The sequence below is a fragment of the Pipistrellus kuhlii genome, unplaced genomic scaffold, assembly GCF_014108245.1.
Source record: "Pipistrellus kuhlii isolate mPipKuh1 unplaced genomic scaffold, mPipKuh1.p scaffold_m20_p_3, whole genome shotgun sequence".
Taxonomy (NCBI): domain Eukaryota; kingdom Metazoa; phylum Chordata; class Mammalia; order Chiroptera; family Vespertilionidae; genus Pipistrellus; species Pipistrellus kuhlii.
This window is the reverse complement of record NW_023425529.1, coordinates 40,967,112-41,252,244: the sequence shown is the minus strand read 5'-3', so window position 1 is coordinate 41,252,244 and position 285,133 is coordinate 40,967,112. Positions and strand designations below refer to the sequence as shown.

General features: G+C 46.4%; 6 protein-coding genes and 1 pseudogene across 27 annotated transcripts; 3 read left to right on the top strand and 4 right to left on the bottom strand.

The window, feature by feature from the left end:
• Positions 1–23,929: 23,929 nt before the first annotated feature.
• Positions 23,930–26,220, bottom strand: CCDC184 (coiled-coil domain containing 184). Of its 2 annotated transcripts, XM_036457739.2 has the most exons (2): positions 25,382–26,220; positions 23,930–25,348 (listed from the first exon to the last, which is right to left on the bottom strand). In XM_036457739.2, the coding sequence occupies exons 1-2, from the start codon at positions 25,796–25,798 to the stop codon at positions 25,181–25,183; spliced, it is 585 nt and encodes a 194-aa protein (XP_036313632.1). In that variant the 5' UTR covers positions 25,799–26,220; the 3' UTR covers positions 23,930–25,180. The 2 variants fall into 2 exon arrangements, with proteins under 2 accessions (XP_036313632.1, XP_036313631.1); XM_036457738.2 differs by having other exon boundaries at positions 23,930–26,219.
• A 22,914-nt stretch (positions 26,221–49,134) lies between these two features.
• Positions 49,135–53,022, bottom strand: LOC118728781 (annotated as a pseudogene).
• An 8,019-nt stretch (positions 53,023–61,041) lies between these two features.
• Positions 61,042–70,295, top strand: ASB8 (ankyrin repeat and SOCS box containing 8). Of its 5 annotated transcripts, none has more exons than XM_036459334.2 (4): positions 61,513–61,650; positions 64,556–64,719; positions 66,359–66,463; positions 68,202–70,295. In XM_036459334.2, the coding sequence occupies exons 2-4, from the start codon at positions 64,591–64,593 to the stop codon at positions 68,832–68,834; spliced, it is 867 nt and encodes a 288-aa protein (XP_036315227.1). In that variant the 5' UTR covers positions 61,513–61,650; positions 64,556–64,590; the 3' UTR covers positions 68,835–70,295. The 5 variants fall into 5 exon arrangements, with proteins under 5 accessions (XP_045444977.1, XP_036315227.1, XP_036315228.1 ...); XM_036459335.2 differs by having other exon boundaries at positions 61,519–61,650; positions 64,560–64,719; XM_045589021.1 differs by lacking the exons at positions 64,556–64,719; positions 68,202–70,295 and adding an exon at positions 66,551–67,503 and having other exon boundaries at positions 61,042–61,650.
• A 999-nt stretch (positions 70,296–71,294) lies between these two features.
• PFKM (phosphofructokinase, muscle) lies at positions 71,295–118,026 on the bottom strand. Of its 2 annotated transcripts, none has more exons than XM_045589012.1 (23): positions 117,980–118,026; positions 94,486–94,578; positions 86,422–86,495; positions 85,510–85,587; positions 83,722–83,911; positions 83,333–83,498; positions 82,306–82,350; positions 81,745–81,853; positions 81,531–81,626; positions 81,191–81,283; positions 80,432–80,557; positions 78,808–78,872; positions 78,264–78,327; positions 77,174–77,323; positions 76,706–76,776; positions 76,290–76,377; positions 76,049–76,201; positions 75,432–75,596; positions 74,400–74,461; positions 74,061–74,172; positions 72,432–72,531; positions 72,249–72,354; positions 71,295–71,797 (listed from the first exon to the last, which is right to left on the bottom strand). In XM_045589012.1, the coding sequence occupies exons 2-23, from the start codon at positions 94,568–94,570 to the stop codon at positions 71,653–71,655; spliced, it is 2,343 nt and encodes a 780-aa protein (XP_045444968.1). In that variant the 5' UTR covers positions 94,571–94,578; positions 117,980–118,026; the 3' UTR covers positions 71,295–71,652. The 2 variants fall into 2 exon arrangements, with proteins under 2 accessions (XP_045444968.1, XP_045444969.1); XM_045589013.1 differs by lacking the exon at positions 117,980–118,026 and adding an exon at positions 98,033–98,176.
• Positions 117,086–204,118, top strand: SENP1 (SUMO specific peptidase 1). 7 transcript variants are annotated; one of them, XM_045589018.1, is made up of 19 exons: positions 117,372–117,997; positions 121,231–121,278; positions 123,484–123,614; positions 124,825–124,909; positions 125,743–125,784; positions 129,751–129,910; positions 134,951–135,122; positions 138,929–139,032; positions 139,112–139,392; positions 141,387–141,441; positions 148,277–148,315; positions 149,382–149,466; positions 149,699–149,854; positions 150,972–151,103; positions 161,995–162,198; positions 163,613–163,692; positions 164,578–164,662; positions 165,192–165,287; positions 204,080–204,118. In XM_045589018.1, exons 2-19 carry the CDS (start codon positions 121,275–121,277, stop codon positions 204,095–204,097), a joined length of 1,929 nt encoding a protein of 642 aa, XP_045444974.1. In that variant the 5' UTR covers positions 117,372–117,997; positions 121,231–121,274; the 3' UTR covers positions 204,098–204,118. The 7 variants fall into 7 exon arrangements, with proteins under 7 accessions (XP_036315223.1, XP_045444974.1, XP_045444973.1 ...); XM_045589017.1 differs by lacking the exon at positions 204,080–204,118 and adding an exon at positions 180,899–181,128; XM_045589016.1 differs by lacking the exon at positions 204,080–204,118 and adding an exon at positions 179,115–179,183.
• A 3,457-nt stretch (positions 204,119–207,575) lies between these two features.
• On the top strand, positions 207,576–238,877 carry COL2A1 (collagen type II alpha 1 chain). 4 transcript variants are annotated; one of them, XM_036456970.2, is made up of 54 exons: positions 207,576–207,925; positions 212,011–212,217; positions 213,609–213,625; positions 213,809–213,841; positions 213,947–213,979; positions 214,075–214,128; positions 214,265–214,366; positions 215,365–215,442; positions 216,073–216,117; positions 216,218–216,271; positions 216,668–216,721; positions 217,493–217,546; positions 217,924–217,977; positions 218,110–218,163; positions 218,452–218,496; positions 218,988–219,041; positions 222,083–222,127; positions 222,559–222,612; positions 224,002–224,100; positions 224,384–224,428; positions 224,526–224,624; positions 224,799–224,852; positions 225,404–225,511; positions 225,893–225,946; positions 226,035–226,133; positions 226,258–226,311; positions 226,753–226,851; positions 227,242–227,295; positions 227,613–227,666; positions 228,009–228,062; positions 228,248–228,301; positions 228,506–228,550; positions 228,738–228,836; positions 229,045–229,152; positions 229,463–229,516; positions 229,786–229,839; positions 230,178–230,231; positions 230,596–230,649; positions 231,184–231,291; positions 232,179–232,232; positions 232,632–232,685; positions 233,341–233,502; positions 233,861–233,968; positions 234,105–234,212; positions 234,480–234,533; positions 234,690–234,797; positions 234,899–234,952; positions 235,098–235,205; positions 235,460–235,513; positions 235,884–235,991; positions 236,323–236,611; positions 237,032–237,219; positions 237,527–237,769; positions 238,282–238,877. In XM_036456970.2, the coding sequence occupies exons 1-54, from the start codon at positions 207,841–207,843 to the stop codon at positions 238,426–238,428; spliced, it is 4,464 nt and encodes a 1,487-aa protein (XP_036312863.1). In that variant the 5' UTR covers positions 207,576–207,840; the 3' UTR covers positions 238,429–238,877. The 4 variants fall into 4 exon arrangements, with proteins under 4 accessions (XP_036312863.1, XP_036312864.1, XP_036312866.1 ...); XM_036456971.2 differs by lacking the exon at positions 228,248–228,301; XM_036456973.2 differs by lacking the exon at positions 212,011–212,217 and having other exon boundaries at positions 207,577–207,925.
• Positions 238,878–242,748: 3,871 nt separating this feature from the next.
• On the bottom strand, positions 242,749–249,092 carry TMEM106C (transmembrane protein 106C). 7 transcript variants are annotated; one of them, XM_045589023.1, is made up of 8 exons: positions 249,075–249,092; positions 248,299–248,510; positions 246,313–246,376; positions 245,700–245,859; positions 245,469–245,609; positions 245,011–245,060; positions 244,488–244,541; positions 242,749–243,460 (listed from the first exon to the last, which is right to left on the bottom strand). In XM_045589023.1, exons 2-8 carry the CDS (start codon positions 248,480–248,482, stop codon positions 243,364–243,366), a joined length of 750 nt encoding a protein of 249 aa, XP_045444979.1. In that variant the 5' UTR covers positions 248,483–248,510; positions 249,075–249,092; the 3' UTR covers positions 242,749–243,363. The 7 variants fall into 7 exon arrangements, with proteins under 7 accessions (XP_045444979.1, XP_036312873.1, XP_036312875.1 ...); XM_036456980.1 differs by lacking the exon at positions 249,075–249,092 and adding an exon at positions 248,892–249,017; XM_036456982.2 differs by lacking the exon at positions 249,075–249,092 and adding an exon at positions 248,895–249,014 and having other exon boundaries at positions 248,299–248,555.
• Between the last annotated feature and the right edge of the window lie 36,041 nt (positions 249,093–285,133).

Sequence of the window (285,133 nt, the reverse complement as noted above, 5' to 3'; positions counted from 1 at the left end):
ATTAATCTGAAAATATCTTTGATGAAGCAATAAAAAATTATTATTTTATTAAATCTCAATCCTTGAGTACCCTTCTTTTTAACATTCTGTGTGAAAACAAAGCATTTCTGCTACGTGCTGAAGTTTAGTGATTGTCTCAAGGATAAGCCTCTGTGCAATTGTTTGAGTTTTGAGGTGAATTAGCCACATTTTTATGAAAGACCATTTGTACTTGAAAGAATGACTGAAATACAAACAATAGTTATTCAAAATTAGGTATTTACCAAACATTCTTAGAAATTAATAAAGTGACTCTATAATTTCATATAAAACAACTCACATGATTTATTGCTAATGGTAAAATCATTTTTAGACAAAAAATAACATTTTAGAAGAGCTTTATTACCTAAAATAATTTTTTTAAATATATTTTATTGATTTTTGTACAGAGAGGAAGGGAGAGAGATAGAGAGCTAGAAACATCAATGAGAGAGAGTCATCGATCAGCTGCCTCTTGCACACCCCCTACTGGGGATATGTCCGCAACTAAGGTATATGCCCTTGACCGGAATCGAACCCGGGTCCCTTCAGTCCCCAAGCTGATGCTCTATCCATTGAGCCAAACCGGTACCAGCTACCTAAAATAAATTTGACACTATCCCAACACTTCCTGTTGAGATCAGTGGTGATATTAACAATTATGATTTTTGGATAACGCATAGTAAAATATGTCAGTCTGTGGGAGGTCTGCCTAACTCAATGAACTAATATTTTCCAAATGGCCAATGCCTTGCAATTTTACAACATAAGGTTACAGAACTCTGTATGGGTAAAAGAAGAGAGGCCCTTGGTTTCTGATGTTACAGGGTATGAAAAGTTCATTGATATAGTCTCAGATTTCACATTGCAACTAACCTTTTTTTTGGGGGGGGAGGGATCTCATTTGATATGCACATGAGAACTCACATTGGGGAAAATCCCATTATTGTAATTAATAGAGAAAATCCTTCAGAAGAAGCTTTTCCCTTACTGTATACAACAGAATAAAAAATAGAACTCAGTAACTTTGAGAGCTTGTTTGGAGGTTCTAGCAGGGGAGCGCAGCTACTCGTATACCCTTGACCTAAGACCGGTCCTCTCCTCTTGGGGGAAAGTCGTCCTCTTCAACCGAGCGCGCAGCTTCGGGAGGGACGCACATGGATCGGTGAGGGAGGAGGGAGACACCCGCCTAGCCAGCCAGATCAGCCGAATCAACCCTGGCGATCAATGGGGTGACAGATGTCGCAGCCAGATCGCCCTCACATCCAGAACTCAGTAACTTTGAGAAAGCCTTGAGTGTTACTTCACCCCTTAGGAAGCATGACAAACCATACCAGAGAAAAGCCCTATGAGTGTAACCAGTACAGTAAGGTCCCAAAAGCGGGACGTCTGGTCACCTTACAGTATAAAAAATCTTTCTGCTGTAGTTCTTAACTTACCATGAATGAGAGAATACTCAGTGGGGAGAATCCCTATGAACATTGAGTGCTGAAAAGCATTTATTGCTCCTTCACCTCTTTGGTAACAAGACCATTCACAGTGGACAGAAATCTTAAGAATGTAACAATGAGTATAGGACAATTTCTCTCTCCTTAGGTAATAGAGGTAAGTACTTAAATATCACCAATGTGAATGAGCCTTCCATTTTGTACAAGATAAGTTACACAACAGGAACACATAAGGAATGTGACCCCTCATTATTTACATTGGAGAGAATTCCTTTAATGTAATTAGCAGGGCCAACTTCATGAACATGTGACTAATGCTGTCATACAGGGCTCCATGCTTGAAGTTTGATACTGAGGTTGTCATCTTAAAGTTCTTAATAATATTATTGTGAGTTTGTGTTTTATTTTTTATTTTTTAAAATATATCTTATTGATTTTTACAGAAAGGAAGGGAGAAGGATAGAGTTAAAAACATTGATAAGAGAGAAACATCGATCAGCTACCTCTTGCACACCCTCTACTGGGGATGTGCCCTTGACCGGAATCGAACCCAGGACCCTTCAGTCCACAAGCTGACACTCCATCCACTAGCCAAACCGACCAGGGCTCAACAATAAAGATTTTAAAACAAATAAAGAGCATGTCGAGATCAGTGAGCTCTTCTACAATATCAACTCATTGGCCAAAATCCTGACTGACCGGCAGGATTAGTACATGAAATGAATCTTTCATGTACAAAGTGACACTCCTCAGCATGGCTGGGCCTGGGTACCGGCTGGGATACAGGACTCACCCCTGGCCTTCAGATTCTGTTCCCACTTGGGTGTGGTTAGCAGCAAGTTCAGTATGCTAAATGCTTCTTTTTAAATTTCTCCCTTGGTTGCTTTGAAGGAACTCTGCCTCACCTGGCATGTTTTATAATAAATCCTTATGGGATATTTTGTTGGGGGGAAATTCTCTAGAGCCTTGACCAAGTTTTAGGATGGGAGAAAGAATTTTAAATTTTAGCAAAAATGTTAGATTTCAAGATTAGGATCCAAAGACTTTAATTATCCAGAAGAGGGTAAAAACCTCCTTCATCTCACATTTCAGAATCCTAAAATATGACTTTCCAGAAGAAAAGGTAAAATGTTGAGTTTGTTGAGAATTATTTTTTTGGCACTTTGCGAATTTTCAGATATACCTGTCCCTCTTTCCAAATCCACCAGATGCTTTTATCTAGCCATTCTTCATATATATGCTCCTCATTCAATGGGTCCTTGTTCATGATCCAGTCACCTTAAGATTCTTAAGATACAGGCACCAAGTCTCCTTATGATGTGCCAATAACAGCAATGCCTGTAGTTAAATAAAGTTGAAGAGAGCAACTGAATTGTAAAAAAATGGAAACAATATGTTAAACTACTTCTGCTCTGTCAGCAGTTTCTGAATATGAAGTTATTTTTCTTTTCAGATAATACTTATATCCTATTTTCCCAACTCATTTATAGGTGCCTTGTAAGGAATGTGGAACACAAAAAGTGCCACAAAAAAAAAAAAAAAAAAAAGTGTGAGTATTTCTAAAGGAGCAAAGGCCTTCAAACTGAAAGTGTCTACTCTGAAGAAATTAAGGCAGGCCTTTTTTAGAAAGAGAAAATTGAGAGTCGATCTAGAATCCCCAAATAAGACTTCAAAGGAAGTTTGCACATCTACCATGTTTCTCCGAAAATAAGACATCCTCCGAAAATAAGACCTACTTACAGGTTTCCTTCTGAGTGAAATATAAGGCATCCCCCAAAATAAGCCCCCCCTTATAGATCAGATAATGATTTCCGCAGGAATGACGGCCTATCTTCAGACTCTTGATATTGCAATAAACAAGCCATTCAAAGACAATTTGCACATGGAAATTAATGACTACATTGAAAATAGAATGGAGAGAAATCAGCATGGAAACTTTGTGAAACCTGAACTGCAAGAAGTTGTGACTTGGGTGAAGAATTCATGGGAGAAAATTACTGACAGTTGCATTGCAAATGCACTGCGAGCAGGCTACCTTGACAAGAAGTACTCATTTAAAGACAGTGCTATTGCTAAACATGAGAGATTTGGTCCACTGATTCTGAAAGAAATGGAGTCACAAGAAATTCACCAGGAAATTCAGGAATTGGATTGTTATGATGATGTTCCAGAAGATGATGACATGATTGTCATTGAATAAATGAGTAAATTCTTGATACTGTAGGATTCACAGTTTGTCTGGTTTGTGTTGACAACTACCGTACTACCGTACTGTATACAGGTAATAAATTTCCTTTATTTTCATTTAACAATAAATGTGTACTGTATTCTTCTTCATGGAAAAATAAGACATCTCCTGAAAATAAGACCTAGCGCATCTTTGGGAGCAAAAATTAATATAAGACACTGTCTTATTTTGGGGGAAACAGGGTAGTAGTAACAAAAAAGTAGGGGCCTTTCAACCTGTAAAAGAAAGGGAAATTTTCCCCAAGAAAATGGGGAAATAAGCACTTTCCTTGCTTATTCTACCTTCCTCCTGTTCACTTTCCCTGTGGTGATCACATAATGGGTCCCTCTGCCTCTTCCATTCCAGGGGAACATTTATCTTCAGAAAACCTCCAATTCCATGTGTTCTATAAACCATTAAAGAGAAAATTCTTAGTTTTACCCACCTCCAGAAGTGAGAGTTCTCAACAGGAAGACCTACAGGCAGAAGGCTTGGCAGGAAGGTGGAGTGTCCCTCAGGAGGGCAGGGGAGTCCACATTAAAATGATGCTTCCCAGGGTGGGGAGGAGGATCTCCCTTAGAGGGAGGAGGGCAGAGCCTCCCAGAGCTGCCCCTCCCACAGAGGCTGTAATTGATGGGCCTTGACACCAGGAAAGCCATGCATCCAATAGCAGCAAGCCCAATAATTAGGGCGGTGCTTTGCTCCAAGAGGTTACCTCCCAGGCCCCCAAAATAAGCCTCCTCCCAGAAGCCCTTGCAGGGTGGGGCAAAAGCAGACATTGGCCAATGAGAGCAGCTGTTCCCCTGGCCCCGCCTCCGCCACTTTCCGGCTTTTAATCGTGAGGAGACTCCTCAGGGCCCAACAAGGGAGTTTGGAAGGGAGATTGGTAACTGCTCACAAAGAGCACCTACCCCAAGGAAGGAGCAGAGCAAAAGAAGGACGTAAAAATCAAGGGGCAAGGTACGACGTACTTTAGAGTGAAACTAGGAAACAAAAGGAACACAGAGATAGGTTACTTCCGTGAGGTTGTGGAGAGACACAGACGGGCCCAGTGGGCCTCTGAAGAGGCTTTTGAGGTGAGGAGGAGGTTCCGATCAAAGGACCGGACTGGGCAGAGAACAGGGAACAAGGCATTTCATCCGAAAGAATGACGTGGGCAGAGCCAGGAGAGAGCCTTTCCCCAATGCAGAGAGCAGAAGCAGAACTATGTGGGTAAAGAAAGTTCCCCTTTCCCTGCCAGTGTCCACCTGCAAGTGTTTGTCCATCCTCTGACGATCTTTCCACCACAGGCTGTCTGCCTGCTACTCATGTGATGGCCCTGAGCACTTCCCCTTTCTCTTTACCCCATTCTGCCTATCAGCAAGTTTTTGACCGGTCATATAATTAAAATTAACTCCCAGTATCACTGCTAATTTATGCTTTTTAAAATGTGTATGTGTTAAACGTAATAAGATATGTGTAAATATAAATATCCAGAATTAAGTTTTGGTTTTTTTCATGGTGGGATCTGATTCTCAAACTCTGAGAATATAAAAATCATCAAAGAGCTTGTTAAAAAGTTGGATTCTACTCCAAATATTTTTGGTTTAGTAGGTTTAGGGTGAGGCCCAATAAATTGCTTTTAATTTTAAATTTTTTTGTGTGTTTATTGAAACTGTAGCCTTGAGTGGAGGCTTAGGCTGGCAAGGGCAGGCGGAAAGCTTGGCTTCTTCAGTTGCCAGGGAAACACCTCCCTCCTGCTCTCTGTGGCTATAGCCATCTTGGTTGGGTTTATTTGCATACTCATTCTGATTGGATGGTGGATGTCCCTGGTGGGTGTGGCTCGTGGAGGGGAATGATGGTTAATTTGCATATTACTCTTTTATTAGGTAGGATAATTTTGCTTTGTTCTTGGTGTTGAACTCTCTTCCAGCAACAGAAGAGCTTGTTGCTGCTTTACCAATTGCACCTTTATTCATTTGATTCCTCCATCTCCTCGATACTAAGATATCCAATCAGAATTGCCCCACTTTCTGACAGACTCTTCCCAAACCTAACTCAAGTCCAAATCACAAAACAATCCCCTCTTACTGAGATGTACCACAGGTTCTTCTTGGTATAGATTGCACAATCTTGCCTGTTGCAGCAATAGACACAACTCTTGTTTGCCTACAGGTGTGCTTCCTATTCTGTAGGGTGGTGGGCACAGACATCTAGATGTTGATTGTTCTCATGCATAATACAGGTTTTCCCTTATCTTTTCTTGCCCCTTAACCTTGTTTATGCTACTTGTGTTACTGGTAAGTTTCTAATTCTATGTTGTCAATGTTATCAGTCCTTTCCTTTATAAGTTCATTAGAAGCCCAGTGCACGAAATTTGTGCACTGGGAGAGTGTGCTCCCTCTCACAGTCCAGACCTCTTAGGGGATGTCCGCCTGCTGGCTTAGGCCTGATCCCCCCTGGGGATTCTGCCACTGCTGCTGTGCTCACCAGCCGTGAACCCAGCTTCTGGCTGATCGGCACTTCCCCTGTGGGAGCACACTGACCACCAGGGGGCACTCCTGTGTTGAGCATCTGCCCCCCGGTGGTCAATGCGCATCATAGAAACTGGTTGTTCGGCCGATTTGCATATTAGGGTTTTATTATATAGGATAGCTTTGTGACTGTTTACCCATCTTAGATCATAAAAGTAATATTCTCTATTTTCTTTTAATACTTTTACTCTTGTAAATATTTAGCTCTTTAATCCATCTGGATTTTAATTTCATGTGCAAGTAATGAGAATTGAAGTTTTTTTGCAAAACCTGAGGGTTAAAATTCACACCCATCACTTTCTCTAGGCAGCTTTCCTTGACCCTCCCTCCCCATTTCAGCAGTCTGGGTTAGGAGTCCTTGCATTTTGTTCCCATAGTACACATCACAATAATCATCACTTCTGTCAGAATAGACTGCTTGAGCTCTGACTGGTTTTTCTCAGTGTACTGAGCGACAGCCTGTGGACTGAAGGGTTCTGGGTTCAATTCTGGTCAAGGGCACATCACAGGTTGCAGGCTTGATCCCCAGTGTGGGGCGTGCAGGAGGCAGCTGATCAGTGATTCTCTCTCATCAATGTTTCTATCTCTCTCTCTCCCTCTCCTTTCTTCTCTGAAATCAATAAAAATATATTTAAAAAAGAAAAAGAAAAAAAGAATGCTCTGCTTAAGAGGAAGGGCTGCTTTTAAAAATTGTTTTGCCTTTGTGTCTAGTATGTTGCCTACCCAGTAGTTCAATAGAGTTCTGGATTGACCAACTGTCCTCTTTATTTCATTTCTGAGAGCAGGAGCCACATCTTACTTGGTGGGCCTCTATCAGTGATTGTTGATGTGAAAAGGAAAAAAAACAAAATTTTCATCCCTGTGTTGTTGCCATGGTAACAAGGCAGGTTTTTCAGGTCTGTAACATCAGTTCTGCACTATGATTGGCTAAGAAATCGATTGCTTATCTTACTCCCATTTGCATTTTTTTTCTCCCTACCTACTACACAAGTCTAATTATGCAAGCTGCAGGAATAATTTCCATTCAGTTTTGCTCAGGCACCTTTGCTAGTGCTTGGGCTGCTGCTTCTTTCCCTAAAGCTGATGGGACGTGTGCAGTGGACACAAGGGACCACAGGCATCAGACACAGGGACCATGCTGGGTCCAGGACTATCCTAAGAGGTGCTAGAGAAAAATCGGGCACTTCAGTGGGGCGGGAGCAGGGATAAAGGTGGAAAATTTTCATCTTGTCGCACACACCTTTCCTGTACTCTGAAAGCTACATGTGCCTGACCTACATAACTCCAACAGTCTTGTCTATCCCGTGCCCATCTTGTGATGATCAGAGCACGCATGCCCCCTAGGATGGTCATTCTGAGACCTGAAAACCAGAGGGCGGCTTGTGAGAAATACAGACTCAGGAGCCCCGTGTTTTGAGATGGGACCTGGGAGACGCTCCCCTAAAAGATGCTGTTGCAGTCATTTGCTTCTGAAGGGAAAGGCTGTTGTTATGTTCCTTATTAATGAGATAGAGAAGAGTGAGTGAGAGGCTAGTTATAGACAATCTGGGATAGAATTTGGTGGCTCCTTAAATTTCAGCTCCTGAGGAACTGGCCCTATTTCCTCCTTAAGTTCCTTTCCTTGAAATTACTGAGGGTTTCAGAATCTGACTAGGACTTTTCTTTTGCTGACCTAAGCATTGGGATTGGAGAGTCAGGATTGTGTTTGTTTTTGTTTCTTTCTCCCTGAGAGTGCTAACTGGAAAGCCCAAATATATGAAGATGCTCAGTGTTTGCAGGGGATGATCAGGGTGGCCTCCGTCATGGACTTCCTTGCCCTTCGGGTTCCATTTGGGCTCTAGCAAGAGGGGCACTGGCTGGCGATGAGAGGAAGAATAGAGAGTGAGTTCTGTATATTTTTTCTCCCAGCCAGCTCTCTGTGAATGTGCCTTTACTTGGAAATAGGGTCTTTGTTGATTAATCAAGTCAACATGGGGTCATACTGGATTAGGTGTATCCCTATCCAATGACTGGCATCTTTATGGGAAGAGGGAAATTTGGACACAGATTTGAGAGAAGGCCATATAATGGTGGAGTGTCTACCATCCAAAGAATGCCAAGGATTTCCAACAACTACCACAAGGAGAGAGGCATGGAATGAATTTTCCCTCAGGGCCTCTCTCTCTGGACTTCTTAGCCTCCAGAACTGTGAAAGAATAAGTTTCTGTTTTAAACTACACAGTTGGTGGAAATTTGTTATGGCAGCCATAGGAAACAAATTAATGATTAATGTCAGTAATTTTTCTTTGGTGTTAGGTTAGAAAATAAAAACTCTGTGATGAATGGCTCCACTACTATTTTAATGTGTGTTTTTTCCTGATTATCATAATACTTGATATTAAAACCTTAGAAAAGTTTTTAAAAAATAATAATTAGGAAATATTATTTATAGTACTTCCATGGAAGTTTATTTCCATTTATTCCTTGTCTAAATGTGATTTTCATATGATATATAGAATTCTTATTCTGATTTTTCACTTTATAGGTATTCATGGCATAAACAACTTATAAATATTTTGATGACTGCATAAAATGTTATTACATACCTGTTCCTTATTTTACTTAACAGTTCATCTATAGTTGATTACTTTGATTGTTCTATTTTGTTGTTGCTATTATAAACAGCCTGTGATGCAGGTTACTAGTATAATGAGATGAAGGTCTTGTTTCCAGAATGTGTTTTAATCTGACTATTGGTGATTGAGATAGATTAGAGAAGTGCACATTAATAGGATGACCCAAAGTCAGAGACCTGGTTCTCCTGACTAATCCAGAAGTGATTGCAAAGGAAAGATTTAGGATAGGAGCATAGAGGGCCTTCCAGAGACAGTCTTTAAGTTACATAGCAGGGAGAGCTGGGCCTGGAATTGCCAGGTTACTCATTATCTTGGGAACAAGATCTATAGGGACTTCTCCTGGACATGTGCACTTTTCTTACTTTTAATAAATCCCAGGTGTCCCTGATCTTCTTTGGGCTGTCATTTGGGGAGTTCCTGTAGGCATCTTTCTAACTAACCTCCTGAGACTCATTTAGAGTAAAAGCAAAATTCAGGTTGACCTTAATTGATCTGAACTAATGCTCCCTGTAGGGATTTCCACACTTGGAACCTCTGAGATCTCTAAGTAGCAAATACTAATAGGGCACCGAGCATTTCAATTTGGCTCTACCTTCTCCTCCCCTTAGGCCTATTCCCAGAGACACCAGAGAAGGAGAAAGGATGAGGAGGAAGAGTAAGGGCTCAACCTGGGCAGAGGCTGGCTGGGACCCAAGTGCCTCCTCAGAGTGTGCTCAACACTATTACCAGGTTTCCCCAGGTAGAAAAGTTTGGAAATTCAAAGTCATTTCTATTGACTTAACTGGGATGTGCCAGGGGATGCTTTGCATTATAATTCATCGAGGTAAAAGCAGAATGTGGTAGAGGGGACTTCTTAGGTCACCTGTGTGTGGTGATTGATCTTACCCAAAGGAAAAGTAAGTTCACAGGAGGTTGTTTCAAAATTTGGAGCAAGGTGCCACTGAAGTTAGGCTCTTACCCTCCCACCGAGACTAGGAAATCGGGGTGCTATTTTCCTTGAGAATTACATTTCAAAGGAATGGTCCCCAGTCCCTGAGAAAGACATTCCTTGGGTCTCAAAACTGGTGAGAGGCTTTTGAGGAGACTTGTGTACATTACAAAGGACCATAGAAGGAGTTTGCAATGACTGTAAGGAAAGAGGGGTCAGGGGCCCACAGTGAAGAAGAAAGCTGTGTGAAGTTTAGTCACATGGAAAGGAGGATGTGAGGATCTTGGTCACCATGGAGAACAAAACAGGTGCTTAGTCTTCCCCCTTGGATCTCAGCTTCTTCAAGTTTGAAAATTCCTGTCTCATCGAGCCTTTAAAAGAAAAAGGTGAAGAAGAAAGAAACAGAGTATAGGAAAAGGAGAAGGGATGCTTTTAAAAAAGTTTTATGAGAATTAATTTCCTAGCATACATTTGCCAGGCTTTGTTTTAAGTTGGCATCATAAACAAGACAACTTCTAACTTTTAAGCTATAAGTCTAATAGAGTAGACAAAAACAACTGGAACACAAAGGGCATATATTAATTATAAGACGTACACAAAGTACATGGGGGGAGGAGGAGATAATGACAGCAGCCTACATTTATGAAACACTTATGTTCTAATAGCTTTACATTTAATCATCACAAAGCCCTCAAAGTACTGACATTATCTTCATTTTGAGATGCAAAACCGAGGCTCCTGGAGGCATTTCAAAGGGCATAGCTGCCATTCTAACGGGGGCACCCGTTCCAAAGCTAGCACTCCGACCTAAGGAGATAATCGAATAACTGCCCCGAAAAACGGGACCGGCTTTGTTGTGATAAGGTGATTAGAACTAAGCCTTAAAGAATGGGCAGTAAGGTATAACATTGGGGAACAAGGGTTAGAAGCCGGGGACGAGAACTGCCTGATTCATCCTTAAAATGTTGCATTCGAGGTGGGTGGTGGTGGAGGAGAGGGGGGGGGGGGGGATAGGGACGGGAAAGCTAGGAAATCAGGCATTGTGATTTCTCAAGGGCGAGCACCTTCTGGTTCAAGGTCCTGGACTCCCGCCAGACAGGAACGGACGCCTGGATGGGAGGAGGGGGTGCGGGGGGGGGGGGAGGACTCTCGCGCAGGGGAAGCCGCTGGCCTGGACGCGTCCCCCTTGTCCCTACAGCTGCTCTGGTTCCAGATTCACAAAGAGCCCACAGGGATAGAAAAACCCATGCAATAAAAAACTAGAAGCCACCCTGCCATGCACAGGGTGGCTTCTATCAATAGTTTTTTATTGCATGGGTTTTTCCATGCAATATTTTAAGGACGAATGCAACATTTTAAAGACGAATCAGGCAGTTCTCGTCCCCGGCTTCTATATGTCTTACCCTCCGCAGTCCCTTTTCATTTTCACGATGCGGGCTCCCCAAACCGCCCAAGAGGCGGTGGGCCTGACCCAGTTCCAGCCGGAGAGGAACCTGCGGCCAATCAGCGTGCACGGCCGCTCGGATCACCGCCGTGGCAGCCAAGGAGAGCCTGCTCCGCGGCCGCCCCGCCCGGGCGGCTGGCGCTAACCTGGCCATTCCAGGGAAACCTGCTATTTTGGGAGACTGGGCGCTCACCCTCCCCAGCAGCTGAGCGGACACCGGGCTTGGGGTCCCCTCCCGGCGGAGGGGAATTGTTGAAATGCCCGGCCCTTTTGGCGGAGGATGGAGGGGGTGGGGCGGAGCAAGGCTGGAGGCGAGCCTGAGCTGAGATCTTGCCCATCACATCGAGTCACCATCGTAGCTCCCAACCTTGTCCATGGATCCCTAGCCCGGTTCTTTCCAGGGGATAGCCCCCCTTTTAGGGAATTATGTAATTGTTGGGTTCCTCTCCCCTCTTTTGGATAATAGAATGTCCCGCCAAAACCGGTTTGGCTGCAGAGCGTCAGCCTGCAGACTGAAAGGTCCAGGGTTTAATTCCGGTCAAGGGCATGCACCTTGGTTGCTGGCACAGCCCCAATAGGAGGTGTGCAAGAGGCAGCTGATCGATGATTCTCTCTCATCGATGTTTCTAACTATCCCTCTCTCTTCCTCTCTGTAAAAAATCAAATATATATATATATATATATATATATATATATATATATATATATATATATATATAAAGAATGTCCCTGCCGCCCCCTTCCGGTTATCCATTCCACAAAGCCTTCCTGGACCCCTTCCCCTTTCTGGTTTCTTTGCGTTTTCTTCAGAACCTGTGGGTTGTCCTACCACTGTACTCTTGTTACTTCTGTGTCTTCCCCACTAGTTTGATTCATCTTTTAGTCCTTAGTACAGTGGCCATAGGAGGCGCTGTAGCGCTACTTCTTCAACGAAATCCTAAACCAAATAAAAGCAAAATTGTTCCCATAGAAGTGGAGAGGGAGTGTCCAGAGCCCTGAACCCTCAAGGAGGCCCTCGAGGCATCTATTATTAGTGACATCAGGAAAAATACTCAGTTTAAATATATAGAAATATAGTTTACCCAGATCATGAAAATTAAACATGTAGAGCCTAGGGGGTACTCTTAAAATCTCATCTTTTTGGACTAACAATGCTATTTTTATTTTCTAAAGACCTGGATATCTGTTGCCCCTTCAGGTTAATTCTTCACCCTCTTCATCTAGTTCTGGGTTTGAGAAGCTCACCTGCAGGCCCCATGTTAACAGATTCCCTTATCTCTGGCCTTCTATTGGGTTCCATTAGTGAGTAAGTAGCATTGGCCAAAGATCAAAATGCAGGAGTAGAGTGAGGTTGGGTATTTAATCCTCCATTCCTTTCCCTGTGGGGGTTGTGGCAAGCTCACTTGAGTCCTTTTAGCTAAGATCTCAGCTCCTGTCAGCTGGTCCTCTTTGCCTAATTCTCTTAAGTATTTCTAAGTTCTGGAACCACCATCTCCCATTACCTGTATTTGGAGGGTCTGAGACCAGACTCTAGGGTTACCACAGCCCAGGCCAAAATTATGGGAAAGGAACCCAACCCAGGATAGTTCTCTCTTTCTAAGTTCTGGAACCATCTCCCAAGACCTTTTCAGGCTTAGTTTCTCTAATATGAGATTCGGGTTACTGTATCCCCAGTGTGATTTTCCTGCCCCCTGCCCACACCTTTGAAAAGGATCCTTTGTTAAACTCTCCTCATACTATCCTAATTTGAGCATGCCATCTGCTTCCTGGGAATGTCCTTATACAAGAACGTTCTCTGTGACTGAGGTAATGCAAACAGTCACCTCAAATGGAATCATTTGGAAGGCTACACGATGTAGGAGAAAGAGCACGGGCTTTCAAGTTAGACAAAACTGTGCCTCGTGTCATTCATTCATTTGGGAAAAGTTCCACAATCCGATTAGCTGTGGTAGACATTTTAGAGAAAGTATGGCACACAGCCCATTCTCCAAGAAACAACTGGGGCGAACCCTGGCAACCAAGTTAGTACCATGAGACGACACCCTCCACCAACACCACAATCAATGCAGGTAAGCTGGATCAATTAAGTCCTCTTTCCTGGGAATCTGGAATCAGTATGCAGTGGGGGTAGTCATTTCTGGGCTGGAACAGGCAGACACTCAAGCTATGGATAGATCTTCCCTTCCTCCAGTTGATGGACAGACGTAAACCCCACCTGCAGTCAGACATTCCTAAGCACCGAACCACCAATCAACACCTGCCAAATATTACAATAAACCCCCATTCCTAAGTCCCTAGGTCCCTAATCACCAATCAGCGTGTGCTGAATGCCCTAAGCTCCGCCCCCTATCCTTAAAGGTGCTTGTACCCCCGCCCTCTCTCTGGAAGCAGCTGGCAGGGTACTCTTCCCTCCAATAAAGCCTGTGTCCTGCCATTCCGGTCTCCAGCTACCCTCTCTATTTAATCTTTTGGAAAGATTGTATTTCCATGTATGTGAAAAAGCAAATAAAGTTGGCAGGCAGGAAGAATAGGTTGAAGTCAGAGGGCAGAGGGAAGCAGAGATAAAAGGCCACGTATCTCCAAAGAGCCTGAGATAATGGCTGCCCTGGCTTCGGTCAGCCTGGCTGGCCCAGCTGCATGCTTTTTGGTTCTGTGAGATAAACTTACCTCCTCCATGGGTTTTTATTTCTTGCAACCAAGCAAGTCTTAACTAAGATAATATCTACCTCAATGTGGTTTTGAGGATTAAGTTAAATAAAGTGTTTCAAACATCTAAATCAGCGCCTCCAAAATGTTACTTTCTCCCTTTCAATTGTAAACAGCACCTCATGTGCCCTGAATATCACACTTATCTGTACTTCTTATTGGGAATAACAAACCCATTTCGCTGTCAATATTTTTGCCAGTTTTCCTCATTCCAGTTTTTCCTGTTCTAAGGGCTGTTCTGTTGAGGTTCTATTTGTGTTTGTGTTGCTATGTTCTATTTTGAACTTTTTGTTCCTTGAAGGATTGAGTTAATCATCCTCTTCAGTTCATGACACACCACCATTGGTCCCTGCAAGGAAAGGCCCTCTTGTTTTATGTCTTTATTTCTTTTTTTATCTTTATGCCCTTTATCTCCATTCCCATTACCACTGCCACCCCACAATAGGCAATTTTCCTATGTGCTTAATGTGTTTTTTCTGTTTAAATATGTTCTCAGAAAATAGTTGTTTTGTAGGCATCTATTTTTAAATGTATTCCAACTACCAAGCTATGTCTCATTCTTAGTTTTTTTTCACTAATTACTGTTTTTCATCTCCGTTCTTACTGCCAATGCTGACATTTAATCTGTTACTTCACATTGGTATCTGGTATTCCATGATGTACACTCATCACCTGGGACCCACCCGCTCCTCCGGTGATGAATACACACATTGCCTCCATCGTCATGGCACTACAAATAGCCCTGCAAGAACAGCCTTGTATGGGCCCCTTCTGGATTTGTAAATAGTTTGTTTTATATTACGTAGGAAAGGCATTGCTTGGCTCTAGTGCATGAATCTTTTTAATGCCAGGTTGCTTTCCAGAAGTGGCAGAACCAGTCTTCAACAGAACAAGATTCTATATTTCCACATTCCTAAAAACATTTGTAATTACCTAGATTTCTAATTTTGTTGTAAATTGATATCTCATTGTTGGTTTAATTTGCATTTGATTACTAATGGTTTTGATTAAATTTCCATTGCATATTAGCTTTTTCCTATTCTATAAGTTTCCCTTTTTTTTCAGTTGGGTTGGTGTCTTTTTTCTGTTCAATTGCAGGAGTTTCATGTATATTCTAGGATATTACATTCTTGTCAGCTTTAGACAAAGCAAATATTTTCTTCATTCTACCATCTGCCTATTAGCATTGTCTCTGGTTCCTTTAACAGAATATAAATCTTTGGTTTGTAATCAAATTCCTCAATTTTGCCTTTGGTTTGTGCTTTTGAAAGTGTTGAAATATGTCTACTACACTCTTAGATATGCTTACATCTGCCTGGCATCTCTAAATCTGAGTTTATTGGAGAGATCCCTGTAGTCATTCTATCCGCTCTTCCTCATTGAATGCCAAAGTAATTACACTAACTGAATTTCATTCATCTTCCTTGAGCCTTCCTCCCCATAGAGTTTCAGGCTATGAAAATAATATCTTTTTTTCCCCAGAGGAATTGAAAAGGATAGTTAGAAACAACAATGAGAGAAACATCAATCAGCTGCCTCCTGCACACCTCCCACTGGAGATGTGCCCGCAACCAAGGTACATGCCCTTGACCAGAATCGAACCTTCAGTCCGCAGGCCGACGCTCTCCACTGAGCCAAACCAGTTTCAGCTGAAAATCATATCTTTTAACTCTTTGAAGTCACTCTTCTTATATCTGTCACCTTATCCCCTTGACTATAAGGAAGAACCAAAATGGCATACTTACTTTCTCTCAAGATTTTCCTCACTCCCATTTTACTAATCAATTCCATCTTTGGGTCAGAATTAGATCCAGAATTGCAGCTCTGCTCTGCCATCCTTTTCCTTCTGAAGGATTATAGTACATTAAATCAACTTTCCCTTCACGCCTAGAACTTGGCTCTGTACTAATTTCATTTATTTGTTCCTGGTGTCTATAATCCAGTTTGTTTTGTAGACTCTAACACATTTTTTACAATGATATAACTTCTTTTCTTCTCTTTTATCTTCACCTAAATAATTCCTTTCTTATTTCCACTCTCAAGGATATATAATCCCATATAAGACTCTTTATGATGTAATGTGCTACTCTGACTTTCCTTCCATTATTTTCTTTTGTTTTTATTTTTTATTCCTCCGACTTACTTCCTTTTGTCTCTTTCCTTCCTTTCCTCCCTGCCATTTTCCCTTTTCTTTTTGAATTTTGGACGTGCTGAGTGCAAGGCTGACTTTTTATAGGTCACAGCAAAGAAGCTGCTTCTGTCTCAGAAGAAAGTTCCCCTCAAACATATCGCGTGTGCCACACAATTCTCAATTCTTTTCCAATTTACATAAAAACCCAGGTCTGTTTCTTTGGAACAATGTATGGCACCTTTTTTCATTGCATGTTTCAGGAGTGACTCCCATCCTTCCAAGTTTCTTTACTTCTGTGAGTTTTTATTTTTTCATTATATAAAGTCTCAAGTTCTATTTGTTTATTTCTGTAGTCTGTGCATTGATATAGAGGCAATAAGTACTTTCTCCCCTCAACCCCTTTCTACTTACCTTTTTCCAGAGACTTACAGGATACTGCCTCTGCTACTGCTTTTTTTCCAATGTCATACTTGATGTCTTCTGTAGCAAAACATTTTGTGGAGTTTTTCAGCATTTTTTAAACGTCTGTCCTCTCCATTTCATCTTGTCCTCCCCACCTCGTGGTCCCCCGTGCACAACACACCATTCCCATTTTAAAATTAAAGTGCTTTTAATTTAGTTAACAGTGCTAACAGAAAACAGATTTTTTGCATTCAATATTCTGAAAAGCACTCTGTCCCAACTTAGGGCAGGTACCATGATTTATTGGAGTCTGCCCCAGAGCCTAACCTCTCTCATGAGACATATAGGCAGGTGGTAAATATTTGCTGGCAGATTGACTCATTCATGGTTCCCTTCCAGGATATCTCCCATCACCGTGCTTATAAAAATGGTTTGTCTGCTCTAAAAGAAGTTTTGCCTTTCCCTTTTTATTCCAAAGCTGAATCCAAGCCACCTTAAGCTTTTCTCAGCATACTGTAATCACTTATAGCAGAGTAATGTGCAGTACCGTTTAAGAGGGAAACCCACTGATCTCTATAATTCAGACATCCGGAGTTCTGGTACTAATGCTGTCATTAACTATGCAACCTTGGGTATGTCACCCCATCTATTTCTTTAAATATATGAAATGAAATATTCACTGTAAATCCTCTTAGAAGAAGGCTACCTTTTAATAATAACATATATGTGTATATATATTACCCCTTTAAATAAACTGGTATAAATAAGGTAAATTTCCCCCACCCCGGGAATTAAATGTGAGAGAAACAATTTTTCTCAGAGTAAGAATTTGTTCATTTTCTTGGAGTAGGCAGAAGGAAGAGAGTATGGGAAGGATAGGGTGAAGGAGCCTGTGAAAGGCATAAAGTCTTCAATGGGAACTTTCCTTGTGATCACTACCCTCTCTATTTTTAAAATTCAAGTCTACAGCAAAAATTTTAAAACACCTAGTAGGGTTGTATTCCTTATTGAAACCAGAGAAGGGGCTGTTTCATGTGTCCTAAGATGATAAGGAGTCAGCTGAGGCAGTTTGCATGGACTTGGGTATGCATACAAAGGGAAACAAAAGCAAAACAAAACATGGGTCATTGTAGAAATTGTATGAAATGCTGTGGAATTCCCAGATTTTGGAAATTGAATTTGGTCCAATTAATCAGATCTCTGAGGCATTAGAGGTCTCTTCAGATGTCTGAGTTACATATAAAATGGCTATGTCGGCATCACTAAAGTTTCTTACAGCGATGGCATTTTTGAAGATTCTAAGAGGTTTATTCTTAGCTCTAAAGTCCTGTAATTTTTCATTGATATATTTATGACTCAATTAAATACCTATTTTCTCTTATGAGAAAGGGCCCTTGCTGCTCATTTAATTGATTTTGGACATCCCCACCATTCACATTTTAACATCTCTGACATAGGATGTGTCCTATAAATAATAAATCAATTCAGCTTACAATTCTTGTTGGCCAAGCAGCAGTTATGACAGACTTGTCATTGCCTGCACATGCCTGGGCCTAGTTGTTATTCTATGTGGCATGATGGAAAATTATAATATCTTGATGTTTCATTTAATTAACCATTTAAAGATCATTTGAAGGAATATCTGACTTGCTTCTGAACATCTTCCTTGAACACTTTCTGGCAAGATTAAAATAAAATAAAAAATCCCAGCTTTAAAACTCACAATATAGGTGTTGTGGCCTGGAAGAAATTCCCAAAGACAACAGTGGAGCTCTTCCTAAGAAATGCTGCTTTGTTAACACTTCTAGAGGCCCGGTGGGGTCTCTCGGCCTGGTCTGCAGGGATCCGGCCGAAACCAGCCCTCTGACATCCCCCGAGGAGTCCCAGATTGCAAGAGGGTGCAGGCAAGGCTGAGGGACCCCAGTGGTTTATGATCGGTCTGGGAGGGACCAAGGAAGGGCTCCAGGGCGTGTCCCAACCGGCTGGACCCCAGCAGCAAGCTAACCTACCCTGTTTCCCCTAAAAGAAGACAGTGTCTTATATTAATTTTTTCTCCCAAAGTTGCGCTAGGTCTTATTTTCAGGGGATGTCTTATCTTTCCATGCGCTATGTCTTATTTTCGGAGGATGTCTTATTTTTGGGGAAACACGGTACAAGTCAGGTCAGAGTGTCTGTCCCCTAGTGGTCAGTGCACATCATAGTGACTGGTCGAAAAGTCAAACGATTGGACACTTAGCATATTAGGCTTTTATTATATAGGATAATGACCCAGAAAATATGAATGCATGGAGAAGTACAGATATCAACAACTCTGAATCAATAAGTAATTCAGAAATGTTGAGCTCAATATGAGGATATTATAAGAATATCATAATGACACCGAAACTGGTTTGGCTCAGTGAATAGAGTGTCAGCCTGCGGACTGAAAGGTCCCAGGTTCGATTCCAGTCAAGGGTATGTACCTTGGTTGTGGCACATCCCCAGTAGGGGGCGTGCAAGAGTCAGCTGATCAATGATTCTCTGTCATCCATGTTTCTAACTCTCTGTCCCTCTCTCTTCCTCTCTGTAAAAAATCAATAAAAATATATTTTTTAAAAAGAGTATCAATGACTTTCAGTTAAATTTACATGCATCTTAGTGATATAAAAAATAAATCTGAATGAACTCTTAAATAGGAGTGAAGTTTTAAAATAAAATAAGAAAGCATAGTAATAGCTTAATTGGCAACTTTTTTCTTAATTTATTTTCGAAAATAGTGATGTGCCACACGATCAAAGGTGCCTTAAAATCAATAAAATAAGGTCAGTGTTTCAGAGACTATAAAAATGAGAAAAGCAGTTCCATCTCTCAAGATATCAGTAATCTGAAAGGGGGAATAATAAGCACATAAAGAATAACAGAAGTAAAGAAATATAGTCACTGTCCCCAAAAGAGTTACACACAAAAAGATGTGGGCATTTAAAAGAGGAAGAGATCACATTAGAAAAGGCCCCATGAAGGAAGTGGCAGTTGAGAGGGCCTCAAAGAACCGAAGAATGGGTGCGATTCCAGCGGGCAGAGATGGAATGGAGTAGGAAGAATAAAGAGAATGAGCAAAAAATCAGATCAGAAAAATGGGCATTTCTGGGAAATGGTGAAGAGCCTATTTGGACTATAGAGTTTGTTAACATCTTTGGCTTTACAGACTTAAGAATTTGAACCCTATTCCTAGAAATAAAAGCACAAATTCATAATGAAAAGCTTTGCATGCTATTTCTGGGAACTTCTACTTCCAGGTAGCATAAAAGGGGAAGAGGGAAGAGCAGTCTTGTCGGACACCCCCATGGGAGGCTGGTGCAGGTGACCAAGGCCACAGAAGTCCCTTTTCTGGATGAGAGATTTATTTCTGACAGCACTTGGGAAGACTAAGAGAAACAAAGTCAAGGGCTAGAAGGAACTCATCCAGTCCACTCATCCAGAGATTAAAAGAGCTGGGATATCATTGGGAATCATTTACATCTGACTGGATGGTATGGGCTTCCAATTGATGAGACAGTGGCTAGAAAATGTATCTGGGAAATGAAATGTATGGCCAAAAGGTATGCCAGGCCTTACTAGGAAAGACTTTGGCTCCCCCAACCCCTGGATTCTATTGTAATTATATTCAAGATATAAGGGGGGCATTTCTGAGAATGAATTCTCAGAGCTGTGTGTGTTTAGGAAGAATAATCTTTAGGATTATAGGTGTGTAAGAGGCTAGAGGAGACCAGTTAGTTCATTACAGTTGGTTGTTATATTGTTCAAATATTTTTATTTATTTAATTTCCTCTTCTGTCCCCACCACCCACTACTTGGCAGAGAGCCAGGCCTTTAGTAAGCGTTTGGCAGGGCTCACTGAATTGAAAGGCATAAATTCACTTGGAGGCCCCCTTGTAATGTTTCTGTTCCTCACCAGGTGGCACCATTACAGCATTATTTACAGAGCAGAGTCCCTCTATGAGCACAGCGCTTCCAGGCAGAAAGGCTGTGCTTCTCAGAGGGAATTCACCTCTGGAAATATTCTAGAAGGGAGGGGGAGGGTAGAGAGGATGAAGGAGGGGAGGAGGATGGTAACTGGGATAAAAGAGTCAGAAATATTCTTTTTGTCCTCTATGATTTTTTACTGTAACTGAGTAACTTGGCTGAATTTCTATTCCTAGGCATGTAGATCAGGAAAGATGATTAGGAAAACCTGCCTTTTCAAAGATGCAAGCAGTTTTCTGTCTTGCGAGGAATATATGTAGGAAAGAACTGTTCCTTATTTCGGAGAAAATTTCTGGGTAAGCAGTTTCATTATACATATCAAGCAGAGACCATACTCTGTGGTGATACTGAGGCCATACCTAAAATTGCAGATTTAGCCTAGCCGGTGTGCCTCAGTGGTTGGGTATCAACCCATGAACCAGAAGGTCATGGTTCAATTCTGGGTGAGGGCACATGCCTATACTGCTGGGCTCAATCGTCAGTAGGGAGTGTGCGGGAGGCAGCCATCGGTTGATGATTCTCTCATCATTGATATTTCTATCTCTTTCTACCTCACCTTTCCTCTCTGAAGTCGATTTAAAAATATTAAAAATATATTGTTTAAAAAAACTGCAGATTTATGTAGGAGGGTAGTTTGCAAGTCTTCTAGAAATAACTATTTCTCTAGAGCAGATTTTAGTTGTACCAGGCTAACGTTATAGCGTATTTCTACATAGTTGTGTTTGCATTTTGAAACTGAGCTAACTCTGAGAGATTTCCCTTGGACCTTTGAGAGACAGGAGTGCCAGAAACTGAAAGAACTGTGATGAATCACACTCCGTGTTGTGTTGAGCCCAGACATGAACTGCCGCACAAAGCTATGGAGGGGACCATTTCCTCACTTCTACATGTCAGCAGTGCTCTAGCAGAGTGAAAGTATTAGAAGATCCTTAGCACATTCTAATGGGTGCCCAGATAATGTGAATTTGTTGAGTAGGCTGTGAGTAATCAGAGCCATGTGAACATTTCAATTCAGTGGAAATACTCTGGAGGCCTCAGGAGGCAAGGGCGTATTGCCAGTTCAACACAGAACCAGTTCAGACAGAATAATTTCTTCGTTGGTATTTTTTTTTTTTTTTTTTTTTAGTAAAAAAAAGTCTCATTACTCTTTATTTATCTCAGTGGTTCTTAGTTTTTAAACTTAATTCTTATCTTTAAGAATTATGTTTAAATAATAGATCTCTCTCTAGAGAGTTTTCATACATGACTTTTGCATTCGATTTCAAGGAGCTGTGACCCCCTGAAGTTCAATAGTGAGTCCCAGGTTAGGAATTGCACCTGAAACTCACTAATTAGGACCATGCAAAGGAGAAATGCAAGAGGTGAGTGGGGAATAGGGAGGAAGGAGGAGGTGGAGACCAACCTGTGCTGGATCCCTGTTAGATGCTGGTGCAGGCGACTGAAGAAAGATGAAGACTTGCTTTTCCTGGGGGTGGCGATATATATATATATATTAATCTATCTGGACTTGCAAGGAATAGATGGAGCACTTCTAAGAGGCCCTGAGCTAAGGAACTGATAACCCATTTATGACAGTGGGCATAGAAAGGGGAATCAAAATGGAGTCAAGGATTACAGGGCTCAACCTGAACTTTGTACAGAGGTTGGTTCTATGCTGGTTTGAGATTCATGTGGGACCATGAAGAATCTGAGTTATAGGGAACACGAAAAGCACAAAAACGGAGCTGTGGCAGGGGGTGTCTGGGAGCATCAACATCTTCCTCTCAAGGGGAGGGTCTAAAAGGCCACCATATATATATATATTGATTTTTTATAGAGAGGAAGGGAGAGGGATAGAGAGTTAGAAATATCGATGAAAGAGAATCATTGATCAGCTGCCTCTTGCACACTTCCCACTAGAGATATGCCCACAACCAAGGTACATGCCCTTGACTGGAATCGAACCTGGGACCTTTCAGTCCACAGGCCGATGCTCTACCCACCGAGCCAAACCGGTTTTAGGCCACCTTCTTGATGTCTTTACTGTATTATCATTCTCTGGACTCTGAGAAGGGTCGCTAACCAAAACCTGAGCTGCAATTTCTTGTTCCAATTGAGAAGATAAAATATAACTAACAGTATTTCCTTTCCAGGATTCTTAGACTTCCGAAGAGTAATTAGCAGCATGGTTTCAATCTAGGGTTCTTGAAATCTTGGTTTTGCCAAGTACTAGCTGTGTGACCTTGAGCAAGTCTTGGAGTTTGTTTCTGGAACTTTCAAGTGAAAGTAATAATAGTGCCTACTTCATAAGGTGGTTGGGAGACAAAACTGGGCCACGTCTGGCACACAGTAGAGGCTTAATAAATGATAGCTATCATTATTGTTAATGGTGATAAATACTGGAACCGTAATAGGATCCTATTTTCAGGGATACTTTTCCACTAATATACTTTAGCTTCCCTCTTTAAGGCTCCAGCCCACATTCTCCAAACACTGTACAACTCAGGGCTTCCTCTGGTCATCCTGTGTGTACAGAGCTATCCCTGGAGACCTTTTGGTCCATAACTGTGGGACATTTGTGACAAAAAGGTCTATGTAGAATCTTACTATCCCCTTTACTTGACTATCCTAAAGGATAAGAGTTCCTTAGATAAGAAAAGATTACATAATCAGAGAGCTTCTAGAACCTTTCCCTAGGTAGTTTTGTTTTCCCAGGGGAGTCAGTTACCACATCCTCCTCCCCATTCCAAGAGAACTACCTATCAGAAAACAAACATTTGCACAGACTTCCCAGGAGCCTTAGACATTTTCTTCCCCCCAAACTTTTTGTCCCCATTTTACACATGCAGAAACAAAGTCTCAGGCAATCATTCAGTGTTGGAACTGATATTCAAGCCCAGATCTGTGACTCCAGTGCTCTTTCCACAGCAACCAGCAGCAAGAACACACACACACACACACACACACACACCACCCCAGCTCATTCTTCTAAATTCTGTTTGGGACAGCCTTGGGAAACCCTCATTGCCCAGGGAGCTGACTTGAGCTGATGTCAGACTATGCTCCCTGGGGTGAGGCATTCCCCACTGGAGGCCTGAGGCAGTTATTGCAGTTTCCTTTGTGACGTGTCACTCTGCTCACAGAGATGCCCAGCGATCCCGCCCACACAATACCCCTTCCCTGACCCTCCCAGGAAACAGGTACCATGCCATTCGAGGACTCAGGGGCTAGGTGCTTCACTGGAAGAGGTCTCTTGCACCTCTGGAGTTCTGCCCACTAAAAATCCTTGTTGATTTGGGAGTCTTAACACGTACCCTTTCCCTCCCCAATGCAGTTGGAGGTCGGCATCCAGGATGGAAGGGAAAGCAGGTAGAGTGGGCAATGCCTGCCCTGACTAGGGCACGTATGGTCAACTCCTTGGAATTAAAAGCAAAGAGAGAGGAGGGAAGGCATGGTCCCTGCAGTTCCCACTAAGCCCAACAACCCTGACCCCCACCTAGTACCAGTCAGCAAGGAGAGGGGGGTGATGCCTCTTTATTAAGGTTAACACCAAAAAAAAGCATTAGAAGGAATACACAGAGGAGGAGGAAGGGCACACAAAGTCATCACTTGAGGAGGTGGGAGGGAGGCACATCAGTTAGGAACCTCAGGACAGCCACATGCTCCATGCCCTGTTTGGGGGGAGGGGGGCGGAAACAGGGAGGATAGGGGAAAGCGCCATGACAGCCTGGGGCTCAGAAAAGGGTCTGAAGCCCCTGAACCTAACACCAGAGCCACAAGCCCTGCCCCTCGGGGCTCACATACTACTACTACACAAGTGGACACACGTAACACACACAAGACATTATGGAGGCAAGACCGAGAGGCAGAGGGCAGGGACGTATCGACAGGGAAAGGAACTGAAGTGAAGCGGGTGTGGCCAGGAGAGAGACAGTTTTTTGGCTGTGGCCCCCAAAAGTCCCTCAAATGTCCCCTAAATCTGGGCTGTTGCTAAGCACCCCCAAGTCTCTGCCTGTGAGCTGGCTCTTTGTTCTCTACGTCCCAGCGAGTGGAAAAAGCAATTCCAGGTGTAGTCAGCGACAAAGCAGGGTCCGCTCTGCATGCAAAATCCTAGAGCGGTTGAGCTGTTTTGTCTTCATGCACATTCATAGCCAGCTCCTCCCGGCCGGGGCCCTGGGAACCCCATTCTCCTAGATTTCCTGGGCTGCAGTTCCCTCCTCAAGCTTCCCTTACCAATCAGCAGCCGCAAAGATCCGTGAGGGGAGAGGCTTCTGCAGAGCGCTGAATATCTTGGATTTCAGCAGAAGGGGAAATTTTCTGTTGCCAGAACAGAATACCCCAATTTTTTAATTTCTAGGTAAATCGTTAGAGACTATTTGCCATAGTCTTTTTTTTTCCTTCAGAATAGAAAAAGCAGAGTTTTATGTACACAATTCAGGGGTTCTCCTGTTGGCTGGGGTGGGGGCGGAAGGACAGGGTAGGGGGTGGGTGGGAGTCCAGAGATGAGCGCATCCTCTCCCGGCACCTCACCTTTCTGCAGTTTGCTACGTCTCTTGCTTGGTTAGGTAGGCAGAAAGAATTCCCGATGCTCCCAAAGTCCTTCACCCTATAAATCCTTCCTCAAGGAGTCTCTCTCCTCTCTCTCTGCCTGATCCACAGAGCAGCGGTCCGAGTGGAGCGTGCCGCACCGCGCTTGTTCAGTCCGCTCGCGTCATGCACTCGGGAGCCCAAAGCCAGCTCGGGAAAGCGGTGCCCCTCGGAGTCCCCTCACAGGGAGGGCTCGCCCTCCAGCTGCAGCAGGGTGATGTCGGGGAGCTCGAGGGACTCCACAAGTGGCCCGTCCCCCGCCAGGAGGCCCGCACAGGGGCTCTCGGAGCGCTCCAAGGGACTAGTGGGTGTGGAGGAGCGGGGTATTTCCTTTTCTTCTTCTTCTTCGTCGTCGTCGTCGTCGTCCTCCTCCTCCTCCTCCTCCTCGTCCTCAGGGTCGCGATCCAGCAAACCGCCATCCTCCATCCCAGGCGAAGGGGTCGCGGGCTCCTGGGGGGCGGCCGGGAAGCCCCCGTGGCCGCCGGCCACGCCCAGGCCGCCCTGGCGGGGCGCGGTGGTCATGATCTGGCACATGGAGACGATGGCCCGCTGGTTGGCGCACACGTCGTCCGAGAGCACCTGGATGTGCGAGGCCTGCTCGTCCAGGGCCCCCCGCATGGCCCGCACGTCCTCAAACAGGGCCTGCAGCTGGGCCTTGAGGTGCTCCATGAGTTCCTTCATGCCGCCGTTGTACTCGCCCGAGATCACGTCCCCCACGGCCGGCACGGCGGACACCTCCAGGGGCGCGGGCAGGTCGCCGCCGTCCTTGGTCATGATCTCCAGCAGCCCGTCCTCCATGGAGCGGCAGAGGCGGTGGTGGCCGCTCTGGGGCAGGTCCAGCCCGGCGGCCTCCCTACTGGGGCGGGGCGAGGGGAGAGGTCCCCGGAGGGAGGGCCGGGAGGAGCCGAGGTGAGAGGAGGCTTCCGAGGGCGGCGGGGAGCCGGCGAGAGGAGGTGAATCTGGGCGGCAGGATCCTGGAGGCCCGGAAGAGCCCGCGGGACAGGGGCCGGGGAGGACCGGGCAGCGTCCGTCCCGCTCACCCGGGGGCGAAAGCGCCTGCCCGCCGCGCCTCTAGGATGCGCCCGTGTCCGTGCGCCCTCCGCGCGCAGCCAGTGCCCGCCGAGTCCCCGGTCACCGGAGCGTCCGCGAAGGGGCCGGGGCGAGGCTGAGACCTGCGGCGGGTCGAGTTGGGGGACTCCCCTCCGCTAGGAGCCGCGAGTGTGGCTGGAGCGGCAGGGGCGGGTCTCCCAGCCGCGGATGCTCCCGTTTCCAAGGCGACGCCTGGCACGTCAATGACGTGTGTCTCCGAGGCGAGAAGGAAGCGGCGGGGAGCGGGGAGCGCGGCTGCGGAGCTGCAGGGCTCCGGCTCTGAGCTGGCGGGCGGGGCGGGCGGGGAGAGCGCGCTGCAGTGGCCTCGGCTGGGGCTGGAGAGAGCGGGTGGCTGCAGTATTTATTAGGAAAGCTCGAGAGCGGTTTGCTGCATGGACCCCAGGCCCGGGAGAGGTGTTCCCTCCCTCCCCCGTTGGGGTGCCTGAGACTGAGCGCGACTGCCTTGGTAGGATTTTAACTTGCTCGAAATCCTTTCTCAGAGGATGGCGCTAGAGCCCAGGCTTGCTTCTCTGTCTGTCCTTCAGCGGCTGGCAGGGAAGCAAAGAGAGTAGGAAAGGGGACGATTCCAGGTGAGGGCTGGAGCCGGCCCCGCCCAGCCTTGGAGTTGCAGAGGCGTGGAGGGCCCCTGGAGGTTCCGCCTCCCGGGTTTCTGCAGTAAATCAGCCTTGTCACTGCAGACAGCGCAGGAACCGAGAAAGGATGGGATTCCCTCCCATGGGAGACCGAAACACTCACTCCCACCCAGGGTGCTGGGGATTTTTCCTGGATGGTGAGACAAAGTACTTCCGTTTTGAGAATGAAAGCTCAGTTCATTTTGTCTTTTCCGAGCCCGCTGTCGCCATCACGGAATCCCCAGCACCTAAAATAGTGCCTGGCACGTAGCAAGTGAATGCTAAATGCATTCCTTGAATGAATAACAACTACGACGTCCCCTTCCTTCACCCATAACCCTCCAGCCTATACATAGTGGATTTAAGAGACCTGAATTCAATTTTATTCCTGCCACTTAGTTCAGACCTTGAATAAGCTGTTTTCCTGGTTTGTTAGGGGATTGGACCTGATAATTTTTAATATTATCTCTAACTCTGAGTAACAGGTCTAGGAGACAGGGTGTAGAAGGGGTGAGTGTGTTTTGGGCAGAAGGTGAGGGCGGGGGAGACTCAGGGGGAAGGGGAGACTGTGTGTGAAGATAATTCCTCCTGGGCAGGCCAGGTACCCAGGTAAAGATATATTTACACTGAGTGTCTCAAGATTTGTGACAACTCCTTTTCCTGTTGAGGGGTGGAGCGGGAGGGATGAGAGAGGAAGAAAATCTGAATTTAACATATTTACAGATGACTTTAGATTGAAAAGCAAACAGCATCTGTGCAGCAGCATACGTATCAATTAGTAGATTAGAGAAGCCAAGAGATCAGAAACCAGAAATGAAGTTCACCAGAAGAAATAAATCCGAGGAGAAGCAAATTGTATCACTCCCAGGTGGGGAAGGGCGAGGTGTGGGTATTTTGTATACCAGTGGCTCAACGGTAGCAAGTGTGTTACCTTGGGTTTCCCTGGTTGCATATTCTAGTGAAGAGCGGGGCTGGCCCCGAGGAACTTCCGCGGCTGTAAAGAGCTGTGTGGCCTCTGCCTATGTGACTGCTATTAAAATGGAAATAAGTAGGGAAATATCCTAAATAGCAGAATGTTTCATATAAGGCATTGCTGCTATAATAAAGTATTATGCCGCTATTAGAAATTTGATTTCACTAAATAAATATATCAACAACTGTGGGATCCCTTAACATGACCCGTGTGGTTCAAGGCCCACTCAGGGTCCAGTTTCTGGAGAAGGCTGCACCCTAAAATGAAGAGACTGGAAAAGAGTTAATTTGGGGAACTGGGGGCCAGGCGGAAAGTCCACCTCTAGTGGGAAGACTAACCCCTGTTCTGGCCTTTTACCATTCCTTTTATTGAGATTCTGAGACAAAGACATCTCTTAGGCGGGAAGTTCCAACAACAGAGAATCAACAAGAATTTACATATGATTAACAAATTAAAGTTGCCTCAACCACCACTATCTCAATTAGATGATGAGTTAATAGCGCCGACCATTCAGAGCCATCAAGGTTGGCCAGCTCTTTTTACATTTTATTACCAGTGACAATGTTAGGTTTCGGTTCCGGCATCTCCCCCCAATTCCTTCCTTTAAAAAATCTTGCATTTACAGTCCAGAAATAAACATATAAGAACAAAAATATTTGAGTCCCAATTTCAAAGTTCAAGAGTTCTAAGTTTCAATGTCCAAAAGTTCTGAGTCCAAAAGTTCTTCATGTGTACATGTCAGCAATGATATCTGGATGGTGGACAAATGGTGGCGATACAGGTCCGACCGTCTCTGGTTTGGTCCTGGGCAACCTGCAGCGACGCACAGCAACTGACTGCTGGCATGGCAAGGTGTTGTCAGTGTCCTCCATGTCTGGACTGTTTCTCCTCCTGTCTTTATGGCTGGAGCATTCCTGCTAATTTTGGCAGGAATCCACATGGTCTTGGAGTTGATTTCTGAAAATATACAAACATATCTCAACCAAAATTAATAAAGGAGTCTTTTCTATAATTAATTTTTTTTTCCCCAAACAATTTTCCTCTGACTTATTTTGATACTATTGTTCCGCCCAGACTTCGTGATTCCCAAGGACCACCAGGGAGCCGAGTCCGATGCAATAAATAAAAGAGCCTCTTTCGTGCTAGCATGGGCTCTGTCCCACTCACACCGACAGCATGGGGGAAGAGAGCCGAACTTTGCCCAGCCCCGGGGTTTACACTGGTGGTGATGTCACTGCTTTGGCTGACTCTGATTGGTCGGGTGAGGTCTAGGGTCCAGTTACACAAAATGGAGGATAGCTCTGCCTGCCCCACAGTGGAGTCCGGAGTTTATCTTCACCCTGCCCTGCTCTCTCACTATGTGTGTTCTTCATGGCTGTCTTACTGTTATCATTACAAATGAAAATTGGTTTTCAAAAGAAAAAATTCTAGATGTAATTTACTTACAGGACATTTTTTCTTACATGGTATTTTTCCACTATCCCCCCTTTTTTAATTTAATTATTAGGAGGCTTTTGTAAATTTTTTATAATGCAGTTTTGATAACTTTTAAATTTTATTTTTTTTGCACAAAAACTATGACTGCTTTAGGGTTTATTGCATGTTAAACAATTTTACCATGAAATGAACTACCAATAGAAATTTTGGTTATTTTAGGAACAGCAGCCTGTTGTACAATTACATTTTCTTGAATATTAACTCATTTAATTTAGCCAATTTAAATTAATCTGAAAACTTGACTATTTTACTGTCAAATTTAATACTTTAACAGTTTTACTCTGTAAAAATTAATGGAAAGGATTATATGCATCCTTGAGAAAGCCCTGAGCACACCTAGATTTAGATATAGGGCAGTCAGTCACCATCAGCCACTTCTCTGTTGCCTGGGTCTCAATATGAGCTGGGCCAAGTCTCTTGTTTGTAGCTGGGTCTCAATCTGAGCTGGACCAAATCTCTGTTTGTTGCCTGGGTCCAGATCTGAGCTGGGCATGGGAAGTGTGAAGCAGCCATGGGGCAGAAGACATCCCTCAGAAGGGGCTAGTGTTCAAGCCCCTGCAACACTGGGGGGGTGAGGATCTGTGCCCCACCTCTGTTGACCCCCAAGTTTTCTCCTGATGGCCCCCTGTGGCTGTGCCTGGCTTAGGTCGCCCCTCCCTTGAGGAGTCTTACCCATCATTGGCTAACCAGCCATCCTCCGGGGCCAAGCAGGGTGATGTGAGGTTCAGTTCTGTCTCCTTGGTAGCCTATGCCCCTATGGCCTCCATGCCCAGTACCTGCCTTGGGATCCCCTCTCCTGCTGGCGGGGCCCCGGCATTGATCTTGGGGAACCCAGGTTTATTCTCCAGGGAGGGCCCAGCTCACGCCATTGTGCGAAAGACAGATCCATGGTACCAACCACCATGAGGCTTTAACCTCAGCATGAATTGAAAACTCAAGCAACAGCTGAGGACAATTGGATTATGACAAGAGGGTCCCTCTCTGCAAATAAGGCAAGAAGGGCCAATATAGAATGCTCAAGTGCCTTCCCAGTGAGGCCTTCCACACAGTGGAAGGGATTAAATCCATTCATGTCCTTTTAAATTGCTGCCAAACATTCAAAAAATTTAGATTTTTAAGCTTGTTTGGAATAATTGTACAATATGCTGTTGTAAAATATCAAAAATTATAATGACATTGTAGAATAATACCATGCAAGGATATTCTTTGCTCTAAGCCAATGGCAATTCAAATTCAAACTGGCTGTCAATTTCTTTTTGTATAGACAAGGTCTTAGTTACATTCTCTGCACCTCTCCCAGGAGCAAGTAGTGATATTCCTCTACGTTGGTGCAAGCCAGAAACCTCTCTTTAATTTTTTACACACAAAGGAGCAGTGGTTTGATTTTGTGTCATACAAAAAGGGAAGCTGGGTGGCAACACCTGTGTAATTATACTTTCTTGCCCCACCCATTTTCTTTCTGGATGACCAAGGTGTGTAGTATTATTGGTAACTACATTAGGCAAGGGATCAGCCCACATAAGGGCTTTTACCCATGAAGGGTCAGGAACATAAGTCTTAAACACTTCCACATTTGTCCCAGGTAATATTACTGTACAGATGAATACCACTAACATGGCAAGAAAGACATTCTCAGGTGTCAGGGGTCTGTACCATCTTCTTCACCATGCCCCAGGTGTTCTCCGGGCTGTTTGCTGTCCGGCTTGTCCTCCTCCTGCTCATCTTAATATTTCTAGCAGGAATCCACACAGGTTTGGAAAAATTCTCTGGGAATATACAAGCATACACTCTGCCAAAGGTTAATAATGGATCAGGTCCCTTCCATAAACCAGATTCGGGATCCTTCCATTTAACTAGACCATTTTCTTTTGTTTTATTCTGATGCCAATGTATTTCCATAGGCGTCCTTCCTTCATCATCACAAGTGAAAAAATTCAAAGTAATTAAGGCTTGGTGCAGCCTACTTGTAGGTGATTTCTCCATCATCCCACCTTTTTGTTTTTCAAGTTGGGATTTTAGCAGCTGATGCTGTCGTTCAATATTGGCCTGTCCTTGGGAATTATATGGTATTCCTGTAATATGCTGAATTTTCCACCTTTTACAAAATTCCTGGAATTGACAGTTTGTGTAAGCAGGCCCATTATCAGTTTTAATAATTTTTGGAATTCCTATGATGGCAAAAGCAGCTAGGTGATGATTAATGACCTGTTTTGCCATTTCTCCTGTAGATGCAGTAGCCAATAAGACTTTTGAAAAGGTATCTGTGGAGACATGTAATGCCCCAAGGCGCCCAAAGGAATTGCGTTACATCCATTTGCCAAGTATGATCTCTTAGCAAACCTCTGGGGTTGACTCCTGCGTTAGGCCCTTGAGGTAGATGTAACATGCAAGTTGGACACTCCTTAATAATCTGTTTTGCCTGTTGTCCAGTGACTGAGGATTGTTTAGACAACATTTTGGCAGGCTGATGTAAAAGTTGATGAGGTTCTAAGGCTTCTTTTAATAAAGCAACCAGTTGATCAGCCTGTGCATTTCCTTTTGTTAAAGGACCAGGTAAGACACTATGAGCCCTGATATGAGTGATATAAAAAGGATATTGTCTCTGTTGTACAATCTGTTGAACTTGTTTGAATAGTAAAAATAAACTTTGGTCACTAAGCCATTTCAACCAGGCAGTTTCAATTCTATTCACTAAATTTGCAGCATAAAAGGAATCAGAGACAATATTAAGAGGCTCTTGGAAATTCTGCAATGCAGCCTTATTAGCTTCTAGTTCAATTCTCTGTACAGAAGTATGACTGGTCAGTATGACTTGGTCTGACTTTATTGTATGATAAGCAGCTTTCCCATTTGATGATCCATCAGTAAAAACAGTTAAAGCTCCAGGAATAGGTTCCTGCCTAGTATTTTTTGGTATAATGATGGAGGTATTATATAAAAATTGTAGTAATTTATCTTTTAATAGATGACAGCTAAGTTCCCCTGAATATCCACTTAACCCAATTTGCCAATTTATATCGGTCTGAAATAACATTTCTAATTGCTTCCCAGTGAGGGGGAGGTAGATACACTGGGGCTCTTCCCCTCTAAGCTGTTTATAACGTTTTCTAATTTAAAATAATAATTGGGCCATTAGTTCTACATATGTAACTGCAGTTTTAGAGGATTGATGTCCTAGGTAAACCCATTCAATAATGGTTTTTGAATTTTTATTTTGAAAGATGACTCCAGTGGGACTATTTGCAGTAGGGTTAATTTTTTTTAATAATATATTTTTTATTAAATTATTATTTTTGTACATATACCAATGCCCCCCTTCCCGTACATACCCTCCCTCCCCAGAGTTTTGTGTCCATTGGTTGTACTTATATGCATGTATACAAGTCCTTCGGTTGATCTCTTATCTCCCCCAGATCTCCCCAACCTCCTCTCTGTAATTTGACAGTTTGCTTGTTGCTTTACTGTCTCTATATCTATCTTTTGGTTCTTCAGTTTATAATGTTCTTTATCATCCATAAATAAGTGAGGTCATGTGGTGTCTCTCTTTCATTGACTGGCTTGTTTCACTTAGCATGATGTTCTCCAATTCCATCCAGGTTGCTGCAAACGATGAGAAGTTTTTCTTTTTTATGGCTGCATAATATTCCATTGTGTAAATGTACCATAGTTTTTGGATCCAATCATTGCAGTAGGGTTAATTTGTCCCAATAAAGGCAATTCAGGCTGTACCCATGCTTCTTGGGCTGAGGAAATTGCCTGCTCAACCCTTAGCATCTCATTCCTAGCTTCATCAGTTAAAAGTTCGTGGAGAAGAAAGATTAGAGTCACCTCTAAGTAAACTAAATAAATTTGTCATTTCTCCTGTAGATATCTTCAGATAGTCTTAACCAGTTAATGTCTCCTAATAATTTCTGAAAGTCATTTAAAGTTTTAAGACAATCTTTTCTTATCTCCACCTTCTGAGGCCTAATGCTTTGGTTTTCAATTATGGTTCCCAGATATTAGAAAGGCATTTCTTTTTGTACCTTCTCTGGGGCAATTCTTAAGCCCCATTTAGGGAGCTCCTCTTCTAACTGGGAAAACATGGCCAAGGTCTGTTCCTCCCGTGGGCTTGCTAAGAGCAAGTCATCCATGTAATGAATAATGTAACATTGGGAATATTTGTCCCTTAAAGGCTGAACAGCTTCAGCCTGGTATTTTTGACACAAAGTAGGGCTATTGGCCCTTCCTTGAGGTAAAAACTTCCATTGATATCTTTTCATAGGCTCTATATTATTAATAGATGGCATTGAAAATGCAAATCTCTTTTTATCTTGAGGTGCCAAGGGAATTGTGAAAAAAAAAAAAAAATCCTTAAGATCTACTACTATGAGGGACCAATTTAAAGGAATTTGTGGCCGAAACCGGTTTGGCTCAGTGGTAGAGCATTGGTCTGCGGACTGAAGGGTCCCAGGTTCGATTCCGGTCAAGGGCATGTACATTGGTTGCGGGCACATCCCCGGTAGGGGGTGTGCAGGAGGCAGCTGGTCTATGTTTCTCTCTCATTGACGTTTCTAGCTCTCTATCTCTCTCCCTTCCTCTCTGTAAAAAAAAAAAAAAAAATCAATAAAATATATTAATAATAATAATAATAATAAATATAGGTATTTGTGAAGGTGCTGGGAGTCCAGGTTGTAAAGCTCCCATGTTATGCATAGTAGCATTAACAGCTCTAAGATCATGTAACAATCACCATTTCCCTGTCGCCTTTTTAGGGATTGTAAATATAGGCATATTCCAAGGACTATTGGAAGGTTCTATGTGGCCAGCCTCTATTTGTTCTTGTATTAATTCATGAATATGAGTTAATTTCTCCTTGGTTAATGGCCACTGATCCACCCATACAGGTCTATCATCTTTCCATTGTATAGGATCAGCATGAGGGTGAGGAGACTGAGCAGTGACCACTTTTAAAAAGGTTGATATCCTATTTGAGTTATTAACTTCTTTCCTTTGCCAGTAACAATACATGCCTGTAGACCTTCTAAAATATTTAAAGTATATTGATTAATTTTTATTTGATAAGGCTTTCCATGCAATTTCAAGTATATTAGATCTGTTTTAAAAATATTTTCTTTAAGAAGAGAGAATAAATTTCTTGTATTATTCCAGGCCCTTGGAGCTTTTCCAAGAATCATCTCTATTAAGGCCTTGAAATTTTAACATGGAAAAAAAATCAAATAAATATCTATATCCACATATGATTTAAATATTATAATACCTTTTATTATTATTATCTTAAGATATCAATTAGATTTAGACTAGTTTTTGCATAGAAAATTTTTTGGTTGAGATCACAGAATTAATCTTTTTTAATTAGACCAATAATAAGCAACTTATTTTGAATTCCTAATTATTAGAGAAAACACATTTTAACTATATAATTTCTCTCAATTTAATTTTCACTTTAAACTTTTAAAGCTGGCAAGTCAAATATATTTTGCATGTTCCAGATTAATAACACTTTACATTTCTTAAGAAAAATATAAGACATAATCAATTAAGAGTTTCAATTCTGTCCTCTAGATTTTTTATGAGGCAAATTTAAACTTTACTTTTTTATTTTTATAATTAAGCAAACTTCCACAAAAATTTTTGCCACAGGAATTTGGAGGAAGTTTGTAGCCATTCAAATGCAAATTACTACATTCCTTAGCTTATGGCAAGAGTAGTCTTTTCTATTGGATTGCTAAGTGTCTCTCTCTTCCCCCACATCCTGCTTACTTAGGGAGAAGTTTCAGCAACAGATCTGGCCACACATTTTTTCATGTTTAATAGATAAAGACAGATCTCAAATTTTTTCTTTCTTTTTTGCTTTCCGGAGTAATAACTAGCACCCAGTTTGGCCAAGATAACACCTAGTTTGCAAGTTCTTTTATAACTTTTAAACAAAGCATTGAGTAATCTCATTGCAGGAGAGCAGATAAATTTGCCCTCTCCTGATGTAAGGCCTGAAAGACCCCCGGTCCAAAGGATGAGTGGCGACCCCAAATCAAACGCAGAGCCCGAGTCTTGATGCAAAGAGCAGGAGGTTTATTCCAAGCGCTGCGCAGGGACCCACAAGCAGCAGTCCAGAAAAAGACTGCCGCTTGAGAGCCCTGAACAGAGGTTAGTTACAAGCTTTTATAGGCAGAAACCACACCCAGGTGGCCTGGGGAAATTGGCAAATTGGCCTGGGGAAATGCAAACATAAGGTTGAGATTGCAATCTCTTGGCCGTTTCCCGGGCAGTTAGAAACAGGCCTGACCTTACATTCCCTCCTCTTCTCAGGACTGAGTTTCAACCCTGGAACTCATATTCTGTTTCCCCTTGCCCAGTTACGATACAGGGCCCGAGGGTTAGAAGTAATCAAAGGCCCCATGAGGTGGAGATTAGGGTGGTGAGCCACGGGGAACGATTAAACCAATTTTCAAACCACCCCTGTTGAGCTTCTCTCAGTTTGGCCATAGAGTCCTTCACCATGCCTGAATGATCTATAAAAACAACACTCCTCTTTCAAAGCTGCACACAGGCCACCGTCCTTACTACCTCAGACAGCGAGGTCAGGGATAGTGATGGATTGTTCAATGGCTCGTATTGCCACTCTGAGCCCTTCTATACTGTGGGGTTTGGATTAAAGCTGCTGTCCCAGTCCCCACCCCGGCGGTTACCCCTAGCCCCAGCAAGACAGCTAGGGTTATTGACAAAAGAAAACCTCAGCCCCTCCACACCGCTGGGCCTCACTCCTTGTTCTCCCATAAAAGGGGAACTGATTGGGCGGGGCATCATCAAGACCCGCCGCGAGTAGGAGTCAGTGGCAGCCACCATCCCCAAAGAGTGTCTATAAGCAGTCTCCACAGTCCATCCATCGTCAGGCGGTGGTGCAGGTTTGGCATGAGAGGCATGGATCCAGGAGGCGATGCCGTCTACCTTGATGGCGGTGGGTGTCCCTTCCACCGGGGTTCCAAGTTGGCTGTCCAGTGACGATGAACGTAGACAAAGTCCCCAACCTGGAACTGGTGTGGTCAGCCAAAGGGACCCACACGTCCTTTTGGACCGTCTCCAACGCCTTCAACCTAGCGAGCAGGGATTGAGGGGCGTGAGTTTCTGTCCACGGGTCAGCAGTGAGTGGTGGTGGGGCCCCGAAAAGGATTTCAAAAGGGGTTACTCCCAGGGGCCCGGGCGTATTCCGGGCACGGAATAGGGCAAAGGGAAGGAGGACTGTCCAGTCTGTCACGCCAGTTTCTAAGGATAATTTAGTCATAGCCTCTTTTAACGTTCTATTCATCCTTTCTACCTGTCCTGAACTTTGGGGTCTACATGAACAATGCAATTTTCAATTAATCCCCAGCACCTTGGCAATTCCCTGACTTACCTGGGCGATGAATGCCAGCCCATTATCTGAACCAATTACCTCTGGAACTCCAAACCGGGGAAAGATGTCTTCAATCTTGGCTACTGTGGTTGCCGTTTCGCTAAAGACTACCGGGCCGGCTTGACTTCCTTCCGTAAAGTCAACTTCCCAATAGCTGCCCGGCCTATTTCCCCTTTCCCTTTCGAGGGGTGGGAATTTCATGCCTTGCAGCTAGCGACAGTTCTCTCGGCTAGGGAGGTGAGCTTTCGGATTTTGGACCCAGATGGGTGAGGCGGTGTTGCCATTTTGCCATTTCTTCAGGGACGATTATCTTCTCACCTGCCTTATCCTTTCAGACCCCGTACTTATCTGGCCATCTCCCCCTCCTCTTCTGGGGAGTAAGAGAAGGACCTAGGAGGGTCCAAAGAGACTTTTGCTAGCGGCAGGATGTTTAGTCCCAAGGCAGCCTGTTTTGCTTCAACATCTGCCTTCCTGTTCCCTTCCGCCACCTCAGACGTCCCCTTTTGGTGCCCTGGGCAACTTCTTTGGGGGCATGTATGGCCTCTGCTGTCAGTGTAGATGTTGACTCTTCAGCCAACCTGAGGGCTTGTGTTCTGCCTTCTGTGCTGAGGTGCCTTCTGGCAGACTGCTAGACCAGATTACCTCATCCGTGCTGACTACCGCGGTTCCTGCCCTCCTCTTCCTGTCCGAGAGGTAGCTGCTGCCATCTGTGAACCAAGTGAGGGGGGACCCGGGTAGGGGTGTGTCTCTGAGATCCCGCCTGGCCCCCGTTTCTTCAGCCAATATCTTCTGACAGGAATGCAGAATCTCTCTCTTTTCCAAGTCTGCTTCTGGTAGCAGAGAGGCAGGATTCAATGTCACGGGGGCCCCGAATTGGACTCTCCCCTCGTCCAACAAGAGACTTTGGTCACAAGGAAAGAGTGGGTGACCGTCCCAGTCCCAAGATCTACAGTCCGGTTAGTCATCCACGGGTATTGCTCATTACCGGTGGCCCCAATGACCCAAGAAGTTTTCTTAGATATCGGCCCCAAGGGAGCTTTTATTGTGCTCCTGTGTCCACCAGAAATTCTACTGGTTTCCCCTCCACTTGGATGGTTACCCTGGGCTCAGGGCGGGGTTCCGAGCCCCGTCCCCCTCAGTCACTGTCCTCATGAAAGGCCAAAATGGTCTTGGCTTCCTTCTCCTTCCTCTGCCTTCTTGGGCATTCTCTCTTCCAGTGTCCTTTTTCTTTACAGTAGGCACATTGATCTCGGTCGAGTGGGAGGCGATCGCCCAGGTTCTACCCTTACCTCTCCCTTATCACCTACCACTGCTGCCAAGATGCGCGTGAGATTTTTCTCCTGTCTACACCTTCTCTGCCTCCTTAACTAAGTACCGCCTGAATGCTTCCATTAGTCGCTCAAGAAAGACCGAGGGAGGCTCCGTGGGTCCCTGAAGGACATCCCTTACCTTAGCCAAATTGGTGGGCCGACGCGCGGCTCCTCTGAGGCCGGCCACTAGAATCTGGAGATAGACTGTCAGTCGCTCCCTACCTTCTCATCACATGTACAACTTTTATAAAAACTTTCACTATTTTACATTAGCTCTTAAACCTTCTTCCTATGTCCTTCAAAAATCTATAACCATTATTTTAGAATATTTAGGAAAGGCAGAGGGAAGAGAGAGCAGGTCTAGCACTCTGTTCCCAATAGCCGCTTGAATTTTAAACTGCCACATTCTTCCTACAGATAAAGATCTCAGATTCTGATAAGACTGAAAAGGGGCACAGGAGAATTTTAACTGTGCCTTTAAATCCCCTAATAGAACACGGTGAAAAGTGTCCAAGCAGTTACGGGGGGTTAAACCACGTTTTCACATTGTTTTAACACAATTCTAAATAAATTATAAACCTTTGTGATGAAGTCTACTTAAACCTATAAAGTAGATACACATGACTGAAACCAAAAATGATTCCCAAAGTTTAAACAACCGAATGTACAAAATACAAGATGCAGGTACAAGCCCAAATTGACAACAATGGCATATGAAAAAAGCAAAACAAAACAAATCAAATACAAAAATTTCATGTTACATTAAACATTACTTCAGAAAACCCGACTTAGAATAATTTCTTAAGTGTAAGCATTACATACTTTTTCATCTGACAAATGAGAATCATTACTGCTTATTCTAAACACATATAATACAGTTTAGCCTGCCATATTCTAGGCATCTAGTTACTGCAATTAACTTTTCCTAATTCAATTTATACTTTGAACTTTTAAAGCTGGCAAGTTCAAACAAAGCACTGAATAATCTCTTTGTAGGAGAACTAATAGTCTTTCGCTCTCCGGCCTCCCCTAGACCTCTCCACACCAGAGGCAGTTTACTAGGATTTAAGACAATGTCAGAAAATCATAGGTCAATCACAATTCATACTTAAGTAGCTACAATATAAGACTCTGCTTAGCTGATACCAATGACAAGGAAGACTAACCATTGTGGGCTGCTGGAGCAGCATTCAAATGCAAATGAACACATTCTTTACCTAAAGACTCCTGGCCATTCAGGGCCATTCACCACCATTCACATAAACTTGTTACCATTACCATCTAGTTTCCGCCTCATGGCGGGGAATTTCAAGAGCTGCTTACAATGACTTGGGAAACCAGTTTTTAATTTATCTGCTGCCTCCAGCTACTCAACTCCTGGAGGTGAATGGAGGCAGGGAGCAAACGGGTCCCAGGTGACGAAGGCGGTGCTGCCACCAGAGCACTCAGCTTTAAACAAATTAAAGGTTTCTTTCTTTCTCTCTGCTCGCCTGTGGCCGGGCGAGTAAGATGGACCTGGGAGGTCTCTTTCCCAATTTTCCTTTGTCAAGGAGACAACCACACTCCTTCAATCATTTGGGGTTATCAAAAAGAACATCAATCCAGATATCAGTGTATGGAATTTGGTCCGGATGCCCAGGGCTCCTATAGACTATCCGCCGGACTCCCGTGTAGGGCCCCATGTCTAGGGTCCCTGTTGAAGGCCAATCAACCCCAAATGTCGGCCACTCCAATTCACAGTCTCCGGAGAGTGAAGGCATCTACCGAAACACCATAGCCTTCACCTCGTTTTTTGAAGTCCGGAAAATTTTTAACCATGCATTCAAGGGGACTTAGGTGACTCTCCTTTGAGTTTCCTTGCCCCATTTTTCTCTTTCTTCCCAATTTGTTAGGCAACAAATAATTCCAAAACAAATCCAAAAGAGTAAAAACAAAAACACTGCACTTTCACCAATTCCCACACACTCGATTGCGGCCGCACTCTCTCAACACTCACAAAACACTCACTCAGACCAGAACCAGGGAATCTCCAGACTCCAAACCCAGACAGAGCCAAGGAGTCTCCACTTGAATCTCTTCCACAAACACACGATTGGGGCAGACGGTCGCGGCTGCCTCACTGTCTCAGTAACCAAACCTATCCGATCTTCGCCGGGACTCGAACCCGACACCTGATTGCCGGGACTCGAACCCGACACCTGATTGCCGGGACTCGAACCCGACACCTGATTGCCGGGACTCGAACCCGACACCTGATAGGAGACCGCCAGGCGCCCCTGGCTCTCCTGCACCCTTGGGGCGTCCCCCAGGGTTGCAGCCTGTGGCCCTCCGACACGTCTACCGACCACTGTTCGGCCACTCTCACGAGTTGCCGAACGGCTGCGAACTCAGAACCAGATCAGATTACAGAACACAAGACAAAGACAGACAACTTCCGGGTACCCCTTCTTACCTCCAAGATCGGTTCTGGGCTTGAGGGGGGGGCCGCTCGGTCCCGGACGAGCCCCCAGAATGTAAGGCCTGAAAGACCCCCGGTCCAAAGGATGAGTGGCGACCCCAAATCAAACGCAGAGCCCGAGTCTTGATGCAAAGAGCAGGAGGTTTATTCCAAGCACTGCGCAGGGACCCACAAGCAGCAGTCCAGAAAAAGACTGCCGCTTGAGAGCCCTGAACAGAGGTTAGTTACAAGCTTTTATAGGCAGAAACCACACCCAGGTGGCCTGGGGAAATTGGCAAATTGGCCTGGGGAAATGCAAACATAAGGTTGAGATTGCAATCTCTTGGCCGTTTCCCGGGCAGTTAGAAACAGGCCTGACCTTACACTGACACCTTTGAATTTCTCCGCACCAGAGGCAGTTTCAATAAGGAAGTTTCATTTCTTATTACAGATTTTAAATTCCAAGTACAAACTAAGATTTTAATTTGAACAAGAAACCACATTCTTAAAGCATGCAAACCAAAATTCTGTAATAAAGTTTACTTTAAATTTATAACCTAATTCTTCCCCATTAGCCTAATTGAAAAAGATGTTCCCACCCTACTTACAGTTCTCTCTCTGCAGCTGGCCGTGGGCTTTTGAGTGCAGTGAATTTCCCTCACCTTTTTCTGGTGAATTTTCTACACCTTTTCTGGGCGTATTTTTCCTCCTTCGTTCTAGGCAAAAAATACCATCTCCTCCAGAAGTCCCACGTTGAAGGCGCCAGATGTGGGATCCCTTAACAAGACCTGCATGGTTCAGGGCCCACTCAAGGTCCGGTTTCTGGAGAAGGCTGCACCCTAAAATGAAAAGACTGGAAAAGAGTTAACTTGGGAAAATGGGGGCCAGGCGGGAAGTCTACCTCTAGTGGGAAGACTAACACCTACTCTGGCCTTTTACCATTCCTTTTATTGAGATTCTGAGACAAAGACATCTCTTAGGCGGGAAGTTCCAACAACAGAGAATCAACAAGAATTTACATATGATTAACAAATTAAAGTTGCCTCAACCACCACTATCTCAACTAGATGATGAGTTAATAGCTCCGACCATTCAGAGCCATCAAGGTTGGCCAGCTCTTTTCACATTTTTTTAAAATATATATTTTATTGATTTTGTACAGAGAGGAAGGAAGAGAAATAGTTAGAAACATTGATGAGAGAGTCATCAATCAGCTGCCTCTTGCACACCCCCTACTGGGGATATGCCCGCAACCAAGGTACATGCCCTTGACCAGAATCGAACACGGGACCTTTCAGTCCCTAAGCCAATGCTGTATCCATCGAGCCAAACGGTTTCGGCTCTTTTTACATTTTATTACCAGTGACAATGTTAGGTTTCGGTTCCCGGCAAACACCGCCCCCCCCCCCTAAAATATTATATTTTCTCAAACAAACGATCCAGTCCTATTTGCTCGCTCATTCCTCCTTACTCCATTCCACAAACATGTGCCCTTATCTTGGTTATCACTCCTACCTCTACCAGTTGCCCCAGAGATTATTCCTAAAGCTCTGGAGAAGACAAAAATGCTTTTTCTTGGTTTCCTTAAGCAAGCCAATATGGCCTGGTATTTACAAAAAAAGACTTTACCAAAGAGCTATAGGAAAACTAGAAACAGAGACAAGATACACACACACACACACACACACACACACACACACAGCCAACCTGTTGAGCTTACACAGCGTAAGCTTCTGATCATATTTATAGCAAGCGCATTCTCAGGGCTTACGGCGCCAACCCTGCTGTCCGTTCTTCCCTGGAGAACTCTGCTATAAGCAGAAAAGACTGGCATGACTTGCAGGGTTTGTGCCTGTCTGTGACTTCACATCTCTTGACCAGCATAAGTTCATCTTGCCAGCTTCCTCACCTTTCAGGTGAGCCACTGCCTTCAATCTACTAGGAGGGACCCTGTCCCCAGTATAGGGCCTGCCATCTTAGCCTTACCCTTACATTAATCATAGCTAGATTATGCCATCATACAAGGCCCTTTGCCACTATTGTTGAGGGTACCATGTATGTCAAGGCTTTCAGGATAAGATTACATTATGCTGTCCAGAGGCACTAGCATGAAGCTCACTGGGAGTATAAGGGGTATGAGCCTAGAGGGAGGGGGAATTATTGGAGAAGCACGAAAGAACATGGGAAACAAGTGCAGAGATCAAGGCGTGTGGCTGATCCAGTCAAGCTCCAGGTCAGACATTTGAGAGCCAAGGGTAGGTGGGAACTGGGGGAGTGGACTAGTAGTAGGACTTGAAAATATGAGGAGCCAATTGGTGCATCAGATTCACAACCAGATTATTTTGGGAATTCTAGGTGAAAGTGAGACAAGGGAGAATCGGAGAAGGGTCTAGTCTTATAAAAATAAGGGGGATAGATGCAGAGAGTGCAGCAGAACCTCATTAAGCTTGCTGGGTTACAAGGCCGGGCCCTCTGGATACCAATGCCCTGAGGTTTATTGAGTGGATCCCCTCCCAAGCAAAACGGGCTGAGTGGGTATCCTGGCCATGTCATTAGAGTATTTATGCACGGAAAGTGTGCTATATAGCAAGGAAAAAAACCAACCTCTACACACTCCTCTTCTGCTGTTTTTTTTCTACCCTTTGGGAATCACCTCGCTTTTCTAGTTCTTTTTCCAGTCTCATAGGCCAAGCAGGAGAAGAGACTCCTTGCTGCATAGACATAGGTCTCCATCAGGTACACCTAGTTCCAAACACCACATTCACACTAAAGTTAACATTGTAGTAATCTCTACCATTTCCCTCTACCCGTTGTCTACCTTACCTCTAGTCTTGATTTATATAATTTGTGTGCTTTTTGCACTATAAATCCAGCAATCATGATGAAGATGCCGGCTTAACTCATTTAGATCTATAACGCTGCATCTTAGGCCTACAATCCCAGTCAATACTCCCCAAATTCAACTTTTATGAAGTTGAGTTGTCTTGAGTTGTTCAGCATGATATCACATTCAAAAGGAACACAGGTAATAACCAAAAAAGAATTTAAAAAAGCAATTTAGATGTTTATTATAGGCTCTGGGAAAATTCTACAGGGGGTTACATTCTTGGCATAGAGGCAAACATCTTAAACTTCTCTATTCATCTCACACACTATGGTATAGCAGTCTGTCATTCTGTTTCTCCACCCAAACACCCCCAAGCTTTCTCTCAAGCCTGGCCCTTGTTTTTCACTCCCCGCTCCCTTCATTTCTTAGATGTATTCTTCTTCTCTTCTGCAGGAAGAAACTCCTTGTCCTTGTTATAGTTCCTTTGATTCTGTCTCTATTCCCCTGATCTGCACAGCTATCAATGACAGAGGGCCCTTCCTACAGGGTAAGAAATATTGAGAGGCTAAGAATACTCATTGTTGTGGGTTTTAGACTGTTGCCTATTAGACTAACTTTTCTCAGTATGAGAGGGTGGTTTGCCTCTCATGCTGGTTTGCCAATCTTTTTTGCTCATCTCCCTCAGGCTTATAAAGAGACATGGTCCTGATAGTTTGTAAGGACCCTGAACCCTTATGAGCCTCTAACTGGAGAGATTGTCCACACTATCAAGATCCTCTAATGTCTCAGAGACTTGATCAAGTGTTGAGCCTCATACATACCCCTCACTTAAGGCCTGAACTGTTCTTCCAGTTGCTTGCTCTGTGCCCCCAAACTGCTTTTAGGAGTCCTAAAGGACACTTCCCACCTTCATTTCCTTTTCTTCCATGTTCACTTTACTCAGAACAAGCCTGTATTTCCATCCTGTATGTCAGGGAGAAGAACTCCTGACTTATACTCTTATTCTACGAATCAAAAGTTGAAAGAATCCTGAGTGATTGTGTGTTTTTCAAAATAAGATTATCATAATTTCTGACGCCTACAGTTACCTCTCATCCATTTCCTCTTCCTTATTTCTACAAGCAAATTTCATGTTATCTCATGCCTATAGGATTTTAATGGTTTCCCTTTCAGCCTTTTCTCTGCCCCCTCCCTTCTCTCTCCTCCCATGCATCCATCTCCTTATAGCAGTCAGAAGAACCTACCTAAAATTCAGATTTGAGTCTTTAATAATATATATTAATTGATTTCAGAGAGGAAGGGAGAAGGAGAGAGAGAGAGAGAAACATCAATGATAAGAGAGTCATTGATTGGCTGTAGGAGGGATCGAGCCTGCAACCTGTGCTTATACCCTGACTGGAATCGAACTGTGCCCTCCTGGTTCATAGATCCATGCTCAACAACTGAGCCCTACTGGTGGACAGATTTGAGTCTTTTTGTAACGCAGCTTAAAATGTCCAAAAGGCTTCCCATAGCCTCCAGCCTCATTTTTCCCCACCCCTTTCTGCCTCACTATTTACCCTCTAAGATGCATAAATCTATTTGTAATTCCCATACCCCCAGCACGCACTCAGGCCTCCATACCTTTATTCATATTGTTCTCCATTTAAAAATGCTTCTTACCTTTATTAATTGTGAAATATGGTACAAATATATACAAATAAATAAACATGCATGAACACCTGAAGTCCCCCCCCCCCCACCATTCCTATACTAGAATCAAAATCTTCTCCCTCCAATAGGTAAATTATCTTGATAATAATTTCCTAATTTTAAATAGTTTATCAAGCACATGTTTATAAATCCCTAAACAATATATAGTATAATTTTGTCTGGTTTTGAACATTATATAGATAGCATCACAATGCATTCATTCTTTCAAACATTATTTGAGTGGAATGACAGAATTTGTTGTTTTGTGTTTTGCTTCTTTTTCACATTATATTCATAAAAGTCATCAATGTTGTTTGGGTACTTGTGCTTCTTTATTTTCGTTGTTCTACTGTGTTTCATTGTATGAATATAATGCCATGTATTTATCTGCATTGTACTGTTGATAGATATTTCAGCTGTTTTCAAATTTAGGCTATTGCTAGCAATGCTACCATGAATATTCTTATACATGTCTTGTGGTGCAGAAATTTTTCCAAAATGTATATAGTATATGGATGGACTTGCTGAATCATAGGGTATGATTACCTTCAGCTCTACTCGAGAATATCAAATTGTTTTCAAAAGTGGTTATAATAATTTACAATTCATCAACAGGATAAACATTCTCATTATTTCACGTTTTCTTCAACACTTAGTATTGTCAGACTATTAGTTATTAATTTATCTCTGACATAATCCCAAGTGCCTAGAACAGTGCCAGTTCATAATAAGAATGCATTAAATATTTTTTAAATAAATAAATACTTAATAATTTCCAAGCATGGGAGTTTTCTAAAAGACATGGCATGGCCCTTTTCTTATTGGTCAATAGTTTAAATTCAGTAGTTAAGAACACTTCCTAGTCAATATCAACCTTTAGAAAGTTATTAAAACTTGCCCAACAGCCGAAACCGGTTTGGCTCAGTGGATAGAGCGTTGGTCTGTGGACTGAAAGGTCTCAGGTTCGATTCCAGTCAAGGGCATGTACATTGGTTGTGGGCACATCCCCGATAGGGGGTGTGCAGGAGGCAGCTGGTCGATGTTTCTCTCCCATCAACGTTTCTAGCTCTCTATCCCTCTCCCTTCCTCTCTGTGGAAAAATCAATAAAATATATATTTAAAAACAAAACAACAAAAAAAAACTTGCCCAACAGATAAGACTTTGTTGATGTTTTTAACATATATGATATGCATCATGAAAAAACATGTTTTGCATTTTTGAATGCAAGGTTTAGATATTTCCAATAGTACATTTAAAACAAATTTATAAACTATAAATATCTTCTGTATCTTAAGTGATTTTGTTTACTTATAGTATAAATTACTTAGGAGGGATTATTGTAATCTTTCACTATGTTTGTGAATTTGTCCTTGTAGTTATGATAATCTTTGTTGTATGTATCCTGGTGCTATACCGATTTAACATTTTTTAGTATTAGGTGGTTTTCTTGTACAGTAATAATGCTTTTGCCTTATAGTTCATTTTTATTGATATTATTATAATTGCTTTCTTTTGGATTGGGTGCTTAATATGTCTTTTCCCAGTCTATGCTCATTCTCAGCTTTTAAGTGTATTTCTGATAGATAACATGTAGTCAGATTTCATTTTGTTTTGCCTTTTATCCATTGTGAACCTTTCTCTTTTATTTAGAGCATTTAGCCTAGTTATATTTAATAGTAAAAATTTAGTATTTGGGTTTAAACTATACTGTATTTGTGAATTCATTTTCCATTTCTATTAACTTTTGCTTCTTATATTTTGAAACTCTTCTATTATGTCTTTAATAATTTAAAATGTTATATCATTTTGGTGAGTTGACTGCTTGATCATTATAAAATGGCCTTTCTTTATTCCTGGTAATGTTCAATGTTCTAATAGATATTAATGAAGCATTTCAGATATTTTTGGATTGATGTTTGAATGATATATTTTTCCATTTTTTCTTTTGTCATATCTGTGCCTTTATATTTAAGGTGGGTTTTCTATAGAACATCTCTATCCTTTAATTGAGGTGTTTAGACCATTTATATTATTTATAATTATTGATAAGATTGGATTTCAATCTATATTCTTGCTATTTGTTTCCTATTTGTTTCATCTGTTGTTTTTTATTTCTATTCTAATATTTAGACTAATTGAATTTTTAAATGATTCCTCTTCAACTCTTCCTCTTCTTTTCTCTTTCTTTTGCTTTGTTTTATTGTTATTACTTTAGAGCAGTCTTTCCAATAGAATTTTCTGTGAAGATGGAATTGTTCTATATCTTCACTGTCAAGTATGTGTAACCACTAACCACATGTTTATTAATACTGAAGCATAGCTAGTAAAACTAAAAAACTGAATTTTAAATTTTGTCTAATTTTAATTTTAATAGCCATGTGTGGCATGTAGCTATTCTATTGGGCAAGGCAGCTCAAGAGTTTAACAAGATACACCCTTAACTTATCACAGTCTGTCTTCAAATAGAGGAAGAACTTTACAGAAACACACTTTTATTTTCTCCCTTATGTCCTTTATATTTTTGTTGTTATACATATTATTTCTACATATACTAAAATCTCAAGTGCACTTTTATTATTTTTACTTTAGTCATTTATATTTTCAAAAGATTAAAATCTGAGAAAGCCCTGACTGGATAGCTTAGTAGCTCAGTTGGTTAGAGTGTTGTCCAGATACACCAAGTTTACGGGTTTGATTCCCACTAGGGCACATATAAGAATCAACCAATGAATGCATAAATAAGTAGAACAACAAATCTCTCTCTCTCTCTCTCTCTCTCTCTCTCTCTCTCTCTATATATATATATATATATATATATATATATATATCTCCACCTAAAATCAGTAAATTTTTTAAAAGTTTAAAAATTTATATGTGAGAAAAATGTTTTTAATATTTTACCTACATACTTATTACCTTTCACACTCTCTCTTTTGATTCAAATTTTTATATATTATTTTTTTCTTCTGCCTGAAGAACTTCCTTTAACTTTTTATCTTTTGTTTATTTAGTATTTATTTCACCTTTATTTTTGAAAGATATTTTTGCTAGGTAAGAATTTCTGGGTTGACCTTGGTCTCTGCCTTGCATAGCTTTTTAAAGAAATCTATTTGGATTGTTTTCTTTGTTCCTCTCTAGCAAGGGATGACAAACTTTTCTGTTAAGGCCAGGTAGTAAATCTTTTATGCTTGTAAACAATATGGTCTTTGCTACAACTACTCAATTCTGAGGTCATAGTACAGAAGCAGCCATAGCAAATACATAAATAAATATAGGGGCTATGTTCCAACTAAATGTTATTTACAGATACAAGAGGTGGGTTATAATTGGCCAATGGGCCATAATTTGCCAATTCCTGCTCTATCAGTAATATGTCTTTTTTCATCTGGCTGCTTTTAGAATTTTTTCCTTATCCTTGGTTTAAGTCATTTGGTTATGATGTGCCTTGGCATGGTTTTCTTTAAATTTATTCTGCCTGGATTTCATTGAACTTTCAAATTTTTGAAATGTTATAGCCTTTATTTCTTTTTATTTATTTATTTATTTTTTATTGATTTCAGAGGGGCAGGGAAAGGGAGAGAGAGAGAGATAGAAACATCAGTGATAAGAAAGAATTGCTGATCAGCTGCGCCATGAGGATTGAGCCTACACTGGGGATGGAGCCCAAAACCCAGGCATATGCCTTGGCTGGGAATGGAACTGTGACCTTCTGGTTCATAGGTTGCCGCTCAATCACTGAGCCATGCCAGCCTGGTTAGCCATTATTTTGTTAACTATATATATTTTAACCCCAGCTCTTCTGAATCTTCAGTTACATGTATGTTAAATTGCTTGATATGTCTCACAGATCACTTTACTCTGACTTTCTATTTCAGTCTTTTTTCTCTCAATACTTTATTTTGAATAGTTTCTACTTTTATGTCTTCAAGTTGTCTAATCTGTTTTATAATCTATAATTTGCTATATTTTCCCATGAAACATTTTAATTTTATTTATTTTAAAATTTGATAATCTTGATTTTATTTTATATTAAACTATAAAACTTACACAATATTATATGTATTTAAATTAAACTCAGTGACAAAATAAACTGTTTACTTAAGTGATATAATACTCCTTTAATAAAAATGATATAATTCTCCTTTAAAAAAAGTAATTTTTATATAAAAAGCTTGACTTTAAACTTTCATTGCTATTCCACTCTTTGGCCTCCATTTCCAGAAATAAGCATATTTTAACTAATTTCTGTAATGAATTTTTTTCAGCAAGTTCCTGAAATTCTTTCATACTTTTGAAATTCTTCCAAATGCATTAAACAACGATACTATTTCTTATCTTGTAAGATGGTATTCATAAGTGGGCCAACTTTCTGCATATTTGCTGTCAATTTCTTTGAAAACAAGACCTTCAAAGCAGTGCCCAAACCCTGAGTCTGAATATTTTCCCTCAGTTGACATTTAAGCTAACCAACACAATCCATAATTTTAGAAAGATTTTCATAGTACATTCTAAAGACTGCCTGTAATTATCTTGCTCCTTTTTCTACCCCAAGCAAAAAATAAATTTCATAAAAGTACAAAAGAAATTATTTGACTTTTTAAAATATTTCCAAGAATAACTTTGTTTTCTAAATATTAAACTTCATTTCTAGTGAGTAGTTGAAAATCTGGGTGTCCAGAGAATGGCAGTACTTTAGATAAAGGCCTAATTCTTTTAAGTAGAGAAAATACAAATTCTCTTGGATTTTCCCCTTCAGTCGAAATTCCATCAAACCCACGAGTCAAATTCTGTAATGTGTGCCCCCATTTCTTTTCCAAACAGGTGTCTTGTAAAGACTGTCTGGCTCTGTCATGCACATTAATGCTTCCATGTAGTCCAGATATAAGTCTAGAGAATGCCCTTTTTGTTTTTACACAGAGACCTCCTAACATCAGTGAAAAATGTCCTCTTCACATTTCCTTTGATCAAAAGCCAAAATATTTCAAGATCTTTTCATTGTGACTTGAAACAATTTTCTTATTATATTCCCTATCTTCCAAGCATCTGGTCCTTTTTTTTTTTTTTTTTTTTTTTTAGCTGCGTAAGGCTTAGAATTAAGAATTATCCACAAATTCAGTATCAGGGTTCACAGAAGTTTTTTGCTGAATCATCATGCTTGGCCCATTGAAGAACAATCTTCTGTATTTTTTCACTCAGAGATTCATCCATAGCTCCAAGTTATTTAGCTTGTTCACATTCTTCAGTAAAATTATTACCTTCCTCAGAATACCTGTAGCTTAGAGTTAATTTACATTTAATTAAAACACTACATGTTTAAATTATTTGATATTACGTTTTTATTATTTCTGGCGTACACTGAACGTACCTGCTTTATCTTATAACATACATAAAACACTTTCACAATACCAGTATTACTAATAAATAAAACTACACAATGAAGTGAATTCTTTGAGGTTTGTTTTGTTCTTAGAATATATCCCACTAAAGAAGGACAAAGTCCTATGCTTAAAAGTCATTTGACATAATTCTTTCTCTGGTTATGTCAACAGTCTTCTACATACTTGCATTTATTTTATTTGTTTTCAATTTTAGGGGTTGCTTTTTGTACTCTTTTTGGCTTAATCAACTTTTTAAATATGTAAAACAATTCCATGATTCTAGTGTCCTCAGAGTCTCCTTTCCATTCCTGTCTCCCGATATCTAGTTCCTCCTCTGCGCCTCTTACAATAGCAATTTTTGTTTGTTTCTGGATTACCCTTCAATGTTCCTTTTTTTTTTTTTTTTTTTTTTTTTTTTTACAAAAGTAGCTATCATATACACTGTTCTGCACCTTACTTCATATAATATACTGTGACAATTATTCTACAGCAACACATAGAAATAGTTTGACTATTCAACTCCCCCACTATTGGTGGTATTTAGAATATTTCTAGTCATTTGCTATAAAATAATGCCACAAATTTGTGCAAATGTACAAGTTTGTGCAAATGTATTTTTATTATAAATTGATAGAGAATGTTATTATTGTTGGTTAAAGAGTGAATGCATCTATTTAAAGTTTTGCTAGATAGTACCAAATATTCTATACTTCCATCAGCAGCATATCTGAGTCTCTTTCCCCAGAGTTTGGGCAACAAACTGCTCCTAAACTTTGAGATTTGTGACAACACAGTAAGAAATGCTCTCAATGTAATGAAATTTTCTTTTATTTTTAAATGAGTTGAGTCTGTCTTATTGTTTTAAGGGCCACTTTAAAAAGCCATCTTTTGCCAAAACCAGTTTGGCTCAGTGGATAGAGCATTGGTCTTCGGACTCAGGGGTCCCAGGTTCGATTCTGGCCAAGGGCATGTACATTGGTTGCGGGCACATCCCCAGTAGGGGGTCTGCAGGAGGCAGCTGGTCGGTGTTTCTCTCTCATCGCTGTTTCTATCTCTCTATCCCTCTCCCTTCCTCTCCGTAAAAAATCAATAAAATATATTTAAAAAAAGCCATCTGTTCATTTCTTGTGCTAATTTTTCTATTGGATTTCTGTCTTTTTATTTCTAGAAGCTCTTTATATGTTAAGAAGATTAACTCTGTCCAGTCACTTTCTCTTTGATCTTACTTATGGTATTGGGGCCATGCAATTTTTAAAAATTATGTGATGTGATTTATTAGTACATTTTATTGATTCTAGATTTTGATTCATGAGAATGCTTTTCTACTACCCCCACAGGCCTATTATACAGAAATCTACCAATGTTTTCTTCTATAGTTTGTAGAGTTTCCATTTTTTGTTATGTTTAGTTAACTGATCCATGTGGAGTTCATCTTGGTGTGCAATATAAGTTATGGATTCAATTTTACCTTTTCCCAAATGATATCTAGTGGTTTCAACAGCATTTATTTAAAAGTACATCTTATATTTATTTTATTAAAGAATTTTTGAAGTTGTCATTTTTCCTATGCTTTGGAATAGAATTGGGACTATAGGTCTTTAAAGAATCCTATTTGAAACTAACTTGGATACTTTTAAGGAGATTAAAAATAAATCTAATCAGTCTATTTATTGTTTTCAACAGAATGGCTTCTTTTTTCTGGGGGTGGAGGGGGAGAGAGGTGCAGAGAGAAACCCTCTCTACTTTTGTTACCATATTTATTCCCTCTAATCCTTAGATTTTGTTCAGTTATCATCTCCTCTAAAAATTCTTCTCTGACCCTCCCCACCCCCGGTTGTGCAAAGGTATATCTTTTTTGAGCTCCTGCTGGACATTGTTCACTCTTGCACAAATACATTATATTGAAGTAATCTACTAATGGCAACAAGAGTTATCAAAGGATAACTCGGTTATCCAAAAGATTTGGGCCAATAAGGATCCTGTATTGCCTCTACTTTTTAACTTCCAGTGTCTGTACTTGCCAAATGGTAGTAGCCTCAATAAATATTTAATTAACTGATCTTTGGTCAGCTCCCTCCTCCCCTGTCCCACCGCACCCCCACCCCCGACACACATCTCTTCTCCAGTTCCCCTCTTTGTAAATGGCTTCTCAGTTCATCCAGGAGCTCAAAGCAAATATCTAGGAATCATCGTTGACAATCTGTACACCTTCATTTTCATTTTGTAATAAATCACCAAGTTTTAATAATTCTTAACTTACAATATTCCAAATTCATCCATATATCTCCCTTTTTATAGCCACTACCCTAGTACAAGCCCCATTATTTCTTGCCTAGATCACCTAACTTCTGTCTTTCCCATTTTAATGTTTGATCTTCCCCTCCTATTATCCATTCTTTATCATAAAATCGACGTGATTCTTTAAAACACAACTATGGTTATAAAACCCATCAATAGCTCTTATTCTTTATGGATAGAGTTTAGAATCCTTAACATGTCCCGCAACACCATGCCTGGTCTGTATTAATTTCCCTCAACTTATATTTCCCTCCTTATTCTGGCCTCTTTCTCTTCTTCCAACTTCCTAAGCTCTTTTCCTCTTGGAATCTTTGAATATTCTTTTTCATTTGCTAGAAAGCCTACTTCCTGCACTTCCTCCACATTTTGATCTGGTTATATCTATTCATTTTTGAGGTCTGTGCTCAGGTAAGTTTTCATTGACCTCCTAGTATGATTGTGGTACTCTATCTTCTGAGTGGCCATATTGCCCTCCAAACTTTTCCTTATTTCCATCGTGATCTTTCAGACTTTCAGGTGATTCTTTATCTAATGTTTATTTCCCACACTAAACTTAAAATTTCCCTGAAGGCAAGGACTATGTTGATTTTATTTTCAGCTGAATATTCAGTGTCTATCATAAGAAACAAGTATTTGTTGAATAAATGAATTGATGAATGAATGAACAACTAATTACTATTGAACTCTGAGCGAGAAGCCTGAAGGAACAAATGCTCTATTTCCCCTCTAGGGGGAGACATACCCCTACTAGAAGTGGTGCAGAACTCAGGCCCTTGAAATTTTTTTTTGTCTTAATTTTTAAATTTTTAAAAGAACTTGAGATGCAGTGTCTTCCCCATGTTTCGAGTGTTTTTTAAATTTAATTTTTTTCATCACCATTTATCCCCTTTATGTCCTCTTCCATCTCCACTCACTCTCCTCTACCCCCTGTAACACTAAACTGTTGTCCATGCCCTAAGTTCTCTTTTTTCCCCCCTTTTTGCTCAATCCATACTCATCACCCTCCCCACCCACAGCTGTCTGCCTACTCTCTATTAGTTTGTCTCTATTTTGTCAAGCCCTTGAAGCTGACTCACAGAATTCAATCATTTTCTTGCTAGTAGGATTCTCCAGATCAGTCTGGACCACCCACTCACTGGTCCCAGACTGTGGCATTCCTCTGTTAATTTTCCTCCCTTGAACAATCTTAAATTTCTCAGACTATAGTTTCTTTATTATTGCAGTCTTGGTTTGCTAGGAAATGTAGCTACAACTGCTCACATGCTTGAAAAAAATAGTATCATGAATATGTAATTTAAATTCTATCATTATCATTGTTTGTATATTTACTGTAATTTTTAAAGAATTCCTTAGATAGCCTTTCTCTATGAAGTCTCAAAATCTTTCAAAATTATTCAAATAGTGAAAAATATGGGTGAACTATAGAGCCAAATAATAATAAAATATTGATGAAAAGCTAATTTAAAAACATAAAACAGTGATTCATAGATTTCCATGGGCCTTGAGGAAAGTTAAAGGGAAGAAGAAAGAGTGGAGTTTGAGTATTGAGAGCATGTCTGCCTCTGAGCAGTTTTCTGAAAGAAGTCCTTGTTTAATCCTGATGACAGGTCTCTGGAGACTATCCCTACTGCACATTAATGCTGCTCTTTTCTCGGCCAAATTACTTTCTCTAGGACAAGGTTTTAAGTATTTAAAAAATTTCAAGAGGCTGACATTATATTTCTCTGAACTTTTTTCTCTTTTCTTTTGCTCTATTTCCAAAGCTCCCTTTCAATTTTCCTTTCATATTCTTTCTCAGGACCCAGTACACAGAGGCATTCCACTATCCTGTCTTTGGCAGGGCAGTTCACTGTAGTTAAATTTTGCTTGCATTTATCCAATACCCACTGAGTTTGGGACTCAGTGCAGTGGCAGGGAGGTAAGCGCAGGAAATCTAATTCCTGTCTTAAGGTGCTTACAATGTAACTGGGAAGACTAGACATTTGGTAACCTCCTTAAACAAATTTATATATATACTAGTGGCCCAATGCGTGAAATTCGTGCATGGGGGGTGGGGGTGGTTGGGAGGTGCCTCAGCCCTGCCTGCACCCTCTCCAATCTGGGACTTGGGCCTAAACTGGCAGTCAGATATCCCTTTTGCAATCTGTACCACTGGCTCCTAAATGCTCACTCTGCCTGCTGGCCTGATCACCCCCAAATGCCCCCTGCCAGTCTGCTTGCCCCCAACTGCACCCCCCCCCCCCCGGCCTGCTCGCCTCCAACTGCCCCCCTGCCAGCCTGATGACCCCCAAATGCCCCCACCTGCTGGCCTGCTTGCCCCCAACTCCCCCCCCCCCCCCCAGCCTGATCGCCCCTAACCGCCTCTGCCTCCGCCCTGCCACCATGACTTTGTCTGGAAGGACATCCGGAAGGTCTCCTGGTCTAATTAGCGTATTACCCTTTTATTAGTATAGATAAGCCCAGCGGCCAGAGCGACCGGAGGCTATGACTGCGCACTGCAGCAGCCAATCAGCCTGACCTGGATAGGACCAGCCAGCCAACCGCCCACGGCCTCTGCCTCGCACTGGCCTGGCCCAGTGGGCCCCCATTGGGGTGAGCCAGCCAGACCCACCCATACAAGATTCATCCACTGGACCTCTAGTATAAAATAATACAAAGATGACACAAATTAGATCTAGCATATATATAATTTACAAAACCACTGTCCACAAATAAGATCTAAGTTTTGTAAAATTAACCCTTGGGGTATGTGTTGTTGCTCTCATCCTGATGTATAGATCAGTAAACAGAAACTTAGATAATGTAACTTGCTTAGACAAGTAAAGTAACTAGAGCAACTATCAGAAATGGAAGCCTGATGGTGTTCACATAATACTACGTTGTCCCTAAAATAGGGATTATGCTATAAGCAATAACCATAAAAAGTTAAAAATTCAAAGAAGATACATTATTATAGTAATAAAGAAAAGCTTATTTTTCTCAACTAGTTTGGTGCTCAGATATTATTTTTCACCTTACTTTGTTCATTTTGATTGATTCCCCTCTCTCTACTCTGCCTTTAGGATATCTCAAACTTACTTTAGGCTCTTTTCTTTTTCTTTGTTGATGGGAGAAATGCTTATTTGGGACAGTTGAGGGGATAGGACTTATTTCTTACTTTCTTTGGGAAAAGTCTTCGAAAAACTTTGCCATCAACATTAGTCAAGTGGCCCCTGAAGAGGGGTGAGGCTTTTTTAGACAGAAGAATAATTAATGAGCTCGGGTGAGGACCCCCTCCCCCCAAAAAACAAACAAACAAACAAACAAACAACTGTTATGAAAAGCTTCTTGTAACCACTTAGAGAGGTTGCAAGGCAGAATTCCTCTCTACCAGCACACTGTCACTCTAGACTGAGGATTGCACTCAAAATCAGGGAAGGGTTTGGAGCCAGCAGATGAAGAAAGGAGTTTTTCACTCCAAAAGGCCTGTCGCCAATAGGTAGCCACAATGCTCAAAGAGCACGACACCCAGATCTGTAACCTGGGACAGCTCAAAGGCTCTGCTCACAGAGACTGGATACTAACACAAGCTGAACAGTGATAGCAGCAATAATTACAAGCAAAACATCATTATCAAATTTCTAGTTTAAGTTTATGCCAAGGTCTGAAAATAGGAACACTAGTTGCTCTGTCAATCAACACCATCTAATGAACACTTCTTAAGAGCAGAACTGGAATTAGCAGGGGAGAGAAGAAAAATAATGCAAAAAGTCTTATAAAGATACAACACATTAATAAAAAAAAAACACAACTTAATGGAATTACTTATAATCAAAATATGAAGAACAGAAATAAACTGAAATATATAAAGATAAAGTTGGAATGTTAAATGCAAGATCCATGGGATATGATCAAAATACAATTTTACTTTTTGGCTTTTACTATATTTTTTAAATAGTGATTGGGAGGTGATAATCTTCCAATGGCCCCGAGTGGAAAATTGAGCAGATCCCTTGACTATTTAGTTCATTGTTCTATAATCGACAGTTGCTTTAACTAAAAAAAAAAAAGAGTTTTAATTTAGTAAATGGAAAGTTTCCAGTCCAAGATGGTAACCAAACACTTCAGCCTTCATTCTAAAGTACTCGTCTAAGACTTCTCCTTCGCCCCGCCCCAGCACAAGGCCTTCTGTGGCTAGTGGCTGCCAGCCTCCGACTTTCCCCAATTTACCTCCATCCCCATTAGGTAACTGCTGCGTAAAAATGGGAGGAGGCTGGACAGCTGAGGGGGTAGGGCAGATCTGTTTTGATAGGATGGGTTTGTACTACCTGGATGGTTCAAATTGACTTCCTTGTAGAGTGCCATTAAAGGTTCTTTGGAGATTACCATCATCAGAGACCTCTCACTTGAGCCCCTTTGTCCTAGATAGACACAGATGGCTGCTTGCGACAACCTCTATAGATTCTAGGATTTCTGTGTTCATCTCTAACTTCTGGTCACTGGGGTCCCTCCACATCTCCAGACAGCCCTTTTGAACAGACCAAAGGCAACCCCATGCTGACCGCCTTCTATGTGACTCACATCTGGGAAACATTTACTCATTCGTCATCCCGACCAAATCTGGGACTATTAGTGGATCCCAGTGCAGCCACCTCTGCCTAATGGGTACTGCCTTCTCCCACTTTGTAGGTAAGAGTCAGTGCAGTTCTTGTGTTTTACAACTACAGGGAACAATTTCCAAGCTCTCTAGTCCCACAGAAGCCCCTCTTTATACTTGAGAAGAGGGTACAGCACAAGTACTGCTCTTTCTCTGTATATGAGGAGAGTGGGAATCAATAGCACAAGCACATTTCTCCCCAAGAAACATCTTCACAGACCCTCCCTCTCTACACTATCTTGATTTCACCATGAAGTAGAACTGTTCTTCAACACTGACTTTGTACATAAAAACTTCATTGAAATAATCATCTTAAATGGCAATTAACCATTTGCAATTCTCTCTCCCAGCTTTTCATAGAAAGGAAATTATCTTTCCATCTTTATCTTTCCTGCCTGCTGAGCACAGACCTTTGAACAAAGTAGGTGCACAGTAAATGTTTGATGAATGGATGAATGTATGGATCCAACTCTCTTTTGGTTGTGCAGTAGATTCTCAGAAACACTATAACATAATCTGTATAGACAGCCTATTTTATCACTCCCTGGGAGACTAATCATTCTTATATTTATAACCTGCTTGGAGTTCTCCAGAATTTATATACTCTAGCATTTATCAGCCAAGAAATTTTGAGAGATGACACAACACAGAAAATGTCATCTTTTTTTAAGGAAGAAATGAATAAATAAACATGAGATAGATTAGGTTTGTAGAAAAGTTATGCGATGTCAAATCAAACCTCATAAAAAATTACCTCAAACCTGTGAGAACTGCACATATTGTTTGAGTATTTCACTTCAAAACCCTAACGCTGGGCGGGAGGGGACAGAGAAAAATTAGATTAAAATATTTAGCAAAATGTTAATGGGCTAAACATAGGTGTTGGATATAATGAGTTCATCATACTATATTTTTTAGCTTTTTTGTATGCTTAAACATTTTATCTTTTATATGACATTAAAAATTGAAGCTGGATATCACCAATGTCTTTACCCTGTTTTAGAAAAGAGGAGCCAGAAGAAGCAAAAATGTAACAGAAACTGCCGAAACCGGTTTGGCTCAGTGGTAGAGTGTCGGTCTGCGGACTGAAAGGTCCCAGGTTCAATTCCGGTCAAGGGCATGTATCTTGGTTGCGGGCACATCCCCGGTAGGGGGTGTGCAAGAGGCAGCTGGTCGATGTTTCTCATCGACATTTCTAGCTCTCTATCTCTCTCCTCCTCTCTGTAAAAAATCAATAAAATATATTAATATTTACCAAAAAAAAAAAATGTAACAAACTATGTAGACTTGGCCATCTTAAAATTAAGCCTTCACAGGTCCCATTAATATAGCATTACAACAGCCATAAAGCTGTTCTTATTTGGACTAGGGAATAAAAATTTTGGAAGCAGGAATTTTTGCTTAGGAATTTGGTAGATTCAGAATTTATAGAAATAGAAGGATATTTAGAGATTACTCCAGCCTATGCTCTCATTTTATAAATGAGAATACTGACCCCCCTTTACCCCCAAAATGGAACAAAATAACTATCAATATCAGAGCCAGGGCAAAAATCTAGGTATTCTATATTATGTTTTTTCTTTCTATCGTCCTGGTTGGCACATGACATTGAACAAGAGCTGCCAAAGCATGGAACCTCAGAGAAGGGATGGACGCCACCCTTCAGATGTACTACTTTCTTGTGCTGAGTGAGTCCCTTTGACTCTATCGTTTCTGTTGTGTACAGGCAGGGCCTTCTTCTTTTGTGCAGTGGATTCTCCTAGACAGAGCAGTAGATCCACTAGAGTAGGGGTGTCGAACTCAATCAGAGAAGGGGCCAAAATCTAAAATCCAGCCTAAATCGCGGGCCGAATGGTTTACTGAACAGTCATAAACTGTCATTGTGATGGAAACGCAGCGGAGTGCAGTGATGACAGCGCGGTGCAGGCCACATTGCAAGGCCTGGCGGGACAGATTTGGCCCGCGGGCCTTGTGTTTGACACATGTGCACTAGAGTGACTAGAGCTAGACTTAACAAAATGAAGGCCAGAGAGGCAGTCAACCTCAATAGGTCAGTTGTGCGAAGCTGTGCTCCACTTTGAGAAAGGTATGGGTGGAGCCAATCAGAGCATCACCTTGATCTGGAGAGAGGAAGACTTAGCGGGCCTGGGCCCACGGTATTTATTACATCTGTACCTCTCATCTTATTAATTCCCCAGCCAAGGAGGATCTTAAGGGTTCAGGAGAGAATATATCACTGGGGTATTAATGTGAGCCACACAGTTCTGGACACAAAAAAATGGGAATTTGAGAGATACTGACCGAAATGAGGTTAGGTCTGGACAGGACATGCAGGTGGTTTGATTTCTCTTATGATCATCCCGGCTGGTGGTCAGGAAAGGCTAAGGTTCTAGATAACTCCTTTATTTTGGATAAGCATGATACTATATTTGGAGATGTAATGTTCTTTAGGGCCCTAATATACTTCTCTAGGTTAGAAGCAATGGATATAGAATCAAACCATTTCCAGGTCAGAGATTTGATCCAAATGCCTTAGAGCGGTTTGGTGGGCGGGGGTGAGAAACTCTAGCTTCCATAAAGTCTCATTCAAATTTTCCCAAGTAAAACTAAATTAAAAAACAATAGAGTTAACATGTAGCTACTACTTCAAATCAAGTCTCCAGACTCACTCCCAATCAGAGGACTGCCCTCACAGAGCTGTCAATGACCAAAACTGCCTTTAATCCTGAATCTGGAATTGGTGGATTGCAGGCTGAATGTTGCCTGGTTTTAAAAATAATTTTTTTAAAAATATATATATTTTATTGATTTTTTTACAGAGAGGGAGGGAGAGAGATAGAGAGCTAGAAATGTCGGTGAGAGAGAAACATCGACCAGCTGCCTCTTGCACACCCCCCACCGGGGAAATGCCCACAACCAACCCCTGACCTGTATCGAACCTGGGACCTTTTAGTCCGCAGACCAACGCTCTACCACTGAGCCAAACTGGTTTCAGCAAAAATAATTCTGAGAGAGAGAGAGAGAGAGAGAGAGAGAGAGAGAGAGAGAGAGAGAGAGAGAGAGAGAAAGAAAGAAAGAAAGAAAGAAAGAAAGAAAGAAAGAAAAGTTGCAGTCCTAGCCAGTTTTGCTCAGTGGATAAAGTGTGGGTCTGCAGACTGAAGGGTCCAGAGTTTGATTCTGGCCAAGGATACTTGCCAGATACTTGCTGGCTGGATCCTTAGTAGGGGGCGTGCAAGAGGCAGCCAATCAACAATTCTCTCTCATCATTGATGTTTCTACCTTTCTCTCCCTCTTCTTTCCCCTCGAAATCAATAAAGAAATATATATGTTAGAAAAAGAAAAGTTGCCAACACTTGCAATTCGGGAGAATTCACTTTTTAAAAATTTGGAATTTCAGCTTCTTTTAAATATTAGACAGTCTTACCATAGCAGGGTGGAGGAGGCGGGGACATTTCTGCATGGCAAAACCCTTCTGCGTTTGGAATTCAGAGGAGGCACACTCACACTGGGCGTGAGCTTTTCCAGTTCACCAACCCCTCACTGTTGTACATGGGTGGTCTGCTATACATTTAAATATTGTTGCTAAGAACAAGCTTTGGCAAGTGGGTGCTGGGGCACTCTTGGTTAAAAAGGCGGCCAGTAGACCAGTCTGTGTCGGCTGCTTCACTCTTTGCATGCATCACTGCATTACGTGCTACTACTGGCTTCGAAATGTTTATGCTTTATATGCACAGTATATCGCAGGCTCTGCATCTCTCTTGGTGGGACTGGTTATTGTTAGCATGTACCTCTTCTTCAGTCCTCAACATTTGGGCTCCTGTGCACCTTTGGTATAGCTCCTTCTAAGTGAGGGCTGACCATATTCTGGAGGGTTCCGAGGAGCATAAACGTGTTCCAATATTATGAATAATTCTGGAAGCCTCTTTTATTAGCCAAAGACACCTCTTACGAACTGGTCAGTCTCCTAGACAAATGAACTAGTGTGGCGACCTGGGGAATAATCTGGGAACGAGGTGCTCAGGACTGAGCTCAGATGGAGCCGTGGGAGGCAGCGAGGGTCATGGATGGGCCCACTCAGGCCACATCTAGGCAGGTGCGGCCCCACAGAGTGGGTCCAACAGCTAGTGAATGAGCTTGTCCCCACCGCGGCAGACCCGAGCCGGGAGGCGGGGAAACCGAGCCACATTGCGCCTGCGCGCAAAGCCTCTGGACCAGCAGAGAAGGCGACGGGGGGAAGGACGGATGCTTTAGGCCCGGGGAGGACGGATGCTTTAGGCCCGGGGAGGACGGATGCTTTAGGCCCGGGAAGGACGGATGCTTCACGAGTCTGCGCAGGCGCGGCCCTCCTACGGGCTCTGGTCGCCGCGCAGGCGCAGTCCTCGCCGCTCTTTAAGTCCTGTAAACAGGGGAGCCCTCCGGTGACAACTTCTGCTTCCGGGTCACTCCTTGACAGCCGCTCTCACGACCCAGCTCAACCCCCCGGTTCGGTGAGTGCGGTCCTCGCTGCGGGAACGCTTGCACCCAGCTCCCCTAACCCGCGGCGCCAAGCCCGGTAACGCTCCCTCCGCCATCCGCTGGGCTCCGCGAGCCCTCGAGCCCGAGCTCTCGCCCCGGCCTCTGGGAGACCAGGGAGGGGGTTGGTCTGCCTCGGGGGCTCCCGCGGCTCCGTTTATGCGACCCCCCTCAAAGTACCGACTCCGGGAGACCTGCCAGGCTTGCTGCAGTTTGAGGGGTAGACACGCGGAAAGTGACACCTCACGTCCTCGCATTTCGTACCCTTACCCCCTGCCCGCTAGTCTCGGGAGACTAAGCTGCCGCGAGCCCTCCCCCAGCAGGTGCGGCGGGGTGGGGGGTTCCTCTGGCTGGGCCCAGGGTCTCCCCTCCCAGTGGAAGCACCAGAGCTATTAAATGTCGCCTCCGACTTCGCTTCTAGCTTCGCCATAAAAGCCCCTTGGTGTTTCCTCTGGATTTGAAGTGAAAGTAAATGGGGGAAAGAGGGCTTTCAGCTCCAGGAGAGGAAAGGGGTCACTTGGGGGTCAAACCGTGCATGGCTGCTGACGAGATAGATAGGTCGAGTTTAGATTTCCTGGACCCTTCCTGACAGTGAATGTTGTCAGTGTGCCCCGGAGTTTCATTCTTCGCCGGGAACTTGGAGGCAGCAGCAGAGAACCCCTGGCCATATCCTGAGTTAGGAGTTCCATGAGCATTCCCCAAAATGATTGCAGGGTTTATTTAGCATCTTCATATGATCATGGAGTTGGTTAACAGGACCACTCGGTCTAAGCCTTCCACTTCAGATGCTCTGTCTGCTGTCCCCATTCTTGGAATCTCTGATTCAAATGCACTTCTGCACTTTCCTTGCAAAAAAGAAATATAAGATACTGACCCTTGTCTTTGAGGAGTTTAGTGGCTGTTTGGACAAATTATGCTAATTCTAAACTATCTAGAAAATTTTAAAGAGATATGTAAACAAGTTGTAAGCTTATTCATAATAACATAGGGGAGAAGAATTCCCAATTTGAATCATTGGTACCTATGAATTGAATAATTTTAACTTGCATTCTATTAGTTATTACTGTATATATTTAAATAGAAATGGCTAGTGATTAGCAAAATAGAAACTATTAGAGTTTGTAGTATGGTACATAATGTATGAGGGAATACTTTATCACAAAAAGCAAAAATGATATAATATTATATGAAATGACCAAAATAATTTTAGGGTTTTTCCCTTAGTAATCATCATATGTATAATATTGTTTAATTACAAGTCTTGAATTGTTTAATATCCAAATAATAAGCTTTACATTGGTTCAACAAGTATTTATTGAGAACCTATCATGTGCCAAGCACTATTGAAAATAAGATTATATTTACCCCCAAGGAATTTATAGTTTAACTAGGAGCTCAGTGCATGAATTCGTGCACAGGTGGGGTCCCTCAGCCTGGCTGACTGGGGCCTGATGGGAAGAGAAGGGACCATAGGAGGTTGGTGGACCAAGGGTGGTTGGCTGTGGAAGCATCTGCCCCCTGGTGGTCAGTGTATCATCATAGCAACTGGTTGACTGGTCATTCATGCTTAGGCTTTTATATATATAAATAACATAGACTCTAAATAGTTACAGATAGAGGGCTCTTACTAAATTTTGATATATGCTTTATGTATATAGCCAAAACTTTGATCATAGTTGAATTTACAAATATTACATTATTTTCTTCTTCCATTCTAAAATTGTTCTGTGGTCTCAATATATATTTGCCCAAATCTATTTCTCAGTTGTCACAAATGGCCAGTTACTAAAATTTTTAATTCATTTTGCACTAAAATCTGCTTCTTTCCCTATAATTGTATGTGTCATTGGTGCAAACTTTGGATTCTTTTCTAATTTAATATAATTGACTCCAGAGTTGTACTTTTACATTTCTTTCTTATTTTAGAATATTACCTCAAGTATTTCCCATTTTTTTCTTTGTTAAAAACATTTTAAACTGTTTCACAGATACTTTGTCATTAACAAAATGTAGTTGTTCCAAAGTCTTTTCCCTCTCCTCACAGGTAACAATCACTTCAATGCCCTTTGGTCAATCAACTAATATTTATTAAATACCTACTTTTTGCAAGTCTCTGTGGATAACCTTACATGGGCAAAAAAGTGGAAACAAAGGCCTTGCCTGCCAATTGATTACAATTTCTATTCTTTTTTAAAATGGAGGGCTCCTCTGGAGGGAGAGATAAATAGAAACCTCGGTGATGAGGGAGAATTATTGATCAGCTGCCTCCTGTATGCCCCCAACTGGGGATCAAACCAGCAACATGGGCATGTGCCCTGACCAGGAGTTGAACCCATGACCTCCTGGTTCATAGGTCAGTGCTCAATAAAAATCCTGGGTGTTTTCTCTGGATCTGAAGTGAGAGTAAACAGGGGTTGGGCTGATTACAATTTAGATGGAGAAAACTTATGACTGTAACTATACTTCAAAGCCAAACATATCAAATAACCTAGAGGTGGTGCTGATAAGAAAGACCACAAAATTCAGAGGAGGAAAAGAATGTTTTGTGGCATCTTTAGACTTAAAAAAATCCCCTTCTTTGTGCACACTTGTTTCAAATCACACAGAACTTCATGGGGTTCTTGGGACCTCTTGGAGAAATTTTGTGCTAGGCTAGGCTGACACTGAGGTTCTAATGGTCAGGTCCTTTGTGTCCATGTTTACCCAGCTCCCTAAGCAATTATTATTAATTTCTTTCTTTAGATTAAGAGAAAATCATTTTAATTAATTATTGATCTCTTTGAAATCTGCTTTTAGTATTGGGAAGGCCTCAGAGGACTCCTACCCGTAAGAACAGGTAGCTCAGTGATACTGTGTATGCCTAAAACCTCTTTGTTTCAGGCAGTTTGGAGCATGTGAACAAACCCTGAGCCTTGATGAGTTCCAGTATGTGGTATATTATGCAGAGCATTCAGAGCAAATACTCTCTCTCAGAGCGCTTAATCCGAACAATCGCTGCCATTCGTTCCTTCCCACATGATAATGTAGAGGACCTCATCAGAGGGGTGAGTGTGCTGTTATTGACACAGAGTCCTTGGGGAGGTGAAAGTTCCTGGGAAATCCTAATAGATGACAGATTTGCAGCTTTGACTCGGCTCAAGATCACAAAGTAATTTTTCAGTATTTTTAAATGTAGTAATTTGACCATTGAAATTTATTTCCCCTATTTTTTGCTTCTCTTCCTTTCTCCTTTTTCACTTTGAGCTTCTGATATTTTCCTTCAGAAAAATATGTTCTAGATAACCCTGGTCTCATGTTTTTTGTGAAATCCCTGTCTGGATATGGTGTCTGTCAGATCCAGCAAATACAGTCTTCTACACATGTACTGAGGGAGGAAGGAGACCAGCAAAGCAGAAGTGGTTTTCAAATTTTTGTGTTTTATGATTACATTTGAGATATCACCTGCCTTCTAACAACAGCTACCGCTTCTAGTTCTGTAAAGAATAGAATCAACCCCTAAAATATATGGTAATTTTTAACTTAAGAAAATACCCTAACATCTGTTATTTATCCACTACTGTTCAATAATTCATGACTAGTATATCCTAGAATGTCTCTGATACCTTTTTCTGCATATTATTCCTGTTGAAGAGAAGTTACAGTGTAATTTTTTTAAAATATATTTTTATTGATTTCTGAAAGGGAGAGGGAGAGACAGAAACATCATGATGAGAGAGAATCATTGATCAGCTGCCTCCTGCATGCCCCCCTACTGGGATCAAGCCTGCAACCTGGGCCTGTGCCCTTGATGGGAATGGAACCTGGGACCCTTTAGTCCACAGGTCAATACTCTATCCACTGAGACAAACCGGCTAGGGCTGCAGCATCATTTTTTATCACTAGAAAATGAATCTAGATGGATACTTCTGTGCATTCTTTTTAACAACTTTAGAATCCTTACTTACAGCCTAGAGTTCTGTAGCTGCTTCAGAGTTGTGTGGCACAGCAGTGAGAAAAGAAAAAAAAAGTCATACAGTGTTAGCTTATTTTCAGCAAAAGTGGTATCCGAAAGCTCCGCAGTAGAAATTTTGTCACATTCTAATTCTAGCTCTGCTGCTGAGTCATTCAGTGACTTTGGTCTGACTGTAGTATATCTCCTTGATCATATTTAGGGGTGTGGGAGAAAGAAGAGGGGAGTACCAGCAGGGCTAGATGGCAAAGAATGCTGACACTAAGAGGCTACTTTGAAAATGTTAGTAAACAAAAAGATGTGAAGGTGACCTTACTATTAGTGATGGCCATCTGGTGAATGGCAAAAAGAGCATTCTCGGTTCTGCTGGCTTCAGTCTGACTTCCTGACTTTTTCAGAGCTTAGTGCTCATAGAAAGCTTTTCCTGCTTTCCTGCCTGCTGATGAGGTTCCCACCGCTTTTACATACCAGCTCATGTCCTCAGTGATGTCCAGATGACCTGGCAGGCTCTCTTGTGGAGAAAATAACTTGATTTAAGGAATTGACAGTCCCTTTTATTCATCATCAGAGTTTTTGTGTGGTTTGTATATTAACATTATTTAATAGGGATAGAAACTGGGACCACTAGTCTGTTTACAGTTGAGTTAGAACCCTCTTCCCCTTGGACTCAGTTCTGAGTTCTGTCCTTGATGAGCTGGAGCTGAGACACTGACTGAAGTTGCCCTCTGCCGTAGGGAGCTGATGTGAACTGCACTCACGGCACGCTGAAGCCTTTGCACTGTGCCTGCATGGTGTCCGATGCAGACTGTGTGGAGTTACTCCTGGAAAAGGGAGCTGAGGTAATGTTCTTAACACTTGTCACTTTAATGATTTCCTAAAACTGGAGCTTCACATTTTCTTAAAATTTATCTCTACCCACCTTCTAGCTCCTGGTAATATTGGCATAGCCATTATGAAAGCAAAATGCAATGGCAAATATATAAAATCATCCTAAGGATTTCATTCCTTTGACTTTCTTTTTAAGTTGTCCAGAAAGAAGGAATCTTGTCTCCCCTTTCTCTCCCAGCCTTCCTTCTGGAGTTATTTATACTTCCATTTAATCCTTTTACTGCCTATTGACTGTCCGAGAGCATTAAGTGCAGAGGTCCCTTGACTCTGATTAAATCTAAACTACGTGAGACCTGCTGCTACCAGACATGCATTAATATCAGTCACTGGGAGATGCATATCATTTAGCAATCCCTTCCTCAATATTGAGTTATTTGTGTTATTTCTGCCTACCAATTATTTTCTGTTTTAATATATCTTGCTTCTGTAAAAACCATAGTTTAATTTAGGTTGGTATTAGCAAGAAGCAGCAGCATAGAATACTGAGTGATTAAGAGAATAGATTCTGGAGCAGGACTTCATGGATTTGAATTCTAGCTGTCACTTCGTCCTGCTGTGTGACCTTGAACAAGTTACTTAACCTTTCTTTACCTTAGTTTCCCCACCTGTAAAATGGGGATGACAATGGTATCTTCTTTATAAGGTTGTAAAGTATTTAGAACACTGGCATGTAATAATTGCTAACTGCTTGTTAAATAATTATATAAGCAGTTTTACTCATGGTGAGCTATTTAACGTGCACATGCAGAGGCACTAATTTGAATTAGACATGCCATGAAACTGATGTGCAGCCTCCAAACACTCATCAGTAAGCCTAAAGGGCAGCCCCAGCATCTGATCTCCACACAACTATGTTGTTCTCTACTGTCATATTTTCCATAACTTTTTTTTTGTCAGTCCTCACCCCAGGATATTTCCCCATTGATTCTTAGAGTGGAAGGGAGGGGGAGGGACACAGAAAGAGAAACATTGATGAGAGAGAGACACACACATCGATTGGTTGCCTTCTGCATGCACCCCAACTGGGGCCAGGGATCAAGCCTGCAATCAAGGTATGTGCCCTTTTCTGGATCTGAACCCAGGAACCCTTCAATCCATGGGCCAATGTTCTATCCACTGAGCCAAATTGGCCAGGGCTCCATAACACTTTTGTGAGTGACCCTGAAATGAAAGCCAGTGATTAATGTCAGTGATGAAAATGAAAATATCTTGGAGGAGAAAAAGAGAGTTTTTAGCTAAATACAACCCAGTTTAAATGTTTCAGTTTTTCTTTATTCCACATAGGGGAAAGGAGGGGCAGAGGGGGAGACAGAGAGACATCCACACTGTGTAGTTGCCTCTAACCACTGAACCAAACTAGCCAGGGCATATCTTCTCTTTCTTTAGCCCTTATTCTGTGGTAGAGATCCTAGTGAGTAATAAATGAGAACAGCAGCAAGCACCTAAAGAATGCAGGCCAGCCAGGAAGTGCACATAATAGTGTTGCTTGGGGACAGTTCTTTTCCTGTTTGCTCCTAAGCTCCTGTGATATCTCTACCTTAATCACCAAGATCCCCCCTGGGAATTGGTTGTTGACCCTCTTGTTCAGAACATTACAAGCAAAGGTAGTGGTTAAACATGCACACTTCTTTGCCCACCTGTCGTCTTCAGTAGTCCATCTACTGTAATACAGTTCCTCCCTCTCTTCAGGTGAATGCCCTGGATGGTTACAACCGAACAGCCCTCCACTATGCAGCTGAGAAGGATGAGGCTTGTGTGGAGGTCCTGTTGGAGTATGGTGCAAACCCCAATGCACTGGATGGCAACCGAGACACCCCCCTTCACTGGGCAGCCTTTAAGAACAATGCTGACTGTGTGCGGGCCCTCCTAGAGAGTGGGGCCTCTGTCAATGCCCTGGATTACAACAACGATACCCCACTCAGCTGGGCTGCCATGAAGGGAAATCTCGAGAGCGTCAGCATCCTTCTTGATTATGGTGCAGAGGTCAGAGTCATCAACCTAAAAGGCCAGACACCCATCTCCCGCCTGGTGGCTCTGCTAGTCAGGGGACTTGGAACTGAGAAAGAGGACTCTTGCTTTGAGCTCCTCCACAGGGCTGTTGGACACTTTGAATTAAGGAAAAATGGCACCATGCCACGAGAAGTGGCCAGAGACCAGCAGCTATGTGAAAAACTGACTGTTCTGTGCTCAGCCCCAGGAACTCTAAAAACACTCTCTCGCTATGCTGTGCGCCGTAGCCTGGGACTCCAGTATCTGCCAGACGCAGTGAAGGGCCTTCCCCTGCCAGCTTCTCTGAAGGAATACCTGTTACTCGTAGAATAGCCTGGAGGAGACATTTGCGCCATCACGCAGGCAACTCTGGGTGAGGTTTTCCCTGCGCTGCTGTCTCTGTGTCTTGGAAATCAGGAAAAGCAGCTGTTCCTGTTGTGTTGTTTATATTTTGAGGCAACATGTCACAACAGTAACCTCCTCTCCCCAAACCAAGCAACCAAACAACAAGAAAAAGATCTCTCACTTTTGTCTTCTGTTTACTTATTACATTGCACCCAGGGAAGAGGTCTCCCATCTCTCCTCCTTCTTAGGGAAAAAGCCAACAGTACAATCTATAATTTTCTCTAGGAAGATGAAAAGTACAAAATACTCAAAGAATGTGTGTTTGGTTTTCCTTTGGGGACATAATTAACAGTTTGGAACAATCCTCTAGAAGCATTTTCATTGATCTGTGAAGAAGTTTAAGAAAATTCCATCTAACGTTTGCCCAAAGATGAAGGTATTATATAGCCTCAAGTAGTGTGCAGATGGAGAATTGGGCTGGATGGTATCCCTCGAGTGTTACCTCATGGGGCATTCAAAGGGACTGGCCCCCTTTCTCACCATCAAAAGAAACAGCAGTCTTTGCCTCCTTTCCATGGTTGTGACTAAGGATTACAATAATTCAGCAATATTATTTCAGAAAGATTGTCTCACTGCTTTCCACATAGTAGGATGGCAGGTTCTAAGCAGTCCTAAGAACTTTCTTCTGCTGCAGCTCTTTCTCTTCCTGAAAGCCAGCCTGCTCTAATGGTTTAGCAGGCATTTCCTGCACCAGAGGCGAAGGGGTTTGCTCAGTAGGAGAGGAGTTGGGCTGCCTTTCCCGAGGGTCTTCCTCATTCCCTACATGAAGCTCACTTTGCTAAGGGCTTGGAATTATTTTTCTTTGATTTGTTTTGGAAAATTGGCTCTTTCCTGATCTAAACAAGACATTGGTGGAGGGGATGGAGTTGGGACTGGGGGAAGAGCATTTTAAGAGTCTCTTTAGAGATGGCCCATCTACCCAAAAAGATGTGTTTTAGTGAATAATACTTAGTCAACAATACTCCTTTCCATGTCCCTAAACTAGATCAACTTATTATTTTTAATTGATTTCAGAGAGGAAGGGAGAGGAAGAGAGAGAAACATCAATGATGAGAATAATAGATTGGTTGCCTCTTACACACCCCCTACTGGGGACAGAGCCGACAACTGGGGCATGTACCCTTTACTGGAATAAAAACCTGGTATATTCAGCCCAAAGGCCGACACTCTATCCCCTGAGCCAAACCAGCTAGGGCTAGATCAAGTTATTATTGGTCTTAGATGACCTGTATGCAAATTTGAAAAATCTTTCTTAAAAAAAACAATTGGGAACTACAAATAGAAATGAACAATCTGCTGACTTAACTAATTTGAAAAAGTATATCTGCTTTTGCTCTTTTGCTATTGGTGTTTTTGCTTCCTCAAAAAATAAAACAGTTCTGAAAGTAACTGGCAATATCTGCTGTTCTTACTTTTCTCCACATTATTTAATCACCCTGAGCTCATCTCTGAAATGGGGCTGTCACCCTCCACTCAGGCTATTTTGAGGATTCAGTGATAGCAGTGCTTGATATTTATTGTTAGTTCCTGGTTAAAGAACATCTGGCTGCTTTAATTCTGGACTCTTACATGCCTTCTCAATCACTACACCTAGATAATTTCTTAGAGTAAAGAAGTAATACTTCGGACAGCCAACAAAACTGATTTATTAGATATCATTCCTTCCTCCACCCCTTGTCAGCCTGAACCTCCTTCCTGCTTCACCAGGCAGGTGAGGAAACTGAGTTGGGAGGAATATGTTTGCCTGTGCTGAGAGCCAGGATCTGGTTTTTGGAGGTTAAGCTTAAACCAGGGCATCATCCTGACCATTTGGAGTATAATTTGTAGTCCCAATCCTGAAGACCGACTGCATTACATGGCACTTGGCTAATGAGGAAGAAGAAGCTGTTGTTATGGGACAGAAAACAAATTAAGCTGAATAAGAATGGACATCTCCTCAAAACAGTATTGCAACCAAATCAAGTCCCAGATTAGCTGTCTAAATTTCCCAAGCTTTCCAAATATACGTGTCTCCCCACAAATGGAGTCTGGCTCTCATCCAGGGAGGAGTACAGGGGAATCGTTGAAAAGGGAGAACCCTGGGTTGTCAGTGGAGGAGTAGAGATCATGGGATGGCTGGGGAAAAGGCAACTCTGGGTAATGGGTATATGATCAAAAAGAGAAGCACAGCTTTAGCTTAAGGGAGTCAGCATCGTACTAACTGCAGAAGCAGCTGGTGCAGATGAAGGTGAGGACCAGGGTATATGTTAGAGCCTTGTGTACAAAGCCGGGAGATGCTGCAAAAGCCCATGGCTGTTCACGTGGGCTGCATTTCCCATGTGTCCTGTCCGGGCAGAGTCTGGTGGTGCTCTGCTCTACTTGTAAAGATGACAGCAGGAGACCCAAAAGCACAGTGACCAGTTGGCATTTATTAGTGTAGTTATTGTTTGTCACTGCAGCAAACACAGTAGAGGAACCAAGACTTTGTTATCACAAAGAAATAAATAAAGCTTATTTTTAGGAAAATTCTAACCGAGTTACTGAAATCTAGCAGTGGAGGAGCCCAGCCTGTGTGATGGATGAAGCTGGGGTAGAAGTCTTGATAAATTCTACCTAAAAGGAGCTTTCACTCATTGTGCCCCTCGCCAGAGCTGATCTTGGCTGCAGTTAGAGAATAAAAGGAAACCTAATAAAAAATGAGCTAAAACACTTGTGAATGTGTGACCTATCGGGGTGAGCTGACCGCGATGAGACAATCCGAAGGTGTTTACACAGGAGCCTCTCCAGACCGCTTCCGATTGATGTGCTCCAGGTGCGCGTGCTCTGAGGTGTCCAGTTCAATCTCGTATTTGGCTAGGATTTTGAGGATGGGCCTCAGCTTCAGCCACCACTGTTCCTTGGGGATGCGGTGCCTACAAAGGAATGAGGTAGATCAGGGGTGGGGAGTGTCCGGCGCGCAGACTGTAATAAGGCTCATGAAGTCACTTGGTCTGGCCCTGCCAAGGCCTTAGGGTGAGTTAATTAAATGTTCGGCCAGATATAGCAGGCTAATTTTAAAAAGGATCATTTTGTATGGCCCATGAATGACGTTATAAATATCCAAATGGCCCTTGACAGAAGAAAGGCTCCTCACCCCTGAGGGAGGTGTTGATTTAATTAATCTTTTAGCAAGGCAATCAACTATCAAATGCTTATGGGAAGAAGTGGAGCAAAAGAGGCTGGATTTAGAGCATGGGCATCGGATCCTAGGGACAGCTACAGATGTTACTCCTAAGAGAAAAACTGAAGGCCGTGAGCAGACCGGGAAAAGTAGACCTTGAAACTATCAGGGAGGGAATCACTCCAGGAAGCAGAGGTACTCACTCAAAATCGGTCTGATCCTTCAGCTCAGTCACTGGTTGAAAGACCAGGGCCCTCTTCCGCATCCCTAGCACGCAGCCCGAGTCTGGAGTATTGGCAAAAATCCGTCCTGCAATAAGGGATGGTCAGTCAGCTTCTATCCTGGGGAGTCTCTTCAGAGGGGCCTTACCTTCTTACCCCACCTACCATTGCGGTAACTCTCTTTAATTTTCCCAGTCATCCAGTTCATGGCCTTGGCACCCATCTTAGTGGCAAAATTCCTGTCAAATGGAGTTGGGCTACCACCCTAGAAAAAGAAACATAAAAATTACAGAGGGAGGGGCTCTAAATAGCAGAGATATCTGAAAACAGAGAAAAAGGAAAGAATGGACTCTGGTTACTGCCAGAAACAGAAATCTAGGAATATAATTATGAAAGGAAATCCTGGGATAGTTCTGGAACCTGGGAGAGCTGGCCAGGAATATTGGCCATTTGTCAGGTATAAGAGTTATTAATTAGGTAAAGGGATGACTGGTGTCACAATGGCCTCTTCTAGCTCCACCACTCCCAGATCCTCCTGTTCAGGTACTTCTAGTCTCATTGGCCACTCGGTCACTTCCCTACCGCTCTTCAACCTAGCACCTTTGTCAGCCATCATCCTCAGTGACACTGAAGTGTTCCTTGTAGCCCAGTCTGGATGCTCTTGGTAGCACCTCGGCACTAGAGGCCCAATGCACAAAATCCATGCAAGAGTGGGCCTTCATCCCCCACCCCTCCCCAGCTGCCAGCACCAGCTTCCCTCTGGCACCCGGGACCCAGGCTTCCCTCCAGCCACTGGCAGGCACCCAGGACTCAGGCTTCCCTCGCAGTCCCAACTTCGTCTGGAAGGTCATCCAGAAGGACATCCAGTCTAATTAGCATATTACGCTTTTATTATCATAGATGTAGATTTTTTTCTGAACTAAGAGAGAGTAGGGTGGAAAGTGGGAAGGAAAAACAGGAACGAGGTCTTCATACTTTCATGTAATAGTACCCCATTCCTGCAGGTACTCATTCAAACTGAGATACTGGGAATTCATCTGTGGGTAGAGGAAGGTCAAAGGGCAATGCTTAGATAGCATCAGCTGGGGACATTTGGGATGGGGAAGGTCTCAGACCACTAGTACTGTAAGTGAGGCCTACCTTGGGTGGGGATTGGATGTGGGGATTGGATGTGGGTGGTAGAAAGGAATTCCTTTTCCCTTGAAACCCAGTTAGTGGAGATGGAGCCCAGCAGCAGCAAGGTGCCTGCACTCATATTTCACAGGCTCCCTGTGAAATGGTGTGGAGCAAAGAACAATGGCTGAGGCTCATTCTGGCTCTCATCCAAGCTTAATGAATAGCCCTGAAAAAAGTATTTCTCCTCTCTGGGCCTCATTTTCTTCATTGCAATCAGTGGTTCTCAACTGGAGACAATTTGCCCTCCAGGGTACATTGACAGATTTTACTGTGATAACTTGGGATGGCCTTGCTACTGGTGTCTCATGGGCAGAGTCCAGGGATGCTCTTAAACTGTCCTGCAATGCACAGAACAGCCACTACGACAAAGAATTATCCTGCCCAAAACTGCAATAGTGTCGAGGTTGAGAAACCCTGCCCTAACTGAAGAGGATGTGCCACATAATCTCTAAGGCCATTTCCAGGGTAAAGACGGTTTGGTTCTGTGACTGTAAAAGACTGTAGGCCCATGCTGTCTGAGGCACCGACAGCCTCCAGCAGGTCAGAGGCCGGCGGGAGCCTCATAGATGGGAGGGTATGATCGTCTGGTGAAGGGCATGACCAGGGCGTCTTCCTTACCTGCTGCATGTGGCCAAGCACATTCTTCCTGCTGTCGAAGATCCCCTTGCCCTCCTCAGAGTACAGGTTGAAAATGAAGTCAGTAGTATAATTCTCATTGCACTTCTCATTCCTGCCAGGGAGAGACCAAATGCCGTGACTTTGGTTGTCTCCCTACCTCAGCACCCCCTTTCTGCCTCTGCAGGCTCTGTTCTGCCCTCTGCTAGCTCCTCTCATGATTCAGGTTCCCTCCCTTTGGATCCAGATTCCTCAGTGTCCCAACCCGGACCCGTCAGTGGGCTAGGGCCAACGCCTGGCTCTTTCCTCTCTTCACTTAGGAGCAAACCGTGGATGAGGTACCTTAACACCAAGCCCCTTTTCACAGTGGTTTTCATCTTTTGCACCAGATGTTCAACATTCGCCTAAAAAATGAAGCAGTAAATGCTAAGTCTGTGGGAGTGGATAAGGTCGGGCAAGTGCAGAGACCTCTTCCCCACCAGGATTCCCCCACAGGGAACTGGGCCTGATCCCCTTAGGAAGTTCAGGGCAGACTGAAACTTAAATGAAGACCGCAAATGAGGCAGGAAGAGGAAGAAGTGGGAGACAGCCGTGGTGACTGTCAGTTTTAGCCCCTGGCGACCCCTCTCCTTTTCCCTTCCTCGGGGTTTCCGGTTCCCTCGGAGGGCTGACTCTGCTCTCAGCGTCAGTCTTTACAGGAGTTGCTTGTATGTACACTTGGGAGGAACCTGTTCCTTCACTTGGGTTTTGAGTTGGGGGTAGGAGAGACAAAGCCCCTCCCTCCACTCCTGGCGGGGCTGGCTGCAGTCTTGGATTAGGGAACTCCTTCCGTTTCCACGGTGTGGCTCTTTTTTCCTCCAGGGAACTGGGATCTCGGAAAGTAAGGCTCATAGGGTCCCTCTGAGAGAGAGGAGTCAGGGCCTCACCCGGGAGGTGAACGGGCATCCCCTTCTCAAAACTGGAATGAGAGGAGCCCACGGTGGTAGCAAGAGAAATGGGAAGGGCAGTGCGATGTAGTAGAAAGGTCACCCACTTTCTCAATCAGGTATGAGTTGAGAAAGGTTTTTAACCTCTCTAAACCTTTCTCGTCTGTAATATGAAGATAGCATCGCCCTAGCATGTCTGTTGTGAAAATAAAAGGAAAAACACACAGAAAGGTCCGAACAGCATGCCATCCTTCTAAATGAATGCCCCAACAGTAGGCGCTGTGGTCACGAATGCGAGGTCACACCAAGGAACGCCTGCTCAGTGCTCCTCGCAGGACTCCCAGCTCTGTCCCCATCCTGAGCTCTCTCAGCTCAGGTCGCTGTGGGGATGGTGGGGACAGACCGAGGCAGGGGAGAGCCACCTAGCAAGCTCTGGGTGGCTGTCTACCTGCAGGTCTCGAATGGTGAAGGGCTCCTCAAAAATGTAGGCGGCATCAGCCCCAGCTGCCAGCCCTGCCATAGTGGCCAGGTAGCCGCAGTAGCCACCCATCGTTTCAATGATAAACACCCGACGCTTGGTGCCTGCTGCTGACTGCTTGATGCGGTCACAGGTCTGCAAAGACAAAGGGTCATAGAAAGACACGGTCAGGAAGTCTGATTCTTGTCACTTCCGTGGCCCTGCTCATAACCTAACCCTGGAACTATCTCCTCCCCGGGCACCTTAGGTTCCCGCCTTCAGGACAGCAGGCACACTGGCCGCACTCACTGCAGAGCTACCCTCTCCATTGCACAGAGCACGGAAATTAGGCTGTGACCTCAGGAAGGAAAAAAACTTTGGTATCAGTCTTAACACATTTCTCGGTCAGAGGACTCACAGATGAGGAGAATAAACACATATGAGTAGTTACACAGTCTGTGCAAATGCCTGGACTTAAAGAAGCAATTTTCAAATACTGCCACTGGGTTGGTACAAAAAAATATACCTCACTTCCCAGGACCAGACTCAGTCCAGAGCTTATAATCTTGGCCAGAGGCATGGGTGGGGGTGGGGGTGGGGGCTCTCACCGTGCAAATGGTATTGAGTGCTGTGTCAGCCCCCACACTGAAGTCTGAGCCAGGGACATTGTTGGAGACGGTGGCAGGAATGATCACAAACGGGATGCAGAGCTCGTCATACTGCTTCCTGCCCTCCATCAGCTCCAGGCCCCCGGTGTAGGCCTGAGAAGACAGCGGCAGGGCAGGATGAGGGGAGAGAGGGACGTGACGGAGGGTGGGAGGGCGAGGAGGAAATGGGACCGGCACTCACCTCAAAGCCCCCAATGATGACAAGGCCCTGAATGTTAAACTTAGTGATGTTGGCACTGATCTGCTCTAAGTTCTTCTTGGGCAGAGTCCTAATTGGGGATGGAGGTGGGTGGGAATGGGTGTGGGGGTGGGCAGGGAGGATAATGAAATTCGGGGAAGAGACAGCAGAGAGAGAAAAGTTAGAGGACACTTTACTTTTGATTTCTTGATTTGCGCCCTCTTCCCTACCCCACCCTCACCCAAGGACACACACTGTGGACTCTAAACTGCCAGAGCAGTTTGCTCTCACTGAAGTAACAGTGAGCACAGGGGGAGAATCCCAGACAACAGCAGTGGTCCCAGCGGACCCTGACCCATTGATGAACTGGCTCCCTTGAAGGGGCAACTAGGAGAGGGTGCTCCTGCAATGCCACTTACCTTTTAGTCCCAAGTTTAGAACCACCTTGGCCAGTCCAGCCCCCAACATAGCTCCAGCCAGCTTCCTCGATCTGCAGGGGAAGGTCAGATCGTACACTGACCCCACCTGAGGTCTGACCCACCCTGACACCCTCTGGTTGGAATAGGACCACCAAGGACTGGCTTTTCCCCACCTCGTTGGACATCTTCCGCCCTTTCTGCTCATTCCTAAATAATGCGCGCCCACCTATGTGAGGCACGGTGATGAGTTTTGGGATAGAGAATGAAATGAGACGTGTTGCTTGCAAGGGGTTCGGTTCAGTGGCCCTTGCCTGTTTCTACTGTCCCAAAATTAATCATCTACTTCTGCTTGAATTATGAGAAGAAAGGCAGTGAGGGACAGGGGTGGAAAAGAGGACAGACAGGTGACTCCTCCATGACTGCTCCGTGGCCCCAGACTACCACCCTCTTTCCTTTCGGCTCCCGTACCTGACCCTTGGCCAGGCCCTCAAAGCCGTCATGCACAACCAGGACTCGGTTGCCCTGGATGAGGCCAATTCTCACGGTGGAGCGGACGGCGGCATTCATGCCTGCTGCTGGGGCCCCCACATTCATCACGGCCACTGTGTGCAAGCCCGTCTGTGGAGGAGCAAGCAGAGAGGGAGCAGGGGAAAAGAGGGGACAGGTCAGAAAGGAAGCTGAACTGAGTCCCTTGTGGTCCTTGGATCAGGACATCTGCCTGACAACACACACTCCTCTCTGAGGGAACTCCTGTAGAGCTTGCTCCCTCATACAATGGAAGCAAAAGTCTGTATCACAAATCAGTCAATAAAGCTGCTGTCTCTGACCTCAGATATCTTATATAATAAAAGCTTAATATGCTAGGTGTCTGGTCGTCCGGTTGTCAGATCAACAAATCAAAGAATAATATTCTAAGGCTGCTCAACCACTCGCTATGATATGCACTGATCACCAGAGGGCAGATGCTCTCTGACTGGAAGGTTAGCTTGCTGTTGGGGTCTGGCCAATCAGGACTGAGCAAGATGGGCTGGACATGCCCTGGAGCCCTCCTGTGGTCCCTCCCCAGCTGGCCAACCTTGTGAGGTTGCTCTGGAAGGCCTCTAGTTGTTATGTAATGAATAAGAAGACCTTCCAGAGCAGCATTTCCCAAAGTGAGATCCTTGAACCACTTGCTTCCGAATCCACGTAGGGAGCTTATTAAATCTACCTCTTCCTGGGCCCTGTCCTAGATCTAAATCCCCTCTGGAGGAATGACCCAGGAATCTGCATCAGCACTAGGGACTCTGATCTACATAAATATAAGCACTCCTCCAGTGGAAGAGGAGGCTTCAATGCACTTAGGTGTGACTATTCCGATTTTCCCAGAGAAAATAATATCTAAGCCCTCTTTCCTGTCCCTTGTGTGCTATCTCGTCAGCCCTGAGTTGGTCATGGGTCCTGGTCAGAGATATCCAGGGCACGCTAAGAACACAGGGCTGGTGCCTGGGGGTGGGGCGCTAAGGAGAAGCATTTCATAGAGGGAGACTGGGGCCACACCAGGGTGAAGACTTGCCAGTACCTTAGACACTGGGGGTCTGACATGAGCCAGAAGCTTGTACACCTCCCAGTTGTTCATGAAGCTCCTGTAAAAAGTAGAGAGAGGTGTCTTCTGTCCGTTCCCCACGCCGGCAGCCAATGGGATCTGGTTTGAAGTTTTGCTCCCAATGTGAAACTCCACAGGGCAAATCTCTAAGGACATAAGTGGGGCAGCAGCAGGGACTGGGCAGGGTCTGCAAAGGGGGCACTAATTCATCGGACCCTCCCGAGCACTCTTCTCCCAAGGCTCAGCACAGAGACTGCCCCTTGCCTAGACACTTATAATCTAGCCAGGCCCCACAGGGAGGAATAACAAATTATAACAGGCCAGTCTCAGGGAGGGCATCCTTGGGATGAACTGAGCCTCAAAGTTACTTCACAACTAATTCTCTTGGGGAAGAAAGTTCGCAGAGACAACAAGAAGAGGAAGAGGGAGAGGCTCCTATTTTAGATCCGAAGCTCTGTGACTTTTGGCTTCATCTGGCATCTCATCGCTGTAGCTAGTGAGCTTCCGGTCGATTCCTCACCGGCCTCTCAGCTTCAGGGCTTCATCAAACTTCTTCTCGGACATGGCCTTGGTCACATCTTTGGTCTGAGGGAGGAGCACAGCAACAATCGTGACTCCAGGGCAGGGCACAGGGGAGGCCCATCCCACAGGGAGGCCCTGCCCATCTCTGGCGGGTGACTAAGTCCTGTCCACCCTGCACCCCACCTTTCCTATGCCACTCACGCTTTCACAGAAGTGTTTTTGTTTTTCCCTTAGTTTTCTGAATAATGAGCAGCAATAGAAGAAAGCTGCTCCAATGCTCTATTTATTAGAAGACAGGAAGAGTTGCTCACATATAAAACAGCATCTTCCTCCATCACACACTCAGGGCCCAACCTCAAGTAGCCCCTGAACCAGTGAGGGCATGAAGAAGACCCTGCAGATAACCCAGATGGGGAGGAAAGCTGACCCCGGCCATGTGCTCCCCCTCCACTGACTTCTGCTCTGGGAGATCCAGTTCCAAGAAGGCTGGAGCTGGTCTGGGCTGTAGGTCACTGGCACCCCAAGTCTCAGAGGGAAGCAGGCCAGGAGTTGGGAGCCAGCCCTGAGCATTCACGCCAGACACTTTAGCTCTCAGCCACGATGTTTGCTCTGTGGTATCAGTGATTCCTCTACAAGGGCCACACCATTTCCTGAGCACGCAACATTTCCAGGCACTGCATCAAACTCTTCACATTGCTTCTCTCCATCTTTATACCAGCCCTCCACGTGGGCATTAGTACCTCATGTTAGTGCAGAGAAGCATGTCCAGGGTATCAGAGGAAGATATAAGCTACCTAGCCAGACCTTAATAATATCCCCTGCTTTTAATAAAGTTTGGAGAGCCCTAGCTGGTTTGGCTCAGTGGATAGAGCGTCAGCCTGCAGACTAAAGGATCCCAGGTACGATTCTGGTCAAGGGCACATGCCAAGGTTGTGGGCTCAATCCCTAGTAGGGGGTGTGCAGGAGGCAGCCAATCAATGAGTCACTCATCGTTGATGTTCCTATCCCTCTTTTCCTCTCCTTTCTTCTCTGAAATCAATAAAAATATATTTTAAAAATAAAAAAATAAAGTTTGGAGTAAATCAGTGGTTGGTGTAAATCAGTGGTTGAGCATCAACCCATGAACTAGGAAGTCACAGTTCAATTCCCAGTCAGGACACATGCCTGAGTTGCAGACTCGATGCCCAGTAGGGACATGCAGAAGGCAGCCAACTGATGTTTCTCTCTTATCAATGTTTCTAGCTGTCTCTCCCCCTTCCACTCTCTCTCTAAAATTAATTAAAACTTTAAATAAATAAAGTTTGGAGAGATATTGCATTTCTCTTCTAATAGACTTGATGAAGGGGGCTTGAGGTTGGATATCATGAGATAATGGGTCTCAAGATGTAGAGTCTCCCATTCTTTAGGAACATGTCACAGATGGGGAAACTGAGGCTGGGTTGGAGAGGTTATGGCTGCTATGCAAAGCCCATGGCATCTTTCCCCAGACGTCTCTTACTCTGCTGTGCTGCCTTCCTTCTGCTCCTGCCCCCAGCAGCCCTGGAACTGGTCTCCTTCCCCATAAGCTCCAGCTCAGAGATGGGTTTGGGGCATTAGGAAGGGGCACTGGAATTGGTACTTACCACCTGGACGCACTCCATGAGAGGCAGGCGCACAGCCTGGTTACCAGACAGGCTCACCACACAGGCTGGGGTGTCTGGGGTCCCCTCCAGTAGTGCCATCACTGCTTCCACACCCATCCTGCTGCCCTGTAGGAGCCCAAGGAGCAAAGTCTGGTTCAGGCCTCCCTATGTTGGCCTGGCCTGGGGAACCAGGGCACTTAGCACCCTTTCCAACCCACAGGGTTGGGTTCCACATTTAAAGACTGTAGCCAAGAACTTACTGGGCTCTCCCTCCCTCCCCAGATTGCATCTAAAGCTTCCTGACTCTTCGTCCTCTTGCCATCAGAACCCATAAGGATACTATTTGATTCCAGAGAAACATGCCCCACTATAGCGGTCAAGGGGATCAATGAGGCTTAATAATATTCCCTTCTTATTGATAAAACAAGGAAGGATATTGCCTCTCTCTTCCAATGAAAGTAGGATAAGAGGGTTCAAACTGAGTGTCTGAGGTTAGATTAGATCTTAACTGCCCTGATGCTCATAGCTCTCAGATAGGAGACCTCACCATTGGGGGATCACATATGATAGTTTCCATTATTTTTTGCTACAGAAGCGAACTCTTGAGTGTAAGGGAATGGGCCCAGCCACTGCAGAGGCTGGTGGCGGGGCAGCGTGACCAGTGGTTTAAGGCCCTGTGCTAGTGAGGTACAGACTGCAGGGGAAGGACAACAAGCTGAAGGTTCTAAGGCAGGAGGGCCAACAAGCCCCAGGACTTACCAGGATTCGGTCAAAGGCTGATGGTGTCCCACCCCGCTGCACATGCCCCAAGACAGTGACCCGGGTGTCATATCCCAGACGCTTTACCACCAGCTGGAGAGACCAAGGGAGGAACAGAGAAAGGGATATACAGAATCAAAGAAAAAGAGACATAGATAAAGTGTGGACAACTTATCTTTTTGTCTTATAATGATTCCTGGTGGGAGGAAACCAGCAGGCGGGAACCCTGGGAGAGATCTTAACAACTTAAGAAGGACGAAGGAGAGACTCAGAAATCATTAGGGAACGGGCCCGGGGTGGGGAAGGTGTTCAAGACATCTTCAACTTCATTCATACTAACGTTCTTGACGTCTTCTGAGGTGATCGGTTTCCCATGCTTGTCAATGGCACCCTCAGCCACAATGATGATGTTCAGACGAGAACCACGGGTCCTTGTCTGGTCAAGCACAAAGAGGGACATGGTCAGCGGATAAAACCGATGGAAAGGAAACGGAACATCTGAAACAGGGTGAGGAATTTTACTGTTTACGAGTAAAATAAAGAAGTGCCAATACCTCGCTGAGCCGGCGACACAGGTGCTCCTCCCAGTCGTCATCCGGTGGACATTCCGGAATAAACACCCAGTCGGCACCACAGGAGAGAGAGGTGACAAGGGCGAGGTATCTGAGACGAGAACCAGAGGCATCACGCTAGGAGCCGCACTCCACAGATAGCCTCCCCGTGCCCAACACGTTCGCCAGTCCCCATCGCTGGCGAAAGCACTGAGGATCCTCAATTTCATCCTTGGGTTGAGGGTGACTATGGAGCCAGCTTCCCAAAGAGATTCTGCCCCTGCAGGGCACTCTCCATTCAGGCTCACCTCCCACAGGGGCTTCCATCTCAGAGCACTGCCTGTTCTTTCACACTGCGTGTGCCTGTGCACGTGCACGCATGTGCACTCACGCACATGTAGCCATACATGGGAGGTGCAGTGGGGACAGGGAAAGGGGCCACACTAAGAGGCACGGGTGCACCTCCAGGTCTGTACCACTGGAGGCCTCTCTGGGCTCCACAGGGAGAAGGAAAGGGCTAGTGCTGGGTCCATGGAATAAACAAGCCAAGATGGGGGATCTTACCCACAGTGCCGGCCCATGACCTCCAGCACAAACGTTCTCTGGTGGCTGCAAGAGACAAGACACTCACACTGTCCAAGTGTCCCTATGGTTAAGATCAGCTGTACCCACTGTTAGACCAAGTAACTCCTCTGGAGGAGGTATTTATGCTGCTAGGCCTCCCAGCAGGTTTCCTGAGAGAACAGGAAGACCTACAGGAAACATTTAGCCACAGGGTGTCCTTCCTAGGCCTGAGAGAACATAGCAGTGAAAGGAGTCAGTACTGCTATAGACAGTTTGGCTCAGATAGATTGTTGGCATGCAGACTAAAGGGTCCCAGGTTTAATTCTGGCCAACGCCACGTGTCCGGATTGTGAGTTCAATTCCCTCCAGTAGGAGATGTGCAGGAGGCAGCCAACCAATAATTTTCTCTCATCATTGATGTTTCTATCTCTTTATTTCTCTCCCTTTCTCTCTGAAATCAACCAAATATATAATACAAAAAAGCAAAGGTGTCAGTACTGAGGCTCTGATCCAGAAGGGATGGGGCTCGGGAAGAGAAGGAGAAAAAGGGAAAAGAAGTGAGGAAGAGAGAACGTGACTAACCTGGAATCCTTTAGGATTCCCCTGGGGTAAACTATTACCCTTCGTCCTCCCATTCTCCCACTCTGCCTCCAAGCCTCCTAACCGCTGAGCGTGGTGGTAATGGCCTCTACAATCTCTATGATGAGGTTGGAAAGGGTGGCTCAGGTTTGAGCTCCCTGGATTCACCTGTCTAGACACTAATTATGTGGGAGACTCAAGAGGTATAAAGACCTCAGAGCTACATGCTTGGACATTGGGCTAGACAGAGGCAAGAGGCCAATCTTACACATTTGAGAGCAGTGCAATTTCACTGCTCTAGGGATAATTCCTAGTTTAAAAAGTGTTCTAGCCTCAGAAAACTAGTCATTATAGTCACTATACCTCAAACACTTCCATCTTCTCTAGCTCGGAGCTCTTAGTCTGTCCCAGCTGCCACCCTCCCACGTGGTCCACCCCCAACCCTTACCTCTGAGCAGTAGTAGTGATGGCATCTACAATCTCTATGATCCGGTGCAGGGCAGAGTCAGTACCAATGGTCATATCGGTGCCACAAAAGTCATTGTCAATTGAGCCAACCAGACCCACGATGTTCAGGTAGCTAGACTTTTTAGCCTCCTCAGCCGTGATCTTACCTGACAATGGAAAGCAAACCAGGAGCCCTGGGTGAGGTGCCCGGCATGCCAAAGAGCAGACGGCCAGACAGAGGGGGAACTGGAGCCAGTGGGAAATGTAAGCAATGGCAGAGAAAGGAGGACAAAGACTGCCTGTTTGTTTAGGAAACGACTTTCTCCAATGGAAGGGAAGGTGTGTGTATGTGTGCACGCACAAACAATACCGATGAGAGCAACGTCTCACCCTCTTTCTGGAGGTCATTCAACAAGCCACTCCACTCAGAACGGAAGGTGTCAGCTCCAGTGAGGCTGCCATCACCCCCAATGACACACAGATTAGTAATCCCACGCTTCACCAGGTTGTGGGCCGCTCGGAGTCGCCCCTCTCGTTCCCGAAAGTCCTTGCACCGGGCACTGCCAATCACTGTGCCTCCCTTTGGGGAAGAGGGAGAAATCAACTCAACAGATGACACAGCCAAATTTGGGCTCAACATGCTCAGATTTCCCCTATTCCAATTCTGTAATGGGCTGACATAACCATGAGGTCCCTGGGGAGTTTCCTGACATCTTTAAGAGTCATTTGTTCCACCGAAACCAGTTTAGCTCAGTGGTCTGCGGACTGAAGGTTTGATTCCGGTCCAGGGCATGTACCTTGGTTGCGGGCACATCCCCAGTAGGGGGTGTGTAGGAGGCAGCTGGTTGATGTTTCTCTCTCATCAACGTTTCTAGCTCTGTATCTCTCTCCCTTCCTCTCTGTAAAAAATCAATAAAATATATATTAAAAAATGCATTAAAAAAAAAAGGCTGAAAACTGCCTAAAAAAAGAGTCATTTGTTCCATTGAAAGGAAAGAGGCAATAACACTGGCTGGGATGTCACAGCATCATTCCTCCATTCTGCTACACCTCTTAAAAGGCTTCTAAGATCAACCCATTTGCTTGAAGGCCTTGTTATCAACATGATTTTCCTCAAGGCGAATACATAGATGCCTGCTGGCTTTTGAAATAATCTCCACCCTTTGGAAGTTCTCCCTACTGGCCTGACATTAAGGACTGCATCATCTCAACGTGCTTGGCAGTATTTTCCCCTCTCCACACACTATGACTTCTAATTGTAACTGGGCACTGCCAGTCTTCTCCCTTCACTCTGTGGGATCCGGGTGTGAGTGGAAAGAACCCCAATACCCAGTTATTCACAGGAACAATAGCTTTGGATATAGAAAGCCTCAAATGTCCGAGGGTTTACAGATACCCCAAGAGAGGTAAATACACTTATTTTTCAAAAATCATATAAGCTTCTGATATCCAGAACTTTGGGGCACTGATGGAGACTTCTGGCTCATTCCCAGGCCACGTTATAGCAGGCACCATCTCTTGCCTGGAACCGTCACTAAGCCCTGCACATTAAATTTCTTGCCCTGGTGTGGTAGGGGACTGAGGCAAAGGATGGAGATACAAATATAATTTGTAAATTTTTCAGTAAATCAGAAAATGAGTACATAGTGACTTAAAGAATGACTTAAAGACAAAGGGTTATGAATATGATCAGGGTATTTTTAGTTTTTCGTTTGCTTGTTTGTTCGGTTGATTTTTAACTCTGAAAAGCTTTCTGGGTTCCTCCCTCTCTTAAATCATCTGGTTCCAGGCCACCTCATCACCATCACATGAGGTCTAGCATATTTCAGCCCTACTTCTGGCTCTGGCTCCAGTCCTCGGGTAAGGTTATTTTCAGGGCCAGACCTTCCCCGTGACCCCAGAGCAGGTCTTGCTTACATGTCAGTTCCCCAAGTCATGCCTATGACCTTTATATACAGAGCAAACTGTCCTATGATCACATCCCCACTCTCTACCCCATTTTAGAAAACCAGGATGATACTTTCAGATGCAAAGAGTAAAGGGCAAGCACAGCCCCTACCTCGTCACTGAATCTCTTCCCATCAAACCACATGGCAGGGAACTGGGGAAACCATGAGCCCAAGGCAGCGTGGGGTGAAACAAGGACAAAACATGGGACAGACGTCCTCTAGAACGTACCAGCTGAAGCATCATTGAAACGCTCTCCCAGGTGGCTTCCCTGATGTGCTCGCCACCATCCACCAGGCCTTGATAACCCTGTGGGGCACATGAGACCCATTCAGTCTCTGCTAGGCTTCCCCCTGAACTCCCAGGATCAAGACAGGACCTGGGAAGAGGTTCTCAGAGAATGAAGTCACCTGCTCCCATTACAGATTCCCGGATACTTGTGAGACTAACACAGTCCAAGGAAGGAGATGTTAACGTTTCAGTACCCTCTTCTAGTTTCTCCCATTTTCTACGTCCTCCTTAATACTTAATTTTAATTCTTCTGTTCTTGGCTCATCCCATTCCTTCTAACCTGCTTCCCAGGGGAACTACATAACAGATGGTTTTGGTAACAGCGGAGAAGAAAAGGGGATGTTGGAGGGAGGGAGGGAGAGGAATGTAACTTGAAAAGACAAGAGACTATACAATTAAAGAGAAGACAGCTAAAACTTCCCTAAAGAAAAGTGACAAAGAACAAGAGGAAATGAAAAGAAGGGAAACAAAGAGGAATTAGAACCTCAGAAAGCTGGGCAAACTACAGAAATCTAGGACTCTTTCCTCCTGCGGCTCTACCTCTGGATTTACTCAATTTGCTGTGAAATACTAACTCACTTCAGCTTCTCTCTCTGTTTTGGAGGGAGGTGGAGGGAAGACAGGTATTTCTTCCTTTAAACTGAACAGGCAACATGGGGACCCAGTCCTCAGATCTCTGAGTCCCATCATCATTACTGAGGCTGAGAGCGGGGAGGGAGCCAAGACAATCAGACACAGCAATGTAACTGGGAGGTAAGGAAAGAGGAAGTGGGAAGAGGAAAGGAGCAGGTTAAGCATATAGCAAAAAAAGAAAAAAAGAAAAGGAAATGGAGAACAAAGTAGACAACCAACCTCATGGACAAAGAAGACACGGGCACCAGTAAAGATACCAACTCGGACCACAGCCCTGACAGCAGCATTCATTCCTGCAAGGAGAAAAGAAGAGAGAAAGAGGTTACTCCTAAGAAAAGCAGCCCTTTAATCCAAGATAGGAGACAGTTCTTTTTCCTATTTTATTTTGTTTTATATATTTTATTGATTTCAGAGAGGAAGGGAGAAGGAGAGAGAGAGATAAAAACAGCAATAATGCTAAAGAATCACTAATAGGCTGCTCCCTGCCTACCCCACATTGGGGATTGAGCCCACAACCCAGGCATGTACCCAGGTCAATACTTAACCACTGAACCACACTGGCCAGGCTTTTTCCCTATTTTTTAAAAAATATATATTTTTATTGATTTCAGAGAAAGGAGGGGAGAGGAAGAGAGACAGAAACATAAATGATGAGAGAGAAACTGATCGGCTGTCTCCTGCACATACCCCACTGGGGACAGAGCCGCAACCTGGGCATGTGCCTTGATGGGAAATCGAACCAGGACCTTTTGGTTCATAGGTTGATGCTCAACCACTGAGCCACACTGGCTGGGCTGGGCTTTTTTCTAAATCTAGAATATTCCTTTCTTCCAGGTCTCAATGTTAATGTAGCTCCAGATACCCCCCTCACTTTTCCCTCCCAAAAATCCTATCTTTCCTTGCCAGGGCAATCTGGGGAATAATAATTTGAATGCTTATTGTGTTAGATACTACTAAGTGCTTATCAAACATCATCTCAATTAATCCTATCCACAACCCTGGAGGTGCCTCCATTTTACAAATTTTGGAAACTGAAGTTCCAAGAGGTCAAGGAAACAGAGCTAGTACTCTTAAAAAGCTCAGATATGAATCCAAGTCCTAAAATGCCTAAACCAACACTACTGACCTCCAGGCTATGTCCTCCTAACCTCAATGGCTATCCTAGGTTTGTTTTTGTTTTGTTTTTTGCCTTCTGCACTGAATCTAGACAGACATCCAGGTTTGGTAGGCTTTTCAGGACAAAGACATGACTCTCTGAGGCTCAGTGACCAGTCTCCACACATATACAACATTTTAGTGTCATTTGAGTTGGTGTATGTTCCAATGTGTAGCACTTAGTTGAGATTCTCTGGCTTATAATAATGTGAGAAGGAACTCAAGATGATGTTCAAGGAATCATAGCGTCATAAGAGATCAACTTCTTATTCAGGATATCCCAGTAGTATGTATTTTTGTTTCAATCTAAAATCTAGTTGCATGCTCCTTAACCCTACTACCTGGGGAAATACCATCTACCAGTGAGCACTAGAGAAGCCAGTGATCGAAAAATCTGCAGCACAAGACTAAAATTCGCCACACACTACTGCATAACCCAAAGCTCTCTGGAAAGGAAGAGAATAGAAAAAAACCAGAATGTCTGCTTCTGGTTGTTTTGTTTTTTTAGGCTAATATGGCTGTAAGCTCCAAACCATATTGGAGGTCCATTCACTCATTGAACAAATATTTGTGAATATATATCATGTTTCTGGCGCTATGTAGGCACTGGGGATACAGCTGAGAAGAACACAGAGTTAGGGGATACAGAGATAAAGGTAATGGTCCTCAAGACCTGTGAAGAATTATAATAAGGTGACAATATGGGTCCATGTACAACATGTAGTGGGAACAAGGAGAAGGAGCATTTCAGCTGCTAGGAGGAAGCCTGGGAAGGCTGTATAGAAAAGACCATTTGTGCTAAGACCTACAGGACAATTTCCATTTAATCTTTTTGTCAGGTGGACAATTTGGGGGAAAATGTTCCAGGCAGGGAGAATAACACAAATAAAGGCAAGTTTGAAGGAATAACCTTAGGTAATTCAGTATTATAAAAAATAAAATATAAAACAGGAAGTGGTGAGCAATGAAGCTACACAGGTGGACAGGCACCTGTAAGCTATGTGAGAAAGTGGACCAGTGTTTGACTAAGGATCATTCTGTAGGCCAATGTTTGACTAAGGATCCATGGGTAATGGTTTTGTGGGCATGGGCACTTCTTCTGGAAGAAGGTCCACAGCTTTCGTTGATTCTTTTTTTTTTTTTTTTTTAAATATATTTTATTGACTTTTTAACAGAGAGGAAGGGAGAGAGATAGAGAGCTAGAAACGTCGATGAGAGAGAAACATTGGCCAGCTGCCTCTTGCACACCCCCTACCGGGGATGTGCCCGCAACCAATGTACATGCCCTTGACTGGAATCGAACCTGGGACCCTTCAGTCCGCAGACCGACGCTCTACCACTGAGCCAAACCGGCTTCGGCTCGTTTGATTCTTAAAAGAGTTTGTGACCAAAAAAATTTACAGACTATGGAGAATCACTGAAGCACTGTGAGAGTGCAGGGACAGGATGAGATCAACATATCAGGAGATGGCTCTGGCAATGTGGAGGACACACTGAAAAAGATGCACAAGGATTGGATGGCCATCAGATAGCCCAGACAAAAAATGAGAGTGATATTTGTTGCAAAACAGAGATATTGGACAGGAGACACCAGGAAACAGAAGTAATAGGACTTACATCTAATCAGCAATGTGATTAGATTTCAAAGTTCTGTGGAAGAAGAGGAAATCCCATGACTGACTTTCACAAAAGGTAAAACTGTTGTGCAGTTAACTGAGCAGAGGCAGGTTTTGATTTGGGAAGATAGGGGTGGGGATGATACACTCATATTTTGAGTTGAGTTCCTGTGGGACATCATGTGAACTTGGAAGAGACTGTCTCAAGAGAATACGAAGAATTAGAAGGGAAAAGGACACGGAAAGAAACCCGGAGGAAAACCAACATTGAAGGAATGGGCAGGGGATGAGGAATCCATGAAGGAAACTTTTTTTCCCCCCAATATATTTTATTGATTTTTTACAGAGAGGAAGGGAGAGATAGAGAGCTAGAAACGTCGATGAGAGAGAAACATGGACCAGCTGCCTCTTGCACACCCCTCACCGGGTATGTACCCGCAACCAACGTACATGCCCTTGACCGGAATCGAACCTGGGACCCCTCAGTCCATAGGCCGACGCTCTATGGTTGAGCCAAACCGGTTTCGGTTGAAGGAAACTCTTTAAGGAGCAACCAGAAAGGCAAAAGGAGACCAGGACTTAGCAATGTCTTCAAAGCCATAGGGGACAGTTTTTTAAGATGTGGGAACAGAGTCTAATGCTTCTGATAATTAAAATAACAACCGCAAGGTCGGGCATGCCAACAAGAGATCATTGGTGAGCACAGATTTCGTTTGATTCTTTTTTTGGCATGCCCGAAAATCAAACGAAAGCTGTGGACCTTCTTCCAGAAGAAGTGCCCATGCCCACAAAACCATTACCCATGTCAAACATTGGCCTAATATCAAATATCAAAGCTTATTTACAACATCACTGAAGCAAATAAGGCTAGAGGTCAGAGTTGACACCCTCACATTGAAGGAATCAAAACTGAAAAGTCTGTGAAGGGAGGGGGCTTCTCAGAAGCTTTAAGAAAAGCCTGTGTGTGCCCAGCCCGTGTGGCTCAGTGGTTGAATGTCAACCTATGAACCAGAAGGTCAGGGTTCCATTACCCGTCAGGGCACATGCAGGGGTTGTGGGCTCAATCCCCAGTGGGGGCATGTAAGAAGCAGCTAGTTAGTGATTCTCTCTCTATAGTGGTGTTTCTATCTCTCTCTCCTCTCCCTTCCTCTTTGAAATCAATAAAAATATATTTTAAAATAAATAAGTAAGTAAAAGGTATTAAGTGTAGAGGAAACAAAAGATGGTGGGCACAAAATATCCAAGTCCATTGGGCAGAAGAAAAATCCCACAAGGAAAGAAGATTCTTTCTCTTCTCTTCTCCCTCTGCCTTCTTCTTACCTCAACCCTACCAACCTCTAGAGGTCATCTTTCCTGCTTCTAAATGGGATAGCTGAGTGTTTTCTTAGAAATCGAGTTTTAGAATCCTCTTTGTGTCCCTGGACCTGTCTCAAACTCCTAGCTCCCTAGAAATCACAGACCAGAATGTATAGATGGTTTATGGTAGGGAGTCCCAGTAATTCTTTGGACTCTGCTATCCAAACTCATTGGCCTATTCTGGCCCCAGGCCAGTCTTGGCCAGGCTCCCCTTGGCTGTTCCATGTTGTCCTAAATAACTCTCTATGAGCAGCTGTCTGACCTATTAGAAGCAAGATGAAGGATAAGATTACAGGCAGCAGCCAGGGGGTATTCTGGGTACAGCTAGAAGGGGCTCTGGAGAACATCAGAAGCATGCAATTTTTTAGAGTCTCTAGTTACAGCCTGTTGGAGAGAGGCTTTGGGAAGAAGAACTATGGGTGATGGTTTTCTACAAGATAGAAATAAAACTAATATATGACTTGATTGCTATTTTTTTTAAAACGGAAGCTAGAATGTTTCTTTCTACCTTAACTGAACTTTGAATAAGAGAAAAATTATTAAACTCCAAATAAGAGGAATAAATATTTGTTTAATGTGAATTACTCTTTCTGGTGAATATGTCACTGAAAATGATAACTCCTAGAATAGCAATCAGAAAGAACAGAATCCCTGCTCCTGTACACATGTAAAAATAGAATGAACATGCATTTAAATGAACTGCCTGGCCCTGGCTGGGTGCTCAGTAGTTAGAGCATTGGCCCACAGACTTGGGTTCATTCCCAGTCAAGGGCATGTATCTCGGTTGCAGGTTCAGTCCCCGGCCCTGGGCAAGATGCAAACGGAAGACAACAAATTGATGTGTCTCTCTTACTTCATCTCTCTCTCTCTCTCTCCCTCTCCCTCTCCCTCTCCCTCTCCCTCTCCTTCTCCCTCTCCTTCTCCCTCTCTCTTTCATCTTTGCCCCTTCTTCCACTCTCTCTAAAAATAAATGGGGGGAAAAAACCTTCATTCCTCGTGTGAGGATTAAAAAATATAATAATAATAATAATGAAATAAATTAATTAAATGGACTGTCGGTCTGAAGACAGAGGGCAAGAGCAGATGACTGAGGTCCTTTCCGACAGACATGCCGATTTCCTAAGGCCAACTGTGGCATGGTTGAGGGGGGCAGGGCTGGAGGGAGAATTAGGATTTGGTATGTAATCAGCCCAACTTTTGAGCTCAGGATGTCTCCTCAGTCCTGACCACTCTTTACTTTAAGAGGTTATTAGCTTTGCTAAGGCTCAGGGAATGACAGAGCTATGACTTCCATGGATTTCACAGAGCCCAACCTCATTTTCTCGTGGGACCCTAGCCTCCAGGGAAAATACACTTTTGTGCTCCTGAGAGAACAGGCACCACTAAACTTATCCCTGACCAGGCTGCCTCTTGCATCTGAGCTGCTCCTTCAGTTGGGACCTCTCAGCAATACTGTGACTTTGTGCTTTGCTTCCTTGCTTCCCTAGAATTTCATCCTCCACCACTCTCGGTGCCTACTGCTATGCACCTGTGATGTTTTGTGGACTCACAGTGCGACAGCTCCCTGGGCACACTGATTCTGTCATAGAATCCCCCGGGCCTTGTCCTAGGTGGGCCTTCCAGAAATCAGCCTGTCAATAGCCCCTGCCTTCACAAAAGATGACCCTTCCCTCCACACAGGTTTAACACAGGTGTTGGCCATCTCTAGAATAAGAGGGTCTCTCTGCTCACGATCTCTTAGACCCACATTAAATCCTAAACCTTTTTTTTCCCTCTTACCTCTTTCCCTTTCCAGAGAGATCTTTTTCATAATTTCACAACTCTGGGTGACTCACTTGGTACTTTTACCAGGCCCTTGTTTCCTACAATTTGACCCATTCTAAAGGCCATCCTACCCAAGTTTTAGGATCAACACTCAAAGTTTATGTTGAAGAGCTCAGTATTTCCAGGAGAGAAGAGTGAAGTGGGAGGAGCCAGGTTAACAGTCTCTATAGCCTCAATTTGGGCTCTGCATTCAACCCTGTCTCCCTGAAAATAAGACAGTGTCTTATATTAATTTTTGCTCCCAAAGATGTGCTAGGTCTTATTTCCAGGGGATGTCTTATTTTTCCATGAAGAATACGGTACACATTTATTGTTAAATGAAAATAAAGGAAATTTATTACCTGTATACGGTACGGTAGTACGGTAGTTGTCAACACAAACCAGACAAACTGTGAATCCTACAGTATCAAGAATTTACTCATTTATTCAATGACAATCATGTCATCATCTTCTGGAACATCATCATAACAATCCAATTCCTGAATTTCCTGGTCAATTTCTTGTGACTCCATTTCTTTCAGAATCAGTGGACCAAATCTCTCATGTTTAGCATAGGGGGGCCTTATTTTCAGGGGGATGCCTTATATTTCACTCAGAAGGAAACCTGTAAGTAGGTCTTATTTTCAGAGGATGTCTTATTTTTGGGGAAACACGGTAATATTCCCACTATTCCTAAAGTTGGGCTTCTGTGCCCCCTTTCCTCAGCTTCCTCATTCTAGCATTCTTCTATTCGTAATATATATCCAACTATAACTAAATAAATGTTAGTTTAAAAAGATGCTTAAAGTCTAGTATACTAACAAGGACAATAACACAAAAACAATGTGAGACTTCTTCATTAATATAGCCTTAGTGTTTAGCATCCTGCTTGGTACATGGCAGGTGCTCAATTATTCACTTTATTTAATTAATAATACATTTATTGAGTACTTACTATGTGCCAGGCACTGTTCTAAGCACTTTATCTGAATGAAGAGTTTAGTTTCTTGAAATCTATCTTCTCTGTGAAGTTTTCCTTGGTAATCCTATTGTATCTTTTCATTGTATAAGTGGATTCTACTGGGTTAAGCACACTTGATAATTGCTATTTATGTGTCCTACATAGGCATTCTAGTAATGTATGACATCTTTTCTCATTAAACTGTAAGTTCCCAAAGAAAATCACCTTCTTTACAACATATGAGACAGGGCTCTATACAAAGTGTGTGCTTACCACAAAGCATCAGAAAGCCTAGGGAGAGTGGTGCAGAGGAAGGGGACACTAGCTGAAATCTCTTTCCTTCTCTTTCTCTTCACAGCCTCCATGTCCCAGAATCCCTTTCAAAGAGATTCGGCCTCTCTTCAAGGTATTAAGTTAGCATATACAAGATCTTCAAAGGAGGGGAAAAGTAAAATAAATCACACATCTCCTATTTCCCACTTCCATTTTCATAAACCTGATTTTTCTTTCTTTTTTAATATATATTTTATTATTTTTTTTACAGAGAAGAAGAGAGAAAGATAGAGAGTTAGAAACATCTTTGAGAGAAACATCAATCAGCTGCCTCCCACACACTCCTCACTGGGGATGTACTCGCAACCTAGGTACATGCCCTTGACCAGAATCAAACCTGGGACCCTTCAGTCTGCAGGCTGCCGCTCTATTCACTGAGCCAAACTGGTTAGGGCAAACCTGATTTTTCTTAAACGCAACTCAGAAATGGGTTCCCTCTGGCTTTCTGCCCACTGCCCATCCCCACCATGAATCTGTACTAAAGAACTGCTGCTGTTCTGTGTGTTCAAGGACTAAAGGGATGGAAGGGGAGGAAGGCCAGAGAAACAGAGAATGGAGCAGAACTCTGCCTAGAAGAAGGACATATGCTGTAAGAGTGAGGTGCCTGACCCTAGTCAGTGCAGGAATTCTGTAGACATCAGAGTTAATTCTGAAGCTCTAGCTGGAGACCACCAAATACCAATTCTGGATCTCCCCCTTTTCCCAACATTTCCACGGTACTTGAAGTGAATCTATCTACTTGCTCCTCAATCATTTTATATCATCAGTCTCTTTCTTTCCAATGTTCTTTGAGACAACATCCGTCTTTTAGGTACCAAAGGACCCAAATGGACCCACATCTTCAGAGAAATTTGGAAAGAAGTTTTATGAAGATTTAGGTAAATAAAAGTAGAGAAAATAAAATCCAAAGCAGATGAGAGATTTTTAGGAAAACCAAGATTCCAGTGTGAATCTGTAACCGGAGGATAGTTCATTCTACAGGCTAAGGGGAGTCAAGAAGCTCAAGGGGGCCCATCAGCCATGTTTTTGTCTCTAACCACGCAGTGCCCTCCTCCTTACCTTGGGCATCTCCGCCAGAGGTTAGCACGGCGATGGCTTTGCCTTTCCCCAGGGTTCTGGCTGCATGATGCTCTTCATGGGTCATGATCCAGTCTAGAATGTAAATAGTAACCAGTTAAGATACAGCTGGATCAAGGTGCTAGGAGCTCTGGAAACGGCCGTTAGGCTGGATAGAGCCACTTCAGTCAGGCTCTCTCACTAAATGGAGTCTGGGCTTTGCAGCCTGAGAGTTTGAACTTCTTCCAAAAGAGAGGCACACACTCCCAGAGTGACGAGCTGAAATGTCACAGTCATCAAGCCCGAGACCACAAAAGTCCTGACTGATCTTGCCAATGGGATCCTATTTGTAGAATAAGCAAAGGTCAAGGAGAAGAGCGATTGACTGGGCAGAAATGAAAAAGGAAGGAGAAAGTTAAGTTAGTCTTAGGGATCCTTCCTTTTAATGAAGGGAAGGGCTCTTGCAGAGCATAGGAATCAGATGGGTCCCAGCAAAGGGAAAGCAGAAAAGCAAAGATAGGTTGGATTATGGTTAAGACTAGGGTTGGGTGTTATGGAATTGGGCTAAGTGGGAACTGGACTTGGTTTAAAGGTGCATTAGAGCTTGGGCATGTTAACAGTGTCAGGCTCAGGAATGGTTAGGGACTTTCTTTTTATTATTATTTTTTAATATTTATTAAACTTATTGAGGTGACATTAGTCAACATGAATATACACGTTTCAGGTGTTACAAGATCTCTGTGTATTGCACTATGTGCCCACCACCCAAAGTCAAATCTCCTGTCATCATACAGTTAGGAACTTTCTATGGTTTTTCCAATCCCTCCCAGGCTATTCACCTCCTGAACATCACTTGATTCTTTGTCTTCAGCCCTCGCCCTTCACACTACATGTGATCAAAGGAGAAGCATAACACAAAATCACTGTCACACATACACAGATATGTGCACACAACATGTGAGCACCTTCATATTTTTGTCTTTAGGGCTTATCTCTCTCAAAGGAACACACAAGACATCCTTTTGTGTCCATAAAATGCCAATGGAGTCATCATTCTCCCAGTTATCCAGGCTAAAATATTATACTTTAAAATTTATTTCCTCCTTACTCCTTACTCTCAGATCAAAAGTTACCAAATCCTATTATTCCCCCTTCTTTTTTTTTCTTTCTTTTTTTTGTTAATCCCCATCTGAGGATACTTTTCTATTGATTTTTAGAGAGTGAAAGTGAGAGGGAAAGTCAGAGAGAAACACTGATGTGAGAGAAACACATCGACTAGTTGCCTCCTGCAGGAACTCTGACCAGGGCCTGGGGCGGGGAGGCGCCTAAATCTAAGGTATGTGCTCTTGACTGGAATTGAACCCGGGACCCTTCGGTCCACAGGCCAATGCTCTATCCACTGAGCCAAACTGGCAAGGCCTATTCTCCCTTCTTATTATCATTCCAGTCTCGTCTATCCTCGCTGCCTCTTTCCATCTGAATTGCCCACCACAATAGCTTGTCTCCCTCTCCTTGTGTTTCCCTTTTCCGCTCTATTAGAGACACAAAATAAACCTCCATGTTAGGTCATAGACCACTGAGGCCTCAGTGGAGAGAAGATTCATTCACATGAACAGAGGGTGATGACCTTTAAGCACAAACCATGTTTCTGCTGTGCATCTGGGAAAATAAGGTAACTGCCGATAAAGACATAGGTCGCATAAACACAGATCCACACACTTGCCAATAAAATGCATACAATGAGGCTCATGAATACATACACACAGAACGTTATTAAGAGACACAGATTCATATGATCAGTGCTGACAGGTAAGTCCAGACTTCTTGGGTTGGCATTCAAAGCTTCCAAGATCTAGCTAGCCCTTCCCTGGAGCTAGAACCTTCGCTCCCGAATTCTGTTTCATCATCACCTGAACAATGCTTTGCTCCTCCCCACTTCTGTGCCTGGACACACCGCATTCCTTTTCCAGAAAGCGATGCAGTTCCTGATTGTCCTGGCGCCTTTTCCAGAGATAATATCCCGCTCCATCATTGAAGACCCATCTTAGTCGCACCCCTATCAAACCTACTTAGCCTTCACCGATGACCACAGGTCAAAGAGGGTTCCTTTTTGGACCTCCTCTAGTAAAAAATTGCCTGGACCTGGATCATTCATGTGACACTTAATTAATACTTTCTGTAGTATTTGAATTGCGTATTATTTATTGGAAAGGTTAGACTAGATCAGGGGTTAGCAAATTACAACCCCTAGGCCAAATCTAGCCCTTCTCATGTTAAAACGGTTGAAAAAAGAATTTCATGACGTGAAAATTATATAAAATTGTAGTAATTTCAGTGTCCATACCACTCTCATACTTTCATGTATCATCTATGGGTGCTTTTGTGCTACAACAAGAGAGTAGATTATTGCCAACAGAGGCCAGATGCTCTGCATAGCCTAAGATATTTACCATTTTTATTGAAAATGTTTACAGCCCCCTGAACTCGATGATTACTAAAGTCATTTTTCCTGACTAGGCTAAAAACTCACCCAGGGAAGGATCATGTCCATGTCTTAAAACTCTCCCACAGCCTGCCAAAGTCTAGCGAAGTCTGTGCACATAACAGCAGTTCAATAAATACCTGTTGAAAGCATTCGTGAACTGACAGACAACACAAAATGCACACAAACATATGAAAAACGTTAAATATGTTTAGATACGGATACAGCTTTGTATTATCTGTACTTCTAACACATACAGATGCAAAAAGGCCCAAAGAAACCAAATGCTAAAGGAAATATAAACATGTGGATAGAGACAATCTCCTATTTAGCTTCATGTCCAAATGTCTACTGTTCTCAAAAAAACAACAACGAAAGACTAAGAGGCTGGTGCAAATAGGAAGGTAAACATTTGTAAAGAAAAGACCAAAACAGGAGTATGCGGATCCCTTTTCCCCTACGTTGTTTTCTTCCTCATTCACTCTGGGAGCTCCTGGGCCATAGAAACCCACACCTGGAGGCTTCAGTGAGGGAGCGAATTCACACACAAAAAAACTGCTCCGATTCTTCTGCATGTCTAAGACAGTTACACAGGGACAGGACACAGACACGCACGCAGATTCAACTAGAAGCATCTTTTATAGATCCACAGGGACACAGACGTAAAAACGAAGACATACTCCAACCTAAACATAGAATCACGTGTGTGTGTGGAGAAGCAGGAGGGAGGAAATAAGAGTCGGCATCGTAGGTGCACTGATTTGAATTGGATGAGTGCCAAGATGGGAGCCAACCAGCCAAAGAGCAACAAGGTCCAAGCGCCTTCCGCCCATCCCTGACTCCCAGGGAACGGGCTGTGCGTGGAGGCCGGGGGACGTGAGCCCAGGGGCTTAGGGTGAACGCTCAGGACTGCTCTACCCATCCCCCCTCGGGCTTTGGATGCCACACCACCTCTTCTTTCCCTGCGGCTCCTTCCCGTCCGTCCTCCCCACCGCCTCCGCCCAGAGCGGTCATGCCCGCGTCGCTCTCAGCTTTCCCCCTCGCTGGTGACCCAAGGGCCCCTCTTGCCTTTTTGTTCTAGCTCTTCCCGGACGCGGCTCGCTTGCACACTGTCCTTGGAGAAGGGGGGAGGGGAGCTCGGGAGACGAGGGGAGGAGCCAGGTGGAGGCACGGGGAGGGGGAAGGAGGAGAGGCTTCCCACCCTCCACTGGCGGAGGCCGGCCGAGAGGCTCCACCTCCTCCTACGCCTCCTCCTCCCTCTCCCCCTAGGGCGCAGCTCAGAGGTGACAAGGGTTTTAGTTTCTTCACTCTCCAGGGAGTTCTCGGGGCCCCATATCTATCTCGGGAGCCATCAGCTCCTGTAGACAGTAGGAATCAGAAATTATTAGTTGCTTGTTGTCAACATAGACAACTCTCCGAGACTTACTGCATGCTAGCATCCTCAGCAGCAAACAGCAAGCCCTCCCTCCGGCCCTGTCTGTGGCCGCTCACCTCTGTCACTCTGAACCAACACTTACCGGAAGGCTGTGGGCCGGGTTTCAGGTGCCGCCGAGAGAGGAAAAGAAACGTGAAGCAGAGGCCCAGCCCTTGAGGAACATTAAACACTGGTATTTACTATAGATAGAGGGAACCTCAAACACTCCCTTTACACGTGTGTTTCCCTTTCTCAGAGAAATACAGAAAAGTCAGCGACGGATAGGAGTACCCACAGACAAGACCCCTGCCGGGCTGACCCCGTCCCGAGTCTGCAGGAGGAGAGGGTGCAGGATTCTGGCGGTGCTGCCGGCCTATCTGCTGGGCTACAAAGCAAACAGGATCCCCGCTGGGAACTTTGGTCAAGCACAGAGCTAGAGGTGCATCTTTCACTCAGGTCCCCTTTACCCACGTCTTTGCGTCAGGGCCTCTCCCCAGCCATCTCTTTTCTTGCGGTTTCCACAGCCCAGTCTAGCTTACTTTTGTTGCTGCCCCTACACCCTCTGGCCACGAATGATAGAAATGCAAGTCATTAGGAGATAACGCCATTGACAACACAAAATTAACTTTTGTGCTGCAAATGTTAGCCATCAAAATATTAAAAAGACAACTCATAGAAGGAAAGAAAAACTGCAAATCATATATCTGATAAGGGACTGATGGAATCTATAAGTAACTCTTGCAACTCAATAATAAAGAGTTAATGACACATCCTAGATAGTTAGGCTCAGTGGATAGACTGTGGGCCTGTGGACTGAAGGGCCACAGGTTCACTTCCCATCAAGAGCAAGTGCGGGGTTGCTGGCTGAGTCCCCAGTCCAGGGGTGCAGGAGGCAGCCCATCAATGATTCTCTCTCATCATTGATGTTTTTGTTTCTCCCTCCCTTCTGTTCTGAAATCAGTAAAATATATATATATAGATATATATAGATATATATAGATATATTTTAAAAGGTAATAACCCAGTTTAAAAAATGAGTAAAAGATCTGAACACGTACCTCACCAGAGAAGACAGAGATGTCAAGTAAACATATAAAATGATGCTTAATACCATATGTCATTTGGGAACTTCGAGTTAAATTGGTGAGATACTACAACCTGTTACAATGGCTAAAAAACAAAAACCTTCACAATACCAATACTGACAAGAATATGGAGGCAATTCTCATTCTTCATTGGTAAAAATGGAAAGTGGTTGAGTCACTTTAAAAGACAGTTCAGCAGTTTCTTACAAAGCTAAATATAATCTTACCACACGATCCAGTGATTACCCAAATGAGTTGAAAAGTACGTTCACACAAAAACATGAACATTTATAGCAGCTTCATTCCTAATTGCAAAAAACTGTAAGCAACCAAAATGCCCCCTAAAAGGTGAATGGATAACAAACTTTGGTGCATCCATACAATGAAATATTCAGCAATAAAAAGAGAAAATAGCCGAAACCGGTTTGGCTCAGTGGGTAGAGCGTCGGTCTGCGGACTGAAAGGTCTCAGGTTCGATTCCAGTCAAGGGCATGTACATTGGTTGTGGGCACATCCCCAGTAGGGGGTGTGCAGGAGGCAGCTGGTCGGTGTTTCTCCCTCATCGATGTTTCTAGCTCTCTATCCCTCTCCCTTCCTCTCTGTGGAAAATTAATAAAATATATATATATATTTTTTTTTTTAAAGAGAAAATACAGACAATCTAGCTAGGAATGGGAATACCAAGAGGCAAGACCCCCTCTCCCCCTATATGACTCATTGAGCCAAGAAAAGAATAAAAGAAACTTAAATACATATTGCTTAGTAAAAAGAGCCAGTCTGAAAATGGTATATACTGTATTATTCCAACTACATTACATTGTGGAAAAGGCAAGACTATACAGAGAGTAAAAAGATTAGTAGTTGACTAGGGTTTGGAGTACAGAGGGAAGGATAAATAGGTCCAGCACAGGGGATTTTTAGAGCAGTGAAATTAATCTGTATGATGTTATAATGATGATTACACTTATATCATGACTCCGTCAAACTCACAGAACTGTACAATACATAGAGTAAAACTTTAATGTAAATTATGGGCTTTAGTCAATAATAATGTATCAATATTGTTTCATCAATTGTAACAAATGTACCACACTAGTGCAAGATGTTAATCATAGGGGAGACCATACAGAGGAAAGAGGATATATGGAAATTCTGTACAATTTGCTCAGTTTTCTGTGAGCCTAAAATTGTTCTAACAAATCAAATCCTATTGAATAAAGAGGTAATATGCAAATTGACCATCACTCCAACACACAAGATGGCCACCCCCATGTGGTCAAAGATGGCTGCCCCCTCGTGGACACAAGATGGCCTGCAGGGGAGGGCAGTTGTGGGTGATCAGGTAATCAGGGGAGGGAAGTTGGGAGGGACAGGCCTGCAAGGGAGGGCAGTTGGGAGGGACCAGGCTGGCCAGGGAGGGCAGTTAGGGGCAATCGGGTCGGCAGGGGAGCAGTTAGGCATTGATCAGGCTGGCAGGGGAGTGTTTAGGGATAACCAGGCAGGCAGGCAGGCGAGCGGTTCGGCGACAGCAGTCCTGGATTGTGAGTGGGATGTTTGACTGCTCTCAAGGGGTCCCAGATTGAAGAGGGTGCAGGCTGGGCTGAGGGACACACCACCACCACCACCACCACCACCACCATCACCTGTGCACAAGTTTCATGTACTGAGCCTCTAGCTATTAATATAAAAAAGTATATTCTTTTCATTGAAATAAAAAAAGTTCTGATATTAAAATAAATGGGCAAGTGTTTGAATAGACATTTCTCTAAAGAGGATATACAAATAACCAACAAACACATGGAAAGGTTCTCAATATCACTAATTGTTAGAGAAATGCAAATCAAAGCCACAATGAGATTCCCTTTCATACCTATTAGGACGGCTATTAGAAAGGAAAAAAACAAAAAAACAAAACAGCCCTAGCCTGTTTGACTCAGTGGATAGAGTGTCAGCCTAAGGACAAAGGGTCCTGGGTTTGATTCTGGTCAAGGGCATGTCAGTTGCAGGCTCCTTCCTGGCCCAGGTCCTGGTCAGGGCTCATGCAGGAGGCAACCAATTGATGTGCTTCTCTCATATTGACATTCTCTCTATCTTTCTCTCTCTCTTCCACTCTCTCTAAAAATCAATGGAAAAATATTCTTGGGTGAGAATTTTAAAAGAGAGAGAGAGAGAGAGAGAGAGAGAGAGAGAGAGAGAGAGAGAGAGAGAGAGAACCAGGAGGTGACGGTTTAATTCCCTGTTAGGACATATGCCCAGGTTGTGGGCTCCATCCCCAGTGCAGGGCATGTATCAATGATTCTCTCTCATCATTGATTTTCTATCTCTCGCCCTCTCCCTTCCTCTCTCTGAAATTTATTTTTAAAAATATACTTTTTAAAAAGGAAAACAAATATTGAAGAGCATGTGGAGAAATTGAAATCTTTGTAGATTAGCCAATATGGAAAACAAGTTGGCAGTTTCTCAAAATGTTAAACATAGAGGATGCTGATTAGCAATTTCATTCATAATAGACAAAAAATAAAATAAAAAATAGAAGCAGCTCACATGTCCATCAACTGGATAAATAAAATGTGTTATATCTGTACAATACAATGTTACTTGGCAATTAAAAGAATGAAGTACTAATACATGCTACAATGTAGATGATCCTTGAAAACATTATGCTAAGTGGAAGAAGCCAGTCACAACAAACCACATACAAATTTCCATTGATATGAAATGCCCAGAATAGGCAAATCTATAGAGATAGAAAGTAGATTAGCAGTTATATTATGCAAGGCTGCAGGGAAACAAGGAGGAACTGCCAATGAGTAAAGGATTTTGCTTTTCTGGATGATGAAAATGTCCTAAAGTTAGAGTGACTGCACAATTTTATGAAGATAGCAAAAAAATTAAATTGTATACTTTAATTTTAATGAATTTGTACTCATCTATTATTTCTTTCATGGAACATGTCTTTGATGTTGTATGTAAAAAGGCATCATCAACTCAAGGTCATTTAGGTTTTCTCCTATGTTATCTTCGAGAAGTTTGTAGTTCTGCATTTTACATGAAGTCTATGACTTGTTTTGAGTTAGTTTTTGTGAAGGGTGAGAGTTCCAAATCTGGATTCATTTATTTTTGTGCACATGTCCAATTGTTCCAGCACCATTTGTTGGAATGACTATCTTTGCTCCATTGTATTGCCTTGGCTCCTTTGTCAAAGAATAGTTGCCTATATTTATGTGGGTCTGTTGCTGGGCTCTCTATTCTCTTCCACTGCTCTATTTATTTATTCTTTTACCAGTAGTGCACTGTTTTGACTACAGTAGCTTTATAGTAAATCTTGAAGTTGGATATTATCAGGTCTCCAATTAGTTTTCCTTCAATATTGTCTTGGCTATTCCATATAAGCTGTAGAATTAGTTTGTTGATACCCATAAAATGACTTTCTGGGATTTTGACTGGGATTGCATTGAATCTATAGATCAAGTTGAGAAGAACTGACTTCTAGACAATATTGAGTCTTCCTATCTATGAACATGGAATTTATTTATGTATTCATGTATTTACTAGAGGCCCGGTGCATAAAATTTGTGCATGGGTAGGGTCACTAGGCCTAGCCGGTAATAGGGCCAATCTGTGGTGTGACTGGCGGGGCCACTGGAGGGCCCCTGCTGGCACCTGCCTTGGCTGGTCTAGTGCTGCCCACTTGCTGTCCCTGCTCCCCACCACCACTGCCTGTAGGGGCCTGTGGGCTGGGGAAAGCTCCTGCATTGAGTGTCTGCCCCCTGGTGATCAGTACATACCAAAGAGACTGGTCATTCTGCCAGTTGTTCTGCTGTTTGGCTGATTTGCATATTAGGGTTTTATTATACAGGACGTATTTATTTTATTTCATTCATCAGTTTTGTAGTTTTCTTCATAAAGATCTCATATATGTTGTTAAATTTATTCCTAATTATTTCACTTTTGGGCTGCTAATAAAATAGTATTTGTGTTTTTAGTTTATAATTCCACTTGTTCATTTTTTTATATATATATTTTATTGATTTTTACAGAGAGGAAGGGAGAGAGATAGAGCTAGAAACGTTGATGAGAGAGAAACATCGACCAGCTGCCTCTTGCACACCCCCTACCGGGGATGTGCCCACAACCAATGCACATGTCCTTGACCGGAATCGAACCTGGGACCTTTCAGTCCGCAGACCGAAGCTCTACCACTGAGCCAAACCTATTTCGGCTCCTCTTGTTCATTTTTTATATATAGCAGTGGTTCTCAACCTTTCTAATGGTCTTAGGTGTCTCTGTGAGTTGAGAACCTCTAGCAGGGTTGCCTAAGATAATCGGAAAACACAGATATTTACATTATGATTTATTTTATTTTATTTTTTTAAAATATTTTTATTGAGTTTGTACAGAGAGGAAGGGAGAGAGATAGAAAGCTAGAAACATCGTTGAGAGAGAGTCATCGATCAGCTGCCTCTTGCACACCCCCTACTGGGGATATGCCCACAACCAAGGTACATGCCCTTGACCGGAATCGAACCCGGGTCCCTTCAGTCCCCAAGCCGACGCTCTATCCATTGAGCCAAACCGGTCTCGGCTACATTACGATTTATAACAGTAGCAAAATTACAGTTACGAAGTAGCAATGAAAATAATTTTATGATTGGGGGTCACCACAACTTGAGGAACTATATTATTGTAAATGGTCGAGGCGTTAGAAAGATTGAGAACCACTGATATATAGGAAAGGAACTGACTTTTACATATTAACCTATCATGCAAACTTGCTATAGAATTTCTACATAGATGATTATATCACCTGTGGGAAAAAAGTTTAATGTCTTCCTTCTCAATCTGTACACTTTTTATTTCATTTTATTGCATTATTGAATTAGCAAGGACTTCCAATAAAATGTTGAAAAGGAATGATGTACCTGATCTTTGCCCTGTACCTGATCTTAGTGGAAAAGCTTCAAATTTTTCATCAGTAAGTATGATGTTAGCTGTAAGTTTTCTGTAATCTTTAGCAAGTTGAGACAGTTCCCCTATATTTCTAGTTTATTGAGAACTTGTTACAATTTGGTGTTGAATTTGTCAAATGCCTTTTCTGCATATATTGATATGATCAAGTGATTTTTCTATTTTGCTTTGTTTACATGATGGATGGATTATGCCTGGTATATCTGAGATAAATCCCCTTGGTCATCACGGATAATTCTTTTTATACTTTTTTGGATTTGGTTTGCTAATATTTTGAGGATTTCTGTGTTTATGTTCATAACAGATGTTGATATGTAGTTTTCTTTTCTTGTGATGTCTTTGGTTTTAGTATGATAGTAATGCTGGCCTCATAGACTGTCTTCCACCACTAGACTGTAAGCTCCATGAGGACAGACCTTGGGCATAGTTATGAAACCATTGTCTGCACTGGAGAGTCATCTTTAGCTCTAACTGGGAAGGGAATACTCCTGGAGACAACAGCCTCCACCAATCACTGATATCAAAGTTACTGACAAAGAGCTCTGGATTAAGACAATGGTTCTCAGTCAAGTCCAGTAGATTAAGTATCACCTGAATACTCATCAGAAAAGCAAATCTTGGGCCTGCCTGGGACCTACTGAATCAGAAACTCTGGTGGTGGGGTGCAGCCGTGTGGATAACAAGCCCTGCAAGTGATTCTGATACACAATAAAATTTGAGAACCACTGTTCCAGGTTGTGGAGGTCCAAGAACACAATCACTTGAAGGATAATCTACATGTCTCAAAGGCCTAGATGGTTCCTGAGGAGTCATTCCCACCAATTAGTATCAACTTCTTGAGAAAGCTAGCTCAGGGAAGAAATCACAGGTAATAAGACAATCCCTACTGCAGGTCAAAGGCACTACTTCAAGTTTTGCTTAGGGCAGAGGTAAACAAATTCTTTAGCTGAGGTATGCAGCCTTCAGCTTGGAACATAGTCTTTTTCTTTCCTTAAAGAAGCAAACCTTTGGGGATATCAGAGCAGAGAAGATAAATAATCATTTTGTAAGACAATCCTGGGAGTCTTTTACTTCAGATCCACTAACATATCATCAAAACTAACGTGGAAGGCTTAGCTGTTTAGTAAGCGTATGGGCCAAGGAATATACCTCTATGCTCTTAAATACATTTTCCTGGGTTAATTGAGAGGTAGTGTATCAGGGGATTGCCCAGAGTACTTGGTCCAAGAGGAAATATAAGATCATCTCTATTAATCAATGAAAGGTAAGTGTTCCACAGGTCTACTGGTATCCTCGCAGATTTGACTAGAAGAAAACATTATTCACTCAATTATCTTCCAAATTAAATTGACATCGATACTAATAAAAGGGTAATATGCAAATTTGTTACAGCACCCTCAAATGTAACAAAAGAACAGCAGGCTGTGTGGGGTGACCAGGCCAGAAGAGGGGGGCAGTGAAGGATGACCAGGCCAGCAGGTGTGGGGGGGGGGGGGTACTTGGGGGCAACCAGGCCAGCAGGGGGAGCAGTGAGGGGCAACCAGGCTGGTGGGGGGGAGCCACTAAGGGGTGATCAGGCCAGCGGGTAGGGGTAGTTAGGGGTGACCAGGTCAGCAGTGGGGATAGTTGGGGGTGACCAGGCCAGCAGGGTGGGCAGGGGCCATCAGGCAGGCAGTCAGGTGAGCATTAGGAGCCAGCAGTCCCAGATTATGAGAGGGATGTCTGACTGTTGGTTTCTGCCCAAACCCAGCAGTCAGACATCCCCCGAAGGGTCCCAGATTGGAGAGGGTCCAGGATTGGGTGGGTCAAATTTTGTGCACTGGGCTTCTAGTTACTAATATAAGAGTCCTGGGAGTTTTAGCTCTAGGAAAACCCAAGTTCTCTGGAGCTGGTTCTGGAAGGTTAGGGTCAGAAGGTTGAGATTAAGGTACTCTTGGTAGAGAAAGAACTCCATTGATTTTCCTTCAACAAAAATGCAGGTTCTTGTCAAAACCAGTTTGGCTCAGTGGTAGAGCATTGGTCTGCGGACTGAAAGGTCCCAGGTTCGATTCCAGTCAAGGGCATGTACATTGGTTGTGGGCACATCCCCGTAGGGGGTGTGCAAGAGGCAGCTGGTCAATGTTTCTCTCTCATCGACGTTTCTATCTCTCTATCTCTCTCCCTTCCTCTTCTCTGTAAAATATCAATAAAATATATTTACCGTAAAAAAAAAAAAAATGCAGGTTCTTGCATCACTATAACATTGCATCTATATATAGGGAATCTTGTGTACCTGCTTAGGAAGAACTTGGGCTACTTAGCAATCATCTCTACTTATCAGTTGCACTCACAATATTAGGGTAACTTTGCATCCCAGTCTGCATAAACCATGAGTATACTGTCAAAGGAACAGAAGATGGTGGGGGCATGGGCAATGCTGACAGGTAGCCTATATAAAATAAAGAATATGGGAGGATCCAAGATGGCTGCGCCCAGGTGAACACCTAGCCGCAGCCGCACACAACAATTTCAATAAAATACAACTAAAATATAAAACGGACATTGCCCAGAACTACAGGAAGGTTGACTGACTGGAAATTCTACAGCGAGAAGCAAGGAGAAAACCAGAAGGAGGTGCGGAAGAGCTGGAAAAGCCAAGGTACGGAGACGCGGAGACGCGGCGCGCGGAGAGGACGGAGCCGGAGAGGAGGGAGGCCGAGTGCCTGGCAGGCGTTCCTGAGCGGAAAGGAGAGAAAAGCTCCGACTGTGCTGGGCCCCCGACTGCTCTGATCCCCGGTTCTGGGCCAGACCCCGGGGACTCAGGCTCAGCCATAGGGAGCTGGGCTGTAAGGCGGAACCCCGGGGAGAGGCGAAAGGAGGTCCCGGAGGCGCGCACATTGCGCGCAGAGAAGGGACGGTCGGCTGTGCCGCGGGATCGCCCTGACGGGAAGGAGACTGGGGCTCCAGACTGCTCTGAACGCCACCTCCAACTCCACTTCCAACTGAACTGAACCCCAATACCGGGCTCATTGTGGGAGAGCATAGACTGTTTGGCAGCAGGCGAAAATCGAGGGCACCTTTCTCTCAGAGGCGCTGGCAGCAGCGAGCACTGAAGGACCCGCATAGGGCGGGGCTGACAGAAGCCAAAGCTGCAGGCTCCACCCTGAAACCCCGTCCCATCTGTAACTGCGAAATGCGACAACAAAATAGATCACAAACGAAAGAAATGGAGGACAAAAAGCGTCTGGATATAGAGTTCAAATCTACGCTTATAAGTTTTTTCAAGAATTTCTTAGAAAAGATGGATAAGGGCTACGAGGATATGAAAAGAGATCAACTAGAATTAATAAGGAGTCAACAAGAAATGATAAGGGATCAACAAGAAATAAAGAATACATTGTCTGAAATAAAAAATATTTTACTGAGTCCTAAAAACAGAAGGGAAGATCGCAAGAATCAAGTCAAAGATTTGGAACATAAAGAGCCAGAAGACACTCCTCCACAGAAGCTAGAAGGCAAGAGAATCCAGAAAATTGAAGATAATGTAAGAAACCTCTGGGACAACTTCAAGCGAACCAACATCAGAATTATGGGGGTCCCAGAAGATGAGAGAGAGCAAGATATGGAAAACATACTGAAAGAAATAGTGACAGAAAACTTCCCCTACCTGGTGAAAGAATTAGACTTACAAGTCCAGGAAGCGCACAGAACTCCAAACAAAAGGAATCCAAAGAGGACCACACCGAGACACATCATTATTAAAATTCCAAGAGCAAAAGACAAAGAGAGAATATTAAAAGAAGCAAGAGCAAAGAAGGTAGTAACCTACAAAGGAGCACCTATACGATTGTCAGCTGACTTCTCAACAGAAACCATGCAGGCCAGAAGGGAATGGCAAGAAATATTCAAGGTGATGAATAGCAAGAACCTACAGCCAAAAATAATCTACCCAGCAAAGCTATCACTCAGAATCGAAGGCCAGATAAAGAGCTTCACTAATAAAAAAAAGCTAAAGGAGTTCATCACCACCAAACCAGAATTATATGAATTGCTGAAGGGGGTTCCTTCAGAAGAGAAAGTAAACAAAGATAAAAATTATGAACAACAAATACATAACTATCAACAAGTGAATCTAAAAACCAAGGAAATTAAAAAAATCTGATGAACAATATTAACTGTTGAATATAATAGAATCAGAGGTATGGAAGGGGAGTGAACTGACGATTCTTGGGGTAAAGGGGAGAGGGGGGCGTGGGAAGAGACTGAACATAAACTGTGCACCTATGGATGAGGACAATGGGGAGAGGGGAAAGGGCAGAGGGTGGGATGGGAACCTGGTGGAGGAGAGCAATGGTGGGTGGGGGGAAAGGAACATTTGTAATAATATGAACAATAAAAACTTATTAAAAAAAACAAAACAAAACAAAACAAAAAAAAATAAATAAAAAAAAATAATAAAAAATAAAATAAAATAAAATAAAATAAAGAATATGACAGTAAAGTCTTGTGCTTCTGGGGAGAAGCTGTGGCACAGATGGCAGATGGGTGTAAAATTGCTATCTTGGCATGATCCTCCACTTGCAGCCCGGAAAGTAGTCTTCTCAAGAGTCACAGGATACCAACCAAAGCCTGTTGCTCATCAGTGAATAGGAGAGATTTATGCATAGGAGAGGATTTTTTAAAAAAATATTTATTTTTAATCCTCAGCCAAGGACATGCTTAGAGAGATGAGGGGAGAGATAGGGAAGGGAAGAGAGAAAGATAAATATCCATTTGTTATTCCACTTATTTATGCATTCATTGGTTGCTCCTTGTATGAGCCCTGATGGTGGGCTCTACCCACTGAGCCAAACAGGCCAGGGCTGATGCAATTTTTATGGTTCACTCTGCAGCTACTCTTCCTCTCACTCATGTCCTGTGGGCCTTCTCAACTCCTCCGATGAGCCAAGCTCCTTTTCATTCCAGAGCTCACTGTCCCTTTTTTCAGAAGACTCTTCTTCCTTCTTTGCCTGGCTAATGGCATACTCATCTCTCAGGTCTTCTTGAGAAAGAAGGGTTTTTCTTACTTCTCAGTCCAGATTAGGTCCCGTTTTATACTTCGATTACATGGTGGTATTATTTTCCTTCCTTGGCCTACCACCATTCATTGTGTGTTTTTTTAAAAAATATACATTTTTATTGATTTCAGAGAAGAAAGAGGAGGAAAAGAGAGATAGAAACATCAATGATGATAGATAATAACTGATTGGCTGCCTCCTGCTCACTTCACACTGGGGATGGAGCCCTCAGCCCAGGCATGTACCTTTGACTAGAATCAAATTCGGGACCGTTCAGTCCACAGGCCAACGCTTTATCCACTGAGTCAAACCAGTCAGGACAGCTGTGCTCACCAGCCATAAGCCTGGTGTCTGGCACCCATCAGTCAGATGAGAGGAGCTCCTGCTGTGGGAACTCACTGACCACCAGGGGGCAGCTCCTGTGTTGAGTGTCTGCCCCCTGGTGGTCAGTGCGCATCACAGCAACCGACCCAATGGTAGGTCGCAGGGGTGTCGAACTCAATCAGAGAAGGGGCCAAAATCTAAAATCCAGCCTAAATCGCGGGCCGAATGGTTTACTGAACAGTCATAAACTGACAATGTTAACCAGAAATGTGAATTTAAAATAAGTGGAACAATCTTTTCCTTAACAGTGCTGTTAACCAACTCACATGCTATCAAGCAAAACAGTAATTGGTATCAAGCAAAACAGTAATATTGGAATGTACCTAAAATGCTCATTGTTTTGTTTTCTGGCTAGATGTCTGACACTGTTTTCCCCGGATCAATGAGTTAATGTTCGGTTTTATTTCTTGGGCTGTAGCAACCCACAAAACAGCATGGAGGTTGTCATTGGTAATGTGTGATCTGTGCTTGTTTTTGTTCAGATTCATTATTGAAAACATCTGTTCACAAAGATAGGTGCTCCCGAACATGGATAGAATACGGGCAGCCATGAAGTCGGAGCTCTGGCATTGAGTCAGGGGGCAGTAGAGGGTAGAAGTCCTCAATTTCAACATCCTGAAACCTTGATTTCAGGTCACTGTCAGACTGAAGCTCGATTATCTCCATCTGAAGGTGATGGGGCACACTGTTGACATCAACTGTAAAAGGATTGGCAAAGATGTCAAAGCCTGAGTGCTGTGTTCTAAAGTCAGAGAAGCGCCGCTCAAATTCACTTAGTAAACGGCTAACTTTGGTAGCCAGCCGACTGCAAGGAAAAGTACCAGAAATAGTGGTTGAGATACTCAAACAAACGGGAAAGTGGGCAAGATTGTCCTGTTCCAGTTGGGACTTCCATAGTTGAAGTTTACGCTGGAATGCTGTGATCATGTCAGACATCTTCGTGATGACTTGTTTGCGTCCCTGCAGCTTCAGATTCAGTTGGGCGAGATGCTCACATATGTCACACATCATAGCAAAATCACATAGCCAGGCGGGATCCGACAGTTCAGGCAAGGGCTTTCCTTTACTTTCCATGAAAAGAGCAATTTGTTCTCTGAGCTCAAAAAATCTTTTGAGGACTGCGCTCTTGCTCAGCCATCTTACTTCTGTGTGGTATGGCACGTCTCCATGCTCTGCACCCACCTCCTGTAAAAACTGCTGGAACTGGCGATGATTCAGGCCACGTGCCCATATAAAGTTAATAGTTTTAATGACTGTGGTCATTATGTCATTCATGTCCAGAACTTTTCCACACATAGCCTCTTGGTGGATAATGCAATGATAAGTAATCAAGGGTGTGTGGCAGTGACTTTTTTGCATTCTTTCCTTCATTAGTCCAACCAAGCCTTTCTTTTCTCTGCACATTGAAGGTGCACCATCGATAGTTAGCCCCACCAACTTTTCCCAGGGTAATTTAAAATTATTTATAGATTTCTCCACAGCCTCAAATATATCTCTACCAGTCGTCGTCCCATGCATGGCAGCTACATCCAAAAGTTCCTCAGTGACAGAGAGGTCGGTCTTCGTAGCACGATAAAGATGGACAGCTGCGCTGTATCAGTGTTGTCTGTGCTTTCATCGATAGCAAGTGAAAAAGTGAGATAACTGCATGCCTGTTCGGCCAGCTGTGATGATAGATTTCCTGAGAGTTCTTGAACTCTATCTGCAATGGTGTTTCTTGACAAAGTGACATTTTGAAAACTCTGTATCTGGTCTGGGCATACTTGCTCACACACTTTTAGCATGCATTGCTTCAAAAAGGCACCCTCTGAAAAACACCTTGAAGTACGGGCAATTTCTTCAGTCACTATAAAGCTTGCTTTCACTGCAGCATCATTTTTTGCTGTAGCCTTTGTAAACATTTGCTGCTGTGATTGTAGTTTGCCTTTTAGTTCTTTAACAATTTTATGCTTTTCTTCCAAAGTATATTTGCCATACTTAACATTATGTTTGGTGTCAAAATGACGACGTATATTTTGTACTCTTTCATCACCGACACTGTCTCATAACACAATATACACACTGGTTTGCCCTCTCTAAGCACAAACATGTATTCATTTTCCCATTTGTCATTAAATTGTCTGCCTTCACCGTCAACTTTTCTTTTCCTGGACATTTTGGGATCAATATTGGCAGTAAAAGATGTAGTTTATTGGAAATCTGCGTTAGAAGGAAAAAGTTGAAAACTGCACAGGGATAGCTTGATTTGGCAGATGGAGTGGAGAAAAAAAAAGTCAGTCAATAAATGCCTGGCTGGGTACAGATAGCAGATTCTGTTGCGATTTTTATGCCTGCACTTTATGCCAGGAACTGGCAGCTTCTGCTGTGTATTTTTTATGCCCGCACACTCACTCTCTCCTCTGCTCTGCCACCCGCACAACCACATCGGATGCCGGACTATAGGTCACGCCTCCTGAATCTCGCGTGACTTGTTATCTATGCGCATGCGTAATAGATAGCAAGTACGGTGGCCGGCGAGGCGGCCGGCGAGATCACAAGCCTCCTATGTCACCGCGTGTCATTGTGATGGAACGCAGCGGAGTGCAGTGATGACAGAGCGGTGCGGGCCACATTGCAAGGCCTGGCGGGCCGGATTTGGCCCGCGGGCCTTGTGTTTGACATGTGTGGTCTAAAGGTTGCTTAGGGTTTCATATATATATATATATATATATATATATATATATATATATAAATGTATGTGTTGATTACTATCTTACTCCCACAAGACTGTAAGTTTCATGCGATGTATCAATTTAGTTTATAATGCCTGACACAGTGTGTCCAAATTTTCTTGGAAGAAATGAAAAGGAGGAGGGAGATAAGAAGGAAAGAGGAAATATAATAGGGAAGCATGTAGAGAGAAGACAGAAATGGAGGGAGATCCCAATGGGGCTAATAGGGAAGGTGTATATTTGATATTTCATCTTTAGTGGGAAAGCTGGAAGAGTTGGATAGAGCTCTTATCTGAAGCCTTAATACTTAATACTTAAAGGCAGAAGTTGAACATCAGAATTTTTTCCATGGGATACTGCTGAGTTCAAAACACAGAAGTAGGTCCAAAGGGGTCATCAGAGCAAATGGAGTCTGAGGAGAGTATTAGGTATAGAGAAAAATGAGAATGGGAAAATCAAGAAAGTTGAGGGAAAATAAGAAAAATCTAGCCCTGCCAGGTGGCTCAGTTGCTTAGAGCAGCGTTTTTCAACCGCTGTTCCGCGGCACACTTGTTGCCTGGTGTGCCGTAGGTGCAGACAAGACAAGAATTTTATAATTTTTCACTATTTTGTTTACTTAATATTTTATAATAAAGTAATTATAAAATACTTTCTTTGTGTTTATTTGATTCCTATTCAAGAGAATTACTTTATATATAGTCAATATAGGCACAGAGTTAAATTTTTTAACATTTTCTAATGGTGGTGTGCCTCGTGATTTTTTTCATGAAACAAGTGTGCCTTTGCCCAAAAAAGGTTGAAAAACACTGGCTTAGAGTATGGTCCCAACATGCCAAGGTTGAGGGTTTAATTTCCTGTAAGGGCACATACAAAAACCAACCAATAAATGCATAAATAAATGGAACAATGAATCAATGTCTCTCTCTGTCACTCTCTCTCCCTCTCAAATCAATAAATAAAAAGAAATAATCTATACAAATTCAAAATAAATTATAGACAAGGCCACCAGCTGGGTTGATTTCTTGTACCTAGAGGCTTTTCATTCACGAGCAAGCAAATCTGACTAAAGGGACATAAACCACACACACACTTGATATATATGAATAAAAAAGGAACCACATACTAAACCTGATAAGCAAAGAGGAGGCCAGCATCATAGGCCCTACAAACTCAGAGACTAAAAGTAACCACATCAGATGGTCTGAACAGAAGAATTCCTAACTAAAAATGGTTCATGGCAGGTCCTAGGCCTGTAGCTTTCTTGACAAAGATCAGTCTTAATTTGAGTAAGCCTATCTATGGCCTTTTTGAATCTAAGATAATATACCTCTGGGTTGTTTCTGGTGGGTTTTTTTGTGGGTGTTCCCCCCCCCCCCCCCCACTTTGGAATGTCAGAGCAATCTCCTTTTCCAAAGCCCTCAGGACACCAGAATAGAGACCACAGAACCCCTCATTGTTATGCTGTTCCTGAATACCATCTCTCTGTGCTGAAAATGTGAATTGTTAACTATTCTATACTCACCAATGTAAAAGATGTATCTCTCCATTTTACTCTTTATCCAATCTTAGAGATTTCCCCACTTTTGCTTTCTCCAGTAAATTTCATGTAAACCCCCTTATGGCTCCCACTTTGAGTCTAATGTATAAAATAAACTGTAAAATTGCCATTCTCCACAACATTTTCTCAATTTGTTGAGATTTTGCTTCGTGGCGACTATGACGTATCTTTTGAAGTTCAATTTTTTAAACCTAAGTAATTTAACATTGTCTTCTATTATTTCCCTCCTTAACCCGCAGCTCCTGGAGGACAGGGAGTCACTAGTTCATTTTCTCATCTCCTGCAGAGTCTAGTACAATGACTTCAATTAGTAAATGCTCCAAAAGATTATTGAATAAATAGTATTATATTATTCACAGGTGCTGGGAGTAACTGAATTTAACTTCTTGAGGAAAACCTTTGTAGATCTAAATTTCTTCTGAAAATATAAAGAATTGGAGTAAACTCTAAGGTATTTCCAAAATACCAACTATTGGGACAATGGTAAGGTTATGATATACATATTTAACCTCTCTATCATTTTTAGTATATTACGGGGCACATAGTGGGAACTGAATAAGTGTTTGCAATGAACTGACTCCCATGTAGATATATTTAAGTTGAGAAGAAACAAAGATGTGTTTCTGAAGTTTCATATAAATTGCTTATGAGATGAACCATACAAAAGAAATTTATTATTAAATGGTTCCTAAGGTGAATATTTTTTTTTACAATATTTGAAATTACTTTGCAATATAATAACTCCTAATCTAATCCATTTTTAAATTTCACATTTTTATGTGTCAAGGTTGCTGATAATAGGACAAACCAGACTGGTATCTTACAAGGGCACCAATTGACTTAACTATTGACTAAATCAAGCAATTATTCTGAGATAATTGTCCCTCTTTCTAAAGTTCCCAAGATGATATCTACCTATCTTTCTCTCTGTCTTTCTGAATCCCTTGTGTTTTAACTCTCAATTCAAATTTGGTAGATCTATCCTAAATTATAATGCTATGCATAAACTTTTCACTTTCCAATACTCCTTTCCATATTCCTCCCCCTTGTTTAACCACACACCTCACCATTTGCCAAAATAGGTATGCCTTCCATGGTGACTGGAACATCCACAGTACTAGACTCTTCAAAACATGTGCCTCAGTCCGTGGCTTTTGTATGAGCATGCTGGAAGTTGAAGCTTCCTCAACTGAGAAATAACATGTTTAGGTCACCCTCAAGGTGAGATTCAGGAAAGGGAGTGCTCCTTACTCGATTTTACTTTCTCTATGCCTCTCCGCTATCCAGGGCCTTTCCCCCATAAATCCAGCGAAAAATTAGAAAAGTAATAACTCTTCGGAACAATTATCTTATCTCAAAAAAGGTTCTACTCCTTTGATACAAATGGGGAAAAGCAGAAAATGTAACTAGATTCTTTGAGACTGGGGTCAAAGAGAAAGTCAGTTTTCTTTGGGACTCTTTATTTTACAAATTTTGGAGTATCAATTACAATGGGAATAAGGACTCCCATAGATGAACCCAGAAAGATTAAAATAATTCACAAAGGACAGGAAATCAACTACTAGCTCGTGCACTATAAATCTCATTCTCTCTCAATTCCCAAGTCCTCCTCATCTGCCTAGGGCTTATCTGAATATATCAGGCCAAAATCTCACCTGATACTTGTACCAGGACATAAAACGACTATGTGACAAAGATCTTATCATGGAATAAATGAGTCAGTTGACCCCTAAAGCCTGATTTACATTACTGTCTCACATCCTGTATTGAGCCTCCATTCAAGAGTCAAAGGTACCTGTTCTCTGAGGAGTCCTGACTAATTGGCGAGATTGAATCACGAACATGAAAAACTTCAGTTGCAGTTCCTCTTTATGCATGGCTGACTCCTAGAAATAGAGAGAGTTTAATCCGAACAAACAGATTTGTGAAGTGATTAAGATAAACAAAAGTGACACAGACCAGGTATGTTCACTACTAACAAAGACTTATGACCTGACAGTCTAAACTTCAACCTACGAAGAATCTACTTTTGTCCATGTGACAGAGCAAGGTCACCTGAACTCAGCAAGCACTCCTTTCCCAGCTGCTAAGAGTAGGTAAGAGGCGGGGGGCCTCCAGAGGCTTCCATTCTTCAAGTCTGAGCTCAGACGATGGCTATCATTTGGGTCTAGAGTATCTACTCAGGAGCATTTCTCCTAGGTTCCTAGACAGGCCCAAAAGCTGAGTGAACAAAGATATTTCTCCATTATTTTCTCTTAAAAAGTATGGCAAATTTAAATAAACCTGTAATATTTTATCTTAAGGGGAAAAAAGGATGGCACAGATTATAGGTTAGTCAATTCAGTCCCAGGAACATCACCAGGGCCATTTAGTTCTTCAGAGGAACAGACCCTCTGGTCCTTTCCTCTTTTTAGAAAAGTAGATCTCTGGTAGATCCCAATAGCTTTCCTCACACCTACATTCCTGTTTCAAACTCCTCAAGAGTTCTGGACGTTTCTATATGTTTAGAATATAATGTATCCCAATCCTAAACTCTTCCCCACCCCCACGCGCCCCACCCCTTTTTTTCCTTTCCCCTAATGGCCAATCAAGCATCATCTGGTGCAGAGTACAGGTCTGCAAACTAAGAAACTTATTTCCTACTCCTAGATCTGCTACACACTTTATAACTTTGGGAAACTATTTCACTTTTCTGAAACTGTTAGATTAAACTATCTCCAAATTCCTCTACAATCACTAACGTTCTGTGATTCTCAAAACACAATATAGCCTGAGCTTGATTGAGCTCTCAGGTCTAGATCTGCAGAGGTGGCCACAGGTTCCAGCAGATGGAAGGCCAAGGAGAAGGCTGCCATGGAAACCGGAGCTGTAAGCAATAATCGCCCAGCGGAACCAGAAGATGGCGGGTGCGGGGTTCGGGGGAACAGAGAAAAGCGAAGGACGAAAGGAACACGAACAGTATTCCGGGAACAAGAAAAAAGCGCAAACTGAAAGATCAGAGAAATTAAGACTACAGCCTTCTTAGATGCTTCCTAGGTTTTTCTGAGCCTCGCCATACTGCGCAGGCGTCCCTCGGCACTTCACTGTGCTCTTTGACCTCCCGCCCCAACCCCCTTCGTCCTCAGCCGCCGAGCGGCTCTTCCGGTGTCGGGGAGGCGGTTCCGGTTCGCGGCCATTCCCGGGTTTTGCGTTCCGCGCCCGGCCGGAAACCCCTTCGTATAGCAGCCGGTTCCGGTTCGGTGAGTGGCGGCGGGAAGCTGGGGGAGGGGGAGGATGGAGGAATCCCGGGCCGGGGTGTTGTGCCGCTCCGGGCCCCGCAACCTGGGCTGCGCTGGGCGGAAGCGAGGACGGCGGTGGGGACGGCGCTGCTCCCTCTGCCCCGCCCCCTGGGACCACCTCCCCTCCCCGGAGCTGTCCGCGGGCGCCCGGGCCGCCGGCCGTTAGGCTCCCGGAGCCGTTCCTCCAGGCCTTTTCCCCTTCGGCGGTGGCGAGGTGGTCCTCCCGCCATCACGGCAGCCCCCGGCCCAGCGCCCAGCCCTCCCGGTGGGGAAACAGGCCGGCTGGGGTTTCGGAGCTTTCCCGCCAGAGCAGGGTCATCTCACGGGAAAGCTGTTTTCGCCGGGAAGATCAGCTTTTTTTATTTTTTATTTTTTTTTAACACCTTTTCCCTTTCCCGCCTTCCTTGAGACCAAAAGGGTATTTCTCGACCACTTCTGCGTCTCACGTAAACATTTCTCCAACTCGTTCACTCTGTGGTGTCTCCCCGAGGCGGGAGATCGCTGGTGCCGCCACCAGAGAGACCCGTCTGGACCCTCCCGCCCAGGCCATGAGAGCCCCCTGCCCGGCCGCGGGTGCTTACCTGGCTCATCGCCGTCTGGTAATCCACTCGAACCGCCTCTCTCTCTCTCTCGGGGAACCCTAACGTGGTCTCTCTGGATGTGTGCCCGGCTCTCTTGCTTGAGCTTGGTGGTTTCTGTTTATCGCTGCCTCTGCAGTGTTTGCACTTATCTCGTTGGCAATAACTCACTCCTTTATCACTTTCAAGGCAGCCTTGTTCAAGTCATCTCACTTCACGTTAGGTACACTTGTTATAATTGGGGTGGTGGTGATTCTTATGAAATTCATGTAAAACCTTTCTATAGCCTACCAGCCATTTGACTTAAGGGTCTTGTTGGGCATTTTGGCTGGAATAGACCGGACCTTTATTCTTTATAAAGATCTTTTGTGGTAAGGACGCCAGTTGAAAGATAAGTGACACTCAATTGGAAATGACATAAGTGAAACTTTAAGCATCTTCTTTAAGCAAGATTCCTTAACTTTCTTCCAACTGAGAGATTCCCTACCTTGCCCACCCCCCTCCAGTTCCATTTTCTGTCTGTGTTTAAAGAATTAATAATTTTGTTATTGTTAATCTTCACCTGAGGATATTTTTCCATTGATCTTTTAGAGAGAGTGGAAGACATCCATGTGAGAGAAACACATAGATTGGTTGCCTCCTGCACACACCCTATTGGTGGCCCAGGCCTGGGAGGAGCCTGCAACCAAAGTACCTGCCCTTGATTGGAATCGAACCCGGGACCCTTCCATCGGCAGGCCGAAGCTCTATCCACTGAGCAAACTGGCTAGGGCTCTAGTTCCATTTTGGAAGTCTCATTCATTTTTTAACCTGATTACAATTAATATATCCCAGCCGGCTAGGGCTCTAGGTGCATTTTGGAAGCCTCATCACTTTTATCTGAGTACAATTAACGTGGTCTTCATATCACCCATCTGATGAGATAAACCTAGTGGGAGCAAATGGATTAAAAAACAGGTTGTGCTACTTCAGGCTAAGATGATGTAACTCTTTTAACTACTGCTTTGGAAGTCTTTCCTTTACCTGACTCCCACATCTACTAATCACACTACTGTAGCTTTATTTTTTTGCTATAAATACCCATTTATGGATCTTCCCCCAGTAGACAGTGATCTTCTTAGCAGCCGGGACCAGTTTTTATTCTTATCCTCAGTATCTTGTATGTAATTGGTATACAGTAAATGTTTGTGTATGCAAGAAGTTTCTTAGTGTATAAGGTGTTGGAGTGTTAAAGTGTTTCAGGTGTTAGAATCTAATTGGGAGAGAATACTATCTTGTTGGCAATACCTTGCTCCTTTACATTTTCATGCAAATATATCCTGCTGTATTACATAAAAATATCAAAAACAAAAACATAGTACAAACTGTGTCACATACAAAGTTTTCCAGAGCACAAAGTCGGGTGAGACATGATCACTTCCACACCCTTTTTCGTTTTTAAAATATATATATATATTTTATTGATTTTTTACAGAGAGAAAGGGAGAGGGATAGAGAGTTAGAAACATCAGTGAGAAAGAAACATTGATCAGCTGCCTCCTGCACACCCCCTACTGGGGATGTGCCTGCAACCAAGGTACATGCCCTTGACCGGAATCAACCTAGGACCTTTCAGTCCGCAGGCCCACGCTCTGTCTTCAGAGCCAAACTAGTTAGGCTCCACACCCTTTTCATATCATAAATGGTTAGAACCACATCTTGGCCCTGGCTAAAGCTAATTGTACAGTAGTTCTCTGCAGTATATACTTTCTAGTAACTTCATAGAAACTTGTCTCATAATAACCTCTTTGCATGTATGTAAGCATATAAATGTTTTATCATACTTGTTACATTCTGTTACTGTCAAGACTTCGCCATTGTTTGCTTTCAGATTTCCTGTTATCTTCTGTTCAGTTACTAAATTAACTTCACATGAATATCTGTAACTGTTTATGTTCTTTCAGTAAAATAAATGACCAATGTGAACTTGGAAATTAATTATTAGAATACTTTTCTTAAAAGAAAAACATGTTTATGCTTTAAGAATTTTGGTGGCACCAAAGGTTCCAGGTCCAGCATTTCATGTTGAATCTTGGGTTAAACGTCCCTTCTCCCAGTGCAACTACAAAATGGCAAAATGAAAGTGCCATAAGCACACCAAAGAAGCTGGATATATTTGCATGAAAATGTAATTTAGTGCTTTAATTATTAAAGTCACAAAACAGTATAGATTCACTAGAATTAGTTAGGGCTTGCTTTTATGTAGCTAAAGCATATGAGCCCTTGAATTGAGGATATGTTAAAGGATGAGAAGTTTTGTGATGTTTGTTGAAAATCACATTTGCTTGAAAGTCAGGATACCTGTGTTTTAGTTTTTCCTTTGCTCCATCTGTACGATTTTAGGCAAGTCACTTAACCTCTTTGGACATAATTCTTCGATTTCTTGCTTGCCGAAGAAGCCTTTCTTTGTGTGTGCACTTTGTTGTGATAATAGAGAATACCTGTTACCAATCTGTAGTTTATGAAGCATTTAATCTTTTTAAGAATAATGGTGATAGGATTATGAATAATATAAGTGACTATTATCATGCCTAGTCTTCTTTTGGAAATCTGCCAAGAAGTATGTGTGCTGAGGGTATGTTTATTAACCTAGTCCCAAGCAGTTAAGCTTTTAAATTCCTTTTCTGGGAAAATTAGATCCATCAGAGGAGAAAGGAATTTCATATAGGCAAAAGAGCTTTGAATTTTAGCAGTTTGAATAACTATGGGGAGAAAGTATTTAGTACTACTGGGACATTCCTTGACTATCCTCAGAATATCAGTAGCTTTATGTTTGGCTACTGAATAAGACGTGTATGGAAGACAAGTCTTAATAGGACCACCACAAGATCTATCACTTGCTTATGAAATAGTTTAGCATGAGATAATAGCAAGAGCATTGGATTGGGAATTTCAGTGTAGTCACTAGTCAACTTTATGACCAAATGCAAATGAATGTCCAAAGAGTTGGCTCTCCTAACTTGCTTCTTGATGTAATATTCTGTGATTCTGTGAGTAGTCCATAATTGCTGTTTAGTATAGCACGGATTGTAGAAATGTTTAGAAATACCCCAGGCTAGTTATAGTTCTCTTTTCATCAAGTCAACTCTCCTTATCATCTTATATTTTTCTCCACCAAAAACACAAATTTCACTTCTGAGTGGTTTCCTGTTTTATAATTAAATGAAGAAGATATTTCAGTGTATAACCTTTCTGTTTTCTGCCTTCTTTTACAGGACTGTGTATTTCTGCTAAAGTCAGTAATGTGAAAAGACCTGACATGGGTAAGACTGATTATGAAGTGGTCATCCAGTCCTTCTAGTTTTAGTAACTCTTATAAGTTAAGCTGAATTGGAAGAATGGGTTTTCTTAACACTTTTAATATTTTCATTTTTGTGCTTAATAATTTTAAGGGAGATCTCATACTGATTATGTAATACAGTATACCAAACAATTTTCTTTTAGTTGGGACATTTTCTGTAGTGTTGTTTGGAAGTATTTTCTCATTCATTGTATTGAAAAAACCAAATAATACACACCAGCAGACATTTACTATGTGGTAGGCCCTGTTCTAATTACTTAAAATGTATTTATTTGATTTGCAATCATCTTACAAGGGTACCCATAATACCTATAAAATAGGCACTGTTATTATTGCCATTATATCGACAAGGGAACTTATACACCGAGGTTAAGAAACTTGCCTAGTGTTACACAACTATAACTGGCAGAGCCAGGGTTTAAACTCAGGCAGCCTGGTTCCAGAGTCCTTGTCCTTTAGTATTTCCAAAAGATTATGGAAATATTATATTTCCTCCTATATGAGAAATAATTTGATTAGGAACATTTTAAGTTTTATTTAGCCAGTGGCTCTGACAGTTGTGATTAGAACATTTTCCACTATTCATAGTACTTTATGTCTGCAAAGGGGGTCAATATAATGTCAAGACTAGTAGCCAAATTAAGAATAGATTGAGAGCCCTGGCTGAGTAGCTCAGTTGCTTAGAGCATCATTTACTGGTAGAGCAGGAATGGAGGACCTTTTTTCTGCCAAGGGCCATTGGATATTTATAATATTCTCAGGCCATACAAAATTATCATCTTAAAAATTAGCCAGCTTTGGTCAAACATTTAATTAACTCACCTCTAATGCCTTGTCAGGACCAGACCAAGTGATTTCGGGGGCCTTACAGGGCCCAAGGGCTGGATGTTTCCCACCTCTGATTTAAAGCATCCCGATAAATAAGGTGGTGGGTTTGATCCATGGTTAGGGCACATACAGGAATCAACCAGTGAATGCTTCAATAAGTGGGACAATAAATCGGTGTTTCTCTTCTCGCTCTAAAATCAATAAAATTTTTAGAAGAGTACGTTGAAAATCATTACAGTTAGATCTTACATTATATTTGCTCCTTTTAATTTCACATTGGTCCCCTCTCTCTGTTCTGTTTTTCCCTTTTGTTTTGTGTACCTTCTGTCTGTCATTTGTTTCCCTTTTTTCTCATTGCTGATATTATGTCATGGAGTTCTTTTATTATTTGTTTCTCTTCTACTCTTTTATAAGAAAGTAACTAAGTTCTCAAAAAATGGTTATAAAGTAAGATTCTGCCATAATATTACAGTGATTGAGCTAATGTTTGTTAAGAGCCATATGAATAAATGTTGCTTTTGGCAGAACATTTTTAGGTTGATTAACCTTTAAAGCACTTTTTGAATTAAAACTAAAAATAAACTAGTGTTAACTGGTGTTTGTTTTTGAATTATGATATTTCTCCATTCTTTTTATTTATTTATTTATTTATTTATTTATTTATTTAAATATTTTTTACAGAGAAGAAGAGAGAGGGATAGAGAGTAAGAAATGTCGATGAGAGAGAATCATCGATCAGCTGCCTCCTGCACCCCCTCCCCCACTGGGGATGTGCCCACAACCAAGGTACCTGCCCTTGAACGGAATCAAATCTGGGACCTCTCAGTTCGCAGGCCGACGCTCTATCCACAGAGCCAAACCGGTTTCGGCTCCATTCTTTTTATCATTAAAATTTTTTCTACAGTTACATTCAAAAATTTCTTTTGGGGAAATGTCATCATTTTAAAATTTTGCATTTAACTCTTGACAGTTTTGAGATTTCTTACCAATGGTTATTTATGAAAGTGAGATCTTATTTAATTGTATGGCTGGTCTTTGGGAATTATTGTTATCATCCTTACCCAAGGACATGTTTTTATTGACTTTTAGAGAGAGAGAAAAGGAGGGAGAGAGAGAAAGAGAAACTTCAGTGTGAGAAATAAAAATCAATCAGTTACCTCTTGTATAATAATTACCCCAACTGGGAATTGAACCCAAAGCCTTTTTGGTATATGGACTGATGTTCCAACCAACTGAGCCACTGGCCAGGACTGGGAATTATTAAGTGAAAAGATGGGTATATAGTAAAGTAGTTATTAAAGCATTATGAGACTTGAACTAATCCGGACTCTTTCTCCAGATGATATTGCTGATAGGATGAGGATGGATGCTGGAGAAGTAACTTTAGTGAACCACAACTCCATATTCAAAACCCATCTCCTGTCACAAACAGGCTTTCCAGAGGACCAGCTTCCACTTTCTGATCATCAGGTTAGAAATTGTTTTCTTTTGTCAGTTAACTTTGGCTTAAGTTTTTATCTTATGTAGTTTAATGGCAAACTCAAAAGTAAAAACATATACAGTATATAACCTTTTTAGAATCAGTGATTCTAATGTTTGAAATTCTGTTTGATATATTAAAGTTAAGACAAGAACCAAACTATGCATGAGTTCTTTGACAACAGTACCTTTGAAAAAACTCTTTGTTAGTTCTCTAAATTTTACAATTACCAGTACACAGATCTGTGTTTTAAACTGTATCTTAAAATTGCTGAGCATTAAATGGGGTGTGTATATTTATAAATATACAGCAGCTCTGAGATTTTTCCATGCTATAAAGCTTATATTCTCAAAGGACCAGCAGCATCAGCATTACCCAGGAGCTTGTTGGAATTGCAGAATTTCAGGCTTCACCCCACACCTATTGAATAAGAATCTACATTTTTAAAAATCTCCAGCTGATTTATATGCACATTAAAGTTTGAGGAGCAATATTAATAAAGCAGTCTTTCTCAGTAGGAAAGCCATTACTAATTTGAATAACATGATTCTTTGCTGTGTGAATCTGATTTAAGCATAGCAGAATGTTTAGCATCCTTGGCACCTGTGTACTAAATACCTGTAGCATCTGCCCCCAATAATTATTTTAATAACTGAATATGTATTCATGCATTTCCAGATTTTTACTGGTGTGCAGCACCACCCCTGATTAAAAATCGTTAAGTTTTCAAAAAAAATCCAAAGTCAGATTGATTTTGTTTGCCTTTTTGATATATGATACACTGGTTTTCAGAACAGGAAATACTAAATGCATAGTTACCTTCTCATGAGTATTTTTTGAATTAAGTTGTATAACAGATATTTTGCTTATTTTTCCCCCCTGAAGCCTTTTTAAAAAATCAGATTGTTTGTTCATTCTGACATTCTTCGTAGTATGTTGTTTAATTTATAATATGTATAAATATTAGTTACACAGGGATGGGCAAAAGTAGGTTTATATGGAAAATAACAAAATAATAAGTAATAATACAAAAATAAACTCTTCATGCGCTCACAACTGTAAACCTAATTTTGCCCCACCCTCTATTGAATTCTGAAATAGGTCGTAATCTTGTTTAATGATACATTTTTTTCTAGTATAAATTCTTACTACATTTTATTGTCAGAATATGATTTCAGAAAAATCTTCTGCTTTGTTTAGATATTACCTTCCAGGCAAGGAAATTTGGACGGATCTTATACATGTTCTACAAGAAGTGCAGCTTATAGTCCAAATTATTATTCAGGTATGATACATAGCTTGGAGTCAAGACCTTCATACCTTTCAGATTTCTTCCTAGTGTATCATTTGTGTTTACCATCTGTAAAAGTGCAAGCATTGTCTGTCAAAAGCAAAATAGTATTTTCTCCACTAACACAACATTTCAGTAAGCTGTGTATCTGTGTATGTGTATGTTGTTGCTATGATACTTTACTGATCTAGTCTCAAATATTTTTTAATGGAAAAGTTGTTTTGAAATCCATTCTCCTACTTGTTCATTATATCATTGTAAAAATCACTATAGTTTTGTGTGTTTTTTTAGATATGTCTATGTGATGTAAAAATTATTTGTTTTATTGATTTAAAGCTCAAAGTTAGCCTATTTCAATTCTACTTGAAGCCATGAATTCTGAAAATCTACTTCTGCCCAAGTGTATCCCTCCATCAGGGCAGGAAATATTAACTACATGTCTCTATCTAGCACCTGCCACAGCCATGCTTGCATATTTAAGGGCTTGTCTATTCGATTTGTGATCCATGACAGAAGTCAGCATTCTCTAGCTATTCTAACCCCTGGTCTGCCTGACTTTACATCTCCCCTTCCTAAGATTTAAAGATCTTCTGGTTCTGTCTTGGGGAAACGAAGAATTTTTGTTCATTAGCCTCCTGGCAGTATGACCCAGGAAGATATTAGTGTTTTCCTATGTCTTTTCACTGTTTCCAATCTCCCCATGTTATCACAAATATGGGAATATTAGTAATACTACTTAATCTGCCTCAGTGAGATTTTTATAAGGATAAACAGATAATAAGTATGAAATGCAAGTAATAATTATTGTTGTTATTTGGCTTCCTCAGGATTCTTTGTCAGCAAGATGAGATCTCCTCCCCTAAAAAGACGTTAGTATGATGCTTTTTTAGATTTATATTATATTTAAATGTCACTTAGGTGGTGGTAATTTATCCTGGGCACTGGATTTCCTCTTCTGGGATGGGAAATGGTCTTCACATAGTATGTGCATAATTTGTAGTATAGAAAATCAGTTGTCATGATTCTTCTTATTGTTCTTTTGTTAATCCTCACCTGAGGATATTTTTCATTGATTTTTAGAGAGAGTTTAAGGGAGAGGGAGAGAGAGAGAGAAACATCGATGTGAGAAAGACACATCAACTGGCTGCCTACTGTGCGAGCCCTGAATGGGGTCAGGGATGGAGTCTGCAACCAAGGTATCTGCCATTGACCAGAACTGAACCTGCCACCCTTTAGTCCATGGGCAGATGCTCTAAGCACTGAGCCAAATCAGCCAGGGCAGTCATCATTATTATTGAAAAATCCTTCCTGATGAGCAAAGAACCTGAAAGCTGGTTTGATAGCTCATTATTAATCCAAGGGGAAGGGTAGTTGAGTGGATAATGAAATCAGATCATTAATATTTGAACTCAGTTTGTGTTTCCTTGTAATTTCACATGCTGATTTACCACTGGACAGAATATTTGCTTTTAGTTAAAAATAATTGCTCAATAAACAGTTTTATAGAGAAAATTATATTCATAATCTCCTATAATTCAACTCGTCCTTAACTCATCTCAAATCATTATGTTCCTGACTATAATGATATCTGGCTAAATTCCTGGCTTTTATCTCAGTTACATGATTTTTGAGAGTTACATTTTTTCTGTATTTGTCCTTATCTACAAGACCTCTAAAGTCACTGTCTAACAATCAGAATTTTAAATCTTGAATATCAAGGGTCTCTATACCTTTTTATTATAATAAAGTCTTTATTTAAATCTACTTTCTATTGCGTACTTTTTAAAACTTTCTTTGCCATACCCATTCCAGTTCATTGCATGTTCTACAGAATTTTGTCTCTGCTATCTCCTTTGGATGTATTATTTTCTGATAATCTCCACATTGGTTTCTGTGGTCAGTCACTTTAAATTTTACCTCTTAATTGGGCTAGACATGGGTCCTAAGTTTACTTGCCTTAGTTTTCTCATTCTGACTGTATAGGTATTTGTTACCTTGCTATCCTTTCCTCCACCAAAATGAAAATAAACACAGGAAAATCCCAAACTTGAGAATGTAGGGTCTGGAGCTTTCTGTTTATTGCTTTATTGGATCTGACTTTTGATATATGAGTAGCCTTCTCAGTGGCATGTGACAGAGAGGCATATCAAGCTTTAAAAAATCTACTTCTTAATCCATTTAAGATTTGACTATTAAAAACATTGATTAAAATTTAAAAAAAACAGAAAAAAGCACTTTCATTTTAATAACTTAGTGCTAGTCAGACTTCAAGACATCTTGATTAAGAGTACAATTGAATAGAAAATTAAAACATTTTAAACCCTAAACAAAAAAGAGTAAGGTGAAATGATTTTGCTCATGCTTAGAATCTTTATCAATGTTTTCTGTTTAGAAAATATGTTAAATTAGGTTGCCAAACTGGCATTTAGTAGATGAAATGATTTAAAGCATCCTGCTATTGATAAATAAATCCCAAGGAAAGCTGGCATTACTTAACTGTTGGTTACTTTCATAGATTGGCTGATACACTTTTTAAGATACCCATAAAAATGTCGCCTGTTCTTATAGAGAATCCATAGAGAAAAGTAGGAAAATACCCATCATTTTATTAGAATACAACCAAAATTAAGATTTGGTTATATTTCCCCTATAGTTTTATGTATTTATATACATGTGATAAGTAATCTTATTTGTGGCATAAGCAGCCTCATTTCTTAATGATGACAGAAAACCAGGCTAAATCATCACCAAAAAAATGAGTGTCTGCAATACCGTTGGTCCTTCTGTATCTTTGTTTGGTCATTTCAGCAATAGAGGACTGTTCAGTGATTTCATTGAGTAAAGATGGAACCACCTCATTCTGGTTAAACAGACTGCATTCCTCTTGTATTTTAAAGCTGAAGTCTCTCACACGCCCTTGAGAAGGCTTCTCTAGCTTATCCCTTAATCTCTTCTAAAAAAATTAAAAAAAATATTTTATTGATTTTCTACAGAGAGGAAGAGAGAGGGGTAGAGAGTTAGAAACATCAATGAGAGAGAAACATCGATTAGCTGCCTCCTGCACACCCCCTACTTGGGAAGTGCCTGCAACCAAGGTACATGCCCTTGACCGGAATTGAACGCAGGAGCCTTCAGTCCACAGATCGACACTCTATCCACCGAGCCAAACCGGTTTTGGTTATCCCTTAATTTCAGATTTCACACCTGTTCAGGACAATTTTCATTTTTTGATAGACATCTCTAGTGAGATCATTCCCTAATCAAATTTTAGCAAAAAAGTATGAGAGACAGAAATGTCTGTTGTTACTACTTTGCATTTAATTTGAAGATAATTTTCTTGTCCTTTAATGAGACTCATTTTCATTAGCCTCATGTCTCTATCTTGAAAGTAATGGTAATAGATGCTAAGCATAAGTAATGATTACAAAGGAGAAAAGTTATAATTCATTTTGAAAGTAAATTTAATTATTAGATTAGGTTTATCCACTGGTGAATGAACTGGTACTAATATCACTCACCTTGACTGCTTCTTTTTTTATATCTTATTTACCCTAAATCCTGATAATCCTGATCAACTGGAAAAAATACACACAATACAATACAAAACTTATATTTTTGTCAGCTGCCATACTTTTTGGAGAGAATATCAAAGGCTACATTAAATATTTTAAATGACATAAATGTGTAATGTTAAAAGTTCGATAATAATATGCTTTGAAAGAGGACTTTCAATGTGATATTGACAGATAAAAAATTTTAGGAAGCAGAGAATTATCATTCTCGTTTTTCCACTCATACTCCTCAGGGTTCCATAGCCTAACATCTGAAATTATTTTGAAGGCATGTAATTGTCCAGTCTTGGTGATTAGGAGAGGAAGGTATAGAAATTATTCTGTTCTTAGCTGAAACTTGGAAATACAGGGTGTCAAAAAAAATGTATACACTAAGTTGAATTTTGAAAAAGAAATGTATTTTAGTAAACACTACCTTTATAATTCTTCAAAGTGTATGTATACATTTTTTTGGACATTCATTTTGAAAGTAAATTTAATTATTAGATTAGGTTTATCCACTGGTGAATCACACTGACTGCTGTTTTTTTTTGTATCTTATCCTGAATTCTGATAATCCTGATCAACTGAAAAAAATTTATTATCCTTGCTTGTAAGCCACAAGTCAGAAAATTAAAAACAAACCAAACAAATAATTCTCACTTAGCCTGATTGTAGCAGAAAGCGTTGGAGTATTGATATGTCTGTTGATTATGGCATTAAATGACTGAGATACCATATCAGAACCAGATGAACATGATGGATCATTCTTGCCATAAAATGACCAGAATAAGCAGCAATTAAGTTATCTCTGCTCTTAGAGAGAGCCTCTGAGTTGTGAACATGGTAATTACAAACAGGAGATACCAGCTGCTTATTAAGCAATAACTGTTGTTCATTTGAATTACAATTCTCGGCCCTCCACCTGCTTTCTTACTGGTCTGGCCTACCTTCTTTCAGGCCCAGGCCTGGGAGTGCTTGCAAGATATAGTTGGGGTAAAATGTTGACTTTTGGTGGACACCACGGAGTCACATTGATGCAGATAAGGCACATGGCTGTGGCAGGATTCAGCTCCTTCAACAATTTTCAGGTTAGTATGGCTGAATCAATTATAGTTTGTAGAAGTTCCCTTACTGCAGACTTTACTGGCAGTTGAGACTGGGATCTTCCATAAGAGACATGGTAAAATGCCACATTGCTTTAGAATTCAATGTTGGACATGGTTGCAGTCAAATGGAGAACCACAGTAGGTATTTAATTTATTCAAATTTTTATTCCTTTAGATAAACCTTCCTCAGACAGTTTTCTTGGCTCAGGAGACGTAAGAACCTTTGGCCAGAGTGCAAATGGTCAGTGGAGAAATTCTACCCCAGCATCAGGTGCAGCTTCACAAAAATCAAGAAACAGCCGAAGTCTTTACCTCGAAACCCGAAAGACCTCAAGGTAGGTACTCTGGCTGCTTAATTCATAAGCCCTCTCTGCAATATAAGAGAAAATGGCTATAAGGGTAGTTGTTATATTGATATTTTAAATGAGTAACACCATTTTTGAACTTTAAGTTTACTTGGTGCTGGATTTTGGTGACAGCCAAATTTTATTAAAGGAGAGAACATTTAGATATATTTTTATTGATTTAGAGAAAGGAAGGGAAAGAGATAGAAACATTGATGAGGACATCAACATCAATCGGCTGCCTCCTGCACACCCCTTGGTGGGGATTGAGCCTGCAACCCTGAGCCCTGACTAGGAATCATCTGGTGACCTCTTGGTGCGTGGGTCAACGTTTAACCACTCTGCTACAGTGGCCAGGCTAGAGGAGAGTTTTGAGGGAAATCTTGGTAAATATGAGTATATTAGGACCCTTGAGGATCTATATAGCTATTATGAACCTCAGAGTGAAAACCAGTATCTACAACTTTAGTAGCAAAGAAACTACCACATGTGGGCTCTCACATAACAGAGACTACTTACACCCAGGCAGCTTTGTACCTCATGGCCTTAGTCCTCTAGACATAAGCTATTTCTGTTAGAAAATAGAGTCACAAAGTACTTGCTCCTATTTACTATTTAGCTCAACTTCCTAAGTTCTACCTATTTTCTCACCAAGTTTATATTGATTATTAAAGGCAGATGAAGTTTGGCTTAGAAACTTTTCCATCAGGTGCTTTATTATATTAGTAAAATATTGCTTCTTTAAAATAGTATTTATGACTTCTTAAATTTTACAGTGGTGATGGGTTTTAGGTATATTATATCATTTAATTTCCTGCTTAGTCAAGGCTAAGCTTTTTGGTGTTGATTGAAACCAATAAGATGCCTTTTATTTTATTTTATGATTATTAGCACATGGACTCTGGAAACATGTGTCAGTACTCCCAGAATCATCTTCCCACTTCTTAAATATTTTAAACAATTATACCTGAATTCATGAATACATTCACAAAATTAAAGCATTACTCATAAAACTAAAGACCCATGACCGCTACCCACAATCTCATTCTCCTTCCCTTACTGTATTTCCTTCCAAATCTTTTCCTATGTTTTCTCTTCTAACACTATCTCTTATTCATATATAGCATAATATATATGCTATGTATACTATGATGAAATGTATAATATCATTTTGTCTTCATTAAAGATACTTCGTCTCTTGGCAGGTTGCTTTTTTTGCTAAACAATGCTATACTGCTATTTTTTTAAAGTGACATTATTGCAAAAACAGTACATGTGCTTTGTAAAAAATTGGAAAATGCAGATAAGCAAAAATAAAAAATAGAAACCTCACATTCCCACCAGTCAGAGATCACTTTTATAATATCTTAGTATATATCCTTCCAGCTTTTTTCTCTGCATTTACACACACTCCTCCCCCCAAAAAAATGAGTTTATACTGTGCATATTCTTTTGTTAATCTGTTTTTTCAATCATCTCCTTTTTACCACTCAGTAAATTTTATCTTATACTTAACTAAATTATATTTAAGTTTTTCTAGTTGACCCAAACTATCCTTTACAGCTAATTTTGTTCAAACCAGTATCCAATCTAGGATTATATCTGGTAGTTATTACCCTTTAGTCTCTTACAATCTAGAACAGCCCCTTTTATTAATGACATGACTTTTTTCCTGGGTAATATCTCACTTTTTGGATTTTACAGGTTTCTTTGTCATAATGTCATTATTTTGTCCTCTTTTCTCTGTATTTTTTTAAAAATATATTTTAATTGATTTTTCACAGAGAGGAAGAGAGAGGGATAGAGTTAGAAACGTCGATGAGAGAGAATCATTGACCAGCTGCCTATTGCACACCCCCTTCTGGGGATGTGCCCGCAACCAAGGTACATGCCCTTGACCGGAATCGAACCCGGGACCTTTCAGTCCGCAGACCGACGCTCTACCACTGAGCCAAACCGGTGCCGGCTCTCTGTATTTTTTCTGAACTAAATTTTTTACTTGAGTAAAAGGTGATGCTGTCTTATTTCATATTTAGGAAACCTGCTCTATCTGGTTCTCCTGTCATTGGTGATAATGGATTGATCTCTGGATTAGAGAGAGAATAGTCTTGTCCTTATTTATACAGTTAGGTTTCTGTCCCCCTTGTGACTAGAACATAATCTAAATGATGTTACTTTGGCATTACATGAATGACCAGTTTCTTATCACTCTAATAGTTATTAATCTCAATTGATAACTCTTATCTGGTAGCAATTTTTTTTAAATTGAGGTATGATTGACATAGTATATTAGTTTCAAGTGTACAACGTAATGATTTGATAGTGAAATGGTCACCACAATAAGTCTGATTGACATTAATCACCATACATGGTTACTGAAATTTCTTTTTCTTGTGGGAGAACATTTAAGGTCTAATCTTAGCAACTGTCAAATATCAATACAGTATTGTTAACTATATTCACCATGCTGTACATTACATTCCTATGACATTTTATAATAGGAAGTTTGTTTGGGTTTTACAGATTTCTTGGTCATAACATCATCATTTTGTCCTCTAGTACAGGAAGTTGTACCTTTGGGTCTCCTCTGAACTTATAATAATTTTAGTAGAGTTAATGAAATAATATTTTTCTAATTTTATTATTTTTTCCTACCCTTATTAATTGGCACTCTGCTGAAGGAGAGCTCTTTTTCCTCATTAGCTGGGACTATTTTGGTGACCTTGGAATACATTTCCTACTGGGAAGGCAGGATATATGATTAGGTCTTTCTTTTTTATTACCTATTTTCAAAATAAGTTTATTTATTTTTATTGATTTCAGAAAGGAAGGGAGGGAGAGAGATAGAAACATCAGTGATGAGAGAGAATGGTTGCTTAGCTGCCTCCTGCACGCCCCCTTACTGGAGATTGGGCCAAAATCTGGGCATGTACCCTGCCCAGGAATTGAACTGGAAGCTTAATGATCAGCTACACTGGCCGGGCTCCATTGGTTCCAGGCAGAGTGGGAGGGAGGGAGAGAGCTAGAGAGAGAAACATGGATTGGTTGCCTCCTGCATGCAGCTGACCAGGGCCAGGGGTCAAGCCTGCAACTGAGGTATGTGCCTTTGACTGGAATTGAACTCAGGACCCCTAAGTCAATGGGCTGACGCTCTAACCACTGAGGAAACCCGGATAGGCCAAAGAAAGTTTATTTTAATAGCCACTTCAAGTGGTTCAAATATTTTTTTTTTGTTCTTTTATTTATTTGTTTTTAATGTCTCTATGGCTTTAGTGTGTTTTAATCCACTATAATCATTTTTTGATGCTCAACTTTAGCCAGTGGGAGTCCATGCTTATTTCTGTGCCTGACCCAACATTGTTAATTGTTGGTAGTACACTTGCTGTCTGGCATTTAAAGATGCCCTTCTACTGTTTCTTTAGAATAGGGGTGTCGAACTCAATCAGAGAAGGGGCCAAAATCTAAAATCCAGCCTAAATCGCGGGCCGAATGGTTTACTGAACAGTCATAAACTGTCATTGTGATGGAAACGCAGCGGAGTGCAGTGACGACAGCGCGGTGCGGGCCACATTGCAAGGCCTGGCGGGACGGATTTGGCCCGCGGGCCTTGTGTTTGACACATGTGCTTTAGAAAAAAATAATATTTTATTAAAAACAGATATAATATACTCTCTAGGAAGCATAAATACAAAAGATATTGAGGGGAATTCATTATATCGTCACCAAACAAATTATATCACCCTTGCCATCTTTTCAAGCTGTATCCACCCATCCTAAGAAAATAAGCCAGTTCCTGAAATTCTGAGTCCTTGCTCCTTTCTCCACTCTAACACACACAGAAATCATTACAGTTTGAAGAGTTAGAGTATATGTGTTTTTTTATTTTCTTTAGACCTAGTCTGATTCATTTGGGCCTCGACATATACTGATTTAAAGAGTTGATTTTATTGAATTCAGTTTAGTGAGTTCTGTAACTCTATTTTGCATCCTCAGGGGGGAAAAATTCATTATATTGATAGCAAATACCTAAGACTTATTTGGTAACAATAAATGAGAAAGAGCACATTTAAAAAAATTTTTAAATTATTTACTTGTCCTTAGAGATAAGACTAGATTTGAGTTTACAAAACTATTTTTCCTGCCAATTTTTCACATTATTTGGGGTGCAAATAATATAGAGAAGCAAAAACGGAATTTCCTTCAGAGGAGGTAAATAGTGAGGCCAGAGGAGAGTTCACAGAGAGTGGTACAGCCTAATAAAAGCCTCTAGCTGTTTTTAATGAAGGATGGGAGCCCTCTGTTGGTGTTTTAGGAAATGTTAGAATTCAGTTTAAAAGCTTTGCTGAGAGCCAAAACCGATTTGGCTCAATGGATAGAGCATTGGCCTGCGGACTGAAAGGTCCCGGGTTCGATTCCGGTCAAGGGCACGTACCTTGGTTGCGGGCACATCCCCAGTAGGGGGTGTGCAATAGGCAGCTGGTCGATGTATCTCTCTCATCGACGTTTCTAACTCTCTATCCCACTCAATTCCTCTCTGTGTAAAAATCAATAAAATATATTTAAAAAAATAAAATAAAATCTTTGCTGAGAGGCTTTGGTTTTATCCATCTCTGCAAATTTAATCTTAAAATAATTCCCTCCAAAGGTCTTGGGGCAGGGGGCTGTGAGGAGTAAAAAGGAAGTGTATTGTGTATGTTAGTATTAGAACTCAGATTTTCTGAAGAGATCTAGTATGATATGCTTTCTTTTGTACCATACAAGTATGTAGTTCCTGACTAAAGGAACATATAGATCCTGAAGCTGAGACATACAATTTTAGGTGTTTGATAGTTATATAGTTTGGCAATCTAAGACCTCTTAGGCGGCAGAACCTGATGCAGCAACTCATATGTCATTTCTTATATATTTTCCTTAAGTGGTACATCTGTTATTCTACCTGCTAATTTTTGTTGTTATTTCTTGAAAGTGAAATAATCACTGGGTTAGGTTTTCTTACATCTTTTTTTTTTGTGTGTGTGTGTTTTTTTCCAGTGGATTATCAAACAGTTTTACAGGAAAGTCAAACCATCACTGCCATGTATCTGCATATGAAAAATCTTTTCCTATTAAATCTGTCCCAAGTCCATCTTGGAGTGGTTCATGTCGTCGAAACCTTTTGAGCCCCAAGAAAACTCAGAGGCGACATGTTAGCACAGCAGAAGAGGTAAGGAAAACCTGCGACAAGAGCTATGGTTAGAATCTTTCCCTACATTCAGCCATTTCTCCCCTCCGATTTAGATGTTTATTAACCATTCCATTTACTTAATCTTTTCTATGGTTTTTCTTTCTTACTCTTTTTGAGTGCTGTTATCTGTTCTAAAGAAATTGAAGAGATATTTTAGTGTAGGACTTTATTATTTTTTCTTACCATCTTTTATTCCTGTTGGACAGTAGACTTAATTTTCATTATTGTCTGAATACTTCTCATACATCAAATTATCTCTCTTCATTCTTTTTTGGACTCTTTGGAAACTTGTTTCATATGGGAAAACTGTTAATTTTGCTGGATTTGATTAAATACCCACCCTTCCTACTAGGACAATTTTTTCTCAATATGAAAGAAAAATCAAGAAGCCAGCTAAATAATTTCTATCCTTTCATTTTGAGTAAGATCTTTGAGATTATAGATTTTCCCAAAAAGAAAGATGTTCCCTTGACATTGGGTTGTTATATTTATTCAATAAACCTAAAGGGAAAACATTCTGTAAATATAATATAGCAAATAATTTATACTATAGAAAATGTGCTTATACCTGTTCAGTTAAATATTTTTTATGCATCTCATCAGCTTTGTAATGTTTGCTGTGGAGATACAAATGAGTAATAATGACCTTATATTTATATAGCATTAGAGTTTCCAGTGTGCTTTCCACATGCATTATTGTTTTGAATCTGTTTAACCCTCTGATACAGGTAGAAATGAGGTAATACCCACATTTTACAGATTGGAAAAGTAAAAATCGAGGTCATACAACTAGCAATTAGCCAGCCTTCAACTTCGATCTTCAGAAGGAGTCTAGTCTAGTGAGCTTTTTTGTTATACAACCTGGTGATGTGGTTCCTGCCCATTGCAGTTTACATGTATTGTGGAGTCAAGAATCTTATCCTAATAAAAGGGTAAATGCTAATTAGATCGGGAGACCTTCCTGACGTCCTTTCAGACAAAGCCATGGTGGTGGGGCTGAGGCAGAGGTGGTTGGGGGCTGAGGCAGAGGTAGCTGGCAGGAGGGGCAGTTTGGGGCAAGCAGGCCGGCAGGGGGAGGGGCATTGGGGGGCAAACAGGCTGGTGGGTGAGGGGGCAGTTGAGGAGGGTGAGAAGGCTGGGGGGGGGAGAAGTAGTAGGGGGCAAGTAGGCCAGCAGGCAGAGTGTTTAGGAGTGATCAGACAGGCAGACAGGTGAGCAGGTTAGGAGCCAGCTGTCCCGGATTGCGAGAGGGATGTTCTAGATTGGAGAGGGTGCAAGCCATGCTGAGGGACACCCCCACCCCGTGCATGAATTTTGTGCACCGGGTCACTAGTAATTATAAATTGGTAATGAAGATCTCAGGTAGCAAGACTTGATTATTTGTGACTTAGTAAAAATGCTATAATTTTTTTTTTATTTGAAGTTTGGATTCTAAAATATTCAAGCAGAGGGTGTCAGGATTAGTAAATCATAGTAGGAAAGGATAGACAAACTGGCAAGAGTATGTGATAAGAGCTGAGTAACAGTTACAAAAAGGACTTACTGCTCTAGCCAGTTGGCTCAGTGGATAGAGCTTTGGCCTGAGGACTGAAGGGTCCCGGGTTTGATTCCAGTCAAGAGCACATGCCTGGGTTGCTGGTTCGATCCCCAGTAGAGGGCATACAGGAGGCAGCCAATCAATGATTCTCATCATTGATGTTTCTATCTCTTCTCCCTTTCTCTTTGAAACCAATAAAAATATATTAAAAAAAAGAAAGAAAGAAAAAAGAAAAGATAAAAGAACCACTAGCTATTTCTACCATAGAGGGCAAAAGTAGAAATAGGAAAAACAGAAAGTTCTTAAATCATTCCAGAGTGAGAGACGTTCAGAGTGGAGGTAGAAGGAGTGACAAATTTCAAATTTGTAGCAAAAAAAATCAAGAAGAAAAAATTTAGTCTTTTTTTACCTTTGTATAGATCATTCTTAGTTCATTCCGCCTTTAACAAACACTGTAGCTGAATAAAATGCTTATGTGCATATTGAAATGGCACAGTGAAAGCTGCTGCTAGGCCTGGCACCAAGTATTATTAATATAATTAATTTTGTGAAGATTGGTGTTTGTATTACATTGTATATAAGATTTAAAGGAAGAAAAACATGATATATATGTTATTTAGTGAATGCAGCTTATTGCTTTAGGGGATCTGTATAGAATAGGTGCTTTACCATGGTTACAAGTCCTTATATAATCTGTTTTTCTGCTAAGTGACCTTTTCTTTAAAAAAAAATATTATTATTTATTTTGTTGTTAATCCTCATCCGAGGATATTTTTTCCATTGATATTTAGAGAGAGTGGAAAGGCAGAGAGAGAGAAACATTGATGTGAGATAGAGACATCTTTTGGTTGCCTCCCACACACACCCCCACTGGGGTTGGGGACCAAGCCTGCAAGCAAGGTACCTCCTTTTGACCGGAATCAAACCCACAACCCTTTAGCTGGCTGGCGCTCTATCCAAATCAGCCAAGGCTAAGTGACCTCATTTCTTACTATTCTTCTGATTCACAGTGACCTTGCTCTTCCTTGAATACATGAAAGCACATTCCTGTCTCAGAACTTTTGAATTTGCTCTTCCTTTGTATGGAATACTCTTATAAATCTCTTTGACTTCCTTGATTTAGGTTTTTGTTGAAATATCACAGTTTAAGAGCAATCTTATCTGTTCCCAGTGTTGCTCCTCCATCACTTTCTATTATTTTCTTATCTTTAATTTTGTTCATACTGATTCATGTTTTGTTTTTCAGTCTTGAACTGTATGGTAAACTCCATAAGAACAGGAACTTTATCTTTTTCAGTGCAGTAACTATTGACTGGAGCATAGTTGGTATTTAAGTCAATAAATAAATGAATGAATCTTATGGAGCATGTGCTTTCCACTAAGTTTTGGGAGTTAAGAAAAATAAATATATGTTGGAGATGAAAACCATCTCTGGAAAAAACATTCTTAAAAATTTAATGGAATAGAAAATTGTTAGAAAGATATTGCACTCAGATCTTGACTGTTCTGATTACTTCCTTGTGATTATCCTAGCAGGTATCAAGAACCAAGGGTTTTGTTAGAATCTTAATTGAGAGGTCCTCAAATGTTTTATTTCTGTGACTCTATCAATTGACTCAGAAATAGTTGCCTTTTGGCCTTCTGGTTTCATATCCTATAGCTTCTTTGCACTATTATTTACATATTAGAGGCCCAGTGTATGAAATTCATGCATGGGTAGAGTCCCTAGGCCTGGCTGTTGATCAGGGCCAATCAGGTTGTCCCTTGCCCCGCCTCCCACCTTCTCCTTTCCTTGCCACCTGTGCACCACCAGCCACCATCACGTGGCTTCCCCCATTTGCCACCTCCCTGCCTTCCCACCTCCTCTTTCCCTCGCTCTCTCAGCACCCCACTGCTGCCACTGGTCGTCCGCCATATTCTGTGCCACCCCCTGGTGGTCAGCGCACATCATAGCGAGCAATCAAACTCCCGGTCTCCTGGTCGAACTCCCAAGGAAACACTTTGCTGATTAGCCTTTTATATATACAGATATGCCCCATAATTCTCTGAACTATATTATCTGGTATTTATTTCACTAAACTTCTCTCATATATATTATATCATTTCTAGAATATCCTTAGTCTACCATAATTCTTAATTACCTTGAGGACTCTGTCTGAGCTTTGGCAGGGCTTCTGGGAATCTAGATGCTACTCTGAGAAACACTTGCCTCATTGGATGTGCTTAAGTTTTTTTTGTTCTTTTACAGACAGTTCAAGAAGAAGAAAGAGAGATTTACAGACAGCTGCTACAGATGGTTACAGGGAAACAGTTTTCTGTAGCCAAACCCACCACACATTTTCCTTTACACCTGTGAGTCATGAAACATATTTCAAATGAAATTAATTTCGCATGCATTATATGATATTGAAATATATTTTTCTCTTGCTAGATCTCGATGTCTTAATTCCAGTAGGAATACCTTACAAGACACACTGTTTCAAAATGGAAACTCTTATGCAGCTCAGATTATTGGCTCTGATACTTCATCTTCTGGATCTGCCAGCATTTTAACTACCCACGAACAGCCTTCTCATAGTCGATATCCCTTATCGTTTTATACGCCAGATATTTCATCCAGATCCAAAGATGATCTACTCCATCAACTCCAACATCACCACTCTCTTCCACATCAGCCAGATAACTTGTCAGCTTCAGAAACACAATCCAAAGGTAAAGATGGTATTATACATCATATTTTCAATATAATTTAATTATACTTCCTAATAGCCAATTTATTGGCTCTATGTGAATTATAATGCAAGGTTGTAATGCACATGTAACTTAATAATTCACTTAGCCATGCTACAGGTAAACCTATAAGTAACTCTTTTCTTACATGGAAATGCAAATGATTTTATATAGTATGTAAAAGATTAACTTCTGAAACAGCGTCTGGAGTCAAAGTTAATTAAGCCCAAAGACTTCAGTACTTTCTGTTTTTCGTATTTTATAATTTAAACAGCATGGGGGATAGGGGTGCTGACCACCCTCACCCCATGTGCTCAAAAATCCATGTATATGACTTTTTAAAAAAATATATATTTTATTGATTTTTTACAGAGAGGAAGGGAGAGAGAGAGTTAGAAACATCAATCAGCTGTCTCTTGCACACCCTTCACTGGGGATGTGCCCTCAACCAAGATATATGCCCTTGACTGGAATCGAACCTGGGACCTTTCAGTCCTCAGGCTGACCCTCTATCTACTGAGCCAAACCGGTTTCGGCTATATATATGACTTTTAACTCCCCTCAAATTTAATTGCTAACAGACTATTGTTGATCAGAAGCTTTACAGATAATGTGAACAGTCGATTAACACATACTTTGCATGTTATATGTATTATATACTGTATTCTTACAATAAAGTAAACTAGAGAAAAAATATTAAGAAAATCATAAGGAAAAGAAAATATATTTACAGTATTGATTGAAAAAAAAATCCACATATAGGTGGACCTGCACAGTTCAAACCCGTGTTGTTGAAGTGTCATCTGTATTCCGATGTTCTAGTAGTTTTAGTAAATCAATTAAGTATTGAAGTAAAAGTGCTTAATCAGCTAATATACAACCTGGATAATAGGTTTATACATTTTAGAATGGTCCTCAGTTGGACCATTGGAAACAAAAAAAGTTTTCTGCTTAATTTTTAGCTAATAAAAATATTCTGTACCTTAGCATTCTAGTTAAGTAAGGTTTTGTTATGACAATTTTTCTCTTTGCTTAGTTTCTCCTTCTTTAGGTACATCATATACTAGTAGTTATTTAAGGTATGTACTTAGGTACTATGTAACTTACAAAGTAAATTTTAGGTTAAATGGTTAGACATTAGGGATCTTTTGATAGACCCATCTCGAAGACTATCCTTCCTCAGGTCATTTGATTTTGTTTTTTTCTTTTTAATCTATTCCTCACTTACTTAAAATTCTCACTGGGGGTTTAAAATTGTTGGTGGCATCATTACATAGCTACACATATTCATCTAAACTTAAATTTTTTGAGGTGATTTACCAAGAACTATCATTCTTTTAAAAAGTTTTTAACCTCAGAAGCATACATTGTATGGCAGGTGCTTAGGTAGAACTAAACTGGGACAGATGTATTACATTGAACTGTTCAATTACTTTCCTTGTACTATTTAATAAATATTATAAATAAGGTTTTAATCATAGTGCTTTAGAAGGACACGATTCTTGCTTTTATCAACACAGAAAATAAGTGATAGAATGATAGAGTTTGTATTTTTTGACTCAACTACTTCTATAGCTATTTCTTTTTGCATTTCCTCCCCTTTACCTGTCTCCCCCCTTTGCTCTTGCACTTTGTTCAGCCTCATGGTAGTTCATGAGCTAAAGACTTTTGAGATATCTTGGCATGTTCTTGTTTCCCAGGAATAGAAAGAGGAATCTCAAGAAACAGGCATAGCCCAGGAGTAGAGGCTGAAGCCATATATACTTGTATTTCAGGATAACTACTTTATTTGTGGGGCAAGCTCTTCACTAAACCCTATTCTTGGCTCTGAAAATGGAACTGCCTCTCTCTCTCCCACCTTATCTTTATTTTTATGAAAATAGATTGTAACTGAGTATGGGAACTTAAGCCACAGACATCTAGAATGTATAACTGCAGTTTATCAATAATGATATGCTCTTGTGTTTCTTGTTTAGGATCAGACTCTGTGATTTTACTCAAAGTGCAAGATCCCCAGACTCCAGCTCCCAGGTAAACTTTGGGAAAAGGACATTATTAACATAATCCCCCCTTTAATTAGTTACTTTACTATGAGTTACATAATATAAAACTAAAATTGACTCTATTCAGACCTCTGGCATGTGTTGTTTGAATTATTTCAATGACTTTCTAAGTAGTCTTCCTTTTCCCAGCTTCCATTTTGTTCTTCATTCCATCTTCTACCACGTTTTCTAGGCTTTCATTCTTCAACCAAAGTGATCTGAAAGGCATAGCTGGTCATTCACTAAACTCCCTCAAGGGTGGTTTGTCAAATAGAGAAGCAAGCTCAAACTTTTTAGTGTGGTAATCAAAGCACTTTTTTCATAAATCCCGCTTTCAATCATGTATTCTTTTCTTTAACGAGTACCGTATTTTTCGGACCATAAGATGCACCAGACCATAAGACGCACCAGTTTTTAGAGAAGGGAAATGAAGAAAAAAAGATTCTGAAACAAATAGTGTCCTAAAATATTTTATGTGCATTAAAACCCAACATCACAGTCATAAACACATGTAATCAACCCTGTAAAGTAAACAGCAGCATTTAGAACCATTTTAGAGCCGGGCAAGCACACAGAGACCACAGAGCCGGGCAAGTAAAAAAACTTTTTTTTAAAAGTATATGTGTAGGCTATATTTGGACCATAAGACGCAGGGACTTTTCCCCCCCACTTCTGGGGGGAAAAAAGTGCGTCTTATGGACCGAAAAATACGGTACTTATTAATAGCCTACCATGTGCCAGGTGCTTGGACAGGCACAGGATAACCGCAGTGAGCAAAATGAAGCCTCTTCTCTCAAGCAGTTTACATTCATGGTATTGTTTTAAGTTGATACAGTTTTCCTTGCTCTTTACCCTTTAGCTGCTAGAGAATTTGATTCATCCAAATCTAGAGTATTTATGGGAATGCAGCAGGGATGGAGTGAACTGGGGTTAGGATGGGGGACGTGAAATCTACACACTTATATATATTTAATTAAAGAGTGTGCAGCTCTAGTAAGCAGTCTGCAAACATTGAGCATGAATAATCAGATAAGACACTTCCTAGTATAAAGAAACCAATAAACTTTTTGTGGTGCAAATTCAGATAAAATTTTTAAATTATAGCATAGCTAGAGTACCCATTTGATAGCTATGTATAAATTTATGTTAGAGACGTACAAGCACAAATCATGGAATGCCAGAGCAAGTTGATTTAGGCTGCTTTTTCTCTAAATGATGCAGAGTGCTTCAAACATTCAAGTAGTTAGAAATATTTGTAATTCTAATTCAAAGTGATAATATTATGGTGCTTATATTATATAGTTTACCCAGTATATTTGCTTTAAAGTACACTAATAAAATTTGCATTTATATATTTTATTGATTTTATTTTATTTTTTTTACAGAGAGGAAGAGAGAGGGATAGAGAGTTAGAAACATTGATGAGAGAGAATCATCGATCAGCTGCCTCTTGCACACCCCCTACTGGGGATGTGCCCACAACCAAGGTACATGCCCTTGACCGGAATCAAACCCGGGACCTTTCAGTCTGAAGACCAACGCTCTATCCACTGAGCCAAACTGGTTTCGGCAAAATTTGCATTTAATAAGAAAAAAAAAAACAGAGCTTGCATTCTAACTGTAGATGGTATAAGGGGAGAGGAGGGGGACAAATAGTGAACAAATAAATAAAAATACATGTCTGGTAATGATAAGTGCTATGAAAGAAAAACAAAGCAGGCAGTTATATACACTGGCGGGAGGGGATAGAGAGAGGGGTGTTATTTAGGATGGTCTTGGCAAGGTGACAGCCAAGATACATGATGGAGGTGAGAGAAGGAGCCATATGGAGATATGGGACTCTTTCATGTGTTTATTAAATGCTGAACTATAATATGATACCTATTTTCTTACCTTCATATTCGGTATTCTTTCTGCTGTTCTGACCTTCCTACCTCAGTTTGTCTATCTGGCAGTGGTGCTTTCTTATCTCTTAAGTCTCAATTCAGATTTGATCTTCTATATGAAACTTGACTCCTCAGGGAGATATTGAGTACTTTTCCCCCTGTAATCCAGTATGTCAGTGGTCGGCAAACTCATTAGTCAATAGAGCCAAATATCAACAGTACAATGATTGAAATTTCTTTATTATATTCACATGGGCCACAAAGTTTCAATTGCACTGTACGTGTGCGCCTGCACGTGGTATTTTGTGGAAGAGCCATACTCAAGGGGCCAAAGAGCCACAGTTTGCCGACCACTGCAATATAATAGGTTACTACTTAGGTTGCTATATCCTTGCCATATATGGCATTAGCAATTTAATTACTAGGGTGGTCATAGTATCAGTTTTCTATTGAGAAGGTTAGGGATAATAAACTGCTTTTCTCATCTCAGTTCCCCTGCCTCTTTGCAATTCCCCTCTATGTTCTAAACTTAGATATTTTAAAAAATTATTTATTTGTTATGGTTTCTCAAGGAGATTTTACAGTTTGGATTTTTTTTAAAAATTTTTTTTTTTAGTCACACCTGGGTTCTGAGCTTGTCTTTTCCAGGCTTCATGTAACTTTGGACAGGTTACTCTTCTGAATTTTAGTTTCCTTATCAATAAGGTGCCAGTATTAATACTTTACTCTTGAATTGTTGTGAAGATTAACTTTCAGATAAAGCATTTATAAAAGTTTTCCACAGGTACTACACAAAAGTAGGAATTTTTTTTTTGAGAAAAAGTTGATCTTATGTAAAGAGTGCTTTCAGTTCTATAATGATTCTTCACTAAGTCTGCCTTTCCTTTATGAAGGATTTCTCCTAGTAATAACTGAAGAATGAGATGGAAGGAGAAAGATATACTGGGTAAAACTAATTATATAGGTAATACTGTTCATGGAAATTGGAGGTTACTCTCACAGGCTTGGTTGATTGGCTCTTTATTTTTAATCTCGTATCAGCAAAGAAGATTTGCCCTTATTTCCCAGAATATGCCATGCCATTTTATGCCTCTGTGTCTGGAATTCCCTTCCTCTCCTTGTCCACTTGTTAAACTCTTACTTGGCTTTTTAAAATCTGATGGGCGTGTTTTTCTCTCTGACTTCTTCGGGGAGCATTAAGTCTTTCTCTTGAGCACTTCTGTTTCTGTACCTTGGTAGTTACTAACACTTTGTATTTATCGCCCAGGGCCAATCATAGTACATGATGTGGGTCCTTAGTAAATAAATCTTTGTTAAATAAATGAATTTCCCAGAAAGCCTGCAGTGCTCTCTTGACTAGTTCAAGTACTTACTGGTTTAATGCTTTGATTTATTAAAAAGCAATTTATAATAATAGAAAGTACACAGTCTTTGAAATTGGACAGACATAGTTTCTAATCCTGGCTTTTCCAAGACAAATGATCCTTCTGTACCTCAATTTCCTTTTCTATATATTATGAGTAATAATTCCTTATTGTCTATTATTGAGCTTTAATTAATACTAGTATATGAGAATTATTGCAAGACTTAATTAATAGAGCAGAGTTTTACATATAGAGCATTAAGTAGATGTTCAGTAAATAGTTGTAGTTATTATTACTGTATGCTTCAGTTATATGTGGAACAACGTATAATTTACTCTTTGAAAAGTAAAGAGATTTTGCTTCCCCCCCCGACTTTTGCTTTCCTAAAGCAGGAGATAAACTCGATCCATTGAAGAGAAGTGCTTATCTTACATTATTCATTTATTCAATAAATACTGAGTGCCTGCTGTGTGCCAGGCACTGTTCTTGGTACAGAAGATACGGTAGTAAATTCAAAAGACAAATTTTGTCCACATCAAGTTTATATTCTAATATGGAAGTAGACAAATTTGAATAGCATAACCCAATATGGTGCAATTCTGTGTGATTCTTGTCAACTTTTTATATTGTGCAATATATGTGTTCTCACGTTTTTAGTATCATACACTGAGTAGCCCCCCACTGCTGCCACAGATCTCTGTGGCTTTCTGTGTTGGTGGTTATGTCAGTTGTTCACTGCACACCTCTTCTCATGTTCTACCTTTATTAACCTCAGTGATGGTGGAGAGGCAATAGAATAGCATTTTCATTGCCAAACCTTAGCCTAAGGATGATTAGGAATACTAATTCTCAAGAATTAGGCTAAGAAGCAAGGCATATCCTCTGAGCCCATGCTCTTGCCTTAACTAGGACAGATTGTAGAGATTTAAGGACTGAAAGGGACTCTAATCTTCAGAATTTACAAATCTTAACACTAAGTCTCATGGAAATGACTTGCGCAAAATCATAAAATGTAATTAGGGGCAGCTCCAGGAGTTCCAGGTTTCTTAACTCCCAGCTTGTTCATTTGTTCTACATATCTAAAAGTTTCTTTGGAAAAGAGTTCACTCTTCCATTTGTTTCTGTGAGAGATTTTTCAATTAGTGCTTGGCAAGGAGATGAGGAAGTTTGAGAAGAACAAGAAGACCTAGGACATACAGTTAACATGGCTGCGACTCTGCTAAGCATTATTCATTCAGGTTATCAGCAAGAGCCACATCAAATAGATTTGATCTCTCATCTTTGGAATGGAGTTGTGTTGCTGATTCTTTGTTTTGGTTCATTCATTGACTCATTAGCTATTTCATATAGATGTTTCTTCTGTGGGTGGGGAATTTCAGTATCTACTTTAATTTGGTTGGGGGGGGGAAATATATATATATAATTTGTTGTTCCAAATATACGTTTTTAAAATATCAAGCTGCTTTCCCCCCCAATCATAGTTGACATTCAATATCATATTAGCTTCAGGTGTACATCATCGTGGATAGACATTTATATAACTTACTAAGTGATTACCCCCAAAAAAGTCTAATGCCCCCTTGACACCATACATAGTTATTACAATATTGTTGACTATATTCTCTATGCTGTACTTTACACCCCATTGCCTGTTTTGTAATTGCAAATTTGTACTTCTTAATCCTTTCACCTTTTACCCATCCCCTTAACCCCACCTTCCCTTCTGGCAGCCACCAGTTTGTTTTCTGTATCTATGAGTTCATTTCTGTTTTGTTTGTTGGTTGGTTAATACATTTAATTCAAGTGGACTAACATTCTAGTCTAAGAACCCATAAGATTTGACTAAATTATTAATAAATTTGTCAATCTGAACCATTTGGGAAGTGTAATATTCTAGCTTAATGTATTATCTTAACAAGTGATGTACTCTTTCACTTAATGTTGGTCTCATCCAAGTAAGGTGCTATGCTAAATTTAGTTTCTCTGCTGAACCTTGGGTCATCTTTTTAACTATAGTTCAGGTGTAGAAGAAAATAGAAAAGTAAGAAACAATAACATAACAATTACATTCAGAAGGGTTTCTTGACTTTAAGAGTGTCCAAATACAAAAGCAGTTTTGCTGAAATAAGTGGGATGCAGCACAAGAGAGGTAGCTTTCCATGTCAGAATATCAACTGATGCAAAACCCAGAGCTAGACCAATAACATGAGTCATAAAGTTTCTCAGACATGACAGAAACCTGTTCTGTTGGATCTGACCTCATCTGTTTGGGAATTCCTCTTCACTCATGCTGAGGGGCGGGACACATTTGTCAGGCATGTTACTGCTATGTTCTTGCTTAGAAGAGCTACATTTTATAAAACTGTTGATACTCATGCATAAAAGCAGGGACATAACCTAATCTCCTATCTGCAAGTTAAAAAAACTCACCCTTATTCAGTCGTGAGTAGCTGTGGAGCCAGCTCACAAGAGGTAATTGTTAAATTTTCAGGAATTTGAGAGCTAGTTATTAAACACAGCTACTATTTTAAAATTTAATTATATAAACTTTCAGTTACATAAATTATATTGAAAACAAAGGTAATAAGTATTCAAAAGTCATAATTTCCTACTCATTTTACTATTATCCATCTGCACATGTGTCAAACACAAGGCCCGCGGGCCAAATCCGTCCCGCCAGGCCTTGCAATGTGGCCCGCACCGCGCTGTCATCACTGCACTCCGCTGCGTTTCCATCACAATGACAGTTTATGACTGTTCAGTAAACCATTTGGCCCGCGATTTAGGCTGGATTTTAGATTTTGGCCCCTTCTCTGATTGAGTTCGACTCCCCTAATCTAAGGTTATTGGCATGTATCATATCTGTATGGTGGAAATACTATAGAATTATGTGCTATTGCACATCTTCCCAATTCCAGATTCATTGATGTCATGTTGGTAGGTTGAAGTGGGCCATGGTGGGAGCATTTACATCATGGAAAATTCCCACACCACAAATCAGGGCTTGATTTACTATTTTTTGGATGGACTAGCCTTAAGAAAGTGATGGAGAAAATGTCAATAATGCCAATTAAAAGTGTGTTATGTTTGCAGTGATTACATTGTGAATAGTACAAAAGATTGAAGATAAATTCTTCTATTATTTAAAAACTTATTTAACAATGAAACTGCTCACATTATTATTGACAAATGCTGAAGTTACAACGCGTCCTTGTTACTTTCATCTTACCTGTTAACATAAATGAAGCTATCAACCACCATGCATGTAGGACCTGTCTATACTCATTTGTCAATTGCCACCACTAAGTTGCTATGGATACAGAAGTTTGACAGAAATCAGGGAATGCATTCTGTAAGAATCAGTTATCATGCAATCAGTAAAGTGTATTTTATTATGGAAAATGTATGCAAATGACTCATTTATATTTCTTTAGTTCCCAATTACAATTTTATGTAATTTAGTCCTTGTATTTATTCAATTCATGTAAGTTATTTAAATAATTGGTTTTTCTGTTAATAATATTTGAATTTTCTCATAAGCTTCCTGCTAATATTTTTCTTTTCCCATCCATAGTCCTAATTTTTTCCAGGCAGAGTTGTGGATCAAAGAATTGTAAGTTATTTTTGGTATCATTTTTCTTCTCCATTACTTCCTAATTTTAGTTAGGATGATTAGCTAATTGATTTCTTCTATCTATACTTAATCAGTAAAAACTGCCTATTTATAGTTATTTATAAAACAACTTTTAAGTTTTTGGGGTTTTTAATTCTATTGATGTAAGGACATTTCTGTGTTTAGGTTTATTAAATTTATAATAGTTGAAGTTAACTTGAATTGGAAAAATACTTCAAAATTAGCAATTATATAGAAAGGAATATAAATGCCCTTATTTTCACATGGATAAAACTAATTTATTGACTAATTTTTATTTCTGGAATTTGCAAAATCACTAAAAGCTTTTAGTTTCCAGTTTTAACAACTCACTTTAAGTTATCCAAAACCCCTAGTGTTGATTTTCTTTTTTAAAGAAAAAAAAAACAACAACCCATATTTTTCCTTTTGGTTCATAAATACAATATTCGAATTAAAACCTCAATGACATTTTGTATTATTTTCTCCTTTGGGATTCAGTCCAATTTTTGGATTTTCAAAATAAAGGTTAATTTTCTCTCTATTCTTAGAAGAAGCATGTGTGTTTATTTTTTATTGATTTCAGAGAGAGAGGGATAGGGAGAGAGAGAGAGAGAGAAATATCAATGATGAGAGAGAATCATTGATTAGAAGTCTCCAGCACACCCACTCTGGGGATCAAATCCGCAACTCAGGCATGTGCCGTGACTTCCTGAATTGTGACCTCCTGGTTTATAGGTTGATGGTCAACCATTAAGCAGCACTGGCTGGGCTTAGAAGCATGTTTTTAGAAAAAGACAACACATTTACAAATATCCGCAAAAGCCACCTGTTCATATTTGGCAACAAACTAATAATTTTTATTATTTCAATAAAAACAGTAGGAAAAACAGTAGGAAACATGTAGTTTCACTTATAGTGATAAGTTAGTGTCATGATTTTAGACTGTGTATATGAGGGTTTTATATATAATGCTCATTGTACATCAACAATGGGCTGATATTAAGAGAGTGGTCTGCATTTGTGTCACATTCCTTTTCACTTCTAGAACTAGTGTTTATGATTCTCGAGCACGGGAAAGATGGCGCCAGATTGAAGAACAAAAAGCACTGGCATTACAGCTTCAAAACCAGGTAAAAAGAATTGGGTTAAGATTATAAATAAATAGCATATCCAAATTGAAACTAATTTGAAAGGTTATCTGTATTTAGGGGTCAAAACTGTTGTAATTGTAAGGTAGAATGGTACCATAGTATTGTGTGATAAATGGTAAATGTTCTTGGTCTATCCACCTAGTACTACTCAGTTTACATAGAGAGATAGAATATTTCTGTATTCCACTTATTCTGAAGTTCTGTCTTTCAGAGATTGCAGGAACAGGAACATTCAGTACATGATTCAGTAGAACTGCGTCTTCGTGTACCTCTTGAAAAGGAGATCCCTGTCACAATTGCTCAAGAAACAGAAAAAAAAGGTCGTAAATTAACTGATAGTGAAGATGAATTTCCTGAAATCACAGAGGTAAATTATTTAATTCCTGTACTAACAATTGTTATATTTAGAAATAATGCCCTGGAGAAGTTTAAAACATAAATGTAATAGAACACGTGGTATTTAAATTATATTGCACATGCCAGAGGGGAGGAGAGTTGGGGGGCTGGGTGAAAGGTGAAGGTATTAAGAAGTATAAATAGGTGGTTACAAAATAGTCAAGGGGAAGTAAAGCACAACAGAGGGAACATAGTCAATGATAGTGTAATAACTATGTATGGTGCCAGGTGGGTACTAGACTTATGGGGGGAATTACTTCATAAATTATATAAGTAATTTATGTTGTACACCTGAAATTAATACAAAATAATATTGTATTATTGTAAGCTGTAATTGAAAAATAAAAATTTTAAAAATTGTATTGCATACTCCTTTCATTTGTAATACCGCCCAGTGTTGGCTTTGTTTTTAAATGATTATTGCACATTGAGGAAAGAATTATGGGTGGGTCTTAGCAACTTCAGTAAAAGCATTTAATAAATTTGTGTTTCATTTCATGTACAGTAAGCTGAGGCTTGCTATTTTTATAAATAATAAAAACTCAGTATAAAATTTGGAAAATACATAAAGTATGTGTACATTTTAAAGTAATCTGTTCCTTAATCCAGCCTCTGTTTGAAAGACTCACATAGCTGGTGAGTATAATATATGTATTATAGTTGTATTGGATTCTATGTTTTATATTAAAAAAGAATAACAAGAAATCCAGGAAAATGTTTCTGTAAGAAACTACCTTTAAAGAAATAAAATAAAAGAGATCACCTTTACTTAGCTCTTCCTATCTTTGGGGAAAGAAAATTGTTTGGATCAAAAATATAATTAGATCTTCTCATAGAATACCATGTTTCATAGCAGGAATAAAATGAAACAAGGGTCTGAACTGTTGTGCTGAAAAAGAGAAGGGGAGGACAAGGTGGGATAGAAAAAGTAATCAGGGAGATTACTACTGGAAGAAATAGAAACCAAAATGTTAGAAGTAAACAGTTGATTAATGATAAATTGTCTGGGAATAGTGTGGGACTTGGTGAGAAATCTGGTGTATCTGAAGCCATGTATGCTTAATCTCTGACACCTCTTCCTTCTCTAGGAAATGGAGAAGGAGATTAAGAATGTATTTCGTAATGGGAACCAGGATGAAGTTCTGAGTGAAGCATTCCGTTTGACCATTACACGCAAAGATATTCAAACTCTAAACCATCTGAATTGGCTCAATGATGAGGTAATCTTGCACCTGATTTTATGTTCAAACTAGAGGTCCAGTGCATGAGATTTGCACACTGGCGGGCAGAGCGGGAGGGTCCCCTCAGCCTGGCCTACACCCTCTTGCAGTCTGGGACCCCCACTGGGGATGTCCACCTGCTGGCTTGGGCCCCATCAGACATCCCTCTTGCAGTCCAGGGCTCTCATAGTCCAGGACCCCTTGCTCCTTACCACCCACCTGCAGTGAAGGTGGGAGAGGCTTCCTTTACCACCACTGCCACCACCACAGCCACAGCCACCGCCACTGTACTTGCCAGCTGTGAGTCGGCTTCTGGCTCAGCAGTGCTCCCCCTATTGGAGCACACTGACCACCAGGAGGCAGCTTCTGTGTCTGCCCCCTCGTGGTCAGTGCGCGTCATAGCAACTTTGTTCTGCTGTTTGATTGATTTGCATACTATGTTTTTATTATATAGGATATTATATAGGATAGTAAGTGAACAGTAAGTGGAAATTAAATCAAGGCATTATCTCACTATTTGAGTCTCAAAGTTTGGTCCTTGGATGACCTGGATCAGAATAAACTTCACATGCTTCTCAATTCTCCTGAATAATTATGAAGCAGTGTGGTAGGGATATGCATTTTAAAAAAATATCTCAGATGATTTTATCTATTTTAATGTCTGAGAAGTGCTCATTTGCCTTTTTATATATTGACAGTTTGTACACTGAGGAGAGGACTTATTCGTATTGTTTCTGTCTTTAAGGCGGCTCACATCTTCAGAGAAAATAATAGCTGACCATGTTGTAGCATGAAGGAATAGTTTCCATCTAGGAATCCATTGCTACTTCCCCTTCTATATCTACTTGTTCTTTGTCACTTAGGTTATTTATAAGCTTTCCAAAATGGCCTATTTTTAAAACTGACATTTTAAAAAATTATATTATTAAATAGTTGATATATTGGGTTAAAAAAGTTATGGCTCTCAGCTTTTGAGAGTTCAAATTATTTTAAGTAAATATATTACATTTTAGTCTTAAGCAAATCTGTCCTATTCCTATACAGGAGGAGCTTGTTTTATTTCAGAAGGGTATTTCATAGCAAAAGAAGAAAATAGTTTGCTTTTTTCCTAAGTACCTGCCCCCTTTCTTAGGCTCACTGGCAGCATCCCTGCCTGATATTTTGGTGTATATTTAAGCTTCACAACTATGGAGGATTTTTAGATATTCAGAATAGAAAGCACTGGATAGTCTACATACCTGTATCCTTGTCTTGTATGCTAAGGATTTTCCAAATAATAATAATAATAATAATAATAATAATAATAATATTGGTTAACATCTATTGAGCATTTACCTCATGTAGGCACAATTCTAAGTGTTTTATGCTTTCTGCTCATATAATGGCCACCACAACCCTTGGAGGTAGATATTATAATTTTATCGTCTCTATTTTATAGATGAAGGAACAAAATATAGAAAGATGAAGAAATGTGTGAGGTTATATGGCTAGTGAATAGCAAAGCCAGGATTCAGACCCAAGCATATAGTGTATCATACTGCTTCAGAATTTTAAATTGGATCCTGTTTTAGGATTAGATGTATGGAGGTTGAGAGCCATATGTCATGCCCAGCATATTAATTTTTTTTCCTGAAGCCAGCTTGACTAGCCCCTTTCTCTTTGCCACTGTGAATTTATAAGATACAAATTTTCTTCACTTTCTGAATAATATCTGTGACCATGAATAGTAAAGAACGTATGGTTTGATATTGCTTTAGGGGCTTTAATGGAAAAAAAAATATTTTTTATTGATTTCTGAGGAAGGGAGAGGGGGAGAGAGATAGAAACATCAGAGTTGAGAGAGAATCATTGATCATGCTTTCTGCATGCCCCTTAATGGGAATTGAGCCCATAACCTGGGCATGTGTCCTGATCAGGAATAGAATCAGTCACTTTTTGGTTCATGGGTTGATGCTCAACCACTGAGCCACATGGGCCAGGCCACCCTTGCTTCTTTGGCTCAAAATAGTGATATTAGAACATTGGATCAAATACAGAAAGAAAGAAAAAAAAGGCTTACCAAATCAAAAGGCAGAATGAAAATCAAGGACAGTCAGAAGTATCCACCAATTAAGTGTTTTTCTTTGGAGTCATTAATCAGTGGTCTCTTACCATTTTTGCCTGCCTCTGCTAAATGGGAAGGGGTCAGTTATTCTACAGGAATGTAATCTGTTTGTTGTAGATTATGCAAAACCTTCTAGGGGGCAGCAATGAGTAGGCTATGAGCTGAGTTCTTGCTATTTACTATGGCGTTTACCTCGGTGAGATCCCTTACAGAGGCAGCATTCACCAGGACATATTTTCCATTCCCCAGTCCCCTCAGAGGCTGGCTTTTTAGCAAGCAAAGTTAATGGAAATTACATTATTTAGAAGCGATGAGGGGAAGGAAAGATAATTTGTCTATTTTATCTCTGTCAAGCGTAGCCATAACTTGTAGGGAATACTTGTCTTCTGAGTTCAGAATAATGGTAATCTTGAAAGCAGGTGCCAAGTCAATGTCCATGATGATGATGATAACCATTTTAAAAAGCACCATTTTTAAAGTACCTTACTTCTCAGGCTTTCAAAGTTATTGCCTGTTAGAAACTAACATTCTGATGGGGAATTATTAGGTTTTCTTAAGTATTTGTATTCATTTAAAAATGAGAGGCCTAAAGCATGAAATTTGTACACTGACAGGGGCTGGGGAGGGGTCCTCTCAGCCCGGCCTGTGCCTTCTCACAGTCAGGAGCCAGTCCGGGAGCCCCGCTATTGATCACACCAAAGAGGTAGGCCCTGCCCACCCAGCTGGGCTCGGAGATGGATTGCCCCCTCAGAGGAAGGCCCAGGCTACCTGCTGCAGCACCAGTGGCCAGGAAGCCCGGGCCTCCCTCTTTGGGGCCATTGTGGAGCCCCCCGACTTATCGATTACTCCGCCGGTGGGTGGCCTGGAGCCCCTCTGCAGGGCGATCATAGGGCGATGGCTGGGCCCCGACCAATCTCATCACATCTGCCTTGGCTGGCCTGGCGCCAGTGCGTGTCATCGCTTGGTCGTCCAGAAGGTCATCTGGATGGTCGTTCTGCTGTTTGGTCATTCAGTCAATTTGCATATTATACTTTATTATTATAGGTTATTATAGATACTTAATTCAGTTGTGAATCTAAGTTTCTTTTGCAAGTAATTTGTCCTCTCTTCAATTCTATACTTCTTCCCTCAAATAGGTATTTTCATTAATAACTATTTCTTGCCGGGACCGGTTTAGCTCAGTGGATAGAGCGTCGGCTTGGGGACTGAAGGGACCCGGGTTCGATTCCGGTCAAGGGCATGTACCTTGGTTGCGGGCATATCCCCAGTAGGGGGTGTGCAGGAGGCAACTGATCGATGACTCTCTCTCATCGATGTTTCTAACTCTCTATCTCTCTCCCTTCCTCTCTGTACAAAATCAATAAAATATATTAAAAAAACAAACAAACAAAAACTATTTCTTATTTTTTCGTATCTCCTGTCAATTTTATAGGCTGCATTAAAACTTTCTCCAAAATAAGGTGACTGACAAATTATTCTTACCATTTTTTAGACAAGGAATGTAAGATCTTAGAAGTGAAATGGAACAGATTTAGTTTATAAGGAAAATAAAATCCAGAAGTTTTATATTTGGAGTATGTGTAGAAAACCATTAGCCTACCTTTTCTCTGGTCTTTTTCCTAAAAGAAGAGTAGGCCACGGTGCCTTTCATAAGTAGGCCTTTAACTATGTTTTTATGAGCAAATTTTTATTGTGAATAGTTAAATTCCTGTGTAGTTCCAAGAACTAATGATTGACAGGATTGACATTTTACCTTATTATTAAGAAAATGAAACTTCTCAAAAATGGAATGTGGGAACTGGCTGTCTTGTAAAAAATAGGAAAGGAAGGCTGGTAACATCAGGGACATTGTAGCTGGGGGTGTCTGTACTGAGTATAGTGATTATTAGAAATAATCTAATCAAGGGAAGGAAGAAAGGTTATAGAGAGGAGGAATTAGTTGCAAAGGTAAATTGAAAGTCACAAAAAATGGAAATATTTAAAAATGGATAACAATACTAGAAATTATTAATTTGTGGAGATTTAATTTGTGGAGATTTAACTTCTGGAATCCAACTCTAAGATTCTAGGTTAGTGATCCTGAGGAGAGGACTGCTTTGAGCTTTGTGTTTCTCTTTATGGTTTGATAATTGTGCTGCTTAGAAGGTCTAAGAATTGTTTAATAATGCATTACATAAACTTAGAAATACATGGAAAGTATTTAGACATGCAAATGAATGGATCTGACTTCTGCTTCCGGTCATGATGGAATAAAATAGATAAGATTTGCCCTTTCAATTTACCTACAAAACCAGACAAAACATGAAACAACAATTTTAAGACATTGGGTAATAGTGATCCCGGAGAGAAAGTCAATGAAAGGAATGAGCCTATGATTTACCCAGGTTATACTTTTTAAAATTTTGGGGGGGTTTTATTTTTCCATCTCCCTCCCTCCCTCCCTCCCTCCCTTCCTTCCTTCCTTCCTTCCAAGGAGAGGGAGAGGCAGAGAGAGAGAGAGAAACATCAAAGTGAGAGAGACATATTGATTGGTTGCCTTCTGCAGATGCCCTGGCTGGAGCTGGGATGGAGCTTGCAACTGAGATACCGTGCCCTTAACTGGGAATCAAACCTAGGACCCTTCAGTCCTCAGGCCGATGCTCTATCCACTGAGCCAAACTGGCTAGGGCAGGTTATACTTTTTTTAGAATTTCTCACCAACAGACCTGTACTGTAAGAAATATTAAAGGATTCATTAGGCAGGAAAGGAAAACATGAGGTGGAAATTTCAATCTACACAAAGGAATAAAGAACAGTGGGAATGCTCTCACTCTTTAATATTTCTAAAATACAATTGATTAGTTGAAGCAGAAATAAAACAAGGTACTGTGGGGTTTATAACATGTAGAGGTTGTTTCCAAAATGTAAAAGCATTAGCCTGTTGGATATCGTATTTCTAACTTTACTGGCTGGGGAAAGGCCATAAGGAAAAGACTCATAACAAATATGGGGAATGAGGGAGTACAGGAGGAATTAAGGTAGACTTTACATAGCAGACTGTGACTTCATGAATGACATAGCTAAACAGCAGACTAATTGCCTGTTTTGTTAAGTCTCATTTCTGAAAGCAAAGAGGTGTCTTATCTATTTAGTATCACAGTAGCCTTGTGTATAAAGTATTTTTCCTTGATTGATAGTAGAGAAGTAAGAAGACTCTATAAGGGACGTATATCAAGGTCACTTGATTTTTATTGCAGAATCAGGATCTAGAATCAGAGCACTTAATTTTTTGTCTAGCACTCTGACTTTCAGAACAAAAATCTTTTATGGAAATGGGGAATTGGTAGTTTTCATAGCTTTCTGTTTCCAAGGAGGAGTTAAATTTAAGTGATGCTCAGTAAAGAAAGAAAATAGCTTGCAAAACATAAAGTCCAACTAGATAAACCTAGCACAGGGAATAAATTTTCCCCAGGGAATAAAAATTGATTGCTTAAGAAAGGGAAAATCTAGGCAAAATGAGATAAATTGGCTAAGGGAATCTGATAGGTCTACCATATGCTATGCATTCTTACATGTGGAATAAAATGATCAGAATGGAAGTTTTAGTGTTTCTAACATGTAATTGGTAGATTCAATATCATTATAGTTTACTTCTTTAAAGTGTTTCTTAATAGAACTAGTCCTTTTAATTAACCAAGGACTTATGTGGGATAACACGGAGAATTGTAATTACAGTTATCATGACTCCTTAAAAATTGGTATTGTCTATCTTTCTCTATAACTTTAGTAAATAATTATAATAATTTGTTGCTTAAATTTCCATGTGAGAAAAAAATGGGACACATGTTCACAATGAGGGATGCAATACACAGAACTTTTCCTGAAGTCTGCCCTTTTGGTTCTAATAATATTATTAGGTTAAATCTTAGACGTGAATGACCTTCTGACTCATGATATTTAGGTGCTGCTGCTTGGTTACTCTTTAGAGCTTTGTGGTTGCCTAGAATAGGTTTAATTAAAAAATCAGAATAGTCCCAGGCCCCTGTTGCTCAGTCATTAGAGCATCACCCCACACACTGAAGGGTTGCAGGTTTGAATCCTAGTCAAGAGCAAGTAATTGAATTGCAGGTCAATCCCCAGCCCCCAGTTAGGGTGTGTGTGGCAGGCAACCAATTGATACATCTGTCTTGCATCTATGTTTCTCTCTCTCCCCTCCCTCCCAACTATATATATAGTTGATTTCAGAGAGGAAGTGAGAGAATGAGAGAGACAGAGAGAAACATCAGTGAGAATCATTGATCAACTGCCTCCTGCATGCCCCCTTACTGGGGATTGAGCCCACAACCAGGCATGTGCCCTTGGCTGGAATCAAACCCAGGACCCTTTAGTCTGCAGGCCAGTGCTCTATTTACTAAGTGGTCAGCAAACTTTGACTTGCAAACCACAAGCTCTTTGGCCCCTTGAGTGTGGCTCTTGCACAAAATACCACATGCGGGCATGCACGTACAGTGCGTTTGAAATTTCGTGGCCCATGCTCAGAATTCGATTTTTGGTTCTCAAAAGAAATTTCAATCGTACTGTTGATATTTAGCTCTGTTGATTAATGAGTTTGTCAACCACTGCACTAAGCCAAACCAGCTAGGGTCCTCCCTACCAACTTTTTAAAAATCAATGGAAAAAATAACCTTTGATAAGGATTAATCCTATCTAATAAAAAGGAAGTATGCTTTTATTTTTTTATTTTTTATAAAATATATTTTATTGATTTTGTACAGAGAGGGAAAGAGATAGTTAGAAACATCGATGAGAGAGAGTCATCGATCAGCTGCCTCTTGCACACCCCCTACTGGGGATATGCCCACAACCAAGGTACATGCCCTTGACCGGAATCAAACCCGGGACCTTTCAGTCCCCAAACCGACACTCTATCCATTGAGCCAAACTGGTTTTGGCAAAAGGAAGTATGTTAATTGACCATTGCACCCTCACAAATATGGCTACACCCATAGCCAATAAGGAGGGGATATGCTAATTGACTGCCACACTCTCAAAGATGGCAGCACCCACAGCCACAAGATGGCAGCGCCTAGTCTCCTCAGCCCCGCTGGGGCAGCAGGTGCGCGCGGCACAGCTGGGCCAGCCCTCTTGTGGGTCCAGCTGCTCTGCAAACCTGCTTTAGGAGTCCCCTAGTCCCCTCAGCTCCCCAGCCGCCCAGAGCTAGCCCACGGCACAGGCAAGCCTCAGATGGCGGCTGCTCAGTCGCCCAGGGCTGCCCAAGGCTCACGTAACCAGGGCTGTTCGAGGCTTGCGCTGCCAGCAGTGGCAGCAACAGAGGTGTGATGGAGGCATTGCCTTCCCCAGTCATTGGGTCACATCCTCCCCCCCCCCCCCCGCCCATGCAAGAATTTCATGCACCAGACCTCTAGTAAAAAAATAAAATAAAAATTAAGATGGGAAGACCAAGGTGAAAGTTCTAGGAGAGGTAAATTATAAAAACAGCTTTGTTTCCCATAAAAGTTATCTTGATCTCTGCTCAGGAACACCGTCATGCCTGAACTTTTAGAATTTTTTTCCTAAGCCAATGTGAGGGTTTCAGAATATCATTGGAAAGGGTTAAAAGTTAAGGTTTTACTGTTAGTGAGATGTTTTACTTCTAAATGCATGAGAAAACGATAGCTTGGCTAGTTTAGTGGGCAAAAAGGACGATACAAATAGCAGTGGCCATTTTATGTCATTGTGGTAACATTCAGGAAAAGGATTGAGTCCTTAGTTTGAAAACATTGTAGGCTTTTCTTTTAAAGAAAAGTTTTTTTTTTCCGGCTTTAGCCTGGCTGCTCTTCAAATAAAATCACAAAGGAACAAGACACTATAAACAACCATCCCACCCCCGAACAGGACTGCATAGACAAGCAGGCGCTCATGGCCAAAGCCGTGAAGGCAGCAAGAGCTACAGCGAGCAGAGGCAACTGGGGGTCCCCAAAAGAGTGACAAGTGGACTAACACTGCTGTTGTCCTCAGATGTTGATATATTGGCAAGACAAACAGTAGGCGCAGGGCTGACTTGCTACTTTTAGCCCCTTATTTCAAAGGCAATTGAAGATCTTCTGGAGCTAGGAGGGTCTTGTGTGTAGAAATATAAGCAGATACTCTGACCATGACTGCTTCTTTTTCATCTTAAGTACTGTGATCCCTTCTCTCATTTCTTTCTCCTTCATCTTCATCTCTCTGTGAGATGACATGTAGGATTCTTTTTGTTCTCTAATTCCTAGCTTGTTTTTTGTCTTGGCTGAACTATGGCAATTTTCCTCATTTGGCCAGAGGAAAACTGAAAACCAAGGAGAGAAACTTGAATCTAAATTCTGCCTCAGATGTCAGATTATACATTCTCAGCTATGGGAGGGAACATTGAGGCCACCACACTCCCTCCTACTGGGATACAAGAGAATGAAAAAGAACCCACATCACTTCTTAGAACTAATTAATGAGCTGACTTTGGAGGCCATTTCCCTCTCAGTGGAGAAATGTTGGTTGGAGGCAGAGCTAAAGCAATGGAAAAGGGTTTCTAAAAGAAGACAGATAGTGTTAGGTTACTAGGTCTTTGTTTCTGTTTGGAGGGGTTGGTCTATAGTCTACGCGCGCGCACACATACACACACACACAAACCCAAACAGCTCAGGCAGTGTAAGTCCAGCTAAACGTCATTGGTCTGTAGCATTCTTTCCTACTAAAAATTAGGATACGTAGTCATGTGTAGCTTGCCATTCATTTATGTCATCCTTTTTTACTTCAAGGTAATTATCCCAAAGGTCCTAATTATGGGCATCTGGGGAAGAAATATCTCCATGGCTTTCATTTGCTTGGCTATCCTTATCTCTGCCTGATTCCTTTCCACCTTCCCCTTGAGTTGTTATTGCCTCAAAAATATAACTTGCCTGCCCATAGAAGGTTGGCTTTCAGTGACTGGTAGGTCATCTGCCTATTCATGTTACCCCTTAGACTGAAGATTTAGTGTTGTAACATGGCAAATATTGTGGGGTGGGTAGAATGCCAGAGGAATCAGTCGCTTCTTGCTGGTTTTCTCTCATTAGATAATGTAGTTTATAGTCTAATTACAGCCTAATTTGTGCTTGCTGGGCAGACCCTCCTGTATTCCTGCCTGCCTTCATTCCTACAAGCATCATTAGCACCATTGTCCTTGGGGCAGAGTTATATAGGAAATCTAGATTGAGAAAGCTATAATCCTAATTGTGTCTCGATTCATTATCATTATTTAAAATAACTAGTTCCAATTATCTATTGTGAATCACACAAGATGGAGAATTAGCCACAACCTAAGATCTCTGGGCCTGCTGGGTGTAGGCAGAACAGTGTCTTTCTTCAACCCTAGTCATTCCCTCTCTCCGCTGCCCCCAGTTCTGCCTCATGGCAAATGTGGTTTCCCTAGGCATCCTCATCTATAGGCCCTTTCTCTAGTCTAGACCATGCTCTGGTGTGTTCCTGGCAGTGGTTCCTGCTGCCTGCCCAGTATGTAGGTGCCTACTGTTGGGCAGTAGCTCATTGCTCTGGCATCCTAATGTGTAAATATTTGTCAAAGGACTAGGGCATTTTCCCATTCCCCAAAAAGCATTCTGAAAAACATACCTGTTTTCTTAGTCATATTTCCAAACTGTGGATCAGTTAGCCCATTCATTCCTTGCAGTTGACAGACACTGGCCTGGCCTCATCTGACCACATAAAGTAAGTATGCAGTAACTTCCGGCCCAGTAACTTTAAAGCTTTAGTACCAAGGAGTCCTGGACCTCAAGGAACCATAGACAACATAGTCACAATTAGAGAGCACATTGCTTCATTAATAGAAAGAATTACGTATTTCCTGTTCAAGCATTTTAATTTCTTTCTTTCATACTTGACATCAGAGGCGAAATTGAAATCAACAAAAATTAAAAGGCTAACCATACAGATACTGGGGAGAACTTTACTCTTTAACTTTACTTTCAGGCCTCATGTTATATTGGTTTTTATACTATATTCAAGTGTGCCTCTATAAAAGGTAAAATTGCTGAACTACTATCAGTTTATAAGTATTTTGCCCAGTATAATTGATGATTTATCCTGTTATCCAGGTCTGCTTGAAACCAAAATAATTTGTCTCTGCAAGATAGCTTAAAGGCTAAAAGACAATCTTTAGCATTGAACCAAAGTTTCCTATCTTTGTGTAAAACCAGGTGACCCACATATAAGAATTGAACTGTTGGTCTTAGCCTTGTTAACAGATTTGACCCAATCCTGTCTTCTGGCCAGCATCTGCCCATATGTATCCCCAACTCCATCCTATATAATAAAGTTGTAATATGCAAATGGTTGTTACACCGTTAAGCGTAACAACTGACTGCGTAACGACCGTATCATGGAGCTCCAGAAGGGGGCAGGGCAGCAAGCTATGAGGATGGGCAAAGGAGAGGGAGACAGGGGGAGCTACAGGAGGGCGGGGCAGCAAGAGGAGAGCTACTGGGGGGCAGCAGTGAGCTACTGGCAAGCTACTGGTGCACAGATTCGAGTGCAGGGCTACTAGTTATATGTAGAATCTCAGCTTTTTGTTTGCACTATTTATAACCACCTCACTGTGTATAGCCTCCCTTCTAGTCAGAATTGGATACAGGGCCGTGAGGCTGTTGCATGTTAAAGTCTTAAGTGAATTATTTAGGAAACAATAGCGTCTGTTGTACAATACAACTGCTTTTCCTTCATACAACAATTATTATGAAAGGCCTGATACATATAATACATACCTATATTTTCTTCCCACAGATCATCAATTTCTACATGAATATGCTGATGGAGCGAAGTAAAGATAAGGGATTGCCAAGTGTACATGCATTTAACACCTTTTTTTTTACTAAGTTAAAAACAGCTGGTTACCAGGCTGTGAAACGATGGACAAAGAAAGTGGATGTATTTTCTGTTGACATCCTTTTGGTGCCCATTCACCTGGGAGTGCACTGGTGTCTTGCTGTGAGTACCCATTTGTTTTAGGTAAAATTTTAAAGGAATTTATATAATTATAGAATACACAGAGAATAGTGAGTATTAGTTCTGTGTCTTCACTGGATGATTGAGAGAACAGTAGTATTTATTTATTTATTTATTTTTAATATATATTTTATTGATTTTGTACAGAGAGGAAGGGAGAGGGATAGAGAGTTAGAAACATCGATGAGAGAGAGTCATCGTTCAGCTGCCTCTTGCACACTCCCTACTGGGGATATGCCCGCAACCAAGGTACATGCCCTTGACCGGAATCGAACCCGGGTCCCTTCAGTCCCCAAGCTGACGCTCTATCCATTGAGCCAAACCTGTTTCGGCGAGAACAGTAGTATTTAGTTGGCTAGAAACTGGATGGATCAATGAACTTTCTGTCAAGAGTGAGAGGTACTTAGACTTTGAAGAAAGCCGTGGAATTTCCTTTTCTGGAAATACTTAAAAAGGAATTATAAGTCTGAGCAGCCTCAATGCAAAAGCATGGGGAATAAAGGTGACTTTTTAGATTTTTACACTCCCATCCTCTTTGTTATGCAGAGCAATTCAGTAATTTCTCCACTGCATCTGTCTTTTCAGGCTCTATCCCATCTTTTAAAAGCTACATGTGTCATTAAGGTATTTTCCTAAACAAAAAGAATTCCTTCCTGTAGAGGGATTCCTGCAGAGGAATTATTTATTTATTTATTTAGTTAGTTAGTTAGTTTAATTCTTTATTTCCTTCTCTTGTACTCAGATCATGTTTGACAATTTTGGAACTCTGTGTAAGGATATCAATAAACTGCAAGGCAAGAGAATCAAAATAAAATTTAGCTCAATTTATCAAAACCTGTATAAAAAGTGGCTTCATAATGATGCTGCCAATTCAGATCCCGTGGCTATTATTTTCTGCCTAACCATGACTTGGCCTTGCATACTTGGTGATTGAATTTTTTTATGACTCTGAGAACATGGTCTAGCGTATTAATGAAAGTATAAGAGTTATTTCAAAGTCTTTTTTGAATTACATTTTAAAAACCTAAAGCCAAAGGGAATTCTCCAGGTAAAGAAATGACATCCATAATCTATTATCATCTTTCTGAAACTGTGGACTTACATTCTCTGAAGAACATGTTGTGTCTTCATTGTTGCCCACATTGTGATGGGAACCCCAATTACAGAAAAAGGTTTTAGGGCAATTAATGGGGTCAGCAGCTGATCAGCCCCCACTGTAGTTCTGTATTCTTGTGTCTTATGCAGATTAAGCATGGTGTAATGCACAGTATCAATCATACTTGTTATGATTTCACAGGAAATCTAGCAAAAGGTTCCAGGGAAGGGAAAAGCTAAAAAATCGTTTTCTTCACTTTATAAAGACAGATTTATTTTTTATTTTATTTTTTATTCCTAGGTTGTGGACTTTAGAAAGAAGAATATTACCTATTACGATTCCATGGGTGGGATAAACAACGAAGCCTGCAGAATTCTTTTGTAAGTAAGGAGTTGAGGACGGAAGAGTCTGGTGTCAGTCTTCCAGCTATTGGTCTCAGTTATACCTTCAGTGAACTAATAAATAAAGGAAATTCTCATATTAAGTAAGAATGGATATTTTACATCTAAGTAAAGTTTAATAATGTACTAATACCAAATACATACTCTAATAGGGACAATTACTGTCCCAGTGCACTAAAATATAGAGTGGGTATGTATAAATAGATTGAGAAATTATTTTGAAATCATCTAATCCAACCTCCTTTTAGATGAAGATACCAAACCCACAGAGTAATTTTTATTTGCCCAGGTCCTACTAGATAGTGGCTTAATGGGGAACCAGGATGCAAATCTGGTATACCCTATGTTTCTCTTTCCAAAATGCTTATTCCTCCCTGTACCACTCTGGTAGATAGAGTCCAGAATGGTGAACAGGTTGCACTTGTGAAGAACGCTCCACATGAAGTGTATACTCAACAGATTGTTGGCTTGGATTGAATTTTTGCACAGGAGACTCAAGACTAAAAAAAGTAAATAAATAGTTTGATATTGCTAGAGAAACATTCTTCTTCCATTAGATTGAATTTTAAAGGACCATATAAATCAAGGAAACGAGTCAAAACTCGTTCCTCAGGAGGAATAGTAGATAGAAGGAACCTGGGTATCAGAGAAGCATCGTGTTTCTCTTGGGTTGACAGGGTAGGCATGAATTGTGGGAGTCCCAAAGGAGGGTGAGCAGTGTAAAGATACCCCACCCAACATTATATACTGTTTTTCTCAGAAGCACTTATGAAAACTTCCTAAGGATTGTCTGCTCCATTCTTTGGGTGGCAGCGGTCACTCATGTTCTCCACAGCTCATCTCCTTCTCTCCCGATACCTTTAGGCAATACCTAAAGCAGGAGAGCATTGACAAGAAAAGGAAAGAGTTTGACACCAATGGCTGGCAGCTCTTCAGCAAGAAAAGCCAGGTACATTTGATCTGGATGAGATAAAAGTTCCTGACATGAGAGTGGTTGGGGAGGAAAGGGTATCACTCTTTGATTCCCAGGGACCTTCTTAGTGTCTGTCCTGCCTTCAGCTTGGTTGTTTTATTTCTTGGGGAATATAGAGAAAGTTATTTGTGGGAAAACTGGTAATGTGTTTCTTATTTGGAGCTAGGTTTTCTAAATGCCCAGCTATTTTGCTAAGCTCTTCACTCCTGTAAGATGCGTTTGCTGATTGTTTGGCCCTAGGGCAGGGACCAGTTTTTACACCCTTAGGTGCCATAGAAGTCTGAGATAGTTTCTTATGTGGTTAATATGAAGTCCACAGGCCTAACTGAGAAGCTCTATTTTTTTTTCTCTGAGTCTGTGTTGTTCTGAGTGGGGAACGAGGGATCATCTCTTCAAAATTCAGGGAAACCTGTAAAATGTATCTGCTTTGGTTCTTATTTATAGTCGAGTAAGAAGGGAGGAACCTTGGAAAGTTGTTACCGTTTCATTGTTTTTGGTCTTTCAGGAAATTCCACAGCAGATGAATGGAAGTGATTGTGGGATGTTTGCCTGCAAATATGCTGACTGCATTACCAAAGACAGACCAATCAACTTCACACAGGTGAGCCGAGGCGGCGGGGAAGGGAGCTCTCTGTCCACCCGTCTCCATGTGCCCGCTAGGTGTTTTTTCTCTACTTGCTCTGCTTACGGGGCTCTGCTTCGGCCTGTAGCTTATAACACAGGTGGTTACTGCTTGCCACATCATAAAACAAAGAATAATAATAATAATAGATCACATCCTGGGACCCCATATATTACATATTGAAGTCAAAGAATCCTGGGCAAAAGCAGAGCCTTTTTCTCTGCCCATCTCCCCAGCCTGTAAAAAACAGAGAACTGGGACCAGAGTACATTTTCAGAGCACAAGTTTCTCTATACTTTTTTAGCACTCAAGTTTTGCTAACCTAAACTAACCTTTTTTTTTTTTTTTTTTTTAAATATATTTTATTGAGTTTTTTACAGAGAGGAAGGGAGAGAGATAGAGAGTTAGAAACATCGATGAGAGAGAGTCATCGATCAGCTGCCTCTTGCACACCCCCTACTGGGGATATGCCCGCAACCAAGGTACATGCCCTTGACCGGAATTGAACCCGGGACCCTTCAGTCCCCAAGCCGACGCTCTATCCATTGAGCCAAACCGGTTTCGGCCTTTTATTTCTGTTTGAATTAATAGCTTTACTGGATTTTTCCATCATAGCCCTTGACTCTTGCAGTTCTCATCGTTCTTCCTCTAAAAAGTGACTTCTAGATTTTCAGGCCTCAGATCTTACATCCTCAAGATTTCAATGTAGAGGACTTGATAGACATTCTCAGAATTGTAGAGACATTTAGGTATAGCTGGGGGATACCTGGCAATGCCCAACAAAACTTCTGAGGACACCACAATGGAAAATAGCAGTGGATGCCTGGTCGGTGTGATTCAGTGGTTAACTATCGACATCTGAACCAGGAGGTCATGGTTCACTTCCATGTTAGGACACATGCCCAGGTTTTGGGTCCAATCCCCAGTAGAGGGCATGCAGGAGGCAGCTGATCAATGATTCTCTCTCATCATTGATGTTTCTATTTCTCCCTTCCTCTCTGAAATCAATAAAAAATATATTTAAAAAAAAGAAAGAAAATAGCAGTAGAGATACCAATAGGAAAAAGTAATGGAAAGGAAAAAGAATAACATGTAATCAAGAATGAGAAATTTGAAAGACCAAAAATGAAACAGACTAGATTGAAAACCTCAAGGAGGAAAGGAATATGGGGAAAAGAATATTGGGTTGGGATTAAAGAAATGAAAATGAAGTGAGTCTCTGTGTCCCTACAGCAACACATGCCATACTTCCGGAAGCGGATGGTCTGGGAGATTCTCCACCGAAAGCTCTTGTGAAGACTGTCTCGGTGAGCAGGCATGGACGTTGTGGGACCAGCTCTTCGTTGTCTACAGCCAGAGACCTTGGAAACAGCCACTCCCAGCCCTCTGTTCTTGTAAAGCCCTTGATCCCGGACCAGGCCCTGACAAGATGCATTCACAAGCACATCTGCCTTTCCTTTTGTATCTCAGATACTATTTTTGCAAAGAAACTTTGGTGCTGTGAAAGGGGTGAGGGACATCCCTAAGCTGAAGAGAGAGACTGTTTTTCACTTCTTCAGTTCTGCCATCTTGTTTTCAAAGGGCTCCAGCCTCACTTGGTCCCTAATTAGGGGCTGAGAGAAGCTTGGAAAGACTCTTGGTTTCATATAAAACTCTTGTTGTTAGGCCTTACTAAGAGGTAGGAAAGGGCATGGACAAAAACATAGGGATAAAAACCACCAGCATATGCACGCACACATACATACATGGTTTTCAAGAGTCCCTCCTCTAGGACTTTTCCTATTTATATGCTTCATTGTGAAATCTGTCTGCTTCTGTACCAGGCTGTTCTATTTGTAGCTTTCTCCCTCCCGAGGCACAACATATGAGCCCTGGGTGGACCCCAAAGTCCCGGGCAGTCCTTTTCTTAAAAGCAGGGGTTTGCATGTGCTCACAACACATGATACGGGAAGATCCACCCAGGGAATGGTTAGTGGAGCAACAAGGCACCACTTTTACTGCCGCCTACTTCTGACCAAGAAGAAGGACCTCAGTCTTTAGCATAAAATTCCAGCATTGGATGAATGCAAGTCTGGTTTGGTCTGTGGCTAGTTAGTTTAAATATGTTTCTAACCACAGAGAATTTAATATATATATATATATATTTCCCAGGGATATGCTTTTTTTTTTTTTAAAGGCTGAATGTGTTCATCATTTCAGCCTGTAGATTTATTTCCATTTTCCAAATTTAGCTCTAGCACGCACAGATCCCAGCCCCTATGTGAAGGGTGTTTGTGGACTTCCTAACAGAATATTTTGAGACCTGGATAAACGTTGGCTTACGGATAGAGGTTACAGAGGGAGGTGAGATTTTTCAACTGGAAAATGGGTGGAATTTGGACTGATCAACTTGAGATTGAAGAACTGCTATCCCTTTTGTTCTTTTTAGCACCACCCATCCCCTCTGAGAATTTCTCAGGCTAGATAGTGAAACGATCCAATGCCAGTGTCATTTTTGTACTCAAGTTCCAAAATAGGAACGTTTTATACTTCTTTCTGTATTGTAATAGGTAGTTTTGTACGAAATATTTTCTCCTCTTCCCTTGTACCTCATCCCCTCCAGCATTGTGCTTTCTCCCTAGGCTTATTTGAAAATTTTACTCTCTTTTATACCAAGCTCGTTTAGTACATTTTTCTATGTTTTACCACAGGTTACAATTTGAAAACTATTTTTTTTTTTTTAATATTCCATTGTTAACTGAATGTTACTGATTCCACTCCAGCAACTAGATGTTCTACCCTTTTCATAACTGCCTGCCTTTTTTGGGGGGGTGGGGGTGGGGGTGGGGTAACTACCTTTTGTTTGTTTTTCTTTTCTTCCTTTTTTTGGGGGGGAGGGGTGTTTTCTATAGGAAATAAACAGCTTCCTATATATGAGTTGCTGGAACCTTCCACATTCTCTTTTAGAAAGCAATGACATGCAGCCTCTTTGCAGGACTCCTGAACATTGACTCTGGTACTTATGTGTTTAAGTGACAACTTGAAACATGGCAGTATGGTTTAGATTTAAACTATGAGTCAGAAGACCTGAGTTTTCAGGCTCTCTCGCTATTTCCAGGGGACTCGGAACAAGGTAGTTTTCTGTATTTATTGTTTGTTTAGATTACATCTGTTTTACCTTCCTCGCAGACTTTTTGTACAGACCAAAGCAACAAATATTTATTGCCATGTATAGCAGAAAACAAAACGTGCAACAAAAGCACTATGAAAAATACATAAGATATTGTGAGTCTGTCTGAACTTGACCCCCTTTTCTGACCAATGCAGTTTTATACAGGTAGGAGTTAGTGATGCTGAGACCACCCTTCACGGTAGGAGAGAGCTGAGCTGAGACCTAGGTAGTAGCCTAAATGGCTCATTGGGACCTAAATATAGACTTAGAGTGGGCTGTTCTTTCCGGCTCGTCAATAAGAGTAGGACCCAGATTTGGTAACTTTTGCCTTCATCTGAGGGTGGGCTTTGATGACCAGGGGGGAAAAGACATCCTGTATTCCATGGCCAAGGGCATGTTTCCAATATTTTGTTTAACCTTTAAATAAGCCTATTGCTTTTCTCCTATTTTTCTCTTTCTCCTGGGCTCAGTGCTCAGAGCCAACTACCTCCCCCAAAAAAGGAATGTTTGAGGGATGATAAGCTGTAGGTGCCAGACATCAAGCCTTCAGCAGAAACCATAGCCCAGCAGTCCCTCCTGGGCCCTGTTCAGAGAAAGCCAGCCCATTCCAGCCCGTTTGAAATAACATGGCCTGAAACAGAGATTGGTTCTATCCCATTTGTCATCTGGGACCCATTGTTGCCTCTGGGTCCTGTTTAAGGGTTGAATGTAAGTACCTTTTCCTATCCAACCTGGAGACTGTGTAAATGAACTCTTCTATCTATGAAGTGCTTCACACTTCTCTGTAATATCAACTTCTCTTTAGCCCCTGTAATCGCACTACCCACTGTTCCTACTAATATTAGGCTCAGGTTTTAGTGATCTTGGGATGGAAACATAACCTGGAAGAGCACTTCCAACCATCCCATCCCATAGCCTATCCATCACCACCTGGCTTTACATGCTCACAAAAGGCTCTAGTGGGGGGAGGGAGAGGGTTAATACAAGAGCCCAGTGTTTTTTGCTGTCTCAGCCTCTGGTCTTTCTCCTCGGCGATCCCTCCAGCCCTCAAAAACGCCTCCCAGTTTGAGAGAAATGACTGACACTAGGGCTTTGTCTTCTCCCTTGCTGCACCTGCATGGGTCAAGGTGAAGTGGTATATGATGCTTTCACCCTGTGACTTCACATACCAAGAGAATTGGAAGAGGAGGTGAAAGGTATCAGGCCCTGTTGACTCAAACAGGCTGCCTGCTAAGCTTGTGACAAAGTTGCCATATTTCCCTAGAACAATCTAGGGAGAGCTTAAAATTCATCCTAAAATTCTGGGAAGGACAAGTAAGATCCAGCCCAGTTCCTTACCATCCAGAGCCTTACTTCACCTGTGCTAACTCCTAACATCTGTTCTATTAAGAGCCCGTAACTACCATTCCCAGCTTTGGAGGTGGGAAGGAACACAAGAGCATGGGAAGTCATGCTGGTCACACATTAAGGGGGAACTTACACATGTATCCTCTGGGAGATAGAAAAGAGAAACTAGTAAACTTTGAGCTAGAAGATAAAGCTTGAGGAAATACTCATGTGAGCTGCCTCTCTGCCAATCGGGTAGAGATGGGATCATTCCAGTTGTGAGGGGTTGGACCAGATGTTTAGAGTCTCGTCAAAGTCTTAAGATTCTGAAACGTGAGGGCCACAATGCTGCTTGGAATAGAAATCAGTCAAGGTTCAAGGTTAAAGTTTAAGGCCCAGGTCAGTCTTATCCTGATGGGAGTACTCATAGCTGCTAATTTTTCTCTATTTTCAGCTGAGGAGTAACATCCATTGCTTGATTTCCCAAGATTGTCCTTCCACCCTTCACAGAATATAAGTGCATGAGGGAGAGGTGTGTGCCCAAGGAGCACAGTCTTCAGTCTGCTGGGTGCCCTTCATTCAGTTAATTACTTTTATTCTTTTCACAAATACAGAGCACACACACCCAATTCCCATCTTCTTGAAGCCTTCCCTGATCACATTATCTTAATATCCTTACCTGGGCATCTGCAGCCCTTATAATCAGAAAATAGTATAACTCCACATAGTGTTTGCCTTGAATCTGCCTCTGACATCAAAAATGGACTGAGACGCACCAGGAGGGCAGGTGAATGATTTGGTGCTTTTTTCCCTAAGCCAGGAGTGTAAGCTCTCTCTGGCCTGCCAGTGAGGAGGTAGGGATAACTAAAACTTTTATTTAGAAAGACAGTATTGTAGGACTCAGGGGAAGAAGGACCAATCACGGTAGCCTGCAGTGAGGCTGCACCTCCTTTGTGGACCACAGCGGTTCATCTCCGGGCCCAAACCTAACGTGCTGCTCTGGCCCTAACAAGCAGGCCTCGCTCAGCAGTTCCGCATGCCCTTCGGAAGTCTCAGCCCCTATCCTAGGCAGCTAATCAGAATAGAAGTAATTAACTGAATGACGGGTGCCCTGCAGACTGAAGGTGTGTGTTTGTTTTCCCCCTTAACCACATATATTTCTTTTTTTAAAATATTTTTAAATTGAGATTTCGAGAGGAAGAGAAACATTGATGTGAGAGTGGAACGTCAATTGGCTGGTGCCTGCAGCCCTCCCACCCCCCAAGGGATTGAGCCTACAACCTGGGCATGTGCCCTGACCAAGAATTGAACCTTTTGGTACGTGGGACAGTGCCCAACCAACTGAACAGCACTGGCCGGAGCCACATTTCTATTAGGTATAGTTTTCTCCATCTTTTTTATTCCCAGTGATACTGTACAACGCTTACGGGTCCCTTTCTAACTGCCTTGTCCTTTAAATGGACTGTTTTACATGCTGCCTGTACTGAGTCTATTAGCCAAAGCTAAGTTCCTGGAGGGCATTTGCCTTATACTTCTGGGGAGCCCATTACCCTAGGTCAGTGTTTCCCAAAGTGTTGTACGCATACCCCCAGGGGTATGGGAAGAGTTTGGTGGGGATATGCACTGCACCGTGCTTAGCTGCGCCTAATTCTACGTTCTCATGAGTACGAGGGGTACTCAGCGTTACGAAAATTATAGAAGAGGTGCACATATGTCAAAAGTTTGGGAAACACTGCCCTAGGTGATTAATAAGCATGTGTTGAAGCACTGAGCTTGGGAGCCCCGATGGGTGGAATGAAGAGATGGTTTGACCAAGGAAATAAAAGCCACCTGTCCTCAAGGTCCTACAGTCTAACATTTGAGAGGTCAGAAAGACACCAAGCAATGTACCTTATGGAGAAGGCAGGCTCAAGGCACACAGTCCAGTGTTAAGCTGGTGGTGGGCAACGGAGAGGCAGAAAGAGAGAGGCAGGGATGATGCTTTCTCTGCCAGTGTGTGTGTGTGTGTGTGTGTGTGTGTGTGTGAGAGAGAGAGAGAGAGAGAGAGAGAGAGAGAGAGAGAGAGAGAGAGAGAGAGAGAGAGAGAGGAGACTCCCTAGTTTTTAAAAGTTTTATTTAAAATAAATTATGTGGATTTTGCTTTCTTGCTTGGACTGGAAACTCCTGGTAGAAAAGACTCGATGGTGTTTGTCTCTCTATAACTGTCTCTCTGTCTCTTTGACTGTTTGTTCTGTCTCTGCCTGTGTCTGTGTCTCCTGATCCAAGCTGAAGCAGTGATTGGATCCTCAGTGTGGTCTGGATTCCCGAGTCCACCCCTTAACCAGGAGTCTGAATGCTGTTCATTCATTCATTTCATTCCACATACCTGGAATTGAATCCTGAACGCAAATAACATGCAAATCCGTGGCTCCCTGGCACTTTTTAAAACCAGGTCTTTCTGTGGAACTGGCCAGAGAACCCTCCTGAGCCAAACACACCAGTCAAGACTCTAACCTACCCTGATCACAGCATCCCTTGTCTCCTTGCCCCTATCCTGCACCCCTTTTCCTTACAATCTAACCTCAAAGAAATGCTCCCTCTGCTCTGACTGTAAAGCTCAGTCTCCAAAGAATAAGACGTAAAGCACCAGCTTCTGAAAGATCTCCCGCTATGTTGGTGAAAGCATTTTTATCTGTGTTGAGTTAGAAGAATCCCTTGTGGACTCCAGGATATTTTTGAGTTTAACATTTTCCTAGGCCTGGTTAGGATTTTCCAGCCATTTGAAAGTGGTTGAAGCGAGGAGGAAGAGCTTCAGGCCACCCTGTATTCTGGTTCCCGAATGTGGTTAAAGATAGCTGAGGGCTGCTGGGACTGCATGTGTATTACCGGGGGGGGAGAAAAGGCCCTCAGAGTGGGGGCCTGGGCCCAGTTTTGAGTCGGAGTCAGAGTTGCTTCTTGCCCCAGCTGCTCTGGGTGCTTGTTTGGTCATAGGTGCTGCAGAAGTTACAGAGGCAGTGGGCCTGGGGCTCAAGTTCCTTGAGGAACTTGTGTTCTAGATGCTCTTCTTGAACCCCAGGAAAAATGCTTTGCTTCCTGTGTACCTGTGCCCCATTTACCATCAGCCCATCACCAGCCAATCATGCCTACAATGGCCTAGGAGGCCCTGCACACTCCCCTCTCCCCACTGCCACCTTACCAACACCATCCCCTACCACTGTGCCCAGGTTCACTGGTCCTGGCCACACAGGTATTCTTAGGTGTTTGTCTAACAAACCAACCTTGCTTTCATCTCACAGCCCTTCTACGTGTTACTTCCTGTCTGGAAGGCCTTTCTCTAGATTTCCTCCTGACTGACTCATCCCTCTGCCCCCCACCCCCCTTAGTGGAATGTTAGCCCCACACCCCAATTATTACAATCCCTAGCTCTCTTCATTTCCTTCTCTGTAGCATTGATATCTGACTATATTATTTACTCATTTGTTTTGTCTGTCGCTCACTAAAATGTCAATGCTGTTCATACAGCGTCCCGGGTGCCTGGGATGGTCGGAGGTGACAATTGTGGGAGTGGATGGATTATCGCTACTCAGCATCTCTGAGTTGTGCTTCCCTTCCATTTTGATAGCCTCTGCCTATTCAAGTGCTCATTTCCTCATGTCTGGTTTACAGTGAGACCAGAGACCCTCTCCTGGGGTCTCTGGATTCAAAATCATCATCCATTTAGCAGTTAGAGCTATCTTCATCCAATAACATTAGTAATAAGAGGAAGCATTTGTTGAGGCCCTTGCCCAAACTTATATGCCAAACACTTTATATACGTTATCTATTTAATCCCCACAAGTCTAGGATGTAGGTATTATTATCGCAATGTCAATGACAGAAATAGGAACTTCAAGCCAAGAGGAAATGTCTTCAAAGCCTTTAAAAGCCCTGTCATCTGCAGCTTCACACAACCAGCATTTTTTGTGTCAATAGGTCAAGTGCTTAACCTGGACATCATGAGGCCGCTGGTGTGAAGCCAGGGAGGAGAGCCTTTTTTGAGGCGCAGAGTCCAATCCTCCCTCTTTTTTCTCCTGAGCGGGACTGAGGTCCTTACTTCACTTCACCTTAGTTTGGAAGGCCAAGAGAATGGCAGGGTCTCTGCCTTTGGGTTCATTTCCTCTTGGCTTCTCCAGAAAGGGGCACTAAGAAATTCCCTTCACCCCCCCTCATGAAAACCCTTCCCCCAACTGTTCTTTTTTTTATTGCTTCCCGCTGTCCTCCCCAGTACTCAGCTACCCAGATTAGCACACTTTTCCTTTGAGGTTCTAACCCAGAAAGGGGAAGGGCTAAGGATTGGGAGGGTGGGGAGATGGGGAGTAGGAAGACACCACGCAGATCCAGATTACCCCCCAGGGCCTCAGGAATCAGATTGTGTATGTGCAGAGACATGTGAAGGTCATGCCCAGGGCCTCAGGAATCAGGCTGTATATGTGCAGGGACATGCAAAGACACTTCTGGTGCTCCCCAGTGTTCCATTTGGTCTTTTCACTTCTGTGTCTCATGCTCTGTCCCCTCAGTATGAAGCTTCCTTTGCCATTCCATTCAGGCTGGATTGAGAATCTCAGGAATGCACAGCGCTGTGCCCTCCTGCTCCCCCTCCCACCTCCGTACCCAGTGCCCCTGGAGAGGAGGCACTTATTCCAGCTGGAGCTGAGGGGGGAGGGGTCCTTCTCTCTGATGGGGGAAGAAAGACAGTCTCGGCCTTCCTCCAGCCTCTCTCAGATTTCTTTTCCCAAATCAGTCTGCCACTTTCAGCTTCCTCTTCAACAGGCGGCCTCTCTCACCCCCACAGAGAAGCCTCTCTTGACGCTAATTACTCCTAATCATTTTCCCTCGGCTCTCAGTGACCTTCCTGCCTGCCCTGAGCCAACAGTTCTGTGTCTGCTCAGAAAACGGAATCAGATCAGAAGGAAACCCTTTGGGCCTTCAAGCCCCGGCTTTCTGGGTCTAATTCAGCTTTGCCTATGGATAAGCTCCCACTTATCCAATGCAAGGCTCCCCGTGGGACTCTCCTGAGGCAGATTCCAGTGGGGAGCAGTGATCAAACTCCAGGAGCACTTCCCAGCGGCAGGGCCGCTGGGGAGCTCTGAGCAGTTCCTTCCATGAAAATCTCAGCACCAGAAAAGATCTACTGGGTTTGACCTGGGGGACAGCACTTCTACATGGGGTCTTCGAACCCATAGTTATATCTGGGCTTGGTGGTGTGGAGCTTCCTAATTTACTAGGCAAGCCCTCTCCTCCCCACCAGCAGAACAGCCTTTACCCACCAAACTCTCCCCCCACCCTGCCCACACTCCCCATACATCATCCTATGCCCGGCCATTGGGTGAGGAGGCCTTTGCCAGAGCTTGTGACCATCACATACACACACAGGCACACACACTACACATGCAGCAGCAGCAGCAGCAGCAGCAGCAGCAGCTTTGTATTGCATCCTGCTGGTTGGCTGGAGGAGGAGGATGCAGTGGGGAGGAGGACTGTGAGTAGTGGAGTGTAGACACACACATTGTTCCTTTTTCCCAAGACAGGGCTGCTGACATACTACCCCCAGAGGAAGGTCCTTAGTGGTCCAGAGCTTTTGAGAATCTACATATCCCTTAGAAAAGGATTTTGTTGCATAAGCCAGAGAGAAGAGGATATAGAAATGTTTTATTCACCCATTCAATAAGGGCTTACCATATGTGTCAGGTGCTGGAAACATTCTCCATCCTCTGGTCCAAGCACACAAGACTACTCTAGCCGACATCATTTTGTCCCTGCCCCTGTTCTATGGTGGGCCCACGGCCTGAAGCTCACTCTTTCCACCTGACTCAGTGCCCCTTAGCTCAGCTGCAGAGCACCTTTCCAGTGGGCAAAGCAGCCTGTACAAGAAGGATCCTGAAGAGTGGACATGAGGAGGTAGAAACAGCCAGTTTCACCACCAGATCTCCAGGGGAGTCTCAAAGACATGCTACAAAGATCGGGGCTGGGATACTTCCTTAGATTGAGGGGTAAAATGGCTGCACCATCTAGACTTCAGTTTCTCCTTCCTTCTTTCCTATGTTTGGACCAAGGAACCAGATTAGGTTTTTTATCAGAATGTCTACTTGGATCTTAGAATCTTCATTATTTATTTATCTATTCATTTACCCATCTACTCCTCCATCCCATCCATGCATTTAACCATTCACCCACTCTCAGGACCTGTTCTGTGTCAGCCACTGGGGGACAGGGATAAATGTGGTAGGTTGCTGGATTCTGCAGCCCAGCCTTTGGTCCCAAGGCATCTCTCTCAGCCTCAAGCTACTTCCTTAGGTCCCAGGTCTCCCTTCTTTCTTCACATTGGAAGCCAGACTCCAACTGAGGAGGTCTCCCAATGGGTAACTAGAAGTCCTGAGCTAGAGGCCACTGGTAATCAGGGCCAACCAGGGGAAGGGAGGCCAGGCGAGTGGTTAGAGGGATGAGGAAGGCGCCCAGCCAGGCCACTGAGCCCATCAGTGTGGTTTGGCTCCTTTGGTGAAAAAATAGCAAGTTTGGACAAGTGTCTCCCTGTGTCCTGAGCTCTGGATTGCCCCCAGACAGGAGTTGTGCCGTTAAACAAACCATAGCCAAGGGCAACAGGGGCCCGGAGGGGACCAAAATGGGGGGTGGAAACATGGGGCTCAAGACTTGAGCCAAGCTAGGCAATGGTGTGATGAGGCCCGCTCACTGGGTGGGAGGTATGCGTGTGCCCTGAGGAGCTGCAGGTGAGGCGGGGGGAAGAGAAGCCCCACCAGACTCTTGGACACACATGGTGGAAAACAGAAACAGTCACAGAAACAAAGGGAGTCCACTCTCCAGAGACTGTGCTAGGATGTTACCTGGAGATTCTTGCCCCAAGTATCCAGATGAGTAGCAGGAAGTTGACAATAGGGTTAAGGAAAAGAGTCTAATCAGAGGGTGTGTGTGTACTCTATTCATCTATGATTTTGGGTCTGTATGGTTCTTCTGTCTTCTACTTCATTCTCAAATCAGAAGGACTGGGTGGTTTGGGCTTCTCTGGGCCTCTCCTCCCCTTTCCACATGTGGCCAAGGGCGGGTTAATGGACCTGTGCACACAGAGGCTCACACAGCCTTGAGGACAGAGGCCCATTCATACCAGGACACTGTGGCACCTCTCTCCCAGGCTGGCCCGCGCCCCTGGTCCCGTAGCACCAACACACGTAATGAGAGACGTGCACATTTGCACATGCAATCTTGCTCTCGAATACACACACACACACACACACACACACACACCACACTCATTTCTGTTAACCCTTCACTGCCATGTGCAGGGGGATCTTGGTTCTTAACCTGGGCTCTGGCATTGCCTTTCTCAATCTCTTCTACCCAACCCTGGACCCATCTGAGTTAACCTTTAACAACCTCTCAGGACCTTGGGGAGCCCACTGTGGGCTTGCAAAGCCTCCCCAGTGCCTGGAGGAGGAAGGGAACATAATCTCAGCCGAAGAATAGGAGGGGGCATTTCCCTCCGGTGAAGGAGAGGTAACTGTTAAAGTCTGGGTTCAAGTTACAGCTAAGCCACCTGCAAACTGTGGGTCCTCAGACAAACCATTTAACCCCTCTGGGCTTTAGTCTCTGACCTGTGAGATGAGTAGGTTAAACCTGATGTCTTTAGATAAACCAACTGAAATTATATGCAAAATGTAGAATTCTACATTTCGTTAGAAAGAGGTTTCATGGCCGAGACCAGTTTGGCTCAGTGAATAGAGCGTCAGCTTTTGGACTGAAAGGTCTCAGGTTCGATTTCGTTCAAGGGCATGTACTTTGGTTGCAGGCACATCCCCCAGTAGGGGGTGTGCAGGAGGCAGCTGATCTATGATTCTCTCTTATCGATGTTTCTAACTCTCTATCCCTCTCCCTTCCTCTCTGTTAAAAGTCAATAAAATATATTAAAAAAAAAAAAAAAAGAAAGAAAAGAAAAGAAAGAAAAAGGTTTCATGGTATCTTGAACTCCTTCCCCCAAGTATCCAGATGAGTAGCAGGAGGTTGACAATAAGGTTAAGGAACCCTTGCACTTTCTCGAAGCTTAAGAACCAGGGAACTTCTTAGACATCCCAGGACTCTAAGCCAAATGCTTTGTAAGTGAGGCAAACATGGCCATTGTAAGTCCACTGAATCATCCAAGGTCACTGTCAACTGCCCCACTAGTGGGGTTCATGTTCAGTTCTCCCACATGAACCCCACTAATATACCCCCAGATTGGGGAACTGTACACCACATCACCTTCATGAGGAGCCCTGCTCAGGGTCAGCTGAGGCTCTATCATCTGATGGACCCATTTGCTGGGATGGGGTCAGACTTGGGTCAGGCAGAAGGTTCAAGCCCAGCAAGGAGGAAGAGAATGGAGGATGGGGTGGATATTAGGAATAATAACCATGATACTGGTGTCTCTTGCGTGTTTGCTATGTGCCAGGCATTGTGTAATCAATCAATCAAGTGAATAAAAATCATTATTCCAACTTTACAGGTGAGGAAACTGAGGCTCAGGGACCATCAGTTGCTTTGGATCACTCACCCAGTAAGTGGTAGAAACTAACACTGAAAGGACGTCTGTCGGACTCCAAAGACTTACTCTTAAAAAGAGAAGGAATGAGAGGACATAGAGGAGATGACTTCCTCTCTGGTGACATTTCTGATGAATTGGGCACCTCACCGGAGAATTTGGGGCAGAAAGCTGCATAAGGAATCCCCTCTGGGGAGAAGGGGCCAGAGCCAGTAGTCTGCCCAGGCCAGTCCTTGGGGGTAAGCGGGCACTAAGGAGTCTTGGCTGAAGGCTCTGGCTCTTCGTACTCTCACCAAGGCCTGACTCAAAGGCCTCTTTGTTTCACTGCTCTGACTTCTACCAGGAATTCTCCACCCAGGGTCCTTCAGCTCCATCCTCAGGGAACTTGTGCTGCTCCAAACATACACGGGGACTCTGCAGTCCCTCCCACCCTCTGTTCACCCTGAGAAAAATAGCTCCCATCACACTCTGGGGTCCCTAAGGGAAGATGGCTCAGGGACCAGGGGCAGGACTGCTGCGGAGAAGGGGTGGACAGGAGGGACTGATTCTGTGTCAGGGAGAATCAGAGTGGAAGGGCTGTAAGCTGGCTGATCCCCAGATAATGAAACACTTTTTACTTCTTTTGAGACAGAGAATCAAAGACTCAGTAGCTGTTTATTTTTACGTTAAGATTTTTGTAAATTCTTATTGATTTGCTGTTAAGGCTCAGAATTTCCCCCAACCACTTGTGAATACTGGTCCTCTATTCTCTTCCTTCCATAATCCTCCCCATTGCCCCCTTCAGCTTCTGTGGGACCAAGAGGAGCAGGGAAGATGGGGGATCATGCCAATTGGGTAACTGATGGGTCCCCCTGAGCTTAATTCCAGGCTTTTTGTCCTCAGACGGAAGGCACCCTAGCCCTCAGGAGTCCGGGGGGATGGGACCGGCTCCACTAGGGAGCGGGCAGTCATGGAAGCCCCAGCGCCCTTCCAGTCCCCCCGGGGACACTCCTAAGGCTCCATTCCTCTCTTTCCTCCCCGCTGACCCTTCTGGGTTTGGGCTCCACCTCCTGCCTGGAGTAGGGACAACAGTCACGGTTGCCTTTCCCAAGCCCGGGAAGAACATGACTTACCGCGGGCAGGAGCCTCCATTTCTGCGGCCTTGTTTCCTTACCTCCCTTTTCCTCTCAAAGGAGAGCCTGAGGCTGACCCCAGGTGGGCTCTGTGCCTGCTGCTGACCCGGGCACCACTCATGGAGCACCTTCCTCAGGTGCCCCTGGTCTTAGCAGTCACCTGCTGCTCCACCTCAGGCGGCTTCCTGTCCTAGAAAGACCAGCCCTCTCTGGTCTCCACAGTAGCAGCGGGGAGATGGCAGTTTGCCATAGGAAAAGGGCATAGGATTTGGGACCAAAGAGTTTCGGTTTGAACCCCAGGGCCATTATTCACTACCCGAGGGACCTTGGGCTTACGCTCTCTGAACCCCCATCTTCTCCCTCCTAAGCTGAGTGTAGTATCTGTCTACGTCAGTGGACTGTAATGAAGGCCAAATGGAACCACACATGCCTAAGCACATTGAAAACAGTTACTGCGTCAACATCAGCCATCATTAAGGCACACGGGGAGGGAACATGCTGGAGAGACTGTATGGTGACTTGTCCACCTCTGGGGTTCTGATCCAACCCAGAGATAGCTAGGGAAGGAAGTGCAGCCCCTCAGTCTAATTCTGGCCTCACAACTTGGCGAGGGCCGCCTCTATGTTGCTGAAAAACACACCTGAGGGTTATGTGAACAACAGCGGTTTAATTCAAGGCAGATTTCTAAAAGGACTCCCTTTGCTAATTGGGAACACAACCCCACTGGACCCTCAGGCAGGGCTTCTCGGTCCCGATAGTGTCACTGAGGATGGTCACCTCCAAGCTCGTCCTCCTGGCCGGCCAGTGGCTCCATGAGCTGTTTCCATCGTTTGGGCACTCCGTCGCAGCCTACTCGCTGAAAATTGCTTCTCCTTGGACAGCCCTCAAGGATTGCATTTTTTTCAGCGACACTCATCAGACCCACAGATGAATTTATCTTCCCTGCGTGCACCGTTTGGCTGTTTCTGTTTCAGGGAACTGCGAGCTCAATAAGCTCCACTGTTCTAGCGAGTTGGCCAAACAGCCGAGTCTCTGTTCTCTCAGCCAGACCCTGGGGCCTGGAGTCCTGCCTCCGGGAATTCCAGAGTGCAAGAATGTCAGAGCTGGAAGAGGCCTCAGTCCTCACCTAGTCCTGCCCCAGCCACTGTACAGATGGGGAAACTGAGGTCCAGAGAGGGAGAGGCTTTCAGGAGTCTGGAACACTGGCCTTTCCTTTCAGCGCAGCACCTGCCTCGGGCAGGCGTCAGTGGTGTCCTGGCCTGCTGGAAATACAGAGCGACCGGAAATCAATTCATCCTCGAAGGGAGAGGAGCAGGCCATCCCTGACCACCAGATTGGAGAGATCTGGATGCTCTTGCTTAAGAGCTACGTGATGATGAGCATGTTACAGAGCCTGCTTAAGCCTCCGTGTCCTTATCTGTAAAAATAGGGATAATGGTAGTTTCCCTCTCCAAAGGCTTTTGCGAAGATGCACTGAGATGATGTGAAAAGGAAAGAGAAGTCTTTCCTTCCCTCATTATTAAGTCAGGTTCTGCCCTCCACTCCATTTGGACCGAACTGAAGGAGTTCCCTGGCACAGGTGATGGAATTATCCTGATGGGCCCAGCTCCACCGGGCCTTCCCTTGGAGCTGGAACTGGGGCCAACCCTACCCAACTGCACGTCCGCTACACAGTGGGGGTGGGGGTGACCAATGGCGAGGCCATGTACTCCACAGAGGACTTTGCAGGGGCTGAATGCGGTGATTCACGCTGTGTTTAAAGCAGAACCTGACACACAACACTGCTAACTGTTCTTCATTAACTACCGGAGGCCCAGCATGCACAGGGTCCCTAGGCCTAGCCTGCAATCAGAGCCATGCCCTCTGCTCTGCCAGGCTGCTCGCATGGGAGCCTGTGGGTGTGGGGAGGGACCGAGAGCTGGTCAATGCACCTCAGAGCGACTGGTCTATTGGCTCTTCTGGTCTTGACGCCTGGCCTCTTATTATTATAGATTATTGTCTTGAGATCATACAAGACACACGCCACAAATCACACCACAAATCACGTGTGAGCACATGCCACAAATCACGTTTCAAATGCATTGTTGAGGGCTGGTTTTATTTTGGGGTCCACTCCCATAGCATCACCAATGCTACCCCACTGACGTCACAGCAGCCAGCTGGCTGCAGCCCCGCCTCCGTTTCTCTCTCTCTTGGGCCTCTGTTCCGCTTCCTCCACTGGGAATCCTTTAGGCCGTGTGATGCCCACAGCCCGCTTTTAGCCATGGCTTCTGTAGCTCCCTAGCCCTCTTCTCGATTTTGAGGACAGCTGTGCTGCCTGGCTCTTTGTCCCCAAAGTAGAGCTTCCTGTATAGTCTCTCCACGTTTTAATTTCCGCCTCCAAACGTTGTTGTAGGGCACCATGGACCCCAGCTCCAGTCTCTCCTCTGAAATGGGTCACTCAGCACCAGCTCTGAGCCCCAGGGGAGCTAACACGTCATCTTCTGCTGGCCCCGTAAATGACCCCAGGAGAGAGAACCTTCCCTCCTCGATGAGTTGCAAGGGTGTCTTTAATGGCCTGTGTCCTGCCAGCTTCTCCTTCTATGGGGATCGATCCCCAGTTTGGGTGATGAAAAACGATGGGAAATTCTTGTAGCAAAAGGACTTCACTTCTCTGGCTAGCACTGGAATCTCCTCTTCTCCAAATGACGCCGCGGTCTTCTCTTTGACCTTCTCGCTCCAGCAGAGAGAACCTTCCCTGAAGCTTTCAGGACAGACTAAGACTGATGACTTAGTTAGGGGCGTCGAACTCAATCAGAGAAGGGGCCAAAATCTAAAATCCAGCCTAAATCGCGGGCCGAATGGTTTACTGAACAGTCATAAACTGTCATTGTGATGGAAACGCAGCGGAGTGCAGTGATGACAGCGCGGTGCGGGCCACATTGCAAGGCCTGGCGGGATGGATCTGGCCCGCGGGCCTTGTGTTTGACACATGTGAGTCTTAGGTCAATGCCAGCCCACTGCCAGTGCCTGGAGAAATGGGTCTCAGTGGGTCATCCGCCCTTGTTCCTCCCTGGCAGGTGCAGCTCAGCCCGTGTAGACGCCCCCTGTGAATCTGCCCGTGGCTCTGGGAGGTGGCGGTGGGAGGGAGGTGGTTGTTTATGGCACATGTGTCAAACACAAGGCCCGCCGGCCAGATCCGTCCCGCCAGGCCTTGCAATGTGGCCCGCACCGCGCTGTCATCACTGCACTCCGCTGCGTTTCCATCACAATGACAGTTTATGACTGTTCAGTAAACCATTCGGCCCGCGATTTAGGCTGGATTTTAGATTTTGGCCCCTTCTCTGATTGAGTTCGACACCCCTAGTTTATGGTGTATAAGTAAGAGGACCAGGCTGGGAGAGCACACATGGTTTGTACAAGACCGCCCAGCTGAAAGGAGTGAGAAGGAAGACTCGAAATCAGGCCTCCCAAGTCTGCTGCCAGTTTCTCTCGCGCCTGCAGATTCATTTCTTGCCCTTGGGCCTTGCTCTTGGGGAGGGTTACCTGGATAAACCCACTCAGGCTTGTGTCTTCATGCCTCGCCCAGCCTGAGGCAGCATGGGAGCCGGCCGTGCAGCTGGGCAGGAATGGTCCCTAGAGACCAGCTCTGGCCTTTCAGGCCTTCTCTCTGGGGGACACAGTGGGGACCCCAGGAGAGACCACAGCCTTCGCTACATCTGGAAACACGCCTGCAGCCCCCTTCTCATCCCTTGAGCTCTGTTTCACTGGGTGGGCATCTCCGGTTTCTGGACTCCAGCCTCCTCCTCAAGTCTCCCTTCTCTGCTGGACTTGATTTTCCTAACTCCTGGCTGCGCTATCTGTTTCTCTCGTGATAGCCAGGGTATCTCCATTGGGTTTTATCTTTTGTTGATTTCTTTTTTTAATTCTCACCCGAGGGTATTTTTTTTCTATGATTTTTAGAGAGAATGAAAGGGCGGGAGGGAGAGGGAGAGGGAAACATGGATGAGAGAGAGAGACACATCAATTGGTTATCTTCCACAAGCACCAAACCTGTAACCCAAGTACGTGCCCTTGACCTGGAATTGAACCTGTGACCCTTCCCAGGCTGATGTTCTAACCACTTAGCAACACTAGCCAGGGCTCTTGTTGATTTCTTCCTTTTCTCTTTCTCCCCTTCATTCCTACTTAGGAATCTCCTGGGTCAAGCAGGCAGGGGGATGGTTTGGCAGTGCCTTCTCCTTCCCCTCCCCTCTCTTTCCCTTCCTCTCTTTTTCCCCTCCCCCCTCCTTCACTTCCCTCCCCCAGCAGCTACCCCGCACCCCTCTCATTTGGGCCCTGGCCCCTCATCACCTTAGTCAGCTCCTCCTCGATGCTTGGGGCTGAGGCAAGGCACAGGGAGGCCGCTAGAGCCACTTCTCTGGATACAAAAGCCTCTTTCTCCCCATCAGCGATGAGGTTTCCAGGCAGGTTATTTTTATAGCAGGGCTCAGGCAGGATCCTTCAGAGAAAATAAACAAAGTCACACACACCAGCCCTTCACACTCTTCAGCCCCTTCCCTGGCGAGGGGCCCAGCCTGGCTGTGCCGACTCAGGGACGCCCACCACCCCAGAGGGGCCGCGGGGGCTGCTGCCTGGATGGGGGAGGCAGAGGTCGGGCTGGGGGAGGGGTACCCTACTCTCCCCTCACCTGCCCCTCCCTCCTAGCCAGCAGGGAGGCAGACCGAGGTCCCCTGCTGCTAGCCCAAGTGGTTGGGAGGAGAAGGTTGGAACGTGGGCCACATGGGTCCCAGGTTCTGTGTTTGTAGGGAGTCCGATTCAAATCCAGATTTAACTCAGATCTTCTAAATGCCTGCTCAGAGCTTTCAAACACATCTCACTCATTCCCATCGTTCCATCCAGGAGAATCCAGTTGGACAAACCGCAGTTTTGTATCCACTGCTACGTGCCCTGTGCGAGGTGCCGCGAGAGAGATTGGACAGCTTCCCGGCGGGCCGTGGGGTGGATGGCGCCTGCAGGACCTCCGGGCAGGCCCTGGGATGCTCAGTCTGCAGCCATTAACCCGGGGTTCAGTGAGGTGAGCGACGTGCCTGTCCAGGGACACCGGGAACCACAGGGAACCAGGGGCTCTGAGACTCCCTGGCAGGCTTCTGCTAAGAGGGTGTAGAGTAAGGCGACCAGACGTCCCGCTTATGGCGGGACAGTCCCGATATATATATATATATTTTTTTTTAAATCGGGACTGTCCCGCCATAAGCGGGACGTCTGATCACCTTAGTGTAGAGGGCCAGAAGCCGGAGCAGCAGTGGGGACAAGGCCAGAATCCTTGCCCAGTTCTCCTGGTGTCCCCGACTGCCACAGTCCGGTCCTGGGGTGGGCACAGGGTTCCTAGTCCAGCAGCGCCGCGCTGACAGATGCCCATGGTCTCCTCAAAGCTCCTTTCTGAGGGAGCCTCGGGTTCACAAATCACAAGCAACTCCTTCAGCCGTCCCAGCCCAGCAAAGACAAGCAGCCCTGTCCTCGCTTCCCCGCAGCACAGCCGCCTGGGGCAGCCTCCCCCTCAGAGCTCAGGACGGGGGCGTCCAGATTCCAGCCGCTCTCACTAACTGCCCTGCGAGAGCCTGTTTCAGCCGCCTCAGCCCCGGGCCCCATTCAGCCTTTTCATGAATAACTGGAAGGAAGGAAGGAAGGAAGGAAGGAATGTGTCCCTGGTTCAGAAATTCCAAGTGTCAGGAGGCAGTTCCCGTGAGTTCTTGAAGAGCCAGAGGAGCCCCGAACAGCACACTCTGGTATCTACAGTTCCTTCTCCTCAACACGGAGCCCAGCAGACGGAGGGCGTCCCTGAGAGCTTACAGAGCGCAGCACTTTGCCTAGTGCCCGGTGCCTAGTGAGTGCTACGAAGTCAGGTACCGCCGAAACCGGTTTGGCCCAGTGGATAGAGCGTCGGCCTGCGGACTGAAGGGTTCCCGGGTTCGATTCCGCTCAAGGGCATGTACCTTGGTTGCAGGCACATCCCCAGTAGGGGGTGTGCAAGAGGCAGTTGGTTGATGTTCCTCTCTCATCGATGTTTCTAGCTCTCTATCTCTCTCCTTTCCTCTCTGTAAAAAATCAATAAAATATATTTTTTAAAAAGTCAGCTATTTCCCGCCAGTGTGGCTCAGTGGTTGAGTGTCGACCTATATGAACTAGGTCAAGGGATTCGATTCTTAGTCGGGGCACATGCCTGTGTTGCAGGCTTGATCCCTAGTGTGGGGCATGCAGGAGGCAGCCGATCAATGATCCTCTCTCAACGTTGATTGATATTTTTTTCTCTCCTTTCCTCTTTAAATCATATATATATATATATATATATATATATATATATATACACACACATATATATATATATTTTTTAAGAAGTCAGCTATTGTTGGCGCTCCCCCCCACCCGGGAGGGGGGGGGGAGAGACACACACTGAATATTCATTCTCCTCAGTTTGTTGACTCCCACGTGTGCAGAGCACAGGCCGGGCTCTGAGGCTCCCTCTTCCCAGGCCCGGCCTCTGTCCTCCAGGAATCCACGCCACGGAGGCCCATCAGACCTCTGGGATTCCCAGGATGGAGGGCGAGGAGCTGGTGGCCCTTCCGGATCCGGGACCTTCCCTTCCCAGCCAGAGCACAGGCACCCCCTCCGGCTTACCCGCTCACTCCCCCCACCCTCCAGGGTCACAGCTTATTATTTCCATCTCCGGGGCTGACCTCAGTCTGGTGTAATGGCCTTTGCTCCCGCGGCCCCTCTCATCTGACACCTGGAATGCGGTGCTGAGCTGCCTCGCGCCTTTCTGTCTGCTAATGAGGTTTCCTAACAAAGCCACGCCACTGGCGTCTGCACACAGAGGGGCTGCTGGCTGCCGCCCGGCCTCCCGGCTCTGTGGGAGGAAGGGGATGTGGCGGGGGAGGGTCCGGGGACACAGCATTTCTTTCAGAAGAAGCTGAGGGCTGAGGAGGGAGGGGAAGGAGAGGGCTACTGCTAGCTCTGGGCCTCCTCTGGGTGGCCCTGGCTGCGGAGGGCGTGGACCAGGGGCAGGGTCTGGATCTCATGTTGGGGGGGGCACCTAGCACAGTGCCTGGCACAAGGAGCTCCTGGGTAGGGGGGCGCCGTGGCCTCTCTCCAGTCGTCCACGCAGCGGGCTGTGGAGAAGGTGGCCCAGTGCGTGTGGGGCACCATCTTGTCTCCACTCACTTGCTCTGGGGAAGCTTCCTGTGCCGCTGCCTCCACCAGCCTCGCCTGAGCCTGTGCCTGGAGACACTGGAGCTGTTAGGCCAGATGTGCAGGCAGAAGAGGCGGCTCCAGAAGGAGTCCAGGGGACAAACATAACTGGCCCAGAGGAGAGGAGGCCGCGAGGCGGCTGGGAATGGGTGCCCTGCAGGCTGCACAGGGCTCAGAGGCCCAGCACGGGGACCCTGCCCTCGGGCTCCGTGGAGTCTCTGATCGAGAGAAGCCTGCAGCCCAGCCTGTGTGGCTCGGTGGTTGAGTGTCGGCCTATGAACCAGGAGGTCACAGTTCCATTCCTGGTCAGGGCACATTCCGGTTTTGGGCTTGATCCCCAAAGGAGGCAGCCAATTGGTGATTCTCTCTCATTGTTGATGTTTCTATCTCTCTCTCTCCCTCTCCCTTTCTCTCTGAGATCAATAAAAAATATATGCTTTTAAAAAGCATGTAGAAAATACATCACACATGGGGGGGGGCAATGGTAAGATATGTACACATATAATACCTTAATAAAAAGAAAAAGACAATACATCACACACATCACAGGACAGCCACAACCAGTGACATGTGTCTGTCAAACACTTACTCCTTGGAAAATGACTGCCAAAGCTGCCCTTGGCAAGAACGAAATTCCTCGTTCAAGGAAGCTGCAGCCACCGCAGTGTACTTGTCACTCTGTCTGGTAATATGCCAAGAGCATTATCTCACTAGTTCTCTACACAAACCTGAGAGGAGCTCATTGTGGCTGCCATTACCCTCTCATTACACGTGAGGCAATTGCCTAACAGAGAGGGTAAGCATTGGGTTCAAGGACACTCAGCTGGCAAGCATTGGTGCTAGAATCAGGACACAAACCCTGACGTGAGCCGTGTGCTGTGCTCGCCGTCCCTCCTGCAGGAAGGAGGGGTCTGGGGCCGGGGCGGAGGTTGAGGTGGAGCAGGACAGGGTGGAGGTGGGTGGGCAGTTTCCATCAGCAGAGCAGCGTGAGCAGAGGGGAGACCGGATGCTCAGACAGTGAGCACTGTGGGCCTGAGGCAGAGGCAGGGAAGATGGACTGACAAGGGCCTCGAGTGCCAGGCTGGGGAGCCGGCCTCTCACCTGGAGGCCGTGGGAGTTACAGAGGACTTTGGGGCAGTCGGAGTGAGAGGTGATGAGAGTGGTGTTTGAGGACAGCAGGTCGGGCCTGGTGCAGAGAGTGGGGGACAGGCAGGACCCCTATCGATCAAGAGAGCTGGACACGGAACAGCCCTTCTTTCTGACCAGCCCGGGGCAGGGCCAGCCTAATTAGATCAAAATGGTGTCCGTTCGACTTCCGTGTCCAGGAAGCGCTGGGTGAGGGTGGAGACCAAGGCTGCAGGGTTCCCAGAGACCTTTGTCAGGTCTGAGGGCCAGCTGGGCAAATACGCATTTAATACTTTCCTTCTGACAACCTTCTCATCTCTTTTGCATTACTCAAGTTTATTTGAATTTAAGACTATATCATGGAATTGAGAGTATGCCTTTCCCTCCAGTGCTCGTTAAAAGAGATCCATTACGAAAATAAATACATAACTATTAAAATGAAAAATGTGTATGCCATGTTCCACCGAAAATCACCCCAGTGACATCAGCACTGAGGAAATATCGGCTCCCCCAGTCGAAGTGACCTCACCCGAGATTTCACATTTGGAAAAGGCAAGTCAGAAATCTCTCAGAGCCAGGGGAGCGGACGCCAGGCATGGGGGTGGGGGCTGGGGGTGGTGGAGGGGGTGGAGTATGGGGAGGGGGTGCAGGGGGAGGGGAAGCTTCCATAAACCAGGGCCAGAGCGGGTAGCTGTGGGTGTGGAGCGGAGGGGCTGGGGCCCCTGGAGGTGCTGCCTGGGGAAGTGAATGAGGCCTTGTTGAGAGCTGGCAGCCAGGCAGTGTGTGGGTTCCGTGCTGCAAATGTAAAGTCCCCAGCAGCGCATGGGAGGCTTCTTAATAAACATCTGAGCCTCCGCACTGGGGGAGGTGTTGTCCCCGGTGACAGGCGGGGGCTGGGCCCGGTGAGGGGCTGCTGTCTCTCCTCTCCCAGCCTGGACTTGCCCCTTGCCCTTCCTTGTGGTCATCATGAGGGTGACTGGCCGGTGCTGGACACTAGCTGTTAGCTGGGACTGTATGGAGTTCTTCCTTCATTGTCTCATGGAATCCTCACAATCACCGGAAAGGCAGGTGCTAACACTGTGCCACAGTCACAGGTCAGGACGCCTGTCGGCGTGTCAGGCTGCACCTATGTTCCATGGCTGCGCCGGGCTCAGGCCCAGATCTCTGTGGCCCCAGAGCCACCCACACTCTGATAACGTCTGCCGCATCCGTCTTCCTCACTCTGCACCGCCGTCCCTCCCCTCCCCCACGTCTCCTCTCAGAGCCAGCCTTAGCTGGGCCTCTCCTGAGCATCACCAGGGAGATACCTGCTCCCCAGGCCCGTCAGAACTGGCACCGCCCAGGAACCCGGCCGCCGCCTGCAGCTCGGCTGGCCTTCCCGCGAGGGGACAGAGGAGGGCTGAGGAGCCTTTCTAGGCTTCCAAAGCCTCTGGATTATTGGCTCTGGCTTCAGATAAACAGGATAAATAAACTCCGGCCGAAAAGGAAACGGTTCCTGGGGTCTTTCTCTGAATCTTGTACATCAAAGCCAAGTTCCAGCTGGAAGCATGAACTTCTCCTGAGCACTGTCCTGTGGTGCCTGCTTTGTTTAGCTGGCAGTATGAATCAGTAATACTTTTTCAAAACTTGTAGATGCTCCATGGCCTTCATGGGTCCATCCAAAGACAGGATGCTATAGGAGAGGGAAACATCTCTAAAGGAAAGGTTCTCAGATGTCAAGAGACAGACATGGTGGCTTGGGAGCATTCCACCTATGGCCCTAGTAAACCCACAATGCATTGCTCTAAAGGCACCTATCAGCGCATGGCATTAGCCCCACTAGAGCTGGACAAGCTGACCTCACTGCTCTGTTCTTGGGCCTGGATTTCTAAAAACTCCCAACGCGGGAGCAGCCAGCTGGTAGTTACATCCCATGAACAGAACCACTCTGATCCTCTGTACAGAGAAAGTAGTGAAGATTATTCAGAACCCTGGGTGGACTGATGCACACTCAACCACTCTTACTCTGTGTGGCATGCAGACGACAAACCTCGGAGGGACAAGGGCAGTGAGGCCAGCAAATTGCAGGCCTCTGGGCTGGAAGCACCCAAGTTTGTTCTACTCTCACACAATTGAGAAAGATGAAAGAAGCCCTGGCCAGGTAGCTCAGTTGGTTGGCGCATAGTCCCGATATGCCAAGGCTGCGGGTTCTATCCCCAGTCAGGGCACATATAAGATTCAACCCATGAATGCATGAATAAGTGGAATAACAAACCAATGTCTCTCTCTCTCTCTCTCTCTCTTCCTTTTTCTCTAAAACCAATAAATAAACAAACCAATGAACAAATAAGATAAAAGATAGATAACACGTTAGCACATTAGTTAAGAAATCTGAAAAGCTGATGCGCAGAAGCACCAGCATCCATTAGACGTGCCAGAGACCTGGTCCTCTTCCTCCCTGTGCCTCGTCTGCGAAGGCTGCTCAGAGGAGAGCGAGGCGGACCCAGAAGAAAGAGAGCGCTTGTTCGAAGCAGTTCCTTCAGGTTGAAATTCCGCTTCAGGTCTCAGCACCTACAGCCATTTTTCTTCCTGATTTATGTTTCCCGGGGGAAGTCTGGAGAAAAATTTGTGGAGCATCTTTTGAGTTTGTCTTGGGGAGAAAATATGCTCCTTTTCCGCTGGGCAAACACTGCAAACATTGGTGCTTTCACAACCCAAACACAAGCCGGTTTCAAAGCCGCCCGCCTGGCGGCCCAGGAGCTCCTCCGAGGGCAGCGGGCGCGGCCACCGGGGCCGGGAGCTTTGCTTTGGGAGCAGAGCTTGGAACCTGTGAATTTTCTTTCTTTCTTTCTTTCTTTCTTTCTTTCTTTCTTTCTTTCTTTCTTTCTTTCTTTCTTTCTTTCTTTTAAAAAAATATATTTTATTGATTTTTTTTACAGAGAGGAAGAGAGAGGGATAGAGAGTTAGAAACATCAATGAGAGAGAATCATCCATCAGCTGCCTCTTGCACACCCTCTACTGGGGATGTGCCCACAACCAAGGTACATGCCCTTGACCAGAATTGAACCCAGGACCTTTCAGTCCGCAGGCCGACACTCTATGCACTGAGCCAAACCGGTTTCAGCTGAACCTGTGAATTTTCTACTGTGAGCACATCCAGGCGGTGCAGCCCCAGCCCCTTCTGCACAAGCTCAGCCACCGGCTCCCGCTGCCGGGGGTGCGGGCCGGGAGCCAAGAGTCTCAGATGACCATCTCCCTTACCCATGAAGCCCTGCTGGGGTGTAGGAGGCTCGGCAGACAGGATGCAGAGGAGCAAAGATGGCCTCAGGGACTGGTCCCTCTCTCTGGGGGATGCTGAGATAGAGGGTCCTGTTTCTGCACCCACAATAATGTCCCGGCATCCAAACACCAATCAGGGAAAAGCCCTGGGCAGAACTTGGTCCTATAGAGCTAGCACTGAGATGACAACGCACCATGGCCTGTCTGTATTCTTATTGTGTTCTGTAGCAAGGATTTCCTCCTTCCTTCCTCCCTCCCTTCCTCCCTGCCTTCCTTCCTCCTTCCCTCCCTTCCTCCCTCCCTCCCTCCCTCCCTCCCTCCCTCCCTCCCTCCCTCCTTCCCTTCCTTTCTCCCTTCCTTCCTCCCTCCCTCCCCCCTCCCTCCCTCCTTCCCTTCCTAGCTTGAATAATTATCAGCCTTGTTTCATCTATAACTATACCTACCTCCACCCATTCCCTGCCCTCTGACTGGAATGTTTTGAAGCAAATTATAGCCATCAAATTATTTTATCTACATATTTTTTTTAAATGAATTTTAATTTCTTAGTATTGGACTCTGATGAACACCAAGGGCCCGCCTCTCCACCCTTTGGAAAAACGCTCACCCCAAGCCTGTGTGCAAAAGCGCATTCACTGACTTTCTATCCAGACCCTCTGGAACCTAGGATGGTCTGACTCCACAGGAGAGCATTCCTTTTGGGAGCTGGGAGCTATTAGCTGTTTCAGCTAAGACTTATTTTCTCATTTTATCTGCAGTGGCTGCGCACTGAGTCCTTAGGGGCCGTGCTTGTGCATTGCAGGGGAAAGCGGGAGAAGCTGAAGTCAGGGCAGCTGCCTTCCAGGCGCTTCCAGTCAGTGGGAGGCGCGTGGGAAAGAGCTGGCGGGGAGGGAGCAGGCGCTCAGGGGGCACGGATAATGCTTCTGCAAAACCTCCTGCAGGCTTCTTTGTCGGCTGGCTTTACTTAGGTCTCTTAATGTGTTTGTTCAGGGTCTGCTATAGTGTCTTTAAGATAATGACCAGCTCCATTTACACTCTATTACCAAGTACTGGGCTGGGACAGCAGGGAGCCCGTGAAGGAAGCAACTGGGTGATCCAAGCGGCTGCTCGAAGGCCTTGGGGCTCCTGACCTTGGAGGGAAGGCCCTCTTCCCCTCCCCCCTGCAGAGCGGTCAGCAGAGTGCACAGAGGAGAGGGGTTCCCTCCAGGCTGGACAAACAAACGGATTTTTTTAATGAGGAAACAAACTTCTTTGTTTTCTTTTTGTTTTTCTTTTGAGAGGAGTTAGGGGGGCAAAGACATTTTAGACGAAGGATTCTTTGGAGAGAGATGAGACGTTTTCTGATGTTAGAATCGAATCCCTTTACTATTCCTCCTCTCCTGCTGGGTCCCACCCCAGTGTCTGCAGTCAAGTCCGAGCTGCACTCAGAAGAGAGAGTGAGGGGCCAGGGCAGGGGTGTGCAGGCCAGGGGGCCGGGGAAGAGCTGAGAAAGGCACAAACACACTGGAATTTACAACATGGTAAAGACGGCAGGTCAGCCAGCGAGGGCAGATGGGCTTCTCAGTAAAAGTCCTGGGAGAACGGGGAGGCACTTGAGGAAATAAATTCCTACCTACACCTTAAAATGAAACAAATTGCATGTGGATCAAACGTTTAAATGTAAAAATTAAACCCTAAAGAAACCCAAAGAAACCATGAGACTATTTTAAGGTCTATGAATGACTCCAGAAACTAGAAAATAAAACAATGACACATTTAACCACAAAAAATAAGAAGATTTTGTATGGCAAACTCACAAAACCCCCATGAGCAAAGTCAAAGACAAAAATGCCACATAACAAAGCTCTTGTAGCTCTTCTCATAAACAAGGCCTAGCGTTCTGTACGGAGAGCACATCCAAGTCAAATACAGTGTAAAATCCCAAAGCACAACAGAAAAGTGGATACTGAATGTGAACAAAGGGTCCCTAGAAAACAAAACAACACTCGGTCTTAGTAAGAGAAATGCCCGTCAAAGCCACAGTGAGAGGCCGTGTCTCACTGCAGATTGATAAGGACCAGAAGGCTGTAAACCACACGGCAGGGCGTGGCGAAGGCTACCCTGAATATGCATGCTCATAAGTAGCTGGCATTGCTGGCAGGAATGGCAGATGCCACGTGGAAGGGGATTTAGCAATAGCTGTTGAAATGTTTAATGCACATCAAGTCTGTTCCCAGGAAATTATTCTACAGATAAATATGCACATGTGCAAAGGACATCTCTACAAAAAATTCCCCCCCCCCACCCCGCAAAACACTGGAAATAACCCAAATGAACAACAAAGGGGACTAAAAGAAATGATGCCCTGTCATGATTTTGTGCAATGGATTACTAACGGGGATGTTTTTATGTATTGATGTGGAAGCATCTCCAAGATACACAGGGTGAAGTCCCTTGTAGACCGGTGTGTGTACCATGGTGCCGTCTGTGCTCTGAGCAGAGGGAGTGTGGGGGAAGAAGCAGACTCTTTGGAAGAACATCAGCCTGGGTTTACGAGGAGGGGAAGGGGCTCCGTGGTCGCCAAAGCAGGGCAGACGAGAGGAGGCTGGCTGGGCTGGGGAAGGGGTCCACGTTTGGGATGCGCCTGTATTTGTTGGTATCTCACCGTGGTGTCACTGTTTTGATACTGTCACCAACAATAATCCTTTACTTAGGGAATGATTTTGCTGTTTTTTGGCTTTTTTAATACTGCTTTCTGGGCTGGGTTATAACCCTGTAAGGGTGTTGTTATTCCACAAGTTCTCCCTTATTGGGAGAAATGGGACTGGCACCGGAAGCTGATCGAGAACAAGAAGGTGGACACAGTTGGAGGACACAAGTTCTCCTTTCGCCTCTTGTCCAAGCCAGTGTCACCTTGGGCAGGTCTCTAGCCTTCCTGCCAGGGCATAGGGTTTAGGTGAGCAGGCACTCGCCTTGGGTACAAAGTTTAAGGTGCACTGAAAAATCTCAGTAATCAGAATAAACAGTATTTCAAAATGAAAATTGATGCAAAAAAACAAACAAACAAAAAAACCAAAAAAAAAAAAACAAAAAAAAAAACACCCCACAAAAACGCATGAACAAAATCTCAAAGTTCTTTTTTTTAAAAAAAACACCACTTCCCAAGTTAATGCCTCTGTTTCCCCCGAGAAGGGAAGATCTTTTTTTTTTTTTTTTCTTTCTTTTTTAAGGTATATTTTATTGATTTCAGGGAGGAAGGGAAAGGGAGCAAGAGAAACATCAATGATGAGCCGAAGCCGGTTTGGCTCAGTGGTAGAGCGTCAGTCTGCGGACTGAAAGGTCCCAGGTTCGATTCTGGTCAAGGGCATGTACATTGATTGAGGGCACATCCTCAGTAGGGGGTGTGCAAGAGGCAGCTGGTCGATGTTTCTCTCTCATTGACGTTTCTAGCTCTCTATCTCTCTCCCTTCCTCCTCTCTGTGAAATATCAATAAAATATATTAAAAAAAAAAAAAAAAGAAACATCAATGATGAGAGAGAATCATTGATTGGCTGCCTCCTCAAGCCCACAACCCGGGCATGTGCCCTTGACTGGACTTGGACCTGGGACCATTCAGTCTATAGGCTCACACTCTATCCACTGAATCAAATCAGTCATGGCTTTTTTAAAATTTATTTATTTATTTTTAAGTGTTGTTGATGCTTCCTTTCTGGTTCACAGCTCTGCCCTTTCGGCCCCATTTCCCTGTCTCTAAGTCAAGAGGTTGGGCCATTGGACCTTCAAGTTGCCTGTTGAATCCTGATGCTTTATGGCGTGCTCATAGGTGCCATTGAAGAATCAGGCAGCATTTTGCAAAGGGCTTACTATGCAGCACAGACAATGTGCAGGTGGGTGACGGAGTCTTCCCTGAGACGGCGGACCAGCAGGAGAGTTGAGACAGCGGAGTAACATTGGCCCACGTAGGCTTCCATTGGGCACGACCTTCCCTACATGGCCATGGAGGAGACAATCTTCCCTCTGCCTCTTTCCTGATTCTTCCCTGGAAATGAGCTCATGCCCAGTTGGAGCACAGAGAGCTCATTCAGGTGTGGCTTGTGGCCCAGGGGCCGCTGGCTAACAAAGCTTTCTAAGGATATCTGGACATCGGCAGGACGCCGGGAGCTGGCATGTGGAGGTGGATGTGGAGGGAGAGCCGCAGAGGCACCTGCTCGGATTGTCCTGGACACGCCCCGGGCTGACCCCCCACGCCAGGAAAGCATCACAGCTCGCTCTCTTACAATCTTCCAGAGGGCACTCTTGTCTCAGCCAAGCCTTCTAAGTTGGCATGGCGATCACAGGAACTATGACTCCTATAGACATGTCAAGACAAGTGAGCTAATAATCGTATGTTGGGGGATCCCATTTCCAAGGGGAACCACTTGCATCTCCACCCCTAAGTCAAGGGCGACATTCCTCAGTGAACGTGGTGGGCTGCACTCCTGCCCTGGGACAGCCTTGCTGTCCCTGAGACCTCATTTCCTCAGAGGCAGATTTCAACATGCTTGTCCCGGACCTTCACCCACGGGGAGATGAGGCTCATCTCTGCAGATGCCATTTGTCACTAGAAAGTGGCTGGAGCCTCTCCGGTCCCGTTGGGATCAACAGGATGAGAGAGTCCGGCTCTTCAGGAAAACCTACCTTTTCTCTTTGGCCTCCGCAGCCCCCAGACACTGGCTGAGTAGCAGCCGAAGACAAGTGGCGTTGGAAAAACCCGCCACCTCCACCCTGGACAGGAAGAATAGCTCCCTTCATGGGGCTGCTCCGGGATGGCAGGGTGATCCAGGTCGCAAAGCGAGGAATGAATCAGCCCTTCCCCCGCCAGTCACCCGCCGGCCCAATGTGCTTTGATGGTGTGGCATTTGGATGTGTTTTGTCAAAAGCTAATGAACATCTCACTTGGTCCCTGGAAACAAACACGGGCCCAGCCAGTTCTCACACTTGCTGAGGATGAATAACTCCCTTTGGCTTCCCAGCCAGGCCCAGTGAATGCAGAGTTGCTGGCCCTCAGGTGGACTCGGCCACCGGCCATCCATCGGAGTGTGGCCCCAGCTGGCTGCATGGCCTGAGGGTGGCTGTTCTCAGCCTTGGGTGCCTCACGGAGTCACCCAGGGGCTTAGGTAGCATTGATGCCTGGATTCCATGCCTACCCCCCCCCACCCCCACCCCCAGGTAATTCCTGTTTAATTTGTCTGGGGTGCAGTCACAGCATCGGGAGTTTCAAAAGCTCCCTGAAATGCAAGTGATTCTAACATGCAGTCAAGACGGAAAGCCCTGCCCTAGACTAGCGCCTCTCAACCTTAACGTGCAAACAGATGACCTCAGGGTCTTGTTAGAATGAAGGTTCTGATTCAGGAGGGCTGGGCTGTCTGTATTTCTAACAGTCTCCCAGGTGATGTGAGGCTGCTGGACAGGCAGGAATGTGTTGTATGGTGCAGTATGGTAGCTACTAGCCACATCTGGCTTTTTAATGAAAAGTAAAACCAATTAAAATGAAATAAACTTAAAATTTAGTTTCTCAGTTGCATTCTTCCTATTTCAAGTACTCAATCACCATATGTGGCTAGGGGCTACCTTAAGGGACAGCAGATGCAGAATACTTCCATCATCTGAGAGTTCTACTAGGCAGGTGTCTTAGAGAAGCCCTGTCCCTGAAACCCTATTGAGTGGCCATCTCTTTATTTATTTATTTATTTTAATATACTTTATTGATTTTTTTTATAGAGAGGAAGAGAGAGGGATAGAGAGTTAGAAACATCGATGAGAGAGAACCATTGATCAGCTGCCTCTTGCACACCCCCTACCGGGGATGTGCCCGAAAACAAGGTACATGCCCTTGACCGGAATCGAACCCGAGACCCCTCAGTCCGTAGGCCGACGCTCTATCCACTGAGCCAAACCGGTTTCGGCGAGTGGCCATCTCTTTAAATCCTCACCCAAGGATACATTTTTTATTTTTTATTTTATTTATTTATTTATTTTTTTAATATATTTTATTGACTTTTTACAGAGAGGAAGAGAGAGAGATAGAGAGCTAGAAACGTCGATGAGAGAGAAACATCAACCGGGGATGTGCCCACAACCAATGTACATGCCCTTGACCGGAATCGAACCTGGGACCTTTCAGTTCGCAGACCGACACTCTACCGCTGAGCCAAACTGGTTTCGGCCCAAGGATACATTTAAAAAATATATATATTTTATTGATTTTGTACAGAGAGGAAGGGAGAGAGACAGAGGGTTAGAAACATCGATAAGAGAGAGTCATCGATCAGCTGCCTCTTGCACTCCCCCTACCAGGGATATGCCCGCAACCAAGGTACATGCCCTTGACCGGAATCGAACCCGGGACCCCTCAGTCCCCAAGCCGACGCTCTATCCATTGAGCCAAACCAGTCTCGGCCCAAGGATACATTTTTATTGATTTTCAGAGAGAGGAGAGAGAGAGAGAGAGAGAGAGAGAGAGAGAGAGAGAGAGAGAGAGAGAGAGAGAGAAAGAGAGAGAAACATATACATGAGAAACACTGATCCATTGTCCTGTGTGCGCCCTGACTGGACACTGAACCCACAACCTTTTGGTGCATGGAACGACTCTCCAACCAACTGAGCCACCCAGCCAGGGCAAGGGACCATCTCTTTAAATGTGGTGGAAGCTTATTGGTGGCAGGGATTACAAAACCTTTCTTCCGTGCTCTTCACATGGGGCCTGTGCACTGGGCTGTAGTAGGTGTTCAGGTTAGAGCACTCACGCTTTTGTCCACAGACTCCCGCCCTGCGGACACTGGCTGACTCACTGATGTCCACTCGAGCGCCGATGAGCGTTCCCGGAGAGTTTTACCCAGGACAGCTCACTAGGAATGCCAGTTTGGCTAGAGGTTAACACCAGGTTGCTCTGGGAATTCCTCCCCTACCTCTGGCTGGCCCATGACTCAGGCGAGAACACACAGGGCTCCAGGTGATCTTCCTGTCAGAGCCTCAGAGCCTCTGTCATCGTGAGTCATGAGAGGCCAGAAGACCAGCTGAGATGCCCGGGCGCAGCTGATGGGGACGCGTTGTCTTCCAAGCCCAAAGCACAGGAGACCAATCTGGACACATTCTCCCTCCCAAGGCACTTTCTCTGGGAATTGGGGAAAGGGACGTGCCTGGAGGAGGCCTGCTTTCTCTTTGTGGACAACTGCTCTGCATTTCCGTGGGCAACTGGCCTGGACCCAGGAGACAGGTAGGGCTGGGAGCAGGATGCTGAGTCCCAGAGGCAGGGGAGGGTCCCACTGATTTAGCCACACTGGGTGGGAAAGCTAACCTTTCAGCCAGCTGATCTCTTGTTTTAGCTTCCCAGTGGTTGATTTTCAGATTAAATTGATGGGTCATTGATAGTAAATCTGAATTCTGTGAGGATGAGGGTAAATGGGTAGAGGGAAAGGAACGAGCTGGTGCGTCTCATCACAAAACCCCAGGCAGCTGCCTCACGTCCCCGGAGGAGCACTGAGGCCCACAGAGCAAAGCAGCTTGATGAAGATCATGTGGCTAGTTAGAGGCCTAGGTCGGTGTTAAATTCAGGTTTCCTGACTTCGAGACCAGTGTTTTTTTTCTTACTGCTTCATGCCCATGAGATTTGCAAGAATGTGTAAGCTCTTCAAGGAAAGGAATAGAACATTACATACATGTGCATCTATGGCACAGTACACAATACAGGTGCTCTTTAATGCTTGTTGGAAGGATGATAATGTAATTGCCCTTTTCCTGTCTTCTCACCTCTGCCCACCACAAGGTGTTGGACACACTCCTTCTGGGATAATTAACCCCCCCCCCCCCCCAACACATATACCTATCTCAGCAATAAAGCAACCTCTTTAATGAGTAACTCACTGTGAGTGAAGAAAGGTGACGCGATGAACAATTTCCAAGCTGGAAAGAAGAGACAGTGGCTCCTTTTGTGAGTCTCCAGACACACCACCCTGCACATTTGCAAGCTGTGCAGCCCAGCGTGCCAAAGTGGTGGTCAGTCCGCTCTCCATGAATGCATAAACTGACAACAGCCAACGTTTCTCGAAATTTCCTTATCTCTTCCCCACCCCAGTCTTGATTGTGTTATTCACAAGTTTTCAGGGTAAAAAATTATCCGATAGTTCGCATCACCCAGTGTCATCTCCATTGAGAATCAGTGCCAGACAAAAGTCACCACTGCTCTTTAATTTAATATCAAGGACCAATACACCAAAGTGGACAGACCCTCCCGAGGCATAAATATCGGGGAAGCTAACATTTGTTAAGTGCCCTAACTTACTTCACATGAGTAGGAGTAATCTTACCAAGACTGACATTCTAACTTGACAAGTACAATGTGAGGTATGTACAGCCCTTCTACAAGAGGAGAGGATGTGATATTTGCTCTTAGATGGCACTGGCCAAGTCAGCCATCAGGCCATTTGCTGCTGGGCCTGCAATTGTGACCCTCTGCCACGAGGTGGAGGCTCTATCTTATCTGCGGGCAATCGGAACATGCAGTTTCCTATTTAAATATATCTTTCGTGAAAACTAGATCCCTTTATTACTACAGTTAGATATAAAGATCACAGAGGATCAGGGTAAGTAATTTATAAATAAAGTTACACAATTTCAAGCAAGACTTAAAGAGACAGAAACTCTTAGATACAAGAGTTTTTTGTTTTTTTTTACTCATTTTCGAACTGTTCTCCCTTCCTGGAAATACCAGCTGACTTGAGGACAACTTCTCCCTCTCATATCTCAGAGTTAGATCCTCTTGAGAGTCTCATCAAGCCAGATGGAAAAGCCTTTCAGGTAATTTCCTCTCAAATCTTGATCTTTTCACAGTTATATCCAACGTGTCCTTTTGTGGGAGCTGATAGCTGTGGAGGCCGGTCGCTCTCCGGGTCTTTCTAGCTTTCATGATAACCTGTTCTCCTTCTGAGAGAAAGGTGTGCCCAAGCGTTGGGCCCAGGTGTCCCTAGTGCCAAGTTCCCTTTGCAGGGAACATTGGAAGTTTGTGGATGCGGGTCTGCTTTACTGGTTTTACAACTAAAACATCTCCAGCTCCGCACCTCAAATTCCAGGCTATTTACCAATCAACCTAGATCCTGTCCGTTGTAATCCAAACACCTGGAAACACAACTGGTAAGATAAAAATGCTAACAGGGCTCAACTAAATGAGAAATCGAGATGTGAGATTGCTTCTTTCAGGTGTGCTCGGGGTGGGGGGCAAGGACATGGGGCGGAGACCAAGGAAGGAAGGGCTGAGGATACTGGGCCTGGCGCTGAGCATCCTCGGCAGAGCTCCCCGCGGAGACTTCACCTCTGATCCTTCATTCACCCTCACCGGGAGCCGGGAGCACAGTTCCCTGCTCTGTGGGTGAGGTTTGAAGGAGCCCGATGACTCTCCCGAGAGGATAAAAGGATGGAGCTGGGAAGTGCAGCTCCCATGTCTAACCCGGCAAGGTGAAGGGCCACCCTCTCTCTTTATATATTAATTCAGGAAAACATGATGCACATTGTGCATTTCTAGACACATTTAGGACGAAAGCGGACAGGCCTCTCGATGGGCAGGCGTAGGAGGAAACTGGGTGCAAGCAGGATGTTTTAGTCTTGTTCCCATGAGAATGGAGTCCTTCCTAACCAGTTGACAAGGAGCGAAAACCATTGCCAAAGGGAACTTGGCACTAGGGACACCTGGGCCTTGCTGGTATCTTAGTGAATGTGCCAGAGGGAGAAACGCATCATGGGGGGTGGAGGTGGGTGGAAGAAGTTAGTAAACACTGTGGACAGACGTGACTGGGCTGCCCTCTCTGCCCGAGCCTGTGTCAGGAAGAGCTGTTCTCAGCTACAGGCCAGAACGGAGCGCCTGGACCGTGGCATGGCGCTGAGCTGCGTCACCACGTTACAGTAGATCATAGTGTAACTCATTTGCCTCGAGGTGTGGCTTTTTATGTGGACATCTCTGAGGCAGGACTCTCTTTGAGGACAGGATCCATGCCAAACAATCTTGCTTGGTGTCCCCCACACAACCTTGCAAATGCCTAGCTCAGCAAGTGGAGCTGACAGAAGGCTGGCCCAGGGAGGGGAGAGGGAGGGGACGGGAGATAGAATGAGAGGAGACAGTTAAGGAGGACTCCAAGGGTCTGAGCCCCGGAGGCTGGGAGGGCGGGAGGGGTGTCTGGGCAGTGGGTGGTGCCAGGTGAGGAGCTGGCCTGCCGTTGGGAAGGGGGTGCAGATGTGCAGAGTAGAGCGGTGCCCCAGCCCGCCCTGGACAGGGGCCTCGGGCAGTGCAGACAAGGCGCCCTCACTAGTTTCGCATGGGCAAGGGTGGCACGCACTGTCCTTCTGTTCCCTCCCAAGGTTGTTCTTGGCACCGGGGCCCACTAGAAGCTGACCACACGTTGCCTTGAGCTTTTCAGGGACTTCCTGGAGGGCAGACCCACCACACCCATTGGAGAGAATAAACTTGGATTCCAGGGGCCTGGCTCTCTGAGGGGGCACATATCCTGCTCGGCCCAGAGGCACCCCAGTCTGGCTCCTTACTTCCCACTCGGGAAGAGTTCGTGGGTCCGGAGTTCCTCGGAGGCAGGGCAGGGAGGCCCTTGGGAAAGAGGTAAGACATCAGCCACTCTGTGCCCAGCTGTGCCCTGATGCTCTCTCCAGGGAATCCAGGACGGAGGTCTGGAATGGGTCAGTCCCTTCCTAGCACCGATTCCGTTTCCTGTCAGAGAAATGGAACATGGGAAAGTGACTTCCCACAGACTTCAGAAGGAGACAGCCCTTGAGAGTTGACACCCCCGTCCCAGCAGCAGGCTTTCCAGTCATGCATTTGTCATCTGCTCTACAACCCGCTGTCCATCCCTCTCCCTCAGCTCACTTCTCCTCTCTGCCGTCCCTCCCGGTGGCGCAGACGTGATCCCAGACGCTCACAGACCATGCTGCTCTTAGCCAGGGCCCCGCGCCACTACGGTCCACCAGTATCTAGACCAGCACATATCCACCCTTCACTGGCAAGTGAGTTGTCTGGAGACTTTTGGAAAAATGCCAATCCTGATTTTGTAAATTCTGTTTTTCAAACGAGCTCCCGGGTAGGTTAATGCTGCTGGTCGACGGCCCACACTTCCTGTGGCAAGAATTTGGAGCATTTCCTAGGTGACAGCACAGTGACAGGGAGCCTGGAAAACACTTTGAATGTCCAAGACATGGCCCCTGCTCTCAAGAAGGAATGCAAATAGACTCACATAGGATTTCTCTGCACGTGTGAGTGGTAGATGAATGAACAAATGCATACATGCATGAACGAATGAGAGCAACTCCATGGCACTGGCCATATGTAAGTGTGAAGAGTTCACAGGAGGGAGAGAGACAGGAGATAGAAGCCACCCACTTACATATGTGTGTCTGGCGGGTTGTTGGCCCTCGAAGGGTGTCCCTTGGAGCCACTGGGCTGTGCCATGTGTGACGAGCGCCCGGAGCAAACGCCGCCGTCTGGCCCTTGGAGACGGCTGTGGCTGGACCACCATCGGATGGGGACCCGCGAGCTCCACATGCAACCGCTGCTGGGAGCGCTCTGACAGCTGCATCGGGGCGCTCACGCCTTCCCTTTACCCCAGAGCCATGGGAGCTGATGAGAGAGACATGTTTTTAAAGCCCCACACTTGAAGAAAACGCAAGATTTGGCATGAAGAGCTGTGTGTTAAAAAAAAAATAAGAAGAAGATCATTTCTGTGTAAAAGTACAGCCATTGCTTCCATAAGTAAGCCTTAAAAAAGCCCAGACATATTTCTCTTTCCCCCAAAGGCTTATCTGGTAGGAGACAGATAGAAGAGGGGACAAGGAGAGGTGGGAAAGGCAGGTCTGAGCTTTAAAGGCAGGTCTGCCCTCTCACTATTCCTCTGCATTTCAAAATCCAACCCACCCACCCGAACTGGTTTGGCTCAGTGGATAGAGCGTCGGCCTGCAGACTGAAGGGTCCCAGGTTCGATTCCTGTGAAGGGCACATGCTAGGGGCTCCATCTCCTGCGGGGAGCGTGCAGGAGGCAGCCGATCAATGATTCTCTGTCATCATTGATATTTCTATCTCTCTCTCCTGCTCCCTCCTCTATGAAATGTGTGTGTGTGAGTATAAAATTATTTCCTTTAAAATAAAATCCCACCCACTCTTGGAGATTCACTTCTTCCAGGAACCTTCTCCAGCTTGCTCTGTGGCTTCCAGAATGCTGCTCTTTCCGTTTTGTTTTTTGTTTGTTTTTATTTGTTTTTTAGGAGGTAGGAGAGTGCCTTCTTTGCAGTATTTTCTTTTTCTTTGCAACATTTTTCAGTCATTTTTTTTTCTTGTTTCCTCAATGGATTCAAAGATAGTCTCTTAATATTCTCTGTTTTCCCATTTCAGACAGGAGTGGGTGTTCAGTTCCAGTGTGGCGCTGGGGCAGGGCCGAGGAGACTGGCTGGGACTCTTAATGCTGTTTGCGACTGAGAAGACAGAATAGTACGTTTATGCTCCGAGAATGCAATAAATCTGGGAATCCTATCCTGGACAGTCCTGATCCTGTTACTCTGCCCCTCAAATGCCAAAGCAAAACATAAACACATCTTGAAAGGATGTCTGAGCTGAGCCCGACCAACAGAAGCGGAATGCCACTGAGGGAGCTGGACCCTCTCCCCGCCGGCCCGCCTGTGTGGAGTGTGGCTGAGGCTGGGTGAAGGCTGTGCATTCACCACCTGCCATATTTGGGGTGGGCTTGCCTCTTTGGAATGTGGATCCGTCCTCGCTTTTATCACTATTTTAAAATGAGATTTGTGTCGAGGGCAAGAAAGAGATATTTTCTTTATGGTCTACCTAAAGACATCTTTCCCAATAAGACTGTGTTTACATACGTCTAAACTTAATATCCCCATAAAAGAGAGAAAAAAAGAGAAACAGTTATTTTGTCTACACAACACAAAACCACTGGTTCAATCCATCTGCCTCACTGAGTTGGTCTGACTTGCGGTAGATATACTAACTGTGTCTCTTATTTCTAGCTGTTCTACCTACAGTGAGGCGTGTTGTACTTAAAGGTGCAAGGAATGATGGAGGCGGGACCTTGGTTCTCAGCCGCCGACGCCCATCTCCCGCCACATGGATTCCAGCCCCACAGCCCAGGAATCACAGCGTGTCCTCGTCGATCTAACTCTGCAAGGACATAGGTTCTTTGCATGGAGTGAATGAACATTTATTTTCATTATGTTTAATGGAGACCTTTAGAAACAGGAAAACATATGGATTTTCCTGTCTACTGAAGGAGACCATAATACACTTAAATTAACATTTTGTTGGACATTTAAGTTCATCATTATAAACCGCAGGGACTGTAATGATGCTATAAAACAGAATATTCCCTGGAACCATTGAGGACTATAGAGCTATTGACCCCACCCTATTGGTCCTAGGCTACCAAGTTTATATATATTGATAGCATGACAAATGTCTCCTATCCCCTCCCCCCCTTTATTCCTCTCTGCCCAGCCCCTCTCCCATGTTTTTTATTCATTGCATCAATTCTTCTTGCTTTTCTATCTCCTCTCTTATTGTCTCTTCTTGCTGTTCTCTTCTTTTTATTTTTTAATCCTCACCCAAGGATATTTTTCCATTGGTTTTTAGAGAGAGTGGAAGAGAGAGAGAGAAAGACAGAGAGAGAAATATAGATGTGAGAGAAACACATCGATTGGTCGCCTCCTGCTGGCCCTGGCTGGGCCTGGGCAGAGCCTGCACCAAGGTACAAGCCCTTGACTGGAATCGAACCTGGGACCCTTTAGTCCGCAGGCCAATGCTCTATCCACTGAGCCAAACCAGCTAGGTCCCTTCTGTCTGTTCTTATTGTGCCTTTATCCTATATTACCTTTCCTATATTACCTCTTTCTATTTCTGAATGGTAAAGTCAGATGACGCTACCTGTTAATACGCTATGTAAACTATGAGCCAATAGAGTAAAGAAGGACTCTACTATGTTCAAAATGTGTATATATATATATATATATATATATATATTATATTATATTATATATATAGGTTCAATTCCAGCCACAAATTAAAAGTTTTAAAATTGTAGTTTTTGGATTCATGAATCAGTAAAATATTAATATTGATATTTAGTTGACTTTAGAACTTAACTAATTTCCATAGTTTATTTTGGCCTTGTCAACTTAAGTTTTATTTTGTTTTCATCAATTCTCATCTCTGAGAAGAAAGCTTTCCCCCCCACAGGGAGTGGAGAGCTAAACTTGGCATTCACAGATGAACCATGATTACCGGAAAAAATCCAGAGCTCTTATATGTAGATACAGTTCACTGGCAAAGATGAATCATCAGAGTCAGGGAGTGAAATCAAGAGCAACTTAGCAATAGAATTATGTATCTCTTTTGCTGCCCACTGAATTACATCACTTTAAAATAGATTTCAACCTTTCATATATATTCGTGTTTTCACCAAAATCCTTATTTTTCAGTTGAATTCTTTTGGACACTTATAGTTGAGGTCAAATGGATGAATGCCTAACTTTATAACCGCTGGTATATTGCTTGCATCATAAATCATAGGTTGCATTTGAATGCCTTAGTCCACGGGGGTTTCGCTGAATTTGTCTGTGTGCCAGCATTGTGCTGGGCCCTGTGCTGGTCTTCAAGGAGCTCCCAGGCTCGTTGGTAAGATACGACCAATGACTACAGGGGGAAAATAAGAAAGTGTGCAGCTTTGAGTATAATTGTGGACTCATGGTATAAATGCCAGAGGGATGCAGAGAGACACTGCATCCTAGACAGATCAGGGAAGGTTCTAGAAGGGTTTTCCCCTGGAGGGTCTTAAGAAATGGTCAGGTGGAGAAGACAGAACCCGTGTCTCCAAGGAGGTCACAGGACACTCTGGCCCTGAGACCAGCTTTCTCTTGGCAGAGGTTGGGGCTGGGGACTGGCTCAGAGCTCAGCCCAAGGAGTTGAACAGGTGGATGGGGAAAGAGTAAAGGAAGGCCCGTGGCCCAAGAGGAGACGCTGGGATCAGTGGTTCCAACCTTTATCTACCGGCAAAGCGTGGCAGCTCTACACAATGGAACTTCTTCCCCTTTCCGGCCCGCACACTTGCACACAAGTGAAGCTCTGCACCCTTGGAATTCAGAAGTTTCAAATTATGGGGGTGGGGTGGGGGAGACTGGAACCCCCTGTGGAAGCCTGGGAGAGGGGGTAGAAGCAGGGTCTTTCAACTTCCAGGAGGAAAGGTCTGCAGAAACCCTACTGCTGAGGAGGGGGGTTCTGGTTAAGTCAGGGCTCAATTCTGAGCTTCATGCAGGCTTGTATTTGCCTGAAGTTTTTTGGGGGAACCGTACAATCCTCAGGGACAGAAAACTGGCTCCTTAAGAGCAAGAAGGCCCGTTGGGGTCTTTTCCTCCGTCTTATCAAAGTAGGCAGCAGGAGGCAGGCGGGGAGCACAGCTGAGCCCTGGGCCGGAGGTGCGAGCGGGCGCTCACCAAAGAAGGTGAGGCGAGGTGGGGAGCCGAGGGCCAGGGGGCCAGCTAGGAAATCCTGGCATCTCCCTTGGCTCACGGAACTCTGTCCAGCTGGAGAGGCCTCCTCGCTCCCTGGACGGGGCTGCGGAGTGACCAACCGTCTCTGGCTGGAGCTGCTCACCCAGGGCGGCAGCGCCCACTCCCCCCGGACTCCGGAGCCGGGCCAGGAAGAGCAGACACCACGTCTGAGCCCGGATCTAGACAGTCCCCCACCTGGGCAGCGTGCACGGTTTAGTCTCGGCTCTCTCCGTCCTCCCTGGCTCCTCGATCCCCTTCCCAGGACCGGCCTCCGCCCTCCCTCCCCCGCCGCACACAGGTCTCCTCTGTGCTGGGCGCTCCGGCCCCTTTCCTGGCCATCCTCCGGCCGCGTCTGCCCGGGCTCCAGAGGAGGCTCTTTCATCGCAGGGCCGGGTGGGGTGGGGGAGGGGGTAAGGCTGTCCTCTGAACATCCAGGTGGGAGCCCGTGGGCCAGGTACCCCGGAAAGGGGCCCCCAGACTTGACCCTGCTTGCCAGTCGCCAAGATTTAGGGTTCCAGATACCTTCCTGCGCCCCCCTAGCCAGCGCCCTGCCCCCACGCCCTCGCAGCCCAAGGTCCCAACGCGGCGCCCCCTCTACCTCCCGCGCTGCTCCTTGCTGCCACTTTCCCCTCCTCCTTCCCAAGTCTTTTCCGTCCCATCAGTCCCGGGCCCGCGGCCTGAGCCTCTGCAAACACCCCCGCCCCTCCGACCGGGCAGCGCTCCGAGGGGAGGGGCCGGAGGCCCCCCTCCTGGACTGCGGTCGGTCGGAGGGGGCAGCGCCGCAGCCCCCGATGGGAGGCGGGGTGGTGGGGGGACAGGGGCCGACTCGGCGCCCCGCCCGATCAGGCCACTCGGCAGCCTGGGAGCGGGGGGCAGGAAGCCGGGCTAGCGGAGAGGGGGTCCGGGCCCGGGGGCCGGGCAGGTGCGGGCTCCGGCGGGGCCGGGGCGGGCTCCGGGGGCGGGGTCTCAGGTTACAGCCCCGCTGGGGGCCGGGGGCGGCCCGCGGTTTGGGCCGGTGCACCAGCCTCCAGCCGGGCCCGGCGCATATAACGGGCGCCGCGGCGGGGAGAGGACGCAGAGCGCCGCCGGGCTGCCGGGTCTCCTGCCTCGTCCTCCTCCCGCTCCCCGGGCTCCTGCATGAGGGCGCGGTGAGACCCGCACCCACGCCGCGCTCCCGCCGCCTCTGCGCTGCGCTCCGCCCGGCCGGCCCGCCAGGCCCGCGGTGAGCCATGCTCCGCCTCGGGGCTCCCCAGACGCTGGTGCTGCTGACGCTGCTCGCCGCCGCGGTCCTCCGGTGTCACGGCCAGAATGTCCGTAAGTCGCCCGGGTCCCCACCCGCCGCCCTTTCTCCGTGCTGCCCCCCCTCCGCATCCTCCGAGCCGATCCCCGCTGCTCCGAAGCCCGCGGGTCCGGGTTGGAGCGGCTCCTGGGGTCCCCGTGAGCCGAGACTGGTGCTCAGGGGGCTCGGGGGCTCGCCGAGCGGAGGCAGGTCTGCAAGGCGGCGGCTCTGCCCCGAGTCATCCCAGCGGGGTACGGCTGGAGGCATTTGCAGGTCCCTCCTCGGCCTCGGATATGAAAAAAGCAAAGTTGGAGAGGCTTGCGCACAGAGCTCGGCGCGCTCTTTTCCACCGGTTTGGACGATTAGGAAGCGCACGCACACACCTCGCCTCCTCGAAGCACTCAGAGCTCAGCAAACACAGGTCGTGGCCCGTTGTTCTTAGAAGCAGGAGAGAAAGGGCTAGCGAGGGAGCCAGCCGGCGCCGAGGGGTGGACCTTGCAAGCCGTGTCAGGGGGTTGGTCGCTGGGGGGTTCGGAGAGGAGGCAGACAAAGGAGATGCCCTGAAGCGGGTGGGCTGAAATCCGAGGCCACAAAGAAAGGCTGCGGAGAGGCGCCCTGAGACCTCGGCGCGGCTCCCTCCCCCTCTGGGCTGGCTGGACGGAGCAAGGTGCAGCCCCCCTCCCGCCTCTCGGCTTTCCCCCTGAAACTCCCCACGAGAGCGGCAATCTGAAAGGTGATCACATTCCAATCAGACTGTGCTTTTCCAACGCCCCCATCCCCGAAATAGCGCCCCCTCTCCGTGGTCTTCCTCCCTGAACCCCCGGAGGTACTGCAAGGAGTTAGTACTTTTCTGCTTCTGAAACTCCCTGGGCCAGGCTGCGTGCGTGTGTGTGTGTGTGTGTGTGTGTGTGTGTACACACAGTGGGTCGATTGCCGTAACTATTCCAACCCAATACAGTTAGGGATAGATGGCAGCTTTACAACCTGGTTCCAGGGCGGTTGGGGCCGCACCATGCCACGGCCTCCTTTCCGCAAAGCCCTTCTCCAGTCTGGGATTAGATTCAGGACAGACGAAGCCTGGAAAGTGTATTAGGTAGAGAGACTTTTTTTCCCCTTTCTTCCACGTGTTTGGGCATGTTTCCGACGGCTGGGATTCCAGCCCTGTCTTTGTATGTTACAGATTGTAAATCAATCGCAGGGCAACCTTTTCTTTTTTGGGGAAGGGGGGGAGGGAGGAGATAGGGGGGAATCATAGTCCCCGGAGGAGGCTCAGTGCTGTCTCGTCTGCCACCGGGCTGTCCACAGAGATGGTTCTTGAAGGACTTTCCGCTCCTTAGAGCGGCTGACCCAGGCGGGCGGGGGCAGGCTGGGGGTACGCTGCGCAGCCGCAGGAGGCCTGGGGCCAGGGATGGGGCCCGGAGGCTGGGCGGTGCGCGCTGGGGCACCTGTTGGAATGCGGTGTCTGTATGGCGTCCTGTAAACGTAGGCTGATTATATATTTTATCCTACATGCACATGAACACACCCACAAAGCTGTTTTCTTGATGGACCTAGGCTGTGGCGCACAGAGGAATTAGCCAGATGACCGTAAAATAATCCCCAATTCTCTCTCCGCTCCCCCCCCCCCCCCCATTGGAGGCGCTCCCTTCAGCGGCAGAGCTCTCTCCCCGCCGCCGCTTCCTCGAAAGGGAGAGAATTCCGCAGTTTCGCGGGCCCAGCTCTTCCAGGCGCTGCATCTCCTCCCCAGGGAGAGCGCATTCCAGGAGCTGGTTTTTGCGCCCCGGAGTGTCCCGGCTCCACAATCCCCATCCCCTACGGTCGGCGGACCTCACTACTGGACGCGGGGAAAGACTGCCCAGTCGGTGGCGTGGACGCCAGGAATGTCCAAAACCCGGAGCCCGGGCACGCCCCTCCTCCCCGTCTTTCCAAGAGTTGGAGAAACTCGCTGGCGGTGGCGTCTCTGACCCACATCTGCATTTCACAACCCTCGCGCCTCCGAAAGCGCTCCTCGGCGAAGGGGCGGGGGGGAGAGACCTCAATCCTCCTTTGTGAGGCTTGTTTGCGTTGGGAGATTGGCAGCGATGGCTTCCAGATGGGGCTGAAACGCTGCCCGTATTTATTTAAGCTGGTTCCTCGCGGGGACCTGTGAATCGGGCTCTGTGTGCGCTCGAGAAAAGCCCCATTCATGCGAGGCGGGGTCCGGTGGGCTCCCCCGGATTCCCCGACACCCTCCCCCCCAAGGCCTCCCTGTGCCCGCCCGCCCGCCGCCGCCGCCTCCCGGGCTCCGGCCCCGCGCAGCGCGGCGGCGGGGAGCGAGGCCGTTCCCCGAAAGAGGCGGCTTTGAGCGGCCACAAAGGCTCCTCACACGGCGCCGCGTAATGAGCGGAACCCGATCGGGCGCGCCGGGATGCTATCGGCGGCCGCTGGGAACGGCAATTACGGGGGCGCTGGGCTCCTCCGTCCACACCTAGAGGATCCGGTTACGGCGCTGGCTCCTTTCTGGGGCAGCCACTGAATCCCACGCTTCACCCTCCCGGTGTCTGTGGGCGAGCCGCGTCCAGCGCCGCCTCCACCGAGGGGCACCCAGCGGCTCTCACACCCAGGCCGCCGGCCCCGCCCCTGCGCCCGCGCATCCCGGCGGCCTCGCCGAGCGAAATCCGATCCGCATGGGGGGTGCACCTCCCTCTGCCAGCGTTTTCCCCCTCTTTGCATTCCGGGCCTTCTTAGGTGGGAGTGGGCTCTCCCCTCAGTGCGGACCAGAGACCGTTAACCTCTCCTCCTTCCCCTTCCCCTTCCCCGCAGCGGGCTTTCTACAAGTGCCAGCAATTTTAGGGGTGGGTGTGTCCCAGCGGCTTTGGGATCTCCCCTACCCCCTTCCTCCGGATGGTCCTGCCTAAAGGCGGAGAGGATTTCTTCTAGTGGAAAAGAAAAAAAGAGAGAGGAGAGAGAGAGGTTTATCTTTAGATTTTCAGAGTCTGCTTAAAGAGCAGGGGGCAAGCCCGGCCCGGTCTCCGCCCACCTGGTTTGTGGCTCTTTCCTATTATTCATCCCCTGCCCTTGCCATTGCTTTGGGGATGTTGATGAGAAAAACAGCGCTGGGCGCTCCCGAGCGCGTGGTGCGGGCTCTCCCGCCCCTGGCGCTCTCTCTGAGCGCTCTTGTCAGCGCAGGTTTCATTGGCAGGGTGGGTGCCAGATGGCAGGACGCTGTGGAAGGGACTAGTCCCTCCCATTCCTGGTCTGCATTCTTAGGCCAGGCCAGGCCCTCACCGGTTAATCTGAGCCCAGGCCCAGCATCCGAAGCCCCCTGCCCTGCAGATGGAGGCAGGCCTTCTCCAGGGAGGGCTACAGTAGTGGCCCTCTGGCCCTGCTGGCCTCCCAGGACATTTTATTAGCCCGCTTGGGGTCCAAGTGTGTTGTTGGAATGGGCCTATCTTCCTCCCCCAATTGGCCCTAATCCTAATATAGCTTAAAGAATGGGACAAGATCCTAATTCGAATAGCTCCTTCTTTCATCTGCTCCACCCCATGTCCACAGTAGGAACCTGGCTGTTTAGAGACTAATTTTTGTGGGTAGAATGTTCTACATGTCTTCTGACTATTAGCTGTCAGTGATATTTAGGGAATCCCGGCATTCCGAGGGGAAGGTGGAAAAAGAAGGCCCCTGTTCCTGTGCTGGGCAGAGGGTGTCTCCCTTTCCCCCGCTTGTCTAGCTGCCCAGTCCTTGAGTCCCATTCAGTCTCATCTGGCCCTGCTCCCACTCTCATTTGCCGCTGCCCCTCTGCCCCGTCATCAGGGCTCATGCTAGAGGCAGGGAGAGAAGACAGCGCTGCACAGTCAGGTCACCGTGCCCCCTCCCGCCTTCGTTGCTGGCTCAGGATTTTCACTGGTGACCAGACAGCATAGTGCGAGGCATGCAATCCCTATTTGCTGGAAACATGGGAGCATGAACGATGTCTTAGAAAAATAATGTTCAAGTCCTTTGTGTTTGGGTGGCCCGAGGCCACACACTCCAGCCTTCGAAGGACATCACGTTGACTGCAACCTCTTTCTCTTTTTCTCTTCTGACCCCCGCCCCCTCCTTCCCTTGGCTCTGTGCTTCTCCTGCTCCGCCCTTGGTGCAGAGAAGGCTGGCAGCTGCGTGCAGGACGGGCAGAGGTATAATGATAAGGATGTGTGGAAGCCCGAGCCCTGCCGGATCTGTGTCTGTGACACTGGGACCGTCCTCTGCGACGACATAATCTGTGAAGACATGAAAGACTGCCTCAGCCCCGAGACCCCCTTCGGAGAGTGCTGCCCCATCTGCTCAACTGACCTCGCCACTGCCAGTGGTCGTAATTTATTTATTTCCTGCCCCACATAAATAAATTACTTGCAGGTGCAGCAACTGCCTTCCCATGGATGCCGGTCACCTCTGCAGAGCCGAGGGGCCGGCTATCCATGGGGCCCCGGCTGCTGAGGCTGAGAGGAAAGGCCACTTCTCGCTGGCAGGTTGAAACGTGAGGGAGCCTCCCACATGAGAGGGTCCTTCCTTCCCTCCAAACCGTGTGCTTCCCAGACACAGGGAAGGACGGAGTGATTCCTCAAAGTGCCTCTGGAATATCCCTGCAAACGGTTCGAGCCTCAGTGGAGATGGAATGTTCCATCTGGCCGAGCCGCCGAGGGAACCCCCCCTTCTCCTCAGGAGGCCCCTACAGACAGGGTCTCTGGTGAGGGGAAGCCTCTGCAGGCCGCGGGGACAGAGATGGGAACATCGATGGCAGATTCCATTTGTTTCTCCCTCTTGGGGAGCGGGCTGCCAGCTCAGAAGCACGTTAGTCAGAGGAGGAGCGGGCCTCTGGGAGTCCGACGGGTGAAGGTGGAGATGGGGCTGGGACTGCGTCCTGGGCCTGCACTCTGGTGGGCAGTTAACTCCCAGCTGGGATCAGTGCTGGCGGATGATGCGTGCGCAGGTGACCTCCGCAGCACTCCCTTACCTGCCCTGTCTCCCTGCAGAGGGATGGGGACCCATGTCCAGGCCTCGTGGGTGGCCTCACGGTCCCCTTTCTGTTCAGGTAGAGAAGCACTTGAAAGGAAGCGAGAGGTTGCCTTTCCTTAACACTGCCACCAGCCCTGGGGAGCTGCTTGGGGAAGCTGCTTGGAGGGCCCAGATTCCCAGATCATCCCTGAGGGGGCCTCTGAGGGAAGTGTGGGTCGCCTTTATTGTTGCTATTACCAAGGGCAGGAGGGCACTGGCTTGGGGTGGCACTGGCTGTGATGCCCTGGATAACGCTGTGCCTGCTGTTTTTGTTTTCTTGTGCTTGCTTCAAGGAGACCCAGCCTGAATGTAAGACCTTTTTAACTACCTAACTTCCTTTGGGAGGGCTTGTGGGGGAAAGAAAGAGACTGAACTGCTGCTTTCGGGGCTTTCTGGGTGGCTGATCAGACCTTGAGCTCTTCGTTCTTCTCTTTTCTCTGCCCCGCTCCATTCTCTTGCATGCCGGCTGCGTTTTGAATAACGAAGTCTGGGTCACCTCCATTCCTCATGGGACCTCAGCAAGCCCAGGACCCCAGTAGCTCTTAACACCCCAGCAGAGGGTTCAGGAGGAACAGGAAGCTGCCTCCTTCCTCGGTTGTGTCCTTCTTTGGGTTTGATTCCGTAAAAAGTGTGTGAGTGACAAGGACTCATACTTCTCTGTCTCACAAGTCTTACGTTCTCCTTCTCTGTTTTTTCCACTTGCAGGGCACCCAGGACCAAAGGTGAGTTTTCTTTTTTGCGTTTGCCTTTCTAGTTCCTTCTTCGGGAGCAATGCTATGCCCATACAGCCTGTCACGTTTGAGATGTGAGCAGAGGCTTGTTTCAGGGGGCACCTTGGGCAGGGCTTTGTGTTTGGGGCTTGGTAGGCTTGCTCTGCTCTGTCCTGAGACTGTGTCCTGTTCTAGGGACAGAAAGGAGAACCTGGAGACATCAAGGATGTAAGTAAAAATTACTCTCGCGCCATGTGGCTCCTATGCCCTCACTGGGTCATTTCCTCGTGGTCCCCTCTAACTTGCGGTTCTGTGGGTCTCTCTCTCTTACAGATTGTAGGACCCAAAGGACCCCCTGGGCCTCAGGTAAGAAGGGAGAAAGCCATTCCTCTGCCCTTTCCTCAAGTTACCGGTCTGCAGGCCCTGGTCACGGTGTGATCTCAACGTTTCTTCCCCTTCAGGGACCTGCCGGTGAACAAGGACCCAGAGGTGATCGTGGTGACAAAGGTGAAAAAGTGAGTAGAGAAAACGGTGCTGCCAGCCTTCTAAGACCCGCTCCGTGCCCAACCACCACCTCCAGGGCAGCCAGTGGACAGAGGGCTCTCGCACTAACACTGCTTCCCATTGGCACCTTTCCCTCTTTTCGCCAAGGGTGCCCCTGGACCTCGCGGCAGAGATGGAGAGCCTGGGACCCCTGGAAATCCTGGCCCCCCTGGCCCTCCTGGCCCCCCGGGTCCCCCGGGCCTTGGTGGAGTAAGTATCCTTATATCCCCTTCCTTGAGGATGTCCCTCCAGAAATGTGGCTTCTAAATTGCTACTCACACTTACCTGGCTGGCTCCCAGGGCTGCCGGCAGTGTGTACACAGCCGGCCCCTGGGCCTCTCCCCCGGCCTGTAATTTAGCGGAATCACATATTAGGCATGAGCCTGTGGCACTAAGGGCTGGCTTTTTTTTCACTCAACTGGGTTTCTGCAAAGAACGTCTCCAGTTACCTGGCTCCCCAGCGTCTGTCCTGTGTGGTCAGCTCTTGGGAGTGGGTGTGGGGGCCGGGGGACAGGATGACTGGGCGCTTGTAGTTCCCTGGAAGAAGGGTGACCACTGTCCTTGGAAGACATTTCTCCTTGGTCTTTGCCAAGTACATTCCAAGCCACTATTCATTCTCATGAAAGAGCCCCACTGAGTGAAGGTGTGTGGCTAAAGTCGTTTTTGGAATCAAACCAATCAACAAATTATATTATTGCCCAGTGCCTTCAGGCTTGCCATTTTGATGTTGGTTATGTTTTAAATGTTTAAACTTTAAACTCACTGACGCCTACTCCATCCCTTGCTAAAATATTTCAAGACCTTGAATTTTAGTCTTTTGCTGGGCATTGAAGTCTTGGTGATGGTGGTGGTGGTGGGGGGGAACCACCTTTAAAAGTTACATTTTAGTCATATTTTTCAATGTATGTTAGCATATTTAATATTTTAGGATTAAAAAATAACAATTTTATCAAATGAAATGCAAATAACTAATGCTCTTCCATGTAATGCTTAATCTTCTGGGAAAATGATTATGCCCACTGTCCTCTAAACACACATTTCCAAAGTGTTTTTCAGGAACCACTTGTGATTCTGATCAATGCTAGGTTAATCTCCAACAATTAAGAGTTTTATCTAAAATAGGTTTTCTACGCAGAGATAGCTTACCTAGCCAAGTAGGGAGAACCTAAGGCCACTCAAGCTCCTAATGTTGTTGGGCTTGTTTGCAGAACTTTGCCGCCCAGATGGCTGGAGGATTCGATGAGAAGGCTGGTGGTGCGCAGATGGGAGTAATGCAAGGACCAATGGTAAGAGAAGACACCGAATCTGTGCAGCCAAAATGGCAGACGGAGGCCCTTAGCAGAGCCAGAGACTCTGTCAGCCTCACTTTTCAGATAATTGCTTAGAGCAGCTCTTCTCCATCCGTTAGGTAACCTCCCGTTTAGTTAGCCCAAAGCATTTGGTGTTTAATGGCCGTGGATGCCAGTTTTAATGATGTGCTGGGGCAGCTAAGAAGAATGAGGATGGAGAGATGCATATAGGCCGATCTGCTAGAAGGCCGCTTGCTATTGCTTTTGGAATGAGAACTGAAGAATGCAGACAGCAGCCACTGTTCTCCGCATCCACAAGACTTCCAGCAGGAAATCTCAGCCCTGCAGCTCCGACTTGGCACGGGCTAAATGAAACTCAGACGTTCGTAAACATGGCTGCTGTCCAGGAGAAAGCGAGGCCAGCTCTTCTGTCCAAATGGTGCCTATAAATAAAAATGGATTGTTGCGTGGGGAGTGGGAAATGAGAGGGAGCAGCCCCGGCAGGCCCCCTGCCCACAGAGCAGCTCCTTGTCCTTTGTCTGGGCTGCTGGCCACAAGGAGGTGGCACCCTGGAGGCCTCTGGGGAAGCAATTCCAAGGAACCTCCTCGTTTTCTGTCCCGATGCAGGGCCCCATGGGACCTCGAGGACCTCCAGGCCCCGCTGGTGCCCCTGTAAGTACCGGCTCTTTTCTTCTCGGGGGACAGCGCAGCCGCTTTCAAGCCCCCTGTCAGTTTGTGGGGGCCAACCTTGGATTCTCTCTTTACTTTTTAGGGACCTCAAGGATTTCAAGGCAACCCTGGTGAACCCGGGGAACCTGGTGTCTCTGTGAGTACCAGCGCGGGCCCTCCTCCTGGGGAGTCTCCCAGATGAACCACTCAGACCCCAGGCCTGTCATTGTCCCGTCTCACACTCATTGCCTCTTCCCGGGCTTTCCCACAGTGGGGGGCTCAGAGGAGAGCCAGGTGTCACTTCTCAGCTATGAGAGACAGAGAAGCAGGGTGCCTGTCCTAGCTGTCCCCTTCGGCCCATCGTTGGCCCAGCTGTCTGCTGCCTCCTACGGGGATCTGCTCTGCACCTTGACTCTCTCTGAGCACAAAGTGAGGTTTTCCTATCTTCCTTCCTCAGAGGGGAACTAGCTTCCAGAATTACAGTCTCAAAGCTCTGTCCACTGATTCAGTGTCTTCCCCCTTCAACCTCCTCTTAAACGCTCTTCCTTTGCAGGGTCCCATGGGTCCCCGTGGTCCTCCAGGCCCCCCTGGAAAGCCTGGTGACGATGTGAGTATTCGTGAGTGGCTGCCTCTGTGAAAGGCCTGGGTGTGTGTGTGTGTGTGTGTGTGTGTGCGCGTGTGTGTGTGCTGGGCAGTGATGGGTGTGGCCCCGGGTGGGGGGCACCCGAAGGGGTGAGGCTGGCGGGTCAGAGTCTGGGATCCTGTCTGCTGTCTACCCTCCTGCTTACAACTTTGCTTTCAAGTGTCCTGGCTGTGGACTCACTGGGAAGGGAAATAATTAAAACATCATTAGCTCCAGGAAAGGGAAATTGAGAAACAAGAGAAGGGAGAAGGAGAACACCAGGGGAAAAGACACAGAGAAGAAAAAACAAAGGAAGAAACGTTCAACAACCCAGCATTATCTTAATTGTAAATGAGCTCAGACAGCTCAGCCTGAGTCAGGCTGTCTACAAAGGATGCCAACACAGGGAAGAGACAGAGGTGGCCCTGAGCTATGCTTAGGGCGGGCATTAGCGAGCCAAGCCTCCCCGGGCTAGGGACGGGAGCCCTGCCAGCAGAGCTCCGAAGGGCAGAGAGAGCCCCCGGGGGAAGTGGAGACTGGTGGGGACGGAGGAGCGTGGCCACCCAGCATGTAGCTGTCCCCAAGAATCCTGTGACCTGGGAATGGCCTTGAGGGCAGTCTGAAAAGTGAAGAAGGCGAGGGAGATGAGCAAGCAGGCGGGCGGAGGATGGAGGGCTGAGAGGAGAGACGCTGTCGGGATTGTCCCCCTCACGCCACCGTATCTCTGAAGAAGCTGAGGCCCATCTCTTCCTGCAGGGTGAAGCTGGAAAGCCTGGAAAATCTGGCGAACGAGGCCCTCCCGGCCCTCAGGTGAAGCCCCGCCTTCCCCAGCCTCGCACCTCCCTTTACTCACCCAGCTCAGCTAGCTCACTTCCAAAATGAGCTAACAATTAAAACCTCGCCCATCCCTCCTGTATCGCACCTTCATGCTGATGATCATGCCTGTGATTTTAACATGGGTCCTCGGGGGAGGCCTGGCAGCTGTTGTTTCTACCTCCTTTGCATGAGGTGGGGTGAGGCAGGTGGAGGTGGTGGGAGTTCTGGGATTTATGGAAAGAACGTCTACGTGCGGGCTTCTCCCTGCTCCCTGGCGGCTGAGGCAGTGGCTCTCAAAGCTGTCTAGCAGCTGGGGCAGCCTTCCCCGGGCTCCTCCGCTCTGTGCCCTGACATCTCCTCTTCGCATTCAGGGTGCTCGCGGCTTCCCAGGAACCCCAGGACTTCCTGGTGTCAAAGGTCACAGAGTACGTATTGTGGGTGAGGGTGCTGGGAGGAAGGGATTGCCCCGGGGGAGAGAAAAAAGCATGTGGGGACACGCGTGCGTCTTCCTATCCGGTTTCCCAGAAGTGCGATCGACGTTTTCTCTCGTCCCCTAGGGCTACCCCGGCCTGGACGGTGCTAAGGGCGAAGCTGGCGCTCCGGGTGTGAAGGTGAGGACCGGGAGGCGCGCTGGGTCAGGGCGCACAGGGAGGGGAGGGAGTCCTCCTTCCCAGTCAAGGAGACACTGTTGGGTTAGTGGAGTCAGGATGTCAGAACAGCACCCAGTCCTGTGTCCTGACAGACAAAGCACGCTCAGGGCTGTTCCTCACAGAACTGAAGCGTGGGGGTGTCAGTGCGAGGCGAGGTGACCTGAGCTTTCGGCCTCTTCCTTGGGAGTTTTCGGGGGAGAGGGGTGGTGATGGGGTCCCAGTCAGTGACCGTGTGCATCTTTTTTCCAGGGCGAGAGTGGCTCCCCTGGCGAGAATGGCTCTCCGGGCCCCATGGTGAGTATGAGCATCCATCCCCCCTGCAGGGAGGGCCCCGGACACGCTGAGACACCTCCAGCCCCGCAGAGGCCCCTCCCTAGACAACCGGTTTCCTTTGTGCAAAGTAGATGTTCAGTTTTGTAGACTGATCCACATTATGAGCAAAAAGTAAAACCTATTCAATAGATGATGTGGCCGAGGCTTCCATAACTGTTCCTTGAAGCAGCCCTCACACACTTGGTGTGCTTTGAAGTGTTACACATCCAGTTTAAGAGGCCTGCTGTGCCTGTAACCAGGATCCTGATCAGTAACAGGAGCGCCTGCCTGTGCTTCGGGGCAGACAGGCCTTCAGTGTGCTGGGACTCCCACACCTCTGCCTGCTGGGCACCTGCGTGCTTCCTCCCCGTGGTGTCCTGATGTCCTGGTGTCCGGGAAGGGCTTGCAGGTAGACCGGATGGCAAGTAGTGTTGTTGAGCCAACTCACGCTGTGCTGTTCCTGTGTGTTCCAGGGTCCCCGTGGCCTGCCTGGCGAGAGAGGACGGACTGGCCCTGCAGGCGCCGTGGTGAGTGAGTGACGCGGCCCAAAGCCCCCATCTGCTCTGCACTTTAGAGCTCACGAGGCACTTCCACATGGAGTAACTCACTTGACTCTCAGCACGACCTTGGGAGGGGTAGAGTCCCATCATCCCTCAGGCTGCACTCCGGTCTGCCATCACAGATTCCCAGGCTGGGCCTGCTCCCTCGGACCCTGGGAAGGTGGTGGGAAGACAGGACTCTCTCTTAACCAGTCTGGATTATTCGGGCAACCCTCTCAACAGCACATAGATACCCACTCCCCGGCCAATCCGGTTTGAATTCCCGGACAGAGTTAGGCTGGCTGCAGTGCGGTGCTGCTTTTTGTTCTCTTGGTTACTCGGATGATGCCCTAGAAAGTGTAGCAGCCTAGTATCCTGGGACAGAGCCTTTGCCTGGCCTCCTGCTGCTGCTGTCACCGTGACACACTCCAGCAGGGCCGCCGTGTCCCGGGCACCTCCTCCGTGCAAGGCCTTCCACGCTTGCCTCATCTGACCCTCCCCCAGATCCCAGGAGTGGATTCCATTCTTCTCCCCATTTTAGAGAAGAAGAAGCCGAGGCACAGGAAGGTTAAATAGCTTAGGGCAATGCTTGGCAGCCGCAGGCTTGGGTGGCCTCCTGTAAATGTGGGAATGAGAAGCGAGGGGATTTGCAGTCGGAGGTGCAGGTGCCTAGCTCTGATCCCCTGGCAGCTGAGGCCCTTGCAGGCGCTCAGTCGGGCGAGCGGGGCGGTGAAAGCCGAGTTTAAGAAAGATTATGCTTTCTGTTGACTTCGTGCCCCGGCCACCCACGCGCTGGGGCCCCTCCTCACCGGTCCTCGCAGGGCTGGCTGGCCAAAGTAAACCGGCTTCACCCCGTGGTGCTGCTTTCCAGATACTGTATCTGCTTGGCAGAAACTGCTCTCCAAAGCAGATCAGTGAAGGAACCAGCGGCCACGACCCCCATTTGTCACCCGGAGCTGCTGAAGTGCCTTGTCCCGGGGTCACTCTGTGTGAGGGGATTAGAGGGCGCTGAGCCTGCCAAGAAGCACCGCTGCTTCTTCAGATTAGCGGGGCCTGGCTTCTGGCTTTCTGGCCAGGCCCAGAGCCACGGTGGCTGCCCCTGGGTGGGGCAAAGACAGGCTGCACCCCCGGCTCTGTTTCCCCCTCCCTGGGCACAGTGGGCCCTGCTTCCTGGTTCTGGTCCCCATGGCAGTCAAGCCGGCAGGCTGTGCATAGGATTTGGCGTAGAAGGTTGACAACGGCACATAGCTCCACGTGCAGGCCTGGCGGCAAGGCTGGGCCAGGACTGGGCTGGGCTGGCCTCGGCCTGCTGCAGTCACATGCCTCCCCTCCCCATCCCCCCTCCCCCTTTGGGCCAGACTGTGTCTTCCCCTGGGGCTTGCTGCAGGGAGAGCCTCAGAGGCCACCCCAGCTCTGGCCTCCCGGAGCCTCACCGCAGTTCCCCTCTGCTCATGCCCAGCCCGGGCCTCTCCTTTGGCCGAGCCCTGGAGGGAGGGTGCCCCAGAGCTTCCCGAAGCAGTCAGGGCAGCCCCAAAGGCGCTCTGGCCAATGCTGGGGCTTTATGTTTTTGCTGACACTTTCCCAAGACTTCTCTCGCTTTCCTGCGTAATGCCAGCCGGGAGGAACGGAGCACAGCCAGGAAGGAGCGTAGGGTCTCATTTAAAACATGAGCTCCCCCTGAAGCATCCTCCTTCTGCAGCTGCCGCGGAGAGGCAGAGGCAGGGCAGGTGGGCGGGAAAGGTTGCCTTCGGCCCTCCTAGTCCCCAGCCAAGGACCAGGTGCCCGGCTCAGCTCAGCCTAGCCTAACGGGGCCTGGAGTTTGGTTGAAAGTTCCCTGGGCCCTACAGGGCCTTGAAAGATACACTGAGGGGTGCTCACCACAAACCCTGGGAAAATGCTGAAAGTGCAGATCAAAAAGAGAGAGAGAGAGAGACAGAGACAGAGACACAGAGAGAGAGACAGAGACAGAGAGAGACAGAGAGAGAGGGAGAGAGAGAGAGAGACAGAGAGACAGAGAGAGACACAGAGAGAGAGACAGAGACAGAGAGAGACAGAGAGAGAGGGAGAGAGAGAACGCGCCACGGCCTTGCCTGTCTGTGTAAAGGAGCCTCAGAGGCACAGGCTCGGACATGTCCTCGGGCTGTGCTGGTACCTTGTCCCCCTCCTGGGCAGACACCCTGTGAGCCTCTTAGTGTCCTTAGTAGCAGGTGGGGAGGGGCCGGAGCACAGAGGCAGCTGGAGTCAACCCCGGGGAGGCCATGACCAAGCGGCATCAGGGAGGTTCCCACGCCCTGGCAGCCTGCCCGCCAGGAGCCGGCGGGAGGAACCCAGTCAAGGTTGCTCCTCGGCTATTCCACTTTCCTTTGGCTCGGTCAGTTCTCTGACACTTTAAATGGTAACTTGGCCTTGAAGGTGGGGATATTTGAGATGGACTCTGAAGTTTAAGAAATGATGGGGCCCTGGCTGGTGTGGCTCAGTGCTAGAGCCTTGGCCTGCGCATTGAAGGGCCATGGGTTCAATTCCCAGTCAAGGGCACTTACCTGATTTATCCCCTCCACCGTCCCCCGCCGGGTTGGGGCCTATTCAGGAGGCAATTAATCACCAATCAATGTGTCTCTCTCGCATGGATGTTTCTCTCCACCTGCCCCCCCCCCCCCCCATCCCCTCACTCTCTCTAAAAAATCAATGGAAAAAATAGCCTCGGGTGAGGACTAACAGCAACAAAAGAAACAGGAACAGCTGGCCAATTACCCAAGCTTTATCTAAACTGAGAACGAGCATTCACACAGCCACCATGGAGGGGTGCCGGGCTGCTCCCTCCCATGGGGCTGTCCCACAGTTCCCCTGTGCCCATGCCCAGCCAGGCCTTCCTCTGGTCCCACCTCGTAGCTCACCAGCCTCGGGCTCAGCCCTGGGCGGGGACACCCAGGCACAGCGTTGCCCCCAGAGTCTGTGGGGGGGGGGGGCTGTGGGCAGGAGGGACCGAGGTGGCACTTCTCACATGTCTGCTTCCTTCTCCTTGCTCACAGGGTGCCCGGGGCAACGACGGTCAGCCGGGCCCGGCAGGGCCTCCGGTAAGTCCATTTTGGCCTCGGCAGGTGTGGTCTTGAGGCCCCTTCCCCAGCCCCCTGAGGCACTGCCTTCTCCTGGAGGAGGAGGAATCGGTGCAGGATGCTCGAGCTTCTTGAAAACAAGCTTTAAAGCAGTGGTTTGGTTTTTCTCAGCGACCTTCTCAGCAGTTTTTTGAGGAGGGCTAGACAGAGAGAGAGCTGGGAGGATTGTCTGCTTCTCACCAGAGTCTTGCCTTGCCGTCTGAAGCCAGGCCTGGGGACCCTTGGCGGGGAGGGGGGACAGTTTCCACCCAGGGACTTTTTAGCCACCAGAGACATAAAGCCACATCAGTACAAAAGTGGGAGGCGTGGGCAGTGCGGGGGTCGCTCGCTCAGGGGTCTGCAGAGATTCCGCCCAGACATGGGATTCACCTCTCACCCCTTCCTTCCTCCAGGGTCCCGTGGGTCCTGCAGGCGGTCCTGGCTTCCCTGGAGCTCCCGGTGCCAAGGTGCGTGCCCTGGTGGTTGAGTCGGGAACCCCTTTCCCCATGTCCTCTGCCGATTGCCCCCTGGACGACCCCCTTCCCTCCTGAGGGATGTCTCCCACCTGCCGCCGCTCTCCCAGGAAAAGAGCCGGGCGTTTTGCAGAGTCGCCAGCTAGAAGGGAGGGTGAGATGGAAGGATAAGGAGCTGGAAGGACTACAGTTACAGCTTCAGAGAAGGGAGGACCAGGAAAGGGGGAGAGATGCCAGGGACCTGGGAGGGATGGAAGGAAAGAAGGCAAAGCTCATCTGACTCTGGACCCGGAAGAGAGTTGGAGGGACACGGACAGGGGCCGGGAGCGGGTTCCATGCTTCCCTCCCCCGGCTTTATCGGCTTCACGGGGCCGAGCCCTGTGAGGTGAGTCCTTCTGAGGAAGAACAGAGGCCAGTGGAAGGCCAGCCAGTGCAGGGAAAGGCCCCCGAGGCACAGCAGGCACTCCAGTGCACACGTCCCTGGGAATTCTCCCTGTCACCGCCGGAGATGAATAAGCAGCCCCCGCGTGGTCACTGGCATCAGGTTGCTTTTAGCTCCTGGGGGTTTCCATGGCAACCAGACAGTGTCTGAGGCCCTGGGAGCCGCGTGAAGGAGGCCCATTGTGAAGAGGGACAGCGGAAGGTGAGGGGGCCTGACTTTTAGAAAATAATGGCCTGAGAAGAAACGCGAGGAGGCCCTGCCTTCCCTGCGGGTCAGCAGCCCTCCCCGGGGACTGCCTTCCGGAGTCCAGATCGCCCGGCTGGAGCTTTGAGGAAAAAATGAAAGTAAAAGCAGATGCCACTGCGGGGGTGGGGGCTGCGGGAAGCCAGGGAGAACTGGACCATAGGTAGTCAGAGCAGGGGAGAGCAAGGGGGCGCTGTCCTAGCTCGCACTGGCCCTGGCGTTCTGGCTCAGATCTAAGGGCCAGCCCCGAGCCGAGGGTGGCGAGCCGTGCCCTCACATCAGCCAGTGCCAGGGGAGCAGTGCCCTCAGCTGCCTGGCCCAGGGCCTCCATGCCCTCAGTAACCGAGAAAAACAGGTGGAGGGGGAGGTAGAGGGACCTGCCAGTCTCAGCCCTGCCTCCATCATCCCCACACTGGGATGGCGGGACCCAGACACAGGCTTTCCCGTGGGTGCTGCTGGGACCCCCACGGCGCCCATGGCTGTAGTGTGTTTGCTTCTGGTGGTTCACAGAGTCCAGGGGGGATGGAGGAGGAGGCAGGGGGTGGAAGTCACCGGGCCAGAGAGCTCGGCCCGCAGGGCAGATGCACAGGCCGGCTCGGCTCCTTGGTGCACGCCTGCAGCCGGCCCCACGCTGCTGCTGGCCCTCCGGAGGCCTGTCCGCAGGCCCTGCCTTCTCACCCCCCCTCCCGCTCCCCCAGGGTGAAGCTGGTCCCACTGGTGCTCGTGGTCCCGAAGGCGCTCAAGGTCCTCGCGGTGAACCTGGCACTCCCGGGTCCCCCGGGCCGGCCGGCGCCTCCGTAAGTGCAGCCGCTCTTTGGCTGGAAGGTTCTGGGGTCTGTGGCCCTGACCCTTGACCCTGTGCTTCGCTGGGAGGGAAACATCTGCTCTGACCCGATGCTTGTCCTTCACGCCCACATCTACAGACCAGGCTCCCTCCAGCCCCCGTCCTGGCGGCATCAGCGGGACAGAGCCTGGAGGGCAGCCGCTGGCCCAGCCCAGCAGCCGCGGCCTGGGAGGGCTGGGAGGGCTGGGAGGGCTGGGATTTATGCGTGTTTTGTGGTGATCGTGTCTTTTTTTCAGGGCAACCCCGGAACCGATGGAATCCCTGGAGCCAAAGGATCTGCTGTGAGTGCTGCCTTCGGACTTGGCTCCTTCAGGTGGGGTCGGCCCCCCCGCCCTCACATCCTCTCCTGATGCCTCTGTCCTCTGCTCACACTGACAGGGTGCTCCTGGCATTGCTGGTGCTCCCGGCTTCCCTGGGCCCCGGGGTCCCCCCGGCCCTCAAGGGGCAACTGGTCCTTTGGGCCCGAAAGGTCAGACGGTAAGCGCCCGGAGTGAACCCCAAGTCCCACGGACACCCCGCCGTCAAACCCCACGGTCCCTCCTTTCCCACACGCGCACCGGTGTCCCTGGGTGGGCACCCGGGCGGGTTTCTGGAGGTGGGGGCAGGTCCGCGGGGAGAACCCGGGGTGAGCCTGCCCCTCTCTCTGTCCAGGGCGAGCCTGGAATTGCTGGCTTCAAAGGCGAACAAGGCCCCAAGGGAGAAACTGTGAGTATCTGCCCCTCAGTCCTTGTCTTTCTACACGGCTGCTCCCGGGATGGGGAGGGGGGCCCAGGGCCACCCCCACCCACTGCCCACCCAGGGCTACCCCCACCCACTGCCCACCCAGGGCCACCCCCACCCACTGCCCACCCAGAGCCACCCCTACCCACTGCCCACCCAGAGCCACCCCTACCCACTGCCCACCCAGGGCCACCCCCACCCACTGCCCACCCAGGGCCACCCCCACCCACTGCCCACCCTCTGTAGCCCCCCCCCCCCCCCCCCCCCGGGAGCTCTCAGGCGGAGCCCAGAGGAGGCAGGTAACAGGCTGCAGTGGCAGCTCTCGTCTGTGACCTGGCCACAGTTTGAACGTTAGGCCCTCTGTCTCCCCCGGGGCCACTTCTCTCTGCCACGATGACCCTCGGGGCCCCCCTTCCCAAGTCCCCCGGCCCCGAGACAAGGGTCACAGCCACTTCCTTCACACTTCCAGTTGGTGCCTGCACAGGGCGGGCCGGGTGAGGGCTCACCCTGTCTCTCTCCTTTGTGCTGGTTTTCAGGGCCCTGCAGGCCCCCAGGGAGCCCCTGGGCCTGCTGGGGAAGAAGGCAAAAGGGGTGCCCGCGGAGAGCCTGGCGGTGCTGGGCCCATCGGCCCCCCCGGAGAACGAGTAAGTGGGCCAGGCGTCCCCACTGTCCCTGGGGTGTGACCCGAGAGGGAAGCCAAGTCCTTGTGGCTCCATGTTCTCGCCGATCCCGTGACCTTCTGAGTCTCAGGCCCCTCTTTCCTCTCCCCACTGCCCTCGGGGCAGGGCTCCTTCCTCCTTTTCTGTGTCCCCCGCCCCAGGATGACACGGAATAGTTTGCGCTCCTTCCCAGACAGGGGGAGATAGGCCCAAGAAAGTAATCGTTCAGAATCTTGCAAGCTGTAGCTACTGCTCCATGGACACTGTGGCTGGAGGGATGGAGCCCGGAGCCTGGCGGGTCTCTCTGCAGCCACGGTGGTTCAGGGCCCATCCAACTCCCTGCTTTGCCTCTCCCCGTCTCCCTAGGGTGCTCCTGGCAACCGAGGTTTTCCTGGTCAAGACGGTCTGGCCGGTCCCAAGGTGAGTCAGGGAAGAAGGGCAGGGGTCCCTTCCCGCCTCCCTCGTCCGTCCGATGGCCCCCCGCTGACGCCCTGCCTCCTCGGCCTAGGGAGCCCCTGGAGAGCGAGGGCCCAGCGGCCTCGCTGGACCCAAGGGAGCCAACGGGGACCCCGGCCGTCCCGGAGAGCCCGGCCTTCCCGGGGCTCGGGTGAGTACGGAGCTGCTCCGCCCTCGGCCCTTCCCCACTCGCTCCCTTCGCCCGGCGCCGCCCGCCCGGATGGGGCGGCCCGGACCGGCTCTGACACCCACCTTCCTCTCTCTCCCGGACAAAGGGCCTCACTGGCCGCCCCGGCGATGCCGGTCCTCAAGGCAAAGTTGGACCTTCGGTAAGTCCCCCGTCGGGTGTGTCGGGCGGGGTGGGGTGATCCCGGGGAAGCAGGGGGGAAGAGAGGCAGGCGTTTGGGTGGGGACAGCCTGTGGATTTGGAGAATGGGGAGGAGGCAGACGGTGGGTAGGCCCTGGGGTCAGGGGTGGCCTGCGCAGGGTCGGTGAGCTCTGGAAACGTCACCCCCGGGAGCACGGGGCCACTCCGTGGGGGAGGACAAAGCCCGGTGTGTGCTTTCAGAAACAAAACATCTAAGCTAGGCAGGGCCTTGTCACCGAGGGAGCCATTGTGTGGTGTGGGCTGCCCATCGCGACCTCAGCCGCCCCCACGTGTCGCGTCTGGCTGGTGCCCAGTCCTGGGCCTGCCGACGGGAGGCACTGAGCGGTGCGGGCGGAGGAGCTGGTCAGGGTGCCTGTCCTGAGCATGGTGTCCTCTCCTCCAGGGAGCCCCCGGCGAAGACGGCCGCCCTGGGCCTCCGGGTCCTCAGGGGGCTCGTGGGCAGCCTGGTGTCATGGGCTTCCCTGGCCCCAAAGGTGCCAACGTGAGTAACAACCTGCCCTTCCGTGTCCTTCCACATGGTGCCCCATCCCTTCATCCCAGGGGAGGAAGGGCTGGCTGGCTCCAGACTAGAGTTAACCCCGGGGAAGGGCTGAGCAGGGTCCTGGTGCCTCGAGCTGCTGGGGCCTTCGTGTCCCGTAGCAGTGCATGCCACCCGGGCACACCCAGGGCCCTACAGCCCCGAGGCCGCTCAGCATGACCTGGCTCCGTGGGCGGTGCTCTCAGTGCATGCCTCTGGGCGGAAGAGAAGGTGCTTGGTTTCCGGCTCCAGCCTTTGCTGTCCATCAGGCCCCAAGCCCCAGGCTCTGCAGCCTGCTCTCCCCTCCACTCTCACCCAAGCCCTCCACTCACAGCCCTGCGTTCTCTCCTCCAGGGCGAGCCTGGGAAAGCTGGTGAGAAAGGACTGCCCGGTGCTCCTGGCCTGAGAGTGAGTACCTGCCCCAGGAGAAAGAGGATCCCTATGGTTCCTGGGACCCCTCGTCAGCAGGGGGCTTCCTGTGGCCAAGCCCATCTGCTCTGGGCCCTTTGGGGATCCCCACGGGGGGGGGACTTCTGGTTGCTGTCAGTCAGCAGCACAGGGAGACAGCCTGAGGGAACAGGAGGGGCCGGTGAAGGAAGGGGAGGGGAGGGTGGACACAGTTGTGGAGGGTGGGAACTCTGGGCCTCCCTGTACCTGTCCGCCCAGGGCTGGGAGCTGTGGAACGGAAGGAGCGTGGCTTCACATCTCCCTGCTCTCTCCTCTAGGGTCTTCCTGGCAAGGATGGTGAGACAGGTGCTGCAGGCCCCCCTGGACCCGCTGTGAGTACCTGCCCAGCTCCTCCGCTGGCCCTGTGGGATGGCAGCGGGGAGGCGGGGAGGCGGGGAGGCGGGGGGGCGGGAACCTCAGGCCACTCAGTCATGGAGCCGACAGATGTGGATCTGGGCTCACCCTGAGCCGAGGTGGGGCATCCCACCCTGAAGAGGCCGCGTGGACCCCACCCTGGGTGTCCTTGAGAACAGCGAGGCCTGCAGGCAGCGGCCCTGGCCTGCGCCGTGCAGGAAGGAGTCTGCCTGGCCCTCCCCTGGCCGCCCTCGGGCGCTCGCTGAGGCTCTCAGACTCCGGAGCGCTGGCTCCGCTCCTCATCGCTGTTTCCTCCGCAGGGACCTTCCGGGGAACGAGGCGAGCAGGGTGCTCCGGGACCGTCTGGCTTCCAGGTAGGCAGCCCAGCCGGCTTTCCCTGCCGTCCCCTCCCCACCAGCGCTCAGCGGGCAGCAGGCCCCGGGGACGGAGGCCCACCCGCTCCAGGGGACCAGGGGAGCGAGGTCTCCCTGCAGGGCCTCCCTGAGGGTGGGGGCGGCAAACTGGCCCCTTTGCCAACGCCTGTCACTTTGGCTTCCAGGGACTTCCTGGTCCTCCCGGTCCCCCCGGCGAAGGTGGAAAACCAGGTGACCAGGTGAGTGTGGGGCTCTTCGAATCTGCGACCGGCTCAGACGGGCAGATCGCCTCTGAGGCCCAAGAGACAAGGGCAGGCGACATGAGGAGCCTGAGGCCCCGGGGTAGCCTCTGAGGCGACAATCTGAGCTCAGGGGGTGGGATGCTCAGGCAGGACTCGGACGTAAACGCTTCCCGTCTTTCAATCACCCTTCTCGTTCCGCAGGGCGTTCCTGGCGAAGCTGGAGCCCCCGGCCTCGTGGGCCCCAGAGTGAGTGTCCCGCGGGCCCCTCCTGAGGGCATCCTGGGGCCCGCCTGTCCCTGGGCAGCCTGCTTGGCCTCCCAGCAGGACAGCTGCCTGGCAGCCTGGGCTCCCCCTCTGCTCCCCGCTTCCCTGCTGCCCCCCGGCCTCCGCCCCGTCTCTCTTGCCTGACGGCTCCTTGGTGTCTCTGCCACAGGGCGAACGCGGCTTCCCAGGCGAACGTGGCTCTCCCGGCGCCCAGGGCCTCCAGGGTCCCCGTGGCCTCCCCGGCACTCCCGGCACGGACGGTCCCAAAGTAAGTGAGGCGGGCCCTGCCCGCGGGGCCCCGGGCGGGCCTGGGAGGCCTGCTGAGGGTGGCAGAGGAAGGGGAGGAGGGAGGAGCGGGAGGTGAAGGAGAAAGGAGGTCTGGGCAGAGGAGGAAGAGAAGGAAAGGGGCATCTGGGCACTGGGGTCCCTGGGGGAGGTGCTGTCCACCACACACACCTTCTCTCCCCTCCCCCTAGGGAGCATCTGGCCCGGCTGGCCCCCCTGGGGCTCAGGGCCCTCCAGGTCTGCAGGGCATGCCCGGTGAGAGGGGAGCAGCCGGTATTTCTGGGCCTAAGGGAGACAGGGTAAGTACCAGAGCTACCCCAGATCCATGCTCCGGGGCCCCACACTCACTCCCTGTCCCACAGAGCCCAGCTGCCTGTCTGGAGGGGCTTGGAGACCCCCCTCCAGAGTCTCTGGGTGCCTTTTAGTGACATCGTCCCCCCACCCTTCCCTCCATCCCACTCCTGTCACTCACCCTGAGGCCCCAGCACATCCCTCTCGGCCAGAGTCTGAGCTCTCCCTGGAGCCCCACTCAGAGTGACCCTGAGCTGGCAAAGGGCTTCTTGGAGTGACCCCTGACCCCTGAGGTGGCCCGTTTTCTCTACCCCACAGGGTGATGTCGGCGAGAAAGGCCCAGAGGGAGCCCCTGGGAAGGACGGTGGACGAGTAAGTGAACGCTGGGCCTGGGCAGGGACAGATGCAGGGGGCCCTTTAGGTCCCCAGCCCTGCACTCGGGGAGGAGGGCCCGTGTATGTGTGCAGTCCCTTGTCCTAGCTCAGCTGTCTGGGCTGGGCAACCACGGGGACTTCCTGTCAAAACCGGAGCCACAGCGTGAGCGGGAGCTCTGGGGCCATCGGGCGCGGGGTCCCAGAGTCCCATTTGGGCTCCAGACCACCTCTCCCCGCCTTCCTCACCTCCGCCTTTTCTCTCCCCAGGGTCTGACAGGCCCCATCGGCCCCCCTGGCCCGGCTGGTGCCAACGGTGAGAAGGTGAGTCCTGGCTCCCTTCCCCCATCGAGCCTTCCCATGTCTTGCCAAGGACTGCCATTGCTTCTCCTCACCCGTCGGTTGCCACCCTCCTGCCCACCAGGGGCTGGGAGGGGCAAAGGATGGGGGTCTTAGAAGCGAAGTCACTGGCCGTGTGCCCTGTGGAGTGGAGAGGGACTGGGCAGGGGTGGGGGAATGCACTCAGCCAGGGCCCCGAAGACGCACAGGTGTGGCGGCTGAAGCAACAGGAGAGACTGTGGGGAGGGGGGACCCCAGAGCCCCACTCCATCCTCAGGACTCTCACAGGGCCCCCCTCTGACCCCGCCCCCTCCCACCCTTAGGGAGAAGTTGGCCCCCCTGGTCCTTCGGGAACCGCTGGTGCTCGAGGTGCCCCGGTGAGTACCTGCCCCCGAGCCTGTCTCTGTCCCCGGCCTCTGGGGGCAAGAGAGCCGGCTCTGCCTCCGCCTGGCCCTGCAGCCCTGGCACCGCCCGCCCTGCCCCCTGGGCCTGGGGGTGGGAGGAGAGAAGAGAAATGGGGGGAGGAGGCATGTCAGCCCCACGATGCGATCAGGGTGGGGGGCCTTGGAGCCACTAGGTCCTCTGACCAACAGAGGCTTTCGGCCTGGGCCCCTTCTGAGGCCGGGGCCTCCGGAAGCTGCCCCGCAGGAGGCCGGGCTGGGCCCAGAGGGGCTCTGGCTCGCAGGAGGGGGCAGAGCAGGCAGGCAGGGTGGCCTTACCCCCCTCGCCCCTCTCTCACAGGGTGAACGTGGAGAGACCGGACCCCCCGGACCCGCTGGATTCGCCGGTCCTCCTGTAAGGCCCCCGCGGACCCTCCTCCAGCCCCTCCACCCCCGCAGCTCCACACCCGGGACCGGAGGGCACCCCCCCCCGAGGAGGGAGGGGCAGCTTAAACAGGAGGGAAACGGTCCCATCCCTCCTCTCCTGTTACATCTCCACACGGACGCCACCATCCTGAGACCCAACTTCCAGGCCGGGCGGACACACACACGCACACGTGCTGGCCCGGGCAGACAGACGCACACACGCACACGCACACACGCTGGCCTGGGCAGACAGACAGACACACGCACACGCGCACACGCGCACACGCACACACGCTGGCCCGGGCAGACAGACAGACACACGCACACGCGCACACGCACACACGCTGGCCCGGGCAGACAGACACACACACGCACACACGCACACACGCACACACGCTGGCCCGGGCAGACAGACAGACACACGCACACACGCACACACGCCGGCTCAGGGTCTCTGGCCCTTTGGGAAGAGCCGCACGTGTTTGGCTGCCCCTCACGTGCGGCTTCCTCCCTCCCGGGACAGGGTGCTGACGGCCAGCCCGGCGCCAAGGGCGAGCAGGGAGAGGCCGGCCAGAAAGGCGACGCTGGTGCCCCCGGGCCCCAGGGCCCCTCCGGAGCTCCCGGGCCTCAGGTGAGCAGTGCCGAGCGCCCCCTGGGTGTGGGTGTGGGTGTGGGTGAGGGTGTGGGTGTGGGAGTGGGAGTGGGTGTGGGAGTGGGTGTGGGTGTGGGTGTGGGAGTGGGTGGGTGGGTGTGGGTGTGGGTGTGGGGTGGTGTGGGAGTGGGAGTGGGTGTGGGTGTGGGTGTGGTGGTGTGGGTGTGGGTGTGGGAGTGGGTGTGGGTGTGGGAGTGGGAGTGGGTTGGGAGTGGGTGTGGGTGTGGGTGTGGGTGTGGAGTGGGTGTGGGTGTGGGTGTGGGTGTGGGTGTGGGTGTGGGTGTGGGTGTGGGAGTGGGTGTGGGTGTGGGTGTGGGTGTGGGTGGGTGTGGGTGTGGGTGTGGGAGTGGGTGTGGGTGTGGTGGGTGTGGGTGTGGGTGTGGGTGAGGGTGTGGGTGTGGGTGTGGGTGTGGGAGTGGGTGTGGGAGTGGGTGTGGGTGTGGGTGTGGGTGTGGGAGTGGGTGTGGGTGTGGGAGTGGGTGTGGGTGTGGGTGTTGGTGTGGGTGAGGGTGTGGGGTGGGGTGGGGTGGGGGCTGGGGGGTGGACAGAGTGCAGCTCTGTCTCCCTGAGGGTGCAGAGCCTGGACAGAGCAGCCAGCCTCCTGGGGTGAGAGGGGAGACGGGGAGGGGAGACTGGTTCTGTGAAGGCCTGAGAGGCTGCTCCTAGCACCCTGAGAGGTAGGTGGCGGGGTGGGGGGGCGGTGCGGGGGGGCGGGCAGGCCCGCCGGTGCCAGCTTCTCGGAGCTGGGAGTTCAGTGCCAAGAGAGCTGCCTCTTTGAGATCAGCCTTCAGGCGTCCACTGTAGGGGCTCGGACAGGCCCTCCCCGGGGCGAGCAGGCCTCACTGTCTCTCCTCCTCCTCTCCCAGGGCCCGACTGGTGTGACCGGCCCCAAAGGAGCCCGAGGTGCTCAAGGCCCCCCGGTGAGTGAGCCCCCCCCCCCGCCCCCTGACCCAGGTGTGGGGGGCGGGTGCCATGGGGGCGGCAGCTTCTCTCACAGCCGCGTCCCTGGCCTCACAAAGACCTGCCGCAGAGGCTCCACTGCAGTGTTCTGGGATGCACCGCTCCTCCGTCCTGCTCCTGGCCCGTCTGAGCCCCTCCCGGGGGAGGGTGCCGCTCTGCTGGGGTGCAGGGGTCCTGGAAGCAGCCCTGGGTGCCGAGTGACCCCGCTGGGCCCCTGCAGGAGCCCGAGGCCCTTTCCCCTCGGGCTCCCCTTCCCTCCCACACCGGCCTCTCGGACCCCCTGCATGAACTTCTTGGAGCTCCCGAGGGATCGGGATCGAGGGACTGAGGGCCTCAGGGGCTCTCCTCTTCCCACACAGGGAGCCACCGGATTCCCCGGAGCTGCTGGCCGCGTCGGACCCCCAGGCTCCAACGTAAGTCTCTCCTGGTTGGTTCCCTCTTCCGGGCCCGTGAGGCACAGGCAGGGGCTGCCCAGTCCTGACAGGCCTCACCCCTGTGCCCGCTTCCTCTCCCGGGAGGCGTAAGGGGGCCAGGGGTGACCCCTTTGTTGGTCGTGGCCAACCTTCCCAGCTGGCCGGGGCTCGAACCCTCAGACTCTGGCTTGGTGGGCAGGATGCGGCTGGCACAACTGCCCCCGTCACAGACACGCTTTCCGGTGTGTGCTCCGTGCTCCGGAGCCCTGAGGGGTTCGCCATGGAGGCAGGAGCGATCAGGAGAAGCACCCAGCTCACCTGCAACACAGAAGAGCTGGGGGAGCCGGTGCACGGGCTTAGGGGGAACTGGGGTTGCACCCCTCCTTGAGGAATGGGGGTGAGGGGGGTGGGGGAATTCAGGCCACAGGGAAGGAGGCAGGAGGGACCCCAAGTAGATTAGAGAAAGCCAAGCGTGCAGGGGCTGGAGAGGCCAGGCTGCCCGCCCAGAACTGTCCTGTGGGAGAGCCGATCGAAGAGAGAGACCGGGGTGGGGGTGGATGGGGGGTCAAGCTGCCCTTCCCAAGGGAACTGCTGTCCTTGGGGCCGCAAGGGGCACGTGTGCTGAGTCCTCACTTCCTGCGTTTGCTCCTTCTAGGGCAACCCTGGCCCCCCTGGTCCTCCCGGTCCTTCTGGAAAAGATGGTCCCAAAGGTGCTCGAGGAGACAGCGGCCCCCCCGGCCGAGCCGGTGACCCCGGCCTCCAAGGTCCTGCCGGAGCTCCTGGCGAGAAGGGAGAGCCCGGAGATGACGGTCCCTCTGTACGTCCCTCTGCGCTCAGAGCAGGGGCAGGGGGAGGGCAGGAGGGGGCGGGGGGCAGCAGGAGCAGGGGGAGGGCAGGAGGGGGCGGGGGGGCAGCAGGGGCAGGGGGAGGGCAGGAGGGGGCGGGGGGCAGCAGGGGCAGGGGGAGGGCAGGAGGGGGCGGGGGGCAGCAGGGGCAGGGGGAGGGCAGGAGGGGGCGGGGGGGGGCAGCAGGGCTGTGGGGGGCGGGGAGGGGAGCAGAGCAGAGACCTCACTTCCAGGGCAGGAGGAGGGCTGCTCCCTGCAGAGCTGGCAGCCAGCTGGGCCGGCCGCTCTGTGTGTCCTCCTCACGTTCTCACCTCTCGCCTTTCCTCCTAGGGTCCCGATGGTCCTCCAGGCCCCCAGGGTCTGGCTGGTCAGAGGGGCATCGTGGGTCTTCCCGGACAGCGTGGTGAGAGAGGGTTCCCCGGCCTGCCCGGCCCGTCGGTGAGTGAGGGGTGCCCCTTCCTCTGGGTGAGGGGGGCCGGCCTCCGGCTGGACGCTCTCCTCTCAGAGCGCGGGGTGGCCCTTCGTCAGGGACCCTTTGGGGCTGCGCTCACCCTCCTTGTCATGGTCGCTGCAGGGCGAGCCTGGCAAGCAGGGAGCTCCTGGTGCATCTGGAGACCGAGGCCCCCCTGGCCCTGTGGGTCCCCCTGGCCTGACCGGTCCTGCTGGCGAACCCGGACGAGAGGTGAGTGGTGGGTCCCCCACGGAGAAGGGGGAGCAAGATGGGCCGGGGCTGGGAGGCTCGGGCCTCGGGGCCGTGGGGAGGTGGTGACGGAGAGAGGAGCGTTAGGACTGGGCACTGTGGGAGCCCAGTGGGAGGAAGGCGGGAGGGGCTCTGTGGGAAGCTTTGGCTCTGAAGCCGCAGTTGGGCAGAGCCAGCCTGGGGCGCTGAGGGGAGCCGAGCGGGAGCCGGGCGGGGACAGCACTAACAGCATCGCTTCCCTTTGCCTAGGGAAGCCCTGGCGCCGACGGCCCCCCTGGCAGAGACGGTGCAGCTGGAGTGAAGGTGAGCCTCTGGGGTCTCTGTGGGCAGTGGGACCCAGAGGGCAGTCCGCTGGGCCTGATCGGTCAGCCGGAGGAGCAGGCGGGGGTCCCAGTTCTGTGTCTTCTTCCCTTGCCTCTTGTGGAACGTTCTCTGAGCCTGAGCCCTCTCTCCTGACAGGGCGATCGTGGTGAGACTGGCCCCCTGGGTGCTCCGGGAGCCCCCGGGCCCCCTGGCTCTCCTGGCCCCGCCGGCCCAACTGGCAAGCAGGGAGACCGAGGAGAGGCGGTGAGTGCCATGGGAGCCCGGCCCGGCCCCGAGGGCAGACGCGGAGGAGGCCGGCCCTGTGCCCGCCTGGCTCTGACGCCGCCCCCACCCTCTCCTCGCAGGGCGCACAAGGCCCCATGGGCCCCGCAGGACCAGCTGGAGCCCGAGGAATCCCAGTGAGCATCTGAATGGATGAGTCCCGGACAGGGGCAGGCTGGGGTGGGGGGTGGGGAGCAGCGGGTGCCCGGGGATCCTGGATTCACTGTTCAGGCAAGGCCAGCCGGGCCAGACCCAACCTGCGTGTGTCTGTCTCGTTCCCAGGGCCCTCAAGGCCCCCGAGGTGACAAAGGAGAGACTGGAGAGGCTGGCGAGAGGGGCCTGAAGGGGCACCGCGGCTTCACCGGCCTGCAGGGTCTTCCCGGCCCTCCTGTGAGTACCGCTGCCTGTGTGCGGCTCCCTGCTGCCCCCCTCTGCTCAGAGCCCATCTGAGTTTCCCACGCTGCTGAGACGTGGCATCCGCCCAAGAAATGTCCAGGCCTTCTCAGGGTTCGAGGGAGGACCAAGTGGGATGGGAAGAGGGTGGGGCACGTACCTATTCCTCCCCCTCCATGACATATGTGTTCAAGGCCCCCCCCCATCTTGTCCCTGCTGACCTCTGACCTTTGCCTCTTCCTTCTGCCCAGGGTCCTTCTGGAGACCAAGGCGCTTCTGGTCCTGCTGGTCCTTCTGGCCCTAGAGTAAGTGGGACGGAGCGAACCCTTCCTCAGGGTGGGGCCGGGGCGCTGGCCAAGCGTTCAAGGGGGAGGGGAGTGTGGCTGCTTCTGGGGGAGCCTTGTGCTCAGAGGCTCTCTCGGCAGCGGAGGGAGGACGGGCTCAGTGTGACTGTGGCCGGGAAAGCACCTGAGACCACAGGTAGGAGGAATATGCAGGATGCTCCCAGGAAGAGGAATCACAAAGAGGAGCTTAGGAAGGCAGGGAGGGGAGAGTGAAAGCGGTGTGGGGTCTAGGACTGAGAAATGCGGAGATTGGGACAGACCAGCCCCAGCTACTCCCCACCGTCCGTCTGCTGATGACTGTTCTCTCGCTGCCTCTCTCCCCGGCCTGCAGGGTCCTCCTGGCCCCGTCGGTCCCTCTGGCAAAGATGGCTCTAACGGCATCCCTGGCCCCATTGGGCCTCCCGGTCCCCGTGGACGTTCTGGCGAAACAGGCCCCGCTGTAAGTGCCCCGACTTCTTCCCTGCACCCTGGGGTGTCCCCAGCATCCCAGAGGGCTGAGCTATCTGGAGCAGCAGCCCGCCGCTAATGGTGGTGGCACCCTTTATCCCGGGCTCTCCCCGGAGGCTCCCACAATTGGTGTTGGGAAACAGAAGAGGGGGGATAATGAGGAACTAGGGAAGGTGCTAGAGCTTTCTTGGTCCTGGCCTGCTCACCCTTCCCCCACCCCTGGGACTGAGAAGAAAACACTCGAATGCCTTTAGGCCGGTAGGATGGACGCAGGCGGGCACCTCCCCACAATTCCAGGCTGACGCCTCCGTTTTCTGTTGCAGGGTCCCCCCGGGAATCCTGGACCCCCTGGCCCTCCAGGTCCCCCTGGCCCTGGCATTGACATGTCAGCCTTCGCCGGCTTAGGCGGGAGAGAGAAAGGCCCCGACCCCATGCAGTACATGCGGGCCGACCAGGCAGCCGGCAACCTGCGGCAGCACGACGCGGAGGTGGACGCCACGCTCAAGTCCCTCAACAACCAGATCGAGAGCATCCGCAGCCCCGAGGGCTCCCGCAAGAACCCCGCTCGCACCTGCCGGGACCTGCAACTCTGCCATCCGGAATGGAAGAGCGGTGAGCCTGGAGGGCAGGACCTTGCCCCAGGGAGGAGGGCAGCCACTGGGCTTGGCCCCCTCAGAGCCAGGGAGGAGGCACCTCTTCGTGCAGGGCAGAGGTGGTGGGCCTGGAAGGTTCTGGCAGACAGTCGCTCTCCCATGTCTCGGCAGAGAAACTGAAGCCCTGGCTCCTGTCCTGCCATGGCTGCATGGCAGAGTCCCCTCCTCCAGGCAGACACTGCACCTGCCCTGCTGCTCACGGCCCCATTTAGCACTGACTTTCCCTTTCAGCCCCCTTCCCTGGATCCCTCAGTCCAGCTCACAGGTGGCCCTCACACGCTGCCCCTCCCCCCGTATACCTTCTGACTTTGAGCCACTTGGGAGGGTGTGTCTGTGCCTGTCGGAGCCCTGAATGGGGTGTCGCCTCCTCCCCCTGCAGGAGACTACTGGATCGACCCCAACCAGGGCTGCACGTTGGACGCCATGAAGGTTTTCTGCAACATGGAGACGGGCGAGACCTGTGTCTACCCCAACCCAGCCAATGTTCCCAAGAAGAACTGGTGGAGCAGCAAGAGCAAAGACAAGAAACATATCTGGTTTGGAGAAACCATCAACGGTGGCTTCCACGTGAGTGCCTGGTTGCTCTTGGCCTGAGAGCTCTTCTCTCTCCCTGGAAGTTTTTAGCACCTTGCCCACATTCTCACCAGTTTTCTTAGGGGCCTACAAGGAAGGAAAGGGGAGGAATAGTATTTTCTCCCATTTAGAGGTGGAGGAAGAGGTCCTTGGAGGCTTGCTCTCCGCCCTGGAAGCAAAACCATCCTCCTTCGACTGCTCCCTCAACCCCCCTTCAGCTCCTCTGAAGCCTGGGCCCTGGCGCCCTGGTCCCATTGAATGCCACTCCCAGGCCTCACACCACTGCTCTCTGCCCTAACAGTTCAGCTACGGCGATGACAACCTGGCTCCCAACACTGCCAACGTTCAGATGACCTTCCTGCGCCTGCTGTCCACTGAAGGCTCCCAGAACATCACGTACCACTGCAAGAACAGCATCGCCTACCTGGACGAGGCAGCTGGCAACCTCAAGAAGGCCCTGCTCATCCAGGGTTCCAACGATGTGGAGATCCGGGCTGAGGGCAACAGCAGGTTCACGTACACGGTCCTGAAGGATGGCTGCACGGTGAGTTGGCTGCTGGAGCTGCCAGAGACGTGAGCTGCCCGGGACCCAGAGGTCAGGCTAGAGCGGGCGGAGGGTTGGCCCCCGGCAGGTATTGTGGTCTTCAAGTGATGGACTCCTCAGAGGTGTGTGTGTGAGGGGCCATGTAGAGAAGACATGCAGAGTGACAGTGAGGGAGAGGTGTATGCTGTTCTCCGTGGCTCAGGGGAAATAAGACCTTACCCAGGGTGTCCAAGGACTCTTGTAGGGGGATTCCTGTGATGTTTATGAGATGGAATGCCAAAGGGGTTACCGGCGGGGAACTCACTGTGAGGAGTGGGAAGGAGGGGAAGGGAGTCCTTGCTGGGAAGGACAGGAGGTGGAGAGGGTTCTGGCCAGCCAAGAAGTCTAAGGAGCACCACGTGTGTTCTTCACTTTGTGTTCTGCATTGCTCAGTGTTGGGGTCCAGTGCTGGGGGCAGCTGGCATTGGGTTTCAAGGTGTCACCAAATAGTGTTTCCTCTCTTTCTTCTCCAGAAACACACCGGTAAGTGGGGCAAGACTATGATCGAGTACCGGTCACAGAAGACCTCGCGCCTGCCCATCATTGACATTGCACCCATGGACATAGGAGGGCCCGAGCAGGAATTCGGTGTGGACATAGGGCCTGTCTGCTTCTTGTAAAAACCCGAACCCAGAAACAACACAATCCATTGCAAACCCAAAGGACCCAAGTGCTTTCCAATCCCAGTCACTCTAGGACTCTGCACTGAATGGCCGACCTGACCTGATGTCCATTCATCCCACCCTTTTACAGTTTGGATTTTCTCCCCTCTCTTTCTGAGAGAACTGAACTGGGCAGACTGCAAAATAAAATCTTGGTGTTCTATTTATTTATTGTCTTCCTGTAAGACCTTTGGGTCAAAGCAGAGGCAGGAAACTAACTGGTGAGAGTCAAATGCCCCCTGAGTGACTGCCCCCCGACCCCCCCAGCCCAGGCAAGAAGACCCACTTCAGGTGCCGGGCGCAGGAACTGTGTGTGTCCTACACAATGGTGCTATTCTGTGTCAAACACCTCTGTATTTTTTAAAACATCGATTGATATTAAAAACAAAAAAAATTATTGGAAAGTATATATGGACTCGAGTTTGTTCTTTATTTTCCATTAGTCTTTGTTCGGTAGGCGTCACCAGATGGCCATCCAAAGGCGTTCTTTTGTTGACTTTTCAACCAAAGGGAGGGCATTGGGGCCACACTGCCTGGTTCAGTGACCTCACGTGAACACAGACTTGCCGCTTTTTGTAAACTGTGGCACTGTGTAGAATTCCAGGGGTGAACTGGGGCTACAGACCAAGATTTGGGAAGGGAGGGACAAAGAAGGGATGACAGTAAACAGAGGATGGGACAATCTTGCTGGGTGGGTGAGGTTGAAGGTGCTCCTGAGGGAGGAGGAGGTGTGGAGGGTGGGGAAAGAGAGGGAAGGGAATCTTTGGGGGCCATGATAAGTACACACAATTAGGCAATCTTGGTAACCTACTTACTTGTGTCTTTCTAAGACTTTTAGATCAAGGAGAGGTGGGAGTGTTGAACACTTAACCCACCCTTATTCCTCTTTCCTGCCCCTGTACCTCTGTCCCCCCATCCAGTACTTCCCAGACCTTCATTTAAAGCTTCTCTGCACTTCCTCAAACATCGGGCTTATGAACAGACAGCTTCCCATCTCTCCTTACCATCAGGCGTCCCCTGCTTCCCAATGCCTTGTGTACGTGGTAAAAATGAGGAAGCTGACACCTTCTCCCCTAGAGAGGGCTAGTTCATAAATTAGATAAGAGAGCTAATGGGAGCCAAGAGAGAGCAGTGAGGGGTACAGATGTTTATTAAAATATTTCCTTACACAACAGGTAGAAATGAAGAGTTGAGTTTGGTTTGAACCTGTCAACCATACTCCAAGAGCTTATTCTGCTTCCTAGCTAGCTCACTTGGCTTCCCACAGTGGCATCAGAGCTACTTATTCCTTTTTTTTTTTTTTTAATAATAGTTTATTATAGATTTTTAAAAGGAGAGAAATATCGAAGTGAGAGCAAAACATCAATTGGCTGCCTCCTGCATAGCCCCTACAGGGGATCAAGCCTGCGACCTGGACATGTGCCCTGACAGGGAATGGAACAGGCAACCTTTTGGTGTATGGGCGACACCCAATCAACTGAATCACACTGGCCAGGACAGAGTTACTTATTCTTACTAAAGCAGCTCAGACCTTTGTGAGTGAAGTTCCATTTGCACCAGGATATAAAGATGATCCCTCGTAGCCCACACACTTTCTGGGTACCCGGTTAACCCTAGAAATTGTAGTAATTGTTGCATAGTAATCGGGGAGTGAACCTGAGGTACAGCTTAAGAGAAGAGAAGCCGAGGAACAGAGAACCTTGCCTGTGTGTGCGGTCAAACTGAAATGCACCACCCGGGCTGGCAGTGAATGTGCTCCTTACTGCTGCTTCCTGGTCCCAACCTGGCCCAGAAGGGGTGAGGGTAACCAGGTTCATACTAATCCCTGTGACCCCTAATGCCCCAGGACAGGCAGGTCTCTCCAGTTAGAATAACTCCCACATGAAACCCTGACCCCCAGCAGGCTTGAGCAGACAGAACAGGCTTACTAATTGTGAGGCCTCAGTCAGGTTTTTTTCCTCTCTTGAGCTTCCTCAGCTCTACTGAAGTTTCTGAAGGCGTTTAACTGGGAGTCAGGAGTCTGCTCCAGCCAAGACTTACTCAAGTTCCCCAGATCCAGGGTAAATTACACAATAACTTCTGAACTACTTCCCCTTCTAAACAAGGAACACAGAATCTTAAGAGTGCTCTCAAAAATCTCACTGAAGAATCTTACTTACAAGGCAAAAAATAAGGAATATTTGAGCAGAGGAAATATTTGGGAACCCCTAGGATTCATGGAGAGTTATTTATAACACTCTTTATAAATAGGTTAATTCTTTTAGTCATGTTTCACACTTGGGTTTAGAATTCCTAGACAGCTGACTCGGAGATTGGGGTAACGAGTTAAGGAAGAGATGGGGCCTGCTGAATATAAAAGGCTTATAATGGTGCTTGCTTTCTTAGCACATCTACTAAAACACTGATAGTACACATGGCACAGGACTCTGGGTAGATTAGTGCAAGAGAAGTGATATGCTCTGAGTTAGCATGGTGCCTGCACAAGAATGACATGCAAATTTGTGAAGCATTCGATATTTTTGGACACAGAAAATAGTTTGGTGAAGACCAAAGGAGGAGGACATGGGGGTGAAGGTGAGCAAAGGGTGACACCTTCAACCATGTCAACATTAAAAATGTTTAATTAAAAAAAATCTAAAACAAAAGGCTTGTGATGATGTTTTAAACTTCTAGCTATGACTCTGGACAAAACACATCAGAAAATGCAATCCCTAGCATACAGCAGGTGCTCAATAAATACCTTTTGGAATGAGTAAATGAACTAATGGAGATTTCAACCAAGTGACCCAGTATAAGTAGTTTGAGGGCAAAAAAGGGGTTCCAGTAGAGGCCAAGCTGGAAGCTACAGAGAAAGATCTCTGAGTCTCATTTTCAAGAAGCACAATATTCCCAAATTTCAATCCACTAGTGCGTGTTTGCTCAAGAACTGATGGATAGCCTGGCACAACGATGCAGAGCATCCTACAGGACAGCTTGGGAGGCTGAGAAATAAACAGGTATGAAATTTCATAGCATTATGAGGTCAGACGTACTGCTCTGTTTAAAATAATCCAGCTGTGATATGCTTTCATTTGCATATCACAGCTGAATTTAAAGGTAATTCTAAGAAATGCCCTTGAAGCACAGTCACAAAAATCATTGAAACTTAAGTACCAATATGAGTAGCTTTTCCAAAATTACATGAAAACATCCGCTAGAGGCTATTTGGAAAATGGAAAAACTAAAGAGGAAATGTTGCAAGGCGAGCATCTTCCTGTGTTGAGGGCAACTTTCTCAGAAACGGTGTACATTTGCAAGTCCTGTCCCATCATCAATGTACCGCACAGTCATCACTGCTGTGTTCATACAATTAAAGGACCCAGTGTAACACTGAAACTCAGCTTTCAGCTCGCAGCTCTCAGCGTGCGGTTACTCAATCGTGGTCAATGCCAGTAAAAGTCACAAAATTTAGCCTTTGTTTAAAAGATTCAGTGTGGCCCTAGCCATGTTTGGCTCAGGGGATAGAATGTAGTCCCGGAGAACTGAAGGGTTCGGGGTTTGATTTGTCAAGGGCATGTATCTCAGTTGCAGGCTGGATCCCTGGCCCCATCGGGGCACATTTGGGAAGCAACCAATTTATGAGATAGATATTTTTCTCTCTCCATCTCTCCCTCTTAATTCCACTATCTCTAAAAATCAATGTATTAATAAAAATATCCTCAGGTGAGGATTAACAAGGAAAAAAGAAATTCAGTGTCAAAATCAATGAGCAAATATTGAAGATGGAGCTATGGGAATGAGGACTAAGATTGACCCCTGCCACCATCTGCTGCTGTGAGGGCTTCTGGAGGCTACCTCAGCTGAGGTCTGAAACCTGACTACTCAAGCTTCCCACTGTGGGGCTGGAGCCCACTTTGATGGCTGTAGCTTGGAGCCGGTGCAAGAAACTTTCAAACTCAAGCCAGGCCCTTTTCATCAGAACTACAGGCAGTGGCCTGAGGAGGGGGGTGGGGTAGTTATTCCACCAGAGGCAGCAGCTTCACTCCTTAGGCATCTCTGCCCTACCTCTTCCACCCTCCAGGGGGCAGTAAGTGCTCTGTTTTGGAAGAGCAATAAGGCAGCGTGTCACCACGAGGCTGTTCTGTGATAAGAGCCTTTGGGAATGGCACAATCAGGGATTCTTCTCTTCCCCTCCCGTCCTGTACTGACCTACTTAGCAGGCATCTAATCCCCGCCCCCGTTCTCCCTCTCCCCGCTCCCCCCAGGTGTCTAAGACATCCAGGCAAGAGAAGACGCAGATGAATCAAAAGCAGGACTTATTTTTCTACCAAATCCCCAATCCATGTTCCAGCCAATGGATTCAGGGTTAATCAAGCTCCACATAGGTTCTTAGTAAAAACAATTATAAATTTCTATAAGAAAACAAGTTTTTCTTTTTAAGTTCCTAGGCATTTAGGAGATGAGAAAAGTCACATTGAATGGTCTGTGCTTTCTTTTATGTATTCAGACGTTCCTCTTCGGTGCCACGAGGTCCTGATGACAGCTGTGCAGCCGCACGAACAGTCCTACCTCACGTCCCTCTCTGGTTTTATAACCTAATATCCTGGTCTGCTTTCAATTTATAATCTCCAAGCACAGCTGACAAGATGGGAATGAAATTCTTAAAACCATGAGTGCCTGCTATTTGCTGGGCATAGAGTGGGTACTGGGCAGTGATTCGCTGGTTCAGAGAAACGGAAATGGTGCTACCGAGGCAAGTTTTCCTCCCAAGCAGCAGGAGGAGGTTTGCTGGGGAATAAGAGAACCAGTTTCTCCTCTACGTCTACCACCTGGGTAGGTACAGAACGCAGGCCCTGGGAACAGATGGGGTGTCTGTTCCGACAGGTGCTACCGTGGGAGAGCCAAAAGCAGTTCCTAAACAGCTGAGAAGTTTGTTCCACAATCCACATAGTGATGTGTCTCCAAGGAGCTCTGGGTCATGTGGCCAATGTACGAAATCTTCACGGAAGTTCTACGAAAAAGAAACAAGGAGAATTAATTCTGCTTTTGAAATAAGAAAAATTGCCCAGATAATTTCTTGAAAACTCAGGCAACAATATCCATGTGTCCCATACACATATTTTTATGGTTATGCAACCAGAAACCCAGAGAGTCTTTTCATATCCACAGAGATGCTGTGATATTTCTCAGCTGGGGAAGAGTTTACCGGCTTACAGCAATGTCTGTAGACATTCTGGGTTGTTACAATGGAGGGGGTAGGAGGTGGTGTTTCTGGCATCTGGTGGGCAGAGCCAGGGATGCTATTAGATATCCTGCTATGCACCAGAAAGCATCTACAACAGACAACTGTCTCAGGCAAAACGTCAATAGTGTGAGGCTGGGACACCTTGCTCTACACCAAGGAGGGGAATGTCCAGCCCTCCGGCTGTATAAGGCTCACAAAATCCTTTGGTCCGGCCCTGCCAAGGCATTAGGGGTGAGTTAATTAAATGTCTGACCAAATACAGGAGGCTAATTTTTAAGTTGATCATTTTGTATGGCCCTTGAATGATGTTATAAACATCCAAATGGCCCGTGGCAGAAAAAGGCTGCCCGCTCTTGCTCTGCACTCTCCTATTTCAAATGTCTGCAGCAGACCCTTGTCATGGTTCTGGGAGTGACCCTCAAGGTCCACGATACGTGGTAGATAATTTGTGTGGCTAGAGAGACAGCCTGGCCAAGTGCTCAGTACTTACGCCTGGAGGAAGCTTTCTGTTCTTCACTAGTCTCGTCAGGATTTTAAAGGGATCACAGAACTAAGCCTTGTTTCACAGAAAACATCATACAGCTGATTGTTCACCATAAGTCTGGGAATTCATAACGGGGTTTTGGACACGGTGTCCAGGACACCAAACGTTTACGGGATCCGTGCCTGAGGGCACAGCCTCTGGCTGGGTGCCTGGTGGGTCACACAGGCTCCTGTGTGGAGGTGGCCAGCTCTCACAGCCTCACGTCAGGCTCAAAGACAGAGGCTGTGGATGGGAAGGAGAGCTACGTACCTCATGAAGATCACTATGTTGTGCACTGGGATATCGTGTAACGTGCAGAAGAAGCTGGCAAACAGCAAATATAGAAACAGTTTAGTTAAAACAAAACAAAAATGAGAAACAGCAAGACAGTACCGAGTTCCAGCCACACGGAGGGGCAGTCAGCCCTGCCTGGGCCGCCGCCTCCCCTCCCCTCCCCTCCTCTCCTGACCTCAATGCTGCCACGGCTGACCAGCTCCCAATCCTGTGTCCTTGCATCTTCCCACACCAGGACACTCTTGTTTTCTTCAAACCCATCCTATAAATGCTGGGGCTTGTAAATGTCTCTAGTGGCTTACTGTTCTCTTTTAGATACCCCAGCACTTCAGTCACAGAGCTAAAAACACATCCTCCAAATAAATCTCGGGACAGCCAAAGTTAGGGAGCCTACAGGCCAAAGGCTGGGACTTAAGGCAGGACCAGCCCCAACCAATCAACTGAGCACAACTCTGCATCCCTTTCATCCAGCGGAGAGCAGAGAGAACAGTGTCCTTACTACACATAGGAAAATGGTCCTCCCATCTCCGCCTGCACCATGAAGTCCACCTGTAGAGAGAACACCAGAGTCGCTCTGTGGCCAGGCAGGACTGGCACAGAACAATGCTATCATTAGCATCTAAAGACCTGGGAGCATCCTCCCATCTCAGACACACGTTTCCCTAAGCCTGACCTCACACAGACTATGAGCCCCTAACACATTCTTCCTACTTCTTCCCTTCTGTGAGGCCAGTGGGCCTCAGACTATCATTTTGCCTCCTCTTGATTTGTACCCAAATGCTTTCTTTTACATATTCTTTTGTTCCTCTAATATTTAGCTGATCTCCCCCACCTCAAATTTTTCTTACAGAGCTCACCAGGCCTTTCCCATTAACCAGTTCTTACAAGTGGCATTCCCACAGTCCCCATTCTTCTCTCAGGCCTATGGGGTGAGGATCCTAAAAAAAACCGGCATACCAGTTGCTCACTCCGAGATGGAATGAGAGAGATGTTCGTCGTCATATATGACCCAACCACTGTGTTCATGTACTGAACTTGGCTGGACAGGCTGGTCACTGCCACAGAGTAGAAGTTGGAGTTCCTGATTTTCAGGGTGGCCTGCATCAGGGCAAGGGAGGAAATAAGTGTCAGTTTCCTGGGTCTGAGACATGCAGGTACACAACCCAGGAAGGAGGCCCTAAGTCCTACCTTGATGGCGAGGATTACCAGGGAGTCCTCCTTATTAGACGTGACATTCATCACCCTGATGCCGTCATCATCCACAAGGACTGAATGTGGGAACAGGAAGAAAGCCACCAAACCAAATGCCAGGAGACAGAGCAGGACAGACAGGAGGACATACTGCTTACTGCAAACAACACAGCACATGACCAACGTGGGCAGTCAGATATCAAGGTCCAGTCGGTTAAGATTAAATGCAGAACCAGGACTGACGGGGACAGGGCCAGGAAAGTTCAAAGGGCTAGGAACCACACACCAGGCAACAATGGGTGCAGAGGCAGAAGCCTTTGCTGTTTGCAGTCTGGGAAGGGAAGCTGGAGAGAGGAGCTGTGCAGACAGAAACGTGTTTTCAACTCCCAGGACACCCCTCCTCCAATTCCTCCCAAGTCAGTTCCTTCCCTTGGCCCTCAGGATGTTTCTAGCTTCAAGTTTCCTCCCCAGGTGGTAATGAGGGAATAAAGGAAATGGAGAAATTGACAAGAACAAATAAAAGTTTTCAAAAAGTTAACTGGCATTTATATGTGTTAAAAGGGCCTAGGGATAGAAGTAGTTATTAATAGGAGAGAGATAGGTAACTCACGTTCTCCGGGGGCGGAGTCTCTGATCACTGTGTGGGATCAAAGCCACCAGCTCATTTACTTGCTCTATAAAAAAACCAAACCATTGTTGTCCTAAAAATCTCACGTGTTAGCAGTACTTTCCTTCATGTCGCACATCAGTCTGCCACAACGTATACTTGTTTAGAATTAGACATAGATTCGCATTTTGGGTCTAATAAATAAACAAATAAATCTATAGGGAGTGTCACAAACTACAAAACATGTATCAGTGCTGCCTGGGCAGTGACGTGGAAGTGGAGAATCTTAGGACCTTGTTCTGGCTTTCCTGCATGGTGGTGGGGAAGGCATTACCCCTTTAAGCCACTGTCTCATCGCCTCTAATATGAAAGCTTTGGAGTAGATGGTTCTCACAGCTCTAACCTTTGTGATGATCTAAACCCTTATGACTTTCTGGGAACCAGCTTCATGATACATGATGCTGCACCTACCTCTTAGGAGTATTTGTTTTTCTCTCCCCACTTGATCTTTCAGATCTTAGGTTGTTAATGATTCACCATCTGCTCCCTTGGAAAGAAGCTTCCAAGATGGTCCCCCACCTCCCACCAAGCAAAGCTGTTCCAATTCTTGTAAGCGATAACAATAAAGAAACATGCTTGTCAACAAATCCCATAATGCACAGCAAATTGTTAAAGAGACAACCACAAGTCCAAAGTGGAGTCACTTGTGCTGAAACCATGACCGTGAACCCTGACTTAATACTTGACCTAATTACAGTTTCAGACTTCTACAGGAGTGTAATCTTAATCAGTCTGGAATTTTCGGGTCGGTACCAAGTCTGTCATGTGGACCCTTCTTTCTCATCTCCCCACCCCCAAGAACCATCCCCTTTGCCTGAAACAATCCTTTCTTTTTGTGGGGCTCAGCTACAGTGTGTGGACGGGTCCAGGCCTCAGACTGATGAGAGGGCACAGTCCTCTCGTGGCCACGTGCAAGTCCCAGCTTGGAGGGCAGAGCCCTTCCAGCACAATTATAGCCAACAGCTGTAGTTGTAAACTTGACTCTATGGTCCGAACACGTGGCCCCACATGCCTGAGTGATGTAGGCTGCAAGTAAACAAAGCTCGATCAGGTGCATGTAATTGAGTGGGACTGAAACCCACAACACAGCTTGTAGGCCATGGCACTACTGGGTCCCCGTCAGGGAAGCAGCGTCCCACCGAGTCCCAGCTTTCATTCTCTTGTCTTTTCTAATCCTTCACTGCCTCCACTCAGGGTCACTGAACCTGGCAGAGCTAGCGCGGCATATAAGGCGCCCTGGGGTTGAGTGTGCCATGGCTGTGCCGGCTCCCCAGATATTTCCTTTTGCTAACAATGTTCATGGGCTACCCAGTTTCTGGCTATAAAAGCATCCACACCGAAACCGGTTTGGCTCAGTGGTAGAGCATCGGTCTGCGGACTGAAGGGTCCCGGGTTCAATTCCGGTCAAGGGCATGTACATTGGTTGCGGGCACATCCCCAGTAGGGGGTGTGCAAGAGGCAGCTGGTCGATGTTACTCTCTCATCGACGTTTCAAGCTCTCTATATCTTTCCCTTCCTCTCTGTAAAAAATCAATAAGATATTAAATAAATAAAATAAATAAATAAAAGCAGCCACACTCTACAACTCCTCGGGGCTCCTCTATACGTGGGATGCCGTTCAATTTATGAATCACTAACGACAATTAGATCTTCAAATTTACTTGACTGAGTTTTAGCTCTTTAACAAAACCAAAAGTTCCAGACATAGGAAACAAAAGAACAAAAGAGTAGAAGTGAAGAAAAGAAAGGCTTTCAAAAAATATAAGGACACCAAACAGAAGCTGTGCAACCTGCCCAGATGGATCAGGTCAGCTGAGCAGGTTCCTGTTCAGGCACCACCTACCACCGTGACATTCCCGCCCAGAGGAAAAGCTCTGTCTGGGAGCGGAAGCCCTGAGGAGTCATCCTTCCCAGGATCAAAGGTCTCACCTGTTGGAATGTAGCCTGTCCCTTGGCACGTGAGGCAGGTGATGCTGTCCCGCCCCGTGAACTCGACGTACGGGAACTGGGCAATGGCTTCTTCCTGCTCCCGTGCGTCCAGCATGTCCTCTCTGTCATCTTTCTTCCGCCTGTAGGAAGGGAGGCGAGCAGAGGCGGAATGCTGAGACCCCATGGCCAGGGTGTGCCACCTGTGTCATGTCCTAGGGGGCGAAGAGTCAAGGTGGTGCATGTTAACGGCCACGCCGCACAAGGAGAGGAGAATCTGAGAAAAGTGAAAGCACAACCATGACCAAATTGCTGTTTTAAGTATGACCCCAAACACCTGAACACCTTCTCCCAGGCCTTCGTTTGGTAGCAGGGCTCCCCCTCCCCGTCCGACCAGCTCCGTGCAGCTGGAGGAACTGGGTCACCTCCGCCAACCCGGCCCGCTCCTCACCGTCCCGGGACTGGGAGCACCCCGGCTCCCACCTGGCCCAGCTGTGCCCCTTCTCGCTTACTACAGCCAACTCTGTGCCCTTCTTCAGAGAAAACCTTCCTCCACAAACAAATTAATGACAAGCCTTAGGGATCCTCCCACGGGCCCGTCAGCCCAGGGGGCGGGCTCCGGTCAAGCCCCCTGGGAAAAAGCGACGCTCGGGGACTACCCGGCCGGCCCAGCAGGGAGCGCAGGCCGCAGTCCTGCACCCGCAAGGCGAGAACCCCCACAACTCCTTCCTGGGCGCACCCCACCCCGTCCCGCCCCCTGCCCGCCTCGGCGAGTTAACCTGCCTCTGGGTCCTCGGAGCCGCCGCACTCGGTGCGCACGCGCTGACTGGGGAGCCGGCCGGGGACGCGGCGTGCGCGTGCGCTCTTCGCGGCCCAGCAGCCGGCGCCGCTAGAGGGCTGCGGAGTGCGGGGAGAGCAGCGCCCCTAGCGGCCTGGGGGAGGTAACAGCGCAGAGAGAGCGCGATGCTCCGCTGTTCCCCAGAAATGTTGGGAAAGGCTCCGGCCAAAGTTTTCGGAGCAGAATGTCTCTCCGTCCTGGAGCAATAAAGAGGCTCTGGCAAGTCAAAGCTATTCTCAACTTTTATTTATTTATTTATTTATTTATTTATTTATTTATTTATTTATTTATTTATTTATTTATTTATTTATTTTTAGCACTGAGGCCTTGTAGATGCTGAAGGTACAAAGATGCAGAAAACACGAAAACTGCCCTCCCCTCCCCCAGCTGTCCACAAGCAAAAAATACACGCACATAGGGGTTAGAGAACACTTTAAAGTATATACCTTTTTATTTATTTCAGAGAAGAAGGGAGAGGGAGAGAGAGAGACAGAAACATCAATGATGAGAGAGGATCATTGATCGGCTGTCTCTTGCACGCCCCGCACTGAGGATGGAGCCGGACACCCCAGCATGTAACCTTACCGAGAATCGAAGCAGGAGCGCTCGAGACCCCCGCCGGCCCAGAGAACACTTTAAAGGTGGGTTTCTCTATTGGTACTGCCAGGTGAAGCTTAGCCTGCAAGCAGAAGGAAGTTTGGGCGGGCATTAAGCAGTTGGAGTTACTAAAGATGATGCTTGGGGAGAGAGGAGAGATTCTCAACTGAGTGAATGAGGGGCCTGTTTGGCAATGGGGAGTGGGCTGTTCACCTCCGAGTTCTCTGCCACCTCCATCTCTCTTTCCTCATTCTCCTGTTGTCACAGTCACCTCCCTGAGCTTTTAGGATAAGAAGCGCCGAAGAAAAACATATTGCGTGACAGTTGAAGACAGTAAGGCAGACAATTCAAGAGGATCATGGCAACAGGTGTAGGGGCCGCTGCAGTAGGGTCTTGCTGTGGGAATGAGAGATTGGGCTCAACACTGAAGACTACATGAAAAAGTAGGAATTTATAGCCAGGAGCAGGGTGAGGGTCAGTGGATGGGAAATTACTAAGAGGAGACATTAGGAGTAAGGAGAATTCGGGCTAAAGCAACCTAATAGAATTGTCGCTGAAGACAGGCCCGTGTGACCAGGCATCGCCTGGTGGAGGCTGAGGGATCCAATCAGATTGGGAAGTGATCAGCTATGGAGGGTTGGGAGTTCTTGCTAGAACTGAATTTTACAGTAAGTGCACAGAGGGGCCTAGGAGAAGATTCAGGAGCCTGACTAAAGTTGGGCCAAGCAAGACATCTTTGTCAGAAGAAACAAGGAACCATTGCTCCTCCTTTTTCACTTCTGCCCACACCTTCTCCTTCCTGAAATCTGGTCTTCACCTCTCTCCTTGCAAACATGATACAGTTGAAGACAGTATCATGTTTATATTCCTTATCTGTACCAGCCTGGTTTTGTTGGGCGCAGCAATACACTCAATTAAAAATACGGTTCCCGGCCTTTCTTGCCAATCCAAGCCAATAATATGTAAGCAGCGGTGGTGTGGGACTTCCAGGAAAGCTTCTTCAAAGGGATGGAGACTCAACTAGTCCTTTGACCTTCCTCCTCTTGTTTGAAATTTGGACTTGGCGTTGGAGGTGGGGCAGCTGTCTCGTGACCAGGAGGCGAGAAGTGCCTGCCGAGGAAGGCTGGGCAGGAGGAGCTGGGTTCCTGATGGCCTTTGGGGCCCCATTCAGAGCCTGGGCTCCCCATCTTCTGACTTCTCGTTACATGAGAAAAATAAGCACCCCTCCCCACGGTGAGGGGTTTTGGTGGTTTCTTTCTCACAGTAGGATGAAGTCCCGGAAGATGCAGACACAGAGTAAAGGGGAGAGCCTGGATTTTAACACAAGCAGTCTGACTGCTTTAACCACATGCCAGGTAGACCACACTTGGGTTTCTACCCTTTTAAAATGCTTGCCCTTGGGGCACATTCCCTTAGAGAGAGGGAGGCCGCTTGTCTGTCTGAGGCCTGTCTTGCAAGTTTGTCTGAGGACTCACTTCCGGCAGGGAATTGGCCTAGGGAGTCTGGGGAATGAGCCCATCCTTCAGTGACTTGGGTGTCACCTCCCTCTGTGGCCGCTGCTGGAACCTGCCCAAGGCAGGGCGCCCCGAGCCTGAAGTCCGCACCGTGGGTGGACAGTATAGAAGGCTGTCTAACCAAACCAGAGAGGGTTGGGCCTGCATTACCACCATTTGCCCACCATCCAGAACTGAAATATCATTGCTGACATGTACACATAAGGAACTGTTTGACATTGAAATTGGGTCTCCAAAGAACTGTTGGCCCAGAAAAAAACTCACTACAGACTGATTCATATGCCTTTCAGCATCACGATTATTGCTTGTCTCATTTTTTATTCTTATAAGTATATTTCCAGTAGGACATGATCTCACTCATCTAGGGGAAATGGTGAACAACATAGACTGCTGAACAAGAACAGACCCAGAGATAAGGAGCCATGGGTCAGACTGTTGGACCTCAAAGGGAGGGTGGGGATAAAAGGGAGAGATCAACCAAAGGACTTATGTGCATACATATGAGCCTAACCAGTAGTCAAGGACAATGGGGGGGTTGGGGCATGAGTGGGAGTGGGGTGGGGGATTGGAATGGGGGGTTGAGGACAAATATGTGATACCTTAATCCAGGCGTCTTCAAACTACGGCCCACAGGCCACATGCGGCCCGCAGAGGAGTCTGATCCGGCCCGCCAGGTTTTTTGGGCAGTGAGCGCAGCCGAGGTGTTACAGTAGGAATTAGTAGTTAATATAGTCCAGCCCTCCAGCTCTCTGAGGGACCGTGATCTGGCCCCCACTTTAAAAAGGCTTAATCAATAAAGAAATTTAAAAAATAATAAAATAAAATAAAAAAAGAAGGCTGTTCAGGCTGCCCAAGAAGCAGGGCAGGTGAGGAGGCAGCAGCCTGATCCATACCAGCTGGAGAGGAAGAGCAGGTGGGAGGCAGGTTGAGGGCTATGGGTGCTTTGAAAGGAAGAGAAAGAGGCTGAGGGCTGGGGCCTATGGCGGGGAGAAGCAGAACCCTCAAGTCCTCCTGACAACCTGCTTCCAAAAGCGCGTCTAGGACAGACGGACTGAACTCTCTGGTGTGGCTCTTGTTTCTCCTTGTCTCCCCAGCACCCAGCGCAACACCTGGTGCCCAGACGGCCCACAATAAATGCTTGCAGGAGGACTCAGCCTAGATAGAGGCTGGCCAGCAGGCCAGGGGGAGAAGTCCCCGTGCCCACCTGAGCCATCCGGGAGGCAGTTTTAATTGGGCAGCACATTCCTGAGGAGACACCCATCACTTCTCGCCCGTGCCCGGCTGCCAGCTTTATCTCATCGTCCCGGTTATGAGCGGTGAGGTTTCTGCAGACATGAGCTCACTGGGCTCTCCGGGTGGGCCGGGGCAGGGCGGGGCCAGCTGGGGGTCCCTGCACCCCCAGCCTCCTCGGTTTCTCCATGTGCATTATGTCCCCCGGGCCCCACAAGCTGAGGGGAGTGAAGACCTCAAAGAGCTGCTGTCCTGAGAGCGCTGAGGGGCAGGGGGAGGCCAGGCAGGGGAATGTCTGGGACGGGGTTAACCTCCCTCCGCGCTGAGGGGGCCATGAGGGCTTCGCGGTGGAAGCTCTCTCCATGGTTCTCATCCGGCCCATGTATTTATCCCACAGTTGGGTAAACTTGCTTGTGATACCCTGTCAGGGGAAGAATCAGGACTGGAACAAGTCTGCTGTTTGCTACACTTTGCAAAGGGACTTGCCAGAGCTTGGAGGGACAGGGCAAAGCCAGGTCCTAGCCCACACAGCTGCAGCCACTGTGGTACCACAGGGGGGTGTAAGGGCCACGCAGCCCTTCCTGAGTACTGGGTTCCGTGTTTATTGCAACGTGAATCCGAGGTCTCGGTGTGCAAGCATTTATTGAGGGCCGGCCCACGTGCTGTCTGGGTAAAGAGAAGACAGGCCATGCTCTGAGGCTCCGGGTTTGGTCCTTTGAGGGCAGGACTAGGGGGAGAAGGGGAGACCCCGGGGCCTTGCATTTAAGAACCCCTGATCTCAGCAGAGCCCTTAGCCACCTCCCCGGCACTTCCTCTGCTGTGCGGCAGCTCGTTTCCATTTCCTCCCAGACACCACCAGGGAAGCAGGCTGCCCAGCGCTGGCGGTGAGGTCAGAGCCGGATCACAGGGTTCCTGCTCCCTAGTCCTGCCTCTCCTTCCTGTGCTGTTTCCTGGGAAGGACGTTTCTGACCAGTTCCGGGAAAGGAGCTTACACAAAGGGGTCCGGCGGGGGCTGTGCTTGTGGCTGCGCAGCAGTTGTAGGCAGGTGGCTCTGCTCAGAGAAGTCCCCTCTGAGGGGTCTTCGTGGGGCTGTGGGGGCTTCTGGGTTCAAGGAGCTGACAATTCACCACAACCCAGTAAAGGGGACCCGGAAACCACAGTCCACCAAGGTGGCCTGCAAGGCGGGGGGCCCCTCAGCTCCCCCTTTGAGGGGCACGGAGGAGGCTGATTGGAGGGCTCCCGTTTACCCGGCTCAGGGATGCACCTCGCACAGCCAACGCACAGGCCCAGGTGGACAAAAGATGTTCTGTTTTTAATAAATGGAAACAAGATTAGATCGGGTGCGTTTAAGTGCAACTCAGAGCCCCATCCTGACCGCTGGCAGGGAATTTAATCTCCTTGGTGACCGAGGCCGCCTTCCCTTCGCCAAGGCCACTCCGGAGTCCCGGACACTTGCTTCTTCGAGCCCAGGAAGCGCGGGAAGGAAGGGCGTCTGGCTCAGCCCACCGCACGCTCTCTCCTCCTCCTCGGACACCGCGCAGGCCTCCCCTGTGGGTGTCGTCACTGCTACCTCGGGCATGCTCACACAGCCATTCCCCACAGCCATGCCCGGGAGGGAGGGTCTCGCCCCCTCTCTCCCTGCTCTCCTCTTTTCCTTTGTCCCTTCAACGGCAACTCGGGAACCCCTGATACGGCCTCCCCTGATACTGACAGAGCCATTGGCGGAAGACAGTCAGTCCAAGGCGATGTCTTAAAGTGATCTAAGAAAGATTTCTGCCCCCGGAAATCAAAGCAACAGAGCTGTTATCTCCTGCGAACGGGACAGAAACACCGGGAGAACCAAACACACACGGACGTCTTTAGGGAACACCTAAGCCGGGCTCTTGCAGGGGGGCTTGCAGGCTGAAGAGATACTGCCCGGCCCCTCCATGCCATGAGCAGCTGTCCCCAGGCTCTGTGTGATGGCTCTGGGGCCTGGGTCCTTAATAACTGCCCATGTCCCCGCCCCGGCCGCCTCAGGTGAACGCACACGCTGTCACATCAGCGTGCGTGCTGTAGCCATGCAAACAGTTCCCACTCTCCCCAGGAATTGCCACCCCTGAGCACCTCTGCCCCAAAGTTCTGGGCCACCCCTGAGTGGGAACCGTGTTAGGAGCCGGCACTGTCAGGGCAGGTGTGGCGGGAGGCGGCCTGAGGGGTGTCCGGGGTGGGCTTGCTGGGTGCTAACTCTGCAGTTAGCGTTTGAGGAAACACAGGCAATGGTCAGCCGCTCTTTGTGGTCAGACCCTCTCCGCCCCCCCCCCCCCCCCCCCCCGTGATGCCTTTCTCACCCACTGTGCCAGCTTCGGGGACAAACCTGGTGGCTGAACAGATCCACACGTGACTGTCTTCAGACACCGCCCCTCAGCTCCTGCCTGTGCCCGCTGTGGTGCTGGGCCGGCGCCCGGGGCCTCGGCCAGCACAGCCGCTGCAGCCCGCGCCTGAGAGCCGGCCAGACCAATGGATTCGGGACAAGGGAACACCCTGTGCAGAGCAGCCGAGAAACTCTCGGGAGGGGTGGCACGGAGGGAGCCACCGGGCAGAGCCTGAGGGCGGAAGGCAGAGGTGAGCTCCAGGTTTTTAGAAAAACCAGTCAATACCCAACCCCATCCCAAAAGGCAACAGTCTGAAATAGCTCCTGGTTCCTCCTCCCCATCCACAGCCACAGCCACAGCTAGCTCCAGGCCCTCTACAGGGTTGTTTTTTTCTTTTTTTTCCTTTTTTTTTCCCTAAGCAATGCAGTAGCCTTCTGAGTAGGCTTTTTGGTTTAAATTTTTTTAATTTACCGAAGATTATGCGTGATATTATAGTAGATACTTCCTGCACATTATCTCATTTGGTCCTCTTGACTGCTCTGCGGGCTGGGCATCAGCCCTCCTTCAATGGATGTGGAGCCTGTGGCTCAGAGAAGCGAAGACGCTCGCCCAGGGTCACAGCTGGGAAACAAGCATCTTTCCCAGCCCGGCCCTTCCTCCACGCTCCACGCCCCACGCCCCACACTCTAGTGCTCTAGTCCCCTGGTCCTTTCCTAAAGTGCAAATGCGGTCCTGCCATTCCGCTTCTTAAGACTTCCGGTGGCTCCTCAGCCGCTGCCGGGAGAGACCAACCGCCTCCCACAGCCTGCCAGACCCTTTCCCACTAACCACACATGCCAGCCGCAGAGGACTATTTGTAGCTCCCTCAACATGCCGGTACTGCATGTGCCTGCTCGCTCTGTGCTCTCTGCAGAGGATATTTTTTCGTCCCCACCCCACCCCGCTCCATGGCCCGTTTCCTGTGCCTGGAGAGATCCTACACAGCCGTGCAAGCCCAGGCCAGAAGCCACTCTGAAATCTTCCTCCCAAACCCGCTTCCCGCCACCCCTGCACACACACTGCCCACTCAGTGCAGCTGTCCTCATGCCCGCCTGTCTCTGCCTCTGAGTTCGTCTCTAGTGTCTGTGCTTCCCTCACGCTACAGTGGCCTGTGAGCCTGCCTGGGTGCCCGGTTAGACTGTAACCCCCATGAGGGCTGGGATAGTGTCCCCAGAGCTGAGAGAAGAGCCTGGCAGAGAGTAGGAGCTTCAAACATAGTTTATTGACTGAAGGAGGGAGCTGAATGAATGGACCGGGAGCTCCTTGGGGCAGGGGCAATGTCACAGTCACAGGTCTGTGTTCCCATCTCATGGTAAGTGCGTGGCACCCAGCGACACGCAGTCAGGGTGAATGAATAGAGACAAGAGGAGGAGAGAGGATGGAGGGGAGGAGAGTTGAGGGAAGATTGGATTTAGACAGCAATGCAGGCCTGGGCACAGCTCTGTTCCGCCACCAGGGGACGCCAGAGGCCCAGGAGTTGGGGCCTCAGCCTTAAAACCCACTGAGGTGTGGATGGGTTGTTTCACTCCATAGAATGGTTCTCCAGGCAGCCAGGATCCGAGGGAAGGAGCCCACCCAAAGCTGGGTTCCCACAGCAGCAAGCCGGGGACTGGCCCATCTTGGGATAGGCAGGGCCTTGCAGCTGAAGGCTGTGGCTGGAGTCAAACTGGCCCAGAGCTGGGAAAAGGCTCAGAGCCCTTCACATCAAGGGGGAAGGACATTAGCATCAGTTCCTGGACACTGGTACCTCGTTAGAATCCATAGCTTTGTCTCCCTACTTCACCTCATGCCAGTCAAGGCCTTGGGAGACAGTGGGGAGCAGGACACAGTCCCTGCCCTCCAGGAACCCCCACCCCACCCTCCATGGGAGCCCCACACCGGTGCCCTTCCGGCCAGGCGGCCTGCACGGGGATCCTGGCTCAGCACCTCCCTGGCTGTGTGACCTCGGGCACCATTCTTAACCCCTCTGTCCTCAGTACCTTCATGTGCAATGATGTTAGGACGATAAAATACGTTATTCCACAAGAGCCTTCTAGATTAGCATCTGTCAAGTAGCAAACATTCATCAACCGGAAACTATCATCACAATGATGACTCTCTAGCAGCAGGTCCTTGGAAGCCTGCAGGTGAAGGCCCAGGACACCGGCTGGTCCTGTGTCTTTAGATTAGCCTTGAGCTTCCACCCGGCCGGCCATTCTGTGCAGAAGAGGACTTACTGCTCTGAGCTCACGGGCCTTTTGGACCCCAAAGCGAGCTCACCAGATAGATCCAAAGAGAGAACTGTGGCCCACAGATGCCACGTGACCTGGAAAGATCACAGCGACAAGTGGAAATAGGGCAGGGAGAAGAGACCAGCCACGGACCAACTAGCCTATCTCTTGGGTTCTTGGGGCCACGTGGCTGCGTGGCCACCCCACGGAGTCATTCATCCCAAACAAGACAGCTTGGTGCTTTTCGTCTAGATTAGATGCCACCGAAATGTGGAATAATGGTATCATCAATCTGTGTACGTTGAAATGTATAACTTAAACTTTTCTCAATATCTCTGGAATGTATAAGATAATAATACCATGGCCAACATACTTCAGAAAAAAATAAACAAGAAAAAGTGCAATCAAAAAAATAAATTAGATGCCACCAATATTTGAATTACAAAGAGTTTTTGCAGTTTTGTGGCTTTTGTCTTTCATCCTCCCCCTGTGAACAGGTTTGCAAGGAGACTGGTACAAATGGTAAGAATGAGAGAATTGCATGGGCAGGGAGGTGTCAGAGGGAGGTGGGAGAGCAGCTCAGGATGCTGCAGGGATGGAACGTGAATGGGAATCACTGTCCACAATGGCTGGGCCTGGCCTGGCTGCCCACCCTTTCCCTCTGGCCACGGAAGTGGTGGGGACCTGGGAGCTGGGCTTCTCGGGTCTTGTTCATGCCTCTGCTCCAGCCTCAGTTTCCTCTGCTATGTGCCTCTTGACCCTCTCCCTGAGCATAGGCTCAAAATCCCCGTTATTCTTCCAGAAACAGCCCTCAGGAAGCATATTACTTCCTATGAAGCACTCCTTGATGCTGACCCTCTGCCAGACACCATCTCTCCCTTCTTGAATGCTCATGTTGATCCATTTGTACTTCTCTGCTTGCTTTGTAGATCTCAGGGTTTCTGCCTCACCCTTGAAGGGTCATATGCAGAGGAGGGCAAAAGAAGGTGTTCTTTGTAATAAATATATAATAAATAATAATGCAATGTGTACTCACAACTGTAAACCTACTTTTGCCCAGCCTGTAAAGTGCATAGCAGAGGGGCTGAGAGCGTGGATCCTGGACAGACTCCCTTGGCTCAGAGGCTGACACCACCGTTGACCAGTTGTATGGTGGCCTGAGAGTTTCTTAACTTCGCGTGCCTCCCTTTCCTCTCCTATAAGATGGGAATAGAAATAGTACCTTCCTTACAGGATTGATGGGACTTGAAGTGTGTTCAAGCCCCGTCCATCCATAGGTAACGCTTTCTAAGAGCGTGCTGTCGTTGTCATTGGAGGTTTGTGTCTGTCTGTGCCTTGTCTCTTAATGAAGCCTGCAACGTCTGAGGTCCGTCTTTTACTTTAAGCCGATTTGTGTCTCCCTGTGGTCTCAGCACAGGGCCTGGCCACAGGGCGTCCTCGCCGACTGGCCATGGGATGGCGATGGACTCAAGTGCCCTCTCCTCTCATCTGCTGTCCCCGCGTCAGTCCCCCGCAGAGCGGGCCGTCTCCGCGGCTGTGGCCCTTCCTCCCACAGCCCCGCTGGAGCTCCGGCAATTTTCGCTGGCAGCTCCCACGTCCTGGACTAACTTTAGGGTCGGTTTCCAGCTGCGGTTAGGTTTTTCTGTTTGAAAAGTATTTTAAGCAGCTGGTGGGGAAGAGGTGGAGAGGTGGGAGAAGAATAATAAATAAGCTTGTGAAAGGAAGCTTGTCTGAATGGCTCGGAGCTGCTGTGGTCGACAGCTCGGCTCGGGGTTGTGCCGAGGACCCCCATCAGGTGGCTGGGGGCGGGCGGGGAGGGGACACACTGGTGGCTTCACAGGCCAAGGAGGAAGATTGCCCTTGTAAGCATCCCTTGTGCGTGCTTCCACTTTATGTCCTGCCTGGATTCCGAGGAGGCAAGGCTTAGATGGATGGGGAAGAGCTGGTTTTGCAACAGGCGCATTGAGGTTAGATACTGAAAATAAATTACTATGAGACTCTATCCCAGAAAACCACACTTATGTCCCCCAAGACTCTGATTTTCTCCAGAATTCGACTTCCTTCTGAGCTCTTACTACCTGACACCTCAGACAGCCTGCCCTCCCCCACCGCCCACCGCATTGCTCATCCTCCTAACAGTGCTGCCCCACCTCCTGCACCTCAGGTTTCATCCTTCCCCTCCCCTTTGAGCTCGGCGCTGCCACTCAGGCCCTCATGCTCTTTTTGGAAATGTTCACCTAAACCACCTCCCTGCTGGCAGGCGGTGGGGGGTTGAGGTGAGGAGACTCCCGGCAGGAGCAGGCAGCCCCAGGCTGACAGCCAGGAGCGGAGCCCACGGCCGCCGCACACAGTGAGGGAGGCTCCCGCTGCCCCTGTGCCTGCTGGGAGCACTGGGACAGAGGCGCACAGAACACCAGGGACAGGAGAGAAACTAAATCATAGAGTTGAACAGAAGCTGGGTCAGAAAGAGACAGGGAGCAAGTCAGATGTGGGGTAGGGAACTGACTGTCACCAGGCAGTGCCCTGGCCAGGCCCACATGGACATTCCTGTGGTCTGGGATGGCAGGGTGGGCTCGGCCCCAGGGCTGCCTGGTGCCTGGGGAGGGTGGAGGGGGCGGCGCTGGGGCCCAGCATGGGGTCTCAGACAGGGAAGCCCTGCCCTCCACTCCCAGCTCTCCTGAGGACTCCCTCCACTGGAGTCAGAGCTGGCAGGGGGTGATGCCCTGAGGAGCTGTGGGTGGCAGAGAGAGCCTCCCAATCCAGGGGAGCCAGCGGCGGGGGTGTAGGAGAGGCTGGGAAGTGGGGAGCTGATCTTCTAGGAACAAGGTGAGATATCAGTGCACAGGTAAGTGGACCAATGGGGGGGTGCTATTGATGATTAGGGGGGGCAGGTGTGGAAAGGGGGGCTTGGGGGCTTTGCAGGGGTGACTATACACCAGCAGAAAGTCTGGGTGAAAAGAGTGCCTGCCGCTCTCACAGTCTGCGGTGGCGGAGGGACCATGGGGGAGGGAACACTTGCACAGATTTTTGTTTTTAAATATTTTTTTTTAATTTATTTTGAGAGAGAGAGAGAAAGGGAGAGGGAGAGAAAAACATGGATGTGAGAAACATCCATTGGCTGCCTCCTTCATGCCCCCTACTGGGGAACAAGCCCACAACCTAGGCACGTGCCCTGATGGGGAATCGAACTGGTATCCTTTTGGTTTTCAGGATGATGCGCAACCAACTGAGCCATTCTGGCCAGGATGAGCTTGCTCAGGTTTGAATGGATTGGTTGACAGCTTTGTTCCAGGCCTAACCCTAGCCACCCACACCCTTTGGGCACCTCTGCCCTCCTAAGCCTCCTCCAGTGAGGAGAACAGCACTCATCTGGGTTCAGAAATGAAATCTCTACATAGTAGCTGAGCCTTGCCACCCGGTAACTTGGACCACAGCAAAATGTAAGAGTCTCATAAGCTGTTCAGAGGCTAGGAAGGTGGGAATGGACACTTTCTTATTTCATTTTATATTTACATTGAACATGAAAATTCCCAAAGCATTTTTTCTTATTATGAAACGTAACATAGATATATATTAATATATATTATAACTGAATAAATAATTATAAATCAAACATGCATGTATCTATTGCGCAGGTCAAGAAATAAAATACTGCCAGCACCCCAGAGGTTCCTGTGTCTTTCCTGATCACAACTCCATCCCTCCTCCTTGGAGGAAACCAGTATCCTGGCTTAAAAAAAAAAAAAAAAAATATATAAAAAATATATATATATATATATAGTCTTCAGAGAGAAAGGGATAGGGAGAGGGAGAAAGAGATACAAACATCAATGATGAGAGAGAATCATTGGTCAGCTGCTCCTGCATGCCCCCAATTGAGGATTGAGCCTGCAGCCTTGGCACGCACCTCAACACAGAATCAGACCATGTTCTCCTGGTTCATAGGTCAACGCCCAACCACTGAGCCACGTCAGCCGGGCTATCCTGACTTTTGTGATTGTTATTTCCTTGTTTGTTTTCCAAAGCATTTGGTCTCTTAGATGTTATCATCTTTGAGTTTCACAATAACCTTATTATTCCCGTGTTACAGATGAGGAAACTGAGGCTCAGCAAGATTAAATAACTAGTCCAAGGACACCCAACCAGCAAGCAGCAGAACTGGAATCATATTTGGGTTGGCTGATTGCTCCCAGGAAAGTTTCTTAGTCAAACCAGAGTCCACAGGCAATGGTGGGACAGCCCCAGCATTGGAAATCCGTGCCCCGGTGCCCCAGAGAAGGGGAGGCCAACTTCATAGCCACGCCAGGTACTCCCCTCCTGGATTGGTTGGCTCTCTTGACTCTCCAGGGTTCTGCTCTCTGAGTTCCTGGCAGGGAATGATGGAAGCCCAGTGGAGAGCAATGGGAGGTTTGAGAAGCAGGAGGCGCCGGGAGAGGATGTGGGATGGGAGCCATGCCTAGAGAAAGCTTCTGGCCCTGCCTGACACATGCCCAGGACACCCGGGACTTTGGGATGTGGCTGAGTCATGTGTGTGCCCAGGTGTTTGCCAGATTTACCAGGTGTGCCCTCCTTGGTGGGCCAGGTATGCCTGGTGTGAACATGCATGTGTGTGTGTGTGTGTGTGTGTGTGTGTGTGTGTGTGTCTGTGCGCGCGCGCGCGTGTGCGCGCGCAGCCTGGCATGTCCCACTCTACTACATATTTGGATCACTCTGAATCACTCCCCCACCCTCAACTTATTCTTTTCATCATACCTGCTCATTATAAAAAATTCAAATACAAAAGTATTTCCTCTAAATCTAATCCAAATGATCCCAGATGTAATTTCCAAATGCAGTTGTTTTAGGTTTAATTATTTTTAACAAAATAGTATAAAAATTTACTTATTTTTAATCTTTTTTTTTTTTTCACTGACTATACCTTTGCCATCTTCCCTGTCAGTATGCATGGATTTATTTCACTTTAAAAAAAACAAAACAAAAAAAAACAGCTGAAGAGTGCTCCATTAAATAGATGTGCCATCATGTGGGTGACGGGGTGGACCCCTCTGTGTCCTCGCTCCCCTCGTCTCCTAGAAGCTGAGAGAGTTTGGATGCAAGGAAAGAGGTTCAGTGTTTCCTCAAAAGTTAGCCCCACCCTGGGAGGCCGCCCAGCCCCAGCTGCCCTTTGACCTGCAAATAGATTTCCCTTCCACCCCACCCACCCAAAGTCCACCCTCTTCTCCAGTCCCCTTCCCCTCTCCCTCCTGACCCTGGGCCCGGGTGCAGTGCTGCAGGTTTGGAGGCTGCTGGGTGAGCGCGTGGCCTCGGAGACCACCTGACCTCAGAGAGCTGGGAGGAATGGGGCTCAGGAGGCTCTGCGCAGACAGCCTGCCTGGGGGAAGGCCTCCTCAGGGAAGGAGCTGAGCTGATGGTGAGGCTGGCACTGCCTCATGCCCGGATGGCAGGTGAGGCTGGTGAGGCTGGCACTGCCTCATGCCCGGATGGCAGCTTCCTGCTTCCCAGAGGGCATGGGCGATGGGAGCGGTGCCAGGTGGGATGGTGCCTCCGCCTCGGCACCAGTGTCATGGAAAATCCGAAGCCTTGATCTTTGTTCTTGACTGCTCCTCCCCCATTTTTACTGCTGGAAACTTTCGGCTTCTTTGTTCCCATCAGCTTGCGAGGGAGGTGTTGAGAGGGACGGTAGGAGGAGGCTCAGTCAGCAGCCCAGCAGCCCAGCAGCTGGATACGGAACTGGCACTTCTGAGGGTCCACCCAACAACTTCTCTTTCTCATGGACACTCACATCGTTTACCTATAAACGGACCACACTTCCTGGGGGAGGAGGGGTGGGCAGAGGGGACAGGATGGGCCCAGTCGTCTTTGTCTTTCCTGCGGAAGCTGCTCCCCTCACCTGGGATCGGCCTCCAGCTGTCCAGGGCCATGGTTCCTCGTGTCCCAAACACCCCTCATCCCCCTCAGGTCCCAGCGGCAGAGTGGCAGGTGGCTCCCAGACCTTCTCATTCCCCAGGGGACCCCGTGAGACGTGCACAGCAGGGAAACCACTCTGGCAGGTTGCTTCCCTCCCCAGCGCCTTGCCCAGCTCCTGCTGCCCTCTCCCCGCCTTCTCGCTCATGGTCAGAGTTCACCGGGCCCTCTCGGGTCAGTGATTCTCACCCGCCTTTCTTCCTCAGGAGAGACGCGCCCAACCCCCTGTGCTCTGGAGCCTGGCACCTTCCTTCCTCAGGGATGGCATGCTGGGGGAGAGAGGGGTGGGCCTGGGGGCAAACCAGAGCAGAGCATCCCTCTCAGGACTCACCTCACCTCCCAGCATTGTCTGCTGGGGGGTGAGCCTGGGGAGGGAGATGCGAAGCAGAGAGAGATGGGAGACCAGCCCAAGGTGAGGGGGGACACAGGTGCTGAAGCAAAAGAGGAGAAAGCTCAGATCTTCATTCTGATCTTCTGTACTCAAACACCAGCCAATTATCCCTCATCCATTCCTAGATGCTGTTAGAACATCAGCATCTTCTCTGAGGGACCTCTGCTCCGGCTGTGTGAGGAGGGGTGTGGGCGGGAGGTGTGCGGCCTTGGGTGGGAGGTTTGGGACTCAGAAGAGGGAGATCTGAGAGAGGCCGGCACGCCAAGGCCTGCTCCCCGGAGGGGTGGGAGGCCACGAACCCTGGGCCAGCTGGTGTGGCCGGAGAGGAGGTGGCAGGTGGGGAGGAGGGAAGCAGGGTAGCCTGTCTGGAACCCTGCCTGCCTGGCTGGGGTGCGGTGGGCTCTGCTCTGTCCGTCTGTCTGGAGTGTGGCGCAGGCAGCGGCCGTGCAGGCGATTAAGCTCACTGGCCGAGGGCTGAGTGCACGACCTTCACTGGAAGATGCTCTGTCCACCGGGAACCCGGCTGGGCCAGAGCTGGACTGAGGAGAGCAGCGCTCACCCCTGCAGGCCAGAAAGGGGTGCTGCGGGCCGGACAGGCCAGGCCTCTCCACTGACCACATCCGACCCGCCTCACTGCCCAAGCGGGACAGACTATTTTCGCTCCTTCAGACTCTGCCGGTGCCTTTGCCCCCTCTCCACGGGTTACTCAGGTACCAGTGTGGGTGTTCTATTTCCAGAGCAAGGCAGGCCCTCCGCCCGGCTTCCTCCACGCCGAGCCTAGGCATTTCCTTCCATCCAGCCCTGGATAGGCTGGGCGCCGGGCCAGGGCCAAGGGCAGGGTCGCCCCCAGCACATCTGAGGGAGCTTCACCCCTCTCTCCTTCACACCCTCGTTCTCCTGCTTCCTAATAGACGTGTGGTCGGCAAACTGCAGCTAGAGAGCCACATGAGGCTCTTTGGCCCCTTGAGTGTGGCTCTTCCACAAAAATACCACGCTCGAGTTTACGTATTTTTTAAAAAATATATCTTATTGATTCTTTTTTACAGAGAGGAAGAGAGAGGGATAGAGAGTAAGAAACATCGATGAGAGAGAATCATTGATCAGCTGTCTCTTGCACACCCCCTACTGGGGATGTGCCCACAACCAAGGTACATGCCCTTGACCAGAATCGAACCCACAGGCCGACGCTTTATCCACTGAACCAAACCGGATTCAGCCCAAGTCTATTTTGAAGAAGTGGCGTTAGAAGAAGTTTGAGTTTAAAAAATTTGGCTCTCAAAAGAAATTTCAGTCATTGTGCGGTTGATATTTGGCTCTGGTGACTAATGAGTTTGCCTATCACTGTCCTAGATCATTCCCATCAGCACACGAACGTGCTCTAACGCTCATCTTAAAAATAAAATCCCTCTCCGAGACCCGGGTGCCTCCACCACCGCCCATCACTCTGCTCCTTTCACAGCTGCGCTCCTCACCTGCCTGGGGGACAGGTGCACCTGCTCCTTCCTCCCCAGACTGTCCCTCTCCACCACCCCCTCCACCCACACGTGCCTTCTGCCCCACCGCCCTCTCCACCGCACCTGCTCATTGTACATTCACCGGAGCTGAGGCCCTGGCTGGTAGCTCAATTGGTTAGTGTCTTCCCCATATGCCAAGGTTGTGGGTTCAAGCCCTGGTCAGGGAATATACAAGAAATAACTAATGAGTACATAAATAAGTAGAACCATAAATCAATGTTTCTCTCTCTCTTTCTTCCTCTCTCTAAAATCAATAAAAATAAAAAATAAATAATCAGAGCCAATGAACATGTCTCGGCCTCCTTTCTTCCCTCTTTCAACATTTAAATTCAGCTGATCCGGACCCTGAAGCCCCTCTCTCCCTGTCCCCCACGGGGTCTTCTCCTGGTTGCCCTCCTGCCCTGCTGGTGGCTCCCTCTCAGGCCTCCTGGCGGGTTCCTCTTCAAAGCCACCATAATGCCAGTGCCTTTGGACTTGGTCCTGGGTTTCTCTCCCTACGTTTCCATGGCCACAGACACCACCCAGATGGTGGCAAGTGCCCATTTCTGACTAGCCCATTCCCCCTCTTTGAGCACTGACTTTCAGAATCAGTGCCCACTTGCTATTTCCACTTGAGGTCTCCCAGACATTTTGAACGTAACCTATCCCAACAGAACACTTGATTCTCATCTTGTTACCTCCAGCCTTGCTCCATCACCTCCACCTCCTTAGTTGCTAAACTCTGTGGTCCTTGATTCTTCTTCACCTTTCACATCCAATTTGTGTCAAACCTAGCAAATCCTGCCTCCAACGTGTACTTCTACTCCCACCATTTCTCTCATTTGCCACCCCACCCCATGTTTCTCTGCAAGTCCCTCCTCTCTTACCTGGATTCTTCAGTGGCTCCTAACTGGCCTCCCAACTTCCAACTTGAGGCTCCTCCATTTCAGTGTGCATTGAGCATTAAGTTTCATCATTCAGACCCTACAACCGTTTCCGTATAAGGCTTTCTGTGTGTGTGTGTGTGTGTGTGTGTGTGTGTGTGTGTGTGTTCACAATGTTACGGTGGCCCATTAGGCTCTCAGTGATTCTGGACTTTTCCCATTTCTCCAGCTTCATCTCATGCCCTCCCCAGTGGCCAGGAACTTGGGTCTTCTTGCAGTTCCTAATGGTCAAAGTTCTTTTCCTGCCTCAGGGCCTGGAATTTCTCCCCCACCTGACAGCCTGCCCATTTTCACCCTTCAGGCCTATTATCACCTCAGAGAGGGTTCCTCACTGTCCTGTCCAAACCATTTCCCCTCCTCTAAATTTCTACTTTAAGCCTTTATTTCAAGCATGTCAAACTCAATGCCTGTGGCCTGCCAGCCATGAGTTTGACATGCTTGCTTTATTTAGTTTATTTGTATACTAGCACTTAATACATTTAGAATCCTTTCATTTTTTCATATATTTTCTTTTTTTACTTTTGTTGAATGTAAGCTCTGTGAAGGCAGGACCATGACATTTGCACCATTGTACCCCCAAAGCTTATTGGTGGACATGCAATAAAACCAAAATGAGTGAATGAATAAATGAATGAATGGCTTCAAGCGGCTAAAACCAGCTAGGTTCTGGTGGGGCTGGAAGAAAGGTATGGAGGAAGGGAAGACCGTAGTTGATAGAAAGACACTTCCTAGGTAGGATTTCCAGATTCAGCAAATAAAAATACAGGATGCCCAGTTAAATTCAAATTTCAGATAAATAACAAACCCTTTTTAGTATACGTATGTCCAAAATTAAAATTTAATTGGGCATCCTGTATTTTATCTGGCAATCAGGTGAGTGAGGAGGGTGGAGTGGGTGAGGAGGGTGGGGTGGGAGGGGGCAGGAATCTGATGGTGAGAGGGCTGAGGAACAGTATCCAGGACCAGTGGAGCCAGGGGCTATCCTGAGACCTACTAAGGTAACAGCAGAGCATGTGAACAGTGTACCAGTGTGTGATGCCCTTGGGGTGAGGTGCTGAGGAAGCTCTGAGAGACATTGATGGAGATCAGGCTGAGGGCTAGGGGACTGCATCCTGAGGTGGGGGTGGGAATTCAGATCCTTGTCTTTTCAAGTCACAGGCAAACCTGTCAATTCCTTCATTTTCTATGACCTTCTGACTTGTCAAATTTAAGGGTGCAAGGTGAATAAGACTTGTCCCTCCTTTCAGTGTCCCGTACCTGAGCACTGGAACAAGATCCAGTTCTGGGAAGCAAGCCACCGCCAGCACCCATGGTCCCCAGTCACAGGGCTGGGCGCCTTTCTTTGCTTCATCTTGTTTCATCTTCCAAAGACCCCCCACAGGAGAAGGCACTTTTGCTGCCATTTCATAATCAAGGAAATAACGGTTCTGCTGATTCTGTAGCTTAGCAAATGTCCCACAGGAAGTAAGACATGAAACTGGAAGCAAATACCTGGAAAAGAGCTCCTCCCTCTCAGAGCCAGGCCAGAGCTGGGCTGCAGGAGGCAATGGGGCAGGACTCTCCCTCAGGCCCTGCAACAAGGGCCAGAACACAAACTTTCTAGCAGTCTCTTTGCACCCAGGCCCAGAGAAGTTGCCTGGACACATGATAGGACAGGCCACTGCACACATCCTCGTCTCACCAGCCTCTCCCAGTGACATTAAACATATTGTCTACTGACTTCAGTCCCCCCCAAAGCTTCGAAGCCCTGGGGAATACAAGCAGTATGTAAGAAGGGGCTGTGAAACACCCCCTCCGCCCTTGAGAGCCCCTGTCTTTTCTGATTCTGGGGTTACAGCTCAGCTCACATTCCTTTGCTTGGAGACCCCATGTCTCAGAGACTCTCAGGTCAGTCTGGACTCCAAGAGGGCATCATCCTTCCCCTCCTTCGTCCTCCAGAAAGGCCAGGCCTTCCCCCAGGTTGACAAGTAGGAATCAGAAATTCCCGAAGGAGAGGCCGCACAGCCCATCATGCTCATCTCCCCAAAGCCTTCTATGCCTGAGGAGTAGAGGCTTCCACCTTCCCAGCTTTCTCCCTTTCAGTGGCCTTTGTGGCAACTTGCTAGAGCCCATGCCTCTGAGAACCAAGATGACCTTGAAATTTCTTGTTCAACGAATTCTTTTCCTGTCTTCCCAGTTTCCCACGGCTTTATATCTTTACGTTCCTTGTGTCTCCATGTTTCTTCCCAGCTACTTAGTTAATGTTCAAGGAGGTGTAGCTTGAGTGCGGAGGATCTCTTTGAGTTCTTCATGGGACTGACACGTGGGATTTCTCAGCGATGGATCCAACACCCAATGAGTGACTCTAGACACACACTTTACACATTTTCTTAATTACATGTGGTCTAATTCTTAGGGTTACTCCCTACACGTGCATGCACACACACAATCACACAGTGACACATATGCACAGTTGCACATATATGTTCTCTCACCCGTGCTTGCACATACTTCATACACTTACACCAGCACCTGCAAGCCATCCATCCTTCCGCCCTGTAACCAAAGGCGTTGGTGTGTCAAGAGAGGGCCCAAGTCACCGACAATCTGTAGGAAAATGCATCCTTGGGCCCTTTGTTGAACAAACATCATGATGGGCCATTTGGGTTGAGAAAGGCAGTCCTTGAATGGGCTGGGCTGGGAATGAGACAAAGAGATAATCAACATAGGAATTTGTGGTGAGGGCTGTTTAGCTTAGAAGGAGCTTGGATGAGGAAGGAGCCGTACATAATAGGAGGCTTGAACCCAAGTAGAAGACAATTCCCCGTGGTGGGATTGTGGGGAAAGGAAACAGCTGAAAGACTTTTAAGGACACAGATTCTAGTAATCGACATTGTGATTTATTTCATTGTGCGTCAAAGAACTGCCCTTCGGTTACTTTCATATCTGCAGGGAAAGTAGCCTGCATCCGCTGACCTTGGCGAGTGATGTTTTGAAGAAATCGTGGTAAATGGACTGAGTTAGATGTTTGATTCAATGCAGGTGGAGAGTAGAAATGTTTACAGGAGGCAAGACGTGAGAGCATAAGAGAGAGAGAAAAATTCCACAGAAGCAAGAACTTAGAGCCAGAAGTGACTGGGAGAGGAGGCAGAAGTGGGGGGGGGGGGAAGGGGAGGGAGAGGAGATGGGGGGGGGGACAGAAGGTCAACTCCATTTCCACCCCAAACATTTCTAGAGATATTGGGAGGGACCTGTGGGATGAAAGTTTGAGTTCATATTACCTCATTTCAAAGAACAAAATGACCTAAGCTGAATGACATGTAAATGCACATATTAAAATACATGTGTTTTCATGCTCCTGAGCATGTCTTTCCCTGGATAGAATGTGAATGAGGCAGTGATTTGGCAAGTATCAGGTTAACTTTAGGAATGAAGACAGCCAAACCAGAATATTTAGGTTCAAAAAAATCTACCACTGGCCTGAATTATTGGTTTGGCCATCTAGACTTAGCAAATTAACCAGAAAATTGCCAAAGTCTGCACTTAGCTGAACAGACACAGTTTTAGGGTGGCCAACATCCTTGCAGATACATAGATATCTCTCCACACGTTATTATTAAGTTTATTCTCCCATAGTTATTACATCTAATATGTATTTGTAACCGACTCAATGATTGTCCCAGATTATCTGGGACCAATCTTTCATACAAGGCTGGTTTTCTACAGCTGCTTGTCATGTGACTGGCCCATGGATATAAAACACTGAGAAAGTAGGACATACTCAACAAAGACAAGGCCATGATTGCTTCTGTTATGATTGTTTTTATTCCCTATTAATGTGTGCTCAGAAAATGCAGTGAAGTTAACTATTAGCCTAAATTGCACATACCTGGCAAAGAAAGCCTGCTTTTAAAACAGAACCCAAAATAAATAGCAGTGAATTTGAAACTAAAAAGAAGGAAAGAAAGAATAATGAAGACTTCTGAGAGAAAAGAGAGAGGTGGGTTTTCGCCTTAGTTTTGCTAGAGACTTGCTCTGAAAATTTGTCAGCGACATCATTTACATCATGATGGAGTAGGTCCAGGTCTTTTCCGAGAAGTCCCTTCTAGCTTTGAAATACTGAGAACCGCCCTCCTCCCATCCCCCAACCCCTCAACTCCCAACCCCCAACCCAACACAAGAGTGTGTAACTCAAGTAGTTTCATCAGGTGTTATAAGGTGCGGTCTGATATGGTGGAAATAGTGCTTCTTAGATTTTCGTGTCCATGTTGAATGTGAATCGCCTGGGGACCTTGTTAAAATGTGGGTTCTGATTCACTAGGTCTCAGTTTGAGATTCCTTATTTCTAGCAAGCTCCCAGGGTGGCTGATGCTGCCATCAGAGGACCACACTGGAAGAAAGAGAGGCATAAAACATCCTAGGTCTGGGAAGTCCCGGTCTGTTCATCCATTCTTATCTTTGCTGAGCCTCAGTTTCCTCTTTTGAAAAACAAACACACTCTCCCAAAGGCCGCTGGGAGGCTGTAGGAGATCACCTTCTCCACATCGTAAAGTGTCTCACAATTTTGGTTGTCACTGTTTCGGGTGCCGGGCTTTACCTTGAAACATCTGGGAGCTGCTGACCCTGGCAGGTGGACTGATGGAGCGATAGCCTTGCTTCCTGTCTCGGCTCCACAGCTGCACTCACGTGCAGCTGTTTCCCGGAAGCTGTTATTTGCGGAGCCAGATGCTCCATGTATCACCTCCCTCTGCCCTCTGATTGCAGGTCAGCTTGTGCTCCTGGCCCGGGGGGGGGGGGGGGGGGGGGGGGGGGCGGGAGGATGCATGGCTTCCAGCTGTGCTAGGGCATCTGGAACTCATCCCGTCCCCTCCCAGCTTGTGGGCTCTCCCTTTACCTCACCGCAGGACCAGGGCTGGCCCTGGGCAGTTTTCCCTCTGTCTTCCCCTCAGGCAGCCCATGCCCTCACGCCCTCATGCCCTGCTGCCCTCAGCTCACCCCACCCAACCCGCCCCCATCAAACCTCAGGCCAGGAAAGCGCCTGATACTCAAATTCAGGGAGTTGGCAATGGCTGAAAAGGCTCAGGGGTGACCTCTCCTTGGGGGACAAAGCCAAGACGAGGGTTAGAACCACAAGGGAACTGTTCAGGCAGCAGTGCCTGGAAGGGGCGGCATTTTTGGAGGTGGGTAAGAGGCCTCTCTGTTACCTCTGGAATCCCAGACTTCAGTGTCCTGCGTCTGTCTGCCTTGCCATTTCCCATTTCCAGCCAGAAACATCCCAGCCTTGCTGTGCTCCTGACCCACTGGGTGTCTGTGAACGCTGAGACCGGCTCCTTGGATTTTACAGACTGATGTGAACATCTGCAGGTCCGGGTTTCCTGTCCACATGGAAGCTTGGGCACAGCTGTCATTACCAACCAGAGGTTCTCAGCCTGCTTCCCTGGGACGGTCTTGGCAGAGGATGCTCCCGTGTGGGACACGGTCTTTTCCGAGTGCCCTGGGCACTGAATACCACCCCCACCTTAGCCCCCCGCCCAGCTATGGTTCTACCCCCTTCTCTCTTGTTCAGGCCAATTTCATCCAAGGAAGGGAGAAGAATCATATTATAAGGATAACCTTGATTTGCTCCGATTATTAGTTTTTAAAGTATAGCATTCCTAAACTTTGGTGCTTTATTTACCGTTAGGAACAAATAGTGACATAGGGCTACTCTTGGGAATTCTGTCCACAGATTCTGTTTGCTCCAATATGGGGCTAGGAACTACCTGCTCAAAAACGGGATTTGATTTCATACAACAGATCCACTGAATATCCATTATGAACCAGGCGGCTCGCCTTAGAAGAGACAGATAAGTAAGACACTGTGGCCAGCTAGGGGAAGAGAGAGATCTGTCTCCTTTAAGGACACATTCTCTCAGGCTTTTATCACTCTGTACTACCTCTAGTTGCCACGAAGGCCATTTCTCCGCCTCATTCTTATTCTTTCTTCTTCCTAGGAGACTTGCCATTTTCTTTTCCTTTTTCAGTTTGTAGAGTTTAGTAATCTTTTTAGAGAACAGCTTTTGAGTTTGTTTCCTTATTCGTCAATTTTTGCTCTTATTTTTGTTTCTTCTTTCTTTGAATATCCTCTTGATTTTTTAAATTGAACATGTAGCTTGTTAACATTTAAACTTACTTCCTAGACAATATATTTTAAACTATACATTTTCTAATAAACACTGATTTTGCTGCATTCACCAATTTTTATATGTATTGATTTCATTATTTGGTTATAACTTTCATAGCTATAATTATTTTTCTTTAACCTATAAATTAAGGGAGCACTTACTAGTAAAGTTTTTCCAAATAAAAATTTTATTGACCTTTTTGAAATTGAATTTTTATTTTACTTCATGTGGTCACAGAACATAAAAATGTTTTTTATCTTTTCTGAGACTGCTGTACGGTCTACTTTTTGTAATTATTGTGTCACATGTTCTTGAAAAGAATACGTATTTGCCAGTTTTTGGGGTACAAGCTTTTATATATATCCTTCAGATCAATATGTGATAATAAATTCTATTAAAATGGCTTACGTTCTCATTCAGCTTTGACTCCTTAAGCTTTGAGTTTCTGGAAAAGATAAGGACATCTCCCACTGCAGGATGCCATGCTAGGGAGAGGACCAAGATGGATTCTACTCACAAACTCCTATCGTCCAGTATTAAAACATCATAATAGCCTGTATCCAAGAAGCAGTGAACACCACACAGGAAGCAGGCCTTTGATTTACTCAATCTAATGGCAGAGGATCAGAGTTGTCCTTTCATTTTTATGAAAAGTTAACACAATGTCCTCTCACCCTCAAACAGCCTTATTGAGATATAATTAACATACAACAAATGACACCTATTTAAAAGTTAAAGATTTGTGATTTTTGATATATATGTGTGAAGCCACCCATGTAATCAAGGTAATGAACATGTCCATCACCCCCAAAAGTTTGCTTGGGCCTCATTTTAATCCTGCTTCTCTGTTCCCCATTTCATGCCCAAGCAAACATTGGTTTACTTTCTGTAACTATGAATTAATCTGCGTGTTCTAGGACAGTGGTTGGCAAACCGCAGCTCGAGAGCCACATGTAGCTCTTTGGCTCCTTGAGTGTGGCTCTTCCACGAAATAACCACGGCCTGGGCGAGTCTGTTTTGAAGAAGTGGCATTAGAAGAAGTTTAAATTTAAAAATTTGGCTCTCAAAAGAAATTTCAATTGTACTGTTGATATTTGGCTCTGTTGACTAATGAGTTTGCCGACCACTGTTCTATTGTAGAACATTGTTAATGGAATAATATATATTTTTAAAAAATTCTAGCTTCCTTCACTCTGCATAATTGAGATTCATATATTTGCTTACATGGATCAATAGTTAATTCTTTTTTATTGTTGAGTAGTATTTATTGGGTGGATATATCACAGTTTATTTATTCATGCACATATTGATAGACATTGAATTGTTTCCATTTTTTAGCTCTTATAACTAAAGCTGCTAAATGCTCATGTAAAAAAATATCTCTCACTCTAATTGTGGATTTGTTGATTTCTCTTTGTAATTTTGTCAATTTTTGCTTTCTATATTTCAAGACTATATTGCTAAATGTGCACAAATATAGATAATACTTTATATTTCTGGTATAATATCTTTAAGTAATGATTCTTTTTAACCCTATAATACTTGTAGTTTTTCTTGTTTTAAAGTCTATTTGGTCTAACATTAATATTACTACAGAAACTTTCTTTTCATATCCCTTTACTTTCAACATGCTTGTGTTATTATGAATTATGACAAAATATAAATTGATTTTTAAAAATCCAAACTGAAAGTCTCTGTCCTTTAGCAGATCCGTTGTATTCATCAGTTATCCAGAGGGATTGAGAATGACATTACCATTCCCAGGGAAATGAATGTGAATTAATCTCTCACAATTCTCCTTAGACCTAGCCCTGGAAGTTACCTGCATTTATTGTACCTTTATCTTCCATTTAAGGTGCAGTCTCCTTCACAGCAGCCTGTATCTATTATACCTGGATCTCTCCTTCATCCCCCACTGCTGGGCTCGAACAATCCATAAGAGGCCATTTTACTTGGGGCGTCCATATCCTTCAGCACGGAGGAAGGATGTATAAATTGGCTGACTTGGTGCAGCACGGTGAGCCTCACTGACATCTGCAAGTCTCAGCCAAACCCTCTGCTCTCCCAGGCTTTGTCCACCTGCATCTTCCTCTGTCCTCCTTTTCCTGTGTCACTGTGGTACTCAAAGTTTCCCTCCTCAACTCTCCCACTGCACATATAGGCACATACACACACACACACACACACACACACACACACACACACATATGCCTGCAGGTTCCTATGCTGGCTCAAGTATAAACTGGCTAGGGACAATTTGGCTCTGATGAGTTCCATTGGCAGAAATGTTTCCGCTTTTATTGAAGTCAGCAAAGCAAATATTTTGTTCTGGGGGTGAGAGTGAACAAAAGGGAAGTGTAGGTAGGGGCACTGATCTGGTGACCAAATGACGTTGGTGGATTTAGGAAGCACCTGTAGTCACTCAGTTGTGAGTCTCATGTTTCCTTCACAGAACAGGGGTGGGAAGTCCAGGCGATCTCCTCATCCAACCTGAGGTTAGACCTCAAAAGGCTGAGCTGAGCTTGAGTGGAGAGGTGGTATCATTTCTAACAGCTCCACCCTAGTGGCTTAGGGTATGGAAACTGTGCAGGCTGTGTGAGTGTCTGTGGTCCAGGGAAAGGCATGGAAGACAGGCAGGAGGCAGGAGGCAGGAGGCAGGAGGCAGGGGCCTGATGCGCTGCACAGGGCCCTGATGTGCACGAGCACACCAGGAGTCTCAGGGAATGCGATGTGAGCAAGTCAAGCTAAGTCCCTAGAAACCTTGTGAGCAAGAAAGCACCTAAGCTTTGCAAAAGGCCGCACCACCTTTCAAGTCAGCAAGAGGGGGCTCTCTTAGGGCCAGATCAGGTACTAGGTAAAGTCCATAGGAGCTGGGGTGACAGAGCCTAAGGGTGGGAGTAAAGAAGGGCCATCACCACCATACAACCTTCACTGAACTGGCAGGATCTGAAGACCAGCTCATCAGAGACCCTACGAGGGCTGGGAGCGATGGATAGCTTCCATTGCTTGAACGTCTTCCTATTGATGGGGAACAATAGAAGAGGCCAGGGTTTTTTTGTTCATTTGTTGTTTTTTTGTTGTTTTTTTAGCAACAAGAGGTTTCTCAGAGACTATAACATATGCTTGGGAACCAAAATATATGTTCACACAAATCAATGACTGAAATGAAACATTGAAACAAGTTTCAAACAATGTCCTCTGGCCAGTCATCTTAGATTTCAGTACTCAATGGTGGGATTAGAGACAATAATTGGGGCTGCTTAAGCTAAGAAGTCAAAGCTTCTTCAGATTCTGACCCCAAGTGAGCTCTGTGGCCCTCTCATCTACAGCAGGAACAGGGGCATGTTCTCACTTGGTAACTTCCTTTCTTACTTTGGTTTGTCTCGAGCACACCCAGATATAACTAAGTCATCTAGCATCAGCTGATCAGGAACTACCTGGAGGGACAGAGCTAGATAAGGCTAGCATTCTCAGTTCTGGGCACTAGGCAGGAACACTGAGCCACCCACCATATAGAGTGATATGTGTCTAAATTCAGGATCTCCCCAGATCTCAGCTTTTCTCCAGGCAGCTCAGCACAACGCCAAATCTTTCGATGGATCCTGTGCAGACATCACCCCCATGTTACCCACTTGCTCAGCTGAGATAGTCTCGAGGTTTGTTTGCAGCATCTTGGGGATGGGGAGGGCTCTCTGCCCCGCCTTGACTTGTTTTGGATCCTGTCTCCTCTGGTAGCAATTGTCGGGATCAGTGGGTACACTGAGTTCCCGGAGAGCACTTGGTGTCAGCCCCACTCAGAGCTCTGGAAGAAAGTGTCTCAGCAGTGGGTGTGTGGCACTCCCTGGCACCCAGCATTAGAGTAATTGGTCCCATTAGTGATTACCACCATGGCAGGTGAGGTGTGCAATTGTGCTAGGGTGTGTGTGCTGTGGGGCGGGAGGGGTGTGCAGGGAGGGGTGTTGAACCTAACAAAGTGAGTTTAGGATATTGAAAGCTGACTTATTGATGGGGAGAGCACTCTTGCACCTGGTACCTCTGGAAGGAAGAATCTGCTCCAGGGGGCATTGGGGCCGGGAGTTGAGGGTTAGGGTGACGATGGGGGTACTGATAGTACCCAGAGAGTCCCAACTTCGGGTCGGTTGCTTACAGTGAGTTTCTCTTGCTTATAGTGAAGCTAGTAAACTCTAAGTCCTGTCTGGCCCTAAGTTTGTCTTTGAACATCAAAGCAGGAAGGATCTGATGATGGCTGCTCTCCCCACCATCCATGACCCCCTCCCATGTTTCTAGTCTGCACTTAATGTACAAAGCCTGGCTGAGGACTTCATGCCAAGCTCATGGGCTCCAGGAGTCCCTGGGGAGCCATGGTGGCCTGGGCAGTAGGGGCTATGACGCCTCTGTGTGCGTCTCGCCTGTGTTCTCAGGCAGGCTGCAGATACCACAGGACAGCGTGGTCTTGGGCTCAGCTTCCACTCTCCCCACTGGCCATGCTGACCCGGGCCTGCCACCCCCATCTTGGCCTGGCCTCCCTGTGTCAGGGGACACAGGAAAGAGGGCCTGATTGTGCAAGTTTGGGATTAGTCCTCTGCTGTGGGGGCCTTCTCAAGCGGGAATTTGACCCATGGAGTAAACAGGCCATGTTCTTGAGAAGAACTGTCCGGACCAGCTGCTTGAGGTTGAGGGAGAGGGCCCAGTGTCCAGACCCAGCGCCTGTGGGCCAGGCCACACAGAATGATCTTCAGGGAGGAGCACTGCACTCAGCCAAAGGGTGAGTCCTCTCTTGTGCCCGATGCCTTCCCCGGCCCTTCATCTGGGGCTTCAGTCTTCCTTACCTTAGCTCGCGGTGGCTGACCTGGTCCTTAAAGTCCACAAGGTGGAAAAGCCTGCTTCCGTGAGCCCAGGGCCTGGGCCAGGTGTGGGGTTAGGTGAGGGGTGAGAGATAGTATTTAGCCTTTCTGAGCCAAACACTGAGAGGGAGCAGGGGTTGCCCAAACTCGGCGAGGAAGCCCGGTGGTATGTGTAATGGGATTTGGGTCATTCAAGGTCTCCATCTGTTCTATAGTACTGACTGCGGCTCTTCGCCAGAATTAATGTTTAAGTCTCTAGTTGGTCAGAAACTCCCTGGGATCATTCTAAGACTAAGAAAGATATTTTTTTTTTGGGTGGGGGGGGGGGGGGGGGGGAATGTCCTTATTTAAAGCTGAATAAAACAGTGAGATTCTTGCTGTTCTAGTAAATTTATCAAACCCCTATAATTTTCTTGACCCAAAAGATAACAAGTTGTGGTCTTAAAGAAGGACTTAACCACATCCTTCCCCTGTGCAATCTCTTTGCTACCCCTCTCCCTTCAAAACACAGCTATAAGGCCCTGGCAGAAATGGTCAGTCCAGCCCACAACCCTAAGCATGGTTTCCCACCACTCTGAGTATGTAGACCCTAAATAGTTCAGGCTGTGATCTCTGGGAAGCCCCTATTGTCCTCAGGCTAGGAGCTCCCACAATGACATATGGTACTCCTGTGTTTTCCCCCAAATCCTCTCCAATTATGGGAGGTGATTGCACTCAATAGAGGGTCCCTGAAATGGAGGGCCAAGGTGTTGTCATGGGGTCTTTCCCTCTTTCAGGTTATCCCTCCTCTGGATCCCACCAGCAAGGAGGAGGGCCTGATTGTACAAGTTTGGGACTCCCGCTGTGGGAGCTTTCTCTGGACTTTAGAGGGAATTTGGGCCATGGAATAGAGCTATAAAGAGGGTCCCTGGATTAAGAGTCAACATGGTTGAGCCCATAAATGGCCTGGATTATGGCAAGGTCAACATCATGGCAAGGCCAATGAGCCTCTAGGTTCCCTTATACACTGAACATCCTCTGATCCTCTTTCCTCACCTCCAGATACATTCTCAGAGGCTGAACCCTCTGGACTACATCTCACTGAGCTCCTTTGTGGACTGGCTTCCAAATGGATCCAACCATGGGAGGCACTTACAGGGGATCAGAGCTTGGGTACTGCTCCCCACGCTTCCTTGCTTCAGAGTAATTCTGAGGCAAAAGATTCATGCCTCCATGACTGAGGTTCCTTCCAGGTGGCCCATTCTCCATGGTTTCAGCTCGCATCTGGCTCTGGTTACAATTTTTTTTCTTCCTTTTCCTTATCTCTCAGGCCATTGAGGTAGAAGTTGTAAAGTTTTACTTTCATTCCTAAACTTCATTTTTTCCCCCTTCACCTTGCCAACTTATCTGTCAACTGACTTCAAATGACTTCTTCAAAGTCTCTTCGTTTGAATTATCTAGGATCAGTCATATTTCCTGTTAGGGCCTAACTGACATACCTCACCTCCGTCATTGCCCACATAGAAGGCACTTGACCCAGGATCCTTGGGTCAATGCTCAGGGCCTTGCTGCCCATCCTTCTTCCATTACTGCCTAAATGAGATGCCCCAACTCTGATCCACTCTGGTCCTTACATTTGGAAAAGTTGATTCTGTTCTCTCTCATCATAAACCAATCCCGTTATAAGGGCCTGGTGGTGGACACTGCTGGACTTGAACAGGAGGACATTGTCAAAACAATGGCCACACAGTTGTGGGTTCTTCCCACCATCACCTGAAAGGACTCTTGGACATCCTCCTGAATGAAGGGGACGAGTGTTGAGAGTGGAGAGCAGGAATGAGCCAGGTGGGTATTAAACAGAAAAGTGGGATGGGAGCATAAAAATTGTTATTAGTTGGGAAAGAGAAACATTTCCATGCAGGCAGGAGATAATGTAGTTGCTTAAGGGGAAAGGGAGGTAGACTGTGGTGCTCAAGATAAAGCCTGAACGGCTTGGCATGCATGAAACTCAGTGACTTTCCCAGTCTGGCTCCAATTCAACTTTGTAGACCTTCCATGACACTCCCTTGCACTCATGCACCTCAAGTTTCCCAGCCACGTGCCTCCCCACAAAGTCTTCTAGTACTCTAACATCATTGTCTCATGCTTTGCCCAAGAGAAAACCACTCTATACTTCTCTTATGTTTCCAGTTTCCTCTTTCTCCTACCCCAGACGCAGGTGCCATCACAGAGAAAGGTGCTCGATGAAGGAAACACGTCCTTTTAGTGAATTGACTCTAAACAATAATGAATGTCATACGTGTACATGGCAAAAACCCAAGCTGAACAGAAAGATTAAACAGAAAGCAAAAACCTTCCTCCACACATCCCTCACCCACCCTAAGTTCCTCTCTCTAAAGTTTGCCACTGTTGACAATTTCTTATATCGATAGCTCCTTTCGAGAAAAAATCACATACATAGTTGTTTAACACAACACCTGCTTATGACCTCCCTTGGGTTCTCTGTTTAGGGCCTCCCAAGGCCAAAATCAAGGTATCAGCCAGGGAAGGCTCTTAGCTGGAGACTCTGGGAAGAATCTGCTTCCACGCTTGTTCACGCTACTGACAGACTTCATCTCCTTGGGGCTGTAGGACTAGGACTGAGGCTCCTGTTTCCTGCTGGCTGTCACCCAACGGTCTCTCTCAGCAACTTAAACCCACCCCACTCCTTCTCATGGTCCCTCCATCTGCAGAGCAGCGATGGCATAGTGAGCCCTTCTTCTGCCACGGGCGAGATAAAAGAAAGCGATAAGGACAGAATGAAAAACACCTGAAAGGCCACCTGGTTTGAAGAATCACATTTCTATGAAGATGTTGAGGATACTAGGACCACTTTATGTATTATTTTTTAAGTTTGCTCCATCTCTTCTCTACCTGCCCCTCTTCTCTTCCTTGTTCTTCAACCTTGGTTTGGAAAAGTTTCGGAATCGGCACTTGTGTGTGACCCCCCCAGGAGGCAAGAACTGACATGTTTTACCTTTGTTTCCTACCCACGTGCATCCTCTATTCACCCAAGAAGTTTGTCCCAAATAGTGCAAGTCCAGTGGCCATTCTTTCACAAGGCAGGGACCAAGACAGGTCACAAAGGACAAAGCCTGGGAGGTCTGGGAATTTTTCCAGCTTCGGACAGATATGAACCCAATGAGGTCTCTGAGTTTAGCACCAAAGGTTTTAGAGGGAATGAAAAAAATCCAATCCTTGACTATTTGGAGAGTCATACATCTCAACAATAGGTTATCAGATTTCTTGGTATTCCACCCCAGGAGGGGAGGAGGTCATGATCCCTTTGATGCAGCTCCTCTCTTTCTTCAGTAGTAAGACACACACCTCACTTTAAGCAGGTAGTTCCAAACCCAATGGCGTAGCAGACCCCAGCTCCTCCTGCAGGAGTCCCAGGTCAGTCCTTCTCCCATGTTTCCAGTTTCCTCTTTCTCCAGACCCAGGGACCATCACGGAGAAAGGTGACTCGATGAAGGAAACGCGTCCTTTTAATGCATTGACCCTTAACAATAATGAATGTAATACAAATACATGGTAAAAAACCAAGCTGAACAGAAAGATTAAACAGAAAGCAAAAGCCTTCCTCCACTCCTCCCTCACCCACCCTAAGTTCCTCTCTCTAAAGTTTGCCACTGTTGACAATTTCTTATAGTTCCTTTCGGGAAATTTTTTTATGCGACCTGAATTCTAAGCTTAATCATAATACTCCTGCAGCTAGTACACAGTTTAAGTGGGGCCTGATTTCCATAGAGATCATTTTCTCTCCTCTGAACTATTCAGCCCATTTAGAAGTGTCTAGCAAAATCATTTTTTTTTTCAAGCAAAGTACTGAACCTGTTTACAGTTCATCCAAGATGAAGATGAGGTCTCATTTTAATTTCTCCGGATGGCAGCTTTCTCTTTTCCTCCTACCATCATGGCCTTCTTATTTCCCAGCTCATCTGCCGCTACCCAGATTAAAAGTCACAAAGTTTAGGAAGACATTTTCAAGGACATTTCAATATTTTCTCTCCAGAAGACAGCAAGTGGACAAAACCATCCCTCTGGCATTTTCCCTGTCTGCCCTGAATGCAGCCCTGGATGGACGCAGAAAGAAGACAGTTACTGAGAGGATCGGATAAGGAACAGCCATGCACTGGAGAGGTGTAGGAACCCTTGCTAGTTACATTTCAATTTACCTGTCAGGATGCAATCTGAAGCATTTATCAAAGTTGTGTAGTGTGTGTGTGTGTGTGTGTGTGTGTGTGTGTGTGTGTGTGACTTTTTATTGTAAGTGGCAACCTTTCTTTTATAAATACCTTTCTTTAAAAAAGGTTTAGCAGAAACAAATGAGTCCAGCACTAGAAAGGTATGAGCAAGACCTTTCCAAGACTTATCCTAAGAGAGACCTAATGAGCTAGATGTCGGGCTCAACCTTGGGTGAAGGTCTCCATTTTACTATTCATGATCTTTTCCACCTCCACTGCCATTATCTATGCACTTTCACTCAATGTACAGCTTCACAAGTCATCCTGACTCTCCAATCTTCTAAATTAGCTTTGACGCAGAATATAACATTTATTTAGGTATGAAGTCATTTATAAAACTTAAAGCAGGGTGTCCAAAAGTATGAACGATGAAAAAGCTTTCCACTAGCTGCTCAGGAACACTTAGATTTGACAGCCCTGCACCTTACATCTCCTGCTTGAAGAGTTCCAACTCAGATCTACACATGAGTGGCTCTGAGGAGTTCTGTTTTGAAGAAATCATTTAAGGTTGGCTCGTGCATTCATTTAAATATTTATTAAGTTTCTACAGTGTGTCAGGTATTATTCTAGGCACCAGAGCTATGGCAATGAATAGGAAAGCGATAGTCTTCCCCCCCCCCCTTTACTTGGGGGAGCAGATAATACACAAATCAAATTGTTAAATATTGTTATGAAGAATAATGTAGCAGGGTATCTATCTTATTATACTATTATTTTTTAAATATGTTTTTATGTGTGTGTGTGTGTGTGTGTGTGTGTGTGTGTGTGCGAGAGAGAGAGAGAGAGAGAGAGAGAGAGAGAGAGAGAGAGAGAGAGAATAACATTGATTGGCTGCCATCCACACTCACCCTGACTGGGATTGAACCTGAAACCAGTGACCTTTTGGTACATGGGACAATGCTCAACCAACTGAGCCACACAGGCCAGGGTAGAGGTAATCTGTTTTAAATGGCAGGTCAGGGAAAACCCTCTCTGGGTATAGGACATTTATACTAAGACCTAATGACCGAAAGAAGCCAACCATGTGAAGATGTTGGGGGCACATTCCTGGCAGAGGTCCTAGCAGATACAAAGGAGCTCACACTGGAGGGAGCTTTTGCATGTTTAGGGTCTGAAAGATGGAAGGCAGATGGGTGCACCTGGACTAGAGGAGAACAAGGCGAAAGCTGACCGTTAGGAAGGGACTAGATCACTCAGGACCTTGTCATCCTCAGAAAGGTATTTCCTTTCCCCAGCATTTTCTAGCCTCATTTGATCAAAAAACTCTCCAGCCCACGCCCCCTGTCAGTTTACAATTACGTATCCATACGCCATAGAACTAGTGTGCAAAACCCAGTCTAAAAGCTTTATCCCTTTCAGAATGTTTGCATCCTCTCGAGGGGATTTGTGTTCTAACAAGGGATTATGCCACCAGAATAAAGCTCTAAAGTAGAGTTGCAGACTTCAACAAGCAAATGGGAGAGTGTTTTTTTTCTTTCTTTCCTCTTTTAATGTTTATTTTAATATTAAAACATGCCCTGGTTGTCAGAGGTTATTTTAAAAGTTTACAAAAGGTTATGTATGTAGATTATTGGTTTTGTAAGTTTTAAATATTTTAATGCCAATGTTTCTTGAAGGTTGGCTTTTAAAATTATATCCATCCTGAAATGTTTTTAAATAGGTATAAATGAACAACAGAGGGAGGGATAAGCCAATTAAGATTCTTTTGTGTGGAAAAGAGAAGAGAGGGGAATGGAGAATTTTTATCACAAAGTTAAAGATAAAGGGCAGTTATTCCTTATCCTCCCTGAGGAATGAATAAGCACGTAGGCCGAGGCCCAGTAAAGGGAATTGAAATCAGAAATCAGGAAGAACCTCGAGACTAACGGAAGAATGTAGCCCTGCAAGAAATTACTGAGAAATAGAATAGAATGTTCTAGCAGCTCGGGAGCCTGGGGAGATTTTAGGTTAACTTCCTGGAACTTTATTTTGATGCCAAGGCAGTGGAGGTGACAGTGGGAGGGTAAGACATCTGGGGAAAGGACTATTTCAGAGTCCGAGAAAGTTAACAAGAAATAGTTTCACCACGAGAAAGAACTCAGCTTCCAAAGCAAATCAATATTATTGAGATAAAAAGCAAAGGAATAGTATCTGACATTTATTGAGTGCTTGCTACATTTCAGACAACCTGCTATGTGCTTTGTGTACGTTATATAATTTAATGTTCAGACACCTCTGTGAAGTAAAAGCTGGGACTTCATGTGGTGATATAATTAGCTCAAGGTCATGCAGTTATTGAATGGCAGGCCTGGGATTCACATGCAGATCAGTTTGAGCCCAGAACCCACAATACTAATCACTGCCCAAACGTGGAGGCAGAACATTGATTATTAACTTGCTGAATCTGTAGGTAAGATGGGGAAAAGGAATTTTGAAAAATCTTAGATCAATGTACAGATCTCTACACTAATTTTTTTCTTCTTGTCTTGAGAGAAGAACACAAACAGCAGAATAAAAAGACTGAGATGTGAGTGGGCAAGATTGCTGCAAAAGATGGCGACCAGAAGTTCATGTGAAACAAGACCTTCAGCCTCAAATAATAGCTTGGATTTGTAAACTAGAGCCTGGGGCTGAAGAATGTGGAGAGATGTCCGAACATGAACAAGTCCGGCCCCAGCGGGAGCTGGGGAGAGAAGGCCTGACTGCAGCCTTGGGAGGAAGCGTGTGCCAGGAGTGACTGGGAAGCTTAGAGGGCACTGGGAAGACCATGCATACAGCTGCCTGAAATGATCAGATAGAAAATGAAAAGAACACAAATTTAGAATGAGAAACTGGTGGGCTGTATAATGGAGTCAGCCTTAGTGAGAAGAAAAAAGAAGGGATGCTACCTATTGAATGTTCCTCTTAGCTCATGCCCACCATCTCAACATGTCTACATAGCTCACTGACGTATCTTTCATTGAGGTAGTTAGTTATTATCAACTAATGCACATGCACATGATTCAAAAAGAGCATATTATGATAACACACAGTTGAATTTTAATTCTAGTACATGTTACAATGAGTACCCATATATCTAGATTAAGAGAGCAATATCATCAATACATCAGAAGCCCCCACTGTATGCTGTCCCCCTGACAATTCACCACTATTCTAAACTTTGTGTTAATCATTTCCCATCTCTAGTTTTGCATGCTTTGGACATTAAATAAATGAACCCATTTTGTATATCTTATTTCATCACTTGCCTCTTTTGCTCAATATTATATTTTGAGATCCAACCATGTGGGTATATATTATTGTACTGCCTTCATTTTTTCACTGATTTATGGTATTTGATTTTTGGAACATACCACGATTTATCTATTAACACCACTAATATTTGTTGGGCTGTAAGATTTGAGTGATAAGTGTTCTCTATCCTAGTTCCAATATACCCTGCCTTCTGATTTTCCTAAAACTTGAGTTGACTGACTTTAATTGGGATGTGTAAAGTAGTGTTTTATTGTGGTTTTAATTTGTATTTCCCTGATTACTAATGAAGTTGGATTTCTTCTTTCTGTAAACTATGGACCATTAGTCTACTGTGAAACTCCTATCTGCTCATTTCTTTTTATGTGACAGTATTTTTCTTATTGACTCCTAGCTGTTCTTTGTATATCCTTGATGCTGATCCTTTGTTGCTCTGTGGCAACTCTCTTGTTCCACTGTTTGGCTTATCTTTTTACTCTTTTGGTGGTTTCTTTTTATAAACAGAAGTTCTCCAGTCCAATACAGTCAAATTTGTTAGTCTTCTCTTAGTTTATCCCTTTCCTTTCTTGTTTAAGAAACTTTTCTTTTAAAACATTCAATAAATCTTTAACTTTAGAATAATTTTTGATGTATAGAAAAGTTGAAAGAGTATTACAGATTATCTGTATATACCATGTCCAGTTCTCCCTATCGTTAACCTCTTAAATTGCTGCAGTACTTTTGTCACAGTTAATGAACCGATATTGGTACCTTGTGATGATCTAAAGTCCATATTTTATTC

Bases quoted from the DNA above. Each gene is read 5' to 3' on its own strand.
- CCDC184 (XM_036457738.2), bottom strand. From the start codon at position 25,798: ATGGAGGACGGGCTGCTGGAGATCATGACCAAGGACGGCGGCGACCTG.
- ASB8 (XM_036459334.2), top strand. From the start codon at position 64,591: ATGAGTTCCAGTATGTGGTATATTATGCAGAGCATTCAGAGCAAATAC. The intron at 64,720-66,358 runs GTGAGTGTGCTG...CCTCTGCCGTAG, and splicing joins TAGAGGACCTCATCAGAGGG to GGAGCTGATGTGAACTGCAC. The intron at 66,464-68,201 runs GTAATGTTCTTA...CCCTCTCTTCAG, and splicing joins TCCTGGAAAAGGGAGCTGAG to GTGAATGCCCTGGATGGTTA.
- PFKM (XM_045589012.1), bottom strand. From the start codon at position 94,570: ATGACCCATGAAGAGCATCATGCAGCCAGAACCCTGGGGAAAGGCAAA. The intron at 86,496-94,485 runs GTAAGGAGGAGG...TTCTCCTTGCAG, and splicing joins CTCTGGCGGAGATGCCCAAG to GAATGAATGCTGCTGTCAGG. The intron at 76,202-76,289 runs GTGAGTGCCGGT...CTGTCTTCTCAG, and splicing joins TCATCATTGGGGGCTTTGAG to GCCTACACCGGGGGCCTGGA.
- SENP1 (XM_036459329.2), top strand. The intron at 148,316-149,381 runs GTAAGTTATTTT...TTTCACTTCTAG, and splicing joins GAGTTGTGGATCAAAGAATT to AACTAGTGTTTATGATTCTC. The intron at 162,199-163,612 runs GTGAGTACCCAT...TTTTATTCCTAG, and splicing joins GAGTGCACTGGTGTCTTGCT to GTTGTGGACTTTAGAAAGAA.
- COL2A1 (XM_036456970.2), top strand. From the start codon at position 207,841: ATGCTCCGCCTCGGGGCTCCCCAGACGCTGGTGCTGCTGACGCTGCTC. The intron at 224,625-224,798 runs GTAAGCGCCCGG...CTCTCTGTCCAG, and splicing joins TGGGCCCGAAAGGTCAGACG to GGCGAGCCTGGAATTGCTGG. The intron at 228,302-228,505 runs GTGAGTGTGGGG...CTCGTTCCGCAG, and splicing joins GTGGAAAACCAGGTGACCAG to GGCGTTCCTGGCGAAGCTGG.
- TMEM106C (XM_045589023.1), bottom strand. From the start codon at position 248,482: ATGGGGTCTCAGCATTCCGCCTCTGCTCGCCTCCCTTCCTACAGGCGG. The intron at 245,610-245,699 runs GTAGGACTTAGG...GCCCTGATGCAG, and splicing joins TGGTAATCCTCGCCATCAAG to GCCACCCTGAAAATCAGGAA. The intron at 244,542-245,010 runs GTAAGGACACTG...GCTGTTTGCCAG, and splicing joins GGACCATTTTCCTATGTGTA to CTTCTTCTGCACGTTACACG.